Source organism: Rattus rattus, chromosome 12 (genome assembly GCF_011064425.1).
Source record: "Rattus rattus isolate New Zealand chromosome 12, Rrattus_CSIRO_v1, whole genome shotgun sequence".
NCBI classification, from domain to species: Eukaryota; Metazoa; Chordata; class Mammalia; order Rodentia; family Muridae; genus Rattus; species Rattus rattus.
In genome coordinates, this window is record NC_046165.1 from 78203429 (window position 1) to 78489713 (window position 286285).

The 286285-nt window shown below is 46.7% G+C and overlaps 5 protein-coding genes across 7 annotated transcripts; 4 read left to right on the forward strand and 1 right to left on the reverse strand.

Annotated features, from left to right (window-relative positions):
- The first annotated feature begins 26810 nt into the window (after positions 1 to 26810).
- On the forward strand, positions 26811 to 27293 carry LOC116913562 (40S ribosomal protein S19-like). 2 transcript variants are annotated; one of them, XM_032917774.1, is made up of 2 exons: positions 26818 to 27052; positions 27181 to 27293. In XM_032917774.1, exons 1-2 carry the CDS (start codon positions 26836 to 26838, stop codon positions 27291 to 27293), a joined length of 330 nt encoding a protein of 109 aa, XP_032773665.1. In that variant the 5' UTR covers positions 26818 to 26835. The 2 variants fall into 2 exon arrangements, with proteins under 2 accessions (XP_032773664.1, XP_032773665.1); XM_032917773.1 differs by having other exon boundaries at positions 26811 to 27273.
- A 23800-nt stretch (positions 27294 to 51093) lies between these two features.
- Flnb (filamin B) lies at positions 51094 to 184302 on the forward strand. 2 transcript variants are annotated; one of them, XM_032918047.1, is made up of 46 exons: positions 51094 to 51561; positions 99956 to 100204; positions 101864 to 101961; positions 104315 to 104462; positions 115776 to 115894; positions 116589 to 116666; positions 118176 to 118338; positions 118988 to 119185; positions 122406 to 122543; positions 124001 to 124127; positions 125526 to 125662; positions 126996 to 127189; positions 127731 to 127844; positions 128524 to 128667; positions 128899 to 129022; positions 129287 to 129447; positions 130340 to 130430; positions 130649 to 130818; positions 135965 to 136082; positions 138523 to 138785; positions 139503 to 140100; positions 140933 to 141106; positions 141593 to 141755; positions 142599 to 142759; positions 146004 to 146171; positions 148426 to 148549; positions 148950 to 149106; positions 149973 to 150162; positions 151575 to 151822; positions 154985 to 155023; positions 155772 to 155874; positions 156695 to 156835; positions 159124 to 159252; positions 160032 to 160205; positions 162515 to 162673; positions 163264 to 163467; positions 164263 to 164415; positions 164524 to 164646; positions 167895 to 168161; positions 168733 to 168870; positions 169940 to 170055; positions 172958 to 173090; positions 176222 to 176398; positions 179876 to 180094; positions 181210 to 181413; positions 183111 to 184302. In XM_032918047.1, exons 1-46 carry the CDS (start codon positions 51270 to 51272, stop codon positions 183296 to 183298), a joined length of 7776 nt encoding a protein of 2591 aa, XP_032773938.1. In that variant the 5' UTR covers positions 51094 to 51269; the 3' UTR covers positions 183299 to 184302. The 2 variants fall into 2 exon arrangements, with proteins under 2 accessions (XP_032773938.1, XP_032773939.1); XM_032918048.1 differs by lacking the exon at positions 154985 to 155023.
- Positions 184303 to 188522: 4220 nt separating this feature from the next.
- LOC116913743 (protein ATP6V1FNB) lies at positions 188523 to 191783 on the forward strand. Its single transcript, XM_032918049.1, has 2 exons — positions 188523 to 189007; positions 191665 to 191783. The coding sequence occupies exons 1-2, from the start codon at positions 188530 to 188532 to the stop codon at positions 191781 to 191783; spliced, it is 597 nt and encodes a 198-aa protein (XP_032773940.1). The 5' UTR covers positions 188523 to 188529.
- A 6444-nt stretch (positions 191784 to 198227) lies between these two features.
- Positions 198228 to 223652, reverse strand: Dnase1l3 (deoxyribonuclease 1 like 3). The gene is made up of 8 exons (XM_032917667.1): positions 223435 to 223652; positions 217801 to 217889; positions 214713 to 214802; positions 213773 to 213885; positions 208851 to 208963; positions 205385 to 205542; positions 198885 to 198981; positions 198228 to 198618 (listed from the first exon to the last, which is right to left on the reverse strand). Exons 1-8 carry the CDS (start codon positions 223588 to 223590, stop codon positions 198502 to 198504), a joined length of 933 nt encoding a protein of 310 aa, XP_032773558.1. The 5' UTR covers positions 223591 to 223652; the 3' UTR covers positions 198228 to 198501.
- Positions 223653 to 240268: 16616 nt separating this feature from the next.
- On the forward strand, positions 240269 to 284174 carry Abhd6 (abhydrolase domain containing 6, acylglycerol lipase). The gene is made up of 9 exons (XM_032918276.1): positions 240269 to 240292; positions 258363 to 258506; positions 267169 to 267325; positions 268671 to 268784; positions 270116 to 270248; positions 272596 to 272753; positions 275889 to 275943; positions 276138 to 276238; positions 282865 to 284174. The coding sequence occupies exons 2-9, from the start codon at positions 258388 to 258390 to the stop codon at positions 283039 to 283041; spliced, it is 1014 nt and encodes a 337-aa protein (XP_032774167.1). The 5' UTR covers positions 240269 to 240292; positions 258363 to 258387; the 3' UTR covers positions 283042 to 284174.
- The last annotated feature ends 2111 nt before the right edge of the window (positions 284175 to 286285 follow it).

The window sequence follows — 286285 nt, forward strand, 5'->3', positions numbered from 1 at the left end:
CTAAGACATTTTACAAATCAATATTTTTTTCCAAACTAAGGGCTTCATGTCCTAGATTGACCAAGTATCTTCTCTGTACAAATGAATAAGAAAGTAGGGAGTGGTGGTACATGCTTTTGGTCCCAACGCTTGGCAGCCATCGTCAGAAGTTGGTGGAACTCTGTGTGCGTCTACATAGTGAGTTCCAAACCAGTCAGGACTACACAGTGAACTATAAATCAATAAATAAGTTAACTAATAATTTTTGAAGTATTATGGTGAATTTTCACATCATAAGAAATTTAACTAATTTTAAATATTTGGAATGGAAGACGGAGAGATGGCTCAGTGGTTAAAGCATTCGCTATGCTTCCACAGGACCCAGGTTTGGTTCTCAGCATCCACATGTCAGGCTCACAGCCATCTGTGACTGTAGTTCCAGTAGATACAGTACCTGCTTCTGGTCTTTACAGGAACCAGGCACACTAATTATAAATGTTTAAATTTCCACAATGGCGTCAATGGTAGTTTAATACAAAAGAAAAGCTAGAAATAGGGAAGCTCTCTTCAAGCCTATATGCTGCTAAAATAAGAGTGTCTGAGGAAGTCATGACCTCGCTCTTCTGTGAAGCTTAAGGCACCAAGGAGATTCCAAGCTAATACCTGCCTACTCCATCGGAACTTACTTAGTTACATGTATTATCAAAAACATATTAGTTTACATATCATTCTACATAAAGCTCAGTAGATAAAGCACTTCCCATGAGCTACAAAGATTGGAGTTCAGATCCCAGCACCCACAGGAAAGCCAAGCAGGAATAGTGCCCCATCCGTAAACCCGATCCTCTGCAGGGTCCAGAGCAGGCTGCCTAGTCAACCAGCCAAAAGCAGGGAGCTCCATGTCCAGTGAGAGATACTGCATCAAAAACTGAAGTAGAATGGTATGGGGGACGGCACCCAAGATCATGCTTGAGCCTCTACATCCATGTGCACACATGTGTGTTCACATCCCAGACACGTGTGTGCGCACACACATACACACCACATACAAACACATGAAAAAGAAAAAAATCACTCAAATGTAGATTTATCCAAATGATTCTTGGTTAAATATCAAATATACTTTATGTGAGAACTATTTCTAATGTAAATGCCCAGTCACTGTGTCTGTTCCAACCCATTCTGTTTGATGTTGCTTTAGTTTGTTAGTTTGTTTTGAGACAAACAGAGTCTTTCTATGTAGTCCCGGCCTAGAACTCACAGAGTTCTACCTGCTTCTACCTATGGAGTACTGACATTAGAGACACATACCTCCACACCTAGCACATTCTCTTACTTTGGTTTTTGTTTTGTTTTTTAATCTGTGTAAGTGTTTCTCTGTGCTCCATGTGCATTCCAGGTGCCCACAAAAGCCTAAAGAATTCTTAGGCTCTCCAGCAACTGGAATTCCAAATGGTTGTGAGCCACCATGCAGGTGCTGGAAACAATCCTGGTTCTCTGCGAGAGCAGCCAGTGCTCTTAACCGCTGAGCCATTTCTTGATCTCAATCTATTCTCTTATTTGGCCACCACCACCTCAGAAGTATTTTACAGAGGATGGAGAGATGGCTCAACAGTCAAGAGCACTGACTGCTCTTACAGAGGTCATGAGTTCAATTCCCAGCAACCACATAGTGGCTCACAACCATCTGTAATGGGTTCTGATGCCCTCTTCTGGTGTGTCTGAAGACAGAGGTGGTGTACTAACACATATAAAATATTTTTTAAGTATTTTACTAGTCATTTGGAATTTATGAAAGTATATACATATATGTGAGATAGATATATATAGATATAGATATATATATATGTATATATATATATATATATATATATATATATATAAAACAACTCTACAAAATGTTTTCCCCCAAATCAATTCTTCATATGAAACATTGATGGGAAGGCAACTGTGAATTTTAGAAAACACTACAAAAGCAGAGTTTAGAGTAAGAAAATAAATCTTACAAGAATATTACCTCAGTATCAACATTACTATTATCTTTTTTTCGACTGGAGCCATCAGGACCAAATCTGCAGGAGGACCTGCACAGTAAAGACGTATAACAATGAGTAAGTTGGATATTTAACAAAATCTGGGGAAAGGTCAGTTATTTACACATTAAATGGTATTTTCTGATTTATTCAATTGAAAGTTGTTAGCCTTTGAACATTTTTAATTAGCACTTTCTGTCTTCAGTTATCACAATACCATGATGTTAATGGACTGAACCTCTAAAACTGTAAGCCAGCCCCAATTAAATGCTTTCCTTTATAAAACTTACATCGGTCATTATATAGGGACTATATAACATGTGCTACCTGAACAGAAGCAAAGCCATTAGTAGGGTGGAGAGGTGGCTCCACAGTTAAGAGCACTTGCTGCTCTTCTAGGGGGTCCAATTTTGGTTCCCAGCACACAGTTGCCGTCATCCGTGTCAGGTAGCTCACAGTCACCTGTAACTCCAGCTGCAGAGGACACCTGACTTCAGGCATCTGTAGACAGCTGCACCCATGTGTATATACTCATATGCAGACACGCATGCTTTATCCAAAACTAAAAGTCGCTTTTTAATATTATTAACACAAGGCAGAAGATTCACTAGACCCTCTGCCTATCCATCAATGAAGACTATACAGTTTATAGACTTTCCATTGTCCAAATCCAGTCAATCTCTAAGTGAGTTCTCTCTGGAAGCAGGTGATGCCAACGAGCCTGCCTGTTACAGAGATCCTTGCCAGGGGCTCAAATTACTTTAACATCTTTTAGCAAAAGCCTCAGAGTTTTTCAAGTTCTCTAAATAAACCACCAGAAAAGCAACAGGTTTGGTTGGCCTTTAGAATATATTTACTATTCTGTGTCTTGATATTTTTATATATATTATCTTTGTCAATCTTGTAAACTGCAGTGCTTCTTAAGAATTTTCTATAACCCAGATTGCAACCCAGCATGTTGTTCCTCTTCACATTCCGCCCATCACTTTCACTTCTTTCCTGTCCTCTACTACAGAGCTAACTTGCTTTTTCTGTGGGATCAAATTCAAGTCGTCCGTTTTGACAGCAAGAGCCTCTACACACAGAGGACACACTGATTCCACACTTGTCTTTAATAGGCTTCACTGCACAGTCTTACCTGCTATATTATTAAAAAATGTGCCTACCTGTGGATAAATAAGCAAGACTACTAGGCTTAGAATTAAGAAAATAAGTCCAAAGTTTATTTCTGCCACTTAGTGCATTTTCATGTTACTTTTGTTTGCATTTAAGATTCTCTAGCAGAGCAACCATTTGGGCACAGTATGAAATGTAAGTTAATTTGCTAAGAGTACCTTGTCTAATCTCTCCAATTCATTAAAATTCTGAACTTCTCCAAGCCTGGTGTGATGGTGCATGCTTTTAATCCAAAAACTTTGAAGGCAGAGGCAGGTGGATCTCTGAGTTTGAGACCCCCTGATCTACTAAGCAAGTTCTACTAAGAAACCCAGGGCTACACACACACACACACACACACACACACACACACACACACACACACACACATCTGGAAAAATCGTAAATTCTAGGTGCTTTTAGTCTGTCTACAGAAGTAATGAATGTGTGACTGTCAGAAATAAATAGCGAAGAGAAAAGAAAACGAAGAGGAGAAAAAGAAGAGGAGGAGAAAGAAGAAGAGGAGAAGGAAGAGGAAAAGGCGAGGAGGAGGAGATTGAAAACTAGCCAGGCGTGATGACACAGCCTTTAATAATCCCAGCACTCTGGAGCCAGAGACAAGAAGATCTCTGTGAGTTCTAAGTCAACCTGGTCTTCAAAGCAGGGTTCAAAATAGCCAGGACTACAATAGAGAGAATAAGAAAGGAGTATAGTGGTAGAAAACAAAAGCCAATCAACTTCAAAGTTAAAGAGGGAAAAAAGTCTCAGGGAACACTGCAGAAGGAGGAGCAGAAGAAAGGTAGGGAGAAGGGCTACACAAAATGCCATCCTGTGTGGGTGAGACATGGCCACTGCAATTAGGAAACCACAGCACCTGAGTGCACCCACTCAGTGGAGGCCAGCACTGAGCCCGCGAAAGAATGGACTGTCAACAGTCAAGCATGGGATAAGGGGCTCAGGAAGCACCCTCACTGCTGAGCTATTTGTTATGAAAGACCCTAAAGGCTTTTGCCAGCCTTACACCCACCCACCTCGGGCAAGGCTAAGCCAGGTTCCACTCTCCACCCACAGGAACTTCCTTGAGTAGGAAATTCTCAGAATGTACTGACTGATGCTTGCTATCCAATAGATTCAAAGGTCAATATGCTTAGCCAATAGGTTTAAACTGTAACCTTGCTGATGTAACCTGTGCCCCTAAAAAGTATAAAAACTGGTTGTAATAGCCATTCGGGCTCACCTTCTAGTCACTCACCAGAAAATAAACCTCTTGCTTTTGCATGGATTTGCGTCCTTGTGTCTTACTCGAGGGCATCTCGAAGTAAGTACCACCAACCAAGGGTCAGGGCCCTACAGCTACTGATAGAATTAGGGGGAGCAGAGTCCCTGTCTTCAGTTTTGTGCCCTCTGATGATGATCCCATGCCCCACCAGGCTCTAGGGAATAGTGGAACCCAATGGCTACACAGATGATCCCAGCTGGTTGTGATGGTTTGAATGAGCATGACCTCGCCATAGACACATAGATTTGTATATTTGGTCACAAGACAGTGGCACGATTTGAAAAGAATATTAGGTGTGGCTTTGTTGGAGGAAGCTTGTCACTGGGGCTGGGCTTTGAGTTTTCAAAAACTCAATTCCAAGCCCAGAATTTCTCTCTTCCTACTGCCTAAAGATCCAGATAGAACTCTTAGCTATTTCTCCAACACCATGTCTACTCACCATGGTGATAATGGACTAAACTTCTGAAACTGTAAGCCAGCCCCAATTAAGTAAATTAAGTAAAGGAAATTACAATTTCCTTTGTAAGAGTTGCTGAGGTCACGGTGCCTGTTCACAGCAAAGGAACACAGACTAAGACACTGGCTAAACTAAATGAATCACAAAACCAAATCCCAAATCATGAATCTGGGAAAAGGATTGTGGGGTGGTTGACAAGGAAAAGGAGATAAGAGGGTATTTCATAAAGAGTGGTCAATATACGTGTATGAAATTGTTAAAGAACAAAATGCATACAAACGTGCAACTAGTTGGGGCAGTAGCTTCCTAGGAAAGCCACAGTGGGAAATCAGTATGTGGAGACATCAAGTAAACTATCCCAAGGAGATGCTAAGTGTGGTTACTACAACATGTTCTAGAAGAGATAGTCTTCACTTCTCAAAAAAAAAAAAAAATTCCCTCTGTAGTTTGGCCTGATTTTCCCTGTGTAAAACCTGTGACCTTTGGTCTAAAACCTTTGGTGATGCTCCAGAGGATGACTCCACATCCATGCCCGTATGAGCAGCACTAACTGCACTTAGTGTGATTTTTTTTTAATGAAGACATAGTTTGGACAGGGACATGTTGAAGAAGATATGGCAAGGCATGAAGGGAAAAGTGGGGGTAGATATAATCATATTTAACCATATTCGGGCATGAAATTCTCAAGAAGAAAGAAAAATTTTAAGTGATTAAAAACAAGGTATTGGTTACCATTGAATTACCAAAAATATAAGGACAAACTGTTATACTACATAATACGGCTCCCCGGAAAAACTCTGCACCGAGGCGATATATATAACTAAATGATCTGAATTGATCTGATTGTGATATCCACTTGGATGCTAGTGTCCCACAGACCCAGATCATTCTATGCTGAGGGACAAGAGAGTATGCTAGGTAATTAGACAGCCTAAAGTCAGAGACTTGTTCATCAGTACCACGAACCAATTAATCAAGCTCTCTAAATGGCAAGTGGGCAGTTGGTACAAACTGCATTATAATGGCACTGACAGTCTGCAAATCTGTTGTGATGACTACATGATATAGCAAGCATTAGTATATGATATAGTCTCTATCCCAGACTACACTACACAAGTAGTAATGTCTTATCTATGCATTCTCCAATTACTTAATATATTTTCAAATATGTAAATTCCTACCTGGGTAAAGAATTATGTTCAGTACTGTCATCTGTTTCAAAGGAGAAAGGCAAAATACCTTTTGTAACAACAATGGAAAAATATCACATCACACTTATAACACTGGTACTTGGTTATAATGGTTCCCTTGAGAGACTATCTAAAGTGAATATTAACTGGATTATTAATAGGCGATTAATATCTAGGAGCTCTTCTGATGTTGTACATTTCAAATAGTATAAGAAAGACACTTATCAACACTGAATGCCTAATGGTAGACTTCGATGACTATAATCCTAAGTGTACATTATCAAACTAATAGAAAATGATATCATTAGCTGAGTCAGATTGATAGTGTCAAGAAAAATATCATCTTCTTTTTCCTGGACCAATGACACGAACAGTAATTCTAAGAGAATGCACTTGTTAAGACAAAGATTTTCTCCACTGTTTCAATTGAAGTTGTTAAGAATTAAAATGTCCTGGCTCAAGGAAGCCAGATCTATGGAAACTCTTCTCTGCAGCACGCCAGGCCTCAGCGCGTCCTTATCACCACAGATTTAAAATCCACTAATGTTACACTGAGGCAGTCTAGGAGAAAGCCGCTGGCGTTACAGCAGAACTGAGTCTTTTCACCTCAGCTCAGGTGGAACACGTCGTTCAGATTCAGCTACACTCTAAACTCCCTGAAAGGCGTGCTTCCGCAAAGCAAGGCAAGTAGGAAACACGCCGTGAGGGCGGGCACCGCAAGAACAAGCCCTGTGGTGTTTTCCCCACTGTTAGACTCCACGGAGAGACGCAGCCAATGCTTTGAAATACAGACCGATGTCATCCCCTCGACTCTCAGACAGTGTGAACGTGCTGTTCCAAACTGGGAAATTTAGAGAGCACAATGCAAACAACTTAAATTGCACTGGGAGAAATTAATGAAAAGGCCTGACCGCTGTATCTCATTACAGAGTGACATTTGGGCTTGTTGTTGTTGTTGCATTTTCTTTTGAGACAGGGTCTTACTGTGTAGCTCTGGCTGTCCTAGAACTTACTATGTAGATCAGGCTGACCTTGAACTCACAGAGACCCACTTGCCTCTGTCTCCCAAGTGCTGGGATTAAAGGCATGCACCAGGTTACACAGTGACATTAGTAACACTGAACTTCATAGGGACAAAATGTATTACATTTATCATAAAAATGAAATGAAAAACTTATTTTTATAACAAGTACAACTTATGATAATGTGACTATAATGTACTAGGTTAAAAACACTTTCCTATTTGTACAAAAATATTAGAAGCCAAACTAGATACGACAATATTTTCAGGCAATATCAATTTCACGTTTCAATTTTTTTAGAAATAATTTCTTTAATTCTGAATCTCCAGAATGTTAGAAAACAATAAACAACTTAACTAAAATTTATACCTTCACTCTTTTTAAGAACTAAAATTTTTATTCATTTTTATGTAGGCTAGGGCCACCTTGAGTAACACGTGCACTGCTCTGTGTGGGTTTTCTACGTATTGCATTTGGCTGCTTCTTGGGTATTGTGTCACTGTGGCATACAAAAAAAGTGAGACTTACTTTAATATTCACATAACAATATTTACCAGGTACTCTAAATTCTTTTTTTGAATTCATAATGTCTCTTACATTAGAAACGTGTCAACAATTTTTAATGTGTTCTTCAACAGTTAGCTGTCATTGTCCTCACTTTTCTTCTTAAGAAAGAATTAAGTCCTTAGTTAAAATAACAACAAAACCACACACACGCACACATACCACACATACCACACACACACCACCACCACCACACACACACCATACAAACACATACACACTACTCAGCACACACACAACGTACACAAACACACACACACAATACATACCATACAAACATATACATACCACATACACACACCACGTACACACACAGCACACAAACCACACACAGCACACACACACCATACAAACACATACACACCACACACCACACATACATACAATACATATACACACCACACACACATATACCACACACACACACAACACACACACATACACACCACACACACACATACACACCACACACACACACACACACACACAAACACACCACACACACACACACACACACACACACACACACATACCACACACACACCACACACACACACACATACCACACACACACACACACACACACACACACACACACACACACACACGTTCTGCCCTGGTGATGTAGTAACTGCTGCCTTTTGTGTGCTCCTGGAGTTAGTGCCCCGTCTCACTCACCTGCCCATGTCCCTCGGGTACCACCACCCTGCCCCTATCATGATGCTTTGGAGAGATTCCATTGAGTGCAATGCTCTCTACAGAGGCTGCACCATAGAGCATGAACTGGATTCTTGTTTCTAAGCATCGCCCTGCCAGTTCTCAGAAGCCACCACATTCTTGGTGCCTTCAGGCTATTTCTTAATAGTCCATTCATACGTGAGTGTTGAAACCACTGCCTGGCTGCTTCTGTGCCTCACAAGCATTTCTGTGTAATGCCGAGTCCTTGTGATTCACAGTCCGCGCCAGAACTCACAGGAGAACAGCACCGTCCTTCAGCTGTTCCTTCCTGACACCAGCTAAGAGCTGCAGTCCAGGGGCTGCCGTCGGGCTTGTTTTCCTAGACTGCACACTGGGTTTCACCACTGTTGTCGAGAAGGCTGTGAACATGCTCTACAGAACCATGTCCAAAGGCCTCTGCTGACGGGATCTGCAGCACAGCCCGAAAATTCCTTGAACAGTGCTACATTTTTTTTCTTAAAGTCTTCTTGAAACGTAAATCACCCAAAACATATTATTTCTATGCCTTAAAAGAATTTAATACATGTGTACAGCTGATCCGTCTGTCAGAGGTGAGGCTGTGGAGGTAGGGCCTGGGGGTACACCTGTCCTGATCAATTAAGAATAGCCCTAGGACGGGGTGGGGTGGGGTTAGCACGAGGCAGAAGTAGACCTGTGAGTTCAAGGACAGCCTGGTCTATATAGTGAGTTTCAGGACAACCAGGACGATGTAGAAAGACCTCATCTCAAAGAAAGGAAGGAAAAGGAAAGAAAACCACTCGAGGATAGAGAGATGGCTCAGCAGTTCAGAGCACCATTGCTCTGGTCGAGGAGCCTGGTTCAGTTCCCAGCACTCACAGAGTCGCTCACAACCACCCGTCCCTGCAGCTCCAGGGGACCCAGTGACCTTTTCTGACCTCCATGGGCCCCAAGTGCAAGGTGCCCAAACATACATTCAGAGAAACCACTCATACACATAAAACAAAACAAAAAGGATCTTTTTTTAAAAACAAAGTTTTAAATAGCACTAAGACTGAAGTTACTTGAGTAGTGTGATTTTTAGGCAAGGAATTTAAGAAGAGTACTAAAAATTTCTAAGGACAGACCATACCTGTCCAGGCGAAACACTGCATGCTTATTTGCGCCCTTCTCTATCAAAAGTTCCACAATCGGGCCTCTGTTTTGCTGTACAGCCAGTGAGAGTGGCGTGAAGCCCTCCTGAGAAACAAAAACCATTTACGGCGTGTGAAATGATGTATTTCTCAACTGAATGAAAAATCACTTTAAAATGGCACAGAAGGAGATGAACAGCAGACCTCCTCTGCTCCTTCTTCCAAACCCCAGGCTTCTCACCCCTCACCCACCTCCACCCTCCCACCCTCTCACCTCCCCTACCCACCCATCATCCCCTCAGCCCCACCCGACTCCTGTCACTGGGCAGAGAATCTTCACTTCAGTGTGGCTGTGTGATTTTTCCCAAGTAAATCAAGAGCTTCTTGGGGACAGGGGTACAATCTTTCTTATCTTTCTTTAATCTTTTATCTCCATCACCCCCAAGCCTAAAACATGGTAGCAAAGGTTTTACTTCTGTTGGATGAATGAGTTAAATTGTCTTCTCTAGAGCAGTTTCTTCAGTCTATATTTCAAAAAAAAAAAAAAAAGTAGTTTTCCAGGAATGCCACAGAGACTGACACACCCCCTAATTACAGAACTATAATTATAGGTCCAGTATTGAAGAAATCTCCTTGGCTTAAAAACCATGCTTAACAGCACGTTAGTGGGGAACACTGATGTTTGAGGAAGGGCTTCAAAGATAGAGTGTTCAAAGTTTCTCAGTATGTTTGCACTAGGTTAGGGAAGAGGGTCATTTGAGTCTCTTCAATTTTAGGGGGCAGGAACCAGATACCATTGTAAGTGAATCATTTCCAAATGCGCCTCTCAGGAAATTGCTCTCAATTAAAAGACAGTTTAATTAGGTTTTACTGCTTATTGCTATAAGAGGCAAGGTTTGTTAAAACCTCAGTATAAAACTTTATTCTTGGGTTGGGGATTTAGTTCAGTGGTAGAGCGCTTGCCTAGCAAGCACAAGGCCCTGGGTTCGGTCCCCAGCTCTGAAAAAAAAGAAAAAAGAAAAAAAAACTTTATTCTTACATATAACAATAAATCCACAACAATATAAAAATCTACATTTTAGTAACTAAAGTTATTTTTTATTCTAGGGAAATTAGAAGCCAGAAATAAATAAATTCCTGTCAATCAATAAAACTCTAATGCTGACCCCTGAGTGGAGAGAGCAACAGGCCACAAAAGAAGATACTAAGGGCCCAGTCGCCCTTCAGGGTTTTCTTTTATGGGGTTCGATAGAAGGAGCAGCTACGTTACTAGGGATGTAATAAGAGTGGCTCTCTAGGGGTTGGGGATTTAGCTCAGTGGTAGAGCCACTGGGTTCGGTCCTCAGCTCCGGAAAAAAAAGAAAAGAAAGACAAAAACAAAAACATGAAAAAAAGAGTGGCTCTCTGTTTTCATTACTAAGCTGGGGCATCTCTAGGCTTCTTTGTAACTCAGCTTTTTTTTTACCAAACTAATTTCTGTCTCCTCTATTAAAGGGCATTTTCATCTGCTCATATAAACCTGGGAAAATTAAATAGCCACTTCTTTATATTTCCCTTCCATATCAGGTTTGCACATCCACCTGTGGGCCTCGGACTACCACTCCATTCTCACGTTCTCTGACTCAGCCTCATCTCTGAGACGCGAACCATGTCCGTATAATTTATTTTTTTTCATAACACGACTTCCATTTATTATAAAATCCTCTTTTTTAGTCATAAAGCCCAATTATAAGAAACTTTTTTTCTTGTGTGGTTTTATACTAATTACCAAAAAAAAAAAAAAACAAAAATAGGAAAGAAAGGTTTTCAGTGAAGAGATATGCAAAATATTTTTACCTTTAACAAATTTAATGTTCCTGCAACTACTTGCTATGAATGTATCCAAGATACTCGTAGCCTCTGAAAACCCTTTGAAAGTATCCATATCTTTGATGATTAACTCCTTTAGAGCGTTTTCATTCAGTGAGTGTCTGAGCTTCTGTGGCAGAATAAGGGAGCCCTGTGTGCCCATATTTTATCAAAGCAGTGTATTAGGAACGGGCCGGAAGTCAAAGTAAGTGGTTTTTACCTTTGTCCTAGCTTCAATATTTGCACTGTGTTCAAGGAGCTGGGAGGCTATGGACGCGTTCTCACTGTGCACTGCATAGTGGAGGGCAGTGTTCCCGAGAGCATCCACAGCGTTGGGGTCCGCACCGTGCTGCAGCAAGACAGCCACACAATCCTCACGCTGGTGCTGGGAGGCCTATGGGTTTCACATAAATAAACGAGTATTCACTTTAACTAAAAATAAACACTCCACAGGTTTCGTCGATTACTTCTCATTAAGTGAGATCCAAAAAAATTCCAAAAAAAAAAAAAAAAAATACCTTGTTCTTTGAGACAGGGTCGCCTGTGTGGCACAGCCCTGCCTGAATTCAAAATCTTCCTGCCTCAGCCTCCCAACTAGGATGATTACAGGTGTGTGTAAACACACCTAGATAGCCTGAGTGATTTTAAAGTATTTATTACTTCTTTGAGACTCTCATACAATGTATATTAATCATATTCACCCCAATCCTCTATCTAATTCCTTCCAGGTCCATTCGCATCTCCCTGTACTCCCTAACTTCATGTCTTGTTTGTTTGTTTGTTTGTTTGTTTGTTCGTTCGTTCGTTTGTTTAAATAACCCACAGATTATCCTCTGTGCTGCCCATATACTGCTGGCATGTGATCATCTACTGGGGTGTGATCAGCTACTAGTAGCCATACCCTTAAAGAGAGCTGATTCCCCTCCCCCAGAAGCTGCCCTTAACTCCAAAGTTAAAGATGGGGCTCAATTTCCCACTCTGGGCTAGAATGGCTTGATCCTGTTCAGTCCTCGGACAGAATATCCTAGCTGCTGTGAGCCCATGAGCGCATGAGTCCTGACATGGCCAGCAGACACTGCTTCACTCTGGTCTTCCTGACCTCTGGCTTCCACAACCTTTCAGTGTAAGGAGCCAGACCTACCCAAGACTTCCTCAGAGACCCAGATGAAAAGACAAAGGGAAATAAGGGAGCTTGTTCTGTGTCCTTGTCCAGGAGCATACTTCGTAAGACAGTCCAGGACTGGAGCCAGTGCCTCAAAAGACTCTTAAGCTATGGCTTCTGGGAACACATGACTTTGCTTATCAGTCCTTAGGTGTCTATGTCCAATGTATGCCATGTTCTCTTTGCAAACATTGACTTAGCTCTTGCTTGGTTGTTTCACCCAACCCCCTGAAAATAGCATATGTAAGGCTGTACTTCTCAATAAACTTGCTCAGCCTAAGTCAGGCCTTCTCTCTCATGATGCTCCCAGAGCCTTCTGGGAAGGGGTGTGATGCAGATGTCCCATTTGTGGCTGAGCCCACCACAAACAATTATTCTCTGCATTCTGATGAGTCGAGTTTCTGTGTTAACCACTGTCCGCTGCAAAAGTTCAAGCATTTCCATCTCATCCATCTCATACTGAGATCGTTGGCCATTGTCTTTCTACCTTAATGAGAGGCGTGCACTTGTCATCATCGCGGGCATTAACGTTGCAGTTCCTCTCTATTAGAAGAGTCACCACTTCCCGATGGCCATGCGCACAAGCATAATGCAGTGCAGTTCTGTGAGAATAAGAGGAATTTTTTAGGACATAATGGAGACCCATGTCAAAGCACATTTACCCATATAGTTTTAAAAATTAGATGCAGCATAGTTAATTTTCTTCTGACAAAAGATCATGCCTTTCCTTCCTTTCTTCCCTTCTTCCAGACTTAAGACAAGGCCTGCCCCATTCAGGGCTAGTGCTCTATCATGGCTACATCCATTCTTGGGGTAGCCTGTTTAAGTAAAAAGGAGAAAGCCCAGTAGAGTTAACTTGGCTTGGATTTGAATCCTACTCTAATCTGTTACCTGCTAGCTACCTGGTATTTCGTGGGCTTCCTATGAGCCCCATAACTCAATTTCCTTGTGCATATGATGGGGATTAAACACACTATCCATCTTCCACAACTAGTGTTGTGGTTCAAATTCAATCCGACTCAGATTTGTACAAAGCATGTGCAAGCGTTTCCAGCACCTGACAGCCCAGCATTTGACTGCTAACAAGTACAACATTGCAATGAAGTGAAATAGTAGAATTTTATCTACTCTGCTGACATAAAGATTATGGTATGTGGGGGCTGGAGAGATGGCTCACTGGTTAAGAATGCTGACTGCTTCTTCCAGAGGTTCCGAGTTCAATTCCCAGCAACTACATGTTGGGTCACAACCATCTGTAATGGGATCTGTTGCCCTCTTCTGGTGAGTCTGAAGAGAGTGACAGTGTACTTATAAACATGAAAGAAACAAACAAAGAAACAAAGAAACAAAGAAACGGGGTTGGGGATTTAGCTCAGTGGTAGAGCACTTGCCTAGCAAGCGCAAGGCCCTGGGTTCGGTCCCCAGCTCTGGGGGAAAAAAGAAAAAAGAAACAAAGAAACATTATAGTAAGTAGGAATGGGCGTGGGTGTGCGGGCATGCTCCAGCTACTGAGTATATGGTAGTTAGAGGACAACTTGTGAAAGTCAATTCTTGTCTACCATATCGATCCCAGGGATGGGTTTGTGGAGATTGGTGGGTTTCTGTGGCAATCTCAGGGATTGGTGCGATTGTTTCTTGGCCCTTGACTTGGGTTTGGGGTCAAGTTAGGGTCAGGGTATTTTTCCTTTGCCCTTTATTCTACACCTTAGACAGTGTATCTATCTATACACTCTACTGCTTCCCGCCTTCCTCTCACAACAAACATTGGGAGTTGATCATTTAGAGCTCCTCCATCGCACAGCAAAACTCTCCCTCTGTCATAATCAACACACCCCCAAGCCGGCCCGCTTGTCCCCAAGAGCCCCTTCACTTCCTGCTCCTACCTACTCCCAGGTTCTATCACCTGTTCCTTTTGTCTGTGTCGTTGACACCGTTTAGCCGGAACGTGAGGAAACGCTCCACTGTAGCTACAGCGCCCACACTCGCAGCCCGGTGGAGCTGTCCCACCGCGCAGTATCCAGTGATACTGGGCCTAGGGCGCCTCCTCCTGGACCAAAATATCCTCCTCATCCGGACGCCAAGCGGCAGGCCAGTCCCGCCCTGCCCCACAGCCCGCCCACCTCCTTGTAAAGCTTTGAAATAAAGCCAGCCACGTCTCTCCACCGGGCCACAGGAGTGGACCGTTCAGAGTCGGGTCAACCGATCCCCTCTGTCGCCTGGCAACGCAGCTCAACCCGGGCACTCGGGCGCGCATCTCAAGGAGCTTTCCGACCAGGAAGGTTGGCAGTTCTGCATCTGCCAATTGCCGATTTGGTTCCTACCCAACGAACTCAAGTGCACTCTCTGTGTTGCGCGTGTGCACAGCTCAAGGACAGTTACAGCAAGGAAGGGTTGACTTCCGCCTACCTCCTTTTTTTCGTCGCCTAGCAACGCCACTAAACGCGACTTCGTGAGCACCCTCCTCAGAAGCAAGTGACAGGAGCCTAGCCAACCCTGCAACCTGCGCGGGTGAAAAGCCTTGGCAACGCATTTCCCTAGCAGGCCCGCAAAGGCCAAACACTAAAGAGAATTGGGTGATGATTCGGATCCTTTGCAGCACTGCAGTTGAGCGTCGCCTGACCCAAACGCCAAGTGATTCTCAGTTCCCGGAGGTGCAGCCGGATAGTTCAAAATGACATTTGTTATTTACCATTCCAGAATAAACCAGCTCTTGGGAGATGGAAACGGGAAGATCAGGAGTTCAAACTTCTCCTTTGCTACATAGGAGTTTGAGGCCAGCCTGGGATACATGGTATCTTCTCAAAACAAGACAAACAAATCCTATATAAAATAATGCAGGGCAAGAATATTGACTGGCTGAAGTGAAATCTTTCCCCTCGATCCACAAAAAAACTGGAGAAGCAAAAAGAGGCATTTTAAGCCAATAAATGTATGTTGTGTACTTGTAGTTTATGAATTATGACATTTTAATGAATCCAAACTGATATTTTTTTTTTAGCATTCCATTTTTTCTGTAGGACATATATGGGGTGCTTTGCAGAAGTAAAATGACTTAAACCAACATGGTTATTTATTTCCCTCTATAATAGAGACATTTAGAAAGATGGGTGACCTTTTTCCGGTTTTTGTTGTTGTTGTCGGTTTTATTGTTTTGCTTTGGATTTTGTTTTGGAGTTTTGTTTGGTTTTTTGGTTGGTTGTTTTTGTTTTTTCTTAAAGTAAGTACTTAATTCAATATATAGCCCAAGCTGGCCTGAAACTCTTGGCAATCCTCCTGCCTCAACCTCCCACACCACCATGCCTGCCTTTCCCCACCCCCACCCCACCCTGGTAATAGGGGTGTGCCTTGTAGAGAGGTCAAGCTAATAGTCAACACCTTAAGTACCCTGATTAGAATTTTGTTGAGGGCCAGGTGATGTCACAAACCTTTCGAGCACTCTAGCAGGAAACTTCGACTGTTGATAGATCCATTCAGTAAAGTAGCAAGACACAAAATGAAAAAATAAAAATAGCCTTCCCACCAGACATGGTAGCACAGACCTTTGATCCCAGCACTCAGAAGGCAGAGGCAGGCAGATCTCTGTGAGTTTGAGGCCAGCCTGGTTGACATAGTGAGTTCTGGGATAGCCAAGGCTACAACGAAAAATCCTGCCTTTAAAAAGAAAAAATCTTTTTGATGAAGATCAAGTCTTTCTCAGACAGCTTTAAGTAAACTATGCTAAAAATCTGTAATCTTAGCACTGAAGAGGGAGAGACAAGACCAATGCAAGCCTAGTTTCCATAGCATGTCCCCAGTGTCTCACAAAAATTAAAACAGAAAATGCCTTCAAAATACCATTGTGCTTAGGAATTTGTGGTTTGCTTGTTTGTTTTGGCTTGTTTTAAGACTCAAACTCAGGGATCTACCTGCCTCTACCTTCCAAGTAGGAATTTGTATCAATGGACTGGTTACTCCTAATATAGCCTTTTACCTGTCTTCGAATGTGTCAGTGACAGAACAGTCAGTGGTCAACCATTTTCATCTAAAATCTCCAGGTTTCGGGGTTGATGACCAGAAAGACAAATTTGGAGCCCACCTAAAAATAGATATATTTGATATAAAATAAACTTTTTGACTATGATCTAAATCTATTTTATGTTACCCTTAAGCTTTGATTTTTTTTTCATTTCTTACTTCCATCCTCCTGATGCGAGTATATGCATGTACATGGGTGTGTATATGTGGGTGAAGGCCAAAGGAAAATTTTACATGCTGTCTTAGCTAGGGTTCCATTACTGCAAAGAGGTATGGTGACCAAGGCAACTCTTATAAAGGACGACATTTAACTAGAGCTGGCTTACCCATTCAGAGTTTCAGTCCACTACCATCACGGCAGGAAACACAGCAGCATTCCAAGTAGGCATGGCACTAGAGGAGCTGAGAGTTCTATATCTTCCTTCCAAAGACCCAGAGGCAGACTGTCCTGGGTCAGCTGGGAGGAAGGCCTCTCAAAGCCCATCCCTACCTTACTCCAACAAGGCCACAGCTACATCAGCAAGGGCACACCCCGTAATAGCTCCACTCCCTGGGCCAAGCATTCACTCATTATCCTCAGAATTTTCACCTCTTTGAGAAAGGTCTCTCACTGACCCAGAACTCACCAACTAGGCTAGACTGGAACCAGTGAGCTTCCGGGATCCTCCTGTTTTCTCTTCCCCAGTGCTGGGACCACAAATGTACATGACCTCAACTGCATTTTATTTGGATCCTCGATGCTGTGCTCAAGTCCCTGTTTGCAAAGCACTGACTGAGCTACCCCTGCTAGCCCTACTTGTGCCATTTTGCTGTTGTGAAGGACATTGACCACTGTGCATTTATTTGACAACAATTGAAATCTTCTTCTGCAATCTAAGTGGCAAAGTAACTCCTCCCTTTTCTGGGAGGGGCAATATCTGAGTAAGTTCTTAAATATTAAAATATAAGAAACCCAAAACATGTTCATCAACCATTCAGCATTCTTTCCAGAACTCACTCACTCTCTCTTAGATCTTCCTAGTAACCAGGTAGGAAATAATCTCAAGGAAGAACTAATTTCTTTTTGATATCTTGTGATCTGTAGTGATTTCTAGTCCAACTAGACTTATAAACCTAGAATCCCCAGGAAATCTGAACCAAACTCTCAAGAATTAGGCTGGGCAAATTCAAGCACCCATTAAGACATGTATTAAAACTTATTCTAGACTCAAGATAATACCCAAGAAAGCAGAGGAAAAAGTGCACTGGGCACCCCTTTTCTGTCTCCAAATTCCTATCCAGCCAACAGCTAGGGGGGAGGTTCCATCAAGTATTATCTGAGTGAACACCAACTGCCAGAGGGTTTGGTAAGTCCTGACATTTAGCTGAAAGCAATAGAGAAGGTTGCTGCTTACAGGGAGTTTTGATTGGAGGGGTACAATTTGGCTTAATGAGCACACAAGGAGGTGATGAGAAAAAATGCCAGGGACGGTTAATGCAATGAACAACATGCATGAGAGCTCACGTGAAGAAAAGCCAGTAGTAGTAGTTTTAGACAGAGTGGTCCAGGTTACCTTCTGGGAAATACCATGCATTGAAAAGCTAGATCTGGGGTTGGGGATTTAGCTCAGTGGTAGAGCGCTTGCTTAGCAACTGCAAGGCCCTGGGTTTGGTCCCCAGCTCCGGAAAAAAAAAAGAAAAGAAAAGAAAAAAAAAAGAAAAGAAAAGCTAGCTCTAAGCCATTCCAAACAAATCCAGCATGAGTGTCCCGAGAGGAAACTGAATTTGGTGCTTGTGCTCCTTTTGATTACTTTTGTGTTTGTTTTGTTTTAATTTGGTTGCTGTTATTGCTATTTTTCTGAGACAAGGACTCATGTAGCCCAGGATGGCCTTGAGCTCCTGACCCACTTACTCCTATAAACCTGATTTTGTTTGCCTTTTAAGAAAGGAGGCATGGGGGTCACAGAGTGTAGAACCAGGAGGAAACATGGTACAAGGTTATAGGGCTGGCAGGGAGACAGCGGAAAACAGCACAGCATCCTGAAACCGTGTGATCTACAGAAGTTATTTGACATCTCTGACACATTTCACACTATAACTATGCACAGTACATGGCAAATATCACATAAGGCACCTACAACGATTTATCGGTATTATGTACATAAGGCACATTAAGATATACAGAGACCAGAGCACAAGCACACATCAAAGTCATGGTGATAAAACTGGGTTAAGGAAGATTCTTCGAGGGGTTGAAGTGACCTTATTGGAATATCTAGATTTCACATAGAAGGAAGAGGTGATATTTCAGGAAATGTCCCTGGGTTGTAACTGTGCACAGGAGTAAACACAGTACATGTGCCCAGCGTGAAGGCACCTGACAGACTGTGGATTAAGAAGCAGGGTAAAGAGCAAGATCAAAGGTCAGGCCTATGAGTCACAGCACCTGTAGCTCCTCAGAGGAGGTAGCCCCTCAGGCTGCAAGGCTCATATTAGTTTTAATGTTTTATTTATCCTTCAAAATTTTAATACTATGTGTATGATCATATTCATTCCCCTTTCCCAACTCTCCCCAGATCCTCCTCCACCCAACTTCATATTCTCTCTGTGTCTCTCTCTGTCTGTCTCTCTCTCTGTGTCTCTCTCTCTCTGTCTCTCTATGTCTCTCTGTCTCTCTCTGTCTCTCTCTGTGTGTCTCTCTCTGTCTCTCTCTGTCTCTCTGTCTCTGTCTCTCTCTGTGTGTCTCTTTCTCTCTCTGTGTCTCTCTCTGTCTCTCTCTGTGTGTCTCTTTCTCTCTCTGTGTCTCTCTCTGTCTCTCTCTGTGTGTCTCTCTGTGTCTCTGTCTCTGTCTCTCTCTCTCTCTCTCTGTGTCTCTCTGTCTCTCTCTCTCTTTCTCTCTCTCTCTCTCTCTCTCTCTCTCTCTCTCTCTCTCTCTCTCTCTCTCTCCATCAAATCCACCCTACTCCTGGGTGTAGGGCCCTGCCCCGGTTGTATGTTCAATAAACCCTAAGCAACCAAATGCCAAGAGTTTCTCAACCAACAATGGGACTTCTGTTCTCTATCAGGGGATTTGTGTCTGGCTTAAACTTGCATAGGTCTTGCCCATGCTGTCATAATCTATGAGTTCATATGTGTATCTGACCTGTTGTGTCTGCAGAACATGAATTATTTCCTTGGAGTCATCTACAACCTCCTCTTACAACCCTTCTCACAATCCCTCCAAACCCCCTTTTCATATAGATCCCATCTCACCTACACTCATGCCCTCAGGGCATACTCTTAGGTGAAAGTCCTTGAACCATTTGGAGTTGAGTTTTGTGCAGGGTGAGAGATATGAGTCTAGTTTCACTCTTCTACCTGTAGCTATATAGTTTGACCAGCAGTGTTATGAAGATGATGCCTTTGGGGCTAGAGAGATGGCTCAGTGGTTAAGAGCACCTGTTGCTCTTGTAGAGGACCCAAGTTCAGTTCCCAGCACTCACATGGTGGTTCACAACTCTTCATAACTCCAGTCCCTGGGAATTCGATGACCTCTTCTGACCTCTGCAGTCATCAGGCACACGTGTGGTATATATATATATGTATATATATATATATACATATATATATATATACACACACACACATATATATATGAGCAAACACTCATGCACTTAAACTAAAATAAAAATTTTAAAACTTTCTAAAAAATAAATTTTTTTAAATTCCTGTGAAGAATGTTGTTGGAATTTTGAAAGGGATTGGATTGAATTTGGTTTTTTTTTTTTTAATTTGAATTTGGTGAATTTGAATTTGCAAATTGCTTTTGGTAGGATGGTCATTTTCAAATGTTAATCCTGCCAACCAATGAGCATAAGAAATATTTTCATCCTCTGTTGTATTCTTAGTTTCTTTCTTTGGATGTCTTAATGGTTTTATTATACAAATCTTTCACTGCCGTAGATTATTCCAAAATATTTTGGGTTTTGAGGCTATTGTGAATGGTATTGTTTTTCTTATTTGTCTTGCTTCTTTCTCAGAAGTTCGTTGCATTAGATCTGTTGTATGGCACGATCTCTTACTGCCCCCACCGCCCCCCCTTGGCCCTGGACTCACCAAATGTACCTTTAGCTGTTCAGGGTCTGCTGTGACCTCTTCCCTATCAATTCTAATTTTACTAATTTGGTTAGATTTGCATAAAGATTTGTAAATCTTGTTCATCTTTTCAAAGAACCAGCTCTGCATCACTGATTCTTTTTTTTTTTAAGATTTATTTATTTAATGTATATGAATACATTGTCGCTGTCTTCAGACACACCAGAAGAGGGCATCAGATCCCATGACAGATGGTTGTGAGCCACCACGTGGTGCTGGGAATTGAACTCAGGATCTTTGGAAGAACAGCCGGTGCTCTTAGCCACTGAGCCGTCTCTCCAGCCCCTGCTTTACTGATTCTTTGTATTTTTTTTTTTATTTGAATTTCACTAACTTCATCCCTGATTTTGATTTTCGCTTCCTACCTACAACTTTTTGGATGTTGATTATTCTTGTTTTTCTAAGGCTTTCGGCTGCGTCATTCAGTTATTAATTTGAGATCTCTCCTCACGTGGTAAATACAGTATTTATAAGCTGGTGAAACAGAGTGCTAGTGCTAGGTACCGGACTCAGCAGGCTCTGACTCTGTCCTTTATGCAAGAGCTCGTTAAGGCTTCTTGTAAATTAATGAACAGTGTCAATAATCAGTAAGGTACGTACACTCACAAGTAAATCATGTTGATGCTTGATGAAAGATACATCGCAAACTTCCCTCAAGTAGTACAATGACAAAACACAGGGGCTGGAGAGATGTTTAAGCAGTCAAGAGCATCGGCAGCTATTCCAAAGGACCTGGCTTCAATTGGCAGCGCCCAGATGGCACTTACGACTTACAACCCCATGGGTTTCATGGACACCACATGCTTGTGATATATAACATATATGCAGACAAAATACCCATACATGTGAAAATAGTAAGCAAATAAATAAATAAATAGAAATTTTGCTTTAAAAAGAATAGAAGACATTCACAGGTGTCTTAACACCTTGTTTTCAAAGACACTAAAAAGCTATTTGTCCCACAGTGACCATAGCGTCTATACGGATTAAAGAATATGTGCCTATAAAATAGAATGTATTATCAGCTGCCGCGGTGCATGCACTTGGGAGGCAGAGGCAGGTGAATCTCTGTGAGCCTGAGGCCAGCCTCCTGGTCTACATAGTGAGTTTAAAGACAACTAAAGCCACATAGAGAGACTCTGGGGAAAAAAAAAAAAAAAACAAAAGAAAGAAAGAAAAGACAACAAAAAAATCTGTTGATGTTGGAAGTCTTCCTTACACAAAGACCAAATCTCGGCTGAGTGGTGGCAGTGCACACCTCTAATCCCAGCACTTGGGAAACAGAGGCAGGCAGATCTCTGAGTTCGAGGCCAGCCTGGTCTACAGAGTGAGTTCCAGGACAGCCATGGCTACACAGAGAAACCTGTCTCAAAAAACCAAAACAGCAACAAGAAGACCAAGTCTAGGGGTTGGGGATTTATCTCAGTGGTAGAGCACTTGCCTAGCAAGTGCAAGGTCCTGGGTTTGGTCCCCAGCTCTGATAAAATGAAAAGGAAAAATAAAAAAAGGACCAAGTCTCTTTTCCCATGGTAAATATGGATATGGTCCTTAGGTATAAGATGCATCCAAAACTAAGTTCAATCAAGGAATGCAAGCGATGCAGCTCTTCAGAACCCCTCGGACCTTGGACGCAGTGAATACGGTGTGAGTGTGGTGTTTAAAGCACTAAAGAACGTGTGCTTATGAAGCCATGCGATGCTGGAAGGAAGATGGACCACATATGAACTCCTTTCACGGAGTGAAAGAGCACACAGCCTAGGAGTCTGTAGTCCTAGCTGTCCTGGTATTTGCTCTGCAGACCAGGCTGGCCTCAGACTGAGATACCTGCCACCCAAGTGCTAGAATTAAAGGCATTGTGCCACCACTGGCCAGCTGTGGCACAGACTTTTAATGACCACAGGAGGAAGAGGCAGAAAGCACATAGATCTCTGTACCTTTGAGGGCAGCCTATCCTAAACCAGTTCCAGACCAACCAGGAGCATGCAGTGAGATTCTATCTAAGAAAGGGATAGGGCTGGAGAGATGGCTCAGTGGTTAAGAGCACTGACTGCTCTTCCAGAGGTCCTGAGTTCAATTCCCAGCAACCACATGGTGGCTCCCAACCATCTGTAATGGGATCCAGTGCCCTCTTCTGGTGTGTCTGAAGACAGCTACAGTGTACTTACATGAATAAAATAAGTGCATCTTTAAAAAAAAAGAAAGGGATAGGAAGGCACTTGGTGTTCTTTAGTGAACCTAAATTACATTCAAAGCACCCACATAGTACCTTATAGTCATCTATAACTCCAGTTCTAGAAGATCCAATGCCCTCTTCTGACTTCTGCTGGAATTTTGGACTAGAAAAGCCCTTGGATGCTATAAGCATCTTCTTTTCTTCCTAAAGATTTATTATATATAAGTACACTGTGGCTGTCTCAAGACATACCAGAAGAGGGCATCAGATCCCATTACAGATGGTTGTGAGCCACCACGTGATTGTGGGATTTGAACTCAGAACCTCTGGAAGAACAGTCAGTGCTCTTAAGCACTGAGCCATCTCTCTAGCCCCACTAAGCAGATCTGAAAGGGCTGCTCTAGTAACAGCTTGGAAGAGAGTCGTGCTAAGAACCATACAGAATGTAGAAATACAATCGTGATGGGATTGGCACTATTAAAGGTGTGGCCTTGTTAGAGTGGGTGTGTCACTGTGGACGTGACTTTAAGACCTTCCTCCTAACCATGTGGGAGCCAGTTTTGTAGTTGCCTACAGATGAAGATGTAGAACTCTCAGCTCCTCCTGCACCATGCCCTGCCTGGATGCTGCCATGCTCCTGCCTTAATGATAACAGACTGAACCTCTGAACCTGTAAGACAACCACAAATAAATGTTGTCCTTATAAGAGTTGTCTTGGTCATGGTGTCTGTTCACAGCAGTAAAATCCTTAGACAGAGGTTGGTACCAGGGATACCAACTTCAGCTGTGATAGGCCTGACCATGTGACCCGTCCAGCAGGTCTAATTATTCAGGGTCCCGAAGAGGCGCTACCTGAGGGTCAAGTGGGGGAGAAAAGAAGGAGACCAAGCAAGGTTCTGTTGTCAAGGTCTTGTTTATTGAGAGGAATGTACAGCATTTAAAGCTCTGAAGCAGGAATTGAAGCAGGAGCTGAAGCTTAGGGTGGGGGAGTACTGAGAAGTGTCCAAGGATATAAGGTGAATCACTAAACTGCAAGATATCCTCCTTAAACAAAGAGGCAACGGTCTTCTGGGGACATTTTCTTTGAAAAGGTCGAACCCTTCTCAGGAATCTGCTCAGGGACATCCGGTGTTTGCTCAGGCTGGAACATCCTGTGATTGCTCCCGGAAATTTCCTGGAAGAGGCTTTTGTCCAACAATCTCATAATCTTACAGCAGCCACCTTAGGGGTGAGCATCTGTGGCCATACAGCCCAGAGTCACGTAGCCACCTTGAGCTATACAGTCACAAAGCGGCCAGGCCTAAATCCAATACGGCTCCCTACAACCATGCTTTTGTTTGAAGGAATGAGAAATGCTCTAAGAGGGGCTTAATGGGCTATCCTAGTAGGAATATGGAAGACATTGTTGCTGAGAGTGATTTGAACTGTGCAGACCTGGCCCAAGAGGTTTCAGTGGAGAAGAATTTCAGTATGTGGCCTAGAGACAGTTTTTGTGATATTTTGGGTAAGAGACCAGCATTGCTGAGGTGAAATCTTCTGAGTGCTGTTTTCTGAGAGCACAAAGAAGCTGTGTTCTGTAGCTCGTGCTACAGCTGGACTTGGTAATGTGTAAGAGTCACCGAGGTAGTACTGGTTTTGAAGGTGTGAAGGGGTCATGGAGAGCAGCTGAGGCTGGGCACTGTGAGAGGCCAGGAAAGACTATTGGTGAAGGTGCAGCCTCAGTTGCAGTTGATGGTCCAGGACTGAAGGGATCATGCAAAGACGTTGAGGCTTGGCGCCATGAAGAGAGCCTATGAGAGAGGCTATTGGTGAAGCCAAATTGCAGTTGAAAACCCCAGCACGTCGGAGTTGCTAATACCATGGGATGATCACCAAGAACAGCAGCAGCAGCAGTGGAATAAAATCAGCCAGCGCCTAGAGTACTACAGAGGGCAGAGCTGGAGAAGGGACACCAGCTTTGGAGGAGCCCAGAAGGTCACGTGTGGACTCCAGACATTGGAATGAGAGACAGTGAAGCTGAAGTTGTCTTGAAGACCCTAAGATGTTAAAGATGCCAGAGTCACGGGCTATCTGCTGAGGAAAGCCGCTAACAGGGAGTGGAACCAGCCCAGGAGAAAGAAGTTTGTGGCAGTCAACAAAGATGAAAAAAGAGTTGGAAATCTGGAGACTGGTTTGGCATCAGACATGGATGGGTCCATGTTCTATCACATCATTGGGGTGGGGAATGCAATAGATTGTGTTTACACTACACTGCCACTGTGAGGTGCTGGGCTCAAGCGAAGCCCCAAGATATCTCTCAGGGGATGGGAAAATACAGCCTAAGGTGTGGTGGGTCAAAGCTGAGATTCCCTGACTCCTGGGAATCCAGTCACCACTGGAAAACCACAGAAAGGAGTTGGAAACAAAGGGTAGGGAGTCTACTGACCTGAGATGATGAGCCCGGGACTGGGGGCTCCCAAACTCCTGGACATCCAGGTGTGACTTGTGTCTCAGGGAGCTGGGAAGGGAGTTGGGAGTTCAGGGCCAGGGGAATGGGAATTACGGCTTAGTTCATTGGCAATTGTCTTTAGCTTGGAGGTGATTGCCTGGGAGTGTGGAGGGGCCTTCTGCGGGAGGCTTAGACAGTGAGGCTCCATAGTTGAAGGCCTTCTCCATGCTCTCTATGATATGATGACTCTTGATGAAAGAGTCCTTAGTTCCAAACTGTTCATTGATTGTTCATCATGGAAAATGGGTGCACACCACCTCCTCAGGTAGACAGGAGATTAAATACCTTTTGCAGGAAGGAATGCCTGGGAAGGGAAGCTTATTGGCTAAACTCTCAGGGCCTCTAGATACCTCATTAGCTTAGAGAACTCGTTCTGGCCTGCATGCCCGACATGGGGAGTATGATCATGTGTCCCAGGCCAGGAATCTAGTAGGGAGCAGAGAGACATCTATCGTCTCAGGTGGGCAGCTGGGTGCCAGGGTCTCAGACCCACTCAGCCTTACCAAGTTTCCTGGCAAGGCATGGTCCACTGCCCCACAGATGTGTGGAGTTTCTCCAGTTGTTTTCCTGTCTTGTTTTGAGGATTACAGTTAAGCGATTGAATGACTCTCAGGAAAGACTGAACTTTGGACTTTTAACATTGAAGAGACTGCTATAGGCTATGTGGACTTTGGAAGTTGGACTAAATGTATTTTTTTTAATATCCTATGGCTGGGTATGACCACCATAGACCCATGTGTTTGAACAAGCCTATGGGGCCAGGGAGTGGAATTCGATGGTTTGTATTTGCTTGGCCCAGGGAGTGGCACTAATAAGAGGTGGCCCTGTTGGAGTAGATGGGTCCCTGTGGACATGGCTTTAAGACCCTCCTCCTAACCATGTAGGAACCAGTCTTCTAGCTGCCTTCAGATGAAGATGTAGAACTCTCAGCTCCTCCTGCACTATGCCTGCCTGGATGCTGCCATGTTCCTGCCTTGATGAATATGGACTGAACCTCTGAACCTGTAAGCCAGCCCCAATTAAATGTTGTCCTTATAAGAGTTGCCTTGGTCATGGTATCTCCTCAGAGCATTCAATGTATAAGGATAAAATATATAAGAATACAATATATAGGGCTGGAGAGGTGGCTCAGTGGTTAAGAGCACCCGACTGCTCTTCCAGAGGTCCTGAGTTCAATTCCCAGCAACCACATGGTGGCTCACAACCATCTGTAATGAGATCCGATGCCCTCTTCTGGTGTGTCTGAAGACAGCTACAGTGTACTTATATATAATAAATGAATAAATAAAAAAGAATACAATGTATAAACATACAATATATAAGAATCGGGGTAGAGTGACCCCAGAGGCCACTCCTCCAATTGGGCCTGGAGATGGACAATAGATTTTAGAAAATAATAATTCTGGAATATCAAAGGGGAGTGTGTGCTTGCCATGGGAAGGTTTGGAAATACCCAACCACTGCACTGTTTAAAGCATATTAAAAATAAGGCTCTACTTTCCCCTGACTGGCAGCACAGAGGCCGCACAATGCCTGGAGTTACTGTAAAAGACGTTAACCAGCAGGAGTTCGTCAGAGCTCTGGCAGCCTTCCTCAAAAAGTCTGGGAAGCTGAAAGTCCCCGAATGGGTGGACACAGTCAAGCTGGCCAAACATAAAGAGCTTGCCCCATATGATGAGAACTGGTTCCACACACGAGCTGCTTCCACAGCACGGCACCCGTACCTCCGTGGTGGTGCGGGGGTTGGTTCCATGACCAAGATCTACAGAGGACGGCAGAGAAACGGTGTCAGGCCCAGCCACTTCAGCAGAGGCTCTAAGAGTGTGGCCCGCCGGGTCCTCCAAGCCCTGGAGGGGCTGAAAATGGTGGAAAAGGACCAAGATCGGGGCCGCAAGTTAAAACCGCGGGGACAGAGAGATCTAGACAGGATCGCCGGACAGGTGGCCGCTGCCAACAAGAAGCACTGAAACAAAGGATGCTGGGTTAATAAATTGCCTCATTCATTAAAAAAAATAAAAATAAAAATAAATAAGGCTTTATGTGTGCACTTTGTGTGTGTGTGTGTGTGCGCGCGCGCGCGCGCGCGAGCGAGCGCGTGCATGCATGCGCGCACGCTCATGTGCATGCACACATGTGTCTTTCTTTCAGAAATCTAAAACATTTGGGCATGTGGAGAGGAGCCACACATACCTTTGGGAAGTTTAGAGTAGATTAGCGATTTACCGCTTCAGTCTCATGTGTATTTAAATTAAAAAAAAATTACAGGCTCCCAAACTCCCTGCTTTTTAAAACTCTACAGCATGCTTCTTTTTATAATCAACTAGGTGTGAATGTGTTCCTAAGTACTAAGAATATATGCTTTTAAAGCGGAAGTTGTTGATATTGTGAGAAGATCCATTACCCATGAATGACTCTCTTGAGTGCAAGAAAAAAGCATAGCCTTGAGCTTCTGTGAGTATCCCTTGTTGTAAAGCTAAAGCCTCTGTCCACGCTGTGCACACTGAGGCACTGAGAGGAATGTTTGCATATAAAACAGGAAGTGTTGATTAAGTTCATTCAAAGAGTATACAAAGAAAACCCATTGTAAGACCTCTGAACACTAATTGGTGTTGGTGATTGGTCCTAATGCCTTGATCCAACTGGGAATCTGCATGTCCAGACGCTGAAGGTCCTTGTCCCCAATTGGTTTTTGATCGATCAATAAAGATGCCACCAGCCAGTGGGCCAGACACTTAAAGTTGTGCGAGTAGGACACAGAAGGGAACAGGGAGAATCCTCATAACTTGGGGAAGAAAGATGGGAAACAGTAGCAACAGGAGAAAAAAACAACCAGCCATGTGAGATTTAAGGCAAGTGGCCACTGGCTACTTCTTTGATTGGGCCTGGGGTAGCAGGCGAAGGTTTAAGAGTGCCCAGCCTTTGAGGTAGCCAAAGCATTTTAAAATTAAGCCTCTGTGTGTGTGTGTGTGTGTGTGTGTGTGTGTGTGTGTGTGTGTGTGTGTGTATTTCATTCTCGAATCCAAAAATAGTTCCTAAGTGGGAGCACACATGCAATCTACCAGGAGCAAAAAGCAATAAACCAAAAACCCTGGAAACAAGTAGGGAGAAGGTAGGGACTGGGGTGTATGCTCACATATATGCTTCTATGAATTCTTTTAAAAATGAAAGTACAATTAAATAGAATGAAGCCATTAGTATACTTGTGTCTTAAAGATGTGACTTTCTCCCTGCATGAGCAAATTTACAAACCTCATGCTTGATATTTCTCCTCTTCGCCAGTGTGATGTTTTGATCAAAATCCACTCTATTGCTTTTCTACAGTTCGTGAGATTTTTAAAGCCGTGTATAAAAGTGGATTTCAAAGTTTAATTTAATTAATTACTGTTTGTGTTTCTTATCATTAAAAGGAATGCCTTCGGGAACTTCTTGTTTTTGCATTTTTTTCATTGCATATTTTATGTATTTACATTTCAAATGTTATCCCCTTTCCCCGTCCCCCCCTCCCATCCTTCTTCCCCCTGCTTCTATGACAATGTTCCCCCTAGCACCCATACCTTCCCACTTCAACACCTTGGCATTCCCCTACACTGGGGAAACTAGCCTTGACAGGACCAAGGGCTTCTCCTTCTATGGATGCAGGACAAAGCCATCCTCTGCTACATATGCAGCTGAAGCCATGTGGACCCTTTGGTTGGTGGGTTAGTCCTGGGAGCTCTGGGGTGGGAATGGGGAGGTCTGGTTGGTTAATATTGTTGTTCTTCCTATGGAGTTGCAAACTCCTTCTGCTCCTTCAGTCCTTTCTCTAACTCCTTCATTGGGATCTCCTTACTCAGTCCTGTGGTTAGCTGCAAACATCTGCATCTGTATCAGTAGGGCTCTGGCAGAGCCTCTCAGGAGACATCCATATCAGGTTCCTGTCAGCAAGCACTTCTTGGTATCAGCAATAGTGACTGGGTTTGGTGGCTACATATGGAATGAATCCCTAGGTGGGGAAGTCTATGAATGACCTATGCTCCAATCTTTCTCCCTGTATTTCCTCTCGTGAGTATTTTGTTTCCCCTTCTAAGAAGGACTGAAGCAGCCACACTCTGGTGTTTGTTCTTCTATACATGCATATGGTCTGTGAATTGTATCTTGGGTATTCTGAGCGTTTGACTGATATCTACTTAGCAGTGGGTGCATACCCTATGTGTTCTTTTGTGACTGGGTTACTTCACTCAGAATAATATTTTCTAGTTCCATCCATTTGCCTAAGAATTTCATGAAGTCATTATTTTTCATAGCTGAGTAGTACTCCATTTTGTAAATGTACCATATTTTCTGTATCCATTCCTCTGTTGAAGGTCATCGGGGTTCTTTCCAGCTTCTGGCTATTATAAATAAGGCTGCTATGATCATAGTGGAGCACGTGTCCTTGTTATATTTGGAGCACCTTTTGGGTATATGCCCAAGAGAGGTATAGCTGGGTTTCCAGGTAATACTATGTCCAATTTTCTAAGGAACCTTCAGACTGATTTCCAAAGTGGTTGTACCAGCCTGCAATCCCACCAACAGTGGAGTAGTGTTCCTCTTTCTCCACATCCTCACCAGCATATACTGTCACTTGAGTTTTTGATCTTAGTCATTCTAACTGAGTTGAAAACTCAGGGTTGTTTTGATTTGCATTTCCTTGATGACTAAGGATGTTAAATATTTCTTTAGGTGCTTCTCAGCCATTCTATATTCCTCAGTTGAGAGTTCTCTGTTTAGCTCTGTACCTATTTTTTATTAAGATTTATTATATATAAGTACACTGTAGCTGTCCTCAGGCACACCAGAAGAGGGCATCACATCATATTACATTTGGCTGTGAGCCACCACGTGGTTACTGGGAACTGAACTCAGGACCTCTGAAAGAGCAGTCAGTGCTCTTAATGGCTGAGCCATCTCTCCAGCCCTGCACTCCATTTTAATAGGATTATTTAGTTCTCTGGAATCTAACTTCTTGTGTTCTTTGTGTATATTAGATATTAGCCCTCTATCAGATGTAGGATTGGTAAAGGTCTTTTCCCAATCTGTTGGTTGCCATTTTGTCCTATTGACAGTGTCCTTTGCCTTATAGAAGCTTTGCAATTTTATGAGGTCCCATTTGTTGATTCTTGCCCTTACAGCATGAGCCATTGGTGTTCTGTTCAGGAAATTTCCCCTGTGCCTATGTGTTCAAGCGTCTTACCCACTTTCTCTCCTTGATCCGCTTGGAGTTGAGCTTTGTACACAGAGAGAAGAATGGGTCCATTTGCATTCTTCTCATGCTGACCCCCAGTTGAACCAGCACCATTTGTTGAAAATGCTATCTTTTTTCCACTGAATGGTTTTAGCTCCTTTGTGAAAGCTAAAGTTTGTGGGTTCATTTCTGGGTCTTCAGTTCTATTCCATTGATCTACCTGCCTGTTTCTATACCAATACAGGCAATTTTTAATCACGATTGCTCTGTAATACTGCTTGAGGTCAGGGATGGAGATTCCTCTAAAAGTTCTTTTACTGTTGAGAATAGTTTTCACTATCTTGGGTTTTTTGTTACTCCAAGTGAATTTGTGAATTGCTCTTTCTAACTCTAGGAAGAACTGTGTTGAAATTTTGATGGAGATTGCATTAAATCTGTAGATTGCTTTCAGCAAGATGGCCATTTTTACTATATCAATCCTGCCAATTCACGAACATAGGAGATCTTTCCGTCTTCTGAGATCTCCAATTTCTTTCTTCATAGACTTGAAGTTCTTGTCATACAGATCTTTCACCAGAGTCACACCAAGGTTTTAATATTATTTGTGACTATTATGGAGCTTGTCATTTCCCTAATTTCTTTCCCAGCCTGTTTATCCTTTGAGTAGAGGAAGGCTACTGATTTGGTTGTGTTAATTTTATACCCCGACACTTTGCTGAAGTTGGTTATCAGGTTTAGGGGTTCCCTGGTGGAATTTTTGCGTTCACTTAAGTATACTATCATATCATCTGCAAATGGTGATATTTTGACTTCTGCCTTTCCAATTTGTATCCCTTTGACCAGCTCTTGTTGTCTAATTGCTCTGGCTAGGACTTCAAGTACTATATTGAAAAGAAAGGGAGAGAGGGGGTAGCCTTGTCCAGTCCCTGATTTTAGTGGGATTGCTTCAAGTTTCTCTCCATTTAGTTCGATGTTGGCTACTGGTTTGCTGTATATGGCTTTTACTAAGTTTAGGTATGGGCCTTGAATTCTTGATCTTTCCAAGACTTTTATCCTGAAGGGCTTTTGAATTTTGCCCAATACTTTCTCAGCATCTAATGTGGTTTTTTTTTTCCTCGAGTTTGTTTATATACTGGATTACACTGATGGATTTTTGTATATTGAATCATCCCTCCATCCCTGGGATGAAGCCTATTTGATCATGGCGAATGGTCATTTTGATGTGTTCTTGAATTAGGTTTGCAAAAGTCTTATTTAAAAAAAAGTCTTATTGAGTATTTTTGCATTGATATTCATAAGGGAAATTGGACTGAAGCTCTCTTTCTTTGTAGGGTCTTTGTGTGGTTTAGATACAAATGTAATTGTGGCTTCAAAGAACAGATTGGGTGATGTTCCTTGTGTTCCTATTTTGTGGAATAGTTTGAAGAGTATTGGCATTAGGTCTTCTTTAAAGGTCTGATAGAATTCTGCACTAAACACATCTGGTCCTGGGCTTTTTTTTTGGTTGGGAGACTTTTAATGACTATTTCTTTAGGTTATGGGACTGTTTAGATGGTTTATCTGATCCGGATTTAACTTTGGTACTTGGTATTGTCGAAAAAATTGTCATCTTCATCCAGACTTTCCAGTTTTGTTGAATATAAGCTTTTTTTTTTCTTTTTTTTTTTTTTTTCCGGAGCTGGGGACCAAACCTAGGGCCTTGCGCTTCCTAGGCAAGTGCTCTACCACTGAGCTAAATCCCCAACCCCAATATAAGCTTTTGTAGTAGGACCTGATAATTTTTTTAATTTCCTCAGATTCTGCTGTTATGTCTCCCTTTTCATTTCTGATTTTGTTAATTTGGATACACTTTCTGTGTCCTCTGGTTAGTCTGGCTAAGGGTTTATCTTTCTTGTTGATTTTCTCAAAAGAACCAGCTCCTGGTTCTGTTGATTCTTTGTATAGTTCTTTCTGTTTCGATCTACTTGGTTGATTTCAGTCCTGAGTTTGATTATTTCCTGATGTCTACTCCTCTTGGGTGTATTTGCTTCTTTGTGTTCTAGAGCTTTCAGATGTGTTGTTAAACTATTAGTGCATGCTCTCTCCAGTTTCTTTTTGGAGGCACTCAGAGCTATGAGTTTTCCTCTTAGTCCTGCTTTCCTTGTATTCCATAAGTTTGGGAATGTTGTGCCTTCATTTTCACTCAATTCTAAAATGTCTTCAATTTCTTTCTTTATTTCTTCCTTGACCGAGTTATCATTGAGTAAGGTGTTGTTCACCTTCCATGTATATGTGGGCTTTCTGTTGTTTTTGTTGTTATTGAAGACCAGTTTTAGTCCATGGTGATCTGATAGGATGCATGAGATTATTTCAATCTTCTTGTATCTGTTGAAGCCTGTTTTGTGACCGATTATATGGTCAATTTTGGAGAAGTTACCATGAGGTTCTGAGAAGAAGGTATATTCTTTTGTTTTAGGACAAAATGTTCTATAGATATCTGCTAAATCCATTTGGTTCATAATTTCTGTTAGTTTCACTGTGTCTCTGTTTAGTTTCTGTTTCCATAATCAATCCATGAGAGTGGGGTGTTGAAGTCTCCCACTATTATTGTGTGTGGTGCAATGTGTGCTTTGAACTTATGTAAAGTTTCTTTTATGAGTGTGGGTGCCTTTGCATTTGGAGCATAGATGTTCAGAATTCAGAGTTCATCGTGGTAGATTTTTCCTTTGATGAGTATGAAGTATCCTTTTTTACCTTTTTTTGATAACTTTTGGTTGAAAGTCAATTTTATTGGATATTAGAATGGCTAGTCCAGCTTGTTTCTTGGAACCATTTGCTTGGAAAACTTTTTTTCCAGCCTTTTACTCTGAGGTACTGTCTGTCTTTGTCACTGAGGTGTATTTCCTGTATGCAGCAAAATTCTTGGTCCTCTTTCCATATCCAGTCTGTTAGTCTATGTCTTTTATTGGGGAATTGAGCCCATTGCTATTAGGAGATATTAAGGAATAGTGATCCTTCTATTTTTGTTGTTAGAGGTGGAACTACGTTTGTGTGACTATCTTCTTAAGTGTTTGTTGAAAGAAGATTACTTTCTTGCTTTTTTTAGGGTGTAGTTTCCCCCTTGTTTGGAGTTTTTCATCTTTTTTTTTTTTTTCTGTATGCCTGGATTTGTGGGAAGATACTGTGTAAATTTGGTTTTGTCATGGAATATCTTGGTTTCTCCATCTATGGTAATTGAGAGTTTTGGGCTCAGTGTTTAAGAGCACTGATTACTCTTCCAGAAGTCCTGAATTTGACTCCCAGCAATATGGTGGCTCACAAACATCTCTAAATGGATCTGATGCCCTCTTCTGGTGTGTCTGAAGAGAGCCATAGTGTAGTCACATACATACATACATAAAATAAATAAATCTGAGAGAGAGAAGGGGGAAGGAGAGGGAGGAGGAGGGGAGGGAGGGGAGGGAGGGAGAGGAGAGGGAGAGGAGAGAGAGAGGAGAGAGAGAGAGAGAGAGAGAGAGAGAGAGAGAGAGAGAGAGAGAGTGTTTTACTGGATATAGTAGCCTGGGCTGGCATTTGTGTTCTCTTAGGGTCTGTATGACGTCTGCCCAGTATCTTCCAGCTTTCATAGTCTCTGGTGAGAAATCTGGTGTAATTCTGATAGGTCTGCCTTTATATGCTATTTCACCTTTCCCCCTTACTTCTTTTTTTATTCTTTCTTTGTTTTGTGCATATGGTGTTTTGACTATTATGTGATGGGAGGAATTTCTTTTCTGGTCCAATCTATTTGGAGTTCTCTGGGCCTCTTATATGTTCATGGGTATCTCTTTCTTTGGGTTAGGGAAGTTTTCTTCTATAATTTTGTTGAAGATGTTTACTGGCCCTTCCTTCTCTTCTATAACTATTATCCTTAGGTTTGGTCTTCTCATTGTGTCCTGGATTTCCTGGATGTTTTGGGTTAGGAAGTTTCTGAATTTCACACTTTCTTTGATTATTATGTCTACATTTTCCATGGTATCTTCTGCCCCTAAGATTCTCTCTTCTACTTTTTGTATTCTGTTGGTGATGCTTGCATCTGTGACTCGTGATCTCTTTCCTAGTGTTTCTATCTCCAGGGTTGTCTCTCTTTGTGATTTCTTTATTGTTTCTGTTTCCATTTTTAGATTCTGGATGGTTTATTCAAATCCTTCACCTGTTTGTTTGTGTTTTCCTATAATCCTTTAAAGGATTTTTGTGTTTCCTCTTTAAGGGCTTCTACTTGTTTACTTGTGTTGTCCTGTATTTCTTTAAGGGAGTTATTTATGTCCTTCTTAAAGTCTTCCATCATCATCATCATAAAATGTGATTTTAAATCCAAACCTTGCTTTTCCAGTGTGTTGGGTATCCAGAACTTGCTGTGGTGGGAGAACTGGGTTCTGATGATGCCGAGTAGCCTTGGTTTCTATTGCTTAGGTTCTTGTGCTTGCCTCTCACCATCTGGTTATTTCTGGTGTTGGTCTTGTTGTCTCCAACAGGATCTTGTCCCTTTTATGGACCTGTTAGCCTGTGATCTTAGGAGTGAGAGCACTCCTGGGAGACCAGCTCTCTCTGGGCAGAATTTGGCTATGGAGGGATATGGGACAGCTTAGTTCTGTGCACAGATGGAGACTAGAAGGATCCTGTCCCAGGCTGCTCCATGGTTCCTGTGTGGTCCTGGTGGGTCCCTCTTTGAACAGTTAGTGGAGAGAAAGTGGTAGACTCATCTGTGGGCTGTGGGCTTAGGAGTGAGAGCACTCCTGGGAGACCAGGTCTCTCAGGGCAGGACTTGGGTATGGAGGGCTGTGGGATAGTCTTAGCTCTGGGTGCAGATGGAGACCAGAAAGGCCATCAGGACCTTCTAAAACTAAACACAGAAAGGAAAGAAAAGGAAATGTTAACAGGTATACAGTGGTAGTTTTTTCCAACCATGTGGAACAACGGTGTTCTTATTTGAAAGAAAACTGAGGGGCACAGAGAGATGGCTCAGTGGTTAAAAGCACTGACTGCTCTTCCAGAGGTCCTGTGTTCAAATCCCAGCAACCACATGGTGGCTCACAACCATCTGTAATGAGATCTGATGCCCTCTTCTGGTATGTCTTGAGACAGCCATAGTGTACTTATATATAATAAATAAATACATCTTTAAAAAAAGAAAGAAAACTGAAACAGCTGAAGATAATAATAGTTAACCATTTCCAGATTGTTTGTGTTTTCTCTTATTTATAGTTGCTAGATTTAAAAAAAATCTAATTATTTGTGTGTGAATGCATGTCTTGCCTTTGTGTGTGTACCTTGTGCATGCAATACCTGCAGAGGCCAAGAGAGGTCTCCTGGACCTAGAGTTACAGATGATTGGGAGCTACAATGTGGGTGCTGGGAGTTAAGCCTGTGTCCTCTGGCAAAGCAGCCAGCGTTTCTAACCCCTGAGCCATCTCTCCAGCCTTTGTTTCTAGATTTTATAAGATACATAACATCATATATGTCTATATGCCATGAAAGCAGAAGAGAAAATGTCCAGGGGAATAATGGAAGCTAACAGGAGAAGAGAAGTTTGAGGAAGGGGAGTGTGAAGGGGAAGGAAGGAGATATGCTTGACAGACAATGCATACCCATAGAATGTCTCCTCATGAGGCACAGTGCTGTGTGTAATGAATGTACACAATGAAACATAAAATTTAATTTCCTGAAATAAAAGAAACACCAAGACTTTTGTACTTACTGAATCAGAAATACTCATGCAAGATGTAAGGTTCATCACAGAAGTCTCCCAAAGTGTGCAAAAAGAAAATACATTCAGGGACTGGATAGATGGCCTAATGGTTAAGACCACTGACTACTCTTCCAGAGGTCCTGAGTTCAAATCCCAGCAACCACATGGTGGCTCACAGCCATCTATAATGGGATCCAATGCCCTCTTCTGGTGTGTCTGAAGATAGCGACAGTGTACTTATATATAATAAATAAATAAATAAATCTTTTTTAATAAAAAGAAAATATATTCAAATGGCTGAACAGCAGACATTTTGAAAACCTCCTGTCGTGTAATGAGCAGATTGCTTATAAGAACTAGGAAATAGGGCTGGAGAGATGGCTCAGTGGTTAAGAGCACTGACTGCTCTTCCAGAGGTCCTGAGTTCAAATCCCAGCAACCACATGGTGGCTCACAACCATCTGTAATGAGATCTGATATCCTCTTCTGGTGTGACTGAAGACAGCTACAGTGTACTTATATATAATAAATAATCTTTAAAAAGAAAAAAAAAAGAACTAGGAAATATGTGGTTATAAAATAAAATAAGTCAATCTTGGAAATCAGATGATAGTTTTTCTCGTGGACTAGAGGAAGAGTATATAAGCATAAACCCCTCTTCCTGGGTCAAAGCCTCTTTTCATGCAGTGAACATGGAATCATTAGTCAGACACTAGTGAGTAGGTACTCACTTTAACCGTTGGTCTAAAGAATAAGCCATGGGCTTAGGCTGCAGAGTTCTTCCGTAGATAAACCCTAAAGCAGTGCTCTTTTCTCACCGTATGGGCAGAGAAGTAAGGAAGAGAATGTACAGCTCATGAGGACTGAGGGATGGGTGCTTGGAAACGGATGTCTTCGCGCTGGAATGCAATTGCTACCCAACTTCTGTTCTTGGGGCAAGCCGAAAACACAGTCTTAAGCTGCCGACAGTATTGAATTGTTGAGGCTTAAAACATTCATCTTCTTACATAGTGAATATTTAAATGTAGACTTTGGAAACACACCAACACACCTGTATATGCATATACACACATGTGAATGTACACACACACACACACACACACACACACACACACACACACACACCTGAAAGAGTTGAAGGTAGAGGTAAGATTCATCACGAACTAATTTCTCCCAAGGAATTCAAGGAGGAAAACACCTTCCCAGCCTCCAGAAGACTTTTTCTTTTTTTTCTTTCTTTTTTTTTTTGATTTATTTATTACATAGAAGTTCACTGTATGAACACACACCAGAAGAGGGCATCAGATCTCATTACAGATGGTTGTGAGCCACCATGTGGTTGCTGGGATTTGAACTCAGGATCTCTGGTAGAACAGTCAGTGCTCTTAACCACTGAGCCATCTCTCCAGCCCCCAGAAGACTTTTTCAAAGGCTCTAACCTACTTTCTTTTATTTAATGAGTAGTGTTTATAAGCACCGAGTATTACATGCTTGGAAAACCTAATGCCCTTGTTCACTAGTGCTGGCAGAGGATACAAGACCTTGTCTTCTCTTTCTTTTTTATTTATTCACTTTGCATCCCAAAGTCTTCCCTCCCAGTCTCCCCTCCCCCCATCCCCTTCTCTAAGAGAGTGGAGCTCCCCCTGGGTATTGCCCAACCCTGGCACAGCAAGTCTCTGCAAGGCTAGGTGCATTCTCTCCCACAGAGGCCAGACAAGACAGCCGCATTAGGGGAACGGGTTCCACAGACAGGCAATAGCCCCTACCCCAGTTGTTGGGGGACCCACATAAAGACCAAGCTGCCCATCTGTTATATTATTGGGGGTGGGAGGGTAGGTCCAGCCCATGGCTTTGGCTATACCTTGTCTTTCCAAAGGCTCCAACACACCTCACACACCGAATCCGCAGTATGTAAGCACTAAAGAATGTGTAAAATAGATGTTCGAGCTGTGTGCTTAGAAACAGAACATGTTCATGCTGGGAGTAATATTCACAGCATATTAACCTCTCTCAGTACTGCCAAGATTGGTCTTAATTCACTGCGTAGCCCAGGCAGTCTTTGAACTTTAAAAAAAAAAAGTTTATTTATACGAGTACACTGTAGCTGTCTTCAGACACACCAGAAGAGGGCATCAGATCCCATTACAGATGGTTGTGAGCCTCCATGTGGCTGCTGGGAATTGAACTCAGGACCTCTGGAAGAGCAGTCTGTGCTCTTAACCACTGAGCCATCTCTCTAGCCCCAACTTTCAATTTTGATCCTCCAGTTTCACCATTGTAAGTGAACTTACAACACTGCACCTCCAGGTCCAGCTCAAATCTTCTTAAAACTGAAACTGCTGAGGGATTGCCTGCCATCTTCGAGGTGCTCCCTAGGAAGTCTTCAGTGATAATGAACTTGATCAAAACAGGGGAAGAGAGGTGGTGTGTGTGTGTGTGTGTGTGTGTGTGTGTGTGTGTGTGTGCGACGCGCGCGCGTGTGTGTGTGTGTGTGTCTTAGTTAGGGTTTCATTGCTGCAAAGAGACGCCAGGACCAAGGCAACTATCATAAAAGGAAACATTTAATTGGGGCTGGCTTACAGTTTCGGAGGTTCAGTCCATTATCATCATGGAAAGAAACTGGGTAGCACCCAGGCAGATGTGGTGCTGGAGAATGAGCTGAGGTTCTACATCTTGATCTGAAAGCAACAGAAGACTGTGTACACACTGGCCATAGCTTGACCTCAAAGCCTACCCCCACAGTGACTTCCTCCAACATCTGCATCTCCTACTACTGCTATTCCCTGTGGGTTAAACATTCAAAAGCACAATAGGGGGCATCCTTATTCCAACAACCACAGTGTGGCTGCTCAAACTTTTAACTCCAGCATTTTAGGGCCTGATGTAAAGGAATTACAAAGAGTTCAAGTCTGGTCTAGTCTACACAGTGAGTTCCAGGCCATCCTAAAAAAAGGGTGAGATCTTGTCTCAAAAAAAAAAAAAAAAAAAACCAGAAACAAACATCCAGGGTTGGATGTAGAGGGACAGGCAGATCTCCCTGTGTTCAAGACCACCCTGGTCTACATTATGAATTCCTGGTCAGCTAGCTTGAGTCCCACACAGTGAGACCCTATCTCAAAAAAAAAAAAATTAAGCATAAATTAAGCCAAGTGGTGGTGGTGTTATATGCCTTTAATTCTAACACTCAGGAGACAGGGCCAGGCAGATCTCTGAGTTTGAGGCCAGTCTGGTCTACAGAGAAGTTCCAGGTCAGTCAGGTCTACACAGAGAAACTCTACCCAGTGTGGAAGAGTTAGTCATGGCTGCCTTTAGATCACGATGTAGAACCCTTAGTTCCTTCTCCAGCATCATGTCTGCCTGGATGCGGCCATTTTTCTTTCCAGGATGATAATGGACTGAACCTCTGAAACTGTAAGCCAACCCCAATAAAATGTTCGTTATGAGAGTCGCCTTGGTCCTGGCGTCTGTTCACAGCAATGAAATCCTAGGACAGACAGACAGACAAAAACAAACAGACCAAACAGGTGGAGAGACAGTTCAGTGATCACAAGCGCTTCCTCCTCTTACAGAGGATCCAAGTTTCGTTCCCACTACCCACACCATGTGACTCACAACCACCTGAAACTCCAATTCCAGGGGATCCAGCTGCCTCTCCTGGCACCTGTATATGTGGCACATATATTCACATAAGCATATATACATACATACATACATACATACATACATACATACATACATACAAATTAAAAATAAGTCATCTTAAAATATTTTATGTGTATTAGTATTTTGCATGCATATATATCTGTCCACCACATTCGGAGTGCAGAAAGGACATAGAATTCCCAGGAAACTGAGTATGACCTGTTTTTCACTGTCTATCAGGTGCTGAGAACTGAGCCTGGATCCTCTGCAAGAGCAAGTACTCTTAACCACTGAGCCAGTCCTCCAAACGTTATCTTAAAAACAAACACTGAACTTAGTGGTGCAAGGCTTTTATCCTGGCACTCCAAAGACATAAGCAGGCAGATCTCTGTATGTTTGAGATCTGCAAGGGCTGCATAACAAACAAACAAGCAAAAAAACTAAACTAAAAATCAAACAAACAGGGGCTGGAGAGATGGCTCAGTGGTTAAGAGCACAGACTGCTCTTCCAGAGGTCCTGAGTTCAATTCCCAGCAACCACATGGTGGCTCACAACCACCTGTAATTGGATCCGATGCCCTCTTCTGGTGTGTCTGAAGACAGCTGCAGTGTACTTATATATAATGAATAAATAAAATCTTTTAAAAGATAAACAAAACCAACCTTTAAATTCTACCATGAGCAGACTGATGTCACAGTGCACGCGTGACAATATAAAATGAGGTAAGATGCATAACGTGCTCGAGGGCAAGGACAGGAGGAGGGCTGTGGCTTCTAAGTGCATCAGTCTAATCAGAACACACAGGTAACCTCCTCTAGGAAATCCCTGATCCTAGAGTCAAGCCTGGTAGTCCACACCAGTCCTAGATAGCACTTGGGAGGTAGAGGCAGAAAGATGAGCAGTTCAAGATCTCGGCTACACACAAAGTTCAAGTACAGCCTGGTTTACACAAGACCTTGTCTCAAATAAAAGAAAACAAAGAAGCCAATGGCAGAGCTCCTGAGGCATAAGCAGCTCTGGTCCTTTCCAGGAGCCCTGGGCAGCAGCATCTGGAGTTTGGGAAAAAGGACTTGAGGACTTGGGAGTCAGAAGAGACACAGTGCTACAAATCTGAATCGTCCTCTCCTGGCCAGACTCACAGCGGAAATCCTAATACTCAAGGTGACAGAAAGGAGGGCGCTCTGGAGGCAATTAGGCCATGACAACGGAGCTCTCATGAGGGGATTTCTGCCCGTTTTGTTTGTTTCAGACAAGGTCTCCCTATGTATCCGAGGGTAGTCAGGCCTCTCCACCTTCCTGCCTCAGCCTCCTGGGTGTGGAGATTACAGTGTGTTCCACCACACTGGACCCTAAAGACCTAGTCATCCCTTTCCATGTTTACACAGAGTCCACGAGGCACTGTCTTTGAGGACACAGCACTCTGCCTGTGCTTTCTCTACCCTCCAGCACTGTGAGAAACAAAAGGCTACTACTGTTTGTGAACAACAGTGTTTACAGGTTTATACAGCAGCCTGAAAGACACCCCTAAACACACACACACACACACACACACACACACACACACACACACACACACACACACACACAGACCATAACAAGCCTGAACAGAGGTGGGATACGAAGATTCCTTTGGTGCTTGCCTGCTTTTTTTCCTTTCTTCCTTCTTTCCTTCCTTCCTCCCTCCTCCCTGCCTCCTCCCTCCCTCCCTCCCTGCCTCCTTCCTTCCCTCCTTCCTTCCTTTTTTAAAAACTAAGCATATAGAGGTGGGAATCGACCTAAGTTGGTAGAGTCTCGTCAGGAATGCAAGGGAGTCTGGATTCAATTCCCAGAAAAAAAAAAACAAAAAAACTAGGCATGATTGAACATGCTTGCAATCTTACCCACGGGAGGTAAAGGCAGGAGGAGGAGGAATTTGACATCATCATCACCTATATAACAGAGCTCAAGGCAGTTCAGGCCACAGGACACATTGTAGCAAAAGGGAGAGAGGGAGGGAGGGAGGGAGGGAGGGAGGGAGGGAGGGAAATAAAAAATAAAAGGAGCAGCAAAATGGCTCAGTGGGTAAGGAACCCACCAACAAGCCTTTCAATCTCAGGGACTTGTCTTTAATCCCAGCACTCAGGAAGCAGGAACAGAAAGATCTGAATTTGAAGCATCCTGGTCTACATAGTAAGATGGTGCCTTAAAAGGGGGAGGAGGAGAGAGGAGAGTAGATGGCGCCAGATGCTGGGTGGAGTGTAGACAGGAGCTTTGGGTGAGGTTACAGCCTGGTGGATCTCGAGGAGGGTGCAGGCCAACCTTCTCCAGGACAGTGCTCCAGTAAGGAGGCAGGGCGCCAACCACCTTTCACCCTTTCCCTGGCCCTGTTTCCCCACAGACCTCGCCCCTGCTCCACTCCTGGGACGGACAGCTTGGCTGATAAAGTCCAGGGAGAGGCCACTTACTTCCTGGCCCAACGGGGAAAAGAAAGAAAGAAAGAAAGAAAGAAAGAAAGAAAGAAAGAAAGAAAGAAAGAAAGAAAGAAAGAAAGAAAGAAAGAAAGAAAGAAAGAAAGAAAGAAAGAAAGAAAGAAAGAAAAGAAAGAAAGAAAAAGAGAGAAAGAAAAGAAAGAAAGAGGAGGAAAAAGGAAAGAAAAGAAAAGAAAAAAGAAAAGAACAGAACATGACTGTGCCTAGGTATGGTGAAGGGGAAAGTTTACTGTAGATAAAGGGAGAACACAGCCAGAGGTAGGAACATCTGGGAGAGTCCAGAACGAACAGGACCTTGAGCCCTGTGAAGAGAGAGAAGGGAGAGGGGATGGGGAGAGGTGGAGGGGAGAGAGGAAGGGAGAGGTGGAGGGGGAAGAGGGAAGAGAGGAGAGGAGAAAGAGGAGAGCCATATAAGATAGTAAAAGACGGATCAGAAGGGGCTCGGTAATCAAAACGTCGGTAACACATAGGGAAGGGCGGCTGGGGAAAGGACAGCCACACCCTGTAGCTGGGAACTTGGCAGCCAGGTCTGCTTTGTTATGTTAATGAACACCTCTGCTATATTTTTTTTTTTTTCCTGCTGATTTGAGACCTCACACTGGGCTGCTGCAACTCCCTAGGAGTTCGAGCTGATTTCTTCATTGGGTGGCCCTGAAGGGCTGAATGGTAAGAATCAGGGCGTTTGACCCCAGAACAGCTGCACAAGGGTTAGATCCGGGCCCTTACTTGCGCTCAGAGCAGGCCCTGAGCAGGGAAGAATCCTAGAAAGGCTACTCCCTGCTGACTCAGACCGACCGCACCGCTCTTATCAGGCCTGGGCAGCGACGAGGTCCTGATCTGGAAATTCTAGGCCTTTCTTTGCCAGGAAGTGAACTATGGGCTTCGTTTTACTTTACTTTAAGGAATGGGGCTGACTCACAGGAATGCAAGGCTGAGACACGTGGGGTAGTGGCGACTTGTGATCATCCAGCACCAATAGGCCGCTGACAGGAGGCCCTGGGAGTGTGTCCAGCCTCCACACCCACAGCCTGACAGCAGGTCCCAGGATTCTGCCTCCTAGTTTAGATGGGAGGGGAAGCCTGAAGAGTTCTTTACATTTCAAACAGAAAAATATCTTCAGGGGCTTATAAGAGCTCAGTGGGTAGAAGTGCTTAGTGCCAAGCCTGATGATTTGAGTTAGACCCAGGGACCCACAGGGTGGAAGAAGAGAACTGATTCTACAGAGTGTGTGTGCGTGGGCACACAAACACGCGCGCCCGCGCACACACACACACACACACACACACACACACACACACACTATAATTTTTAAAGCTAAAAACGAGGCATTTTCATAACTGTTTCTTTCTCCCCCTCTGAGTGTTGGCTGCTGGCCAAGTTCTTCATTTTTGCTGTTTCCTTTAATGACCTCCGTGACAACCTCCACTGGGGGTCCAGTGTCACTATTGTCTAGAGATAACTAGACAATAGAGATAATAGTTTCTAGAGGAAACTGAGGCTTAGGGAAAGCAAATGGCTCAGATTCATCCAGTAGATTTAGGACGTCCAGTCCAAATTAAAACGCATAGGCGGCTCCCTTGAATAGCTAAGCCAGACTGATGTCAGGGCAGGGTGGGCTGGAACTGTGGAATTCTGTGAACTGCTCTAGAGCCTTCCAGAGAAAAACTACTGTCCCGCCCACCCCAAGCATTCCTCCAAGCCAGGGTTGGCTCCCTCCCAGCTACGGTTCTTCCCTTGAGCGATGAGTGTTGAGTGAGGTAGTCAGGGTTGAGAACACCAGACAAGGTGTTCTGTGTCTGCCAGGTGAGCAACATGAGTTCATAGCTGGACGGTCATGTCTGACTGTCAGCTCCTACCCGGGATCTGAAGGGGAAGAGGGCGTGGTGCCTAAAGATGAGATAAAAGACCAGGAAATTCCTAGTCCTGTGGGAGAGACCAGGCCCTGTTAGTCAAGACTGAGAAACAATTCCAAAAAAGGGAAGGTTCTTACTCATCCCACTAAGCACTGTCACCAGGACTCTGCCCTGTGCCCTATAAGGCAGTCGGGCTGTCCGCTGGACGCCCCAGGTCCTAGTGTGAAGGGAGTCTGGCTGAGAATTCTCTGAAAAAGCACGCAGGCACACAAAAGGACTCTGATTGGCTCGAAGCGCATTCCAACCTCAAACCAACCACGGGGGGTTGCGGAAGTGGTTTTTCTTTTCATCACCTTTGAAACAAAAATTAAATAAAACTTTCTAATTTCATATACATGTAACTGTATTTACATCACCCCCTCCCTTTCCTCTCTACAATCCCCCCATGTTGTTCCCCCTCAAATTCCTGGTCTCTTCTAGTTATCATTGTTTTATATATATGTGTATATATTTTTATATTTATATATATATATGGGTATGACTATATGTGTGACTATATACACATATATACATAGGAGCAAACGTTTGAATGCAACTTGTTCAGGCCATTCAGTGTGTGTAGTGTGTGTGTGTGTGTGTGTGTGTGTGTGTGTGTGTGTGTGCGCGCGCGCGCATGTCTTTCTAGAGGCAATCACTTGGTATTGCATAGCCAATTAGGACCTCTCATCTCTGGGGAAGATTAGTTTTCTCTGTCTCCATAGTCATTAACTGCCCACAGCACTTCAGGCCAGGAACTCAAAACAGGGTAGGAACCTGAGGACACGAACTGGATAGAGAGGTGTCTCACTGGCTTGCTCCTCAGGGATCAGCTTTGCCTTCTTGTAGAACCCAGGACTTAGCAGGGTGCCGCTGTACATGTCTTTAGTCCCAGCACTCTGGAGGCAAAGGCAGGTGGAGCTCTGAGTTCAAGGCCAGTCTGGTCTGCAGAGTAAGTTCCAGGATAGACAGAGCCAGATGGAGAGACTCTGTCTCAAACGACAACCCCCAAACCCAGCGACCAACGCCTGGCCCCGCCCACAGTGGGCTGGGCCCTCCCTCATCAATATGGAGGGATTTTCTCAATCGAGGGTCCCGCCTTTCAGATGACAAAACCAGCCAGCACGTTTGGGTCGTTTGTTTTGGCTTTGTTGTTGTTTAGAATTCCATATATGAGTTTTGAGTTCTGTCACTGCCCCCTCCAACTCCTCCTGGTGACCCCGCCCCCCCACTGACTCCTCCTCTGACACCTCCCAACTCCTCAAATTCACGGCCTTTTTAAGACGGGGGGGGGGGACGGGGGGGAGGGGGGACGGGGCAGGGGGCGGGGCTGGGGGTGTGTTTCTAATTGGCCAAGCCAGTCTCCGTGCCAGTCCTTGTTCTGGATGTCATTGTGAGGTGGAGCGAGCCACCAAGCTGCTTGTACTAATTGAGGGTAGAAGAGGCAAAGGTAGAAGAAGCCCTGCTCGCTTGGGACCTACCCCATGCCGGTGCCGCTTTTCCATAGCCTAGGCTTTTGCTGGGCTGTTCCACCTAAATGGTTTAGAACCACCAGTCCGAGTCTTAACTTAGGGCCTGGATTTTTAACCTCAGCGCTGTTGGCACCAGCTAGATAGCTCTTGTCATGAGGGAACTGATTGATGCAGTATGTGTTTGGCAGCTGGGCTCATAATTTGGAGGACTGTCCCCTCTCTTCCATGGTGACAATGTCTCTGGAGACCGAGTCACCCATTTGATGTAGTTCAGGCTATCCCAGAAACAGATTTCGATGAAAGTTACAGAAGGCATGAGAGGTGGAGAAGGAAGGTGAGGCCACCAGTGTGGTTAAGTAGCTAGTCAGACATTAGCAGGCTAGGGGTGTGGTGGCCAAGCATGACTCCCGTCCATAATCAACTTTGGACCTTTGTATAGCAAATGCCTTTCCCTAAGATTTAAAAGAACCAAGCCCGGCCGTGGTGGTGCACACCTTTGATCCCAGCACTTGAGGCAGGCCGATCTCTGAGTTTGAGGCCAGTGTGGTCTACAGAGGGAGTTCTGAGGCAGCCAGGGCCACACAGAGGAACCTATCAAAACCAAACCAAAACAAGAATTTAAAAGAACATAGGAGGGGCTGAATCTCACCTTGTAGAGTGTTTGTCTGGCATGCATGAAGCCATGGGTTCCAGTACTACATAAACTGCACATTTTTCTAATCTCTGCACTCAAAGTGTAGAGATGGAGGTTGGGGGTGTGATCAGAAGTTTGAGGTCACGTGGAAGACGCAGCTTTGTATTCAGAGTGCCAGCCCAGACACCGAAAGATTGGGCTCCCCAGCACCTCCTAAACCAGGACGGTGTGACACAGAAATTCAAGGTCTTCCTGGGGGGATCAAACTGCTTCATACAGTGCTAAGCAAGCACTCTACCAAGTGGTCTACATCCCCAGGCTTTGCTTTTGAATGTTCCTTATGAAGGAGACCTTATCCCATTTTGCAGGTGGGAAAACTGAATGAGATTTAGAAACTCTGCACCCGAGCTGGCAGCTTGCTCACCGGAAGTGGATGCAGCTCGCAAGCTCTGGCCTCCAGACCTACTGACTCGAAGGTCATCCCCCCTCCCAAAGAAAGGAGTTTGCAGGTATCAGAATAGGGGACTCTGAGAATCAGAAAGGTTATCCTGGGGTCTGAAGAGTCAGGGAAGGTGGGGGACATGTCCACAGCAGTTCTGCTGACACAGGTCTGATATTGGCCTGGCCTTCCTCTGGGTTTGGGTGGGGCTGTTTCAATATGAGAAATAAAATGAGTTGGCCCTGCCAGTTTAACAGGAGGCAAGGAGAGAAAACAATATTGGGGGGAGGGTCAGGAAGAGGCAAGAGCTCCGTGGCAAATCAAAACAGGCCTCGGTCTAGAAGGATTTAGTCTGAGGCTATAAGAAATCAGGAAGGACAGAACTTGGCTGGTGGCCACATGTGTTGGTAGCACCCTCTGAAGGGACATGGGGGCAGCTTGCAGACTTATCAAGGGACTATAAAAAGGAGTCTGCTTAACTCTAATTTCTTGGTTTCCTTGAATGAGGTCACATTGTTATGAAATGAAGTATTCATCCACAAACAAAGCCGGTACCTGAGTCACTGGGATGTTAATAATCGATAGTAACTGATCAGTCCTGTGTTCCGGGGATATGGCAGCACAAAGACAGATGCAGAGGCCAAGAGAGGTCCCTTGCAAGTGACACCCACTGCCACTATGACCACGGACTGGTGGAGAGAAAGGGAGCCAAAGATTTTATTCAAGAAGGCTCATCAGGGGGTGGGGGTGGGGTTGGGGATTTGGCTCAGTGGTAGAGCACTTGCCTAGCAAGCGCAAGGCCCTGGGTTCGGTCCCCAGCTCTGAAAAAAAAAAAAAAAAGAAGGCTCATCGGGGTGTGGCATAGTGGCATGGCACGTGCCTATAATCCCAGCACTTGAGAGACAGTGGCAGGAGAACCAAGAATTCAAGATACTGCTGTCGTAGTCTACATAAGACTGATATAAAACAACAACAGAGGGCTGGAGACATGGCTCAGCAGTTAAGAGCACCGACTGCTCTTCCAGAGGTCCTGAGTTCAATTCCCAGCAACCACATGGTGGCTCACAACCATCTGTAAAGAGATCCAATGCCCTCTTCTGGTGTATCTGAAGATCTGGCTACAGTGTACTTATATATAATAAATGAATAAATCTTAAAAAAAAAAAAAACAGAACTGAAAGAGCTGGGAGGTAGCCTATGTGAAGGCCTAGGTTCAATCCCCCGCACCACAGGTGATGTATGGCTGCAATACTAGCACTTGGGAAGTAGGAGCAGGAGGATCAGAGGTTCGTTTTCATGTGCAGCTATAGAGTTCGTTCAGGGCCAGTCTGAAATACCTAAGACCATACCTCAAAATGAAAACCAACAGAGCCCATGAGTGGCTCAGTAGTCTAAGGCACTTGCCACAAAACCTGACAACTTGAGTTTGATCCCCCTGAACTCACATGGTAGAAAAAGACAAAAAGACATCCCATAAGATGTCCTCTCTCAACTACACACTCACTATGGCACCTGCATGCAGACACACACACAGAGACACACAAACAAACATCTACAACACTTCCCCCAAATCATAGCAAGCTATTTCTTTGATTTACTCCTCACTTAAACGTGTATGTGTGTGTGTGTGCATGTGTGTGTGCATGTGTGTGTGAGTGAGTGTGCATGTGTGTGAGTGTGCATGTGCATGTGCGTGTGTGCATGTGTGAGTGTGTGTGCGTGTGTGTGTATGTGTGTGTGTGTGTGTGTGTGTGTGTGTGTGTGTGTGTGTGTGTGTAGGGTATTGTTATTGTTTTTGAAACAGAGTCTTGCTGTGCAGTTAAAGCTAGCCAATGCTGGTCTTAAATTCTCAATCCTCTCCCTCTTTTGAGATTAAAGGCAGACAGAGGCCTCTCATAAGGGTTATGAGTTTTAAGTGTTTTAAAGGACAACCCAACAATGAAGTGCCCCTCTCACCAAATCCTGTGGCGTGGAGGTCTGTGGCAACCCCTTGTCCCCCATTCACAGGCGAGGCTGACTTTGACCACAGAGTAAGGGGGATGCTTATCAGCTCTTCCCACTGACAAGCAACACTGTGCTTGTTACAGAGGACTTCTGTCACTGAGATCAACCTTCAACTTTAAATCCAAACTTTACAAATATTAATTTAACTGACTTTTAAAAGTCCTAAGGCCAGTGTGATATACATGCTAGTGAACTTAGCATGTTGGAGGTGGAAATGGGAGGATCAAGAGTTCAAGGCCATCTCGGCTACTTGAAGCGTTTGAGGCTCAGTTGAACTATATGAGACCCTGCGTTTTGGGAGGGGGTTGCACTCGAACGAGTGCACTGTGGTTTAAAATGCTGAAAAGGAAATGTCTCTCGCACTCTGTCCCCACCATTACTATCTGCTTATGAATCCTCCCAGAGGTCTTTTATGCAATTATATACATACATGCAGCCTCCAGCAGCTTTGCTATATTGTTCTGTACTCAACTGTATGGTTGCATGGTCTGGTGACACCCTGTAGACAACTGAATTTCCCCTCCGGGACGAATGGGTAAGTGAGTTAAGTTCTGTATAGCAAAGACCCCACCACATCCACTATGAGGACTTCAATATCGAGAGATAATTAGATCTGACATTATGGAGAAGGAAGATGATAAACAAAAAACAAAATTGAGGATACAGGTTCACTTCCAAGGTGTATAAGAACTCACAGGAAACTAAGTCGCCAAGATGAAGTGTTAGGTTTTCTCCTAGTGTTATTATTATTTCTCCTATAACCACGGAGAGCTGGAACAGCGAGCAGACTCTAGGAGCCTGGAGCCCGCAGCGGTGAGTAGCAAGAGCTCATTACTCTTCCTTGTAAGGTAGGGAAGGGCTATTTAGCCTCCTACTATCAATCTCCTTGGATTGACATGTTTGCAGTTAATTGCTTTGTGGAAACGAGTAGAGCAAACACCCCACCCAGGGCAGGGACAGGATATAGATTCTTCAGGCCTGAAATGTCAGGCTCTAGGTCACACATGGTGGGTGCCCCACACCCCAGCAACTCTGCATGCAGGATGAGAGCTGCCCCCCCCATCTGCAAGTGTTCATCCATCCATCTACCCACCCATTCATCTGTTCTCTACATCTTTTCTTCTTCTTCTTTTTTTTTTTTCAGGGCTGGGGACCGAACCCAGGACCTTGCGTTTCCTAGGCAAGCGCTCTACCACTGAGCCAAATCCCCAACCCCCTGTTCTCTACATCTTATATGGCAACCCTACACTAGGTACACAGACACAGCCGTGTCTGTGATGGCTCTAGACCTATTGGTGGGGTGTGCAGAGCAGGTGGAATTCATCTAATGCCAGACATCCATCTCTAATGTCTTCAAGGTCTTAGATTTCCATATACTCCCCCACACTGGGGGAACAGGGTGGCTTCGTGGAGGAGATAGCCAAGCTGAGCTGAGAGCTACCAGGCTTGGGGTGTGGAGAGAAACAAATTGAATTCTCAGGCAAAGGGAAGAGAAGAAGGACACAGGTCAGTAGGTGCCAGGACCCATTTATCCAGCCCTTTCTTGGCCATCATAGTTATAAAATAAAACATAACAAGTTCTTCTGGACTAATCAACTTTGCCCCATATAGTCAACAGGGTCTTCAAGAGAGTTCTAGGAAGACCTGACTGTGGAGGACTAAGGAGACGACAGGGTGAGAAAGATGTCTGTGCCTTGTTTTACAGGCTTTGACAATAAGAAAGGCATCGCAAGCCAAAGCATGCACGCGGCTTCTAGAATCTGGAAGGGCAAAGGAACCGATTCTTTCCCAGAAGTTCCAGCAAGAAATGCATTGGACCAAGGAGCCTCAGATGGGACATCTAACTTACTGAGATGCAAAATAAGAAACTTGTGGGATTCTTGGCACCAAGTTTTGGTAACTTGTTACACCAACAAAAGACTACTAATATCCATAGAAAACAGTTCATTTTCACTACTGCTACTCAGTCCTGTGTGGTATTGGACTTTAAGGCTGTGTTCCTTGACATACAGAAATTAAAGTATCTGATTTAGCGTTGCCTTGCAGGGTCTAAGAAAAGCACCTGCCTCTCACTGAATCTATAGATAGGTGGCATATTCCTTCTTGACGTGACCATTCCTTCTAGTCTAGTCCCCTGCCTCCTCCTGTGCCTTTGCAAAGTTTCTTTCTTCTAGCTGGCCAGTGCATCAGGTTGGTGAGACTTAGGAGGCAACCCCCGGCGTAGTGCAGCCTTTGGGCCGTAGAGGGCGAGCGCCGCTAAGGAGTTCGCTTCTATAGGGTAGGAAAGGGGCGGAGCCTCGGGGGCGGGGCAGCGTAGCGCGCAGGCGCCAGGCCAGGCAACTTGCGCGCCCGGGGACGGACGAAGACAGTCCAGCTCCTGTTGCGGCTAGTGTAGCAACGCTTTCGAGCCCCCTTCCCACTTGCCTCAGTTCCCCTTCCCCGGGCCCTTAGGGCTTTTCATCTCAGTCCCTGAAGCTCGTTGCCTCCGCTCACTCTCTGCCTCCAGGATGCCGGTGACCGAGAAAGACCTGGCGGAGGACGCGCCGTGGAAGAAGATTCAGCAGAACACGTTCACGCGCTGGTGCAACGAGCACCTCAAGTGTGTGAACAAACGCATCGGGAACCTGCAGACCGACCTGAGCGACGGGCTGCGGCTCATCGCGTTGCTTGAGGTGCTCAGCCAGAAGCGCATGCACCACAAGTACCATCAGCGGCCCACCTTCCGACAGATGAAGCTGGAGAATGTGTCTGTGGCTCTGGAGTTCCTAGACCACGAAAGCATTAAGCTCGTGTCCATTGGTGAGTGTTGTGGCCAGGCCCTAGATTTGCAGTAATAGGGGTATCCGGCAGCGCGCCCCACCGCGCATCGCTTCCCGGGCGTGAGGCGAGAGGGAGATGGTTCTGGGATAGCCCTAGGAACATAGGCCTTTTCCGCGGCGCCATCTGTGGGCTGGGACCTGGCGTGATTGCTCGACACCGTGCTCCTGGCTGTGCCGCTGCAATGTTGAGGTCGGCTAAAGCACTAAGACCCTCCAGTCACACCTGGAGGTTTGATTTGCAGAAGCCCCTGGAATTGCTGGCGAAATCGTCTGCTGGCCCTAATGGCAAAGCCCTGGACTCGAGTACCAAATCCCAACTTTACGCTCGCCAGGTGCGCCCTGAACAGAGTGACCCGCCCGAGCCGAAAGGGCGTTGGCTCGGAGTCTGGGCGTGGAGACCTGAGAAGCGACCGCTCTCTTGCTTGGGATCTCTCCACCTAGGTGGAGACGAGGACCTCGGACCCTCCCCTCCCCTTCTAAGGCCGGAATGGGTGTGGGTCCTGAGGTTGGAAGGAGCGTCGCAGGGGAATGTTCTCACTTCCCAGCTCTGGCTCAGCGCTGGAGGGTTCCTTCAGGTTGAGATAATTTAGTGGTTGATAATAATTAATGTGTGTAGAAGAGGGCTTGACTAGCGCTGGCAGTGTGGCCCCCTAAATTATCTCAGTATTTAACGTCCAGTGGGCTGAGATGTCCTTAGGCCCATTTTACAGAAGAGGGGACGTTTAGAGGGCTAATTGACTTGCCCAGGGTCACCTGCAAGTGTGGTTCAACTGAGAAGTAATGCCGTGCCCTACCCCCTTTTCCTGGGTCTTCCTGAGAGAGGGAGTTTTGAGTCTTGCTTCTTTCCTACTGTCTTGGGTGAGAGAATTAAGGTCTGGAGTTGTTCAGGCTTCTAAAGAGAAAACAGGGCCCTTGAGGATGTGTTTTGAGACGGACAAAGGGGTTGTGTATGTGTCCGGGCTCACTTGTTTGCCCCCTGAGGCATTTGTGTGTGCACATATCGCATGTATTTATGAAAGATTTTTTGCGTACAGAGTGGGCGCGCAGAGCACTGAGTATACAGAGGATGCGTGCACTTCGTGGAAAGGGATTACTTAGGGCTGGGGTTTCTTCCTGAGGAAACAAGGCCATTATAGTGACTCCCGGTGACAGAAAGGAAGGAAGGTGGGTGTGGCTTCTGGGACTTTCTCTAGCGGAAAGGGGTTCCCTCTGGACTGAACCTCCTCCGGGCCTCACCCTGGACTTTCCCCACACCTGTGCTGGCAGGTACATGAGCTTGCTACTTCCTGGGTCAAGGTCGCTACAACTACCAGCAAGCTCTCCCTTCCAGGGGTAGCTTCTCAGTGGAGGAAGCTGCCTCAGATGCGTCACATGCGGGGGTGTGAGGGGCTGTTGGGGGGCTTGTCTCTTGTATTGAGGAGGGAGGACCTCAGAATTCTACAGGAACTCTCCTTTCCTATGAAGAATGATTTTTCAAGGCCTGCTTGGCTGAGCTGCTTGCTTACGTCCATTCTTTGTTTTAAATGCTTTATGTATTTCATTAACTCAACAAAGAAAATTAAATTAAACCAGGAGTTGAACATGACGGATTTCCTTTTAAAAAAAGAAACCATAGCACCAGAAAATCAAGGTCTTCCTAATTTACTAGCTGGTTACTCACGGGTAGGTGCTCCGAGCAGGGCTCCCAGCCATGCCCCAAGCTTGTAGTTCTCATTCTGGCTTTGTCTGGTGGTCCCTCACAGTTTTCTAATTGGTCCTTAGGATTTCCACTCTCGAACCTGCTGAGGCCCGAGCCTCCCACGGTCTACCATTTCAAGGTGATCTTCCATTCATCTGATTGGTGGGGGGGTCTGTCATTTATGGCCATCTTGCTTCCGTAGACCACCACGAGTTGCACTGTTTGATTTGTCCCTTTAAAATACTTCTTGGATCGTATTCCCCAGTGTGGTGTTCTTAGGTTAGAGGGTGTGACCACATACAACTCCTCCCTAGTTGCTTTCCAGAAAGTTCTCTTTAGCAAACAGGTTTCCCAGCCTCCGAGACATGACCATCTTGCCAGGGGCCCAGACTGCTGAGGGAAGAGATGGAGCCAACAGAGTCTCGCCTAGTTCTAGGGATAGATGTTGTAGGTAATGACCGGCCTAAAAAACGTCATCCGGCCTGGACCTCAGTTCACTTATTCACTGTTCACTTGTGTTGTCTTGTACCCACCGAGGCCACCCACTGTGTGTTCTGTTGACTGTTCCCATCGAATATCCTGACTAATCCGTGATAGCCATTAATGTCCTTCTGATAATGATCTTCTCTAACAGTCCCCTAGAGAGTCAGGCAGGGGCTGGGTTCTGTCCTAGGCTACTCCACATCGCTTAGAAAGCAGTCACTGTTGTCAATGTTATTGTTGTTAGTGTTCAAGTGTTCCTACTTGAAAAGGCAGGAAACAGAAATGAACCAATCACTGAAGGTGACGGGGCCGGGAAGCACACTGAGCCCAGAATGCACGTTTGCCAAGCTATTGATTTTTCTTTTTTTTTTTTTTTTTTTTTTTTTTTTTTTTTCGGAGCTGGGGACCGAACCCAGGGCCTTGCGCTTCCTAGGCAAACGCTCTACCACTGAGCTAAATCCCCAACCCCAAGCTATTGATTTTTAAACTTCGAGTGGATTTCCTCCTAGCCTCAGAGGTGAATGCAGTACAGCCTCCCTTCCCTTCCCTGCATAGAAGGGTTGATGTAGCTTACACCTTGCAGTTCCAGGGGGTTGAAGTAATAGCTGGATACCCACAGTTTGAACCTTAGCCCCAGATGCAGTAGGTGGGGATCATGGGGGTCTTTGGTGAGTGGCAAGATTAATCCCCTGGGCTCTGAGGACGGCTCCTGGGACTAAATGCTGTAACTGTCAGGAGGTGTTTTGTCTTAGGGTTGAGTCTGTTCCAGAATAGCTGCTGTTTCCATTGGTGGCATTTTATTGAGCGTTCCTGTTCTCTGGGGGCTTATGTTTTACTCTGTAACCAGGGAAGATTATTAAGTGAGTGAGTTCAGAGCATCATTGTACACCTTGGCTAACGCCCAACAGTTTGCATTGTGAGAACCTTTAGAATCATGTCCGTAAGCCCAGCCACGAGACGTGAGATGGTCAGCAGCTGCCAGAGGACAGTGACATATCTGCCAATAACTTCTGAAAGACAGCGGTGGCTATTTATTTGCTCACATTTGTGGTTTATCTGAAAGAAGTAGGTCCCACCCTAGGCGCTATCCCAACATTGAAAGTTTTGTTTAGTTTATGTCTTGGGCAGTTCACAGCGAGGTTCAGCATGCTTAGTTACAGTTGTCTTTTCTTTTCTTTTTTTTTTTTTTTTTTTGGTCAGGACTTGGCAGTTTTATTTACTTGTTTTCTCCACAAATCTTTCTGACTTTTGGGAAGCCCAGCTTACTTTGGAAAGAAAAGAAGTCTCCAAGCCCAAAAATGACAATTGAGGCCGCTAGAAATTTGGGTAATATATTATGGTTTGGTCCTCTAGAAAAGGAATTTTTCTTCCCCTGCCTTTTACAAGATGCAGCTGACCCCGATGTTACTTTAACTTACCTGTACAGGGTCAGCCTAGTTCGACCCAGCCCCTGGGTGGGTCACCATGCCACTTAGCATCTTCCCCCTACTTTTGTCTCCTCGTCGCTAATCTGCTGTGCAGTTCCTGTTTGTGGTTCCTCATGACCTAGCTAGCAAAAGCCAGTGTGTTCTTTTGGACCATGCAATCTAAGAGCCATGGAGAATACTTAGGTAGTGAAACCTCAGCTTTGTTAGAGTTGACAAATCCAGGGCCATTTGCAACAAGACAGCGGGCACATTACCTTGAGGTATATTAAGGGCAAGGGGTTGGTCAATTCTCCCTTGCCACAAAGTAAATATTAAAAATTTTCTACTCCTCTGTTGTAGAAATAGTAAATACCAACTTAGAAAGTTGTTACAAAGGTAATTTTACGTACCTTTTGCTTGTAATAAAGCTGGTTAATACCTCTAAACGTGGCTGAAATGGGCTGCGGGGTTGGCTCCATAACTAAGAGCACTGACTGTTCTTGCAGAGGACCTGAGTTCAGTTCTCAGCACCCACATGATGACTCACAACCATCTGTAAATCCAGTTTCAGGGAATACTCTGCTCTCTCCTGAACTCCGTAGGCACTAGTCACACATACATGTATGCAGGCAAAACACTCATACCATAAAAAAAAAAAAAGGCTCTTTTTTTTTTTTTAAAGTGGCTGGAATTGTTCAGGATACATATTAAGTGATCTGTGAGTGTTTGTTAACTTGACAGGGTACTGTGAGATTATCTCAAGTTGGGTTGGAAGGGTTTACACAGGAACCGAAGCTCCAGGCACCGCTCTGGGAGGCCAGCTCAGCCAGCTCATGTTGATCCTGCTTGCTAAAATAGAGTAGGGAGCTGCCTAGAGAGTGTCTTGCTCCTTGGAAGGGGATGACCCTGCTATGTTCTGGCTGGCCCCAGGACCCATTCACACCAGCTTTGTTTCTGAGCTGGACAGGAGCTCCAGGCGCCCTGTCATTCCAACCTCCCACCCCGTTCAGGAATCTCTGGGCCAAATCACTTCCAGATGGTGGCTGGGCCTCTCTCTGCTGAGCTCGAGCAATGGTGGGGCCAGCATTGCCAGGGAGCTGCTTGCCTGCGTCCTCGGAGGGTCTGTGGGAAGGATGGCCTGTATTTGGAGCCAAGTATGTCTTTAGGTACTCCGTGACCCACAGGTACAGGCTCTGCCCTGTGAGCAGGCATCACGAAGGGGGATGCTGAGCGCAGCTGCCTTGCATTTTGGGGAAGAAGGTGTTCAAAACCAAGCTCTTAGTCCCTGGGCAGGAATTCTAGGCATCTTACTTTCTGTATACGTAGAATCGGCATGTCCCAGGCCTGCTGATCCAGGCACGGACTAGAGTCAGAGCTAGACCGCTTGGATCATGATGCTGTCTGTAAAATGAAGGAGAATAATAAGGAGTCCCTATAGAATAGTGGCAGAGCGTGATGTATCTGATTAGGCTGGAGCTCAGTTGGGAGAATTCTTGCCTAAGGTGCGCAGAGTCTGGAATTTTTGAACCCCAGAACTGAGTGGACAAGGCATGGCGGCACGTACCTGTAATTCCAGGTCTTGGGAAGTAGAGGCAAGATGGTCAGAGATTTGAGGTCACCTTCAGCCACATGACAGATCTGAACTTACTCTGGGCTACATGCCCATGCCCTGCCGTACACACACACACACACACACACACACATCACTCAGTAGCACAATGATGTTGATAATGTTCATTAGTAATTATTTTTTGTTTGTTAAGAGTCTCATGTAGCCTAGACTAGCCTTGGGATTGCAGATAGGCTCGCCCCTTCTTTCCAATTGGTAATCTATACAGGGCCTTTTGTATGCTAGACAAGTGCTCTACCCCCATGCTATATCCTTAGTGTCTTGGCTTTTCTTTCTTTATCTACCCCAGTCCCTATTTTATTATGTTATGTTTAACTTTACTTTTAGTATTCTAAGAAGCTGGATCTGAGTTACAACCCTGTCTTAAGCCTGATGGAATGAGCCATTTCAACCAAAACGGGTACCATTCCTACTTTAATAATAATTACAGTTGTCATGCGTTTCTACTAGAAATCAGCTTTTACATTATCCTTGTAATTAGTTACTGACTGAATGTGCCAATGAGCGGTGAGTAGCCTTTGCCCAGGAACCTTCTAGCATTTGCCTCCAGTGCTTTTCTGTGGTAAATGATAATTGTTATGTCTCTTCTACAGACTGTTACAAAGTAACTGGATAAGACTTTTGCTTTGCCTATTGTCTAGTGGCAAAACTACCACAGAACCTTCAACTCCATTCTTCCTCTTTCAACCAGACCTCATACTCCAGAATGTCCTTTGCCAGATTCTTCTGTACTCTAAGCAAGAACATAGCTCGGCCCTTGACCTAGTCAGTCTTGGTGATGAAGCTGCACTGTACTCAGGGACTCACAGTGGCTGGCCGCTTCTCCTCCCCCACCCTCAGAACCTGGTTTCTCTCAGTAGTTCAGGTAGAAACCTTGGCAGGGACAGCAGTATGGTTCTGTTTACTTGTCTATTCCTGGAACCAGCTCTGCCTTCGTCCAGCCTTTGCTGTGCTCAATGTTGAGCTGTGCTCCCTCAGCCTCTGCTGTAACATCCGTGTCTTCATGCCTTCTGTCTGCTAAGCATTGGTCTCTGCAATTTTTATCTCCTCCAATCCTCCTTGCGAACCCTGTAATAGTACTTTATTTTTGAGACAGTGTTCTCGCTTTACAGTGCAGACTGTTCTCAAAACTTGTGGTCCTCCTGTCTCCACCTTGCATCTCTGCATTTTGTGGATGAGACAACCAGGGCTGAACTCCCACCTATTTATAAGTCAGGTATGATATAGGCTGTGCCTGTCTGTGATTTATGTCTGACCAGAAGCCACTTTCCCCCGCAGCATACATGGCTATGAATGTGGCCCAGTGCAAAAACTGTAAACCGACTTAAAGCATGTTCTACGAATTGTTTTCCTTTCTTCTGTTGTTTCATTTGGGGCGTGGGGACGTAATTCAGTTCTACAGCTTTGTAGGATGGACTTTGTGGTTGACGTAACTTCATCCTGTCGCAATGTCAAATGGTTAGCGACCTGTGAGAATGAAGTACTTTCACATCAGTCAGACCATACACAGCCAAGTAAAATAGGTCTGTTATTGTAGAAAGAGGTTATAGGAGAGACTTTCTCCTTGATTGGGTGTCGGTGGTGTTTGCTTTATTTTATTTTTTGTTTTGGTTTGTTTTGCTTCAGACTTGTTTGTGCTTGATTAATGCACCACTAACGTTTTCCCGCTACAAGCTGGCTTTGATGACACAAACGTCAGCTCCTCAGGAGGAGGCTGAGTCAAGACAGGTTCAAGGCCAGCTTGTGTAATTTAGTGGGATCCTGTCTCAAAACGAAGAGGGAAACAGGCAGGGTTGGTGGGGTATTGCTGAGGGGATAGAGCAGTGCTGGAACTCTAGAGTGTGCGAGGCCCTAGGTTCGATCTCTCGTATTGGAGGTGGGGAGAGAAATCTCCTCACCCACCCTTGTGCCCATTCGCCTTATCTGTCCCAACCAACACCAGGGAGCATTGGCTGTGCGGACAGGGTGCTTTCTTTCCACAATTTCTTTAACTATTTCTGTGAGCCCTTTGCCTATGGTTCCCAGTGGGAGCAGCCAAAACCGTTTGCTTTGAGGCAGCTGTTTGGGGCCTTGTGTTGTAAGTAAGGCCTGGAAGCCAGAGGTGAGGAAGGAGGCTCCCTAGGAGTTCCTTGCAGCTTCTGTCCTGCCTCCTGAGAACTCACAGTGTCTGCCCCAAAGCAAGTGCAGACTGAGGTGGGGGATGTGTCAAGAGCTGGCTGTGTCAGCAGAGCTTTGGTGGACATTGGCCCAGCCGTCCCCTGTCAGAAATGGCCTCACCTACATCCTTTTCTTCCGCTACCTTTAAACATTAACCAGGGGGAAGGTGTTTTCTGGGGGAGGGCAGTGTTCCTCTCCGTGCAGGCCTGGCAGTGGTCTTTTATTTGTTTGGCCCTGACGTTTCTTGCCTGCAGTTCCACCAAGTGGCTTTCTGTTCATTGTTCGGCTGGCCTCAGGCAGGCCACCAGCAGGAAGGAAGCTGTGTGCTTGAAGCTCAGCTTGTGTTGCCCGTGGCCTTCTCCACCCCCAGAGAAGCTGGTCTGAAGGCCCATTCAGGGCTCAGCCTCCTGAGTAGTTCAAGGCTGGCTTGTTGAAAGGCCTGGTTTTACACCGCACTCCTGTTCTCTGTCTCTGAAGGCCCTTTATGCTGGCATGAATTCCCTTTCTCATGGAGATTTGAAGCTCTTTTGACTAAATGGGCCTGGTCACCTTACTGAGTATTTTCATAAGGATTTCGCCGTGCCAGCCAGCTTTTCTGGAATTTCCTCTCTGATAGAAAGGCAACCAGTGAGGTTGGAATTATTTGGAACTTTGCTTGGAATGTTGGCACCCTCACTATATAGGGAAACGGGTGGGGATTTGTGGCAGGGGCTATGTAAATTCACTGTGACACATAAATTGAGATTTTTTTTAAGATGGAAAAAAGAAAAAAAAAACCACAAACCAAACCGCAAGCAGTTGGCTTTCCTTCCACAAAGAAGAAATGGTGTTTGTTTCCACCTTGTGCTGAGTGTGATTGAGGGACAGTCAGGCTTCCCTTGCAGGTGGAGGTAGGAAAAGTTTGAAATGGCTCAAGTCGTGTGTTCCTCTGCCCTCTGCAAGCCACCCCTTAGGGAAACAGTTTGCTTTTTATCACGTCGGTAGCACAATGCTTATGTGAATCATTCCAAGTTCCTTGCATGTTCCTGGAGGGACTTAACAGATTCAAAGGAATCCAGAATGATTTGACACCCCACTCTCTGAAGAACATTCTCTCAGGTCTAAGAATAAGTGGAAGAGTTATCATGTTATCATTGGTCATAAGGCAGCTAGAAATGGGGACAGACATTGCTCCTTAGGGACCAAAACTCTAACGTTTTTCTTTTTCTTTTCTTTTTTTTCTTTTTGAGGCAGGGTATCCCAGGCTGGCCTTGAACTTCTGATGTACCAGCATACCCTGTTTTCATGCAGGTCTCTGTGACTTGGTTGTTCCCTTAACCAAGCAGAGCTCTGGCTTCTGTTCACAAAATTCCCTCAGAAAGAGGGCAGAACATAGTAGAGAGATCAGGAATACTTCAGGTCATCTAGAATTAGGACCCAGAAGTGTCCCAAATACAGGAGCTGGGTAGAGCCTGGCTTAGAAGCATGTGTGGGTGGCTTGTCATGGTCCTCGCAGCAGCTGAAGGAGGGTAACTGGCACTTGGGGATGGGATGCCTCTGGGTCGGATGGAGGGGATGGGGGGGTGGGCATGGCAGGGGATTGTTACTAGAAGGGTCTAGCATTCTACTTTCTGCTGATTTCTCTCTTACTGCAAACCTTTATGTGTTTTCTTTGATATTCAAGGTAGTTACTTCACTGGATGGAGGCCCCGCCCTGTCCTTAGGCTCCATATCCCCCTCTCACATCTGCCTTGGTCTCTTCTGTGAATCGTAATTGTTCCAAGGCCAGGGATCTGTCTTACTTTTAAGCTTGACACTTTAAGAAATAATTTACTGGGCGGGAGAGATGGCTCAGTGATTAAGAGCACTGACTGCTCTTCCAGAGGTCCTGAGTTCAATTCCCAGTAACCACATGGTGGCTCACAACCATCTGTAATGGGATCCGACGCCCTTTTCTGGTATGTCTGAAGACAGCGACAGTGTACTTATATACATAAATAAATAAAACTTAAAAAAAAAAAAGAAAAGAACTAACCTACTGAGTAAACAATTCTAGCACAATGGGTTGAATAATGAGTGACTTGATTTGCTTGCAATGTGTGTGTTTGGGTCATCGTTGCATCGTAGCATTGTTGCTAAAGTGGGGAAGGTTGTATAGTGTGACCTATGGGGGTCCCAGCAAAACACCGATTTTTGGATCTGTGATGATGAAGTTAATTCAGCCCTTCATACTCACCCTCTCAACACTGACAGTTGGCCATCAGCTGTTAGAAAGCAAGGTTTCTCAAGGGGAGCCCAGACGATGAACATAACAGTAGGCCACTGAGGTTCAGAGTCCAGTAATCATAGTAACAGCTTCATGAGAAGTAGAATGTGCAGATTGAATATCTGCTAAGAACCAGGCCTTGTTATAAAGGCTTTCCAACAACAGCTAAAGGAAACCTCATTGTAACTTCGAAAGACAATTATTGTTACAATGTTCATATACAGGTTAGGAAACTGAGGCACACCCAGCTGGCTAGCCGGGGTGTGGCTGGCTATTATTTTTAAGATTTTTATCTTTTTTTTAAAAAATATTTTTATTTATTTATTATATATGAGTACACTGTAGCTGTCTTCAGACACACCAGAAGAGGGCATCAGATCTCATTACAGATGGTTGTGAGCCACCATGTGGTTGCTGGGATTTGAACTCAGGACCTCTGGAAGAGCAGTCAGTGCTCTTAACCACTGAGCCATCTCTCCAGCCCCTTTTTAATTTATTTTTATTTTATGTGTGTTGGTGTTTTGCCTGCATGGATGTCTGTGGGAAGACTTCAGATTGCCTTAAAGTAGCATTACAGACAGTTGTGACCTGCCACGTGGGTGCTGGGAATTGAACCTGGGTCCTCTGGAAGAGGAACCAGTATTCTTAACCACTGAGCCACCTATTCCGCCTCAAGCATGTTTTTGAATAAAAATTCATATCTGTAGGCTGATGAGGTGGCTTAGGGAGTTAAAGTGCTTGCTACCAAGCCTGAAGACCAGGGTTCAATTCCTGGGAGCCCACATGTTGGCAGGAGAGAGAACTCCTGCAAATTGTCCTCTGATTTCTTCCATGTATCCGACATGATGCATGCACAGGCACACATGTGCACACGTACACACTCACACAAAGGGTTACATAAATAATCTTTAGCTTTACATTGGTAGTCATTTATTTTGAAAAAAAAAATCAAGAACAGAGAAAAGCATGGCTCTCACCTCTAAAGAACTTGGGTGGATTTTTTATTTTTTTCCTTTCAGGGATTTTGGCTAACAGTCTCCTTCTGGTTTAAGGGAGAAAAGAGAGATGCATTTCTCAGGAATGAGACTGGACTGGAACTTTCTTGTGCAGTCACGGCTCTCACTGGTGTTCATAACAAGATTCACCTTTGAGCTTTAACTGTGCTTGGACCAGCATTAATTTTGGATGTCTTACTCGCCTCTCATTATGGTTTGGAAGTCTCTCTTGGTTCAGGAATATGTTTTGGTCAACCATGGAGCAAGGGTGTTCCAGCTACTTCCTGTGTCTTAAAAGCTTTTAGGACCAACTTTTATTGGGACTGCCAGGGTCTGTTAATAACAGTTATTATGTTTGGTAACTGTTGCAATTTTTGTCTCGTGTTTAGCTGCCCAGTAGAGAGACTCAGTTTAGTTATTTAGCTGCTCAGCTACGCCCACAGTTTAAAATGTGTTTCAGAAGTTCCCCTGGCAGGATGGAGCTGGAGAGCCCGCTTGGTCCCACCGCCCTCCTAGGGACTTGTAGTGACTGCCCCGTACTGGCCTGAAGGCTTCACACTCTTATGGAGGAACTTCTCCCAGTAGGACACCAGAATATCCCGTTTCTGTTTCCTGTGAGGCAAGGGAGATGGAATGAAAACCACTTATGATACAGCCACTTTCCCAGTGCTTAGGACTATAGGTCAGAATGACCCTGCCACTTCCGTGGGAGTCTTGGGGCCAGGTTTCTGGAGTGTTCTGAAAGGAAGTACTTTGACCTTTCACAGCACTCCCAAGCAGCACTCTGGTCCTGGAGGACCATAGATGTCTCGTAAATCACGCCCATCCCCCACCTTCTAGAACCTTCCCTTCCCCCATTGGCAAAGGTCACCTCAGGCTAGGGGAAGAAGTAATCTCATTATCAAGGAAGGCTAGGAATTGGTCCAATCTGAGAGACTGAGACTGTTACCAGAGAAGAGGTCACCTGGGCTTCTGACTAACTGTTGGGTAGGTACCATTCAGCTTAGTGGCATTTTCTGGCCTTCTGGGCAATCTCGTTTTAAGGATAGAAAGCAAGCATGATGACACTTTTTCTTTTTGGTTTGTTTGTTTGTTGGTGTTTCGTTCTTTTTTTTTTTTCTTGAGACAGGGTCTAACTATGTAGTTCTAGCTGTCCTGGAGCTCACGATGTTGACCAGGCTGGCCTTGAACTCAGAATCCAAATTTTGGGATTAAAGGCTGATTTTTTTTTTTTTTTTTTTTTTTTTTAAAAAACAGCATCTCACACTGTAGCCTAGGAAAGCCCAAAACTTGGGGTAAGCCTCGTAAGGGATGGATAACAGGCAGGAGCCACTACTCCTGGCAATGCCAAGCATTTTTGATGGCTTCTTCTACTTTTCTTGTCAGTTTGTATTTTAGTTACTTTTCCATTGATGAGACACCATGACCAAGGCAATTATGGAAGGTTAGAGTCTGTGATCATCGTGGTGAGGAACATGTCAACAGGCAAGAAGGCATGGTTCATGGAGACTAGAGGAAAGTTAATATCTTATCTGTACATAGGAGGTCAAGAGAGATGACACTAGTAGAGCTTTTAAAATCCCAGGCCACACCTTCTAATCCTTCCCAAACAGTTCCACCAACTGGGGACTGAGCATTCAAGTATGAGTCTTTGGTGGACATTCTCATTTAAACCACCACAGTTTGGCCAATCATTTCCTTTTTTTTTTTTTTTTTATCTGCCCCTACCCTACAGGCTTCTTTACCCTTCTCCTTTCCCCCCATTAACCCATTCTTTTTGTCTCTTGCAATGACCCTCCACCCCCATTTTATTTTCAAATTTAAAGCATATGTGTGTACGCGTGAGAGTGTGTACATGTAGAAGTGTCATGTGTAGAGGTCAGAGGATAATTCTGGGTGGGAGTGGTTTTGTTCTTTCCACCATGTGGATTGGAGAGATAGAATCTGAGTCATCTTCAGGCTTGGCAGTGGGCATCTTTAGTTGTTGAGGCATCTCTCCAGCCTTCTTTGTTTTGTTTTGTTTTTTTTGTTTTTTGTTTTTTAAGGATGTATCTGCTGTTATTGTGTGTGTGTGTGAGTGAGTGAGTGAGTGAATGCTTGATTGGGGCAGGGGAGCAGACATGCATTGCCACATCACTTCAGGAGGTTCCGTAGGACAACTTACAGGAATTTGTTCTCTCCTGCGGTTTGGTCTTAGAGATTGAATTTGGGTTGCCAGGTTTGCATGGCAAACACCCGTTACCTGCTAAGCTATCCCACCACCTTTTAAAGTGAGATAAAGCCTTATTTTAAAGGCTTTATTTCTTCCCCGTTATGCTGTGTGTGTGTGCTTATGCATATGTGTGTGAGCAGGTAGGCAGCTTTTTTATATGGGTGCCGGGGATTGAGTTCTGATTTCTGTATTTTAGAGGCAAACACTCACTGAGCTATCCCCCATCCCTCTCATTTCTTGCACTCTTGGTTTTTGCCTTGTCTGTATAAGAGATGGCCTTTGAAAGACTTGTAATATGCTGACCACCTTTTCATTGGCTCTGCCTGGCCACACACAGGAAGCTGATTCTCTCCTGTTCTCCAGACAGGCATGGTGATTTAAAATTCCAGATGCTTCTGAGGCTTGGAGGATCATTTGAGCATAAGAGTTTGAAACCAGCCTGGGCAATATAGTAAGACTCTACCCAAAGGGGGAGGGGAGGAAAGGTAGCGTTGAAGAGTCTGAGGCAGGTGAATTCAAAGCCAACCTGGGCTACAAAGGAGATGAGGGATACCCCCTCCCCTCCCAAATCTCCTCCTTCCCAGAGTTATAGGGTAGGAAAGTTCTTGTGGGTGTGTCTGGTTCCTAGCAAACGTTCAAGAAACAATAGCTGATTCTGTCCTGATGTCTGTAGTACTTGCTCCTCTTTATCTTGCAGAAACAAGTCTTCCTGCTCATGTCCCTGATTTAGCAGAAATGGTGAGCAGTAGGGAGCTAGGAAGACAAGATGGTGTTTGCAGTATCAGTCTAGACTGGCTGTGAGGCTAAGCAGACTGTCTTGCACAAAGTAGCAAATCGAGCCAGCTGTTGCCATCCAGCCCCCAAGACTTAGCTCTCCCCGACTTGGTCCTGGGTATCATTTTCTCTTCCTTTAATCCAGGCCCTTGACATCTGGGACATTGTAAGGCTGCCTACACCACCTGCCATCCACACTTTCACTGTCCTGGGTGTGGTCTTAACCCCAGTGCAGTCCAACCTTGTGTCATGAGGTTTATGATAGTACTACCCTGGAGATCCAGGTTGCTGGGTCAGGATGGGCGTAGGAGGCTGCCATAGTGAATTCTTTGGTTTCTAACACAGGAGTAGATCTGGGAAGCGACAGCAGGCTCCTCAGTTGTCACCAGCCTCTCTGCCACTAGGCTGAAGGGAGATGTGGGGGTCTTGCTTCCTCTATTTGCCTACTGATTCCATGGGAAGGTTAGACTCCTGTCTGATAGGACAACATTATAGCCGCCATTTTCTTTTCCATGGCCAGGGAACATAGAGTTGTTGAAGGTTCTTGAGGGAGGAAGGCAGATCTCTCCTGTTTAAGCACAGGAAGGAGTGAGTCAGTCAAAGGCGCTTTTTCCATGTGACTGGTCACAATGGCTTTTGTTTCCCCAGCTCGGAAGGTCAATGTATCCAGCTGTTTAGCCCAGGCTCAGGCTAGCTCTTCTTATTCCCAGGTCATTCTCTAGGGTCATTAGGACCCCCTTCTCTGACCTTACTTTTGTATCTGTAAAAAAACGAAGAATGGAAGGAGGCACGCATCTCCCGCCCTTAACATCTCCCAACCGTGGGCAGTTGGTAAAGGAGCCACCTGGCCTCTCCTACTTTTACATCCTATGGCTGTCTCCGTTTCATCCTCACTTCATTTTATTTCCCCCTGCAGTTGACTCAACTTTTACAGCAGTTGTCAATGAAAAGGAGACTTTGTGTCACTATCATAATGGAAAAGCAACATCACTAAGTAAATGGAAGGTAACCATAAATAAACCCAAAGCAGTGTTACAAAGCCCGGGCCAGCTGGCCTCTGCTCAGCACGAGGCCTCCCGGCTGGTAGTAAAAGGGGAAACGAGCAGCTGAGCTTGTGGAAAGTAACTGTGAGCGAGAGCATTCGGGTGCTTAGCCCCTGGCCTGCTCAGACCTGATAGAGGGCTAGACCTGGGGAGAGGCCACAGCACTGATGCATCATGACTGGTAACCACCCGGCTCTGATTACTAATATGCAGTGGTTTCCCCCTTTATCTGTGGTTGCCGACCACGGAGATAAACAATGAGTAAGTTTTAAATTGTACCCCGAGCTGTAGGTCATGGCTCACACCCTTAATCCCAGCACTCGGGAGGCAGGTGGCTCGCTGAGGTTGAGGCAGCCTAGTCTATAAAGGGAGTTCCAGCACAGCCAGAGCGACACAGGGAGACTATGTCTTAAAACAAACAAACAACAAACAAAATTATATCCCGTTCTGAGCATAGTGATGGAGTCTTACACCACCCCACTTCATCCTTCCTGGGCAGACCCCATTCAGTTGTCTGGAGGGTCTGCCTCCCGTATATTTACTCTGAGTAAGCTTTGCAAACCATGATGTGGATCCAAGAAGCAAACTGAAAGATTGTTTGCTGCGATACTGTTTATGTTAAGTTTTATATACGTGTGTGTGTGTGTGTGTGTGTGTGTGTGTGTGTGTGTGTGTGTGTGTAAAACAGTACATATACGTTCATGGGAATGACTGCTACCAAAATTTGTGGTTGCCAGGGGTATGCGTAACTGGGGCACACCCAGTCCAGGGTGTGCAGCTGGATGTGGGAGGGCATTAGTTAAATCCCAGCACTGCAGGGAGGATCTCAGAGTTTGAGGGCAATCTGTAGGTAGTTCTAGGCCAGCCAGGGCTACATAGTGAGATCCTGTCTCAAAAACAGAAGTGGGAAAAAAAAAAAAAAAAAAAAAGAAAAAGAACAGATAAAAAGAAAAAAAAATAAAAACAGAAGTGGGAAGGGATATGCCGAGGGTTTGATTGATTCTTCACGTATTTAATTCTTCAGTTGAATGGTAGTTGTGTTATAACGTGCCTGTTCCGTGTATTTGCATGGGTGATTTCTCTTATAAAAAGGCTAGGGGTGTAGCTCAGTGGTAGAATAGTAGCCTACCATGTATGAAGTCCTGGAAAAAATAAAAGCATAACTGGCTGGAAATGGCAGGACAGGGTGGCAATTCTATCTTCTCAAGAGTTTGAGGTTTGGAGGAATCCTTGAACCCCTTTGATGATTTGTATCTGCTTGGCCCAGGGAGTGGCACTATTAAAATGTGTGGCCTTGTTGGAGGAAGTGTGTCACTGTGGGGTGGGCTTGGAGACCCTCCTCCTAGCTGCCTGAGGATGCTCAGTCTGTCCCTGGCTTCCTTTGGATGAAGATGTAGAACTCTCAGCTCCTCCTGCACCATGCCTACCTGGATGCTGCCATGCTCCCGCCTTGATGATAATGGACTGAACCTCTGAACCTGTAAGCCAGCCCCAATTAAATGTTGTCCTTTATAAGACTTGCATTGGTCATGGTGTCTGTTCACAGCAATAAAACCCTAACTAAGACAGCCCTCCAGGAGTTTGATCTAGCCTAGCAGCTTAACAAGATATATAAACACACACACACACACACACACACACACACACACACACACACAGAGAGAGAGAGAGAGAGAGAGAGAGAGAGAGAGAGAGAGAGAGAGAGAAGAATACTTTTCTCTATTTGATTATGGAAAAGAGAAAAATACCTTGTGTCTGTTATTGTGTTGGTTGTCTTGCATACAAGTTTGAACCCGGCTTGTAACAGAGAAATAGATCATCCTCAAGATGTTAGGATATGATAGTAAGACAAAAGCCATTCATGCTGAGTAGGATTCCACCCCACTGCTGTGTTGAAAGACCTGAGCTAATTACCTTAGAGTATAAGGCCCTCCTGTTGCTTGTGAACGTGACAAACTTGGGGTTCCCAAAGACATAGGGCCCCAGAAGTTTGCCTCCAGGAACATGCAGTCAATAGCCTTTTGTCTGCGAAAGGATCTTTCTCAAAGTATTTCCAGGGGACTGCTGAAATATTTGCCCTGTCTCTAAAAGTAGGTGCAAATCCAGAGTAGGGGATGATCTGACCAGGGAATGAATGTTACAGGGAGTTGGACTCTGAGCTAACCTTTGCACTGGCCAAACTCGTTTTGTTGGTCCGCAGTTAGCGTAGTGTGTTCTGGTCTCTAAATTTAAGATTTTAAACAAACAAAAAGCAGTTTTATTGTGTAAATTCAGATATAGTAAAGGGTACTTTATTACACTTGCAGGCAGATACTCTCCCACCCTCAGATACACATTCCTTCACGAAGGGTACCATTAGCGATATGAAGACAGAACATACCTGTGTGGCTGTGCAATGGACTTCAAAGTTCCTTTGCACTTTGACCTGGATTTTGATATCTCCCCATCTCAGGCTTCTAAGTGCTGGTATTACAGATGTGTGCCCTCATGCCCAGCTCTGTTTTTGTTTGGTTTTTTTTAAAGATAGTATTCTTTTAAGGACGGTTGGTGTAAGTGGCTGTCACTTTACTTGCTTTTACCAAATTTTTAAATTTTCACTGTAAATAGTTCTTGCAACTAATTATAGACAAAAGTCGCCATACCCCAACCACATGGGTTAAGTAATGGCATGGTAGATAACTTCTTATAAAAGCAGAATGAAACCGTACCAGACATCGCTTGAAGCAAGCCCATAAGCTACACCTACTATGTGCCAGGTGGGTACCAAATAGTACCATCTCCCACTTACTCATCTCTGGGTTATAGGTGGGGGAACCGACACACAAAACGTCTACTTTAGTGACTTGCCACGCAGACAAAAAGCAATAGAGGCAGACTTTGGATGTGATGTGGTAGGATGCACATGGCGCCAAGCTAGAAGAAGTTCAAACAGTCCTGGAACACCCAAAAAGGTAGCTCATTGGCCAGAGCACCTGAAACATTAGAAGAGTGGCAGGCAGCTTGACCTAGAGGTTTGCAGGCCACCAGAGAGCCCTGGCTCATTTCTCTGTGATACTTCGAAGGTTGGGTTGTTGTAACAGTGTTAGGCCCTACTGCCATTCAGGAGCCAGTGTGATTTATCCAGTCTGTGTCCCCTGCTCTCCCTTCAAGTGCTGACTGGCCACCTAACTGTTGTATTCCTCCAATTAGAAATTAGGAACATTGAAGACACGGGAAAATGTCTGGCTTTTCCTACTAGGGCACTGTGGCACTAGTTTGTCAATTTTTCTTTAGAACATTCTCCACTTTCTGAAAACATAGTATCACTATGTGTTTCTTACCCAGTGACTTAGGTAAGCATTTTGTCCACACCCCTGAAGAGAGATTACCTGGTTACATCACAGACATGAGCAAGGGACACACGCACACAATTTACATTTCTTTTTTAAAAAATAGATTCGCTTATTTTTAAAGTTTCATATGCATGTTTGCTTACCTGCATATATGATTCTGCCTGTGCTTATGAGTGCCAAGGAGGCCAGAAGAACGGATATTAGATTCTCTGGTACTGGAGTTACAGAGGCTGTGAGCGGCCATGTATGTGCTGGAAATTGAACCCAGGTCCTCTGCAGGAACAGCCTGTGGTCTTAACTCCCGAACCATCTTTCCAGCTCTCAATGTGTGTTTTCTTAAAAGATGTTACTTAGATATGAATAGGGAACAAAATCCAGTTTAACTCAAAGGGACATAACGTCTACCCCTCTAGAATACCAGGTAACTTCAGACCTGCAGACATTCAGGGTTTTATTCCGTCTGAAGAGGGTACCAAATTTGGGCCCTTGAAAAGCATCAAGCACCCCACCCCCACTTCTTTGGGAAGGAAGACTACAAGTGAATGTGTAAGGGTTAGGGGGTTAGGTCAGTGTCCAGAATTTTATCCTTTAACAAGGATTAAAAAAACAGAAATAGAGAAATACAAGGGAGCACAGCTCAAACCAGCAGCCTGGCTTTTCTTTTTCTTTTTTTAAAAAAGATTTATTTATTTATTTTATGCATATGAGCGCACTGTCCCTGTCTTAAGACACACCAGAGGAGGGCATCAGATCCCATTACAGATGGTTGCGAGCCACCATATGGTTGCTGGGATTTGAACTCAGGACCTCTGGAAGAGCAGTCAGTGCTCTTAACCACTGAGCCATCTCCCCAGCCCCACAGCCTGGCATTTTGAATCTGTTTCCAAGAGTGCTTGGGTGAAGGTCAGAGCTTTGAACCTTTGGAGACTCTTGATGATACCACAAATAGCACACCCAGGCTAGAGGATGCCCCCGTGTTGATTAGGCAGGAGGGGTGGCTGCATACTCAATTGAGGTGGCAACGTGGGCATGGTTTTTATTAGGATCAAGTTTCTGCAGAGAGCACATGAAATCCTCCCACTCTCACCGGTGAGCTCGCCAGGACTGGTATCCACAAAGGCTCATTGTTTTGGACCCATTGCACGTAAGCGTCTTAATTAATGGACGGCCGACTTGTCTTACTGTTACAAAGAAAGATGAGGATGCAAGCCGCTAATATATTAATTTTTATCTTTAATACATTATTTAATAATGTATTATTTAATTTAAGGTGAAGGACATATATGTGAAGGTTAGAGGAGAACTTGTGGGGAAGTCAGTCCTTTGTTTCTAATATGTGGATCCCAGGGGTGAAACTCAAGTCGTCAGGCTTGGTGCCAAGTGCTACTTTACTACCCATAGAGCCATCTCACTGGTCTGCCCCTAGCATTTTTAACACCAAACTAAGATTGACTTTCTTGGCAGAATATGATTCCCTCCTCCCTGCAGTGCTGGGAACTGAATCTAGTCCCTTATGTCCTCTGGGGAAGCTCCTTATCAGCTGCCTGTATGTCCAACCCTAGAAATGTATTCTTAGTGAATGGATGGGTTTTAAGTTCTGCCTATCATTTGCTTTGTGTCCTCCGCCCCTGGGAAAGGCCATTGTAACTAACAGTGGGACTCAGCAGGTGGCATAGACTGGCTTTTGTGGATGGCTAACAGCATCATCCTTCAATGCCAACTTACAGTGGAGTCACGTGACCACGCAGTCCTTCTGATGGCAGCACTTGGAAGGCTGAGGCAGGAGGATGGTAAGTTTGAGGCCAGTCTGTGCTACATAATCACACTTTGTCTCAAAAACAGATCCGGATCGCCTAAGGAGTATCAAAGTGGTTAAGTGGAACGTTATACATGTGGGTGGCTTTGTCTGGTTGACTCTTCAATGGTCCTCAGTTCTTGCTTTCCTAGATTAAGATATGATTGGTGAGAAAAAAAAATGGTGGCACAGCTGTCTCCTTCTCAATTTGATTGAGACTGGGTGTCTGTAGTTGGTCTTGATCTCATCCTGTCTGGAGGTGGACTTTGAACAGGATCCTTACCTTCTTGCTGTGCACCCCTCCGCCCAAGTGCTAGGATCTCAGCCAGGCAAGCACCACACCACACCCAGTACAATGACATTGGAACAATGCTGCTTGAGACTGAGCCCCAGGGCTCTCGTACCCTTGGCAAGCAGTCTACCCTTGAGCTACACACTCTGCCCATTTTCATTTTTCTTTTGAGACAGGAGATCAATAACTTGCCCAAACAACTTTTGAACTTGATAGGTTGCCTGGGCCTGAGCTTGGTAAGGTCTTGAATTGGGAATCTTCCAACCTCAGTCTTCTAAGTATGCATGGGCCACACCACCAGGCTTAGTAAATACTATATAGAAAGTGGTATCTTGTCTTTTGGTTTTTTTTTTTGTTTGTTTTGTTTTTTTGGGGGGGGTTTGGGGGGGTTTGTTTGTTTGTTTGCATGTAGGGAAGGCCTGTTTATACAGGTGGGGAAAGTGATGCCCAGTGTTATTAGTATCTGACCATTAATCTGAGGTAAACCAAGGCTCTCACTGTATACCTGACTTCCAGCTAGTCAGCCTGCCGGGGAACTGAGACTGCAGTGTGTGGTGTTTTCTTTCTTCCTGATGAATCCAGAAGTGCTCTGGGAGATCCTCTGTCGCTTTGTTGCCCGCTCTCTTTTTTTTTTTCATTTGCCAAGGATGGTACCACTATTGCGGGTGGGTAAGTGCAAGTTTTATTCTTAAGTGTTCAAGGCAAGTACCTGCTTCTGGTAAGCAGCTCTATTCTCATAACCTAAAGAAGAACTCAGAAGCAAGTCAGATCCTCGCGGTGCTGCAGAGACAGTCCTGCCCCCTCCCACCACACACACACACACACACACACACACACACACACACACACACACACACACACACAGAGGCAAGCACGCCCGTGGGCACAAAGAGAGAGAGAGGAAGAGACCATGCTCTGAGGCTCTTTTTATAAGGTTAACATCTTATGCAGCCTGGTTCGAGCAGCAAAAGCAAACTGCAAGAAACTGGTGTGTGTGTGTGTGTGTGTGTAAATGGTTATCTTTCACTCCCGTGGAGCCTGCCTCTGCCTGGCAGAGGGTAGTTGTTTACATTTCTCTCTTGGAACTTCCAGGCCCTTCTTATTAAGTGCGTTGAGGGAGAGACTTCTAGACTAGGCCTGTAAGTCCTAATAGGAGCCAGTACCTGATTGGTAGGGACTAAATGAGTTCTTGACAGAATCCTGCCATTGTGTGTGTGTGTCAGGGGAGGGGGGGCACACCCGTAATACCACTCCTTAGGAAGCCGAGGCAGGAGGATTGTGAGTGGAAAACCAATCCTCGCAGTGATGTTAGTCCTAACCTCCCAAATGAGGGAACCGAGGTTCCTCAGGAAAACATGCGGCCCGGCAGCAGAGATGGGTAGACACCTCCAGTTCTAGACCCAGAGCTTCAGCGTCTTGATGGACGGAAGGCTCTTCTGCTTTCTGCATCGCTTTCCGTGATGATAGCCAGCTCCATGCTCTCATGTGTGAAGAGAAGACGTGTGAACTGGCTTTTGCAGCAGTCAGTCACCTGGTGTACGCCTCTGTTGCAGCCACCGAACACCTGGTGTGCCGGATTAGCCTGTATCCAAAGGATATTGAGCAGGGCCTTTAGGCTGTCTGATGTCACAGGTCCTGGACCCAGATGGCTCCTTGCTCTTCTTCTTGAAGGACTTGATTTTTCTGAAGATCTGACTTCTTAGCCACTACCAGCGATGGGGTCTGAACCCTGTCTTTCATTCCGAACTCAGTTTTCAAATAGTAGGCAGCATATCTACTGTTGCAGTGGTATCTTGAGTACTTATCAGGTAGGGGCGGCTCACATAACTTGCCTTGAGCTAGGTCATCCTGAGTGCAGCCTTGCACTCACCAGTAAACAGGTTAAAGCAATTACTCAGCTAGCTCCCGGTCATCCGGGCCATGCTTCTGAAATTCCTCAGACCGGCCTCACCTGGCTTCCCCCGAATCCTTGTTTTTTTTTCTTTGTGGACTTCCCTCAGGAGGCTTCCACCCTGCCTTCACTGTGGCCAGCTGGGTGGTCCCAGCCTCGCAATGTCAAATGGCCCCGGAAAAGTTCCTGACTTGAATGCTTCCGTCTCCTGTCTGTTTTAGAGTTCTCGGCAGACAGATTTTCGCATTCTTGAGATTCTTTCTCGGTGGATGATTTGGGAAAACATTTCATTTTTTTTCAGTGCCCCACATGAACCCTGTTCTGCTCCTTCGCTTCTCATAGGACTTAAGTCATTGCCTTAGATGACTGCTCCTTGTGCTGTGTCACTCAACTACGCCATCTGTGCTGTGTGGACTTCCTGTGCTTTAGGATGAAAGGCCTTCTAGAAACCTGAGTACCCGGAGCATCTCAGTCTGGTTTCCCAAACTGCCCTAGCAATACTCCAGGGGATTTGGCCTTCCGATCTGGCCGAGAATTACCTCTGGTTATGGATTCTTATTAATAGATATTGTTACTTATTTACTTTTAGGGACCTTATACTTGAGAGGAGAGGACAGGAGAGGAGACTGAGAATTAAAGCAATTCTACCACTGAACTTCAGCCCTCATCTTACCTTGTTTTAAGACAGATTCCATTTCATCCCCACCCCTGGCAATCCTGGAATTCACTATGCAGAGCAGGCTGACTTCAGACTTAGCTTTACCTGCCTCTGCCTCCCGAGTGCTGGGCATGTGCCACCATACCCAGCTTCATCCTGCTTCTCCTTTTGAGATAAGGTCTCAAAGTTGCCCAGGCTGACTTTGAGTTAATTCACTGCTGTGTAGATCAGGCAAGCCCTCAGTATGTAACCTTTTTGCTTCAGCCTCCCAAATCACAGGCACTAACAGGTCTGGCCCTGCCCTTCTAATGGCTTTTATTCTGGGGTTGGAGTCTTGGGTTTGGAAGGACTAAGTCCATGATATCAAAAAAAATTTTTTTTAAGTTTTTTAAAGTTTGGCAGCCGGCAGGGAGCTGGGAGACAGCTGATCATGGAGGCTCAAGTCCGGGTTACAGTTATTCACCTTTCTAGATTTCAATTCTTCAAATAGACAGGGACGAATTGGGGTTTCACAGGTTTTTGCAGGGAGAGGCGGGGCATCTTGATGGACAGAAGACTTGTTTGCTTTCTGTACCTGATTATAGCCAGGGGGTGAGCAGGGGAGTACTGCTTGGTTTTGGTTTTCTGAGGCAGTGTTTTCTCTGTGTAGCCCCTGGCTGCCCTGGAACTCTCTCTGTAGACCAGGCCTGCCCCTGACTCCCGAGTGCTGAGATTGAAGGCATACTCCATCACCTCATGGTCCGTGGACTTCCTAAAGCATTGCTGGGTAATTTTAAGAAAACAAAAGCTTGCTGGATGTGGTGGCGCAGGCCTTTGCTCTCAGCACTTGGGAGACAGAGACAGGTGGATCTCTCTGGGTTGACGGCCAGCCTGGGCTACAAAGTGAGTTCTAAGCCACAGAGAGCTGCATAGTGGGACCCTGTTTCCAAAACAAAAACAAAAAGAAAACCAAGCTTTAAACTAATAAATGAACGAATAAATAAATAAATAAACAACAAAATTGGAAATGTATTCGTTACCGCTCTTTTGAACAAAACTGAGAAAAACTTTAAAAAATTTTTTTTGAGATTACCACCCTTTGCTACCTTGATATCATGGATTTAGTCCTTCCAAACCCAGGACTCCAACCCCAACTCCAGCAGGGCCCATGTAAGATTTGCTCTGTAGACTCCTGAGATACACACCTTTCCCTAAACCAGTCCTTATGAGGGAGGGTTGACACAAGTACTCACCTCTATACTGGATATTAGATGCCTGCAAGGAACATGGATACACAGACTTGTATGGGCGGGGCCACAAGTAAGATCAAAAGCAATTGAGGCTACCTCTGGTTCCTGGTCCTGTCATTATCTTAGCGCCTGTTCCCCCCACCCCCACCTCCTTCTCTTCGTGAATCTCTATAGCACTTTATACAACTTTCCTGACCCACCACTCTTGCTGTTTACATCTTGGTCTACACCTATGCAGAAATCTCAGTCTCTAGGGAGAATCCAGTTCTGCTTATGGGAGGGAGTCCATGCCAGTCAGCTGTGGACATGGCACCACCATTAAACAAATTCAGGTTGGTGGAATCTAATCTTAAAGAAGTTGTGATAGAAGCAGATGACTCCAGAGGGACAGATGGGTGACCAACCTTCCTTCCTTCCTTCCTTCCTTCCTTTCTTTCATTTCCTTCCTTCCTTTCTTTCATTTCCTCCCTCCTCCTCCTCCTTCTTCCCTTCCTCCTCCTCCCTTCCTCCTCCTCCTCCTTCTTCCCTTCCTCTTCCTCTTCCTCTTCCTCCTCCTCCTCCTCCTCCTCCTCCTCCTCCTCCTCCTTCTTTCTCTCTCTCTCTCTTTCTTTTTTTCTTTCTTTCGGTCTGCTTGAGGGCATTAAGTACTTTTTCAGTCCAAGATGTTAAAAATAAGCCATGTCCCAGGGCCTGTCTCCAAGCTAGGAACATGTCACCCGAAGTTCCAATTGGCTTACGTGGCCGGCTCCTTCCTGCCTCGAAGCAGTGCCCAGATTATCACCTTGGGAGCTCTTGGAGCTGGCCTCTGCTCCAGTGTGGGGGTTCTTCCTTCCTGCACAGTCTGCAGCACCATCTGAGAGGCAGGGATGGCTTGCTTCTCCTGGAAAAATTGAATCAACGCATGCGCTCAAGGCCAAGGATCTCCCCAAACGCTAATCAGAGTAGATTACTTCCAGTGTGCTGCCTCTGGCTTTGCAGCAAGTTCTGTCCAATGTGGCTCCAGTGTCTAGAGCTGCTGCAGAAGATATGGACAAGTTTGTGCGGATGAGCCCGGAAGAAGGGACATGTCCCTTAATCATCCTGGCTTCTCCTGGGCCTGACAGCCTCTGATTAACAACTTCATAGGTCAGTGGCTGGCCTGCCTTCCACTTCTCCTATTCACACTTGGGAATGGGAATCATCAGAGCATAAAATGTGTTAGGAAAAACATCCATAGAAACCGCAACCACCACAGTTAGCGTTAAGTGACCTTTCTGAGGTAGGATTTGAACTGAGCCTCACGCTGTGGACTTGAAGCATGGCCTTCAATAAACCCAGTGAAGGTCTGATATGCCTTCAAGTTCGCACCAGTTTGGAAGCTGAGCTGTTTAAAATAGAAGTCAAAGAACTCGACTTCGTTTTAGTTGAACGTCTTTGCAAACCTTTGAGGGGCCCCATCTTCACAGGTTCAGCAGGACAGCTCTGCTCCAAGTCTTGAGGATCTAGACTCCAGATCTCAATCGCTAGGAATTTAGCTTTTACCTTAGTCCTACTTATAATTATAGTAAAGCTTCCTGCGAGGAAGAATAAGAGAGAGGAACACATAGGGTTTTCAAACCTGCTTTATTGAGATCAATTCATATATCCTTTAAATATATCAGTACTTCATTCCTTTTTTTTAATAAAGATTTATTCATTTATTTACTATATATGAGTACACTGTAGCTGTCTTCAGACACACCAGAAGAGGACATTGGATCCCATTACAGATGGTTGTGAGCTACCATGTGGTTGTTGGGATTTGAACTCAGGACCTCTGGAAGAGCAGTCAGTGCTCTAAACTGCTGAGCCATTTCTCTAGCCCTCATTCCTTTCTTTTTTTTTTTTCCGGAGCTGGGGACTGAACCTAGGGCCTTGTGCTTACTAGGCAAGCGCTCTACCGCTTAGCTAAATACCCAACCCCTCATTCCTTTTTTTATAATCAAGTGATGGATATGCATAGGACTTAAATTTGAAATAAACCTTCAGAGAGAGAGAGAGAGAGAGAGAGAGAGAGAGAGAGAGAGTGTGTGTGTGTGTGTGTATGTGTGTGTATGTGTGTGTGTGTGTGTGTGTGTATGTGTGTGTGTGTCACTCAACGGTGGCATAACCAGCATATTTCCCTAACATGCAGGAACCTTGGTTTGACTTGTTGGCACTGCGGAAACAAGCCTATAAAGTTTTGGATGTCTTTTTCCTCTGCCCGGTGAATATTTTCTTGGAATGCCAAGTGCCTCTGTATGGAGGTGAAACAGGATAGCTTCCTTGTACCGAAGTAGTGCTGCTTTCCTTAAGTGTTTGGACACCTGGGAGAAAAGTTGCTTCTTCGTTTTACTGCCGAGACAATTAATACATGTTAATTAACACACATGCTCAACAGTCGGTTGGGATGTCTTTCCTTGTATTTATTCTCCACATACTTGACTTACTTTGAAAGTTCCCCCTCCCCAGAAATAAACAGAGTTCTAATAGACCCTTGTAAAACCTCCTGTGATCCTTAGCCACTAAGGTACCGCCATGCTTGCTTGGTCACTCTAGTAGTTACAGCCAGAGCCTGGCATATGTTACATCCACAGCACCCCTGTGTACTTAGTTCTTGAGTTATTTGGAAGTACTAAGCACCCATGGCCTCTACACATTTCAGTGGCATTCAGGAAGATTATCATAGTCATAATGTCCCTGCACACCTGGGAGTTAGCTGAAACACAGTAATGGTACTATTACTACATTCATTCTCCCCCTGCCCTTCCCCACCTCTTTCTCCCCCCCAACACCCCCCCCAAGACCACGCTCTCTCTCTCCTCTGTGTGTCTGTGTGTTTCAGAAGGGAACTTTGGGGTGTCTTTTCTCCCCTGCTACCTTGTGGGTCCCAGGATTGAACTCAGGATGTCAAGCTCGGTAGCAAGTGCCTCTACTCACCAAACCATCTTAATAGCCCAGTAATAGCATTTTTATAAAGGTTTCCCTAAATGCTTCAAAGTGCCTTTGCAGCTTGTGTTTGTCCATCATGTATGGGTGCACATATGTGTGTGCACGTGCATATGGAGACCAGAGGTCTTCCTCTGTGGCTGTCCACATTTTTTTTTAAAGATATTACTTTTTAGTTTCTTGTATACGTGTATGTCATTTCTTACATACGTGTGTGTCATTTCTTGTATGCACGTGTGTCAGCGGTGGGTATAGTAGGTTTGTGCTTTTAAGTGCAATGCTCATGGAGACCCAAAGAAGAGTTCTCCAGGGTTCTGGAACCTGAGCTATAGGCAAGTGTGAGCTGCCTAAAGTGGGCATTTGTGTGTTTGTGAGTGTGTGCTTGCGTGCGCACATGTGCGCGCCACTCATAAAGAGGCCAGAGTGTTTGAGGCAGGCTCTCTCTTATTTCACTGCAGTATATTTCAGACTGGAGGCCCTCAAACTTTCTTCTGCACAATTACAGTGCTCACCACTCCACTCACGTCAGGCTTTTTACGTGGCTTCCACACATGGAGCCTAGGTGTCAGGCATGCAAGGGCCTTTATACACTGAGACATCTCCCTGGCCCCAATTTTTACTTTTTTAATGCAAGTAGTGGATGACTGATTCCCCTTTAATTTCGATTGTGTTGCAATCTAATTTTGTATGTGTGCAATGCATAGCATGGCCTGTTTCCAAAAATAACTATGGAGATAGGGGCCAGCTAAGTGGGTTAAGGTGCTTGCTTTTTGTTATGGAAGACTTGAGTTTGATCCCTGGAACCCACATAAAGGTGGGAAGAGGGACTCAACCCTACAGAGTTGTCCTCTGATCTCTAGGACATGTGCACACACCTACACGATGCTACTAGATAAAAAAAAAAATGTAAATATCTTTGTATACAGTGGGGATTGCTCTAAGTTTCTATAGGCTTTAGAGAAAAGCTCTTGTAAAGGGTGCGTCTTATTCTCCCTTACAGCTCTTTCTGATTGAACTAGGGTTGCATGACCAAAACCAGAACACTGAAGTATTAACTTCAAAAGAAAGGTGTCTTAGGAAGTGCTCCTGGGAGCCAGCTGTCTTCCTGGATGCTGTGGGAGACCTTTCCAAGTGCTGGCCCCTTTACCTGTAAGGTCAGGGAGCTTGGCAGAATTACAAATGAGTTCAGAATGTGGAAAAGCCTTTGGTCCTCATTGGTCTAATCCTAACCCAACCTTTCCCCTGAAGTGTGGATTTAGGCAAGGTTTTGAGTTTCCTCATAGTGGATTTTGGACTCCCGGGCTTAATCTAAGGCCTGGTTCATGGTGAGTGCACAAGGTTTGTTGATTGAATTAATTTCTAAATCTTTGTCTCACCCCCACCCCCGTCCCCCACGCTGGGGCTTAAGCTTGGGCTTTCAAGCAGGCTGAGTACATACATTGATATTCTTATTCCAGGAACCACACCCCAAACTCCCATTCTATTCTTGTTTGTATTTAACTTTAAATTTTTTTGTTTAAATCTATTGATTATTTTACAATGATTGATCAATTGATTGATGGATGGATGGATGGATGGATGGATGGATGGATGGATGGATGGATGGATGATTGATGGTGTTGGGAGCCCCTGGAAGTCAGAAGATGACTTTTCTCCTTCTACGAAGTGGGTCCCAGGGATCCAGCTGAGGTTGTCATGTGTGGTGGTAAGAGCTTTACCCATTGAGCCATCCTGATACCCTAGTCCTTGTATCTTTTTCTTCAGACCAGGTCTCATGTAACCCAGACTGGCCCAGAACTCCCGTGTAGCCACATGGGGCCTTGAAACCCTGATCCTCCTGTTTTACCTCAAGGGTTGGGTTACAGGTGTACCCACTGTGCTCAACTCCTGTTTGTACTTTTCAGATGGATCTTAAATCCTTCCTGACGCAAACCCTGTAATTATAATTATAAAATTATATGGTACCTATCGTTTGCCAGTTTCCTCGGCCACCCATACTACTGATTTGTCACAGTTTGCTCACCAAGTAAATGCTTGCCTGTGTTGTCCTCCGTCCTATATGTTTGGGTTACTAAGCTACATTAAGAATTCCATTTCAGGGGTTGGGGATTTAGCTCAGTGGTAGGCGCTTGCCTAGGAAGCATAAGGCCCTGGGTTTCGGTCCCCAGCTCTGAAAAAAGAACCAAAAAAAAAAAAAAAAAAAAAATTCCATTTCAGATCCTCTGTATGCAAATGACTGCGTCCTTGATGTCCTTCTGCCTGGGGGGAGTAAATTTCAAACACTCCCATTAGACCCCTTGAGCAACAGTGTTATTCTGCAAATAAACTTAATTGTCAAGATTCATTCCCCACCTGTATCTCAGCTTCTGTTGTGTGACCTAACATCCCAGACCAGGGTAGGCTTCCTTGCTGTTACAGGAACGTTCCTGCTGGATTTCCACTGAGGCTGAGATGTTACTCTGACCATTGGCGCAGTGGCTGGAAGTTGTGGATTTCCTTTGCAAAATTATATTGACTACTTGGCAACGTCATAACTTTTCGCTTTACGCATACTTGGAGGAGTGAGGAGAGAACGGAATTTTTGTGCCATCCTCTCTACCACCTCCGTAGCCTCTAAATAAGGTCTGTGTGAGGCTCTGGCTGATGTGCACTGTGTGGACTGGCCAGTCATGCCTTTGCCTCCCAGGTAGTGAAATTACAGGTATGAGCCACCGTGCTTGGCCCCTAATGTGCTTTCTAAAGGCAATTTCGTGTGTGTGTGTGTGTGTGTGTGTGTGTGTGTGTGTGTGGTATGCACATACTTTGTGATGTACTGGAAATCAGACTCAGGACCTCAAGCACACTAAACAGATACTCTTACTTTTCCAGCTTCTCCCATCCCTCAGCCCCTCTCCCCTTCTTCCTCGCTCTCCCTCACCCCTCATTCCTTTCCTGTCATGGTTCCTGCCTCCACACTCCAAATGCAAGGATCACAGGTCTACCTGATTTCCTGATTAGCGCTGAGGAGTCCACCTCAAGGCTGCCCCCGCACTAGATGAGCACATTACCAACAGAGTACCGGCTCTGGTGTTGTCATTATTATCCGATATGGACCGCGCCCATGTGGAAAGAGCACACCACACCAACACCAACACGGTTCCACGTGGTGAGATTTTAATGGGGGAACGAGACAAGGGGAAGGGGCGAGAGAAAGAAGAGAAAAAGAGAGCGAGGGCGGAGGGAATCTGCCTTTTACTCGGAATGTTCCCTCCCAGGTGGTGGTGCGAATTGAGCCAAAAGGTCTTCTGGGAAATGTATGGTTGTTTCCATGGCAACGGTGACCAAATGGTGCCACCCTAAAAGCAATTCCTGATACCAGCATCCAGCCCTCTGGTGCCTCCTCTTTGTCCTCCCCTTCCCCATCTCTGTCCCCCACACCCTGGAGTATTTGTTGTAAAGCGTAACTGGCAGTTTTGGAAATCGCAGAGGTCAAAGGGATATAAACTCACATGTGTTACCAGAGAAAAGTTACATTTGAATTTTCAGATAAACAGGGCTGATCCTTCTAATTTAAGTGTGCCCCACATGTGACAGTTAGAAACTCTTGCATAGGGCATGCGTATGAAGTTCACATTTAACTTTACAGTCTCTGTTTTCTTGTACTTTCAAACTCTGGCAACCCTGGGTCCTGTTGCTGGCTGCCTCTATTTTGTCCGTTTAGGGGTTGGCATTTGCAGCTTCAGAAGGTCCTGGGGCAGGGGCTGACTGTTTAGGCATCTCCTAGTAGCGTTGGGCTCCGGGGTAGGGGCCAGATTAGCAATTAGCTAAGCATGACCTCATTCGGGAGGAATGTGCTCTTGCTAGGTATTAGCGAAGGTTTAAGCTCTGGGGAGCCATTGTCAGGCGTTCGTCAGTGATGTCATCAGCAGGAGCAGCCAGCTCCGGGCCTCAGGAGGAGCCCTGAAGCTAGGACTCATTTGGTAATAAATGGGAACGGAGTTTCACAGGTGGGGTGTGGAGGAATTTATTAGGACACGAAGCCTGACGGAGCCTTCCGCTTGCCCACAGTGCCAGCCGGGCTTCTAGATTCTGATGAGCAACCAGAAGCTTCTAACGGGGTGATTACACGGTTGGCCCGAGGCCCTGGAAACATTGGCTCACTCCCCGAACACTCCAGGAGCTGTGAAGAGGGTGTCAGGACTGTTTTTGTAGCTCCGAGTGGGGGCCCTTAATCCGGGGAGACAGAGAAAGTGCTTGTAGAGAATTTCTGGGTCCTCACCGTTTTCATCCAGCCCTTTTCTGTGGGAGGGTTCCTTGTGTCAGGGAGGGGCGAGTCCTCTGGATTGAGAGGCATATATAACACCCTTTTTTTTTACCTTGGGAGAAAGTTAAAGTAGAACAAGCGAAAGTCATTCAGTACCCCCCACCTTCTTCCTTCTAACTCGGCTGTAGTCTCCTTTTAAAGCAGAACGTGACTGGGAACACCGTTTCCATTCACAAGCAGAATGAGACTGGGCACACCGTTTCCATTCACCTTGTTGAGCCAGCGAGGCTTTAGAGTTTTGGCCTCAGCCCTTTCTTTACCTAGGAAAGCAAGCTGTTCGGGGAAATTGCCCCCCCCCTTCGCTTTTATTTTTTGTTTTGAGATTGGGGGGTCGTGTCTCTGTGTAGAAGTGGCCATCATAGAGCTTGCTATGTAGACCTCAAACTCAGAGACACAACCGCCTTTTGCCTCCCAAAAGCTAGGGTCAAAGACGTGCACTCTGTAACGCTGGCTGGTGGGTGACTCACTATATAGACCAGGTTAATTCACGTATATGTCGACATGCGTGTTACAGCCACAGGCCAGAAGATGATTTGTAGAGTCAGTTCTCTCTCCTTCTGCCTTTATGTGGATTCTAGGGGTTGAACTCATGCCACCAGGCTTGGGCAGGAAGCACCTTTCCCTACTGACCCATTCTATCGGCCCCCTTCCCTGTTTTTTAAAGGGAAGTTTGCCGTGCCAGATTGAACTGTCCAGAGAGAGAATGTAATAGAATCTACTTTAACTTTCTCCCAAGGTAAAAAAAAAAAAAAAGGGTGTCGCTAAGTATGATAACAACAGCCAATTAGTTTTAATTGAAATCTCTCATAAAATATTACAGAATGTGACGACTATTCTTGGTCGCCAACTGGCTACGTCTGGAATTAACTAAAATTTAAAAGTGGAGGGCACACTAGTGAGGGAATTCTTGGTTAATTTGAATTAGGAAGATCCACCTCTAATCTGGATGCTGAGCTGGGAAGCCACACCCCTTTTTCCGGTCTTGAGTGAGAAGACACCTGTTTAATCTGGGCCGCACCTTCTGCCGGAAGCCCACATAAGGACACAGAAGAAGGAAGCTTTTGCCCTTTGCTTGCTTGCTTGCTTGCTTGCTTGCTCTCCCTTACTGGCATATGAACCTAGTCCTTCAGGGTTCCAGCATCTACCGAAGACCAGCTCAGACATTCAGGCTCGAGGACAGAGCAAGCCAGTGAGCAGTACTCGTCCACAGACTCTGTCTGCATCAGCTCCTGGCTCCAGCTTCCTGCCCTGCTTGAGTTCTTGCCCTGACTTCCTTCGATGACCTGTGATGTGGAAATGTGAGCTAAATAAACCCTTTCCTCCCCCAAGTGGCTTTGGTCTTGGTGTTTCATCATAGTAACTCCAACTGAGACAGCGACTTAAGGAAGTGAGGGATTGATTTTAGCTTACAGCTTCAGGAATACAGTGCATCGTGGCCAGGGAGGTATGATGGCTAGAGCAGTGCAAAGCAATGAGTGCTCATACTCAGAGTCCTCTTTGCTTCTGCCCCAGGACCCTAATCTATGGGATTTTGGCTTGACAGTTAAAATTAACCGTCACAAGTCATGGTCTCTAGTCTCAAATTCATAAGTTTCTCTGGGTTTCTTGAGGTGTTCACATAAGGCATTTCTACACCATTGACATGGGCACCCTTTCCCAGCGAGCTGTGTATGTATGCGCGTGCATGCATTTGTGTGCACGTCTGTGTCCTGGCTCTGAAGTTCCTGCCTACTAGGGAGGCATTTGACAGGCTTGGGGACACTGGAGATTGACCCCTCTACTCATGATTACATATGGACCTCAACATCCTATTTCCTTGTGAAATGGCAGAGTTATCAAGGCTCCCCCTCGAGGCTCATTTAGGGAATTCTTCTCTTGGTGAAGAGAATAGGATCTGATTTCTTCAGAGCCTGGATAAAGACACGACAGTCTAATCTACCACAAAGACTAGCATGTTGCAAACTGTTGTCCTCTCTCTTCAGAGTTAATCCAGCTGGGCCCGTCAGTCACCTAGCTAGGTGACCTGCTCTTGATCTACCCTGAAGACTTGCTAAGGAGATGGAAGAAATAATTAGTATCCCTTTAATGAGGTCGTGTGTTTCCTCACCCCAGGAACCCTTCCCTCGTGGAAGTTGCCTCCAGATAGAAACACTGGCCGAAATTCCAAGTGTATGTCCTGACCCTCAGGCCCTTTTCACTGGTTTCTCTGAGCCTTCCCTGCCCCTTTATTGCAGACCTTCTTTGTTTGACCCTAGCTCAGAGGACACTTGTTTGTCTCTTGTTCTCTCCCTTCCCGCATATGCTAGGTTTGACAGTTTGCATACCCTGTGGTTTTCTTCTCAGACTCTAATAAAATGGTCTTCAAGCATCCCTAGGAGGTGGCTTAAGATTCTTTTTCCTACAAAGAGAACCAGAATTCCTCAGTAACATGTGTCTTACTCGGTTCTTTGTTCAAGACCACCAAGAACCTCAACTTGCAGCACAGGCTACCCCAAGATTCCTTCCAGTAAAACTACCAGTGCTGCACATCCCAGCCAGTTGGGTTTTTGTCGTTGTTTAACTACTTATTTGGGCTTGGGTATGGATGTCTGTGTGGAAGTCAAGACAACTTTCGAGTGACTATGGCTTGGGGTAGCCTCAGGTCCCTCCTCCCCGCCCCCATACACATGGAAGCACTTCCTTCACAGAGTTTTGTGGTTATAGAGCCAAGAAAGTCATAAATCAGGATAATTTCGAAGTGCTTTAGTGAATACATCAGAGAGTGGGTCACAATGAGATGGGGACCTCTGTCCTGATAGGCGTCAGATGCTGTCTGGTGACATTGTTAGCTTTTGAGTTAGGAAGCAAGTGGTCTCTGCTGAGGTAATAGATTCCGGAAGGTTTTTTTTATCTATTAGTCACAGGATGTTAGACACAGAAGTGGGCAAGGAAATGGCCATTTAGGGGGCTAAGACTACCCCCAAGATAAGGTGATTAGGCTTGAATGTGCAACTTCCAGCCTCTCTCTCCCTCCCTGCAGTTTGGTCACCCAGCCAGTCTTTGAAGCTAGGGCTCCGTTCAATAATTCTCATTCACAATTTGTTCACAGCTTAAAGCCTGCCCTGTCGTTTTCCTTTTAGTAAGCTCTGCCTCCCAAACGTTCTGTCATCTGCCCAGCACTGGGGAACCAAGAGTTCAAGCATCTGAGCCTTTAGGGAACATTCCCATTCAAACCCCACCATAGGAGAGTTATTGAATGGGGTCACACTGGGAAGAGGAACAAAAAACAAGACCAGGGATCCTGCATCCCCACCTCACCTTCAGGCTTCTGACAGGGTTGGTTACATTTCAATAGAGGCCGAGAGGTGTAAGCAGTCCTGGTCAGGGTGTGGAGCCCTCTCCCCCTCCCACCCCAATTCCTAGCGTTGACACAGCCTTGTCTCACCTCCTGACTCTGCTCCCAGGTGTCAGACAAGCCCCTCCTCTTGTCTGACCCCAGGCTTCAGCCTTTTCCTTTTCCCAGCATGAGATTCCCGGGGAAATTCCAATAACTTGGGGACCTTTGTTTCAAAAGACTTATAGCCAACGTGGGGAGCACAGATAACCCCCTAACCCCCGTGGAAGACCTTCGCTCTTGCCTGGACAGGTACAGGTGGAGGTTTCGGGGATCCCCCCTCCCCCCCATAGCCACCACCCCTCCCCCCATTTCATATGGTAAAACCGTCTGAGGAATTTCTCTGTGTACTGACATTAGCAGTGAGTTGGATCCTCGGGACTCTCCGGCTTCCTCCTATGGCGACGTGTGCTCTGTTGACTCTGACAACCAAAGTTCCAAGCAAATCCCAGAAGGAAGAGGGAGGTTGCTTGGGGCTTGAATTCCCAGTCATTGCTTGTTGTTTAAGGATGACGATCTGCAGGGGAGCACTGTGGTGCATACCTTTAAATACAACCCTCGGAGGTGGAGGCACAGGCATAGTGACCAGGCTAGCCAGAGAGAGACACAGTGACCCTCAGACACCAATCCAAGAGAGGGAGGGAGGGAGGGAGGAAGGGAGGGAGGGAGAGAGAGAGAGAGAGAGAGAGAGAGAGAGAGAGATAACAACTTGCACTGAGCAGTAAGATGCTTCAGGAGCTGGTTATCACCAGAACCTAGAAACATTGGCTGAGGGTGTGTCTTTCTTTAGCAACCTTAATTAGGAAAATGGTTCCAAGACCCTATTTTCTTTTCTGCCTTTTCTCTCTAAAACTTCTATATTCCAAGTGGCAGGGTTGTAATTTCTTAATCCCTGCCACGGAGCCAGCGTAGATTAAGAGAAAGCCACTGTTCTTTGTTGCCTGGACTCCCCTTCAGTGTCTGTTTCCTGTCTCTCGTACCCTGTGCTTAACTGTTTATAAAATGTCCCATTTCCCAGATTTCTGGGGGGGGGGGTGTTTGGAGGACCCAAAGAGCAGTTTCTACCCAATGGGTAGAGAATTTTTATCAAGTTCCCCAGCTCCGTGAAGATCCCATCTCAAACCCTGTCACCCACATTTAAAAAGCTCGGTGCAGCTAAGTGCATCTATAATCCCAACACTGGAATTACAGTTCCCCCGAACCCACCCCACGTTTGTTTGTTGTTTGTTTGTTTGGTCTGGAGAAACTGGAGATCTGATGTGGTCTCCTCTAAGACACGTGACACTCAAGGTGGTGATGATATGTTTACACAACTAACTTTTAACTGTTGTAACTAGTATTTTCATGAGTATCTTAAAAACGTAGCCAGTGTTTTAAACCCGCAATTTCATGGGCATTATCGCTTAAGGTATGTGAGCCAGGGATGAACCGAATTAAGGAAAAGGAAAATACTGGTTGACAATCCAGGTGCTGGAAGGACTGGGCCAGGTTTAAATGCAGCCTGGGAACGCTGGGCTACTCTCCTGGAGTCAAGCGTAGGCAGGACAATTCCGAGCTTCAGCTGCCAGAGCTGGAGTCCTTCCCTTGCAGGACTAGAGGCAGCTTCAGAGCCACACAGGCTGAAGAATTGGCAATAAAGAGATTTGGCACAGACTGGCTCTTCCTTGAGTCCGGCAGCAGCTGGTGGCTGGGCTAACGCTGTGGAGATTAATCGTGTGTCAGTCGCTCGCTCTGCACTCGGGACAACGTGCCTCAGGAATGTTAGATGGAGTTTCCCCCACTTAGCAGAGAGTCTGACCCGCTGTATTTGGTCTGTTTATCTTGCTGCCAAGACAGTTTGTCATGAGGCAGAATCCAAGGGCGCGATGATAAATCTCTTTAACGAGGGTGACGTAACCCTCGACATTTTTTCTTTTTGTGTCCTTTTCTTGTTTTTGAAGCGTTTGTGACAGCTCTGTCCATATATTGGCCATGTCCTTTGTGTGCCTGTTTGGTTCTCCAGGGAAGGACGGTCAGCAGCAGCAGGCTTTGGAGTCAGTGGCCTAAGTTCAAATCCCTGCTTCACCTCTGGAGCTATATGGCTTTGGACGTAATTTATTCCTTATTAATTTTTTAATCTGGAAAGTGGAGCTCGCAATGGCATCTCACAGCAGCTTTGAGAATTCAGGAATGTCATCGTACTAGGTCAGGTTGACTTCTGGAAAATTGCGAGAGCGCTCAGGATATCAGGGAAAGGGTCCGAAGAAGTTATTATTATTATTTTGTTGTTGTTGTTGTTGTTGTTGCTGTTGTCTGGAAAAAGGTGCCTAAAGGCAGTCAGATGACTGTCTTCTTTCTGCGTAATCTAAGCTCCCTCGAGCTGTTTGGAAAGGACAGAGGCCATCTCTGAGGCTTGGTGCCTTGCAGCTCCTGGAGGGCGTGTGTGTCTGGTGAGTAATGGTGACACATTTGCATTTTCACTGTGAGAAAGGTGAGGGAACATCTCCAAAAAAAAAAAAAAATATATATATATATATATATATATATATATATATATATCAGACCTGTAAGGTTTTCTCTTTGATATTCTATACAGAATAGCATTCAGCCAGCCATAGTCCTAGGAACGGAGCGAAGGCTCCTGCTTCAGTATCAGATAAGACCTCAGTGCCACATAGCCCCCAGCTCCCCGTTTACACACAAGCCTACCGAGTTCACAGCTTCTATCACTGGATAAAGCCTGTTGGTTTCCCCTATGTTCCTGGAGTCCTACAGAACCCTGCAAGCAATTCAATTGAAAAGTTTAGTATGTGCTTTATTGGTGTTTATATCTTTTGAGTAAAATGTATTCTAAAAGGAATAACTATAATTTAAAAAAAAAAAGCCAGGTGGTAGTAGCACATGGTTAATCTCTGTACTCAGGAGGCAGAGACGGGCAGATTTCTTGAGCTCTAGCCTAACCTGGTCTACAGAGTGAGTTCCAGAGTAGCCCAGGCTACCTAGAGAAACCCGGTCACGGAAAAACCGAAAACACGAAGAAGTGAATGAGTGGATGAAAATTGAAATTAAAAAATACAAGCAGCACAGAAGCATATGTCGGCAACGCTGAAAAGCCCTTTCTGCCGTGCTTCATTGGTCTTCTGGCCAGAGGCAGAGAGGACAATGGGCGAGTGCTCCGTCCTTTGCTAGAATGTTCCCCTCCCTTCCCTAATACGCCAGTGCTTACCTCTGTAGGAGGGACAAACAAATGTTCCTCATTCCTTTACGGCAGCCTGCTGCTCCTGTTGGTACAGTTTCTTAACTGTTTGTGGCGTTCAAGAATTTAAATTGTGTGGATGTATTAGGCTGGTTTAATGATTAACGATCTTTTAAATACCACCTCCTCGCCCATGTCAAATTAGACAAAGAAACCCCTCTCAGAAACTTTCTTGAACACTTCGTGCTTCAAATTGAATTTAGGGAGTCTGACTTTAATTTTCTGTCTGCCATGGGACCTTTCTGGAATCTGCTGGTAGGGCCGGGTTGGTGGCCCACAGAGCTTAGCAAACTGGCAGTCCCGCTCAGCCGCTCACAAAGCAAAGACATCTTGATTCTATCAGTCCTAAGCCCGGGTCCCTGATGGGGGTCCCATTCTTCTAGCTGTGAGCAGATGGGATGTTCTGGGGCAATCAGTGAAGAACACTCTTTCGCCAGAATAGGATAGTTCTAACCCTCCCTCGCAGCATTGATGGCTCGCCACCCGTCCAATACCTGTGTGTTGACATTTTTACAGTAGTAATAATAGTATTCACTGTAGTCTTGCTCGTATGACGGGGGTAATTTGCTCCCTGCTTTACTGAATGCTGTCACACTGGCTACATATAGTCAGTCCACATGCAAGCAAGTGGCCCACCTTGGCCCCACAGTAATAAGTTGGTGCACTTTGGGTGTGATCCCAGCTTTCCTGACCCCAGGGCAGGGCATGTGAACTTTTAACTATCCTGTCACTAACTGACCCAATATCTTCTATCCCTAGGTTACTTGGCTACCAGATAGTTTACTAAATGACCCGTTCTTTTTTTTTCTCTGGGTAGCCCCAGGCACCCCACCTCCATGCTTTTTACCCAGAGATTTTGGAGACAGGACCTGTCACTTGCAACGAGGCACCCAGTCTCTGGGTGGGGAAGCTTTAAACTGGGAGAATAATCTTTAGCTGTCAGTTAAGCTAAATCTTGCCGCGGGATCCAGTGCCCTCCCAAACGGGTGGATGTTGGGGAGCTTGCTGTCCTCTCTCCTCTGCAAAGTCCCCACCCCCTTCATCCTCTTTCTGCTGGTGACGTTGGGAGCTAGCTGCTGGTATAAATTATTTTGAATTTCCCTCAGCCTTGTTCCCATTCACCACTTTAAGGATAAAAAGGTTTGTTCTTTTTATTGCTTCGCAGTCTCTGGCGGCCCGCCATCTTCCTGATGGGCCCGCATGGCTTGTAACATGAGCCGGGTTATTCGAGGGAAATGCGAACCAAGAGAACCACCTTGATCTGACTCTGTAACCAGGTCCAGCGTTTACAAGTTTGTAATTGACCGAATACCCAGCCTGTTCACCATTATTATTTCTGACCTCTACTCTGATTTATGTGCACATGTGATATGTATGTGCGTGTCTGTATCAAGAACCATAGCTTAGTATGGGGAATACAGAGCCCAAAATTATCCCCCCCCCCTTGGCTGTTCTTCACTGCACTATCAGTGTACTCTACTCTTTTCATGGACTGTTTGAGAGCAAACTTAATCTTTTCTTCTTGTTTAAAATTTAATTGGTATCCAGCACAGGCCTAGTGCTTAGAAGGCAGTTGGGAAATTTTTGTTGGACATGAGAACAGGAGAAGAGAAAGAACAAACAGGGCTTTCAAGAATATTGAGTAAGCCTAATTTGTGTTTTCCAGAGGAAAAAAAGCAGAGTAACAGGTTTGGATTGCCTAGGGCAGGACCATATCTTCTAAGGAGTAGGCTGTCCATGGTTTCTCTTAAAGAAGCAATATGCAAGGACTTCCTGGAGACGGGGGGGGAGGGGAGGGGGGGGGAGAGGGAGGGGGAGAGGGGAGAGAGAGAGAGAGAGAGAGAGAGAGAGAGAGAGAGAGAGAGAGAGAGAGAGAGATCCTTGATTACTGGAATCCCAGATCCTCAGAAGGCCTTAGTGGGCAAACAGCCCTGACTCATTATTTTCACTTCCTGTACCCTCTTTCTGTAGCCTGTCTACGTGCATTCTGTCCACGGTGCTGTCTCCTAGAGCCTCGCAGGTCTGGACAGTGAAAATGGATGGAACTAGTTGAAGCCCATGTGTTCTGCCTGTGGGTTGGCAGTCTGGTTTACATCCTAAGCAGCCTATGACTTACCAGCCATAAAACCCTCCACTTCCTTACCTGCAGATCGAGGGTAAGAACTTAACCGCCGTGCCGTGCTGTAAACCGATTCAGAGAAATAGAGCGATGCCTTTATCTCTATTATCTCATCCTTAAAATGGGATTCAACTATCGAAGCCACCCTCGTAGGGGGTCTCTGTTGCAAGGAAGGGCTTCAAGGTGCACGGGGCTTGGCCCTGGGAAGATTCTAGATAGAAAAAGCCTGCTGTCTTGTGGTTGTTGACCACAGAGAGGGTGCGCAGGGTTCTTCTCGGGCCTGTTTGTCATGCCCTCCCTTTCCTCCCTGGGCTGCACATTCAGGCAGCCTAGAACTCAACGCTAGCGAGTGAGCTGCGTTTCAGGGGAGGTGGCCTCTCTACAGGACAAGCTGAGATGGAGTCAGTAGGTCTCTGTGACCTCCATTCACAGCCAGCATTTGTTATTTCAGCTGGATCTAGTTCTCTGAGTGATGGTAGCTAGAGGCGATGAGCCCAGGACTGATGGCTGCCATGCTGTGGTGAGGCCTTCTGTGCTCGTGCTCCTGTTTCCAGCTGTGTGACTCATGAGCATGCTCAGAAGAGTCCTTGGGGGACCTTGCCCTGTTAGTCGACCTGCAATTGTATGGAGGTCAACAGGGTGAGCTTATGCAAGGTCTGATAAAAGCGTTGGTAATGCAGAGTGTCCTTTCTTTGCCCCCTCACTCCTTTTCTAACACCCCTTCCTAACAAGGTTATAATTGTCACCCTAACATTGATACGGTGACATTGTTTGTTTGTTTGTTTGTTTGTTTGAGGCACAATTTTACTACATAGCTCCCTAGCTTGCAACTCCATATGTGTCTCAGGCTAGTCTGGAGTTCGAGATCCCTCTGTCTCTGCCTCCTTCCAAGTGCTATTCCTGACCCTTAAATCTAACTTAAAGATTTCCCAGTAAAAGAAAATGAAACGTTACTTATGGATAAAGTGAGGACTAGACCGCTCCAGGGTGCAGTTGGAAGGAAGGTTTTTATTGGAATTGGGATGGAGAGTGAAGCCTGGGAGAGCTTAGAGCAGGGAGAGGAAGTGTAGCACACTGAACCCGGCCAGCAGAGTGGGCATGACCAAGAGAGGAGAAGGGAAGACAATGGAGAGAGCTGAGAGAGGGACTTAAGATCAGATGGCCGAAATGCCCACATTATACAGGAATGAGAAGCTAGAGGAAGGGAAGAAAAGAGCTGAGAAGGAGCCACAGGTACTGAGTGAGCCTAGAGGCCAGCGTGTGCATGCTAATATGAACCCTGGCTAGCCATTTGTCCCAATTTATATATCCCCTCTTCTATGCTGTTTAATATTTAATCACTTAGGGTAATATCACTTAGGCTTTATTGCTGTACATAAACTTAATTCTTTTGGTTCTTTTTTTTTTTTTTTCCGGAACTGGGGACCGAACCCAGGGCCTTAGCACTTCCTAGGCAAGCGCTCTACCGCTGAGCTAAATCCCCAACCCCAAAGGGAGGATTAATTACATTGGGCCAGAGGCCACTTCACATGTCTTTTTTTTTTTTTTTTTTTTTTTTGGTTCTTTTTTTTTTCGGAGCTGGGGACCAACCCAGGGCCTTAAGCTTCCTAGGCAAGCGCCTACCACTGAGCTAAATCCCCAACCCCATAAACTTAATTCTTAAGTGAATTAAAAAAAAAAAAAACTTAAAAAAGTAGTGTTAGGGAGGGAGAAAAGGCCCCAAATGTTGAAAAACGTAACCTCGACACAAAAAACCAAAATAAAAGCCAGGTATTTCTGAAATCGTTTACTACAACTATTTCTAGCTGAGGTAAGAAGTCTAGCAAGTGTATAAGGGACAGGAAGAATAGTTTATCAAGTAGGAACATGGCATAGCTCTCAGTAGAAATCTCCTCTTTCTACGTCCCTGTTTTGGTTGCTGTTTTGAGGCAAGGTGTCACTATCTATACACAGCCTTTGCCATCGGAACTCACCATGTACACCAGGCTGGGACTGAACTCATAGACATCCACCTGCTTCTGCCTCCCAAGTGCTCAGAGGAAATGCATGTGCCACTACGCCAGGTTTGCAGTCAAAGTCCCAAACATCTGAAAGTGTTTACTAGATTCTGTTGCAGTAAGTCCCACCCCACTCCCTACAGACAGTGCCAGTTCCCACCATAACATTTTCTGAGCCTTCACTTCCCGTGCCCAGGCCTTGTTCATGGAAAGCCTTGGTAACTCATGTCGGAATTTTATCGAGCCCAGAAGTGCCTCAGGGTCATCCTCAATACAGCAGAAAGACATTTGCTTCTTGTACCCATATCATGTGTGTGTGTGTGTGTGTGTGTGTGTGTGTGTGTGTGTGTGTGTGTGTGTGTGTGTGTGTGCCATCGAGATGGTTGATCTTGATTGACAAGTTGATGAGATTGAGAATCCCCATGTGACTGCCTATGGGGAGTTTCTAGATAGAATGGTCAAGAGGGGCAGGCCCACCATAACTGTGGATGGCACCATTCCATGGGCTGGGGTCCTGGACAGAACAAAAAGGAGAATTCGAGCTGAACACTCTCCCTCTCTCCCTCTTTCCTGACTACATGCCCTCTTGCCATAACCTCCCAGCATGATGGGCCATACCTTCAAACTGTGAGCTGAAATAGACCCTTCCTTCAGTGGCTTTTGTATTTTTGCAAAAGTAACAAGAACGTAATGAGTGAGGTCATCTTGGAAAGCTCACCTAGCAAGACCTTCTGAATGCACTCTTGAACAATCAAAACCACCGTGGGTGTAAAAATTACCCCAGAACTTCCTGGCAGTCTCTGAGCGGTTCGCGAGCAGGGGAGAGCATCGAAAATCCAGCCAATCCTAGTTCCCCAGGCTCACCTTTTACTGAGGTCGATATTGAAATAGACCCATGTGTCGGGTAGGTCATGTTACTGCTGTCACAAAGAGGCTTAGATGAGTGTGTAGTGGTGGTGATGGACTGAGGGACAGACAGACAACCACATCAGGAACACCATTGGAAAAAGAATGAAAATGTGGTTTTCATTCTTGGCATTTTCGATCTCTAATTAGGTGGGGACGCACCTGATTCTGGGAGCCTGTTTTCTGTTTGTTTGTTTTGCCCCAGTCCTCCCCCAGTCAGGTCACGACTGGGGAAGGTGCAAGGCTGTGGCAATCTGGGGATCCACCCATCACCCTGGGCTGGAGTAACTGCATACTTCACTTTTGCCTGCTCTCCATTTACAACAGCTAGGCCTTTGAAGTCCAGAGAGGCTGGGAGAACCAACTTTCTGGAAGCCGCCTACCTAGGCCTGAAAAGAGGAAGAGGATTCTAATGACCTTTGCCACAGATGCTCTGTAGTCATCAGGGCCGTGAGTCACCTGGCTCCACGTCACTGTCTTGTCTATTGCTTCCGTGGTCTGAGGCCCTGGAAAGATACCAGAGAACAGAGAGGAGTAAAGCTGGCCCAGGCCTCTTAGTCCTTCCTGGGAACCCCCTGCACAGTCTGCAGTGTGAGTAGAAGGACTGTGCAGAGTATGCCAGAATTCTGACCCTGGTTCTTGGGCAGCTGGCCAAGACACATCTTCTTCAGCCAGGACTCGGTGTAGATAGGCTTCATGCCTTCCAAATTCACTGAGGAACTGGCAACAGTTGGTCGGGCGCCCATTGCTATTTGTTGCACTGAGCAATGAGTTTTGGCGTTTTTGTTCACGTATGTCAGGCACTCTGACTCTGTTCACTCCCTATCACTCTCCTCACCCTCCTTTCTGCTAGTTACTCTCATCTCATCCGGGTGCGCGTGCATGTGTCTGTCTGTCCGTCCGTCCATATAGGAAAGAAAATGGATTATTTTTCTTTTACCTTAATATGATGATGTCCAGTTTTATCTATTTCCCTACAAATGGCATAATTTGTTCCTTATAGCTGTGTACATGTTACATTCACACACACACACCCACCATTTTCTTTTTCCACTGGTGAGGACCGAAGCTGGTTTTGTCGATATCCAAACTCCTGCCCTCTGCAAGCGCTACAAGTCCTAACCACTGAGCCATCTCGCATCTTGTTTGTATTTCATTTTGTTCTCTGTACGTTGATGTTCTGACTGCATGTATGTCTGTGTGAGGGCGTTGGGTCCCCTAGAACAGGAGTTGTAGACAGTTGTGAGCTGCCATGTCCGGGCTGGGAATCGAACCCAGGTCCTCTGGAAGAGGAGCCAGTGCTGTTAACCACTGAGCCATCTCTCCAGCCCCTCGTTCCGTTTTTAATGTTGGCCATTCTGATACTTCATGGATTAGCCACTTGTACTCCAGGTTCCGAGCCACACTGCCCCCTGACAGGTAACGGTTGCTGGGTATGCAGCGAGCAGAGAGCATGGAGTTCTGTTCCTGTGGCCCTAGTGACACTCTTCACTTTTTAAGTCATGGAGTCACTTGTTGCCTGTGTATGGCCCTGTAGCTCACTGTCTTGTGGCCAGAGGATGACATACTGTTCCCATTCAGAAGGGTAAGGCTCTGGAATGGTCTCCACCTACTTCTGTTCTCCAGGCTTGCGATCGACTCCTGCTCCCTTGGTTAATCATTGCCAGCCACGTAGGAAGGTGCCTCAGGAGCTCTTGTGATGTTCCCATTGTAGCACTAGATGTAGGGGACGTGGATGCTTTGGTCTGGCCCTTGATGGCAGTTGAGAGAGATGAAAGGCTACCAGGCTCCTGATATTGGAGAACTGCTCCTTCAAGGGAGCATTTCAATGTGGCTTCTGCAGAATGCTAAAAATATCTGGTATCCGCCTCATGATTGGCCCCGTTCCACATATAAATGCTCCTTAACAAGGACCAGAGGACGGATACAGAAGTAATATAAATAAATTCCAATGTCGAATTTATAGTAGTTCAAATTGACTTCGCAGCTATTTTAAAAGGCGGTGCTGTCATTTATAAGTAACCGGATAATTGTAGGTAGTTTGAGAAAGTGCGTGTGGCTTGAGGGTTGGGGCTGCCAATAGCCAGGGTAGTTATTTGGGAATTGTGATTGGTCAGATTTGGGGAGGAGAAGCCCATGGCCAGGTTCCCGTCCATGGAAATGCAAGCGGAGTATGAGAGTTTGGGCAGGCATGCTGGGCGTTGGTTTGTTTCGTTCCTGAAAGCCAGAGGCCCTCCAGCATCTAACTGTGGGGATGCTTCCGTTGACTCTGGTCTTTTCCTCCTGTATACTGTCAGAATGAGCACTCCACAGCACACAGGTCTCCAGCAACGGCCAGATGCGCACCCCGGGATACCCTTGTAGCATTTCCTTTTCAAGGCCTGGGGAGTCTCCTGCTTCCTGTGTATGGGAACAGCAAAGGTCTTTTGGGCAAGTCTCCATTTTTTTTATTGTTCTAAGAGCTGGGCTAAACATTTGAACCTTTACCTGTCAAAAATGACTTTTGGAACGAAGCCTGTTTTCCCTCCAGCCTCTCAGACTAGCAGGATGAAGGTATCGTATATCCCAGGAAGGTCATAAAGGGGCTTTCCTGTTAGGACACCCACCTTGAACTCATTGGAAACAGAAGTCCAGGGCACTGCATATTTCATACGTCTGGCTCAGACTTGGGCTTGGTCCATGCCTTTCAAAATCTGCTTGAAAAGAGCTTCTCGTTCTTCTTGAGAGCAACCTATGTAACCAAGATAAAAACAGAAACCACCTGACTTCAGGTTGCGAGATAAATGCGCTCACACAACCCATGCGTGAGTTTTGAGACAGTGTCTTGCTATGTGGCCCAGGCTGGGTGTGAGCTCACTGGCTTTGAACTTCCCAGGATCCTCCCGCTCTGGCCTCCCTAGTGCTGAGATTACGAATGTGTGCTACCACACCCAGCCCCAAATTTGTCCTTTTTTCTTGTAGTGCTAGAGATTGAACCCAGGCCGACCTCCGGTCTGCTTTGGAGGAGCATTTACTCTACACATGACTGTGTGAGTTTGAGTCTTACAGGCTTTTACCTGTGGCGATGTAGCTTCTTAGCCCTCACCGTGGAAGAGATTGGTGTCCCCGGTGCGCTGGGCTGCTATCCCCACCTTACTTACTAGACACACTCTTCAGACACACCAGAAGAGGGCATCGGATCTCATTGCAGATGGTTGTGAGCCACCATGTGGTTGCTGGGATTTGAACTCAGGACCTCTGGAAGAGCAGTCAGTGCTCTTAACCGCTGAGCCATCTCTCCAACCCCCTAGACACACTCTTTATGCTCAGTTTGCTATGTGTTTAATGTTCAGGTGCGTCGTGGTTGGTGGGACAACTGCAGGACGAAGAAGACTCAGTTTACCCCCACAGTCGTGGGTTTTTAATGTTAGCCATTCTGACACTTTCACAGAGTAGCCACTTGAACTCCAGGCTCTGAGCCACACTGCCTCCCGACAGCGGAAGGCAGAGGGGTCCTGCAGTTGAAGGAAAGGCTCCTAGCACACATGCAGTTGGGGCAGGTAGCACCACCAGCCTTGGGGTGTGCCAGAGTCTGCTCCACAGGAAGAAGGGTGAAGGTTCTTTCTTGAAGGCCTGACTGCTATCTTGGAACAGGCCAACTTTGAACCTGGGTGTGGAGTAGGTGGTTGGGTGAGTGTGACAAGCATTAGTCCAACCGAATGGCCTGTGTTTAGGTTCTGTGTGCTTACAGAGTTTGATCTGGACAGAAGCTCCCATCACTTAGTTGGGAAGAACAGAAACACTCGGCTAGATGTAAATAGCAGGCCACCTTCAGGGTTCTCGGGGACGGAGAAGCTGCATGTCTTTGGGAAGGTGCACCAATTTGTCAGGGGATGTAGTAGGAAGAGAAGACACACGGTGAAAACTGTACCAGAGGCCAAAACGGGGGAGGGATCCCAGGACAGCTACAATGTTTTCAGCTTGGGGCCGGAGTAGAAAAGGGGTGGTTCTTGATGATGTTTGTGGAAGGAGAAGGGATAAGGAGCAATTCTAAAGGTGGTGTATAAATGTTCACAGTACAGGTGGAAGGTGGAAAGACAGAGCGACAAGCATGGTGGGTGGTATCTGCCCATAACCCAGTGCCTGGGAGGCAGACGCAGGAGGATGACAAACTTGAGGCCCCCTTCCATACACCGGAAGAGTACGAAAGAACGCAAGAGTCTATCTCAAAAAAAATAAAAAATAAAAGTGAGGGTGGAACTGGCCAGGGTATGGGTAAGCTCTCTCTGAATCAGGGGTAGGGTGAGAAAGGACTCTCTACTTAGGCTTGTCAACAGAGCCTGCCTGATTGCATGAGCTTACCCATCTTTTGGATAGACATGACTGATAGCTCGACATTGGCAAGATCAAAGGGGAAGCCTGCCTCTTAAACCTATGGGTCGGAATGTAAACAGAAACAAGTTTTATAGGGAAAACATGACTGGGACATAATTACTAGTGAAAAGAAACATTTAAAAGCTTGCGCAGAAAAATATAAAACCAGGCGGCAAACAGGAGTCAGTAATAGACTGTTGTTACTTTGGGACATAGATACCTTTTAGTGTCTGTATTTCTGAATTGATTTTTTAAATTTGTAAACAATAAAGGAAACATCAATTTAACATTTTATTTTTAAGTTACCTATCTGTGTGTATGCAAGTGAGCGCAGATACTCTTGTGGCTAAGGCATCCGATCTCCCTAAAGTGGGAGGTATAAATTGTCGTGAGCCACACATCTGTGGTGGGAACTCCTTGGGTCCTTACAAAAGCAACGTGTGCTCTTAGCTGCTGAGCCATTCCTCCAGCCTTGGGAACTTCAACTTGAATTGAAAGAAAAGCCACCAGAAACGTAGTAAGAAACAGAAACAGTAAGGTAGGCCAACTCCTGAGAAACAGCACCATGGTAATTATATTTACTGGAGGCTTGGAGAAGAATATAAATGTCATTTAGCTTAAGAAGTTGTAAGTTACTTGCGAACTAACTCATTTCAAGGTGGAAGAATCTTCAAGTCATTTATATTCTTACATTTATTTATGTACTACTTATTGACGTGTGTGTGTTCATGTGTGTTCATGTGCCTCAGATCACTTCTTACTGTCTACATGTATGCAGCCCTCTCTTGGGATATCTCCTACATTTGAAGAAGGAATTGTACATAAGTCTTGGTCCCTGAATAGGATCAGTTCTTTGTTTCAGCTAGTTTTCAGTGAAGGGACAACTAGGTTACCCGTCCCTGGACTGAGAGCATTGGTGTGTTCCATTTTGTTGTGTCTCTTCATCCACGTCTCTACCAGGCCTAAGTAGTGTGTAATCTGCCTCACATAAACTTGTTTGTCTGGGCTGAGCCATGGGCTCCTCTGTGGCATTGGTACATTTGTTGCTGATCTGTGTCATCCACCGTGTTCCGTGCAGAAACGCAGAGACCATAACAAAACGCATCCCAGTGACCCAGAGCGATCGTTGGTAAACACCTTGGGTTGTTGTTGCAGTCATTCCATTTCCGGATATTTTGAAGCAGATCCTGCACTGTGTCCCTTAACACCGAAACGTCTTAGTACGGTTCCCCGTGGATGACGTTTCATCCTTTTTACAAAGAGTTTTGACCTGCACTCGTGTAACTCAAAAGAATGACCACGCTGTTGTCTCGTCTTCCCAGACAGTAAAGCCATCGTGGATGGGAATCTGAAGCTCATCTTGGGCCTGGTATGGACTTTGATCCTTCACTACTCCATCTCCATGCCCGTGTGGGAAGACGAGGGGGATGATGACGCCAAGAAGCAGACCCCGAAACAGAGGCTGCTGGGATGGATTCAGAACAAGATCCCTTACTTGCCCATCACCAACTTCAACCAGAACTGGCAAGACGGCAAAGCCTTAGGAGCCCTGGTAGACAGCTGTGCTCCGGGTAAGCAGCCATAGTTGCCTAAACCCTTCTCTGCCAAGTGGGAGTGCCTAGCCAAAAGGGCTGTCCGTGAGAAGGATCGTTTGTACTAACGGGTATGGGTCTCCTCGCTTGAGTCCGTCGTCGTTCAGACAGGATGAGCTACAGATGGTTCTGTGTGCCCTTCCAAAGGCAGATGGTCTAGGTCTATCCGTACATCTTTGTCACTGAATCCAGTGTTACTCAAACCACCAGAGACACCCCAGCGCCTGAACTTGGAGCAGGCGTCGGGGTTAGAGTTCACCAGACCCAGCCCTGTGCCTTCCCGCGTTGGTGCCTCATTTCCCGTCGGTTTAAAGAGAACATGTGGCCCTCTTCAGTGGCTTGGCATGGGAATCTAAAGCTTCTGCTAATGGAAAGTGGCCGTTTTTATTAACCACTAGCTTGACTGTGTACAGCTTTCTCTGCCCCTTTCTCTCTGTATTGCTGTGGAACAGCGCTTGGTGAGGATCCATTTAGAGCCTTTTCCACCCTGGCTCTTCTCTGAGTGGTTGGTCGAGTGGACACCAAGATGTAATTATCCTCACTACAGGCCTTAGATTAATGGGTAGAGCTTGCTGGCCCACACTCAGTAGGAAAACTAGAACCAGTGTTTATATGCCATCCCCCGAATTATTTTTATAAAAAAAAAAATCCTTACTTTAATAAATTATATTTTCCATTTACTGAATGTTCTACGTGTCCTAAGTTAAGCGCATTCTGAGTAAGGTGGTGTATCTCAGAGTGCCCAAAGCAGAGCTCAGTAATGTCAGGTAGAAAAAGCCCATGTCAAACAAACCCTCATTCCATCTGAAAAGCCTATAAACTGGAATATTCTAGAGAATAGCGTTAGGGCCACCAAGCTGGCTAAGGGCCCTTGTCATCGTGTGTCAGTGAGATGAGTTTAATCCCTGTTATCCACATTACAGAAGGAGAAACTGAGTCTTGGCCAGTACAGTACATGCGTGTGTCCACTCAATCATACACACACAACTAAAAAGCTGTAACTTTCCCCCCCGTTTTTCGAGACAGGGTTTCTCTGTGTAGCCCTGGCTGGCCTGGAACTCACTCTGTAGACGGGCCTCAAGCTTACAGAGATCCACCAGCCTTTGCTCCTGAGTGTCGGGGTTAAAGTGTGCCAGCACTGCTTGCCGAAATGTAACTCTTTAATAAAAAGTCTAGTATTAGCTAGTTTCGTGGTACCCTCTTCCTTCTACCAAAAGACACAATTTGTTCTCCCTCCTTAGTTTAAGTCAGAGAGTTTAACCTACTTATACTCATTAGGGCCTTTTAAATGACTCTAGGATTGCACCTTTGAGCAAGTGGAGTTTTGAGTCACATAGGATGCTAGCTTAATCTTTGTTAGGTTCATCTAGGCACAGTGTTAAAAATATAAAAAGGATCTTGAAGGAATGGCTAACCCCTGTCTTAATGCCAGAACACAGTGTCCTAAAGGGTAGAATAGTTTCCGATGCTGGCTACACTCTTAGCTGTCAGACCCCCCCACCCCCCACCCCCGATGTACAATTAGTTAAGCTGTTGGTGGGAGTTGCCGAGTTACAAGACTAAATGGTTTGGTTATCAGTACGTGGCTTCTCTCTGTGTCAACTCATGCTAAAAGCACCTTTCGTGTACCGTGAACAGGTCTGTGCCCGGACTGGGAATCCTGGGACCCACGAAAGCCGGTGGATAATGCTCGAGAGGCCATGCAGCAGGCCGACGACTGGCTGGGCGTCCCACAGGTATGCACACGCACAGCGTGTCCCAGGAGGCTGCTCCCACCCACTGACTTGTTGCTGGCAGTCTGGATGCTTTTCTAGGTCAGGCTGTGGTCTGACCTTGGTGTTCAGCCTTTAAGGAGCCTTGCCTCTGGTACTCTCCCACCGTCTTAGTAATGATAGGTTCTTGTGGCTTTAGTAGCTTACGGATCATTCAGAAATCTTCGTGTCCCGAGCTGGCACTTCTTCCCCTCCCCTCCCCTCCTTACTGCTTTTCCCATCTCTTCCTCTCACTTCCGACCTTCTGTCTTACAAGTACAGTTCAGGGAGGCCTTGAACGCCTGACCTTCCATCTCAGCCTCTGGAGTGCTGGACTTCAGGCATGTATCATGCAAATTCTGTATTCTCTTGGTTCTAGCTATTTTGAAGGTTGTCATTAAACCCCAGTCAGCAAGCATGGTCCTTAACTCAGGGGGGGAGCTGTCAGTCTTTGACTTTTTAAAAACCTACACAAAAGAAAAGTAATTTTTTTAAACATTTATTCATTATGTATACATCATACATAATGCATGTGTGCCTGCAGGCCAGAGGAGGGCTCCAGACCTGATTATAGATGGTTGTGAGTCACCATGTGGTTGCTGGGAATTGAACTCAGGACTTCTAGAAGAACAAACAGTGCTCTTAACCTCTGAGCCATCGCTCCAGCCCAAGAAAAGTAATTCTAATCTGATATTTGGAACTTTTATTTCAAGTGTAAAGCAAGTTGACCTCTATTAGTGGAAATTGCAGCACAATTTATATTTCCCATAATTCATCGCACTAATCACAGAGGGGCTTGAATTTTTGAAAAATCAGAGATAAAAATCTAAATAGCTACATGGGTTACCTAAAGCCAATATTTTCCTTGTAACATCCCCTTGAAAATACCAGGGCTCCTAGGAACCAAACCACAATCGAAGGGAAGTTGTAGAAAAACCAGTCCCATGGGACAGAGAATCCCTCACTGTAGACCATGTCTGATTTGGAGCTCAAGAGTTGAGTTCAGTATATTCCATAGTAGGATGACTGGGGAGGTAGGGGAGCCGGCCTGTTTCTTTGGTTTTGGAGTCTCCAATCTGTCACCCTCAGGAAGAGCTGTATTAGATCGCTCACCAGCCTTTCAATCTGACAAGACCTCTTTGTGACACTCTATAATGTCGGACACTTTAAAATTCTTATATATAGGAGTTTCTGGAGAGAGATACCAAGTCAGCGCATAGTTTCCATGGGCTGTTCTGTAGGTCACCGTTCAAAAATCTCCGTAGCTGTTTTGCTCTGAGCCCCACAGTGTTTTCTGTGCGGTTTCTCTTCTCTTCATCACATTTGGTTGATACGGTTGATGAGGTAGGAAGAACCCTCTGCTGCTCTAAGGAGGTGTCAGTTCCCACAGGGAATCCTTATGGGGGACAGGGAGGACTTTGTATGCTAGGGTTAAGTCAGGTAGGGAATCAAGGATGTTGATAAAACTTTAGGGAAGGGTCCCTGTCCATCCTGTATCTTAACTGCTCCTTAACTGAGTGTCAGGAGAACACACCCCACTTCAGCTTTTGTGTGTGTGTGTATGTGTGTGTGTGTGTGTGTGTGTGTGTGTGTGCGCGCGTGTGTGTGTTTAGTAGGGAGTGGGGGTGAGGGTGTTTTAGGGTCCAGAGGCATGAATACCTGGAGTTACAGCCTGTTGTGAGCTGTTGGTACCAAAATCAGATCCTTTGCAAGAGTGGTATCCACTCTTCCTAACTGAGCCATGTCTCTAGTTCCTCTCCCCATTTTTAAAGGTTCCGGGTATATTAAGACCACATGTCTAGTCTGTTGTCCCTATTGTCTTGCTTTACTTGTTTTTTTGAGTCAGGACGTCACTGTGACTCTCAGGCTAACCCCAAACTTGCTATCTTCCTGCTCAGCTTCCTGAATGCTGGAGGGAGAGGCGTATACTACCCCTCCCCTGAGTTTCCTTTCTTCTTATTAGTACAGGGATGTGTACCCAATAGATGGGCCAAAGAAGAGACCTGCTTATGTGCTTTAAAAACATTTCCAATGCCTTACGTACATGTTTCCTTGCTCTGCCGTACCTCATCCCCTTTCTGGAATATCAGACCAGGGGAGTGAATAGGAAGCCCGGGTGGGGAGCCTGGCTTGAATCTCTCGAAATGACCTGCAGAATTTCGGGAGGTCTTCCTTGCAAAGGAGCCAGCGACACGTACACGCAAGCCCCGATCTTCCTGCGGTTTTTACTGTGGTTTGATTTGTTTCCATTTCTTTGTAGCAGTATTTGGTGGAAGGGGGATTTCAGTGGATGCCTCATGGGGTGTCAGAGCGCTCACCCACCACGTTGTCACTCTAGGTCATCACGCCCGAGGAGATTATTCACCCGGATGTGGACGAGCACTCTGTGATGACCTACCTGTCTCAGTTCCCCAAAGCCAAGCTCAAGCCAGGCGCTCCTCTTAAACCCAAACTCAACCCAAAGAAAGCCAGAGCCTATGGCAGAGGTGAGTGCTGGCCTCGGTGGGTCTGAGGTGTGTTCTCCGGCATTAGCTCTGGGAGGGATGCTCTCTGGGTCAGGAGACTCAGGAGGTGGTGCGGTTGGTAAGGGATTCTTGGGCAAGCATGAAGACCTGAGTTTGGATCCCCAGCTCCCACCTAAAAGCCAGGTGTAGTGGCTCACCTCCAGTATTGTCTTGGGACTGTGTCAAGATACAATGATGTGAGGTTTAACCTGTGAAAGATACCCTAGGTTTCCTTTGGGCGTGTGTGTGTGTGTGTTGTGTGTGTGTGTGTGTGTGTGTGTGTGTGTGTGTGTGTGTGTGTGTGTGTGCGTATGCTTTAATCCTTAAGTCCTGCTTATTTATGACCGCCTTATTCTGTCTTGGGAATCAAAAGGCTTTTCTGCGGTACAGTGTACAGAATTTGTTTCCTGTAGCCCTGGGAAAGCTGATGCTTTCACTTAAGAACCATACCCTGGTGCACAGTGACTGGGATGGGCCTTGCCCTAGGTCATTCGCTGGTCACTCGCTGGCCTTCTGGATGCTGATTCACTTCTCCTGTCTGGCAGAATCTGCTTCAGGTTTCCAGATGGGCTGGGAGCTATTGTTAATCTCCAGCGACACTTCCTTGCTGAGACATCCTGTTTATGACTCTCACTGCAAGATGCCCAGCGCCTTGTGGCCGGTCAGAGCCATTTCAGGCATCTGGTCATTTTGTGGTCGGCAGCTGATTTGAAGCATCCTAGATTTTTAGAGAGGGTAGTTATCAGCTGGATATGGCGGTCTATGTTCACCTTGTAAATCTCGATGCTTTGAGAGGCTGAAGCTGGGGACTCCCCGTTTAAGGCTGACCAGAACAACAGCATGACCCTCTCTCAAAACAAACAAACAAAAAATAATCACAACAGTGCGTGGCCAGGAGTTTGGTTTCTGGTATGGTCAGTGTAGCGATCTTATAAAGAAGACAAAAGGTACGTTATATTTCTTAGTTTTTGTAACTAAGGTTGGAGTGTCATTTTGGCACATGCCCATTTGTAAATTCACAAGGGCTAGATGGAGGCCCTCTTCCTAGTGCCCATTGTCATCTCCAAATTGCTTTCTCTGAGCCATAACCCAAGGTGATCGGTGCTATGAGGAATCTCAAAGTTTAAAGGTGTTTCTGTAATGCAAAGCAGAAAAAAAGCTATAGATAGTTATATGACTCTCAAGTCACCATAGTGACCACAGGGGGTTGACTTCAGCCAAGGCTCGTCTGTAGTAGTGACCTTATCGCTGGCTGTCCAGTTTCCTCATTGTTAGTGTGAGATGATTTCCTTCCATGGTACAGTCTTCCAGAAAACGAATGCTCACTATGGTTCAAGAATGTGGCCAGTCTATGCCAGTTTCCTTCTTTATAAGTGTCATGAATGCTGGGGGGAAAAAAAAAACCAAGCCGTTTTCATCTCTGATTTGCATGTGGGTGGCTCTGTCTCTACGTTTTCTCTTCATCGTGATAAGCGTTCAGGGTCTGATGTCCTCGGCATTAAGCACGCTCACAGGTCATAGGACTGTCCCCATCGGTATTCGTCCTGAGAGCATTTTCAGCTTTCCACAGTAAAACATGGTGCTCACTAAACAAGCTCTCTGTTCTCTCCTTTCTCAACCCCTTTCTCCCGGCACCTCCATTGTCTCTGTGTGGGTGTCTCACAGAAATGCATGATGTAGTGTATGCCTTTTCCTGTGCAGCCTGCCTTGCTTGGCAAATGTTTTTGGGATCTTATTATTTTTTACATTATAACATTATCACAATATCCTCCTCTTTCTCCCCTTCATCATCTTCTTCCTCCTCCTCCTCTTTTGGAAACAGGGCTTCTCAGTGTGCCCTGGCTGTCCTGGAACTCAGAGATGTGCCTGCCTCTGCCTCTGAAGTGTTGGGATTGAAGGCCTGCCCCACCACCGCTTGGGTCTTCCTTCCTTTTTCACAGGTGAATGATATTCTACTGTGTTTGCTGTATTTGGTTTGCTCATTGGTTTTCTTACAGGCAGGTATATGCAGTCATCTACCTTCCAGCCATTATGAACAATGCTGTCCAAGAACATGGATGTATTGGGATCTTTTGGATATAAACGTAGATGTGAAATTGCTGGGCCATACTGCGATTCTATGCTTAACTTCTCTCCTTTCAAAATAGGAAGGCTGTTGTTGTAAAAACATAAAAATAAAAAGTAAAGTTGGTCTTTTACCCCACTGGGTCCGCACCGCGGTGCCGCTAGATATCTGGGCGGAAACACATCCCAGCCTCACATTTTCCTACACTCAAACACTTGCATAAAAGAACACACAACACAATAATCTTTGACCCAATTGATAAGATATAATTGCCCACTTAAACATACAAAGCCCGGTACCATCCATCCCTTAGGAACATTAATAACAACCTGTGAATACACAGAGCAGAATCTTAACATCACCTGCCATGGCTTCTCCCCTCTCTCTGTCTTCCCTCTGTTCCAGTCTCCTCCTCTTCCTTCAAACTTCTCTCCCGCCCATCCTTCCTCCTCCTCCAATGACAGGCCTCCTTCTATCCTGTACCTGCCCCTACCTGTACTTTACAAATTCAATGGGGAAAAGGTTCTGGTGAAGTCACCTGATTCCTGAGCACGTGTGACAGGCAGCTATCTTTGGGGCAGTGGAATTAGCATCAAAATACAGATAACTTCAGGGCAAACCACAACAGAAGGCAACGTAGTCCCTTTGGGTGATGGGGCCACACAATACAAGGCCACATAACTGGGCCTGGGAGATACATAAAGTCAGTCCCGTTTTGGTATGTTTCTGCTACTCAGACTAGGATTAAAGAAAAAATTAATAATAATTATGGTTTCTAAAAGGGAGTTTTATTCTTTGTATGTAGGTAGATTCCGGTTGAGGCCAGTCAGCACTTGCACATCCATCCATCGAGCTCTAAGTTGCCTGTGTGAGTGGGATGAGAGGGTTTGGGGTCTTTGTGCAAGGCTCCCTTGTGGGATTAGCATCATTGAACACATCTGTCCACTAGCTAAGCAGACCCTTCTCCAAACCCTATTCTGTATGAAGAAGTACTTAACAACAGAGCCTTACAGGACCCCAAGTCTCAGTAATCAGTTGCTCATGGTGAGCATGGCTCTCCTGGAGTTTTGTAGACTGTGGGCCTGCGACTCAGCTTCCTGAACAACGCTGGTTAGCTAGAGAGCCTGACACTGACTTACCTGAGCCACTGACAACGTGCAGGTGAGTTTTTCTTTTCAGATCGCTAGAGTCAGATGGAGTAGGTGTTTATAAACGTTGTAGGCGAGTGTATTGAAATGTTGTTAGTAACGCGATCATTATACAAGCAAAATAAAAAGCATAGAAGATAAAATATAGAAGTCCATTTTCTAATTGCTAGACCCCTTCTTTCCTTCAAGTCCGAGTGAGACATTAATTTTACATTGTGTGTGTGTGTGTGTGTGTGTGTGTGTGGGTGGGTGTGGCGGCAGGGGCAGGGTCATGCAGAGATATCCTTATGAAAGCTAAGACAGATGTTCTATCGTTGAGCCATATCCCTGCCACCCCAAGGCAGAACAGTACGTGCTCTATGTTCAGCCAAACGTCATAGGAAAAAACTGTGCCCTCCTCATATATCAATCAGCAAAAGTAAGTGCAGGGCCAAGACTTTGTCTAGTCTAGTTTTAAGGTAGTGGTGATGTCAGCAGAGGCTGGGTAAGGAGTAATGAGGTGCTCCTCTTCTGACTGCTGGAGGTAGAGCTAATACTCCCACAATAGCCGTTAGAAATGGAAGCCCCTCTAATTCAAACCTCAGGTACCAGTGGCAGGAAGTTGACCTAAGGTCCAGAGTCCCAGAACACAAAACCTAAACTGTCCAAGTTCCAACTTTAAAAAACACTGTCACACCGTGAACCGATATCTCGAATCAAACGGAAATGATGGTCAGTTCCAATAGTGGGTTGACAGAGATGTAAGGATTACCTGCCAGCCATTTTAGAGTGTCTGTGATAGTTGATATTTGGCAGGGTCTGGAATCACTTAGCAGACCACCTTGTGACACAGTCTGTGTGAGATTTTCTAAATTGGGTTAATAGGGGTGTGAAAACCTATTCCAATCTATTCCATGGCCTGGGACCTCAGATGAAGAGAATAAAAAGGAAGTGGGCTGAGTGGCAGTTTCCACTGGGTTTCTTAACTGTGGATATAATGTGGCCCGCTAACCAGCCAGCTCCTGCCACCGACAGACTCCTGAACTGTAAATCAATCAATGCTTTCTTGTCAGGCATTCGGTCACAGCCATGACAGAAATAACTAATACCGTGCCCATATCTAAAAAAGGCTTCAACAACAATTACGATACTCTTGAAATAAATGAGAACAAAGAACCAAACAGTCACAGCAGAGAAATAGAATTCCCAGACAGAAGCCATGACATCCAGAAGACATATAGAGCCAGTTGAAGATCTTAGAACTGGGGAAAATAAAGAAAGTTGGAAAAGGAAAGGAACGAAACCTGGAATGACTGCTACGGTGCATTCAGTAGCAGAGTGGGAAGACAGAAGAGTCAGTTCACGGCACATGAAACAGGAGAACTGACCTAGGAGTCTAAATGAAAGACAGGAAAAGAGAAAAATGGACAGAGCCCCCCGGGACCTGTGGGAACTAAAACAAAAGTGGGAATGACCACATTAGAGGAGACGTGGGAGGAGGTGAGAAGACAGCAGGGCTAAAACTATTGAAAGAACTATCTTGCCATGGAGACTGTGAGCTAGCAGAGCAAAAGCACCCGTCTGAGAGAGGAGAGAGTGTGTGTAATAGCGCTCTTTGAGGAGAAGGTAAATCTGAATATATAAGGCAATGAGAGGTAAGTTGTGTTACGTCTCTCTCGAGCAGCCTGGATCCCTTTGCCATCACCCCCAGATGCTGGGATTGCAGGCATCTGCTTCTGCATCTGAGTAGGAGGACCATGGGCAGACATTTAAGCATCATGTTGGGAGATAGCTGAAAGCTTGCCCAAAGGAAATACCAGAATGTCGGCTTTCTCGTTAAAACCGTGGAAGTCAGAAGGAAGGAGCACTGCATTCCATGAGGGTTAAGAAAAAGTTGTCAATTAGAATCATTTTTACCCAGGGGAAGTCCCTATACTTTCAGACAGAAGAAAAGAAAGAGAATTTGTCACTAGAAGCCCATCCTGAAAGGATAGCCTTTTAAAGCAAACATAGGAAGGAAGAAATCTTGAAATAACAGGAAGAAAATTGTGTAGCAGAGTGATGTGTTAACTACAGCGGACTAACTGGATGAGCCTGTAAACATTTGGGACATTTAATTTGTAAAATTGAAGGGGCTCCTGGAAACCTCCAGGGATGGGTAATTTCACCAGGGAATTCTCCCAAACACTTAGCGAAGAATTGAAACAGATTTTTATTGTCTTAAATGAAGGATGAGAGCCCTTGCTGTTCTGTTTTGTTTCCTGCTGCTGTGGTAAATACCCAGAAGCAGCTTGTTGTGGGGGGAAGGGAGGGTTTATTCCAGTTAATACTTTGCAGGCCATTTTGAGGGAAGCCTGAGTAGGACCTCAAGCTAGAGTGCCCCATGACCACCCCCAGCAGGAGCTGAAGCAGAGGCCATGGAGGGGCGACATGCTGCTTACTGGCTTGTTCTTGTCCAGCCTGCTTTCTTCTACAACCCAGCATTACTTGCCCAGGGCTGGCACCACTCACAGCAGGCTGGGTCCTCCCACTTAAGTCATTACCCAACATAATCCACAGACATGCTCGGAGGCCAGGTCTAGGTAGGCAATTCCTCAATTGAGGTTCCCCCTTCCCAGTGACTCCAGCTTGTGTCAAGTTGACTAACACTGACCTACAGAAGTAGCACCCTCACTTCATGAAACACCAAAGCCAGTAGCAAAACAAAACACAGAGACCAGTGGACTATAGATATAAAAACACATCATGAAATAGTAACATGTACGAGATATCTCATATATACTATACATATACATCATATATATGAGATATATATAAATATAAAATGAATTGTGCATTGTGACTAAGTGAGGTTTCTTTTAACCAGTGTAAGGCTGGTCCACTATTAGGAAACTTGTCCATACAATCAACCAGATTGTAGTAACAGGTTAGTGAAAAACAAAAAAACAAGAAAAGAAGCCTGGTTGGTAATACTGACGATAAAAAAAGCAAGTGACAAAATTCAACTGTCATCCATGATAAAACTCCAAAAAGGGGAAGGAGAGACTTCCTCAAGTCAGTGTAGAGTAACTGCCACAGAATCTCCCCCCAGCATCTTAGAACACACCCAGCCTCTCACAGATAACCAGATCTGGACCGGGGTGGCGCCTGCTCTCTGCATTTCTTTGCAACATATTTAAGGGAGGCTTGAATGGTGACATCTGCTAGGAAGTGGGGGTACAGCAGCAAAGTCAGGAAGAAAACTGTCCAAGTACAGAGACGTGCTGGTTCGCACTGACCTTTCTCAAACAATTAAAAGTGAGAAATGCTTCGGGGAAAGGAAAGGAGGCAGGTTCCTGTGATTTCAGGGCCAGCCAGGCTAGAAAATATAAAATAAAATAAAAAAGGTCCCAAAGACAAATAAAGCTTTCTTAGGCACAAAAGTGGCATGCCAGAATCTATTCTAGCTTTACATGGTAAAATACACATGTGGATCCTGGAATTTAAAATGGCACACCATTTACTGTCACACAGAAGGAAAAGGGAGTAGGTGTGGATGTAATAAAACACAGGATTTATAATCTAAAGGCTAAACAAAAGGCCTGAGTAAGAAGAGAGACTGGAACAAAGGCATTGGTCCCCCTGAATTGCCACACTGACGTAATTGCAATTTAAGTTTTGGCAATGAACTTAGCCTCAGTTTACGTCCCTAGCACACATGAGGTCAATTCCTAGCACCAAAAGAAGAAGGAGAAGAAAAGGAGAAGAAGGAGAAGAAGGAGAAGAAGGAGAAGAAGGAGAAGAAGGAGAAGAAGAAGAAGAAGAAGAAGAAGAAGAAGAAGAAGAAGAAGAAGAAGAAGAAGAAGAAAAGAAGAAGAAGAAGAAGAAGAAGAAGAAGAAGAAGAAGAAGAAAGAGAAGAAAGAAGAAGAAGAAGAAAGAAGAAGAAGAAAAAAAGAAAATTTTGTAGGTGTCAACAAAACTCCAAGTGTATATCAAAAGAAGAAAGGCAAAGGAACTATATAGTACTTGGGTTTTGAAAGAATGGAGGGGTCAGTCAGTCTACTGTATTTGAAGCACCACTTCAGATCCATACTGACATTGATGGGAAATTCTAGGACAAGAGACAGGTGGACCCCTGAGTTCCAGGATCACCTGAGCCACATGTAAAAAAAAACAACAAAAAATTATACCCAAGAGGCCAGAGATGGTCAGTGGTTAAGAATATCGGTTGTGCTACCAGAGGATCGGGGTTCAATTCCCAGTGCCTACACAGTGACTAAAGTGTCTCAAGGGATCCAGTGCTTTCTTCTGGCCTCCATGGGTAACCAGACACACATGTGGTACACAGAAATACTGGAAAAAACCACCCATACACAGAAAATAAACAACTTTTAAAAAAAAAATAGAATCATACCTAACACAAATCAGTTCAGACTGAGTCACTTACGACATGCAACTAAAACACTTCAAGGGGAAAACCATACGAATTTGAAATCTAGGGTTTAGGGAAAGAAAGAATTCTGAGATTTGACACCAAAAGCACAAGAAGAAAAAAAATCACAACTTCATCAAAATTAAAAAGGAAACAAAATCAAACAAATAAAACCCCCAAACTTTTTTTTAAGATTTATTTATTTATTTATTTATTTATTTATCATATATAAGTACACTGTAGCTGTCTTCAGATTCACCAAAAGAGGGAATCGGATCTCTTTACAGATGGTTGTGAGCCACCATGTGGTTGCTGGGAATTGAACTCATGACCTCTGAAAGAGCAGTCGGGTGCTCTTAACCGCTGAGCCATCTCTCCAGCCCCCAACCCCCAAACTTTCAAGTCTTAAATATATATCTGTTTGTGTGTGCCTATATTTGTATATGGAGAAACCTTTCCTGGACCCCCATGTTGCTGATGTAAAGTGGTCCAGACGTTCTGTGTCATTCTAATTTATATTAAAGAACCCATGCTCCCAATTTCACACAACAGCAATGGTAAAACCTACCAGTAAACGTGTAAATCTTGTGCACGCTAGCAGTCGCTCTCATTGGCTGGCACCGGTCTATCTCAGCCACAGCTGCTGGTCCCCTTCTGCCCACCAAGTTCAGGTTTTCCCACTGAGATGGCCTTTCCAGTTCTCTGTGAATGGCACCCTGAACGGCTCACAATCGATCAGTTCATCCCACAGCTTTCTGCCTGGCACTTGCAGAGTAGCTGCAGGTCAAAGCCTCAGTCTCTGTAATCAGCACTAGACACTGGTTCAAGCAGTGGGTCTGGGGCTATCTACAATCTCTATCTTACCGGGCTCCAAATCAGAGGTTGCCCTGACCTGCTTAGGCTAGCCAGTGACTCGAGCTCAGGAAGTAACCAGGTGTCCTGATGATATTCCAGGACGAAAAGTGCTCTATATCCTGAGGGTCAAGGGTCCTGAGAGTTGGGATGGGCCACACTCCCAAAAGAACGCAGAAGCTTCTAGATTCTCCAGCCTGGCTTTCTGCTGGTGACAGGTCCTAACTGAGATTCCTCACCAAAAGCTTATCAACCCAGGAAATTCCAGGAAGCTTAGGAACCATGTGTCACGCACTGGTCATTCCCACATCGAGACCACTTGGACATCACAGGGCATTTTAGGGACTCCGTGTGAGGAATCATGTTAGGAGGAAGATACAGACATAAAAAACGTCACGCTTGACTTAAATTCTCACAAAACCTATATCTGAATGCTTGTAGCAGCTTTGGAAATGCTAAGACAGCTAGATATAACCCAGACGTCCCTCGGTTGGAGAGCCAGGGCAAACAGTCACATAGCATAGGACATTTCTCACCGGTGAAAAAGCAGCAGCAGCCCGAGTGAGTGGACAGGATTCTCAGTGAGAAGGACCAGTACCATAAGGTTGCATAATACGTGATTCCACTTACGAAACATTCTTGAAATGGTAAAATTACAGAGACGGAGAACAGATTAGTGGTTGTCAGGGATAAGAAGAGGGTGGGGAAGAAGGGAAGCGGGTGGGACTCCTGAAAGGGCAAAGGAGGGGTCCTTGTGGTTATGAAATGCTCTGTGTCTTCACCATATCATTTTTAGAACTCTGGTCATGATAAGTATCGTCACTTTGCCACCATTGTTACCACGGAGGGAGCTGGGTGAGCGTTTTGCACGCTCAGTGTAATAGTTGATTTCTCGTTTTTTTATTCCTGTGCTTCTGTGGGCGTGTGCACATGAGTGCTGGTGCCTGCAGAGGCCAGAAGAGGACATTTTGGGTCCCCTGGAGCCTAAGCTATAGAAGGTTGGGAACCATCTCAAGTGGGTGCTGGGGGCACTGAAATCAGGCCCTGTAGAACAGGAAGTGCTCTTAACCATGGAACCATCTCTCCAGTCCATTGTTACGTTTTTAACAGTGATTGAGTGTTTTAGTAGGTTCAGGGTAAGATTACTTGTGTGTCTGAATTTGACATTGTTCAAACCCAACCTAGCTCTTTTGTCCAACCAGCCCCTCCTTCCTTTTTTTTTTTTTTTTTCTTTTTTTTTTTCCGGAGCTGCGGACGGAACCCAGGGCCTTGCCCTTCCTTGGCAAGGGCTCTACCACTGAGCTAAATTCCCAACCCCAGCCCCTCCTTCCTAATCCCAAGTAAGTAGTTTCTACATTCAGGTTGACTTTCTAACTCCCACATCTGAGAAAGAACACACAGTACTTACCTTTCTGCTTCTGGTTTATTTTGTTCTACGTGATGTTCTCATCTGTTCTTTTTTACGCCAAATAGTTGGATTTTATTTTTCTTTATAACTGAATATTATTCCACTATGACTGTATACCACATTTTTTTGTTGTTGTTGTTGTTGTTGTTTCTGTCTATGAGTGGGCTCCTAGGCAGAATCTGTTCCTTAGGTATTTTGAATGCTGCCAGAATTAACATGGGTGAGCAGCTCTTTTTCAGGTATGCTGATGAGAGAATATCATTTCTTAACACCTGCCTGTACGGGAGGCTCTCTCTAATTAGCTCAATTACCTTTTTAAAAATTAATTTCTTCAGCAAGTATACAGCATAGTAGGTTTATCACCACCACCCCACCCCACCCCTCTTCTTCTAGGGTCTCATGCAGCCTGGTGTCAGACTTGCTGTGTACCCTGGTGGTACTGGAGATCTGGCCTGTAGCTTTGTGTAAGCAATCTACCAGTCAAGCTTCTGGCCCAGCATGCTTCTCCCTCCCTCCCTCCCCCTCCCTCCTCCCCTCCTCCCCTCCCTCCTCCTCCCTCTTTCTTTCCCCCTCCTTCCCTCCCTCATGTGTCGTCTTCATATATGTAACTCATTATTCTTTGTTCATATTACCCCCTCTCCCATTTGTACTTCCCTTTCTCCCCCGTGTCCACTGGTGTTTTCCCCTAAATCCTGGTGCCTGAGGAAGTCGGAAGAGGTGGTCTCTTCTAATCTTTCGGGACTGGAGTTATAAATGGTTGTTCACCAGCATGAAGGTGCTGGGACTAGAACCCAGGTCCTTTGCAACAGTAGTACATACTCTGAACGGCTGAGCCATCTCTCTAGCTCCTCACCTGATTTTTTGATGATACCTAGGTTCTACCTATTAAAGAGACCACACAGATGAAACTTGCTCTGCCCCATTACTCTCTTGTCCCTTTCTGAATACTCCTTTCCCCACAGCCTTGTATCTGCTTTTCATATTATTTATATGTCTAGATTCCACATATGAGAAAAATATGGGGTATTTGTCTTTGAGTCTGCGTATTGTTTAACCATCCTAAAAATTAAAAGTTAATTGCAAATAATAGGGGAATACATTTTTTTAAAAAAGTGTATGCAGTATTGTTCAAAGAAATTTGCAACTTCCTTCTGCACATTTCCTTGCAAAGTCAGACCCTGCTGCTAGCTACCACCAATGTGTGTTTCCGCTGTTACGTGGACCACTACCTGAAACTCTTGAATATTTTAGATTTGGATATTGCATAGATAACATGAAGAAAATTAAAGAGTTTGAACTGATCTGATTATTCTTACCGCGACAGTTTGTTCCCATCTCCCACGCGGGATTAATAAGATTGGGTCCCATCTCTCAGTTTGTTAGGTGACAGGCATGGCCCGACTCAAAATTTACTGTGCTAACTCATGACAGGAATCGAGTCCACTGGAAACATGGTGAAGCAGCCAGCCAAATTCACGGTAGATACCATCAGCGCTGGACAAGGGGATGTGATGGTGTTTGTTGAGGACCCGGAAGGAAACAAGGAAGAGGTACGCCGGAGATGCCACCTCCGTCTGTTGTCACTGGATCGATCAGTCACCGCTTCTTCAGACCTTCACATCACTCAGCCAAGGACCTTGAGGCTTGCAGTGGCTAAAGCAGCTCGCCTCAGAGCTATGCCTGAGTGCAGTAGTCAGTGATTAACACAAACACAGTGTTTGATAAAGAAAATGATAGTTGGCATGAGACACAGGACTTGTTAATTGGGGCGTCCTGATTTTCCTCTGCTGACCATCTCTGGGTCTTTGATCTTGATCAAGGCGTGATCTGAACTTCTAAATACACCAACATATTGTCTAGCACCCTCTAGGGCAGGGTCTCTGCTGCCCACTTCTTGTTTTATTTCTTCATTAAGACCAAGTCTGGCAGCTTTTTCTTTTCACTTTTTAAGATGTATTTATTTATTATTTATTAGTACACTGTAGCTGTCTACAGACACACCAGAAGAGGGCATCAGATCTCATTACAGATGGTTTCCGAGCCGCCATGTGGTTGCTGGGAATTGAACTCAGGACCTCTGGAAGAGTAGTCAGTGCTCTTAACTACTGAGCCACCTCTCCAGCCCCAAGTCTGACATCTTCTACACTTGTAACAGTCACCAAACCGTTAAGTGTTCAAGTGAATCTGCTTCATACTTACTCACACCTTTCACTTTCTCTAACTGATAATCGTCTTCTCTTCTAGGCACGTGTGACCCCAGACAGTGACAAGAACAAGACATACTCTGTGGAGTACCTGCCCAAAGTCACCGGGCTACACAAAGTAAGATAAGGTGCCATGGCTGTGGCATGGTCTGGTCCCTGGGCTTGTATTGTTACCTGTTAAAGAACGATCTTAGGAAGAGGAAAGATCTTGTTGGCAGTTTGTACAGTGCTGGGTGTGGAATGCAGGATCCCTACTATCCTTGGCAAAAGCCATAAGTGATTGAGGTTAAGATTATGCGATCTCATTTGGGATCTCTATAAATCAGACTTGACATTAGAAAGCACATCCCCATTGTTTATATTCCCCAGGGGAGTCATTTGTGATGTCCCGATTTCCTCTCCCTAGTTCCACATGAGTACCTAAAGAGTGAAGCTGTCTGTCTGTTGTATGGATACCATAGTGGATAAACTGTGGCCTCTGTCCTGAATGCTTTCTTACTCATTCCGCTTTGTGGTAGGCTAGAGAGTGTACTGGTCTTTGAGCCCAGAGGACACACAAGTTCAGCCCATTAACAGCAGCAAGGAATAGACGCAGCTTCTGGGGAATGTCAGGGATCCAGCTTCCGGGCCCTTCATCTCAGTATCATGTCAAGCTCCATTTGAGACCGTTTCAGCCTGGTTGCATAGGACAAGAGCTAAGAGCATGGGCTAGGGGTTGGGGATTTGGCTCAGTGGTAGAGCGCTTGCCTAGCAAGCGCAAGGCCCTGGGTTCGGTCCCCAGCTCCGAAAAAAAAGAAGAAAAAAAAAAAATCCTCCTATGGCATGCTCAGACTTTCGGATAGGTTCTGCCTTTCTGCCTTGTGCTTTTGTGAATTCACCAGGATTCTTCTTAGTCTAGAACTCCATGAATCTAGAAAAAATAAATAAAAAAAAAAAAAACATTTAAATCTAACTAATTCATTAATAATGAATTCATAGGAAACTCAGTCCAGCTCTCTTAAAATATCCCAGAATGAGAAAGTTTTCCTAGAACTTTAGACAGAAGTCATTATATTTTGTCTCAGACACATTTATTAGGAAATGATCTTAGTCCATGAAAAATCTGACTCTTATTTTTGAAATCTTGGGACAATGCACTTTATTCTGAGAGTGCGGTGACCCTCTCTGTATTACTAAAGGAGCCCCATGTCTAGGGATCTAAGTATAAATGGTTGTTTATTTTCTGTTAGAAGGGCCAGACGCCCTATAAGATGTGCTGGGATAATAGTGGCACAGGATTTGGGGGAGTGCCCAACCAATGGCTGGTCTAACTTGAGGCCATGCTACAAGAGGGATCCCATGTCTGACACTGTCTGGATGGCCTGGAACTGGAGGCTGGGGAGCCCAGAGACCTGGGTTAGAACACAGCTGGGAGGAAGGGGGTGCCCACACCAAGTGCATCTGCTGGAAGCACTTTCGGTTCAAGACCAGGATATCATGGGTATCGCCATATGCCCAATGTGTCCAGGTAGGGATTGAGTTCTGGCCATCCACCTTTGAGTGTCCAGTCCTCAGGAAGGTGAAAGAAGGTTGGATAGGGTTCTTGCTAGCCAGGGAGAAGCTGCCACCTCTCTTTTGTCACTTGTAGGTCATAGTCCTGTTTGCAGGACAGCACATTTCCAAGAGCCCGTTTGAAGTGAACGTTGACAAAGCCCAAGGAGATGCCAGCAAAGTCACTGCTAAAGGCCCAGGGTTGGAAACTACAGGGAACATTGCCAATAAGCCCACCTACTTCGACATCTACACAGCTGGTAATGTATCACTCTTCCAGGCTTGGACCTTTGATGGTCTTGCGGGGTCTGATCCAAACACTCTGTGTTTTAAATTGATGGGACAACTTTTTCTCATGAGTTAGTTGTATTTTTACATATCTTCACTTTGTCTCTGGTTGAGAAGTAATAAGTTGTTGTACAAATTTCAGTCAGCACTAAATTTTACTGGTCACATGCTAGACCATGTTTTACGGAAGACTGGGGGAAGTGGGCAGCACAAATGAACAAGACGAGTCCTATCTATTTCTTAGCTTTCTTTTCTTTGTGGTTTTTGTTTTTTTGTTTTTTTTGTTTTTTTTTTGTTTTTTGTTTTTTTTTTTTTTGAGACAGGCTTTTTCTCTGTGTAGCTTTGGCTGCCCTGGAACTTGCTCTATTGACCAGGCTGGCCTCAAATTCAGATCCATCTGCCTTTGCCTACTGAATGCTGAGATTAAAAACATGAGTAACCACCTGGCAGCTTTCTTTTCATGGTTTTTTTGTTTGTTTGTTTGTTTTTTAAAATTGAAAAATAGGTGACAGTTGGTACAGCCTTGCCTAAGTGACCCCTTGCATTTGCCCTTTGCACTGGTTGGCAGCAAGCTTTTGGAAAGGGAAGGAGGTGCTCATGGGACGGCCATTCTTTTCACAGGTGCTGGTGTGGGTGACATTGGCGTTGAGGTAGAGGATCCCCAGGGCAAGAACAGTGTGGAGCTCCTGGTGGAAGATAGAGGCAATCAGGTGTATAGATGTGTCTACAAGCCACTGCAGCCTGGCCCCCATGTGGTCAAGGTCTCCTTTGCTGGGGACGCCATTCCCAAGAGCCCCTTTGGTGTACAAATTGGTGAAGGTAAGTATTGGCCAGGCGTGACTGTCAGGCCTGGGCTCCCTCTGCCCTCCTCCTGCCAGGGCCCCTTCAACAGGAAGTGGTGCTTCATCTTTAGGATATTAGTGCTAACACAGGTAGTGCTTCTTAGCTTCCCTCCCTGCGTCAAGACATAATGTGAAGTGATCACATTAATAGGTGGCGAAATTATATGACTCACAGACAGCCGTGATCACTTGGCCCGGGTTCTCTTGGGCCTGTGGTGATCTAGGAAGAGCACCTGTGACAGAGGACCTGCTTACTGCAAGGAAGCCATGGCGCCAAGGAGAGATGGTGAGGGGCCAGGATCTCATCGGTCCTTTATAAAGCCCGCTTCCAAGGACCTGACTTCCCTTCCAAATATGTCCCACATTTTCAACGCTTGTGCCCTTAGGAAACATTTTAAGTCCAGTCTGTACCACAGACAGGGCATCCCCAATCTGCAAACCAGATTACTTCCCAGTCCAGAATTTTTTTTCCCGCTAACATGATTCTAAATAATTTCAGGTTTCATGTTTTCAGATTACAGAGGTCAGTTAATAAAGTCCACGCAAATAATTTTAAACGTGTATCTGAAACGGGCTGGAGAGGAGGCTCCGTGGTGAAGAGCTCCTTCTGAGCCACCAGAGGGTCTACATTCCGTTTCCAGCAGCCACCACACCAGTGTCTCTTCCACCTATAATTCTAGCTCCAGAATGCCCTCTTCTGATGCCCTCTTCTGGCTTCCGTGGGCACCTGGACACATGACTGACGCATAAACACACACATTAATTAAAACACACACACACACCACGACCACCACCTTTAAGAACCTTATTATAGCAAAATCTTTTTGTTCACGCCCTTTTGGATAAGGGATATTGCGTCCATGTGCAGAGGGACTCAAGTGGGCTGGATTTGGTGTCCAGGAAGAAGGTTGACTGCAGCAGGTCCCTGCAGTCCACGCACTTTCCTGTCAGACCCTCAGCCCAGCTGCATTGGCCCAACCAAGTCTGTGTGTTTCGGGTACAATTGCTACCGCCATTTGGCAAATGGAGTCACTGAGGCTTCAGCACTGTAGGTCTCTGTCAGTAGAACCACAGTTCCGTCGATGTGCCTGTAACTACACGGCCGAATCCCTCTGCAACCAGGAGCGTGTGTTTGCCCTGACTCTAGAGGAGCTCGGTCTCTCTCCCCCTTTCCCCAGACCTGGCTGCTCTTTTCCGTTGTTACTGATGTTTTCCAACTATGCTGCCTTTTCTAACCGTACTTGCCTCTCCCTGTTCTGTCCTCCACCTCTGCACCTGCAGACCTGGCTTCTCCTTCCGAATCCTGCCTCTGGGCCAGCCTGGACTCTGAAGCTGCTGGCTTCCTATTTGCAAGCTCTGGGCCAGAGGCTCTTGCTTTGGTAAGGGCTGGTTGGGTGGGGCGTCCTTGCCAGTTCTTTGTGCTGCTTCTGTGTGTGACTTCAGGAAGTTCCTGTGCAGGCATTCGTGGTCACAGCTTGTATGGCCAGATCCCAGCCTGAGCAAGGTGCTGAGGGATGGCGGTGGGTCTGGCACAAGCCACAGACTCTTCAGCTGAGTTGGCCGAGTGTTTGAGTTGGCCGAGGGCTTGTGGAACTGAGCAGTTACCTTTTTTTTTTTCTTCCCCACATTAAGCCTGTTGAGCATGCTCTGTATTTCCATGAGTGTCTGTGTGTGTTTTAAGACACATTTAACCCCCCACCCCAGGGAATTCTTGTCATTTTTGTTGTGACTTATTACACATGTGACCAACTGTTTTCCCTTTGATAAAGAAAAAATGACCCTCCTCCTAGATAATATTAATCGAAAGGAAAGAGATGGTTCGAGGTGGCTTTCTTCATTCTAGTGACTCGTAATCTCATTCATGGATTGGTTTATTCATTCTGGCACAGTCAGCATTTTTTTTTTTTTTTTAATTTTTATTTACCGCCCTCTGTTGTAGTGATTTAACACTGGAAGGAGCTTTATCCAGGCCTGCTGTTAAAGGCCTCTAGTCTCAGCTATTGGGTGGCCGACAAGTTCAGAGCCCGCCTGGGCCACATGATGACAACTTAGTGAGATCCTGTCTCAAACTTTAAAAAGGGCTGGGTGGTAGACATGTGCAGGACCATGGCTTTCATCCTTAGACCTTCAATACACACATACACACTTAGGTGTAGTGGAAAGCCAATGTCACCGGCTGTTACCATGTTCTTCCACGAACAGTCCAACATGATCTCTAACTGCAAGGATGTCTGTGTTCCCCTCTGGGGAGTAATGGTTTGCCACATAACCAACAGGAAGGTTGTGTCTAATGAGCCTCCTTCCGTCCACTTTCGGAGCCTGCATATAAAGGGTTGTCCTATGTCGTAGTGGAGAGGAAAAGCCAGTGCATAGAGAACAGGACATGACACCCATCAACCTCTCATTTCTACTTAAGGAGAAAGTTGTCTATGCCGGGCAAAGGATTTCTGGGAAGAATCTGTCTTTCTGAGCCTCCTCCCCGAGCCCTCTTGGAAGAGTAGAGTGGCTTCACGGCTCTGTCAAGTGAGGATGCTGGCCATCACCAGAGTTCTTAACTTTCGTCCTTGTGGTTTTCAAAGGAGAGCACAAATCCTGTCAGGCATGGCACTTTCTGCTGATGCTCGCCTTTGTGGATGCCAGAGCTTGGTCATAGCCACCTTTGGCTGAGAGCACGTTTTCAGGTCTTTTTTATTTTGCCTGGCTGTTCACATGCACGACAACAGCCATGTCCAGATCTTCAGAAAGTGGCTGGCTCGGGCTTTGGAACTCAGATGGATATTTCAAGTGCTGCATTTTCAAGTAGACTTGAGAAAGTCTACTTCCCAGTCCCTGGACCTTGGAGGGTTGCAGGGAGGTCAGGATAGTGTTCAGCAATCAGTCTTAATGTCCGTCAGCTCATAAAAGGCAAAAACCCAGGACCAGGAGCAGCACAGTGTGGATTCTCTGCTCTCCCTCCCGCTGATGATGCTAAAATAACTTTTGCACAGAGCTTGTGCAGCGAGCGGGACAAAGTCATGCTGTGTCTTCCTTTGCTAGCTGGTGTGCTTCCTGAGCAGGACCCCTGGCCTTGGGCAACTGCTGGGTGCTCTTTGTGCAAAGCAAACACTTTCTTGGCGGGGGTGATCCCAAGTTACCTGAACTTTCTTGTCTTTTGCAAAATATTAAAAGGTGAACTGATGTCCAAACTCTGTTTGCAGCCTGTAACCCAAATGCTTGCAGGGCCAGTGGCCGAGGCCTGCAGCCCAAAGGCGTCCGGATTCGGGAGACTGCAGACTTTAAGGTGGACACCAAGGCGGCTGGAAGCGGAGAGCTTGCTGTAACCGTGAAGGGCCCTAGTAAGCACTCGTTTCTTTCCCCATCTCAAATAAACCTTAGCTAGTTTTTCAGCCGTGATATGTTGGTAAACAGCCAATGGTCAGTCCTGACTGGTGTCTCCCAATGAGCTGTGGCAAAGATATGAGACTTCTCTGTACTTTTAGAGAAGGGAACGATGATCACTTAGTAACATCCGCCCTGGATATAGGTAGGCAAGACCAGTGAGTGGTTTGACAGCCTTACATATTAAGACCCCTGGGATAGGAAACAGTGCTATAAGGAAATTGGAGAAATACTGCTTTTGAGACAACACCCCCACCCCCTTCTCAGAGACCTGTGTATAAAGTGGAAGATTCTTACAGATTCACATGGATTGTGATGTTCTGACCTGGAATCCAAGCCCGATGTTAAAAGCCAATGCTTTTTCCTGTACCCTATACATTTTACAGACTATGATGTTATGTCAATTAGTATGACCGCTGGTCATAGGAGAATAAAATGCCCCAGGATGGTTTTCTTTGCTGGTAGTTGGCAGAGGGTTGTTTCTGCAGTAGGCTGTTCTTCCTTCCTCCTTTGGGACGGAGGCAGCAGTCATGAAGTCAGCATCTCCTGTCTCAGGACTTCCAGGGAACGGAGAGGTAGTTCTGAAGGCCTAGCTGCAGGTGCCAGCAGCAGTTGGTGGCTTTAGTTTGTAGAGGTCCGCGCTTCCTACACCGTGTTTCTCTTGTCCTCTGTATGGGCATTAGCCTCAGTCCAGGACGTTCCTGTGTGAGCTCAGAGCTCAGAGCCTTGGAGAAGGATTTGCCCCTAGGACAGCCAAGGTTCTAGACTGCCCAGACCTAAAGCCGAGTACGTGTACCTCTGCGGCTGTGCCTCCATCCACCCACAGTCCACGACCCCTGCTCAGCTTGTGGCAACAGGAGCCAAAGAGGTGTTCTTTTCTGACCTTGGAGACCTTTCTTGACTCACCACATAAAACAAGTTTCTGCCTGATAGATCCACATTGCCTATAGGACCTAAAACCTGCCTTGTCATAGGTAGCTTATAAGGGCTTCCTTTGTTGTCCTGCCTTAGAAGGAAAAGATTCATAGGTGCTTAGTCCAAGACAAGTAATCATAAAGATGACCTCTTTCCAGTGTTTGTGGGGCAGCGGGGGATGTGAGGTGGGGGCTGGAAGGCAGTTGGGACTGGGGGTGGGGGAAAATACTGAGACCCAGCAAACAACCCATCTGGTCTGGAACCTCAGCCTCCACCAGCCGAGAGCTTTTTGAAGCGAGTTAGCTGGGAAGTCTTCCATTTCTCTCTCTTGGAGGCTGAGAATGGCTCTGGTTTGAGTTTTGGAAAAACCTCTCCCAGCTTTAGAGGGGGATCTCACATTCGGAGTTTAACTTTTGTAGGTCGCCTGTGTTTTGTGGGGAGTCTCCTTGTAAGCCAAGGATTATACTGCAAAGGCTGTGTGCTTGCTTGCTTTCCACAGAGGGCCTGGAGGAGCTGGTCAAGCAGAAGGGCTTTCTGGATGGGGTCTACGCGTTTGAGTACTACCCCAGCACACCAGGGAAATACAGCATTGCAGTTACTTGGGGGGGGCACCACATTCCAAAGAGGTGAGTCCGGGTTGGAGATGGGCCTCGTCTAGAGGTATGTTCAGCCTGTGACAGGCTCACAGGAGCCCACTGCCTCCCAGGCTGCCAGAAGGAAGAGAGATCGGCTTTGTTGAAGCCTCCCCCCCTCCCCTCCCCGCCTTTTCAGCGCAGCACAGACACTTGGCTTTCTCTCAAAAGCAACAGAAAGTCGCTGTGGTTTCAGCTGCCCTGCTTTAAATCAAATGCCGGTGGTTGTGCCTGTGGAAGGCAGGGAAACCAGAAGGAGGTGTAATGGAGAGCAAGTGGGCTGTATGTCTGTCTGTACAGCCTTACAGAAGCCGAGGCTCTCCTGGTCAATGAATGCCTCTGTTCACGAGTGCCACAGGGGCACAGCGGGCTATGGTTCACATAAAAACCCATCCACGGGATTGCCATCAGGGACAAGGGATCCCTGGCCACAGCGTTGCCCCGGGGCTATAGCAGTTTCCTCTTTGGACCCCTGTGCTCTGACGCTCTCCTGAGGGCAATTTAAACGTTGAATACATTTTGTTTGTCTAGAGAAATAATTGAGCATTATAGTAGCCCTCCCTTGTCCATAAAAGTTACCTTCTAAAACCATAAATATACGCCTGAAACCAACCCCAGACAACATCATGTGCTGGGTTTTTTTTTTCCCCCTCTAGACTTGTACACCCATGAAAAAGTTTAATTTATAAAATGCGCACAATAAGAGACTGGTAGCACTAGCAAGGAAGCAGCGGAATGAAAGCTACATGAATATGCACCATAGTTAATGAACTATACCATATTGTGCTGGACTTCCCCTGCTTGTGGTGTTAGATGACGTAATGAGATAAAGGGGAAAGAATAACGTAGGCACCGTGGCCAAGCCACCGGTCTGCTATTAATCTCATAATGATACACACACTGTAGACTGAATTTGAAACTAAAACGGAAGATAAGGGGACCTCTTATAAGGCTTTCGGTGTCTGAGCACTCTTATTAAAAACGTCCCTTGCCAAAGTTGAAGCATGTTTGATCACATACGAATGAACCGAAGCCTATTCAAACGACTTTTCTGGTGATAGCATAGGTAGGAGAAAGAGAAACGTGGACATTCTTACCTTTAAGGCTCCCGCTCTAGAGGGCCCTGCCTACCAAAGGTCACTCACTGATGAGCTAACCAGAGCAAGTAGGGTGTTGCTTGAGTGACAGCCCAGTTACCCCCCAGCCCTTGAAGCCACCATATTACAGTATATTGTTGACATAACAATGGCTGTGGGGGTGACCAGTGTGGGGGAAGAAACTTGCCTAGAGTTTCAGCCTCTGCAAAAGAGCAGGCAAATGGAAAGAATTATGTTAAGAGTTCATGGTTATCTCGAACCCCTTCTATGACCCTCTTCTGTTCCTTCTCTCTAGCCCCTTTGAAGTTCAAGTTGGCCCTGAGGCAGGCATGCAGAAAGTCCGTGCATGGGGCCCTGGACTCCACGGTGGCATTGTTGGTCGGTCAGCAGACTTTGTGGTGGAATCCATTGGTTCTGAGGTCGGGACTCTGGGTAAGTAGAGGCAGCTGCCCCACAACTTCTTTAAGGCAAAGAGTGATGAGGTGGGCCTAGTGTTAGCTTCACGTGGCCTCCCAGCTACCCAAGACCTCCTCTGGATGCTGTAGCGTTCTAGGTCTTCTTTTCCTTCTTGCTTTCAGTTGTCCAATGCCTGTGGCATTTGATTATTTATTTATTCACCAGTTCCCTGGGAATGGGGCAGTGGTTTGCTAAACAGTGCATACAATATCACACTGGTAAACTACCCTTAAATAGGTGGCTTGGTACAGCCCGCTGAAGTTTGAAAAAGCAAATATATTATTTGGCACGAAGCTGAATATATTTTAAGTGGTTGCCTGACAAAACGTGTGATCGTTACAGATTAGAAGTCAAGCTTTTTCTAGAAAGGGCCACATACCCAGTCTCTTTTCCTTGGCTGTGACATGATCTCTGTCACAATTATGTGATTGCCATTGTGGCTTAGAAGCAGTTATTAAACACACAAATAAATGGGTATGCCTACTTTCCTGTAAAACGCTCTCTAGAGGAATGGGCAGTGAGCTGAATTTGGCCAGGGAGCTATATTTTACTGACACCCATTTAGTTATAGCAACAAGCAAAAGAGGGAAAGAAATAGGAATTATATATACTTTCCACCAGTAGGAAGATTAGTCACTTTGGAGCACGCTTGTAGTTTAAGGAAGTAATTAACCTTTTAGTCTTCTCCTAGGCCCTTTTCCTGTACACACTCATAGCTTTATATCTTTAGGCCCCAGAGGAGTGGGGGTAGCTGTGGGATTTTGTTATATTTCAGTCTATTCTTAGGCTTGCCAGTCATATCCAAGATCTTGTTATATGAATAGTGCTGAGTGCATAACCTCACTTAATTTACTCAGATAAAGACTCAGAAATGGGTTTAGACAAAGGAGTGCTTGTTTAAGACTTCTGGATATGTTGCTGTATATCCAATAGAAGGGTTTTTCTGGTCCTTGTATACCCCTGCCCCGTGTGCACCGCCTTCTGACCCTTCTGTCATCTGAAAACCAGAAATATCCACCTCTAGTTAACAACCAGTAACCTTGGGGTTGGGGATTTAGCTCAGTGGTAGAGCATTTGCCTAGCAAGCGCAAGGCCCTGGGTTCAATTCCCAGCTCCGAAAAAAAAGAAAAGAAAAGAAAAAAAAAAAAAAAAAAGAACCAGTGACCTTGGTTTTTTGGAAGAGACACACTCGATTTCAGTTTTCTACTCATTACTTGCTTTCCAGGAGGCAGAGAAGCGGTGGTAGTAACCTAGGTTAGATAATTCTCACCATGTGTAACCAGGAAGGCCCTTCCGCCTTGTCCCCCAGGTTTCGCCATCGAAGGTCCTTCCCAGGCAAAAATCGAGTATGACGATCAAAACGATGGCTCGTGTGACGTCAAATACTGGCCCAAGGAGCCTGGAGAATATGCCGTTCACATCATGTGCGACGACGAGGACATCAAGGACAGCCCATACATGGCTTTCATCCATCCTGCTACGGGAGACTACAACCCAGATCTAGTGAGAGCACTCTCTCCTCTTACCCTGTGGCAGACAGGAATGGGTTAGATGTTGGGAGAGTCGGGTACCTCTCTGAGTCTCGGCATTTTCCTCTATGGACCAGGAGTGAGAGCATCTCTCCCAGAGCTTCTGGGATGGTTGAAGGACATGCCTGTCCTGTGGAAGAGGCTCATCTTGCCACCTTTTATAGCTACCTATAGACTACCGTCAATGGCCAACTTGTGGCACTTTCTTTGACCTTCAGTCCCTCGAAGTGGGAGCCTTGCGTTCAGGCACATCTAAAGATCTGCCAGAAACTAGAAGTTCTTTCTGTCATCTCAGAGTACAGCAGGTAGCTGGGTTAGTTTGGGTTTTGTTTTAGAGTGTTTTCTTCTTCGAGGACAGCTAGTAGTGGTGTTTATTTTTATTTAAGTTTCAGCCTACTTTGCGATTTTACTTCCGACTTCCGTCCTTAACTAAGGGCCAGGCATTTTGCGCACCCTCCCTTCCATCCCAATTCTTTAACACAGAAAAACAAATCATTATTCGGTTTTTGCCTCAGGTCCAAGCCTATGGGCCGGGTCTGGAGAAAACCGGTTGTACTATCAACAACCCAGCTGAGTTCATCGTAGATCCTAAGGATGCCGGGAAAGCTCCCTTAAAGATACTAGCTCAGGTAAGTATCTGGGCCTGGGGCCGCTTGCCCTTGTCAGGTCAGAGGTGTAACGTGAGGTGCTCAGTGCATCTGGTCCTCAGCTCTCTCCGGCACACCGGGAGCAGTAATAGTATCCCACAGGCAGTATGGCGTGAGGACTACATGATCATATATAAACCAGGACATTTTTCACGATGATATTAGTGATTCAAGCTCTGTTAAAAGAAGGCTTTTTTTTGTTTCAGATTTTTCCGTAATGTCTTTCAGTTTGGCTGAGTCTATGTAATTCCTAGTGGGTTTGTGGGCAAAATTGAGATTATCGCGTATCTGATTTAGTTAAAATGAGCCGAAGGACTTCAACTCTGGGGTTGAAATGAAGTGCTAAGTGGCGCTGGCTTTAAGCGGGAGAGAAGATAGCGTTTATTCTTAGTAATTATAAGTGAGTAAATGAAGTTGGGCACAGCGTGGACATGATCCCCAGTAATTAGGAGGCCCAAGGAAAGACACCGAGATCATCCTAAGTAAGCTGGTGATGCCTGTCGCGTTGGGGGGACATTTGGTTTTATTTGTTGTGAGAGCTCATAGCACACTGTAATGGCCGTTTGGTTTTCTAAGACAAATTGGTGGTATCTTGGCCATCCGTAGACGCCGCGGTGACACCGCAAGGAGCGCTTCGGTTCATGCTCTGGTTCTTTTGCAGGATGGGGAAGGCCAGCCCATTGACATCCAGATGAAGAGCCGGATGGATGGCACCTATGTCTGCTCCTATACCCCGGTCAAAGCTATCAAGCACACCATAGCTGTGGTCTGGGGAGGGGTGAACATACCACACAGCCCCTACAGGGTAAGTTGTGGTCATCCTGGTCATCCGAGAAACCCCGGCTGTATGAGTCTGCACATTGTGTATTGATGACCAAGGCAGATGTATAGAAGAAAACCATTCTGGGTAGGCCTTGAAAAGAGACTTGTCCTAAAGGACAGAATACTCTGTAGACTTACAAAACGGCCATTTTTCGTCTTATGCTGGAGCCCAGTTTCGACATAGATGTATTTTCTGGGTTCATGTCTTTCCTAGGTCAACATTGGACAAGGTAGCCATCCCCAAAAGGTCAAAGTGTTTGGGCCGGGCGTGGAGAGGAGTGGTCTGAAGGCCAACGAGCCTACTCACTTCACAGTGGATTGCACGGAGGCTGGGGAAGGTGAGCTTGGGTTTATCCACCCCAGTGATTGTCGCTCCTCTCAGAAGAGCATTACAGCATCGGAGGGCAGAGAACTCTCCTAATGAGCTGTGTTGGCTCCTTGGCGATGTGTTAGCCAATCCTCTGTGCGACCTTTTCCAAAACCCTGATTTGCTACTTCTCCTTTCTGGGGGTGCGCTTGCCGTGTGCCAGCCCAAGCTGGAAGTGACTGTGCAAGACGTGCCCTTGCTTGCAATCTGGTCCTAATAAGCCGGTCTGTTCCAGGTGACGTCAGTGTTGGTATCAAGTGTGATGCCCGAGTGTTAAGTGATGATGAGGAAGACGTCGATTTCGACATTATTCACAATGCCAACGACACGTTCACAGTCAAATACGTGCCTCCCGCCCCTGGGCGATATACTATCAAGGTTCTCTTTGCATCGGAGGTATGTTGGGGCCTACAAGCGACAGAGCGGAGTGAGCCTTGTGCATCCCTCCTTTTTGGATCGTTGTTTGTTTAGCAACTGAGAAAAGTGCCCCGAGAACTGTTTCTCTGTTTTCTTAAAACCAAAAGGGGTTGGGGGCGGGGGTGCTAAGCTGAGTTTTCACTCTTTTCTCTAGGCCCGCAGCTGACTCGTTAAAAGCGTTCGAAGCGTTGGTTTGCTAAGCGTTTGATTGAAAAGTTAGGCAACTTCTAGATGCACTTCACTTTGACCTCTTAGCAGTAACTCTTGGTCTCTGCCCTTAAACTTTTATAGCAAGAGCTTTTCGAAGCATCAGCTGTGTTTAATGGTAGCCCTGTGAGGAGTACTCTGAAAACCAGACGTTTTGAAATTCTAATGATGGAATTTAACTGTCTAAAAATCAGGAAGCTCAGCAGAGAGCAGTCTGTGTCCCAAGTTAATGATCCTAAGTTGGCCTGACCTAGTTAACTTAATCTGCTTTCATTCTGATGGCCTGTAAATTCTTTGTGAACGATTGATTACCGATTGATTACCGTCCATCTCATTGTGATTACTTCCTTGAAATCCTGACTCCTCGCCCTACCACCATGCCTGGAGGTCATTTCCCACCTCCTAACCCTGCATATTGTCGTTTTTTTTACTTTATTCTGAGTGGTACTTTTTTTTTTATCCTTTGTCCTCAAACATCTGGTGTCAGGACATGAGGGTACTTGTGCTATTGGGGTTCCAGATCTGCACCTGTGTGTGCAGCCTTGCCCACAATCATGGAAGTTTCTCATCACTTCCTAAAACACTTGTCCTTTGGGTTTGGGCAGAAGGGTAAACTCTGACAGCGCTCTAGGAACCATCCTTCTGAGACGTGTCTTTGCTTCAGGAAATCCCTGCCAGCCCTTTCAGAGTCAAAGTTGACCCTTCCCATGACGCCAGCAAGGTGAAGGCGGAAGGCCCTGGGTTGAGTAAAGCAGGTAAGATGGTGGCGGGTAAGGCTGCCTCGACCTTTTCTGCAGCCAGTGGCACCGCGTGTGTCCTGTCTAGACCTAGAGTGGCTTATTATCTTCATGGGGAGGCTCTGATGTGGCAGCCGCAGTGTGTGGCTGGCTGCCTAGTGGTGCCGTCAGACCTGTCAGACTGGTTCTAAAAGTGAAACCTCTCCTGCCAACCCCGTTTCCGCGTGTCCTTTCAGGTGTGGAAAATGGGAAGCCGACCCACTTCACTGTTCACACCAAGGGAGCCGGAAAAGCCCCGCTCAATGTGCAGTTCTCCAGCCCTGTCCCTGGGGAGGCGGTGAAGGACTTGGATATCATTGACAACTATGACTACTCCCATACTGTTAAATACACCCCAACCCAGCAGGTAGGCTCCTTCCTGACTCTTGCTTTTCTGCCTCCACACTTCCCCCACAGTGCTGTGCCTGAGGAGGTGCCCCTGTGTGCTCTCACCCTCTCTGGGAGCCTCAGGAGTACCCCGGTGTGCTCTCACCCTCTCTGGGAGCCTGAGGGTGCTATGAGATTCCCAGAGAAGTAAGAAGGCAATCCCACATCGCTACCTCAACTTGGGGTTGGTGTTTGTTTGTTTGTTTGTTTGTTTGTTTGTTTGTTTTAATCAGAGAAATACTAACTTCTTGTGTACAGAACTACCAGGTCTACTTTCTTACGCAGCTTCCCCTCCCCCGTTTCCCCTCCCCCGTCCCTCCGACTCCCAATCTTTTATTAATTATAGAAAGCTCCCTCACCTGCAGTTTCCTTCGCAGGCAGTTTCACATAGTTTACCCTTTTTTATGAGGTGTTTTAGTGGGATCTTTTCTCAAAGAGCCCATTCAGCTTTTTAATCCCTAGGGCCCAAAGCCCGCGCCGTTTAAGGCAGCAAATGACTCCTTTTTACAAAATGCAGGAATCCTGAGGAATTTTGCCGTTTAGGCAGATTTGTTATTTTATGCAGTCAGGGTCCAAAAGCCACCTTTTTGCACACAAGTTTATGTCTATTTGCTTAATTTTTTAAATTCATCCGTCTCATGGCAAAAATCGCGGGCTGAGGTGCGCACTTGAAAAGAATGCGTGGTTTCCCACACTCTTTATCTTGCAAAGCTGGAATCCTGAGCCTGTCACAGGTCTTTAAAACTGTGTTTTGCTTCATGTTCACACCTCCAGAGTCAGCACGGCAGATGTCCTGGCAGGAGAGCCTGGGTTTTAGTGCTTGTGTCTCCTGTTAGAAACACTGACTCTGAGCTTCCAAGATGCTTTCATTTTGGAGGGAGGGGACAACCCCCCCCACCCCCCCTGAACAAGCCATTTGTAGGACAAGGGCTGGGCTGTCTTCAGAAACACTGCTCAGTTGTCTCTCTGCCCAGGTCCTCAGCAAGGGGCTGGTGGAAGTCATGTGGGGAGGAGCAGAGTACTGTAGGAATGGGGAACACAGGGTGTGCTTTAGGGGTTTCAGATCCTCGGAGTTAATACCTTTTCTATGGAATGTCTCTGACATTGAGAAGCGTTCTCTGGGGTAACATCCGACATTATAGACGCGTGGCCTCCTACCTCCCGACTTTCTTCTTGTACTTTTAAGAAGTCCCACTGAGAGGTTCCTTATTAACAGTAGAACCACACATTTGTAGTTTGCTTGTGCTTGTGCCTTGTCAGAGGATGAAGTGATTAGCAGGAAGTTCTTTCTTACTGATGGTTCTGAGGACTGGTGGGACCTTAGGCTAGGAGCTTGACAGGACCTTTGCTGCAGGTTGCCCGCATTCCTTGGGAGAAAGTACCAGAAGGCTGTCGTAAAGATCACAAAGCCATAGGTGCTTTTCTGAACCTTTTATGACTTGGCTTTGACGTCTACTCTCCACGTACCATATTTTCCGGTCTATTGGATGAGGTCTTTAGTAAATTGCAGATACCAGGATGAAATCAGGGTTTGACTTGAACCCTCTCAAAGTAAAGCTGCCAATCAGGATGCATCTCAATAGGCCAAGTGTAGCGTTGTTGCGTTTGAAGTGATGCTAGATTAGGAAACACTTTACTTCAGAATGACCCTGAGGGCGAGATCGTTTTGAGAGCTGTTTGAGGGCATGCTAAGAGGTCCAAGGATTCTGGTAGACACTTGATATTAATGCCGCCTCATGTAGACTGTGCATGGATCCTTCTCAGAGGCAAGCCTCATCCTTTCATCATTCTGTTTCCCTGTGGCAAAGAAAACAGGTGGCATGTCTCTTCCAGAACCGTGAGCTACCCACGTGTCTTAGTTATTTTTTTTTTTATTGCTGTGAAGAGACATCATCACCAAGGCAACTTATAGACAAAGTCATTTCATTGGGGGCTTGCTTACAGTTTCAGAGGCTTAATCCATTACCATTATGATTCAGAACATGGCTCAGGTAGGCAAGCAAGCATGGCACTAGAATAGAAGCCGAGAGCTTACGTCTGATCCAGAGGCAGCAGGCAAGAAGAGAGGGTAAGACTAACCTGGCGTGGACTTGTGAAACCTCCAGGCCCACTCACAAGGGCACGCCTCCTCCAGCAAGGCCACACCTCCTAATCCTTCCTTTAAAATGAACCTATGAAGGTTATTCTCATGCAAGTCACCACAGCAAGGTAGGATGACATTCCACGCCGCCCCCCCCCCCACACACACACCAGAGCTGGCACTGTAAGTGCTCCCTGTGGATGAGCAGCTGGCTGAGGGGGTAAATGATAGGGTGCTTCTATTCACGGGTTGGCTGAGGAGCATTATAATCTGCTAGAAGAGTTGGGATGCACAGCCTGAATGAGTCCCTTTCAAAGGAGGAACCCAAAGCCCCAGATTGGGTGAAAGAAAATGTATCTGTCAGCTATGCTGTTGTGTGTGGTTAAGAGTCCTGGACCCACCAGAGGGCTGTCCCCTGTGGAAGGGGCGTGCTCTGGAAACATGAGCATGCCTCCTTGTGATGAATTTTGGGGACTACTAGACTAGAAGTTTCCAGAAAGGCAGCCATTTGTTGTGTAAGGAGAGGCACGGGTGCATCCAGGCCTAGATTTTTGTCCTTCCTCCTCAGAATGTAGCCCATGGGTTTGAAGAGCCTAAAGCCCTATGTCCTTGAGGAACCCAAGTCTTGACTGCTGACTTCTGTTCCCTGCTAGTGTCTGAATGGCAGTTTGCAGGTTCTCAGCTACAGTGGACAAATGATGTGAATGGTTAGATGCGTGGGTAATGATACAGTGGTCAGAGCTGGTTTTGCCTCCAAGAAGTAGGCGTGATAGGTAGGGCTTCAGGATTCTCCCAGAGATCAGAAAAAGGCTTCATTTCCCAGAGAGCCTGGGTTTTGCCCAAGGGCATTGCTTGTCTGCAATGTCGGCTTAGGCTTCTCACCCCAGACCAACCGCCATGCAATGTCACGAGGTTTAAGCAGTCAGGTGTCCTATGAATGCCCTCACGAAACCCTGTGAGCTCACAAGCCTCCCAGGATAGCCGTCCGTGTGTTGAAATGTCCTCAACAAAGTGGTGGTGTCTCTGTGGACCCTAGAGGAGAGTTACCCAACACAGTGGGGATGGTGTCTCACAGAGGTCTCCAAAGTGGAGGGGCCTACAGAAGGCTCTCTTGCTCCATCTTCTAGGCTGTCGGGTTGGCGTGTTTGTCGTCTTCTGAATAAAGACTGGGTCTCAGAAGCATGTTGGGAGAAACAGAAAGCTGCTGTGCAGACAGCTTCATCTTGGTGGGACACACAGGTGCTCGCAGACTTAGACAGTCCTGTGGGAGAAAAGTTCAATTTGTTTTTACCTTAGTCTCAGAAAAAAACTGGAAATGCATAGGGATTGCAGCTTTAAGTCTCCATGGCTACACTCACCCACTCCCAAGGCAGAGTTCATTTCCTATCTGACTTTTGTGTAGGTTCTGAGAGTAGAAAGGAAGCATCCTTTTTCTCTTATGAGCTGGGAGGGGACTTTTCTTTTGCTCTAGCACTTCAGGGAAATCCAGAAAATCTACCAGGGAGGGGAGTGCTCTCTTAACCAAGATGCCTGGTTAGCCTTGAAGTTGACCTTAGGGTTAGCCTAGCACCCAAGGAGTTAAGGGGAAATGGAGGCTCGGGAGAACTGGCAATATTGGGACTATTGCAGTGGTTGCAATAACGAATCAGTGTTTCTTTAAGCATTAGAGGAGACCTTTCGTGTCCCTTGGCTGGCTCTCAGCTCTGTAGAATTTGACCTATGCACATTTCGGCATGAAATGTTCGACCCTTAAGGTCGGCCAGTTAGTTGATTTTTGTGCAGCGTATTAAACCGCCTCCAAAATCAATTCCTCCTCCTCCGTTGCTGCAGCCATCCCTCCTCCCCTTGGCTCTCTTTCCCTTCTTTATTTACAAAAGGAATGTGAGAAAATGTACATCAGGCCAAAAGCTACACCCTTTTAACACTCGATCGGTGACAGCTTTTCGCAGGGCCTGTGAGCCACAGAGCCTGCTGGATTGTCTGGGGACTCTTCTCACTCTCCCTCACACTCTGTTATTCCTGGACCCAGAGGCGAGGACAACATGGATCTGCTGAGATTGCAGTAGGCTTTCGTGGAGCCTTGCCGTGGAGGGGGGAGTAGGCAGCTGAATGTGGAGAGAGGAAGTCAGCAGTGAGCTGGCTCAGGACCTGTGGACAAAGAACAACAGCTGCAGGGTTGTGTAGCCATCGGGGCTTCCAGCGAGGGGCCCTGCCAGTCTTCCAGCATGGCTTTATTTCCTTCCCTGGAATTAGTGTCTCTGTGCTGATCTAAGAACACTCCTGTGAGCAACCCCCACCTTGAGTGGCCCTGTGTCCCGAAACTGAATGCCTAGGCCTTGAAGAACTGGTTCTGTTGGTTGGAGCCCAGTGGCTGTACCCATCCGTGGCCGGGGTTGGCTTGTGGCAGGTGGTGAGGGTGCTATGGCAGAGCAAAGAAGATAAGGGTTTAGATGCCAGGAGTGTGAATCCAGTGTGTTGAGGGCACGTTCCACTGCCTCTCTGAACCAAGGAGTTTCTTCTTACAAAGTGAGAGGCAGCAGGAAGAAGATCTACTCCTTGGATGTATTTTGTGATTTTTGATTTGAGGAAATAACACAAACGTTCATAGCACAAGCCCGGCAGTAGTCCCCAGCCTACTATCCCTGTCTACTTTGATTTTTATATTGTTTTGTCATGTGTTTCAAAAAACTTAGCGCGCGTATTTAAGCTGTTTCCTGAAGCCAGTAAGAGTCCAACTGGATACAGCTGGGTTGGCGGAACGCTCGCCTGGCAGTCCTGAAGCCGTGGGTTTGCTCCCCAGCGATGCATTAACTAGATGTTGTAGCACACACACCTATTGAAAGTTACAGGTTATCGTCTGCCGCATAGCAAGTTCTAAGACACGCTGAAACACACGAGGCCCAAGAAAAGCTAATTAAAACTGGGTTAATGAATTCAAGTTTGTTGTGCCCCTGGGAGGAATGGAGGTTGGGCGGGGGAGGGGAGGGACAGTTCAATGCGTTTCTGTTCTACCAAGAAGTATACTCCTTTTTCTCTCTCATTCCAGGGCAACATGCAGGTCCTGGTGACTTATGGTGGCGACCCCATTCCCAAAAGTCCTTTCACTGTGGGCGTTGCCGCGCCGCTGGATCTGAGCAAGATAAAAATCAACGGACTGGAAAACAGTAAGTGTGTGATGAGGCCATTGGCGGCCAGCACCTGCTGGCGACTGCTGTCATTAGGCTCCCTGCAAAACATGCGGTTTTGCCTCTCTGTCCTAGAGAGATGTCACAGTGAACAGTCTTGGACCTGAACAAGAACTGGGCTCTGACAAGCCTGCCACATACGCTCAGCAGGCTTCCTCATCTGTGCAGCGGGGATGGGGTGTCTGGGGACACTTAGACTCATGGAGGCATTGTAAAAAAAATTAAATGAGGTAATAATGCAGAAACTGGCGTGTTGTCAGCCTGCCGATGTTACCACAGGAAGTTTTCATTAAGAGGGAGGCTGGGGAGAAGGCTGGCCTTTGGATGAGAGTCACACTGTGCCAGCCATCTTGGGCATCTGCATCACATTAAGGCCAATGGCCGTAATAGGAATCAACTCCTTGGCACTTAGACGCCACAGCCCTCCTCCTGTCCTTGCCCTCGAGCACATTATGCATCTTACCTCATTTTATATTGTCACGCGTGCACTGTGACATCAGTCTGCTCACGGTAGAATTTAAAGGTTGGTTTTGTTTGTCTTTTTAAAGATTTTACTTATTTATTCATTATATATAATAAGTACATTGCAGCTGTCTTCAGACACAACAGAAGAGGGCATCGGATCCAATTATAGGTGGTTGTGAGCCACCGTGTGGTTGCTGGGAATTGAACTCAGGACCCCTGGAAGAGCAGTCAGTGCTCCTAACCCCTGAGCCATCTCTCCAGCCCTGTTTGTTTTTGTGGTTCTGAGACTACAGTCCGGGCTTTTGTGCATGCTGGGCAAGCACTCCATCCCTTTAATGCTTTGTTCGTTTCTTTATGGAGATCTTCCAGCATGAGAGACTAGTACAGTATGCATACAAAGACACTTGTGCTCTTTGGCTTGTGCTGTCTTTTAAGGTCAGTGATAGATTTTGGAAATCCTAACACAATTCGGTCGTCTTCGTTAGTATTAACTGCTTGGGGATTCCCAAACTTCGATATCTGTCCCTCAGTAATGTATGCTTACCTGATTTCAGGGGCATCAGGTCAGCAGAATAAGTCTTCATGCCTAGGGTAAACTCCAGGTTAACCCCCTCTGAAACTTCCCTAGGGGCTCAGCTAGCCTTCGGTGAGAATGCTCATTGGCTGTGCCCTGCATCCTCTTATGAGGGAAGCTCTCTCACCTTCTGGAAGCTGCTAAGTGGGAGCTCAGGGTGCTGGCTTTTGTGGCTGGGGATACCCAGCTGTGAGTATGTGAAAGACTTCGAAAAGGGTCCCCTTGCATCTTCTTTCCCCTGAAACACTGAGACTGACTTTGGGCTCCAGAGCAGGAAGAACAAGGTGCCTGTTAGGGAACACCTAGCTGTGGACAGCTGTGCTGGCCTCGACAGGCTCCTCAATATGTCCCCAGAGTCAAGATTTGTCTGAGTTGTAGCATAGTATATTCCCAGTGCCTTTGTCTTGGCTAAAACCCTTTCCTGTCTCTGTCAAAATGACACCTGGCTTTTCTGTAGCCTTGCCTTGCAGTGACTGTTTTAAGGTTTAGTTTTATTACTTTTAAATTTAATTATTTATATATATATATATATATATATATATATATATATATTCATATTCGAAGGAGAGGGTTGTCTGAAAGCAGGTGCCTGGAGAAACTGGAAGGGACTGTCCATCTCCTAGAGCTGTAGTTACAGGCAGCTATGGGCTTCCCGATTTGGATGCTGGGAACTGAACTCCAGTTTCTGCTAAATTAGTATGTGCTCTGGATCACTGGGTCCCCTTTGTACCCCTACCCTTTTAAATGTGCAAGGTCTTGCTATGTGACCCAGAGGCCATTTAAAAGACATCAAAGTTAATTCCTAGAAGCCAGCTTTGTGACTTCTGCCTTCTTGTGGGTTGGGGGTGGTAATAGGATTGAGTTTTCTGCCCGGAGTTAGTAAATAAAACATTGACTTAAATTAAGGATGTGTTTACATACAAAATTATCACCTCAAGGAAGTGAGGAATCAGGCAGTGTTGGACTATACTGTAATTATAATCTTTGAAATCTATGTTTAAATGCTAGCTTTGGGATCTGCTAGATATGTTGTTGCAGACGATTTACTTAACTTCTCGGGGCCTCAGTTTCCCCATGTGTAAAGCCCACTGCTGTTAAGTAACAGCCCATAGAGTTATTGTGTGAGTCGAAGGAGACAATGTACAGCGTTTGTGACTGGCATAGAAATTGTTTAGTAAACAATTCAGTGTTAACGACGCATTGCAGTGTGTAAATGTCATTGTATTAGTCCTGCTTCTGGACCTCTGAGTCAGCTGCTACTCATTGCAATAACTCATTGTAAAAACACCGTGTCCAATGGACCATCTTTACCTCGCTCTCTTTTTTCACTTGCTGCTGACAGGGGTCATCCCTCACTCTAGCTTTTCTCCCTTTCTTCAGGAGTTGAGGTTGGGAAGGACCAGGAATTTGCCATTGACACCAACGGGGCAGGAGGCCAGGGGAAGCTGGATGTGACGATCCTGAGCCCTTCTCGGAAGGTGGTGCCATGCTTGGTAGCACCAGTGGCTGGCAGAGAATGCAGCACAGCCAAATTCATCCCTCGGGAAGAGGGGCTGTTTGCTGTAGACGTGACCTATGATGGACACCCAGTGCCGGGGAGCCCCTACACTGTGGAGGCCTCGCTGCCACCAGATCCCACCAAGGTCAGTTTGGGGTTGCTCTGATGTTGCCAAATATGACTTGGAGTTCTCTGGTCCTACCTGGGACGGATACATGGAAAGTCTTTTGGTGGTGAATGTGAGCTCTCAATGGCTGACTGATGTAATTCTGTGTGCCGAGTTCGCTCAATAGCTGATCCACCCTCTGTTCTTGTTTGTCCTACTTTGCAACTTACTCGAAAGACCTTTCCTTTATTGGTTAGCATAATAATGGTACTACCCAGCTTGTAGGGATGGGTGAGACTGTGGAGGCCTCAGCCCAGTGACCTATACACAGATTGAGTTCACCCTACAGAAACTATCTTAGCAGACATAAAAATATATTACCCTTATCCATGGTCTTCTTGATTCAAATGGTTTGGGAATATTTCTAGCAGTGAGTGAGAGGTAATTCTATAAAATTAGCTCTTCTAAAACATGGTTTTACTAGGCAAGACTTATTGACGGATATGTAAGAGTCCAAGATGAGAACTAATTTCTTCAGGCCCACCGTGCTTTGTGCAGGTGGGCGTGTGTGTGTGTGTGTGTGTGTGTGTGTGTGTGTGTGTGTGTGTCCGTGCAAGAGATAGTCTGCCCCCAGGGATATGAGATACTGACATGCTTTTGTGTGATTGTGGTCACAAGTGTTGAAAGCAGGACTGACTGGTCAGCAATAGCAGCTACAGATTGGATTTAATTTTTTATTGCTCTTTGTTCAAATAGGTGAAGGCCCACGGTCCTGGCCTTGAAGGAGGTCTTGTAGGCAAGCCAGCAGAGTTCACCATTGACACTAAAGGAGCTGGAACTGGAGGTTTGGGCCTCACTGTGGAAGGTCCGTGTGAGGCCAAAATCGAATGCTCTGATAACGGCGATGGGACCTGCTCCGTCTCCTACCTTCCCACGAAACCCGGAGAATACTTTGTCAACATTCTCTTCGAAGAAATCCATATTCCTGGGTCTCCCTTCAAAGCCGACATTGAGATGCCATTTGACCCCTCTAAGGTTGTAGCCTCAGGACCAGGACTCGAACATGGAAAAGTGGGTGAACCTGGAATCCTTTGTGTTGATTGTTCAGAAGCAGGGCCTGGGACTCTGGGCCTTGAAGCGGTCTCAGACTCGGGTGCGAAAGCCGAGGTGTCCATCCAGAACAACAAAGATGGCAGCTACGCTGTGACCTATGTGCCTCTGACGGCCGGCATGTACACCCTGACCATGAAGTATGGTGGTGAGCTTGTACCACAATTCCCCACCTGGGTCAAGGTGGAGCCCACCGTCGACACGAGTGGGATCAAAGCCTTTGGGCCAGGAATCGAAGGCAAAGGTAAGTCCGCCAGGGGATGGCTCTCTCACCTCTAGCCTCTTCCTCACGTGGGCGATGGGGTGGGGTAGGGGAGTGCAAGTAGGGGAAGAAGGGGATCATGCTGTTTCCAGAGGTAATACTCCATCCAGACCCCATTTTTATGTTTCTCCCTGATAAGTGGGGCCTAGGATTCTTGGCAAATTTTCAAGTTGCTATGGAAAAGCCAGAAATTTTGTTGTTGTTGTTGTTATTGTTATTTTTTTAAAGATTTATTTATTTATTCTATATAACTATACTGTCATTGTCTTCAGACACACCAGAAGAGGGCATCGGATCCCATTACAGATGGTTGTGAGCCACCATGTGGTTGCTGGGAATTGAACTCAGGACTTCTGGAAGACCAGTCAGTGCTCTTAACCACTGAGCCATCTCTCCAGCCCCCTGTTAATAGTTTTTTAATGTCTCTGGGTCCAAGTTGGAATGAAATGATGTAAAATGTGTTTAATGATACACAGAGGGCAAAGGTAGGCTGCCATAGCCCTTGTCCTCGATGCCTTTGTTTTCATTTTGAGACAGGGTCTCACTCTGCAGCCTAGGGTGGTCTTGTACTCACAGCCCTCCTCCTTCCCTCTCTTGAGTGGCTAAAATTCCAGGCATGCACCACTGCCCTGACCTGATCCCCATCTTTGAGAAGTTGTGTTGTCACTTGGCCAAGTCTACCTTGACTTTCACAGTCAGCAAAACTACCCTAAAGGCACCAGCTATACTTAACGTATTCCAGAGTGTGAAGATCTTCATTCGTGGGTTTGCTTTGCCCCACCATGACATTCTTATCTATGTGGTTGTTCCACAGATGTGTTCCGGGAGGCCACAACAGACTTCACAGTTGACGCTAGGCCCCTTACCCAGGTTGGAGGTGACCACATCAAAGCTCACATTGCCAACCCGTCAGGGGCCTCAACCGAGTGCTTCGTCAAGGACAATGCTGATGGGACCTATCAGGTAGAATACACACCGTTTGAGAAAGGTGCGTCTTCCCTTCTGTGCTTTTGTGACTCTTTCATTCAGAGACATTTGTTCCCAGTGGCTGTAAAAGTTAGGGTTCATTGCTCGGGGGAGGGTATACAACACATGAACAAAAAGCATAGATGGTTTCTGATTTGGGGTGTGTGTGTGTGTGTGTGTGTGTGTGTGTGTGTGTGTGTGTGTACACATGCATGTGTGCTTATGGTGGGCAGAAGGAGGCATTAGAGTCCCTGGAGCTAGAGTTATAGCTGGTGGTGAGCCAACTTATGTAGGAGCTGGGACCTTTCGGCCAGTCCACTACAAGAGCAGTGCATGGTCCTAACCACTGAGCCACCTGTCCAGCCCTATGTTACTATGTTTTTAATCTACTCTTTCCAAGTAGCAGCCAGAGTTCTAACTATAAGTATCAGATAAGAGTGTGAAGCAATTACATTGTACGCAAGTGACCTGGGTTTTGTTGTTGTTGTTGTTGTTTGTTTCTGGGCAGGTTTCCATGTAGTAGAGGTGACATACGATGATGCGCCCATCCCGAACAGCCCATTCAAAGTGGCTGTCAATGAAGGCTGCCAGCCATCTCGGGTCCATGCCCAAGGCCCTGGGCTGAAAGAGGCTTTCACCAACAAGCCTAATGTCTTCACGGTGGTGACCAGGTAGGCAGGGGCCCAAGTTCAGGGTATCGATCCCTACATAGTGAATCGATTAAGCAAAAAAAAAAAAAAAAGGTTTTTAAGTCTGAGGCCAATCCGAGCTACAGAATTGAGACCCTGTCTCAAGGTAGAAAGAAAGTTGTAGCTGTGCCCTACTTATTTGTCATGGTCTTTCAACTTCCAGGAAGATTCATCTCAAAAGATAAATTAAACATTCTCTTGTCAAGAGTTATGTTACAGACAATGGCAAGGTGTATCTAAAAGTACATCAGACATGATAACTAATTAAGATAATAATCATAAGCACACCACAGGATAGACATTCTTTAACTTCATGATGCAGAAGTATGTAGCCAATGCTATATGTATAAGAGATACTCAAAACATTCCCGTTACAGTTTATTCAGAAGGGATGTGCCAGAGGATCCGTGACAGAGCACAGGCTCAGTCCCCTAAGGTACACACTCACACTACACTGTATTTGTCTTTGGACCCTCTACCATAGGCAGGCTCTCAACCTGTGGGTCGTTACCCTTTTGGGGGTCACACATTGTGTTGACGTATGATTCATCAAATTAAAGTTATGAAGTAGCAGTGAAATAATGGTTTATGGTGAGGGGCTTGCCGCACCATGAGGAGCTATATTAAAGGGTCACAGCATGAGGAAGGGCGAGAACCCACTCATCTTTACTAAACGTCTGAGAAATTCCTGCCCGAGAGGTATCACCGCACTAGTGGGATCGCGTTAACGGAATAGAATGGCTTATAGAGTGTCCGTAAGCGAGTTGTGGCGGTAAGTGGACCGGCACGGGCTGACCTCACATTCCACTTTCCCACTCTTTCCAGGGGAGCGGGGATCGGTGGGCTTGGCATCACTGTGGAGGGGCCGTCGGAGTCAAAGATAAACTGCAGAGACAACAAAGACGGCAGCTGCAGCGCGGAGTACATCCCGTTTGCGCCTGGGGATTACGACGTTAATATCACATACGGAGGCGTCCACATCCCTGGTGAGCTGTCCCTTGGGTAGTGGTTCGAAGTGTAAATGGTAATCATGGGTAAACAGATTTGGTTTTGCCCCATCTCCCTTTAGTAGAAAGAACAGTTTGGTTTTGGAGAAACCTTAAGTAAGGACCACAGCACCAAGAACACTACTAAGTCCCCAGTTGAACCCAGCAACAGGGTAGAAAGCATTGGCTTGGGCTTTCCGCTAGAGAGGCTCGTGTGACTTGTTTTCTGATTTAAGCAGAAGTTCATTGCTTACAAAATTCAAAATCTCTCTTTTTAAATGATGTAGTAGTAGTAGTAGTTGTTGTTGTTGTTGTTGTTCTTGTTCTTGTTCTTGTTGCAGGAGCTTAGCTACTGCATGTGCTACATGCATGTGCATGCAGCTGTCCGTAGAAGCCAGGGGATTTTTGAATCCACTGGAACTGGAGTGACAGCAGTTCTGAGCCACCCTATACGGGTGCCAGGAATTGAACCCAAGTTCTCAGGGTGCTCTTAATCCCTGAGCCATTCCTTCAGCCCCGAAACTTTGGAGGCTTGGCTCTTACTCATTTAATTTATGTATCTTTTTTCTTTGCCCTGTTAATCCTGGCGGGTGACAACACACACTAATAATATAAATTATTACTTATTAGTTTGCTTTCTGTTTAGTGATCTATACCTTTAGTGTAAAACAGGGTCTCTCATCTCTGACCGTGCTAGTATGAATATACAAGCTTTAGTAGTTCAAAACAACTAGTTTCTCCTCAAGCCTGTGCTTGCTACTCTTATCAATATGGTGGTTGGCCTGTCGGTCTGTTTGTTTTTAGCCCTTCCTATAGAGAATTTCAGCTACAAAAAGACAGACAAAGCTCCCACTCTGGAGCAACTACATTGATACAACTAAACTTTGTGCACGCTGATAGGAAGCAAGGGAATGGGGAGAAGGGACAGGATGGGGCTGTACGGCCCCTCTCTGTGCCTTGCCCCCGGGCAGCGTGTGCTATGGCAGAGTCCAGCACCAAGAACGAGCAGAAGGTTGTCTCCAGGGAAGATGTCTGTGTCGTCCACCAGGCAGGTAGTTCTGCTGGCTTCTGTGTGCTTCTGCTGTGGGACAGTACTGTGCTGCCCTGGCTTTTCAGAAAGTGCCGAATGCCATGAGCGTTGGCATTCCCTGCAAAGGGACCTGTTTGTTAGCCCTAAACAAATGATTATAACAGCAAAAGCTGCCCAGAGCTGAGTATCCAGAATGGTCCCATGCAGAGGCTCTTCTGAGTGTCATGTTATCTAGCCAGGACAGCCCCCGAGATCCAAAGCATCCGGTGACCTGCCAGTATCTTGGGGGTTTGGATGATTAAAGGTTCAGGTTTTTCTAACCTGATACAAACCTCTGACTTGGAATCTTCCTGCCTCGGGCTCTTACGTGCCAGGCAGTGGTAGTATTTCAAACAGAATACCCCATCTTACTTACGTTAACTTAGCTGGTTTCCTGCAGTGACCCAGCTGCAGTCTTCTTGGTGGTAGACCAGTTGGTTAATTGGGATTCGTGAAGGGTTGTGGTCAGTTGGTGATGTCTACCTGGAACAGAAAGCAGGGGGTTGGCAGATGATGGCATCAGAACATGGTAGACCATTGTGTTCTGCTTCAAGGTGGCTCTCAGGCGGAGTTGAGACAATTTCCAGGTTCAGACTTAGTGACTGGCCGCAGAGATAGTCTGCTGTTACTTGTTAATGTTGGAGCTCTCCATTTTCACACACTACCACCCCCCCCCAAGTAAATCGCTCTCTTGTTCTCTAAGCCCCAGCATGGAAGGTGGTGCGGGTCTTTGCCAGGGCCTCGGTTCTTCCTGCAGGTGTATTTATCACCCCTGATTCTGCTAAGCGGAAGCTTTCCGAGATAGCCAGCAGAGACATTTACTTCCCTGGCAGGTGTCTGGCCCTCGCCATACCTTGTGAAATGTGCAGGCTATGTGTCCTGCACGCAGCAGATGATACTCCGAGCTCTTTGGCAACAGACCCGGCAGCCTGAGGCTACTGGGGACACTGGTGTACCTGCTGTGTGAGAAGTCCTGTGGGCCGCCCTGGTTCTGCCCTCATTTTTTTTTGTTTTTGTTTTTTGTTTTGTTTGTTTTGTTTTTTGTTGTTTTTTTTTCTTTTCTTTTTTTTGAATTGGGGATCAACCCAGGGTTTGTAGGCTATAGGCAAAGCACTTGTTGCTGAGCTAAATCCCCAACCCCTCGCTTTTTTCTTAATGCATCACCTACAAATCTTGGTTTCCCTGGATTCACTGTGTCTTACCAGCCTTTGTATTTGATGTCATTAAAAGCGACAGGTCACGGGGGTTGGGGATTTAGCTCAGGGGTAGAGCGCTTGCCTAGGAAGCGCAAGGCCCTGGGTTCGGTCCCCAGCCCCGGAAAAAAAAAAAAAAAAAAAAAGCTTTACAGGTCGTTCATGCAGCATAGCACGACTTAGCGTTAGAGAAACAAAGGCTTTACCAGAGGTGTGTGGAACCAGGCGATCGATCATGTGGGCTCAGAATGTGCTGGCTTCCCTGGGAGGGAGAGAGAGCGAGACCCACACACTCTTTCCTGCTCTTCTGTGTATACCCCTCTCACCAAACTGCTCGCTTCCCTTCTTTCAAGAGCCTTTCTTCTCCTTCCTCTCCATGCCTCTGCATGAGTGGACCCCTCTGCCCCCCTCTTCTCTCCTTTGTTTCAGGCTCTGTCTCCTCCTCAGTTTCCCCGTGAACTCCAGAACTCCCTCCCACCAGCCAGAGACATTGCTTGTCTCGGTGTCGTGCTTCTTGGTCGAGATAGCTCCTTTGAGCTGAAATGTCAGCATCTTGTTTGCTTTCCTGGGAATTCCCCCAAGTGCCGCTTCCCTGGAGTGGTAGCTGCCTTCTTTCTCTCACATCATTTCTCGGGTCCTAGTGGACATCTCTCTCTGGTCTCCTGCCCACCACGTTCGTTCATCGTCTCCTACATCTTCTGCCTTGTGTACCTTCCAGTGGATGCCAGCTGCACAGAACGTTAGAAGATTGTGCTCCTGTCACCCCTCTTTGGCTTCACGGAGGCCCCAGATCCTACATGTGATCAGTGCTACAGGACAGGAGTGGGGATAACAGTGGGTACAATGCTGTGCCCACAGTGAGGCAGGCCGAGCTGACTGAGGCTCAGGTGGTCAGGGTCCAGGTAGAGCAGCAGTGTGGTTCTGGGTCTGCACTGGGTGCTCTCCTGATTGCTTCATACTCAGAACCCTGTGACTCTTCCAGGCAGCCCCTTCAGAGTGCCTTCGAAAGATGTCGTGGATCCCAGCAAGGTCAAAATTGCTGGCCCCGGTCTGAGCTCCTGTGTCCGAGCATGCATCCCACAGTCCTTCACGGTGGACACCAGCAAGGCTGGCCTGGCTCCACTGGAAGTGAGGGTCCTGGGCCCAAGAGGTGAGTCCGCATCCTGCCTGCCACCTACATTCACCCACCATGGCCTAGAGCAGATTCTGTCTGTCTGTCTGTCTTTCTTTTTTTTTTTTAAGATTTATTCATTTATTTCATGTATGTGAAAGACGCTATGGCTGTCTTCAGACACCAGAAGAGGACATCAGATCTCATGACAGATGGTTGTGAGCCACCATGTGGTTGCTGGGACTTGAACTCAGGACCTCTGGAACAGCAGTCAGTGCTCTTAACCACCGAGCCATCTCTCCAGCCGGAGCAGATTTCTTTTTCTGCGATTGCTCATGACCTTTTAGTTAAATACTCTCAACTCATGTACTGTTCCCCAGTCTAGGTAGCCTACAGGAGAGTCTACTTAAAAGTTGGTGTATTATATTTCCATAAGTCCGTTTCTCCTGTTAATAACATAGTCCTAAATTTCTTTTTATAATTTTACTTATTTTATTTCATGGTGCTGAAGACCAAACCCTGAGTCTTACCCTTGTCAAAAGGGTGTCCTGTTGGCTAGCTTACATCTCAGGCTTTGGTTTTTCCAAATGTGGACTGTAAGTAACCCAGACAGGCTTTGAACTGGCAGTCCTCCTACCTCTGCTGCCTGAGTCCTAGAACATCAAGAATGTGCATAAAAACGTCACTTTCCCAAGAAGCTTGTTGAAGGAGGTGCTATGCGGACTTTAATATGCACTGTTCACCCAGCTGTGCCGTTACCTGCTTAGCATGTATGAGGTGCCCGGGGGTTGGTCTACATATGAGCAGGACGTAGGGCCTGAAGAGGATCCCTCTGAGTTGCTCAGTATTACCTCGGAATCTTGTCAGGGTTATATTATAGCTTTGTCATTGTCTCAACTCCCTGGAGAGGGGGTCTCTTGGGGACTGAGTTTTGTTGGCAGTTGGCCCGCACTGCTGACAACCTGAAATTAAGGTTTCAGGTGACTAGCGGGCCATTCGGGGACAAACCTGAACTACTAAAACCTGTTGCCATATTTCTTCCAGTATTTGATGTGTACCTTTCTTTCCATATAAAATAGTGTGCCTGATTTCTTAAGGAATCTAGGCTTCTCTCCCTCCTCCTGCCCCCGCCTGCCCCTGTGATGTGTCTGTGGCTTCCAGAAGTAGCGAGCTGAGACTTCCTCCTTTGAAGAGGAACCTCTCCTTAGTAGAGTTCAGCAAGAGGTTCTCCCTTTGAAGCTCAGGGCAAGAGTGGTCTGGAAGAATGAGGTCATGGGACGCGCTTGCCCTTAGTGAAGTTTCTGAACATTGTGTGTGTGTGTGTGTGTGTGTGTGTGTGTGTGTGTGTGTGTGTCCGTCCGTGTGAGTGTCCGTCTGTGTGTGTGTCTGTGTGAGGGTTACTTACATAGCAGCCTCTAATATGGAGGACTTCTTAAGTAAACGGCCTTGTAATTTTAGCTGATGCAGTAGATTCCAAGTCATAGCAGAGTCCCTTGAAAGCCATTTGAGTTCTTTAAAGCTGACCCAAAGGTCACCATGATAGAGAGACAGGTTTGAGGTTTGTGCGCTCCCATTAGCAGCTGCTTTCAATTATGTACCCTTGTGCACCTCTAGCCTAGCCCCACCTCTAAAACTGCCTTGTCCCTTACTTCACCTGCTCTGCTTAATGAGCACGCCCTGCCCTGATTAGCCTCCCTTGCCACTGACCCCTCCTTGACCTTGGGCTCAGGGTCTAGAATCTACCAATCTAGTGCATGCCTTAACATCCTTTTAAACCATCACCCATAGCATCCCATTGATGGCCCTCTTGTTCCGTGAGATTGGCACCCTTACCTACTCTGTAACTTTGTACCCTAGCATGTTGGCACCATTGTGTTCTTGCTGAAAGGCGGGTACGGGTCTTGACTGGCCAGCCCATAGTTTACTTTTTACTGTTGCGGTTTCTAGACACTCGGGCACTTTCTCAGCTATAGAATAAAGCTGGCACCTCCAAGCTTGCTTAGCCAGCTTGAAAGAAAAAGGATATGTAGCATGTCCGCAAAGACCTCCAGCCACAAGCGTGGGTGGCCCCCTTAATTGTCCTGGAGGGAAGTATGGCAGGCTGAGTGTCTCTTGGGATGGATCCCACTCCTGTGACTTACGTGTCCTGTGACTGTGGCCTACTTGCTTTTGTGTTACTCTTCAGTGGAAACCAACCGTTCGTGGGGATGGACGTGATTCTCTTTTGTGTATAACCAGGGTGCCATGAACGGGAAGCCAGGTTGTCAGTTAAACCTCTCCTTTCTGCCCTCAGGCCTCGTAGAGCCGGTGAATGTGGTGGATAATGGGGATGGCACCCACACAGTGACCTACACGCCATCTCAGGAGGGGCCGTACATTATTTCTGTCAAATACGATGATGAAGAGATCCCCCGAAGGTGAGCATCTCGGCCTTCAGGCCTGACTACAATTCAACCTCAGACTCGTCCACCCACAGGATTGATGGCCACTGTTCTAGTACCACCCTGCTCCCTAGCCATTCACCCACTGCCCATTGAGCGCATGGTACAGCATGGTGACATCCTGTAGGCACTGTGGCTCCTGCTCTAGCGTCTACCCCTTCCGTCTTTGGTTCCAAGGGAAGCTAATTGTCTGTCGTCTAATGCCTTATACCTCATGGCTCTGTATTTCCAATGGACTTCTGGTCCTTACTAAACCCGCTCTCTCACCTCTTACAGAAATCTTCCTTTCAACCTTAGTTGTATAAGAGACATCACGGATGGGGCAGGGCTGGCCTATATATATCCTTACTGACCAGGCTTCTGTGTGTCAATCAAGTCCCTTTAAGGTCAAGGTCCTTCCCACATACGATGCGAGCAAAGTGACCGCCTCCGGGCCTGGCCTCAGTGCCTATGGGGTGCCCGCCAGCTTACCTGTGGAGTTTGCCATTGATGCCAGAGATGCCGGCGAAGGCCTCCTTGCTGTCCAGATCACGGTAACTGTGTGGTTGTTTGGTTGTATTTTTTTGGAAGGGGCGGAGCAAAACCTTATTATAAGTAAGACAATATTCTGGAAAGGGATGGAAACAGGAGTTTAATGATTAATTTCTACTGCATTGCACACGTGAACAAGGCGCTCACCAGAGCTTCTGCAGTGACCGTGGTTGGGATACCAGTTGTCACTACATCTCATCTTCCCCTGCTTTTAGATGTTTTGATTGCCTATTGGGTTGGTTATCAGCGAAAACTTCACATAGCACAGAGCTTCCAACCCGGGATTTTCCTTCCTTGGGAAGGAAGCCGGAAGTAGGCCACCTAGGTGTTGTGTCGCTCACAAGGAAGCCAGCATTCTCTGACCCTGTGAGTGGCTCAGTCCTTCGTGTCTCCTCATGGACCGTGAGCCTGCCAGTGCTCCTCGGGAACAGAGGGGGAACCAGAAGAAAGTTAGACAAGACAGGAAAAGGCTCTCATACATGGATGATCTGTCTCGAGCAGTCTTATGAGAAGATCCCCTCTTGTCTCATAGTCCCATGGTTGTACCTGGGGGCAAAGCCGTGGAGTCTTGTATTTAGTGGTGTGCCTGGCTAAGGAGGAGTGTTCTGTTGGTGACAGGAAGGGAAGGGAAAGGAAAGGTAGACTCTAAGCTTCTTCCATGTCCTTGTAGTGATGCTCCAATACTATTTGACAGACCACTGTGGTGTGATCTGTGACCCTCTTCTTTCCCTACCCAAAAGCAATGGAAAACACCAATCTCTTCCTCCGCTCCCCACCTATAGAGGTTCCAAGGAGAGAGTGCAGCTTGCTGTGCTGGGTTTCTCTGTTGATAGCAGCGTCCCAAGTACCATTGTTCTGTGATTCCCAGGACCAAGAAGGAAAGCCTCAAAGAGCCACCGTCCACGACAATAAGGATGGCACCTACGCCGTTACCTATATCCCTGATAAGACCGGACGCTATATGATTGGGGTCACCTATGGTGGAGACAACATCCCACTTTCTCCTTACCGTATCCGGGCCACGCAGACCGGCGATGCCAGCAAGTGCTTGGCCACAGGTGAGTGCAGGGGAAGGCGGGGGTGAGGAATGTGTGTTCTGGCCTTCTCTGTGCCGCTTAATAGCTGTGTGATCAGAGAAAGTTGCTTCGGCTCTCTGGGCGCCAGTCATACATACATACATACATACATACATACATACATACATACATACATACATACATACATAGAGTGAAGGTTTTGGGAGGTGAGAACATTTAGATTCCAGAAGCATTTCCAGGTGTCAGAGATGGCATCGCAGGGTTACAACAAAGAAGGAGTAAGATCAGGCGGGAGAGGTGCTGACTGTGATGTCAGGGTTAGGGGGCCTCTCCTGAGGTGGGGGCACCAGTGAGGTCTCCAACAGAAAGTTCCACGAGAAGCAGGGGGATGCAGGTACTTTTACCCACGGAGCCATCTTACCAGTCCAATATGGTATTCCCCATTTTTAAAAAGGGAGGGAGGGTCTCATGTATTTTGACTGGCCTCAAGCTTGCCCTGTAGCTGAGGATGCTGCCAGATGCTAATCCCTACCCCCTACCTCCTATCCCCTACCCCCTACCCCTCATCCTCACCTTGCCTCCCAAGAGCCCACCTGGTGTTGTGCCTTCCCGTTTCTAAGAGCGACTTGTGCAGCTCAGCGTTGCTGCTTTAGCAAACTCTAAAACATGAAACCTGGGCTGGCGAGATGGAGCAGTGGGTGAGGGTACGTGCCAACTCCCAGAACCCACGTACTGAGAGGACTGCCCAAACATGCATGCACACAAAGGAAACTGAGCGCGTAGGTCTACCCTGGCTGTGATCGGTTCTCTACCTCACCCTGTTCAAGGTTGTGAGTAGCCCACCTTGACCCTTTTTTTTTTTTATCTCCCCTAACACTGGAAACAATACTGCCAGTCTGTGTCAGTCCCTGACAACCTCTTGAGGCATCATCTGTGTTGAGAGCTGGGGGCCTCCTTCTGACTTTTCAGAACTCTTTTCCTCCCCTGTCTTTGCAGGGATATTTTTCGTGGGCTGGTGGTGCATGTTGGTCTCAGCTCTTGTTCTGTCATTTGGAGCCTTCCCTTCACCCAGCTATGCTCATTCCTCTTCCTCTTCCTCTTCCTCTCCACTGCTTTCTTAGCCCTCCCTGTTGCCCTTCTGTGCTTTGCACACTTTGACTGGTGCGTTTCCCCTTCATAATTTGTTATACTCCTTATAAATCAGAGACAGAAAGGCTGACTGGCTATCTGTTGTTTGGAGAGGGGTCACAAAGCCAAAACCATGCATGGTCTAGATATTCCTTCGAGTAGCGCCCTTTCCGTTGATCTCTGGGAGGTCTCTGCTTGGCGGAAGTACAGGTCTGGCCTTCACAGACACGGACAGCACAACATAGGATGGCCTCTTCTGAGGCAAATATCCAATATGTTGATTTTCTTCTGACCTTCTTTTACAGGTCCTGGCATTGCCCCCACTGTGAAAACTGGCGAGGAAGTGGGCTTCGTAGTGGATGCTAAGACTGCAGGGAAGGGGAAGGTCACCTGCGTGATCCTCACCCCAGATGGCACCGAGGCTGAGGCTGACGTCATTGAAAATGAAGATGGCACCTATGACATTTTCTACACTGCCGCCAAGCCAGGCACCTACGTGATCTATGTGCGCTTTGGTGGCGTTGATATTCCCAATAGCCCCTTCACAGTCATGGTAAGCAGGGGTCCTTCTCCTGAGCTGGCAGATACAGTCACAAACGTCATTTGTTGAACCCTTATTCACAGCCTTGACCCTGGGTACAATCTCTTGAAGCAGCAGTTTGAGGGGAAGTCTCTTGAGTCATGGAGGCATCTGTCATGCCAAGGAAGTTAGGCAACATCTTCACGTAAGCTAGCACAGAGGGAGACAGTTTTGCAGAAGAATTGGAAAACAGTAAGAAAAATATTTGTGCCTCTTTTCCCATCTCCACGACTGGAGGAGAAAGGTTATCATGTTGTCTTGTCTATACACTTGACTCAGGATGCACAGAACCTCTAGTTGTGTTCGGGTCGGTTCAGAAGGGGGGAAACTGTGTTGTCTTTTAAAGCCAGAGAGATCTGTGTGAACATCCCGGCTGACAAATAACTAGAGCCTTTAATTTTCAGTCCTTGGGTGCCTTTTAGATCTTCTCTAATTATTAAGGTTCTTCCTTGGGCACCATGGAGGAACTACAGCAGACTCACCACATAAACCTCAGAGGCGAGCCCTGTTTGCCCAGTCTAGACAGATATCAGGTGCCTTGTGGGCCCCCTCACTGTGTCCTTTGATGCAGAAGAACAGTCACCCAACCACAGGCCCCGGGCTGCTGGTGACCCGACTCCACCCACCACCTGTGACATGCTTTCTGATTACTTCATGTTGGACAGCCGTGGAGAAGGGCAGAAAGAGGCCATTCCAAACAGAAGCCCAGGGACCCTGTTCCCATCTATAATCGGTTGAAGCTTTTCTCCTTTCTCTCCATGTGTGTTCAGCTATAAACATCCGGCCAGAGGTCTGGAAACTCTTTCATATCTCAAATATGTAAACACTTGTCAGCTTTGGACGCTGTCCATTTGGGAGCGTTTTCGTCTCTGGGGGAGAAAGCATTGCAATGAGAGTGTCCGTTCTCCTTAGAAAAGTGTTCGAGTTGGAGTTGGAGTGCAAGTTGGAGTTGTACTGTGTTGTGTTTAGCCCCTAGTAAGCATGATCTTGTAAGTTAGTTTAGGGATGAGCAGCCCTGGGCAGAGATCTCAGTGCCACTGCAATGGCTGGGATAAGAAGAGATCCCGGATGCTGAGGTCCGAGTGAGAAAGCCAAGGTAAAATGTGGAAGACTGCATTAGCAGAGGGTCAGAGGCCGGAAGTGACGGCTTCCAGACTCCTTAGAAGTGAGCATCCCTTAAGTCCTACGTACTTACAACTTGAGGGAATTCACTGCACCCCCTTCGCTGGGCGATTCGAATCTCCCTCTGAAGGCTCAAGACTGGAAAGGCATGGACACCTGACTAGCAGATGCCTTAGTGAGACCACAGGCTTGCTCAGTTAAATATGTCACTCGCTTGTGACATGCAGGTTCACGGATGAGCAGCCTAACTGAGAGCTTTGAGAAGTTCTAGCTGCAAGAATGAATGTACAGCCTTGGAAGGCCTTCCTGTCGGTGACATGGTTTTGAGTTGGCCTCTCACAGCCATGGTCCTAGAGGCAAAGCTTAGATGTCAGAAAAGCCCTTCCTGCAGACGGCGCAGTGCACAGCTCCTTTGATCCGTGTCATAGCTGATGATGATGATGATGATGATGATGATGATGAGGAGGAGGAGGAGGAGGAGGAGGAGGAGGAGGAGGAAGAGGAGGGGCCCTTCCTTGTTGGGTCGGTTGAATCAGGAACATGAAGCTGGACAATTTATTTTTTTAGATGAAGATGCTAAAACTTTCAGACGTGTTAATGACTGGGGCCGGAGAGATGGCTAGGCAGTTAACAGCACTGGCCACTCTTTCAAAGGACCTAGGTTCAATTCCCAGCACCCGCATGGCAGCTCACAATTGTCAGACATTCCAGTCCTAGGAGATCTGACACCCTCACACAGTTACGCGTCTGGCAAAACACCTTTGCACATAAAAATAAATAAATCATTTTTAAAATCTACCCAACAAATCTTAAACCCTCTACACCATAAACGAACGAAAGAGGTAGACCGTCGCATTAGTGATTAAAGGCTAGGGGACCAGTTCCGCATGTAAAGCAGTTGTGGAAGCGTGGTGTGAGGTCAGATTTCCAGCACTTATAAAGATCAGGCTGGGCAGGCTGCCCATGTCTGTAATCAGGAGGGCAGAGACAGGAAAACCCTGGGTACTTACTAAACAGTTAATCCAGCCAATCAGCAAGCTTGAAGTTTAGTGAGCGCCCAGTGCCCAATCTCAAAACCTAGCTGTAGGAGTCGCAGGCCCGGCTTAGCGGTTAAGAGCACTTCCCACTTTTGTGGAGGACCTGAATTTGGTTCTCAGTACCAAACACGTGGTGTGCATACATATATACAGGCAAAACACTCATGCACGTCCAATAAATAGATCCAAAGCTAAAAGGTAAGGTGCAAACTACTAGGAGACCGATGTGTGGAGGAGCTCTGGCTTCTGCACTGTTCACAGCTGTGTTCACGTGAACACACATGTACCTCACACGTCCACAAAATAAAGCAAAATAATAAGACATCAAATTAAAAAACAAAAAAAAACAAAAAACAAAAAACCACTTCTTCCCAACTCCATGCCAGGATGACTGCCGTCAGTTTTCTCTGCTTACACAGTGGACACTTGAGTTTCAGGCAAGGGATTGTAACGTGTAGCCTCAACGCTCGCCTGCTTCCCCCAAACTGACACAGATACTTTCCTGTAGTGATCTGTCAGACGTCACCCTGGCCAGTCTGGCCAATAGCCACAGAGATGACTTCAGTCCTTCATGACCACTTGTGGCTTCAAACTCCCGTACACATCCCTTACTCGTGAGTTGTGGATTCAAAGGACAAGTGCTCTGACATTTGCAGAGGGCACAGCTTTCCCTTGAAAAGTGTAGTAAGAACTTAACACACTTGTCTAGCACATGCCTAAAATCCCTGCGTTTGGGAGGTGGAGGTAGGAGAATAAGCAGTTCAGGGCCATCCTTGGAGCGTCCTCGGAGTCCATGGCGAGTTCAAGGCCAGCCTGGGCTACACGAGAGGCCCTGTCTCAGAAGACAAAAACCAAAAACACAACCAACACCTGCTGGAATAGTGGGGGAGGGGATAGTGCTCGAGCTGTAGGATCTTGGGTAAAAAAATATCCCTCTGGTGTGATTCCCAATTAACCTTCATTTGCCATCAACTAGGCCACCGATGGGGAAGTGACAGCCATGGAGGAGGCACCGGTAAATGCATGTCCCCCTGGATTCAGGCCCTGGGTACACTTTGGTTTTTCGTTTTGTCTTTTTTGCATTTCTGGGTTTATTCAGCCTTCATTTTAGAAAAGCTACTTACTGCCTGCTTGTGGGAATCGCTTAAGCCCTTGGTGTCCTGGCCGTGGGTGTGTCCCCCACCGATCACCTCCTCATCACAACCCCACTCTCTCTCTCTGTAAGATCCACCTCATGTCACCACCTGCTCCCCACGAATCGCCCGCCAGCCATCGTGTCTGTGATCACGCTCGGTGCGCCCCCCCCCCCTTTTAAAGAACGAGATGGACGGCGTTGGCAGGCCTCCTCGTGACTCCGGGCTACTGCTTCTGCGTCTGTCCAGGGGCAAAGCCGCCTGCTACCACTCTGCCACTTTAAAACACACCTTCTTTTCCAGGCCACAAGCAACTAAACCTTTTCTAGGTGTGGAGCCTCTTGGGACTCAGACATTGCTCTCTCCCTCCTCCATTTTCCTGTGGGGCGACACTGGGAATTCTACAAGCACCCTGCTGAGCAAGCGGTTTCTAGCAAGTGATCAGAGGAACTTCTCGGGCCTTCCAGCTCGGCCCAGGCCCAGTCACACAGAGCCCGTAGATGCTCGTGGCCACACCCCCAAATTTAGGCCTCATCGCCTTGTAGAATTCCCAGCAGTTCTGTCCCCTACAGCTCCACCAGCCCACACCGCTGTCCATTTTACCAAGTGACCACTCTCTCGTGTTTTTAGGTTACGGAAGAGGCCTATGTCCCGGTGAGTGACATGAACGGACTAGGCTTCAAGCCCTTTGACTTGGTGATTCCGTTTGCCGTCAGGAAAGGAGAAATCACAGGTAAACCCTTGTGAGGGTCACCTTACTCTATCTGTTGTTGCACCTGAACCCCAGAGCTGTGTTGGGGAGGTGACTACCATACCTGGCTCCTTGCCCAGGGACAGAGATGCAGACCGAGTTTCTTCTCTGAAGAGGTGGTTGTTTATAGCGTCCATTACATTATTGAGGAAGCTTGTGTTTCTCCTCAGGCTAGGAACTTCTTTGTTTAGATACCTCTTGCTGCCAGGTTTCTGTTTCTTTTTCCCTGCATTCTTTGACCACTCACTTTCCAAACACACCTGATTGTCACACACAGATCTGTCGTATCAGTCCCTTTCCAGGAGCCCAACCTCTCTTTTCCTGCTTATTGGTTTGTGGTTTGTTTTTTTTGTTGTTGTTGTTGTTGTTTGGTTTTTTTTTTTTTTTTTTTTTTTGTTTTTTTTTTTTGGTTTTTCAGATTTTTTTTTTTTTTCCTTTTTTTTTTTTGGAGCTGGGGACCGAACCCAGGGCCTTGCGCTTCCTAGGCAAGCGCTCTAGCCACTGAGCTAAATCCCCAACCCCGGTTTGTGGTCTTCTCAGATCCTCTTCGTGCTTGTAATTGGACTGCTGGAGACCCCATGTATTTATTTGTGAACTAGTTCCTTTCTGCATTTTGTGGAAACCAAGAGGAAGCTGTAGAAAGCAAGGGGGTCTCAGTTTTCCCACAGGGGGCACTTGGATGTTTCAAGTGGCATGAGGTTCTGGGATCTGAAAACCTTTTGTGGTAAAGACATCTGTTACATCTGCTGCTTGGGGAAAGGTCGCCGGTGATCTCATTGCCCTGTGTCTCTATGCTCTCCAGGCCAGGTGCATATGCCGTCTGGGAAGAAAGCTACCCCTGAGATTGTGGACAACAAGGACGGCACAGTCACTGTGAGATATGCCCCCACTGAAGTTGGCCTCCACGAGATGCACATCAAGTACATGGGCAGCCACATCCCTGGTAAGTGGGGTATAGCAGCTCTCTAGCCCTTTGATCATCTGGGAGACTTATGAAAGCTCTCCAAGACAGATCCAGGAACAATGTGTTGGCTTCCATTCAAAAACAGCCAGCCAGTCTGCTTCCTGAACAGTTAGGATACATCTCAGCCTCCTGGGCCAGGGTACAGGGCCGTGTGGATGTGGTTGTGTGTCTTCATAACTGTCAGTTGTGGTACAGGAAAGGAGGCTTTCTGGCCTGGCCGGCAAGACCCCGAGAGATATGGGACTTAGGAGAGGCTCACATCCTAAGACACAGGGCTTAGAAGACAGATGGCCCCCATACAGAGAGCTAGCTTGTGTTTCCTACTCGTGTTAGTTGTTACTCTTTGTAACCATTTAAATATCTTCTAATTTAATATTTTGAGTAGGTAATATGATACCTATAGCCTTCCTCTGCCTCCTCTTGGAGATTAATTGTTGGTAAATTTTATGTTCAATTTTAGAAAAAACTCTTTAAGACTCCATGCAAATAAGAACATATATTTTAAAATCTAGCTCCCTTTATGGAAAGGGGCGTGTACTCACATCAGCAGTCCTTGCCTTTCCTCTGCCAGCACATCCAGGAAAGCTGCGCAGGTTTACATATGCCATAGCTCTTCCCCATCTGGTGACCCTGCTGGAGAGCATTTTTGCTCTTCTGCCATTGCTATAGCCTCTCTTGTTGACGTTCTTGGTGTACCTGTGGGATTTGGTCCCCCTGGGCAGAAGGGCTATGGGGCTAGACTCGGGCCTCTGAAACTTGGATACACTGTAGCATAGTGCCCTTCCTGAGGCTGTTACACATGGATCCAAGCCGTGAAGGAAAGCACCTGCCGCGCCACAGGCTTGCCCTATGGAATCTACTTTGCAATTGTTTCTTGTCAGTCTGGTAATCGAAAGTGCATGGTACCTTGGTGTTTGTTCCTCCTGCAAATGAGATGAGACAGCCTTTCATATATTGTGTCTTTCTAATTCTTTCTCTGTGGGCTGAATCTTCATATCCTTCATCTGTTTTCCGTTTGGAAAAATTAGGCTTTTGAGGTGGGAGTTAAGAATACTTCTTGTGGGGGCTGGAGAGATGGCTCAATGGTTAAGGGCACTGACTGCTCTTCCAGAGGTCCTGAGTTCATTTCCCAGCAACCAACATGGTGGTTCGCAACCATCTATAATGCGATCTGATGCCTTCTTCTGGTGGGTCTGAGCTCATATACATAAAATGAATAAGTAATTCTTTAAAAAAAAAAAATCCTGCTTGGTTTGTAACTTGCTTCCATTTATGTTCACATGTATGCACAATACTTGGTTAAAGCAGTGCTTCAGTTTAAGTGTTCTAATGATATAGGTGCAGGATTTAGAGAACAGTCATTATTCAAACTTCGGGCAGGCACTAGATGCCTATAAACTCATTCAGGAGACTGAGTCCAACCTGGGCTATCCAGTGAGACTACCGAAAACAGCAACCGTTCTCTCACCCTTCCCCTCCGTTGCCAGTGTGACTGCCTCCTCAGATGCCTTCAATGTACTTACTAGTATATTTAGATTTATCCTGTTAAAGGAACACATAGTGGTTCTCTTCTATTACCATGCGTGTGTATGATGTATGTGTCTGGTCACACATGCCAAGTTATGCATGTGGAGCTGAGAGGAGAGCTTTGTAGAATTACTTCTCTCTGTATACCTTTACGTGGATTCTAGGGAATCACATGCATGCCAGTAGGTTTGCACAAGCTTCTTTACCCACTGAGTCGTTACACTAGCCGCTCTGGGATGATATCAGTCTTACATACAAAGACAGTTTGCATTGTCTCTAATGTGACAACACCTCATGGCTAACCTCTCGAGTTAATATACATGGATCTTTAATGGGATCTTCAGGGAACATAGGTCACCCCCCCACCCCCAGATGATTTTCTGTTTGCACGTGAGTCCTGGAGCTTAAAGAGCTTTACTAGAGATGAGAGTATCGGTGGGCAAGGAGGATTACTGTGGGGTCCTTTCTTCAAGAAGAGGCCTTAGAGTTTGATGGCATTAACAAGTAGCCTTCTCTCTAGGAAGCAACTTCTAACTCCCAGATGCAGATGTGGCCTTCTTATTTGTTAGGCTGATGAAATCTCCTGCATCGGGTCCCCCACCCACCCTGCTCTGGTCTAGAACAGCTTCAGAGGGTGACAGGCTCTCCTGCTGGGAGGACTTTAATGTACTGCCTATTATCTGAGGTATCCACTTACTGTTTAATGAGTCCCAGTTTTGTTTTCTCCTTGGCAAATGCAGAGAGCCCCCTCCAGTTCTACGTGAACTACCCCAACAGTGGGAGTGTGTCTGCGTACGGTCCAGGCCTTGTGTATGGAGTAGCCAACAAAACCGCCACCTTCACCATCGTCACGGAGGATGCTGGAGAAGGTATTGCGTGATTTACATGTTTATGCATGGATAGCCTTCCTTTTGGAGAGAGAGGTGAACTCGATTGAAACGTGCTGTGAATGGTAGCACTAGTGTAGTCCCAGATTCTCAGGAGACTGATGTGGGAGCATCTCTTGAGCCCAGGAGGAGTCCAAAGCTAGCCTGAGCCATACAGTGAGGTAGCATCTCAGAAGAAAAAGGAAAAAAAATCACTATTGTATGCTATTATTTGTCTCATTATTGTCTCTCGTATTAAAAAAAAAAAATCTCCTGCTCAAAACAGAAACGTTTAAATTCTACTGTGAATGAAATCAGATTTGTATTATGAGCTATTTCATGTGACTCGCTGAGAATTCAAGTGGGCTTTTGATTGAAAATGGCCTTATTTTTGTTCATTTTGCTTGTCGGTCCTCAGGACCTCCCACGAGTTATGTAGCTGTACATTCTAGCTGACGGGCTCTGCCAACCACAGTATTCTCAGAGTCCTCAGCCTGTGGCTCTGCTGGTGGCATCCGCCCTGAGCACCACGAGAGTCTGTCTGTCTCGTCCTTATCTTCAGACCCTGGAGGAGGGCTGGGGTTATTTAAGCAGGGGATTGCAGTGTGGTTCACAGTGGTTGTGTTTCCTTAGGCTTTCCCCTGAAGATCACTTTGTCTTGATTCCCACATGGAATGTGTGAGTCTGCTGGCCCTGGTGTCAGGGTTCCCGCAGAGGCATTGTCCGTCTAGAAATAAAGCATTTCCTCTGACTACCATCCCTCCATACCCTCTCTCTCTTAGGTGGTCTGGACTTGGCTATTGAAGGGCCCTCAAAAGCAGAGATCAGCTGCATTGACAACAAAGACGGGACATGTACAGTGACCTACCTGCCCACCTTGCCAGGGGACTACAGCATTCTGGTCAAGTACAACGACAAGCACATCCCAGGCAGCCCCTTCACTGCCAAGATCACAGGTAGGGTTACCCAGCTTACAGGAATGTCTCCTGGGTGGTCGAGCTCTGCCCAGCCCCATCCCATCTGCTCGTCAGCCTGGGGTGGCAATTTAGGTAGACACTTGGTTTCTAAGTCTGACCGAGCTGCCTAGATCCTCCTTTTTTCATAACAAAGAAAAAGCAAGAGTTACCAACCGGAAAGCAAGCCCTCAGAATGAGGCATCAAGGCCATGCTTGCAGGCAGAGTGCAGGAACAAAAGAGGCCTATTGGCATCGCGCTACTTCAGATAGATATCTGCTCCTTTTTACTGGTCAGAAAACTGAAGTTCGTGGAGCTCGCCATTTAGCCAAGCTCCCTTTATTCAGAGGCAAGGAATTCCATTCCATAACCTACGCTTCCAGCCTCTGTTCTGCCGACTGAGTTTGGAGCATATGGTGGGTTCTCTGGAGATGTGCATGTCCAAGTTCTTGCCTCCGTAATACTTAGACCTGTTTGCAGCACGCAGTAACACTGTGAGGAGTGGGGTTCAAGCTTCTCTGGGAAATGCCCAAAGGCAGCAAGTGGGAACTGCCTCCTGGTGCCAAAAATTCCTTTAATATCTTTTTTTTAAATTCAGAATACAAAGTAATGGCTTCTATTATGGAATTTTCATATTTATGTATTATTATACTTTATTCTAATTCATCCTCTTCCTCCATGACCCTCTCCTACTGCCTGCCTCTTAGGGGTTCCCTTCACCCCTCAAATTGTTCCCCCGTTCTGTTTTTGTTCTACATGTATTTTCTTACCTTCTCTCATTTCTCCTATGTTCCCTTCCCTTAAGATAGCTTCCTTCCCTCTCATGGTCCCTTTCTAGTTTCTTCTCTCCCCCCCTCCTCTTTCTATCTCTCTCAGACAGACAGACAGACTTTCTGAGTCGTCCTGACTTCAGTTAATATGACAATTTCCATTCATCTGTTTTCCTGCAGATATTCTGATTTGACTTTTTCTTTTCTTTTCTTTTCTTTTTTTTTTTTTTTTTTTTTTTGGAGCTGGGACCAACCCAGGGCCTTGCGCTTGCTAGGCAAGTGCTCTACCACTGAGCTAAATCCCCAACCCTCTGATATAACTTTTAAAATATTATTTCATCCTTTCTACACGGCTCGTTTTCCCTATCTTCTCACCCGTTGGTGGGCTTCGAGGCTGGTTCTGTCCCCTAACTATTGTGAATAGACCAGCAGTGAATTGACTTAGAGTCTTTCAGGAGTAGTAGAGGTTGGTCAAAGGGTAAATCTACTCTCAGGTTTTTGAGAACTTTCCACACTGATTTTTTACAGAGGGAGGCGGCATTCGTTTACATTCCAACCGGCAGCAAATAAGGATTCCTTTTGCCATCAATAGTTGTACTTCGAGTTGTAGATGGTAGTCATTCAGAGTCTCAAAACAGATTGCACGGTGCCAGTGGCAGTGAACTCTTTTAGTCCCAGCATTCCAGAGACAGAGGCAGGTGGATCTCTGAGTTAAAGGCCAACCTGGTCTATAGAGAGAGTTACAGGATAGCCAGGGCTACACAGAGAGAAACACTGTCTTGGAAAAGAATAGGTTTAATTTGCATTTTTCTGCTGCCTAATTTTTCTGTTGAGCTCATTTTAAAAAAATATTTATTAACCATTTGTATTTCTTTTGAGAACTGTTACTAACCCATATTGTTTGAATGATTTTTTTACTGTCTAATCTCCTGCAGTTCTTTTTATATTATGCGTATTAATTCCTTACCTTGATGTGTAGACAGGGTCACACTCCTGTCCCTACCCTACCCCCCAATCCTATAGACTGTCTCTCCTCTCTGACATTTTGTTTGCTGTGCAGATGCCGTTTAACTTCATGTAATCCCATTTGTCATTTTGGAGATTATCTACTGTGCTATTGGAATCTTTGTTTTTTAAGGTTTTTTTTTTTTTTCCTATTTCCTCCTGCAGTTTCCAAACTCCTGGTCTCATCTTGATGTCTTGTTTGATCCATTTTGAATTGAGTTTTATACAAAGCAAAAGATATAGATATTTAGTTCTTCTACATGTCAAAGATTTCCTTTAGAAGTCAGTTCACAAGGATTCCTCCTTCCAGCTCAGGTTCCTTCCAGCTCCTTCCTTGTCTTGCTCTGAACCAGTCATAACCGCCCATCATCCTCCTATGATGATGATTATATACCCCTTGTCAGAGGCACATGGTTAGCGTCCGCCTGTGGGTAATAGATTCTCGACTGCGCATCTCCAAGTGCCATGTAGACAATGCTCTAGACCGCTGGAGCTATGCTAGCACATGTAACAGGAGCCATGTTGCTTCTTCTCAGATGATAGCAGACGCTGCTCCCAAGTGAAGCTGGGCTCGGCTGCTGACTTCCTTCTGGACATCAGTGAGACCGACCTCAGCACCCTGACAGCCAGTATCAAGGCCCCATCTGGACGTGACGAGCCCTGTCTGCTAAAGAGACTACCCAACAACCACATTGGTGAGCTTTGGCCTGCCAGCATCGTGGGGTGTAGGGTCGGGAGCAGAGATGCCTAGGAAGTGGGTGGTTCGTTGGAGGATGCTGTGGTAACCTGTATCACACGTAGGCCTTCCCATCAGTGTTAATATCTGTGGATGTTGGATTGTTTGCAATGTAAGGCAGTCATATTTCCAGTTTTGAGACTACACCATATTGGTCAGTTTTCTCACTGCTATGACAGACTACCTTGCAAAAGCAGAGTGAGAACGGAGAGGTGTATTTTCATTCTCGGTTCAGTGATATAGCCCATCACGGTGGAAATTGTTATGTGACAGAGAGCAAGACAGATGAAGGCTGGTGTTAAACTTACCTTGACCTTTATATAGTCTGGAACCTCAGTCCATCGAGTGAGCCCAATGTCAAGGTTGGATCTTCCCACCTCAGTTAACCTAATCTAGAAAGGCCATCCATCACAGACACACATAGGGTCTTTCTCCTAGATCATTTTAGACTGTGTCAAGTTAATCATGAACACATTCTCCTCCCCTCACTTCTCCCTTCATCCTTTCTCCCCGTCCCCTTAATAACCCTCCACCTGTGTTCTGGTCCAGGCATTTCCTTCATCCCCCGAGAGGTGGGTGAACATCTAGTCAGCATCAAGAAGAACGGCAACCACGTGGCCAACAGCCCTGTATCCATCATGGTGGTCCAGTCTGAGATTGGTGATGCACGCCGCGCCAAAGTCTATGGCCGAGGCCTGTCAGAAGGCCGGACTTTCGAGATGTCTGACTTCATCGTGGACACAAGAGATGCAGGTCTGTAGGGTGGTCCCTTGGGAAATGCCTAGAACGTGTGGCAACGGGTTCATTCTTTTCCTACTGCCAACTCTTTTATCCCCACGCCTCCTTCAGCCTCTTAGATGAGAGTGCTTGCTTCTACCTGAATCACCAGAGAAAAAACTGAGACACCTGGGAATTACCATCCCATCTGTTTCCAGGATCCAAACCCACACCCACAAGATCTCACGAATCTCTGTTAAGTGTGCTCATAGCACTGTTCTTGGCTCCCAGGGTCTCCTGGTGCTTTGAGCAAGATAAGGCATAGCGCCCCCACATCTCTCTTTGAGATGCTTTGAGTTACCTTGGGCTCTCTCAAGCCATATCACATCCCAGTGCCTTTGTCTCTGTCTTCTTGAGTGGCCATGGCAGAGCTCTAGTCAAAGCTATAATCCCAGGACACAGATTGGAAAGATTTCTGCCCGCCACCCCTCCCTTCAATGCTCACGGGTAGGATTTCATGCTGTTGAACTCTCAGGCCCACTATTTGAAAATTCAGATAACCCCTAAAGACAATCCAGGCATTCACTGAGGGGCATACAGCTCCCCAAGACACATACATGTTTGAATGGGACATTATAGATACCTTCAAGGAAGCAGTCGTCTGGTCAACGCCATGACTGGCAGGTTATCCTGCTGTAGAACTTCTCAGAGCCTTTAGCTTTCTCCTTTTGCTCTGTGGAAATTATTTCGGTATCAAGGGCCAGGTATCCCTTCTGCATTCATCACACCCCGCCCTCAGGAGTTGTGTCAGGACAGGCTGCTGTGTTGCAGGCTATGGCGGCATATCCTTGGCAGTAGAAGGACCCAGCAAGGTGGACATCCAGACAGAGGACCTAGAGGACGGTACCTGCAAGGTGTCCTACTTCCCCACTGTGCCTGGGGTCTATATCGTCTCCACCAAATTTGCTGATGAGCATGTGCCTGGTATGAGACCCCCTCTGTCCTTCCTCTGTGATGTTTGGGTTTTTGGTAAATGCCATCCGGTGTGCCTCAACATCAAGGCTGCTCACGGGGTTCCTCTCGGTCTCGCAGGAAGCCCATTCACTGTGAAGATCAGCGGTGAGGGAAGAGTCAAGGAGAGCATCACCCGGACGAGCCGGGCTCCATCTGTGGCCACGGTTGGCAGTATCTGTGACCTGAACCTGAAGATCCCAGGTGAGTGGGACAGGCAGCAGCCAGCGCCTCGGGACCGAGTGCAGGCATGACCTAAAGCACACTGTCCACCCTTGGGACACTTGCATTCTATATAGGCTTTTTTACTTAAAAAAAAGGGGTGAGAAGTCTCAATATATAGCATGAGTGGCCTTAAACCTATGATTCTCCTGCCTCAGCCTCCGCAGTGCCTGCTAGGGCTGTAGGCTAGGGACACCATAGTGAGTTTTTTGTTTTTAAAGAAGCTTCGCTTAGGAAGAATGTGCTTACTTACCTCTTACCTTTTTCTTCCAAATGAAAATAGTCTTGTTGAATTGCCAAGGGGAAATATATAGATCTGCTTTTAGATTTTACTCTTTGCCAGTGAAAATCCTGTCAGTGGGAACAGGGCCTGCTGATACCAAGGTCTGGAAGTATTTAGGGTGGGAGACCTAGCAGCAGCCTTTTGGTTCATCTCTCTTATCCTTAACGGAAGGACTAGAGCGTTGCTGCAAAGCTGGCTGGGTCCACTGAGCCACGTAAAATCGTTTTTCACAGAGGCCACATGCACTGGGAGCAGGCGAACAGCCTGTCTGGGATGTGGCTGGGATTCTTTGTGCACAGAGAATCCCTGTGTCCATGAAAACTTGAAGACTCCTCTGCCCACAGACTGGCAAGGCCTGTGGGAGTTGCACAGACGCTACAGGGAAGGGGAAGCATAAGAGAGCGAGGGAGACAGCCACGTTGGTAAAGTCTTTGCCGCACCAGCGTGAGGCCTTGAGTTTCATCTCCAGAACTTACATTTGAAAGAAGGAAAAGTCAGGGGCAATGATGCCTACGTGTAATCCCAGCACTGGGGAGGCAGAGACAGGAGGTCCTAGGCCTCTGTCCAGCCAGTCACTGATTGATATACTCAGGTCGGTGAGAGTTGTTCTCAAAAAAACAAGGTGTATGGCTTCTAAGGAACAGGGCCTAAGGCTGTCCTCTGGCCCACACATATGCACACGTGCATGCACACATGAAAACGCATACAGATGCTAAAGAGGCACATATCTGATCTTAAGAGGAAGGGGCTCTTTCCCTACCCTGCACATTCTATTGACCGCCTCAGCTGTAGTCAGGGGGCTCCCATGCAAACACACCAGCATTGTCCTTGAATGGATGTGGTTAACAGCTAGTTACTACAGTCAAGACCACTTTTCACAAACTCGGTGGTACAGAGTTCATGTGCTTCAAGGTGGAGGAAGATGGCTGGCCAGTGAATCTGGACTTGGTCATGCTCGGGTAAACCTTCCTCCAGAAATGGATTGACTCCTGTTGCTCTCCATCATCCACCAACAGGAGGCGCTCTGTTCTTTCTCCTGGGAAGATGTGATATCTCCATTCTAGTCTTATTTCTAGGATGACCTTAGGATGTGGACTTGGTTTGCTTCCCACTTTGTGTTCTGCCTTTCCTCTCTCTGCCGGCTCGTACCTGAGGAACCGTGCGTGTGGACGTCTGTCCTGTCCGAAGCCTCTTCAGGCTCTTGGTCATTCTTTTCAGTTACTTGATAGCAGAGGAGTCTGCAGGAGACACTCTCCCTCATGCTCCACCAGATCCCCTCTCATCTGTTAGCCTGAGGAGACCTTAGCTCCTTTGGACCCGGGGGATTATCCTAGTCACTAAGTAGTGTATCCTAACAACGAGGATACCTGCCCTCCTCCCAGCTCAGGGGCCGTGAGTCAAACTGGAATAGCATAAGAAGACCTTCTTCTGTATTGCAGGTGGCTAACTTGTATGCTCACACATGGTGAGAGGAGAGAACAAAGGTTGTGGGGACCCGTGCAAGGAGCCTGGGTTGCCTCCCTGGTACCTCTCCAAAGCCAGTCTGTGGGGTCGAGTTTGCCCAAGGAATCTGACAGGGGCACAGACCTTGGGTCCACCTATGGCGTGCCTGCTGCTCTCCCTCTCTTCCTTTCTCTGTCCGTAGAATACAGGGCCATGCACTGCTGCGTGGTACAGTTCTATCGGGGCTCTAGGTGATGACAACATCCAGTGCCACCTGCTTGTCTCCTCCGTGCCAGTGCAGGCAGAGTCGTGTGTGTGTGTGTGTGTGTGTGTGTGTGTGTGTGTGTGTGTGTGTGTGTGTGTGTGTGTGTGTGTGTGTGTGTGACATGAGCAGCTCGTCTCGTAGACATGATTTGCTCCCTGGTGCTTGCAACGCAAAGCACTGCTTTCCTGAGAGCATGGCCTCTTTGGCCTCTGCTGAGAGCCTTGTTCACAGATGGTTCCTCTTTTGTCGTGGAGGTTGACGCATGCTCATTTTTGTATCTCAATGACCTTGTTGCCCGAAAGAAGCAGCACGGCTTGACCGTAAGAGATGAAGGTTCTTGGGGCCAGTGAGATGGCTCAGTTGGCTGAGGGGCCTGCCACTAAGCCTGGTGGCATAGGTTTGATTCTCAGGGCTGACATATTGGCTGGAGAAAACTCCTGCAAGCTGTCTCCTGACCTCCACACGCAGGCTGTAGCACACTCGTTTGTATACACACATTGTAGGACCCCGATCAGCCCTACGTCCGGGAGGTCCCACTCACGAAAACACGGAGACAGAGAACGATGCAATCGAGCAAGAAGTTTAATGATCCGGTGCACTGGGGTGGCCCTGTCATCTGGACAGAGGCGACCCCCGGTAACAAAAGCACACACTTTATACTCCTGTGGAGGACAGCCTCTGGCAACAGCATGAGGTGGTCCTTGATGACGCACAGTGACCTTTACACTCCTTAATGGAGAGGTATCTTTGGCACGAGGATGGTGGACCGCTAAGGGCCCTTCCCTCTTCGAGGTTAGCTCGTTTCCTGGAACAGGGCGTTATCCTAAATTCTTTGGACAGGGTGTTAAGGTCCCAGCCACCTGGTGTTTCCCTAAGGCGGCCATTGTCGTTAAAGTTTGAATCTTACAACATAGGTACATAGTACCTAAGCTGGTAAAAACGTAAGAGAGAAACGGGTAGAAACATGTGAGTTTTATCCCATGCCGTAGCTGTCCTAGTGTGATGCTGCCATGTAGAGGTAACTGGGCTCCAGCCATAGCTGCTGCCATAACTCAGTGGGACAGGAAGCGCCAGTCCCTCATGCTGGCCACAGGAAGGCAGGCCTCTACCCCCAAGGAGAGTCCGAGCACCTCACCATGCCCGGACTGTACCTGCTGTACCCTTCTCTGCTTGTCCTGTGTGCCCTGCACGGCCCCAGACCTTTGCCCTAATTCTCTTCTCCCAACCTTTTACTCTCAGAGATCAACAGCAGTGACATGTCTGCCCATGTCACCAGCCCCTCTGGTCATGTCACCGAGGCAGAAATCGTCCCTGTGGGAAAGAACTCTCACTGTGTCAGATTTGTGCCCCAGGAGATGGGCGTCCACACAGTCAGCGTCAAGTACCGTGGACAGCACGTCACAGGAAGCCCCTTCCAGTTCACTGTGGGGCCCCTCGGAGAAGGGGGTGCCCACAAGGTCCGAGCAGGAGGCCCTGGCCTGGAGAGGGGAGAAGCAGGCATTCCAGGTAAGAATTTGGGCCAAGTTTTAACTGGAGACGACTAAGTGTACACTGTACCCATTGCTCTAAAGAGAAAACTCCAGTGGGTGAGACTGTAAGGGAAATTCCTTATTCAAAGCCTTTAAAGCTAAGTAACGTTGGAGCCCCTCACCTACACGAAGCTAAACAGGCTTAGACAGGTTTTGCTGAGTCTGACATTAGTGTCCATTAAGACTCTGAAGAAGAAAGCAGTAACTATTTCCAGTGCGTTCCTGAGCCAGTGCTGTGCAGCTCAGAATGCTACAAAACTGACTTGAGGGTCCCCTCTCGTGGTGGCTGCTGTGTGTAGGAGGAGGTGAATCTGAGTGCACTCATCCTTTTCTGGTTTGGTTTTGGGTGTGTTCTTGGTGCCGGAATCCATGTGAACTTCACGATCATTGGTGGTGCTGCAGAAACCACAATGATGGCCTGGGTTCTGCTTGGGGCAAAGGGAAGTGTTGGCGAGGGACTGGACCTTCACTGCTGGCTTGAGCGAGGAGAGGGGCCAGGTCTCTCTCTCTCGGGCTCTCTCACTAACCGGGTGTTTCTTTGCTCTCAGCCGAGTTCAGCATCTGGACCCGGGAAGCAGGTGCTGGTGGCCTCTCCATTGCTGTCGAGGGCCCTAGTAAGGCCGAGATCACATTCGATGACCATAAAAATGGGTCATGCGGTGTGTCTTATATTGCCCAAGAGCCTGGTATGTACTCAAGGGTTGACTGAGGATGTTTTCCTTGTCTGGAGATTGGTTTAGTTGCCAGGATCAGAAACTCACCAGCTCAGGTCAGATACGCAGGCATTTTGCATGTGGGGGGCTCATGGGGAGAGCCCTTAGGCCTCCAAGAGATGAGGATTTTTGATCTCGTCATCTCTTGTCTTTTACTGATGGTCTCTGCTTGCTTCCTTTCAAATGCTGCATTCTGTCCACTGACCATCCGGACCCCCCCTCTGCGAGTGACCTCAGAGCTGGTTTGACTGCTCTCAGCGTCTGAGAGAACCTAGAGCAGAAATTTGTCGCCTTCTTTGTTCCTGAAGCCCTTTGGATAAAACCTGTCCTCACCATAGTTTTGCGGCATACGCAAGATCAAGTACATTAAGTCATAAAAGGAATCCCTTTTATTAAAATACAGTTGTAAATGCAAGTATAGTGTCCCATGCCACCTGGGAGGCTGATTGCCAAGAACGTGAACTGGTGTGCACTCCAGGCTGACCTGGGCTGCAAAGGGCACCTTGTTTTAAATAAAACTGTATTAAATATGGTTATCAAACACATAGCAGTAAAGCATAGATGACTATTAGTATATTAATAAATGATATGTTATTAATAAATGATAAAATTTGACACAAGTACATTGATGTTCTTAATTTCAAAGTACCGATGAGTGTAAGTGATGATGTCAAGATAGGCACAGTACTTAATACCTTGATATATAATGTATAATATTGGCAATATAAGGTGCAGATGCTTCTCGTGTGTGGTGACTGCTAGTTGGTACTTCTAATGCAGAATCCTTTCAGTTAGAGATTAGTAAAAATATATATGTAACTGCCTTTTCTATTCAAGCCCCTGGGGTCTCTTGGATTCTATACAGAGATAAATAAAATCAAACCGTATAAATAAAATCCGTATCACCTATAAAATCAATCCGCTATGGCCCTAACCACTGCTAGTATCTAAAGACATTTGAAGCCCAGCTTAAGGCAGTGGCCACTGTGGTATTTACCTTTCTGAAGGTCTCTGAAATGGTGGGGCTTTCCTATCCCAACAGGTAACTACGAGGTGTCTATCAAGTTCAACGATGAGCACATCCCTGACAGCCCTTACCTGGTGCCCGTCATCGCGCCCTCAGACGACGCTCGCTGCCTCACTGTTCTGAGCCTTCAGGTGAGGCACAAGGAAGCATCCATCTGCTTGGCCACAGGCCGACCAGTGAGACTCCTGGACTCCTGAGGCCACATTAATCCTGTCCTGGGTACCAAGCCCCGTTGACAGTTGGCACCCAGGTGTTGCCATTCATGGGGTAGCAGTTCTATGGCAGGGTCACCTCCTTATGCCCTCAAGACGAAAGACAATTTGTGCAAGCACAAACAGACTTGATAAACAATATACCTTACCACTGAGGGACAAGTTCGCTTTTAAATATTTATTCAAGAGAAACAAAGGAAGCCTGTTAATCATTGGTTGAGGGAGCAGGGCAGATTTCAAAAGAGAACAGACAATGCTGCCAGTCTGGTGACTTGTACCTATCGTGATTGTTGGCTTCCTTTCCCTAAAGCTAACTGCGTTTTTGTTTAAATTAGGGTGGTTTCCTTGTAAGTGTACAGGGAATTCTCCTGAGAACTTATCAGTGTCACTTCAGTAAGTCTTTGCAACACCCTAACGGGCAGCCTCTCTTAACTTAATTTTAAAGATGGTTCAGAGTGATTCTAGCCAGGAGCCAGCTACTATGAGGTATCAAGAGTGAAGGCTCTGTCCCCAAAAGCCTGCTCCCCTGTGATTGTGCACTTGGCTTTAGCATCACCACAGGTGCACATATGTGTACGTGTACACGCACACACACTGAGAGCCACTGGGGCTGCCTCTGTATCAGCTTAGGACACTGAACTCGCTTGAGTTAGGAGAGGCAAATACCTTATACAGTATCGCCCGAATACCCCAAACTAGTTTCCAGTTAGTGGGGTTTCCAAGTGGCCTCTAGCTATCCCAGTTCTTAAAAGTACCTGGGTTAGAATCAAATCTGGCATTTGCCATGGATGATACAGCAACTAGCTACCCATCTTACGCTGAGAGAACGGACTGTGGCTAGTTAGAGACCCAGACGTTAGCTAGCACACCAGGATCCCAGATTACGATTGATGAGGTCTCGATGGGAGAAGCCCAGGGGTCCTAACTGGTCGCTGTGGTGTAGATGTTTTTCTTGTGTTTCATTTAAAGGCTTCTTAACAGGACTCTCTTTTGCGGCCGACCTAACTAAAACCTTTAGAGGGAGATAAATGGGGCATTTGTTGAGGGCAGAGAGCTGCCCTCCCGCATCTCGAAGATTTCTTTTCAGATCTTCAGAAGCATTTATCTCCCTCTTGAGGATTTAGCAGCAACAGACTCAGGTAACAGAAATGATCGTTCCTCTCCAGCACTTGTGCCGAGTCCTCCTGTCACGGTTTGCTCCTAAGTATTTCTGTGTGAACTGTTCCATGCTGAGGGATATGTAAATTATTTATCAGACCCTCAGCAGAGGCCTGAACAACATCTGGTGCTAGGGAGAGGCGAGAAGTATGTTTTGTTTTATCTGGCTTTTGAGGCGTCACAGAAAAGTGGAGTTGGCTGGCATTGTGTGGGGGAGGGGACAAAGTGGGGGTTCTCTGGAAATTAAAGAGCCCTTGAGTTTGTAATATAGCCTCCCTCCCCAGGCTGTAACCTCCTGGCAGCAGAGTTCATAGAACATTCCGCATACGCCTCATCGTCACAGTGTGGTTTAATAGTCACCAGCCACATGTGGCTGCCCAATCAAGGCGCTGCTAGAGAAACTGATCTTTGTTACACAATTTAAAGTGCTTCAGATTAGTCCGTTTCCTCTGTGGCTAGGGACGGACCCAGGAAGGGAGCACGGTGTGTTAGGGCCTGCTGTGGAGATGTGGTCCTTGCACCAGCGCCTAGCCTAGGCATTTCTAGAAACATTGTTAAAATCATCATTTTAACCACATTCCTGGATAGTTCCTTTGCATACTAAGTATGACTTCTGCTGCTGCCTCCGAGGAACAGCAAGTTTAAACCAAAACTGGGGCAGGTAAAACCTTACTTCCTGGACAGTGTGGGCCATCCGTAATCAAACAGGTTGCTTTGTTCTGAGTACCCTAAGCCCCGCCCTCCAAGAATATGTACTTCACAGTGCAGTGACATTCTTGAAGCCTTCTTGTGGATGGGCTGAGGCGTGATCATTCATCACTGTTTTATTTGTTCCTCACAGCCCGTCTCTGAGATAGGGCCGGTCTCTGAGATAGGGCCGGGAAGTTCGTCCATTCTACAAACAAGGAAGTTGAGATTCAGATTTAACAGCTTAGTTTTTACTAACTGAGAAAGTAGTTAGGCAAAGTGCAGCCTACGTAGCACATGTTGCTCCTTTGCGTTTATCAAAAGTGCTGCCCGGTCCTGCACTTAAATTTAAAAAAAAAAAAAAATTTAACAACAAAAGCAATGACATAAAAACTCAGCTCCTGTCATGAACTCTGCACCCAGACTCCTCCTAAAAAGGATGATGGTGGTGGTGGTAGTGGTAATGATGATGGTGGTGGTGGTGATGATGATGATGGTGATGATGATGATGGTGGTGGTGGTGATGGTGGTGGTGGTGGTGGTGATGGTGGTGGTGGTGGTGGTGGTGATGGGTGGTGGTGGTGGTGGTGGTGGTGGTGGTGGTGGTGGTGGTGGTGGTGGTGGTGGTGGTAGTGGTGGTAATGCCAACAGCATCGGCAATTTAGCTGAACCAAGCAGTGTTTTGGCCTGTGCAGATCTTGTTTGGGATTTTCTTCTCTTGTCTGGAGTGTCTCAAGTCTCCCATCCTGGAAGCATCTCCCCAACCCTGATGTTTGGATACAAGGGTGCAGTGTGTGTTTGTTTCCTGGTAGGGATGTGGAAGCAAAGGCTGCCATGTGCCATGTTTTGTCATCAGTGTTACAGATGGGAATATTCAGGCCTGATGCGTGAGAATTCCCACCTGGAGCCTGCCGTGGGTCAGCTCGTGCTTGGGAACACCGGGTACCATAACCTGTCTACTTTGTTAACTTCTCAGGAGTCAGGATTAAAAGTTAACCAGCCAGCATCCTTTGCTATAAGGTTGAATGGTGCCAAAGGGAAGATTGATGCAAAGGTGCACAGCCCCTCGGGAGCCGTGGAGGAATGCCACGTGTCTGAACTGGAGCCAGGTAAGCAGCAAGGCTGGCAGTGAGGTCCCAACCCGTCTTTCTGGCAGCACTCGGACAGCTGTGCCTCCTGCGTAGGGCTCTTCCGCTACCACACTGCCGGAGAGTCACCTTCGTTACGCCGCCGCCAGACATCGTTTATAACACAGGGTCGACACGTTTGCCAGCAACACAGAGACCCTTTATGTGACAGTAATACCCCTCTCTTCTCGCTGCTTTAAACGAGATCTGCTTTATTTTCTGTGACTTTTATCGGGTTCCTCTTACATGACATTAAGCGCAGTTTTTTTTATCGTAGTTTAATGAAACCTTACAGCTTTACTATATCTCTGACTCTGACATGAAGAAGGATATTTTGATCTTACCCTCCTCTAAGAGAATCTAGGGCTCGAGGGCTTAATGCTTCAGATTTATGGGACTCGTGTCTATGAACTTTACAGAGGTCGTTCTATCAGGGAACATTTATTGTGTGTTAGGGATTTGACAGGAAGGTGAATAGTGAATGTACAGCTCTACCCCTCAAAGCACTACTCGGGTTGGTACATATCTATAATCTTAGCATTTGAGAGACCGAGGAGGGAGGACTTCAAGTTCAAAGCCAGCCTGGGCTGCAAAGCAAGCGTCTGTCTCAAAAACAAAACAACAGGGGTTGGGGATTTAGCTCAGTGGTAGAGCATTTGCCTAGCAAGTGCAAGGCCCTGGGTTCGGTCCCCAGCTCCGAAAAAAAAGAATAAAACAAAACAACAATAAAAACAAACAAATAATAAAAAAGAAAAAAATCAACTGACCAGAACCAGTCCAAATGACACTAAATACCTGCAAACTAGAGAGCCTAAGTGATACCATGAGAAAACTAAGAAGCAGCCGGTGGGATGGGAGAGCGGGAGAGGCACTTTGAGCTTTGGCAAGGTCAGGAGAGCTTCACTGGGTGTGGCCTTTGGTGACACCAGCCGCTGTTGGGCATTTGCTGTGTGCTCACCTGCCTCTGGTAAGGGTGGACATCTAGAGCAGCAATTCCTAATCGATGGGTCATGACCCCTGTGGGATTCAAACGCCCCTTTTATAGATTACCTAGCATTATCGGAAAACCCAGCTATTTATGTTGTGGTTCTTAACAGTAATACAATCACCATTATAAAGTAGCAACAAAATAATTATATGGTGGGGGGGATCACCACAACCTAAGGAACTATACTGAAAGGTTGCAGTATTAGGAAGGTTGAAAGCCACTGGCCTAGAGCATGCACAGCCAGTTTCTCTCATTGAACAGAAAAGACAAAATGGAGGAGGGGTGCCTTGACAGCATCTGGGCTAACACTAGGCTATATCACAGACAGTGCACTAGAGCATCTGACTGGCAGAGGGGTGCACCGCTGCCCTTGAGAAAGCAGAACCAAACAGCAGCCCCAAAGGAATAGAGCCTTAGTTAGCACTTGGTGTCCACTCGGCCCTAGGGTCCTAGCGTGAATTCCGAAAGGCAACATGTTAGGACTAGGGAAGACGGTTCAGTCAGTAAAGTACAAACCTAGGGACCTGTCTATGATCCAACCAGGCACCCAACTGTGATCCCAGCAGGGTTAGGTGTGGGGAGAGACCAGAGGCTTGCTAGCTAACCAGCCAGCCTAACCACATCAGTGAGCTCCAGATTCAGGGAGAGAACCTGCCTCAAAAAGTGAGATGGAGAGTCGTTGAAGTCACCCTGTGTCGGCCTCTGGCCTCCAGACTGTACACGTGCATGCACATACACGCACAAAGCTATGTCTGGGTGGATGGGCAGTAAGGTGCCCATACAGTTAGCGCAACTCACATGGTGGTTTTTAGCTAGCCATGCCATTAAGGTCCGCTACAAGGGAAGTTTGTCCTTGGCCAATGGGACTTCTAAAGTTCCAGATCACTCCTGGCATGCCATAGTCGGGGTGTCACTGGTCGGGATTATAGACTACCCACCTCAAGTGGACACGTAATAATGAGGTCCAGTAATTCATCTAAGTGCCCAGTTTGGGGGTTTAACAATGGTTAGATTCAGTCACTGTCAGGAATTCTCCAAGGCCCCAGAGACTTTCTATTGTTTCTCTCCACCTTTTGCTTTATTTCATGAGACAGATTCTCTGTGTGTAACCCAGGCTGGCCTGGAATTCATACAGCCCAGGAAACTCTCTACTGAAGATCTTCCTGCCGCAGGCTCACAAATGGGACCTGTCACGTCACATTGGGCCAGTGCACCCTTACTCTTTTTTCGTTTCAAGGCTTTTTGCCTTCTTGGTGGCAAGATGGCCACGGTACCACCTGATGCTTCATTTTCAGAAGTCTTGAGACGCAAGGAATCTATAAGTCTCCTAGCAAGCCTCTCCCATGGCAGTGAACTGGGAGACATGCCCATTCCTGAGTCACTTGCTGTGGCTAAAGAAATAAATTTACCTTGGGGAGAGAATTTTCCTCATCCTGTAAGAGACTGAATCTGGACATTGGGGTGGGGTTCACTTCCCCTGAAACATTTTGCCTTTAAGGGAGGGGGTGGCCACCCAGCTGGGAAATGCTAGGGGAAGTGCTGTGCCGAAAGATACGAGTAGCTGGCTACTACTGGCTAGAACATTCCTTTGTGGAGAGTACCAGAGAGACAAAAGAGGGCTTGGGCAGATCTTTGATGGGCAGGGGTCCGAAAGGAGCCAGGGACTAGCCAGTGCTGAGGTCATGTGGTATGCCATGCAAGCATCTGTTGACAGATGACCTTGACACGTGTCGTGACCCCAAACAGAAAGAGCTGGCAGTTTCATTTGCTGACAGTTCCTTGCCTTGGGCTTGATGATGGAGCCTTGGTGCTGGTTGGAGCTGTATTTTCCCCTTCAAGTGGACAAATAGTGAGAAGTGGACTTTTTCGTGAAGGGTGGATTGTAAGGCAGGAGTCTGAGGACATAGCAGAACCAGAGAGTCAGAGCCTTTCCCAAAGGGCTGATTACGGAGACACAGGTCAAGTCTTGAAATCTGTGTTTTGGCTGCCAGACTCCCAGCAGAATGGTGGCTTTAAATGATTCAGCACTGGCTAGCTCAGGTTGCTTGCAATGCTGTGTCCCTGCTTAACTCCAGTCTGCTTAGCCTCCACGTTTACCTTGTGTATCTCCTCCTCCTTCTCCTAGATAAGTACGCCGTGCGCTTCATCCCCCATGAGAATGGCATCCACATGATCGACGTCAAATTTAATGGCAGCCACGTGGTCGGGAGCCCTTTCAAAGTGCGTGTTGGAGAGCCAGGCCAAGCAGGGAATCCTGCTCTGGTGTCTGCCTACGGGGCTGGGCTTGAGGCGGGTACCACAGGTAAGAAACATTACTTCCCTTGTCTGAGCAACTCTCTCAGAGAGAGCTGGGATAGGCACCTTTAGCCCCTAGGGTTTTCTGTGCTCTGTCCTCGGGAAAACGCAGTTATGCACACTTTGATGGACTTTGGAAGCCATTGTTTGAACCAGGATAAATCCAGACTGAGGCCTGTATTACAGTTTGTTTGTAGCCTAGATTCTTTCTCCAGCAAGTTCCTGAGCCCTAGAAGCAGGATGTCATTAATTTTGAAGACTCTATTTGGACAGAGTTCATGGTGCAGCTCCTAGGCCCACGGGCAGCCTGCTCCCGACCTTCCAAAAATATACTTCAGCAGCCTAAGCCTGCTCATGGCCCGTCCATCCCCTTGTATTCTCTGCTCACTGCCAATGAGGAGAAGGTGCTGAAAGTGTATAGAAGTTCTCAAGCTTCATGGACAAGTTCTGTCTTCTGCAGGTGTGAGCACTGCTAGCCAGTCATCCAGTCATGGAAGCTTTCCCACTTGCTGCCTGTCCCTGGGCTGGTGTGGTACAGAGTGGCCAAGTGGACCAAATAGTTGATTCCTTGATAGACAAATCCCCAGTCCAGCTTTAGTTTGGTGGAAGTTACTGAATGGACAGCTCACCTTTTTGCTGGGCATCTGAAAGCGATGTCTATGTGATCCTTTCACTTGTTGGGTGGCCTTCAAAAAGCCACGTACATGGTCAGCTCAAGATAGGCCTCAGCTCTGCCCATCACGTCAGTGTTATGGATAATGACTCTGTCCCTGTAAGCATCTGCAGAGGAAGTCCACGGTGTGCACTCAGTGGGACAACACTTCTAGCTGCTGTTACTTGGGGCTACTCGGGAAGATCTGTGGTCTTCTTGCCTCTGCCATGCTGTAGATTGGGACAGAACAGATTGTCTTTCCTATGTACCAGGACATGGTTTGCTGTACTTAGAGCAAACCCAGCCCTGCAGTGAGAGCCTCCTAAGTGGTAGAGGAACCCTGCCCAAGTTAGGAGTGACCAGTAGATTGGCATGGTGCCAGGAAGTCTGGCCAAAGCAGTGTTCGCCATAAAACCAGTGGCGTTGGTCCTGCCAGATGCCCTTGGCACACCCAGCCTGACTCACTGCTTCACTCTGAGCCGGAACTTTGCCCTTGGATGAGATCTCCTTTGCACTTGGGGAGAGCAAGACAAAAACGGTCCAGTGGTCCAGCACTGAATTTCTCTGGAAATTCATAGGACTTGAGGGAGGGTCAACTCCAGGTCTGTGATCCTGAAGTTTGAGAGCCCTTAGCTTCTGACCCTAGAAGTACATACTGTACCCCAGTGGGCTTTCTGAACCAGAACTCCTACCCTCCAGATACCCAGAATGGTTTCCAGGCATCCGTACAGGCAAGGGGTCCTCCTGGCAGTCAGACAGCAGGCATTGGCCTGGTCCCACAGCAGCCTCAGCCTGCCCACTGCAGCCAGGAGCCATCTGATCCCCTGCTGGCTGCTGCCATCCCAACCTTCCTCTGTTTCCTCCTGGTATTTCTCACTCCTCTGGAGCTCAGATGTCAGGCTGTACTCCAGCAGTGCGGCTGCTAAGGATAAGGTCCCAGCCAGAGAAGGCCTGGAACTCACCCACTTCCACCCTCTGTAAATATTGCTCTGTTCACAGAGAGAGGGCATCTTGTTTGCCTAGGCTACCCGCCCCCAACCTTTCCACAAATGTCCATCCACACAGTTGCAGCATGAAGAGTTCTTTCAAGAAAGGATCTGCATAGCCACCAAAGGGCCCCATGCCCTGCGTTCATGGCCAGGCATATGTGTCCGAGCTCAAGCCTTAACATGGGCTATTCTCTGCAGATCTCATAGCAGGAAATGTGGAGAATTTAGGGCAGGAGTCTGTGTGTTCCAGATAGAAACCACAAAGTTTAGGGCTCTTTGGAGAAGCCCTAAGGATCTGCGTGCAGGTGGAGGAGGAGAAGGAAGGCCATCACCATGCAAATCACATATTGGTCATTACCAGAGTCGATGGTGATATATGTCTGCTTATGAATTTTTTTTTCTCTCCTGTCTTCTCTTGGGCCAGTCCTTTGGCAACAAGATGGACAGATATCTCCTCTAAGTCATACTTCTGCTGAGCAAAGTGATGTGGGGTGGGTATCAGTTAGTTCTTGATTTTTAATTCCTAATTCCCCTTCGTCTGCATCATCACTGCCTCTTTAGGGTCTGAATTGACTAAAAAGGGGCAGATCTCCTGTCTAGGACAGCCAAACCTTTACAGCCTTACTGTGAATACATTGATCTTACTTCCACTCCATTGTGGCTCGTGGCCTGCTTACCCACATGGTCCCCAGCCTCCAGCTGCTGGGCTGGGCTTCTCAGAAACAGAGTCAAGGTGGGAGAGTAGGGAGACTTTGGGACAGCAGCCTCAGGAGTTTCCAGAAAGAGCTGGCTCATGTTTGGGGTCAGACCATAACAGATCCTTTGTCTTATTGATAAGCAGAACAATAATTCTTTCTCTGGCCCAGGGACTGTAGTTAAACCAAAATATTTCCCAGCTGGGCTAGCATCTGCAGCTCTGGCAGAGGCACAGGGCCACTGGAGGACGTTACACTAGGGTGCCCCCTAGAGGGCTTCTAGTGTACAAGGGCCAATGTGTAACACCCTAGCAGCCCCCACCGACTGCCTGGTTTTCCTCTAGACTGGAAGCAGGCTATGGGCATAGGAGATTAAGGGTCATTAGTTAATATTCTCTTTGCTTTCCCTTTTGTCCCAGGGCAGCATGGCAGTGAGGTCAGGTGTCTCAAGACTGTAATTAGGGTGTGTGGGACAGTTGTCCCGTGTGATACAGTTGCACACAGGTGGCTGGAATGTAGCATACCCACCACTTTATAGCAGTGGGCCCCGAGTTACACATGGCCTGAATATCACGTGGAATAAGAGTGGCTTAGGGTCTGGTGTGGTACTCAGTCAGCCCAGTCGTTGTTCAGTCGCTCGCTTCTCTTGTGGCTGGTCTTCATGGCAGAGTGGGTGGACTGACAGCTCACACACCAGCCGCAGGGTTTAGCACAGTGTCTAGAGAGGAGGAGAAGGGGAGGAGAGACTGGACTTCCTTAACCTCTTCTACCAGGAGAAGGGAGTAGTCAGAGGGAGTGCCTCCCCTAGAGGCTCTGTTGCCTGGGGCAGCACTTCAGGCTCACAATGCCTCGCCCTCAGCCACATTCCCAGAAACAATCGTTGCTCAGGCACTCAGTGGGCGAAATGTCAGCCACCCTCCTACCCTAGCCTGGGCAAGGGAGCTGCACCCCCACACCCAGTGCTTCTCTGTACCAGGAACTCAGATGTACAGCTAGTTGGTTCCCATGCTGCCAGAGCAACACTTAGTGTGGGCAAGTATGTGTCTCACCGCGGCATCACTCCCAGGAATTACCCCCTTATCCCTCAAAACCATCCATATAATTTATATATATATATATATCTCACTTCCTCTCTCTCTCTCTCCCAGGTATCCAGTCAGAATTCTTCATCAACACCACTCAGGCAGGCCCGGGGACACTGTCTGTCACCATTGAAGGACCATCCAAGGTCAAAATGGATTGCCAGGAAATCCCAGAAGGGTACAAAGTCATGTATACTCCCATGGCTCCTGGAAATTACCTGATCAGTGTCAAATATGGCGGGCCCAACCACATCTCGAGGAGTCCATTCAAGGCCAAGGTGACAGGTAATGAGCCACTTTGGTTTTCCAGCACTGTCCTCTGATCTCGATAGGAACTTGCATGCACGTGACGAGCATAAGTTCACACAGGTGTGTGCACATACATAGTAAATCAATAAATCTGAATCCAGCGTGTTCCAGACTTGGAAGACTAACTGGTTTGAGTGAGGGAGTGAAGAAGTAAAGAAAAGGTGCTGGGCGGTTTTCTGTCTCTAGCAGAGAAAAAAATATTCACAGATTTGAATAACATACATGGGCTTAACTCTTCACTTTCCAATTTTTTTTAAAAAAATCTATAAATCCATTTATAAAGCCTATCCTCTTAAAAATATTGAAATACCAAACAAGAAAGCTCAGGGTAACCATCATATATACATTCACACACACTGTGCTGAGTCCCTTCTGTGCCATGTGATTCTCCATGGACTCGTTGTAGAAAAATTATAAAAAGATACGAAAGTCATCCTCTCTCGTGCTGAGAGCCCATATACTGCGTTATATAAAGTATTCCATAGAAATAAGAAGAAGAAGATACGGGTTCTACTGGGTCTTTATTCTGTGGAGGGATTACTAGGCCTCATCAACCGTGATTTAACCTGGTCCATTTGCTGAGAAAAACAGGTTTTAGTTGTCTAAGACCCTAAGGATGACGAGGACATAGCATGGTGGTATATACTTCTTATCTACCCACCACAAAAACCTGAGGCAGGCAGATCGCAAGTTTGAGGCCAGCCTGAACTAGAAGTGAGACTGTTCTTTTTGAAAGTAATGATTCAAGGACTGGGAGCCAGGCCTAGTAGTGCAGACCTAGAACCCAGCTCATTAGAAGACCAGGCATTCAAGACAAGCCTTGGCGAAAGTAACCAAAAAGCAAATGGCGCCTATGATAATGATGCTAGTTTACTTACCTGGCATGCACAGTGGTCTGGATTTGAAACCTTCTACCACAAATGTATATGTAGATCTAAAATATGGATGGAGTGGTTTTCGTGTCTAGGTGTTGCAGCTTTCTGGATCTTCTGTAAAAGGGTTATATTGTGTCTCCTGACTGACAGGACCCCATTCCACACAAAACACCCATTGGCCTGGCCATTCACGCCTCCCTCTTTCCCACGCTCTAGGCCAACGTCTGGTCACCCCAGGCTCAGCCAACGAGACCTCGTCCATCTTGGTGGAATCAGTAACCAGATCCTCCACGGAAACGTGCTATAGCGCCATCCCCAAGTCATCCTCAGATGCCAGCAAAGTGACCTCCAAGGGGGCAGGGCTGTCAAAGGCCTTTGTGGGCCAGAAGAGTTCCTTCCTGGTGGACTGCAGCAAAGCTGGTAGGCAGCATGGGTCTGCTGAGAAGGGTTAGCGTGGGGCTGGTGTAGACAAGACACTCTCCTGCTTCAGTGCCCCTCACTCTAGGATCGGCTGCAATGTGCACCCCTCCCCCCACTTAGAAATAACTGTGTTTGTCCCTCTGTCCTTCTGCTCTTAATAGTCTTGGATGATTTCCCTTTCTTTTGCCTTTTCATTCTTTCACTAAGACAAATAGAAATATGGTGGTGTCCCCATATCACATGAGCGAAGTGAACTGATTACCTAACCCACTTCTCTGATACCAGTTGCTTTAACCATAGCTTAAAATTGATTGGGGCTGGAGAGATGGCTCGGCGGTTAGGAGCACTGGCTGGCTACTCTTCTAGAGGACCTGAAGGGACCCTGGGCGGCTTGAACACTGCGAACATGGCTCTGGCAGGCCTTGCCCTCCTCCCCCAGCCCCTTCACTTTCTAAAAAACCATTAAAGCCAGCCCCTGAGGTCTATTCCCTTATTTGGCCACTTCCTCCTCCTAGAGCTGACTACCAAGGTCTAGCTATCAAAAGCTGCATTGGCTCACTTAATAAAGATGCCCAATTTAAGTTAAATACCTCATCCTAATATGGGGTTTCCCATTTTACCTTTATAAACTGAGATTTTTCTGATGCACCATATCTGTCTCCTCTGTATCCAGGGTCAGTCCTCTGTCTACCAGGACAATTAACCTTTCCTCCTCTCCTTTGTTCCCTCCCCCTTTCCCCTCTTCCTCTATTTCCTGAGTTTGTCTCTAGTCCCTGCTCTCTGTCCCTCTGGGGCAAATACATCTCCTTTGGCTGAGAATTTGGTCTTGGGAGGTCCTGAGCCAATACTTTGCTCTCAGGACCCCGTTCAACTCCCAGCGCCCCAGTGGCAGCTCCCCCCATCTATAACTCCAGTTCTAGGTCTTCTGACCCCCTCACACAGCCTTACGTGCAGGCAAAACACTAATGTGCATAAACTAAGTAAATGTTTAAAGCTGAGTACGTCCTTAGGTTTTGGTGCTGACTTACCTGGCTCTCCCACCCAGCACACCTAGGCTAGAAATCCATTGCCACTTCCTTCATTTACAAAGCTTCATAGCAGTCACCTTGGGTGGGTTCACGGGATCACTTAGAAGTGATCTTCTCCCAGGCGGTAATCGGAGTACTCTCCCCAAGGCTCTCTCAAACAAGAGGATCCTTAGAGCTGGCAGTTCTGTGTGCTAAAGGTTTGTCTCAGTCACTTCCTGTGGCATACAGAAGCTCAAAGGGGCAGCTAGTGAAGCCAGCTGTGGCAGTGCACACAGGTGGATCTCTGAGTTCGAGGCCAGCCTGGTCTACAGAGCCAGTTCCAGGAAAGCCAGGCAGGGCTACACAGAGAAACCGTGTCTTTAAAAAACAAAATAACCACAGAAAAAGAGGCAGCTAGCGGCCCTCCTGGTTTGCAGCTTAGGGAGAGCGAAGGAACGATTCGTGTCTGAGGTCACCTGAGCAGAGGGTGCGAGCGCTGGCATTTGAACCCAAATCAGGCTGTGTCTCTACTGATAATGGCCAGGCTTTGCCACCAGTGAGAACGGACGCTGGTGCCATCATCCCGGCTCAGCCAGTTAACCCTGGTCTCTCCACCTTTGTTACATCACTCCCTCCTCTCTGCTTGGCCTGATTCATGTGGTCACTAACAACCTTCTCCTCCCCCACCAGGGTCCAACATGCTGTTGATTGGGGTCCATGGGCCCACCACCCCCTGTGAAGAGGTCTCCATGAAGCATGTGGGCAAGCAACAATACAATGTCACATACGTTGTCAAGGAGAAGGGAGATTACGTTCTGGCTGTGAAGTGGGGGGAAGAGCACATCCCCGGTAGCCCCTTTCATGTCACTGTGCCTTAAAACACCCTGTGTCCTGTGCTGGACGTGTCCTTCCAGTTGCTTTTGTTGCTAGTTTGTAATTCATTTTTTACAATGTCCGCAGCCTGCTGGTGGGCCAGAAAACCCCGTCCCAAAAAAACCTTGCCACTCATTCCAAGTGCCTTTAGTGCCCTTAGACTTGACACTTGAGGACATGTGGGACATCTTTGGAAAGCAAGCTGGGGCCAAAAACGTGCAGAGCACTCTGCCCAAATCGAGAGACTCTTGAGTTCCAAGGTCACTGCAGGTAGAAAGCAAGAGCATGGACAGGACTGACTGGCTCTCCTAAGCTTCTGGTCTACTCAAGTGTTTACCAAACAAGAATGTCATTGCAGAAGGGGGTCCTGCACCCCACTTGCCAAAGAACCTTGCACCCCACTTCCCTCAAGACTAAAGTCTGACCCAGATCGTACTCCATGTCTGCGCCCTGATCACTTTGACTTCATCTCAAAGCCAGCTCTGGAGTAGGAGGGATTCTGCACTTGCCTACTTTCTTGAAGACATGTGGTCATGGCCAAATGCAGAGCCTCTGTCAGCTGCCCCCAGAGTCCATTGCTTCTGCTAAATGGCAGAGACCACTGATAAATTACTGTAGGACCTCCTCCTTGCAAAAGCTGGAAGGGGTGGGTACCCACCCCAGTAATGACCCATGAGAGGCCTTAAGGACCAAGACACTAACACATGCACCTAAGGTCTCTTTAAAGGCTTTGGTGTAAGCATTTCCAAGCTGTCAAATACCCCCTTCCCCCCCAAAATCGGGTGTTATGGCTGTTGTTGTGGATATGGTAGGGATGAAGTAGGTGTCCCACACCAAGGCACAGCAGCCAGAGAGGTGTGGGTGCTAAAAGCCACCTGTTAGCACCCGGAGCAGCTGAAGCTGGATGCGAAAGGGATACAGGCCTAGTAGCCATGGAGACCAAACTGGAACAAATGCCGACTGGAAAGTGTATCTTATAACTTATTAAATAAAATGTTTGCTCCATGAACGGTTCCCTGTCATTCTTGGAGTCTTCAGAATCAGTGTGGGCCCCTGGCCACCCCCCACCCCACCACCTCTCTTGAGTGCAGATGTAATCTGACAATGGCCAGTCCTTTTCTTGCAAGCAAAAGGTGGTCTTTTCCTAAGAAACCAGGGCCAGCCTCAGGCAAGGGAACAAAAGAGAACATGTGGGCCACGATACCAGCATGACTTCTTGGCAACCCTAGATATGGAGCCCAGGTAGAGGCTATCTAAGGCTTTTAAGCAAGCCTCTTGCCTGATATCATCAGGCATCTGTGTTGTGGAACATGTTCTCAGATAGGATCTGTCACATGCCCGGGCTCCCTTAGACACAGTACTGAGTCCCTCCATCCGTCCCTCCGTCCTCTCTGTCCTCACCAGGAGAAATGACTGCTGATGTTAACCTTCCATCTACAGAGCCTCACAGGGATCCATTGACATTTTACATGTGACAGAACAAACATGGGCACTTTCCAGCATGCATCCAGACCCAGACCTCATATGGGGATAGATTTGGGCACCTGCATCACATTACGGGCAAGCAGTTCAGGGGAAGAGTTACCAGAACCCAACGAGAGCTGGCAGTGCCCGTGGAAGGGAAAGGCCTTGAGAACTCCAGTCCGGGAGGAGTGGGGAGATCAGAGCTTCCGGGAGGGAACCTGGATCCTTTTTAGTGATGGTATGTGTGTGACAGAGTCTGGTATCCCAGGCTAGCCTGGAACTCTCCGTGTAGCCAATGAAGACCCTGAGGTTTTTTTAAGCGTACACGGAGCCGACATCAAGCCCCGGGCTTTGTGTGTGTTCTAGGTAGGCAGTTCCAGCTACCCACCCTGCTACACCTTCTCAATTGTATTTTGGATTTGTTTGGTTTTCTTTTTTCCTTCTGTACCTGGCTACATATTAGGATGAAAATCTATTTACCTCTGAGCTTAGAGGAAGGTAAGGCAGATGCGCCCGCCCTTTCTTCTCTGTCCCTAGGGCTTGCGGACTCCATGAAGAGTCCACACATGATATGTGTAGCACGATGCTGGCTTGGCCACAGAAGCCCAGGAATACCGCCGTTCATTATCCCCTCCAGCCTAGCTAGGTTTGCTCGAGGGGCAGCATTTGTACACTAACAACACGGACTTTGACATAAGGTGTCCTAGCGTCTAAACACTGACTCCTAACTGGCCTCGTCTGGGTTTGTGGGGGGTAGGGGGAAGCTCTCAAGGCCTTTCCCAAGAATTCCCACTGGTATTTTCAGGAACAGTTCTTGCTGTTACTTTCTACCTACACCCTCTGTCAGGGATGGGCCTCACACAAGGGTGTGTCCCAGCTGGCTGGTGATTGGCACCCAGCAGGTGATGATAGTTTTACCTTTGAGGTGTAACTCAGCAATTAGCACCTGTGACATCAGGGCCTACGAGGTGGAGACCTGTTGCTCTCGGTGCCTAGAACCAGAGGGCAGCCCTTATCTGCACCTGGGCTTGGCTACCATGGAAACAGGCTATTGTTTGTGTCAATACCCTGAAAACTTTGAAACTTGTGGGCCTGGGGCCAAGTCCTCCCTGACGTTGGCTGCTTGGTGTTTCCTGTGCCCTGACTGAAGCCGAGTCCGGGATGTCATTCTTTAGTGCCCAGTGGACACTGCAGCCCCTGCCTACCCTGGCTGCCCACTCTGCCCCCCAAACTGCCCTCTGCAGCCCAGGGGAGGGCTGGTTAGGCGACTACAAGGAGCAAATATTAGCCAGCTCGCTCACACGACACTAGCCCTTGGCCACTTGTCCTAGGACTTCAAGAGGCCTTGAAAGCCATATTTTTTTTTTTTTTTTTTTCTTTTTTTTTCGAGCTGGGGACCAACCCAGGGCCTTGCGCTTCCTAGGCAAGCGCTCTACCACTGAGCTAAATCCCCAACCCGAAAGCCATATTTCGATGCATTGGTTATATAACTCAGTTGCACACGCCTTTAATCCCAGCACTCAGGAGGCAGAAGCATTCATTCACATCTAGAGTTCGAGGCCAGCCTGGTCTACAGAGCTAGTTCTAAGACAGCCAAAGCAACTCAGCTCGACAGAATGAAAAACACCGAAAGGGTTAAGGGGAAATGGGTGTTCAAATCTTGTTCCTTAGGTTTGTTTTTTTTACAGCCTGCAAAGCCAACACTGAGGAGGTGGGGTATTCTGGTTTGGGCTTGGTTGGTTTGGGGTTTGTTTTTCTTTTTTAATTGGTGAGCAAATCTAATAGAAATACTCTACCCTTGAGCCACGCCCCCAGCTCCACCATGAAAACTGTACCTAAGTGGGAGAGGAAGAGAATTGGGAATTAATACAGCAACCCCCCCCCTGCCCCCCGTGTTTCATCCGCTGCACCATATGAAAAGACCGAGCATAAAAGCATCCACCTGAGGTCCTGGGGCTGAGAAGGTGCCACAGCTGTGTCCTTGGGGCTCCTTGGCCTGCCAGCCCCACTTAATTGACAAGTTTCAAACCACATGAGAGACCTAGGTCAAAAAACAATGTGGGCATCGCCTAATAAAATTTACTATTTTTCTTTCTTACAAGTGTTAAAACTGGAGGCGCTCCACGAGCTGGATTCAGCTTCCTTTTCCTTTGCCCTTTTCCTAAAGATTTGGCCAAATGCATGGTGGGAGAGGTCCTTGCCAACAAAAGATCCTTCTCTGCTTTGTCTGGGCCCCCAAGGCTGTGGGGACCGGCTCGTGTACATGGAATTTAGGGGCCCACCCCTCACACCCCTTTTCCTCAACATTCTCAAGGCAGCCAGAAGACCAGAATTTACAAGCCTGACTTGTGGCACGGATCTTAGAGTGCTTTGAGCTTTGGACTTGTTTATATCTCCCCAGGACAAAGACTCTTACCGGCCTTTTATTGCCAGTGTTTCCCCCTCTGTCTGACCACCCGCCCACCCTTCCACACCACCAGGATGTGTGGCCTCGCCCAGTCACCACTGAGGTGGGGCACATTCCTTGGGTCCAGCTAAACCCGGGCAGGGTGTTCTCAGAGAGGGAAGTCTGGCAGACATTCTGTCTCTGGGCCCCGCTGTCTGAATACAGAATGGCCCAGTGTGTGAGGGTTTAAGCAGTGTGTCAGGTGCAACAATTTCAGGTCTAGATCTCAGCCCCAGCCCTTTGGCTTGCCAGGCAAGCGTGTGAAAACTGGAAAGAGCCCAGCCTTGTGGAAGCAGGTGTGAACCTCCACATACCAGCAGTGGGTGATAAGAATTCGCCTATACCTTCATTTCTGCACCTGGGAAGGGCGTCATGAGCCTGGAGATAACTTAAGGCCTCAGAGCATAGCAATAGCATCGCACCCCCGTTCCCAACGGGCCCATGTTAAATTCCACTTGACATTGATGATGGAGGTTGCCCCCCAAACCAGACTCTACCCCGGTGCTTTACACACGTGAAATGACATACCATTCTCCAAATGCTAAAGCTTATTAAGCTTATTCCTACAACTGTCCTGTGTCCAGATAAGCTGCTACTAGAAAGTGACAAGGTCGAGCCTCTGGGGAGCAAGGCCACAGAATTATCAGGACAAGCCCCTTAGCCACGCGCCCAAGCTTCTTGAGGGTAGACACTGGACCTTCTGTGGGTCCATGTGGGTGTCTGGTATAGAGCAGGTGACTTCAGGATCTGCTGTGTGGAAGAGGGGCAGCAGCTCCTCTATTCCCTTGGGAACACTCAGCATATGACACCCTGGAAGAGAGTGGGACTCCTTCGACGAACACTTGTTACCGTGGGAGGGTCATGGCCAGACTTTGCTCTCTTTCTTTAAATTTGTCATTTACGTGTGTGTGTGTGTGTGTGTGTGTGTGTACGTGTGTGTTTGTGTATGTGTGTATATGAGAGCTGTGACATGAGTGCGGGTAAGACACACCTATAGAGGTCAGAGGGCAGCTTTTGGGAGTCTGAACTCTCTTTTCTCTCTGTGTTCCAGGATGGAACCCAGGCCATTGGGCTTCCATGGGAGAACCCTCACCCACAGAGCTATTTTACTGGCCCATGGCTCTGCTTTCTCTCCCTACTTGACCTGGCCTGGCCCACCAATAGGTGACCCTAGTCCCCTTACCATCCCACCCCCTCCTCTCTAGCAGCCCTGGCAACTTGACTCTCATTGGCTACGCGTTTCCTTGGAGACAGACACCAGCCATCCAAACAGACTGCTGAACTTCAGGAGGAACAATCTTCCTTCCCTCCCCTGGGCACCCTAGCATGAGGGACCTGTTTAACACCTCGAACAAGGCCTTCTGGGAGGAGCGAATAAAGAAGGAGGTGCTTGTTCGGACTACCTGGAATATCCGATATGGACACAAGTACCTGAAAGATGGGTCCAAGCCCAGGAATCAGTCCCTGCAGGCCCCCCGTGGGTCAGTCTTGAAAGCAGGCCCGGTGCCTCCCACAGGCTCCCCTGTCAGAAAAAAGGCGCAAACAGAATGGCCAGAGGCCAGTGGGGTCCAGGGAAGTGGAGTGAGGCAGGCCAGACAAGGTCATCAGTACACAGCAGCCCAGGGCAGGCCAGAGGACTTAGAGATGAAGCCTCCCAACCCGGCCACCTTGAAGCTGCTGTTCCAAGGTATCTCCCATGATGGCCAGGGCAGGATCTTGTACCTCAAGGAGCGGCATCAACTGATACCAGAGAAGAAGTACAAGTACCCGATGGTGTCTTCCTGGAACTATGGCTGGCATGTGGGTAAGACCATTACACTCTTGTCGTTTTAGGCTTTCGGGAGGTCGGACGGATCTTCCTCCTCCTCTTCCTCAGTCTTTACCACCCTCCTCCTGACACAAAGAACCAAACTAGCTCACCACCCTGCTAGCAGACCGGGAGACTTCTTACCTGCAGATTGGTGTCTGGCCTGGTTTCTAGAACGCACCCTGCACCTTCCCCTTCCTTTACCAAGCTACATGTGGCCTGCCCTAAGGAGCCTTCCCAGAGTCCTCCAGGCATAGTAACTGAGCCCACTTGTGGCGCCTCTACATCTTGGTGAGTCTACAGAACTGCCAAGTCAGCAGTCTGTGTGCCCATTTGGCCTGGAGGGCTTCTTGGGTTCCAAGATTTCCTAGTTAGTTTTTTTTTTTTCACAGCCTCCCAGCCGCCTGCTTGGAACTGACAGTGAGTGGCTGTGAAATGAACGGACACGGGCCTGTCAGACATGGTGGTGCGCACTTGTGCACTCAAGAGGCAGAAAGATCAGGAGTTCAAAGTCAGTCTCCTCAGCTCGGTCTGACACGAGCCAGAGCTACATGAGACCTCTCTCAACAAACAAACAAACAAACAAACAAACAAACAAAAAACTTCAAAACCCAAACCAAATGCGAACAAGAAAACAGGGCCTTTATTTGGAATGGGGTTGGGGAGACCTCAAATCCTGGTTCTACTGCTTCTGGACAGGATGATCTCACGAAAATGTTCACTTCTCAAGGCCTTGGTTTCTATATTTGAGAAATGGGAGTAAGCCTGCTTCCCTTTGTCTCAGCATTTGGGGATGTCGTACGGGAAGGTACCTGGGACAGGAATTCAGATCGCAAAGCCCTGTGAGATATGACCTCTGCAGAGTCCTCCCGGCACAGCCCGTAGAGGTAGAACAGGATTCTGAATCCCGGCTCTCCCCACCAAGGACCTCTGGAGCAATCAGGCTAAGCTGGAGGTCTGCTTGCTTTGTCCGTTTGACAGATCCCACTGAGTGTCTAACTGATGTATGCCAGGCACTTTGACAGGGTCCCTTCACAGAAAGTAGATAAGTAGATATATGCTGTAGCGACAGGCAGCAGCCGTGGTGTGTGGTGGGTTTTGTTTTTAGTCCTTTACTGGGCAAAGGAGTCAGTTGTTAAAGGCCGGGGTGGAATCCAGGACACTGCACATATACTAGGCCAGTTGCTCCACACCGAACCATGGCAGCGTTCCCAGAAGCTACTGATGCTGCCGGTCTGTGAACCACACTGACCGTAAGAATGAGTGTTAGCTCAGGATATGGGGATCCGAACTGGGAGGCTACCCTGGCAGACAAGTAATAAGGAAGGCCCATTGCAGAGTCCTGTCCTGGGTAGTGGATCTGCACAGTTCTCTTCTGAAAAGGACCGGACCTCTTATATTCACAGAGAGCATCTCAGTTTAAGTGCCCAGCGTCTCCCTCCCCTACTCTACCTCACAGGCCCACCATGTTGGTAGGTTTTGCAAATACATGCACAGGACACAAAGGTAACAGATAACTTTTATGTGAGCGTGCAGTAACTGTGGCATGCAGCATACATTGAAGAGTTTTCATGAGTATCTGCAGTCCAAATGTGACTGGGCAGCCCATGCTTTCTCCAGCATCCCAAACTTGAGTGTCAACAGCCATGCTGGTAGCCTGATTCCGAGTGCTCCCTGGCTGCCAGGGTGGTGTCGGATTATAGCCAGAAGGCAGACATTGTCTGCTTAAGCCCACAGTAGCTCCAGAATCTCTAGAACACTTCATAAGCCTCTCGACTCACACCCTGAACCCAAACCCAATTCAGGTGTCCCTTGGGAAACAAATGCCAGACCTTCTGCTGACTGATTACTGTTCTTACCCTAACCTAATTATAAACATAGAGGTGGCTCATCCCAGAGGGTACGAAGAAGCCACAGGGAAGAGAGTAGGGCATTTTATCCGGGTCAGTCAAAACTGTGTGTGTGTGCGTGTGTGTGTGTGTGTGTGTGTATCAACAGCCTGATGCCTCAGACACAGTAAGTGCTCAATAAAGGGATAACAAGCATAGTTATTAGTGTTATTATTATTAAATTATGATTATTGTCATTGGTCCAACAGGCAGAATTTGCAGCGGTGGGCATCTGGGGAGCTAGCTTAGCCTTGGGCAGCCCCTAGAGATCTTTCTGTACAGTGGGATGTGGGACAGTCCTGACAGTAGCAGGAATAAGAAGCACAATCAGTGAGCTTAGGGTTGGGGAGGGGCCTGAGTGGCAAATGACTTGGATGCTGACCAAAACAGATCTTGGCCAGGGGCCTGTGCAAGGTTTTGAGTTTCCACCAAGCAGTGCAGTCACGACCCTTTAGCCGTTAGATGGGAAGGAGCTTGGAGCATCTTCAAGAAGAGGGTCAGGGGGGTTGGGGATTTAGCTCAGTGGTAGAGCGCTTGCCTAGGAAGCGCAAGGCCCTGGGTTCGGTCCCCAGCTCCCAAAAAAAAAAAAAAGAAGAGGGTCAGGGACATTGGAAGGCAGTGGCTATTCCTGAGTGACAGAAGAATTGCCGGCCCCCCTCCCCCGCTTAACAGCACATTGCTGCTGACCCCCAACCCTTTGGGGGGTAGGTGCTAGTAGGAGAATAGTGGTAACCGCTGTTCATCTAGACCTCTGCTGTGTTCTAGGGGATGTCATGAAGAACTACAGGACGCCAACTCATGCCAGAATTTATCCTATCACAAAGTCATTTTACATGAAAAGTAGCATTTTTCCTATTCCACGGCGATCGGATGACATCATGTGAACGTGGCTTGGAAAAGGCCTCAGTGGCTGCTTTTCCCCTATCTCCCATCTGGACCAGCCAGATGGGAGATGTTGTGGCCCAGCCCTACCTCAGTCCATCCATGTTCTGCTGAGCCCCGCCTCCTTGGGTGAGATGGACCTGAAGAAGTGACCGCGGGGTGTACTGTCATCCCATGTCGGGGCTCCTGTCGACACACAGAGAACTCCGCTGCTTGCAGAGCTGCCCCACCCTACCAGCCATCACTAGCAATGCTGCTCCTTTTCCTGAGGAGATCCAATGCTGCAGCGGCAGACCTGGACCGAGGGAGGGGCTGGCTGAGCCTGCGAGGTTCTTAGGAGAGCAACGGCCTCTTACTGTATATTTTTCTGCACTAGACCGGTGGTATCTGTAGCAGAGTTGCTCTGTCCCGATGTATCTACCATTCAGGGAAGAACTTGCTGTCTCCTCTGACTGCTTCCCTCGCCCCTCAGAGCCTGCATCAGTCAGAGATGCCCTGCTTCACCGGCTGCAACAGGCAGCTCCTGAGTCCCAACTATTTAAACAAATAAAGATACATTTCTTATTTTCCTTTCTTTTCTCCACACTCACTGAGGATGTCTTTGTCTCGCTGCCTAGCTGCTCATTCCAGGAGACACTGCCCCCTTCTGGTGGCTCTGCCAAGGACTCCGACTACAGAATTCTTTTTACAGTCCTCTGCGTCTAGTGGAGAGGGAAGAAAGACAGGGAGTGTAGACACCGGGACCGCGAACGGTTTTCGTTCACTCCAGTTTTCTGAGATAAAGGTTCATGTCGAGCTCAGGCTGGCCTGGAACTCTTGCCTGAAATTCTCATGGCTCCCAAACCTGACAGCACATGTCCCCTTAACCACCTTGGCCTTGGCCTGACAGGCATTGTTACTAACTCTCAGGGTCTATTAGCAAGAACAAGTCCTGTGATTTCCACATGGGCGACAGCTGGATAGTGTCCTATCGCCATGAACCCTGGGCAGAATAAAGAGAAAGGACCGTTTCTGCTACAGCTGATGTGTCCCTGGGTTGTCCTGGAGCCACGGCCACGGTCTAACTACTCATTAGATCTTTGTTCCCTCCTGTGTTTGTTTTCCTATGCTATGAGAATCTGGGAGACTTAAGACAGCAGACGCTTATTCTGTCACCACTCTGGAGGCTGGAGATGCAGGAATCTAGGGACCCACGGGGCCACGCTCCCCTGGATCTGTCAGAGGAGCCACTTTTTGCCTCCTTTGTGCCTTTCATGGCTTGAGGGCAGGCTGTACCCTGTGGCTTTTGACAGTGCAGTGTCACACGGATCAGCCTGGGCTGTCTTCACCAAACCTCTATCATGTAAGGCTACCATGCATTTTGGACTGGGGCCCATGGCTCTCTAGATGACCTCACTTCCTAACCATATCAGCAACGACCTGTTTACAAGTTGGGCGGTTTGGTAAGACACTCTTAGCGAAGTCTGCAACGTACCCAGAATTCCTTCTGACCACCAGTCCTTACTGTGTCCATTATTGGCATTGTCTTGATGCGTCTTCCTCTTTTGTGTGGGAAAGCATTCCCAAACACAATCCCAGATGTGGCGAGTGTGCTCCCCGGAGTCCCAGCAGGCCCTGGTGCCCACCGAACCTCGTTGCCTAGGTAGCAAGCCCAAACGTTCGAGTAGCTCTTTGCAAGGCATAACGCTTACAAGTGTGCCTTGCTCACTCTCCAATCTAGTCAAGGGGGCGGACCCTCGGTCTGAACAGAGAGCAAACTGAACCAAAGAGGCACCTCCAGGAGATTCTCCAGCCCTTTAAGGTTTGTCCCTCTATCCTGAAATTTCACCGGCGACCAGCTCACTGAAAATACTGAGTAAACTAACTTAGCCTGGTTTTCCCTAATCAACCTTGAGTGAGAGAGGACAAAAGACGGACAGTGTGACCAAGGACTCACCCAGCAGCCTGACGTGGCAGAGTGGCTGGGAAAACACCCGCGGAGTTTACTCAAACACCAGTTACCCCCTGGGCTTACTGGAGTCGTTGGAGCCTGGGCTGGGCTCCCAGGACATAAGAGGGCATATCTTGGAGCTCACAGACAGAGAGGGAAGATCTGTAGTGAGGATGGTGGACAGCCTTGGAGCCAGCTGTCTGTGGCAGGTGACACTGCCAGTCTGTCATTAAAGTCTCTCTCAGCAAGCCTCTGGCACAGTGCCTGGCTCTATCCATGTAGGTGTTGAATTGTGATGTCTCTAGCAGCGGCAAGTCCCAAGTTGCTCAGAAGAGGACCAGCTTCCTCCATGAGCATGCCACCTGACCCTACTCAATGACCGTCTGAGGGGATGTTTTCACTTCTCCCAGGGGCAGTTATATAGCTAGGACGATCCTAAGGGTGTGGCTTGAGAAATAGGTCTATTACTAACAGTGGCTGTCCTAAATTTTTATGCCTTAATTGTCCCTGGAAGGCCAGCTAAGTAGTACCGGAGGATGGACGTGTAAGTTCAGAAAGTAGAGGCATTTCCTGACATTCACAAAGTCCTGAGTTCAACCCCAGATTCCCAGAACCACAGGAAGGAGCTTTGGCGACATCCAGTGCTAGGATGCGGAAGCAGAAGGGTCAGAACGCCGAAGTCATCAGTCCCTGTTTACATAGCAAATTCAAGGCCAGCCTGGGCTACATGACACCATGTACTGAAATGGAAAAAGGAAGGTGGAGAGGGACCGGAAAATACCTCAGCACTTAAGAATGTTTGCTGTGTAGTCATGTGGACTGGAGTTTAGATCGCTGCGTTTACATAAGAAGCCAGACATCTGGCTCATACCTGTAACTCCAGCAGGGCAGTCAGGAGGGTCACTAGGGTTAAGTTCAGAGAGAGCCTGCCTGAAAGAAAGAGGTGTAAAGTCGTAGCGGATGATACTCAACAAACAGCCTCTTCAGGCTGTAGGTGTGCAGACCCACTCACATATGCACGCACACGTTCACACGGAAACACAAGGGGTAGAGAAAGGCAGGAAGGAGGGAGGGAGGGAGGGAGGGAGGGAGGGAACGAAGGAAGGACAGGCAGGCAGGAAGGAAGGAAGGAGGGAGGGAACAAGGGAATGAAGGAAGGGCAAGCTATTTGTATATGTAATAAACACCTGTATGGGATTTGCAGGCAATTTCCTAATTGCATCTCCAAGTGGGTATTCACGAACCGCGTGTGTAACTGAGCACCTTAAATGCCTTTTGCACATTGAGATGCTCTCTGAGTGTAAAGGGCTCCTGGGTTTTTGTTTGTGTGAAGATTTAGGGTGGTAGACAATGTGAGCAAGTCCGTCAGTGATCCTAAGACTGCAAAGGCAGAGTGTTTAAATCTGTCTCCCTACGAAGGCCTGGAGAGCGAGTGCTTTCAGTCCTGTGAGCCATCTGGCCCCACTCATACAGATGTTCGACTGTGCCACTGTGAGGCAGAAGCAGGCCGAAAGCAGCAGGAAGCACTGGGTGTAGCCGCGTTCCCATAAAACAACCAAAACCAAAGCCAAAGGCAGATGGGCTAGATTTGACCCTCACTCGGGTTTGCATTTATAAAATGCATTGTTTTATTTGCTTACTTATACTTTTGAAAAATATGGCTGCTAGACAATTTCAAGCTGTACGCTGGCTGGCGGTCTGTTTGTTTTAGACACGTCTGACCTGGATAATACTGACCGAACTCAGGGGTGTCAATGATAAAGAGCCTGCACGTGCGTGAATATGTGTAAGACAAAATGTGTGCGTTTCCACGACAGCCTGGAGCCCGTCACAAGTGATGTCTGATGCTATCCACACTCTATAGTTGAGAAGTCAAACAACTCTTGCAAGGTCACATACCTAGAGACTATAGAGCCCAGAGAACAGCAGCCTAGAGAGGGCTCCCTATTCCCTACTCTACCATGGAGTTCCGACGCAAAGGGCACTGGCTGCTTCCTAAATCGTCATCCTAAGTTACCTTGTTATTTTTATTTATCTTTATTTTATGTGCGTTATATCTGCCAGTTGTTGTAGTTACAGACCTTTGCGAGCTGTCATGCGGGTGCTGGGAATTGAACCCTAAACAGAAAGAAGTTCCCAGAAAAGCCACTAGGTGGCGAAACAAGACCACACTTGCTTGGCTTGGCCCAGCCTTTCCCTATTTGACCTGAATTTGTGTTTCCTCACCAGTGTTAGAATTTGCTCAGGAAAACATGACCTTTGGAGGTACACAGACCTATCTTTAATTCTGGTTCTGCTAGAAAAGGCAAGTAAGTATCCCGTTAGGACTCCCCTGGGCCCTAGCTATTTTTCCATTCCTAGGTCCATTCCTCTATCCAAAAAAAAAAAAAGTTGAAAAATTGTGTTTTATATCTACGTTGGTTACAAAGAAAACATATTAGCGCTGCATAATACATTTTTTTTCTTCAACTAAAAATGCCTCACCTCTGGAACCCTAAAATTACTGTGTTCCCCAGCGCACCCCGAGAACCTGTGCCTTCCTATGTGTGGTAAATGAGTCGGCCCTGGGCTCTACATTCTCTAGCTGTGTGAGCTTGGGAGAGCTGTTTGACTTCTCAACTCTAGAAAGTGGATAGCATTGGGCATCACTTGCCATCAGAATCCTGTGGGACTGTTAAGGCTACAACCTTTTACACCGATGTTCTAATTTTTATTACATTTATTTATTGAGAGGGGTCATTTAATATGTGGAAAGGTCCGAGGACCTGGTTTCCTTCCATTGTGTCCATTCTGGGGATCAAACTCAAGTTGTCGGAGTTGGCAACAAACGTCTTTACCCTCTGAGCCATCCCGTCTACCCAGGCAACACATTTTTGGGGCGCAGCCTAGGGCTGGGGATGTAGCCCAGCAAGCAGAGCGCTTGTCTAGCACATGCTAGGTCTTATCTTCAGCACTGCATGAAACCTTGAATGGTGGCCTCTATAATGCTGGGACTCATCGGGTAGGAAGGGTAAAGGAGAAGGACATCCTCAGCTATATACCTGAGTCTGAGATACATGGAACTTTTTCTCAAAAAGAAAGGAAGTAAAGAAGGAAGGGGGAGGGATAACATATGAACAACAATGCCAACTAATCGGAGCTTCCAGTTACTAAGTCACTACCCAAAGACTATACATGGACTGACCCTGGGCTCCTCCAACTGCATAGGTAGCAATGAATATCCTAGTAAGAGCACCAGTGGAAGGGGAAGCCCTTGGTCCTGCCAAGGCTGGACCCCCAGTGAACTGGATTCTTGGGGGGAGGGCAGTAATGGGGGGAGGATGGAGAGGGGAACACCCATAGTGAAGGGGAGGGAGAGGGATTAGGGGGATGTTGGTCTGGAAACCGGGAAAGGAAATAACAATCGAAGTGTAAATAAGAAATACCCAAGTAAAAAAAGATAAAGGGAAAAAAAGGCGGGGGGAGGGATAAAAGGAGGTCTTCCAGCCCAGACCAAGATGTACAAAAGGTTTATGCAACGCTCAGTCATGAAGAGTAAAAATAACTCCAGTCTGTGACCTCTGCCTGTCTGAGTTTGGCAGAGTGACTTTGCAGAGACTCCCGTGTGTGACTCTAACCTGCCACAGGGCAGAGACAAAAGAACACGCACGTAGTCTGGGTCGAAACTTCAGGTATCTGGACCCGTTGACCCCCAAGCCAGAGGCATGGGGAAGGAAGGGCCTTTGGATATCCAGTCCACCTTCTGTCTGCCTGTCTCCCTGTCCGTGGGTCCCAAACCCATTACCCAGGGGGTCCTAGCCACGCCAGCCAGGGAAATTTTGGTGCTTTATGAATGTCTTACTTTACCATTTAGGGACTGGAAGGTTTCTGGTTATGGTATATAATCTTAGGTATCAGTTCCATCATTCGGAACTGTTGTGGCTTCTAAAGGTTCACATAGAAAAGACTTGCCGATGTGCCAGATCAGGATGTTGTTGGGAGATGGGACACTTGTAAGAGCTTGGTTGGAGGTCACGGGAGAGACAATGCTCTGGAAGGGAAACTGGGTTTCTGCCTCCCCCACCCCACATCTATGTGTATGAGGGTCTTTCTTGCTTGTATATTGGCCTGTGAAGGCCGGAAGAGCCCACCTCATGTGCGTGTGGTCTCTCTCTCTCTCTCTCTCTCTCTCTCTCTCTCTCTCTCTCTCTCTCTCTCTCTGTGTGTGTGTGTGTGTGTGTGTGTGTGTGTGTGTGTGTGTGTGTGTGTGTGTGATTCCACGACACGATCTTTTTCATAGACCCAGAAGCAACAGAGCCAAGAACCATAGACTGAAACTTCCAGAAGCACAAGTCAAAACACAGCGCCTCCCTTTAAGATGAGCTCAGATGTCTGGTCTGTCAGGATGACAATGATCTGGGACATCTGTCAGGATGACGAAGCTGTCTAAGACAAAGACCCCGGTCCTTTTTCTTATACCTAAGTCACACAGTCCCCAGTGCATGAAGGAAAAAGAGCAGCTCAGACATGTGTTTACGGTGTAATAAATACACGCATTTATTGTGGAATAGACTTTGTGTCTCTTCAGGTTACGCATGGTGGTTCACAGGGTACCCGTGGTGTACGGGGTCAGGGTGATGTAACAGAAGACTCTCCTCCCAACTTGGCTCCAGGCAAAATTAACTAGAGTGGACAGTGAAAACAGCTTAGCCAGTCTTAACTCCTGAGTGTGCAGAGAGCTGAGACCCACGAGGGCCATTTTATCTGGAAGCAAGGGATGACTTTAAGAAAAGAAAATGGCAATATGAGACCTAGGAGCGACTGCCTTTTTTCTTTTTCTTTAGAGAAACAGATTTTCTGCTGTTGGTGAAGGCTCTTGAACTCTGTAGCTTAAACTCAACTGGAAAGTGGTCACTGACATCCAGGGCCTAGAAAGGGAAAATGGAAGTAGATTTGGGGGTTAAGGAATGCTCAGAACATGCCGGTATGTGTGCATCAATGACCTCATTCAGGAGTAAAAGGGACAGATGAAATGTCTGGGGTTACCCAATGGAACCGGATGAATGTTGGTCTTGGTCCTACCCCTAGGACATTTTGGCAGATCTTCAAATCTGTAGATCTTAAGACTCAAGAGCAACCCCCCCCCTCCACATTTCCAGGGTGGTGGATCAGAAAGACAAGGCGGTAATCCTACCTCCTCTTCAGACAACTCATAAGCTTTCTGAAAGTCAAAGACGCCACTGGAGCGGGGAACCACGGAGTTGACTATCTGTTGTCCGCGAAGCACAATCCTGGAGTGAGGACAAGGAAGATGGATGCATTAGTCCAAGCCGTAGACTTCTGGGATAAAGGGGAGGACTGGGTTTGATTCTGAAGTCTATGGAGCAGTCTAGCCCATTTGCGTAGTGACTGCTTAATGTCCACAGCTGAGTTTGGCTTGCTACCTGTGCTGGTTAGTTTTGGTAAACTTGTTAAAAACCTAGAAATATCTGGGAAGAGGGAAACTTAATTTGAGGAATTTCCTCCATCAGACTGGCCTGTGGGCATGTCTGTGGGGGCTTTATTTTTTTTTTAAGATTTATTTATTTATTTTATGTATGTGAGTGCACTGTAGCTGCCTTCAGACACACCAGAAGACAGTATTGGATTCCACGACAGATGGTTGTGAGCCACCATGTGGTTGCTGGGAATCGAACTCAGGACCTCTGGAAGAGCAGTCAGTGCTCTTAACCTCAGAGCCATCTCTCCAGCCCGGGGGCATTATCATTTAGTTGTTAATCGATATAAAAGGATTTAGCCCACTGTGGGCAGTATCATCCCTATTCAGGGGGGCCTGAGCTATAGAAGTAGAGTACTGCAGTTTTGTTAATCTAAAGTAATTTATTAAACACTCATGAATGATAAAAGAACTGTGAGAGGTATCACCATCCCTGATAATCAGTTGTTCTGCAGAGCTATAACAATAAAACTAGCACGGTATTGCCACAAAACAGACTTACTGGTCGATGAAACAGGGTTGAAGACCTAGAAATAAGTCCACACACCTATGGACACCTGATTTTTGATTTAAAAAAAAAAAAGAAGCAAGAAACATACACTGGAGAAAAATTCAGACAGCATCTTCAACAAATGTCACTGGTCAAATTGGATGGTTGCATGTAGAAGAATGGAAATAGATCCATACTTATTACCCTGTAAAAAACAACTCCAAATGAAGAGAAAAGACCTCAACCTAAAACTGATTCTGATAAAAGAGAAAACAGGGAATAGTCTTGAACTCATTGGCACAGGAAAAGTCTTTCAGAGTGGAACACCAATAGTACAAGCATTCAGGCCAATACTTAAGAAATTAATGAATGGGACCTCATGAAAATAAAAAGCAAAGGACATGGTCATTTGGACAGGGGACAGCTTACCAACAGCGCAATCAAAATACAGCTAATATCCAAAATGTATAAGGAACTCAAAACACGGACATCAAGAAAACACATAACCAAATTTAAAAGTGGGATACAGATTTTTTTAAAAAAAGAACTCTTGAGGGGACTGGAGAGATGGCTCAGAGGTTAAGAGCATTGACTGCTCTTCCAGAGGTCCTGAGTTCAATTCCCAGCAACCACATGGTGGCTCACGACCATCTGTAATGGGATCCGATGCCCTCTTCTGGTGTGTCTGAAGACAGCGACAGTGTACTCACTCTACAGTGTACTCACATACGTAAAATAAATAAAAATCTTTAAAAAAAAAGAACTCTTGAAACATAAAGCAAAAGTGGCTGAAAAAAAAAACCCACGTAAGTGTTCAACATCCTTAGCCATCAGGAAAATACAAATCAAACTACTTTTCGATTCCATCTTACTCCAGTCAGAATGGCTAAAGACAACAATGGAATTGGAAGCTCTGCTAGAGAGGGTGTGGCGTAAGGAAACCATTCATCCACTGTCGGGCGGGAGTGCGAACTTGTTCAGTCACTGTGGAAGTCAATGTGGTGGTTCATCAGAAAGATAGGAATCAATCTACCTCACGACGCAGCTCTACCACTTGGGCGTATACCCAAAGGATGATCCATCCTACCACAGAAGCAGTTGCTCAAACACGCTCATTGCTGCTCTACTCGTGATAGCCAGGAATTGGAAACAACCTAGACGTCCATCGATGGACCAATGGATAAAGAAAAATGTAGCACATTTACACACGCAAATATTACTCAGCCACTTAAAATGGATTCATAAATCTTTGCAGGTAGACGAAGATAGAAAAAAAAAATCATCCTGAGTGAGGTAATTCAGACCCAGAAAGACAAATATGGTATGTGTTTACTTAAGTATATGCGGATGTTAGCTGTTAAGTCATTGATAAGCAAGCTATAATTTATATAACCACACAAGTTAGGTAGAGAGTAAGGGACTGGGGGAAGGGGCGGGCCTTCCTTGGAGGGGGAACTAGACCAGGTAGTTATGCATGGATGAGGTGGGGGTGGTGGTGAAAGAAGAGGACCAAACATGGAGGGGAACAGAAGAAAGGAAGAGGGAGGGAATATAGGGAGGAAGAGCTAAAACTAAGGGTCATTCGAGGGGGTCATTTGAACCCTAATACAACAGAAGCTTCCTATAATGTAACAAATAGGAGGGGGCTCAATGAAATTGACAAATGCTATGGGAGATGGAGCTCCAACTGGATTATCTCTCCTCACCAAACGGAGCTTCTAATCCTGGGAATGGGTTCTACCCAATCAAGTTGTTAGCCAAAGAAGTCCCTTGGGAACACGCAAACAGTCCAGGGGATTGCCAAGGCTCTCCGCAAGTCGACAGTAAGGCCTTATTGCTGAAGATAACACCTATCCAGCTCAGTGAGCACAGAGAGGTCAAACTGGAGCTTACCTAGAGGCTGCGTCCTATGGACTGGTGTTGTAAATACCGGAATTTAGTTATTCTGCCCGCCACAAAGGAGAAAGGTAAACAGCAATCCACCTACAGCCTTTGTACCTACGAGAGTGACCTGCCTGCAAGTTACGCTGGTACAATAGTGGCATAATGCTTGTGGAGTAACCACCCGATATCTTATTTAAGTTAAGGCCCTTTCCATGAGCTGGAACCCACACCCAAACTGCTTGGGTAATCAGAACCTGAGACTAGACAGGCCAGGGGCCACGGAGGGGAAACCAAATACTACTGTTCTGCAAAAGGAACACAGCAATGACACGATTCGTCGTGACATTCTCCTACACATAGATCCACGCCTTGCCTGGTTCTCACCAGAGAAGCTTCCTCTTGTAGCAGAGGGGAACAAACACAGAGACCCGCAAGCAGACATTACACAGAGTGAGAGACCTTGGAAAGGCTCTGAAAGGGAAGTCTCCACCAAATCCTTCCTGTCAGGGTTCAGGGAAGTCTAAGGAAGAGAAGGCAGAAAGAGCACAAGAGCTGGAGGGAATGGAGGACAGAAAGGAGCTAAGGCCTTCTAGGTACAACAGGGCTGGCACACGCACGAACACACAGAAGCCATGGCAGCGTGCACAGGGCCTGCACGGGTCTGCACCAGATGGGACCTACAGCGGAGAGGAGATGCGTTGACACGCTCTCATCCCGAACCCTGAAATTGACAGTCACTCGCAAGTGAAAATTTAGTTTCCTCCAAGGGAGTCCCGTTGGGGAAACAAACTCACGGTAAGGCTAGGCTTCAAGCCCAGCAGCAGACAGGATTCTTCTCAACCACACAGAGCAAAGAACAGCCTCTTTGGAACAACAGCCTCTTTGGATGCTCTTTCTGTCATAATGTCAAGTTCGGGCGTTTCCCCCTTCTCTCTTACAGCTCCTTTGTATATACAGCGTGGCTTCTGGTTTGGGCTGTTTATGGGATTCCTGTGTATCTGTATGCATGCATCTATGTACATTTCTTGTGCTTTTTCTGTGGCTCTTTTCCTTGTTCGGTTATTTCATCCTATTCCAATTTGTTTGTTTGTGTTCTCTTACTGCATTTTATTGTTATTCCTTATAGGCCCGTTTGTTTCCTTACAAGGAACAGGAAGGATGGGGTTGGGGATTTAGCTCAGTGGTAGAGTGCTTGCCTAGCAAGCGCAAGGCCCTGGGTTCGGTCCCCAGCTCTGAAATTTAAAAAAAAAAAAAAAGGAACAGGAAGGGTATAGATCTGGGAAGGAGGGAAGAAAGGGAGGAACTAGGAGGAGTAGATATCATAATCAGAATGCATTGTATGGAAAAAAATCAATTTTCAATAAAAGAAAATAAATCAATGAAAAAGTAACTGAGCAAGCTAGAGGGATCAGGCGTCCCTTCACGGTCAGCAAGGTTTCAGCAAGAAACCCTATCCCAAGGCAGTAAGACATCTCTAATCTCTGACCTCTGCCCTCCAGGTACACGTACCTACATGCTCAATTGCAATCACCAGCACACGCGCACACACACACACACACCACCACCACCACCACCACCACCACCACCACCAACAACAACAACAACAACAACAAAAAAAAAAAAAAAAAAATAGCATTTGCCAAGAGAGGTAAAAGCAGGTCTATGTGGTCTTAGCGCCCTGCCTCATTTGTGGAAAGTGGATCAAACTGCCCTTCTCTTCCTTGCCCTGAGCTTTTCTCCTTCTGAGCGGTGGCTTGGTTTCTGGGTTTGAGCTGCCAGGGGTCCCATAGCTGGCACGGCTGAGTGAGCTGGTGTCATCGCCCAGCTTGACTGTACACTTAAGGATGGGAAGAGAGGCCTGGGAGCTTGAGAGGCTGTAACTTCTCAGCCTGGGCTTCCACTTTTGAGGGCTGAAAAAAATACTAGCCAAAAAGGAAACTGTAGCCTCAAAAGCCCCAAGAGGAACCAAGGTGGCCAAGAGATGAGTATAAAATCCAGACCTCAAACCTAAGTAAGCTTGCCACGGGGATGTTTGTGTGCTCCCTCCTCAGCTGGCTGAGCGCTGGGAACAGAGGGCACTGGGACTCAGGCTTGCCCCGCTTGTCTGTGTTTTCTGCTGTTTGTGGTCACTGGCATTCACACACTTCAGACACTCCCACGTTCCTCCTGACTCAGAGAACAGAGCTGACAGGAAGGTTGCAGTGCCTGAGGACTGTCATTATTTAAACACATGCATCTGCATTTCTGTGTAGCAATAGTTTAAAAACTATTCAAGTCAGGCATGGTGGCACCTGCTGTAATCCAGTGCTGGGGAGGCTAAGGGAGAAAGACCAAGAGTTCAAGATCATCCTGGGCCAAAGAGTCTGGAGCCACTCTTTAAATATTTAATAATTAATTAATTAATTAAAATTTAAATATTTAATACTAAATTGAATTAATTAATTAATAAAAATTAAATATTTAAAAATACTCTCACTTTCGATCTGAAAGTTATTTCTTTATTGGGGATCATGCTATTACAAGCATGTGAGGTCAGAGAACAGCCTTGGGTAGCTGGGTCTCTCCTTCCCTGTCCTGGGGATCGAACTCAGTTCATCATGCTTGTGCCTTTACCCGCTGAACCACCTCGCTGCCCCTTACTTTGATTTTTCAAATGGTATCCAAGGGTCATAAACACTGGTAAGATACACAAGTTGGCTGTTCCGGCAGTGTTTATAGCAGCAAAACCCTGGTAACAGCTGAATGGCTAGTGATGACGGCGAAGTGACCTACTGTCATCTATGTTTGGGATAAAAATGCCCACAACACAGGAATTGCCCATGGCCATAGCTTCGTGAATGTTCCAGGTATCATCTAAGAATATACAAAAGTATTTAGCACCGGTCATAGGACAGGCATTGCATTAAAAGTTTTACACGTGGTGTTGGGGATTTAGCTCAGTGGTAGAGCACTTGCCTAGCAAGCGCAAGGCCCTGGGTTCGGTCCCCAGCTCCGAAAAAAAGAAAAGGAAAAAAAAAAGTTTTACACGTGTTTTTTTTTTTTTTTAACTTTCAGTATATTCCCTACAACTGAGTTACTTCCAAAGCTACAATCTGGAATTTATAAGTGAGAAAACCAACACAAAGTTTGAGTCTCTCGGTTGGTCACGACGCTTGAAGTGGTGGAGTTGGGACTTGAACCCAGGCCCTTCTGACATCAGCGCTGGCCGCTGCTAAGTTTTAGTACAACCACACAATGCCGTTCACTGCGTTAAGAAACCAGAGGACCCTTGTCCGGGGCTAGTTTAGCCTCCAAGCCTAACAACTACCACCTTGCACAGTCCCTTGTCCGTGTGATCATCCCAGTTGGGATTGTTGGCTGTTTACGCCTCCACAAAGAAGGGTGGGGAGGGTCCCAAGACCAGTGCCTGAGTTCCCAGCCCCTCCCCACCACCTGCTGTATGCAACTCATCCCTAACTGCCTATGGCCTGGGGAAGGGACAGAGTGTACAGGCCTGGTAAGATTAAGGGACCCAGGCTTTATCTATGCAGTTGTGGAAAAGTCAATCTCTCCTAGGTAAAGACTTCCTGGTGTGGCCACTTGGCAGAGGAGCCTCATACTCCAGTAAGTAAAACCCCCACCTAGGGTCTGTAAGGAAACCCAACAACCTCACAGGTTCCCTGGCGTGAACTTTGGTGGAACCCTACCTTGGTTTGGTATTGGGACCGTAGGGTGGGCATTGCCGTCTCCCCCAGGGGAGAGATCTTAGCTAACAGTTTTGAAGTGGAGCTGACTCCTTCTTGGGCTGCCCTGGGACAAATGCAGCCTCTGCAGAGGCTCTCACCTGTCATAGGCACAGCTGGTGCTCTTCTTGACCGTGGTGTCCTCTTGGTCCCCAATCAGCCAAACAAAGTTGGGGTCTGTCCTCAAACGGATGTTCTTCCAGGCCTTCTTGGGGACGTAGCTGCAGCCAGCGTTGAAGTCACCCATGAAGATGAAATTCTGAAAGGCATGGTTTTAGACCCATCACTTGGTAAGCACTAGAAGACATCCATGCCCTCATTCTCCACCACCAGCAAGGACCCACCTTCCACACCCGGCGAACAAAGAGGTCTGTTTGTTTGTTTGGCTTTGGTTTTGAAGATGGTATAGTTCTGTGTAGTTCTAGATGTTCTAGAACTCACTCTGTAGACCATGTTAGCCTTCAACATAGAGATCTACCTGCCTCTGCCTCCCAAGTGCTGAGATTAAAGTCATGCACCATTGCCGCCTGTCCCCAAAGAGTATAAAGAAGTCTTTCGTGACCTGAACTGGACCCCTTCCAATATATTTTTATTCATCATATATATATATTACACACACACACATATATATATATATATATATATATATATATATATATATATATATATGCACTTGTGTAGATCAGAGGATGACTTGCTGGATCTCTTGTCCTTCTACTGTGGATTTCAGTGATGGAACTTAGTCCATCAGTCTTGCACAGCAAACGCTTTTACTCACTGACCCACCCATCCCAATTTTAACCCCTGGCCACAATACACTAGAATGTGACTATTTCTGGAAGTTGGACCCTTTGTTGTTTGTTTTGTTTTGAGACAGTCTCTCATGACCTAGGCTGACCTCAATTAGCTATGTAGCCCCGGATGGCCTTGAACCCCTGATTCTCTGCATCCATCTCTTGATCGCTATGTACTGCCACAGTCAGGTGGAGAGTGGGACTGTGAAACTGTGACTAAGGTAAAAATGAGGCAGGCGGGTGGCCCCTTATACAGGAGCAGGATGGGGATTTGCTCCTGGCTTTGATCTCGTGTGACAATAATGAATGAAGGAATTTAAATAAGTGAAATCTAAGAGGCAGTTAGAACACAGGACGACACGGAGGAAAGACACCAGGCAGAGACAGCAGATGACGAGCATCTTCAAGCAGAGGACAGAGGCTCCAGAAGGAGCAACCCTGTCCTCACACACTAACCTTGGCTCTCCAGCCAGGCCAGCACTGACAGACAGCCCAGAGTTGTTTCAGACACTGTTTCTGGTGCACTGCTATGTCACAGCAAACTCTCAGAGCTTCTGTCTTTGTTTCCTCTCTTTTTATTTGCCTCGGTGTTTTGCCTACATGTACGTCTGTGTGAGAGTGTCAGATCCCCTAGAATTGGAGTCACAGACAGTTGTGAGCCGCCACGTGGATGCTGGGATTTAAACCCGGGCCCTCTGTAAAAAACGATCGGTTCTCTGAGCCGTCTCTCCAGCCCCACACCTTTCCTTCCCTTTTAAGGGAAGGGAAAACAGGTTCCTAGTGAGTCACAGTTTTGACAAGGATGTGACAGTGGAAGGAGGAGTGGGAGAGAGGATGTTCACTCACTGCGTCATCTGCTTCTCAGTCACCCTCTCTGCGTAGGTAGTTATGCACAGGTAGGCAGGCAAGAACACAGGCATCCAGCTAAGATATCCCCTCCCATAAACCCTGCAGCGGATGTGAATGAATGAATACACACCCCAGTGTCCAAGAGGTGAAACGCAGTGGTGTAGTGCGATGATGTTTCGTTGGTCTCTCTCTGTGTCCTATTGTATGTGTTGAGGTCAGAAACTAATGCCTATTAACCCTCGGTCCTTAGAGACGGAGATTCCTAAGGGAGGCAGGCCTAAGGGTTCACTGTCTTTCTCCGCCTATACCACCAACTGTTGGAAGAACTGTGCCCCCGTGACACCCCCAAGGGCCAAGGGAAGAGAATTTTAACACTCCACACGACAGAGGAAACAGTTTATTTCCTTTCTGTGCTATTGTTTGAGAGAATTGCTGACTGGTGAGTTTTCCTTCAGAGCAATTAATTTTGATATCTGCAGTTAGGGCTTCCCTTGAGATTAAGGTACACAGTTAAGGACAGAACACTATCCCTGACCTATGTACCCGAGCCTACATGAAGTGATTTACTGTACTCGATTCGGTTTGGTTTGAAAGCGCCATTAGCCACAGCAGGAAGAGGTTAAACTCTAACCCTTAAAGGGACCAAGCAAGGCTGCTCTAGCCACACAACCCGGAGCTTGAAGCATTAAGGGTCACACTTCAGTCTGCACTCCCGAAGATTCCTCATCCAAGGTTTCTTCCTTGGGACCTATTGATCGAAAGATGCTCGATGTGCTCTTGCTGAGTGTGTAAGATTCATCATTTGACCTGGAACTTACAAATAAGCAATAAAATATGCAGCTGGGCTTCTTGATGGCCAAGTTTTGGCCAGCTGTGTCCACACTCGACTCATTTGGAACCTTGAGCGGAGGAACTGAGAAGGAAGAGGGACTCTCGGCATCACATTCCGAAAGGAAAAAAGAGGAATTTGGTAGGAGGGCCATCTGAGTGCTTCCCCATTTACCATGGGCTTCCTCAAACCCTCAGAGCCTTCCAAATGGAGAGGTGATGGCTGCCTTGAGGACGGCCTCCATATTGCTTCTCCTTTACATGATCTTGCCACTTACCTCTGAAACACTTCCGGCCTCTACACCTCACCGTCCTCAGCTGTGATTAGGGGCAACTTGTAGGACTGCTTAGTATGTGTAGTGGGGTGTATACATGTAGGCGTGCTTGTGGAGGCTAGACTGCAACCTTGGGAGTGTCACTTAGGCACTCTTTCTTTCTCTTTCTCTCTCTCTCTCTCTCTCTCTCTCTCTCTCTCTCTCTCTCTCTCTCTCTCTGTTTCTGTGTGTTTGAGCACTAACTTAGAACTTGCCAAGTAGGCAAGACTTCAAGGTCATTGAGTTCCAGAGATCTGCCTGCCTCTATGTCCTCAGCACTGGGATTATAAATTTGCACCAGCATACCCAGCTCTCTCTATTTCTCTGTCTTTCTCTGTCTCTAACTCTCTCTGTCTTTGCCCCCCCCTCGCTCTTCTCTCTCTGTTTGTGTGTGTGTGGGGGAGGGGGTTGTCTACTGTTTCATGCTTTCTGGGAATTGAACTCAGGTCCTAATACTTGCAGGGCAAGCACCTTATCAACAGAACCATCTCCCCAGCCCCTTGTTAGATTGTTGAGAGGATTAAACTAACTCGTTCTTGTATAGTCCCAGCCTAGGCCTCGGTGCCAAATGCTGCCTCCATTATAAATGCAGCAGAGCATGAATTCCCAAGACCGTTTGCGACAGGCCCAGGCAACTATAGCAAGAAGAACGCTTAGAGCTAAAGAAAGGTCTACGGTGAGGCTGTGAGTCTGTGGTGACTGGCACATGCTCTGTCCCCTCACCATCCTACTCAACAGCCGGGTGCTGCTTGACGGAATGAAACAAGCACAGAGGTCCTCACCTCTGCCTTCCATCGTCTTTTCACATCCGTGTAGACATCAGCCAGCTCATCTATCTCTTTAACGGAGGTCTCAGGAGTTGTGTGCAAGGGGACAATCACGAAGTCCTTGGCAGCTGAGGAACGGCAAGTAGGAGGTGGCACAGTAAGAATTCTGGAGTTTCGGTTTCTTTTTAAAACAGAAATGTTATAAGAATATGTTTTTGTTTTAATCCCAGGTGTGAGATATGGGGCTGTTTTAGTTGGACCACAGCAGCCGACTACGATTTGCCTCGTGCTCTATGAGGGGTGTGATTTTGCCAGCTGCAGACAGATTCTGCTTTGGATTTCTGGAGACTTTTCAGAGGTTATATAAATGCTAGGTCCCCAAGAGTCGTGGTTGTCTGTTGGCTCATTGTTGATTGCTGTTAAGTAGTCATGCTCAAAAAACAAACAACAAGCAGAAATTAGATATCCTGACAGTGCAGATCAACCTTGTTCCAAGGAACTCAACACCCCTAATCAGCAGGAAGTGGTCTGACAATAACATCACCCCTTTCTGACTCTTTCCTTTCTTCTCTATCCTTTTTTCTCTCTAGTAGAGGGTTGATAGGGTGGAAGAAAAGAGACGTAGAAGGGTGGAAGAAAGAACCCATGAAGTGGCCAAAGCCCAGCTACCAGGTGCACACTTCCAGTCAAGGGCCCACTGATACCGCCTGAGAAGAAACTCCCTTCTAGGAGGTACTGCTGCGTGTGGAGGCTGGAGACAGGCTCCAGCCAGTGCCTAGGACTTTTGGGCTCTTGGTGCCACCAGGACACTTGTTTTCTTTCAGGACATTTTTCTTTTACCTGTGCTGTGTGTGTGTGTGTGTGTGTGTGTGTGTGTGTGTGTGTGTGTGTGTGTGTGTGTGTGTCTGGGTCTGGGTGTGTCTGTGTCTGTGTGTGTGTGTGTGTGTGTGTGTGTGTGTGTGTGTGTGTGTGTGTGTGCTGTGTCTGTGTGTCTCTGTGTGTGTGTGTGTGTCTGTGTCTGTGTATATCTGTGTACATGTCTGTCTGTCTGTCTCTCTGTGTGTGTGTGTGTGTGTGTGTGTGTGTGTGAGAGAGAGAGAGAGAGAGAGAGAGAGAAATCACATTGTAGAGTTGGTTTTCTCCTATGTGGGTTCTGAGAATCTCACCTGCTCTTTCTTTTAAATCTTCATTTTTCTCTTGGTTTATTTGGAGTAATAAAAATTGCTTATATTTTGTGGCTGTATCATTCTTTTCTAAGAGTAATAAATTCATCTGGGTGGGGTGGCACACATCTGTAATCCTAAACTTGGGAAGCTGAGACAGAAGGATCAGAAGTTTGAAGCCAGCCTCAGCTACAAGAGAATGCCCCCAAAAATAAAAAAGATAACCTAGAGCAGATACACAGAAGGTTACTTGAAATGGGACTTTAGTGACTACTTTCGTTTAAAGTGGCCTTCTGGGGCTGGAGAGATGGCTCAGTGGTTAAGAGCACTTGCTCTTCCCAAGGTCCTGAGTTCAAATCCCAGCAACCACATGGTGGCTCACAACCATCTGTAATGAGATCTGATGCCCTCTTCTGGTGACAGCTACAGTGTACTCATATATAATAAATAAAATATTTAAAAAAAAAATAAAGTGGCCTTCTGGGGCTGTAGGTGTCCAAGGTGGCTAAGTCAGGGTGAGCATTTGGCACACGTGCATTCATTTTGCATCTGTCTCCTCTGCTAGCTTAAACTTTGCCTCAGATTCTGAGCTTGCATGACCACCATTTAAGGAGACAACAAGACAGATGTTTTCATCATTCCAGAGACAATGAACCCTGCGGGCAGGTCAAGCCCTGACGCAAACCTAGGTAGGAATCGCACACAGCAAGAGTCCTCCAGGGCACCTGACTTGCACCCCTGGGGCTGGTCACAGGACTGCACAGGACACCAGCACTGTTGACCAATGCCCAGCTCTACCTCTCCTGGCTTCTCTTCTTTGCAGTCTCTCTTTACTTTCTGGGGGTCTTGCCAGGGTCCCCCAGGATAGGGCTCAGGACACTCCCACCTGCTTCCTGCTGTTGCCACACTGGCAATCACACTTTTCTTGTTTTGCCACCACTGTCCAGGTGGGACTCTGGACAGTGTTGTGAGTCCTGGACCCCAGCCATTGACCAAAGACTCTGATAACATGTTTAGCTTTTGTACTAAAAGGAAAATGAGAAATGGAGGCTTGCAAGTTTATAGCCCTTTAGTAAGCAAGAATAAAAGCAAAAAAAAATACTTAAAAAATTAGAAAACAGGTCAAGGAGGTACATAGCTAGTACATGGGAGGTTGAGGCAAGTTCTATGAGTGCGAGGCCAGTCTGATCTATATGCTGACACCCTGTCTCAAAAAACAACAACAAAGGAAGAAGGTGCTGGAGAGAGGGCTCAGTGATTAAGAGCATTACTATTCTGGCAGAGGATTGGCGTTTGTTATCCAGTACCCATGTTGGGTAGCTCACAGCTGCCTATAACTCCAGTTCCAGGGCATTCAACATTTCTGGCCTTCCTGAGTGCTCTCTCTCTCTCTCTCTCTCTCTCTCTCTCTCTCTCTCTCTCTCACACACACACACACACACACATGGAAAGGGAAAGGGAGAGGGGAAGGGGGAGGGGAAAGAATGGGGGAGAGGGACGGGGGAGAGAGAGAGCGCCCTGCACCCACATAAAACAAGGCATGGTTGCATAGGCCTGCAGTTTCAGCATTCGGAGCTGGACAGTGAAGGATCAACAGTTCAAGGCCAGCCTGGGCTGTGTGAAACCATATTTCGAAAACAAAACAGACAAAGAGAGGATGATTAGGATGTGGTGGTATACTTCTGTAATCCTAGCTTTAGAAAACAAAAGGCAGGTTAGGAAGGCTGGAAGGCGGAGGCTCAGGAAAAACAGATTAGCTTAGCAGTGCAGAGCCTTGCCTCCCTTTGAGGAGAAAGGGCACTTCCAGGTGAGGCTCTCCCTGCTCTGCCTGGCATAAGCACACTGGATAAAGAATAAAAGGATTACTGCACTCACTGTCCTCAGTAGCCTCTCCCCTTTTTCTACTGAGAATTCCCACACCTCTTTCGTAATTATTTTCCCAAAGCACCCTCCTCTAAGTTAATTAACTCTGGGCAGAAACAGTTAATGCCATGGTTCAAGATGTTACAACAGCATGGGGTGGATATAGGCTTATGTCCTTTAATTCTGCATATATCTTTTTGCCCACACTCTTGACTCCCTGCTACAGTATGATGTCATCTGGGCAGGGACTCTGTCAGTCATCTGCTTTCACCAGGACACATAGTTAGTAGTGAAAAGCATTTGATGCTGCAATTTACATTTTAATTCCTGATTCTTTTTATTTTCTTTCAGTGCAGAAGATTGGATCTAAGATCTTGTGCATACCAGCCACATGAGTGAGAACTGAATTATACTGTTGGCCCTTGGCATTTTGAGACAGGGTCTTACAATATAGCTCGGGCTGACTTCAAACTGGCCAATCCTTCTACCTCTGCCTCCTGGGTTTTGAGATTATAGGCGTGTGCCACCATGTCTGGTGAAATCTGGACCTTCTACTGAATACAGTGGTGACTGGGAACTTTTGGGTAGGTGCCTTGACTTACAACCCTGGCTTGCCTTCAATAGCTTTTCGTTTTTAACAGCTTGTCTGGCTACTTTACTTGCTGGATTTTGAGCAAGTGAAAATGCCTTTAAGAGCTCAGTTTCTTCAAATCCGAGTAGGGAGCAATCCTACTCGGAAACTGGCCATTAGTCATGGACCAGCAGCACTGTCATCGGGGATCACAGTATACCTGATATGGCTTTTCTCCCTCCTGGCAATCTGTGGAGAAGGCTGTTACACTATGGGGTGACTTGACTGTAGGGAGAGTGAGACGCTTGGGGTTTTCCTTTGGTAACCCCTACTTTTGGAAGTGAAGGAATGAAGTACATGACAGGGGTCAAGGAGTGGGATAAAACATTTCCAACATTCTAAATACTCAAGAGGGTGGAGCTACCCATGATCCTGGGGAGTGGTACTCAGGCTGGGAGGTCTGCATCCCAGCATTCTGAAAAGCAAGCCTGGTTCACCAGACCAGCTTCTTTTTCTCAAGCATTGACTCTCAGCTCAGGCATCCCATGAGACAGTGTGTGGGTCTGAGAGCATGGCTCACACATGATCAGGACTGTGCCCCTTCATGGGCTGCTGGGGAGGTAACCAGGAGAAGGGCTATTATGGTTTAAAATATAAAATGCCCCACATAGTTTCATGTGCCAAATGCCTGGTCCCCAGCCGGCAGCAGTATTTTGGGAGGTTGTGAAAACATTAAGACATGGGATTGCTGGAAGAAGTGGGTCACTAGAACAATATCAACCAACCAGATCCCACCAGAGCTCCCAGGGACTAAAAAACCAACCAATGAGTAAACATGGAGGGACCCATGGTTCCAGCCACATATGTAAGCAGAGGATGGCCTTGTCCAGCATCAATAGGAGGAGAAGCCCTTGGTCCTGTGAAGGCTCATGTCCCCAATGTAGGGGGATGCCAGGGCGTTGAGGTGGGAGTAGATGGGTAGGAGTGGGAGCATCCTCATAGAAGCAGGAGGTATGGGAGAGGAGGGAAAGGGGATAACATTTGAAATGTAAATACATAAAATATCCAAGAAAAACAAAATAAAATAAGCAAGTGGGTGACTGGGGAGTGACTTTGGAAGTTACCATTGGGCCCTGGTGCCTTTCTCCCACCTCTCCGTCCTGAGGTGAAGAAGCCCAATGGCGTATGTTCTCATTGCCATAAGGTTCTGCCTCACCACAGCCCCAGCCATGACCGGAACTCTCTGAAACATAAATAAATCACCCCTCCTTGAAGGTATTAGTGTCAGGTATTTGGTCATAGCAGCCTCAAGAGTTACTGATACAGGGTCATGGTCTCACCAGTGAAGGGCGCCTGGAACCAAACCACAAAGGGCTCCCTGGAAAACACGTCTGTGTCTCCGTCCTGATAGTCATGGTAGAGGTATTTTGCCTTCACAGACACCAGCTTCTCCCTAGAACAGAAACAAAGAATTCCTTCTCACTGAGTCCTTTGGCTGGGAACACAGCCTCCTTTGACTTCGGCAGTTTCCAGAGCAGGCTCAAGTGGTGGTAGTGGATCTGGAGGATCTTTTGCCTGAGAACAGGCAGCCAGCTAGCTCTTCTCCAGAGCTGGGGCACATCGAGTGAGTGTTCTTTAAACAGATTGGCAGTGGGAAGCCAGTGAGTCCTCTGGGCTACACCCACGTGCTGGGACAGGCCTTCCCCATGGAGGACAGAGAACTCCTGCCCCAGCCAGTCACAGTGCTGCTGTGTCTTCCAGCTAATGACTGGATCATTTCCTTATTAAGGTTTTCAGGTGATTTGCTCTGAGACAGGGTCAGGCTGACCTTGAACTGGCTGTGTTGCTTGAAGATCCTCCTGCCTCCTCCATCGGAGTAGAGCGCTGGGACTTACGGCCCACGGCACCGAGATGCTAGGGATGGAACCAGGCTTACACACGTTAGGCAAACACCCCATCAACTGAGCTATGGCCCTGACACACACATTATCAATCAGACAGCAAAGATTCTGACTGATAATGACAAATGCCTCGAGACCGGAATAAAACTATGTTTTATTTGAGCAGGGTCTCAGTCTGTAACTAGCCTAACGCCATGTAGACCAAGCTGGCTTCAAGCTGATGAAACTCTCCCTGCCTCTCCTCTCAAGTCCATGGATCCGAGGTGTGGGCTACCATACCTTGCCTAGAATCTATTTTTGAAAGGAAAATGCATTACACCTATTTGGGTTCAATTCAGTCAGGTCAAGGGTCAAGGGTCAAGGGTCAGCTCGCACTCACTTGTAGAGGAAGGCATACTGTTCTTTATATGTGTTTCTTCCAAGCCGAGAGCTAATCACGTAGTTGTATGTCGTGCTTCTTCGTGAGTTTCTAGAAAACAAAATAGTTTACTGTGCTGTAAACACTAAGCACGTCTCTGCTACATCTGCTTCTACCCCTGCCCCTGCTTCATATTCCCAGTGCTGGCGTATGTATAGTGCCGTGGCTTGCTTTTATTTCCTGTCCTAAAAGGATGGCTACTATTTTAACCTCCTACTCCATTAGTTGTTGTTGTTGTTGTTGTTGTTGTTGTTGTTGTTGTTGTTAGAGACAGGGTTTCTCTGTGTAGTCCTGGCTGTCCTGGAACTCACTCTGTAGACCAGGCTGGCCCCAAACTCAAAGATCTACCTGTTTCTGCCTCCTGGGTTCTGGGATTAAAGGTATATGTCACTATCACCTGGCTGTATGATTTAATAACACAAGGCGAGGATTTGAGGGTAGAGCTTTTTAAAATTTTTTTAAATTCATTTATTTATTCACTTTACATGCCAATATCAGCACCTTCTTCCCAGTGCCCTCTCACATAGATCCTCCCACCCATTCCACCCTCCCCTTCTCCTTTTTGAAAGAGGCTTCCTCTGTTAAACCCTCCACCCCCACCCCCTGCAGCCTTTCACATCAAGTTGTACAGGACTAGGTTCACCCTCTCCCACTGAAGTCAGACAAGGCTGACCATTGGGGGGAACAGGATCCCTTTTCATTCCAAACTTCGTGAGCTTTGGCCTGCTTCTGTAGGAATCACAGGGGCCAGGGATGGTCCAGGCAGAATCAGAAATCCCTGCTTTGGATTCTTCAAGGTGGCTTAGCAGATAAAGATGCTTTCTGCCAAGCCTAACAGTTTGAGTTTAGTCTCCGACACCCAAAGGGTGGGAAAAAAAGAACTGACCCCTGAAAATTGTTCTTTGACCTCTAGGTGTATATCATGGGGGGACACACACACATGTGGACCGACATCGCTATAACTCGTTTCTTGGTTGGGGTCAAGTTTCTCATGTCTCCTGTCCACATACCACTTTTGAGGTCTACCAGATGCCTCCTTTTCTGAAGACCCCCTGGGACCTGCTCAACATTTCTGGTACTAATTTCCAACAATCAACTACTTATTCCTGGGGTCTAGAACTTCACCATGAAGGGAAGGAGAAGGCAGCAGATTATCTCTGGCCTCCATGGGGAAACCTGACCCTCTCTGTGAATATATCTAATCTGCTGATAGCCTAGTCCAGACAGCTTACACTGTTTCCCTCCATCGTCCCCCAAAAGGATCTGGGACCTGATTAGTATCTGGTGATTCAACTGTAGTCAGTTGGAAAGGACAGAGGGGCTGGTTTAGGGACCAATTTTCTGACTTTACAGAAATTTCTTGGGTTTCAAATATGTGCTGTAAGCCAGGCCTGACCATGGGAGGCCAGGAGTGAGGACTGCAGACTTCACTAGGCGTTCGGTTTGGAAGGCTGGCCCTCTGCTAGCTCTAGCCGGCTAGGTTTTGAAGCAGCACATTGCTTTAGAGCTCCACTGCGAGGTGGCTCAGAGCCTTTTCTGATTTACAGAGGACAGAGAGATATGCTAGCAGCTGCAGAGTTAGTTCACATGTACAACGCCGTCTTAGCATGTGTGCGACACTACATTTCATTCAACTGGGAGACCATGGAGGGTGGGACTTTTTTCTGCTTGGAGTCTAGGTACGTTGGGGGTGAGGCTGTTAAAACGTCTCACTTCCAGACAGGCTCCAGGCTGACTGGGGGGAGAAGTCTGGATGGAGTCTACTCTTCCCCTTGCCCTTGGCCCCTCACCCTCTTAAAAACTTCCCCGAAGGCTGAAGGGGCTAAATTAGGATCCAGGTCTAAATGTGGATGAGATGAACAGGCCTCTTCCACGGTGTGCTGCCTGAACACAAACCCCAAAGCAATAGGTCTGCTGACTACAGCCTGGAGCCTCCAAAACGGAGAGCAAAACCTTTTCTCTTTTTAAGATGTCCTTCTTGGGTATTTTATTACAGTAATGAAAAGCTAACGAACTTGGGAGTTTGTCGATCATTCAGAAGGAATATAAATCATCAGTATTGACCAGTGTCATTTAAAACTATTGGAAGATACTACTTTTGTTTCCGTTGTTTGTTCCTCCCTTCTCCCACTCTCCCTTGAAACAGGGTTTCTCTGTGTAGCCCTGGCTGTCCTGGAACGTGCTCTGTAGACCAGGCCGATCTTCAGATTTAGAGATCTGCCTGCCTCTGCCTCTTGAGTGCTGAGATTAAAGACGTGAGCCACTATGAATCACCACCACCATCATCACTGCTGCCACTGCTACCAACCACAAATGTGTAATCCTCCTGCCTTTGCCTCCTTCAGCAAATCCCACTACCACAACCAGCTGTGCTGAGGGTAAAACACTCAAATCATACAGATGTGTTGAAACAAAAAGGGTCTCCTGTCCCTTCACTGACCTAGCTCCGTGGTGGCTTTTCAGTCTTCTAATCCCAGATGTAACCATTAACAGTTGTTAGTTCATGCTCCCATGTCTTTCCTCCGCGATCAACCAGACATACCCCTCCCTTTAGTACTCATGTGAAAAGTAACACAGTGACCTGAACTCACTGTTTCTGATACATTGTAGCCATTTTTCCATGCTGACGATTTTTCTACCCTCTGAGTTTCACCTTTACAGCAGGATTTCTTTCTTTTTTTTTTTTTTTTTTTTTTTTTTTTTTTTCCGGAGCTGGGGACCGAACCCAGGGCCTTGTGCTTGCTAGGCAAGTGCTCTACCACTGAGCTGAATCCCAACCCCTCCAGCAGGATTTCTTAGCTCAGCCTCTTACCTACTCTTTTCACTTTTCTGTCCTAATTCTTTGCCTTTTTTAAACTCCTGCTTTTACTCTGTAATATTAAAACACCAGAGGAAAGTACACAGTGAGAGCCTAGTCAGTCCTGGCCATGCTGCCCAATGGTTAGAGTAAATGTCAGCCATGGCACCGGTTTCTAGTCCCCTGCCATTGATAGGTGCCCTTGCACTTGACTTTACAATGTCTGGGGGCCCGTCCTGCTCCCCCCTTTACCCATTCAGCTTCTCCATCAGCATGGGACAGATGTTGTTGTTGCTGTCCTTGATTTCCATCAACAGTATGAGGTCACAGCGTTTGATGATCTGTAGAGAGAGAATTCTCAGGGTTTGAGGCTGTTTACTGTAAATAACCAAACCTTTCATCAGACACTTGTGAGAGGACTAAGCTCAGAACCAGGCCGACTCCATGACAGGCTGCAAACTGGGAGAGTAGGTCTAAGTTTCTGTTTCCCAGAAATGAGAACCTGGATCCAGGAACCAGGGGTCAGCCAACCACAGCCCTAGGCGACCATTCCAAGGACACCTTGTCACCTGGCCTGAGGTAAGAATAGGTAGCTAGAATGAGTAAGCGACCCCTCAGGGAGGTCTCCAGAGCCTAACCAATTATAGAATCAGTCAGACCCCTAAAGATAGAGCCCTCCCTGGAATTCCCCTAACTGACAATAAAAAACTGGGTCAGTAGCCCACTAGGTGTCTCCATTCCCAAATGGGGAGAACCCTGCATGCAGGAAATTTGTTGGAATAAAGGCTCTTTGCTTTTGCATACTATTTGAGTTTGGGTATCATTCTCTGGTGATCTCAGATCCTAACGGGTAGGCTCCAAGCACCACAGTCAGGTGGTTGCTAACACTGGCTTAATCTCTTCCTGAAGTAAAAGAAAGGCTTCCTGAGAGGGGTGCCTTTGTTGTGGTTGTGTCCCTTTGTGTTCTGTTGATGTTTGTCATTGTTTTGAGGTACTGTCTTGTCGTTTAGGCTAGTCCCAAATTCTAGGGCTGAAGGGATCCTCCTGCCTCAGACCTGAGTCGCTGGGACTGCAGGGCACATTGTGTGCCCAACGGTTTGGTTGTGGCTGTTCTTTGATTTATTTTCTGTCCATTTTAATTTTTAAAAATTAATTTCCTTATTTGAGGCAGTCTCATTATATAGCCCAGGCTGGCCTAAAACTTGAAGATCTGCCTGCCTCTACCTCCATTGTGCTGGTGTTAAGGGTCTGCACCACCATACCAGGCTGGTGTTTCTATTTTAAAGTTGAGGAGATTGAAGATCGGACAAGGCTAAGTACATCACCCAGTCTCGAAGCTGGAAAATATTTACAATGGCACCTATATCTAAGCAATGGTGTCCAGAGCCCTGTGACCCTCCACTGCATCGACAGCTTGGGTCCGCTTGTGTGGTTATAGCAGTGATGGTAGCAATAAGTACCTGCTGTGTCTTTAATGAGTAAAGGTTCTCATTGGCTACTGCAGATGTCAGGAGGCCTAATTACGATGATAACAAGCCGAAGAGCTAACATTTATCATGAACCTACTTCACAACGACACTAAGGGAGGGACACGATGAATTCAGATGCCAACTAAACTCGGAGTAGTTACACAATTTTCCTGAGGTCACACAGCCAGTACAACTGGGAGAGCCAGGATTCCAGAGCGTCTCCAGTCCCAAGTGCAGCAGGGTGGAATCCAGGTTCCCAGGGACCAGGGATGCAGCCTTTAGAGAGCTGAGGACTGACAACTGGCTCCTCAGGAAGCCTGGATTCTAGCTTAAATCCACAGCGTCGGCCATGCAGGACTGACCAGCAGCCTTGTGCTCAAGCTAGCCTGCTGGGGAGCCATCAGAAACTACCACACCTTATAGTCTAGAAATGACTATAAAACATACACATTCAGTGTGTACAGTAGCACACAGCTGTAATCCCAGCACCAGAGAGAGCAGATATGTGCGGGTCTGAGGCCAGGGCTACCTAGCAAGGCCCTGCCTCAACACACAAAGACAAACAAATATACGAGCTCTTCGACTCAGTCTTTCCAGTTTGATCCTTCACACTGACAGGGTAGACGAAGTGAGAGTGTGGGGCAGCGCCAGGTATGCAGGTGTGCGAGGACATGAGCAGACCGGAAGTCAACCCTAGGAGCCTCCCATCTTGTTTTCTGAGACAAGGTTTCTCACTGGGATCTGGCTTGACAATCCGGCTGGGTGAATACACAGCAAGCCCCAGCAATCCTGTCGGCTCTGTCTCCTCAGCACTGGGCTGCACCGTCACACTCGGCCTGCTCACATGGGCCCTGGGGAACCAAAGTCAGTTCTTCATGCCGGGTCAGCAAACAGCTGACCGACTGAACATCTGCCCAGCCTGGCCTTTCTTTGTCATCGAGAAAGCCGATGCTTTGAGTGGTCAAGGAACTTTGCCGGTCCCCATAGCTGGTTGGGAGGAGCCAGGGTCCCTCCCCCTCTTCTACACTAGACAGACCTTGTCATGGGCAGAGTTGTCATTGCATCATCACTGTACTCTTCATTGGCCTGCTTAGAGCCTGAGGAAAGTTGCCTTCCCCATCTTGTTTTTGCCCTATTCAACCATTTGTAGTTATCTGGATACTGAGCCCAGCCTGGGCAAGTCTCCTGTGCCCTTCACTCTGCATCCTCCAGAACAGAGCCTCTGCATCTGTCACGTCATGTCCGAAGGGAGAGCCTGTGCCAGACACTCCAAGGCACAGGGATTGGGTCGGGGGAGGCTCTTCACCTTTCCCAAGCCTTATACATGATAAGTATTCTTATAGTACATGATAAGAAGATACAGTACTTCTGCAGTGCTGTATACTGAGTTCTTAACAGGTAGACTTAGAGTTCAACCTTGCAATCGTCCTGTTTTTTATGCCCATTTTACAGATGGGACAGCTGGAGTTCAGGAAGTAAGTAAGCCGGCCAGTGCAGTGAGGCATGTTAGTGGTAGGGACGTGGACTGAACTCTGGTTCTTCCCCATTATGTTATGCTGTTCCCTGCTTAAGGGCATCAGGTAGATCTCTCTAGATCTCTCCAGACTGCCCCTCTCCCTCAGAGACACTCTTATCTGGGTTCCATCCATCTTCACCGTGCAAGTTCTCCACAAACTCTTGCCCTTAGAGGTTTTGACAGCACAGTAACTGGCATAACTGCCTTCCAGGCTGTGGTAACCTTCTGTAAAGGCAGGAATTTGGCATTGGTCAAATCTTAAAGGGTCCAGAGCTCGGTTCTGAAAGGGCTGCCTGGAGTCTCTTCCTGGGCAGTAGGAACCGGAAGAAACATGGCTTTTTCCTGGGACTATGCCCTTTTGAGAATCCGGACAACAGGATCTTGCGGATTCTTGTCTGAGGAAAACTTCGCAGAGATAGCAAGGAAACTAGAAATCAGTAACAGCTGGAGACGCAGGGTTCAGAAATGCTTGGTAAGCAAGGAACTGGGATGTCAACAGGAAATCTGGCCGGGCTCTCTCAGGAAAGGGGATCTGAGCCCATGGCGTACACTTACTCCATGCCAGTGGGTCATCCAAGAGAGGGACCTTGGCCTTTGGCATGCTGGTCTCCTTGGCTGTTGACTGTGGTGGCCAGGAAGGGGGTCCATAGTATTGAAGGCTCAATCTCACATTCTCTTGCTGTTCGACTCACTAAAGCAGCTCTACAGAGGGCCATGGGGGCTCTGAAGAGAACGACACCAGCAGATGGGACTTGACTCAGTTGGTAGGATTCTTGCCTGTGGCACACCAGTCTCCAACATAAACCAGGTGAAGACACATGCCTTTAATGGCAGCCCTCAGGAGGTAAAGGCACGGGGATCAGAAGTTCAGGTCACCTTGGTTACACAGGGAGTTTGACCAGCATCATAAGAAATACTGATAATATTCTTCTAAGCTATAACTTCTTGTTTTACTTTTTTGTTTGGTTTTGGGTTGTTTGGGGCAGGGGTTCTTCTTCTTCAAGACAGGGTTTCTCTATGTAGTCCTGGCTATCCTGGAACTCACTTGTAGACCAGGCTGGCCTCGAACTTATAGAAATCTACCTGCCTCTGCCTTCTAAGTGCTGGGAGGCTGGGAGTAAAGGCATGCGCCACCACTGCCCTGCCTAGACCATAACTTCTAGTGTTACATGCTACCCTTCTCATGGTACCTTGACATCACTCCATTGAATGCTTCCCTACTTGGGATGTTTGCATTCTTTGGGTGGCAAATATGTCTTTCTCCTTGGTCCATACAAGCACTGACTCTTCTGACTGAGCACCAGGTGTTTGGGGTCAACTGCCACTGTTCTGTTAGAGGCTCTGAGAGTTTTGGGGAGATTGGTTTCTGTTTACAGAATGGCTTTACGAGGACAGGATGAACCCTTAACAAGGGCTTTAAGCAGACCTGGTGGGACTCACAGCTCCCGGGAGAAGCTATATGGAGGAACAGCATCACCAGAGAACAAAAACACAGCCCCCAAGAGTGTGGCAACATTTCCAGGGTTGAATAAATCAGGAATGTAGATAGGCACCAGGCTCCCAAGAAGTTGGGGAAAAGCTTCCTTGCATGTCAGATTTTTGCACTGAGCTATGGCATCAGAGATCCCACTGGTGGGCTTGGCACTGATAAAAACACATCCAGCCATCATCCATAGGGTAGAGTTACCTGGGTCGCATGACCATCTTGGCAGAGCACAGCAAGTCTTTTCTGCCTGTATCCTCTATCAGACAGTAGCATGATGCCGGCCTCAGCTCGGCTCAGGTGGCTTCACTGACCAACCTTACTAGCCTTTCAGGTGGTAGAGCCCACTTCATGTGAAATATCAGGAAGAGGGGGTATCTCGAGCTCCCTCAGCTGATAGATGGGGTCTGAACCCAGGGTGGCTGGCATTGTCACCATACGCTGGGACCTCCGCTGCTGCTGCTATTGGTGGTTGTGGTGGTTGTGGTGGTGGTGGTGGTGGTGTGGTATTTTGTGCTGAGATAGGGTCTCATGTAGACCAGGCTGACCTTTAAACTTCAGACCCTCTTACCTCCCTGGTGCTGAGACTGCCTGGTGAGTGCAGTGCTGCAGTTGGAACTCAGGACTTCACAGATGGTAAGCCAGCATCCCACCAACTGAAGTGAATTCTAACCCCACTCTGCTTTGCTCATTTTTAAGTAATAACCGCCCCACAGAGTCCCAGCATCAGAACCCACGAAGCAGAGAGCCGTTTGACTCCAGAAAACTGTACGCAGCTTCCCCAGACATAGGTCATGTTGCCCAAGGACAATAATAGCTATAAACGGAGAAAGATCAGAACCGAGAGTTTGTGGATCAATGTGGGAGATGGATGGAGGGATTAAAGGAGAGAGACAGGGAGGGAAGAAGGAAGGGGGGAAGGGAGGGTAGGAGGGAACCTGGCTCTCATGCTTCACCAAGATTATGACGTTGAGGCAGGCAGGGCTGCACTAGCTCCCCTCCGCCCACTCCCTGGCGCTCCCCAGAACCTCTGACTTCATTCTCTTCAACAGCCCTTGCTCCTGAGATTGACTAATGACACCATGTATTTATGGTGGCTGACACAGACATTCAGGATGTTCGATTAACACTATCGAAACAGCAGCCAGTACCTGGAACTGACTGCCAGTCGGACTCTGGCAAGAGCATCACATTTACCTGCTCAAGTAAACTTGCACCACCCTGAGGGAAGTCCAGACCCACCCAGTCTGAAGATGGAGCAGAAAACACCCAAAGTTGAGGTGGTTATGGTGATGGCGGTTAAGCCACCTATTAAGCCAGCAGTCTGTCCTTACCTCCCCGCCACCCGAGGGCAACTTTCAGATCCCTTGAAGCTGGGAGAAGGTGCTAGGGTTGTCCAGGACAAGAACGTGACTCACCTTCACAATGATATCCATGGCATCATGGTTTTCCTTCTTGCTCTCTCCAAAGGACCTCACATTGAAGGAGCAGAGCCTCAGGGACAGGGCACCATGAAGGGCAAGGATGAAGAGTAGCAGGGAGGCCAGGTGTGGGGAAGCTGGGTACAGGGACATCTTTGCACTCTTGGGACTTCAGGCCGGATGAAGACAGGCGCCTGGCTCGCTGACTTATAAAGCTGGCCGATAACAGGAATTACTGGATCCCTCTGGGCCACTTTCACTTCTCTGAGGAACTCACCATCACGCGTTTTCAATCACCAAGGAAATGAAGACAATGAGTTAGCCTTTAGGGAGTCCTCTGGTCTCGATGCCCGTGTAGGGAAAACAGCACGCTGGATTTATGCACCAGCCTTCTTAAAAGCCACTTACAATCTCAGTGGGCAGGGATGGGGGTGGGGTCAGTTCTGATCTCTGGGCTTGTCTCCTGTGGTAGCCATGGGCCCTTTTCCTGATAGCTGATGAGCTGGGAAATGTCTGTCCACCCAGAGGGGACCTGGACTGGTGGAGCCACCTGCTGGAGGACAAAGATTTGGTAAGCAATTGCTACTGGACACATCTGTACTTCAGCCGGCTCCATGAGTGCAGAACGTCAAGTTTAGTTTGAATTCAGAGAAACAGAGGATACCTTGGAGTCTGAGGAAGGCAAGGTGGAGCTCCCAGGAGCAAAAGGGTCACAGGCTGAGACCCTTAGAGGCAACAGAGATAAAGAGCTTGCAGGAAAGTTCCCAAGACGGGCAGGGATGGGCCATGTGACCCAAACGGGTGTTTCCAGTGGCTGACTCTGCTGTGTGCAACAATGAGCGAGCAGCCAGACAGCGATCCTACGGTGTGCACACACTACCGTGTCATCGCATCTCACCAAGTAGCTTCGGGTTTGCAGCGAGGAGGGAAGCACGATTTAAGATTGCGTAATTCTAGCAAAACTCACCTGTGTAAACTGAAGCACGGAGGGTGGGGTGGGGGGAGCCACACCCGAGTTACAGACTCTACAAAGATGGTTGACTAATACAATGATGACGGCCGCAGAGTCAAATGATCCTGCAGCCATCTTCAACGCCCTGCGGGCCATCCATTGCCAGCATCTGTGCGTGACCTAACATCCTGTGGCCATCAGGTAAACCCCTGGTTGGAATAGTCGAGCAGAACCCTAGCTTCCACCAACCCAGAATCCAAGAAGGTCACCAGGTAGCAACTAAGGCCAATAACATGGATTTTTTTTCCCTTTATTGAAGCTGCCTAACTGGTATTCCCACCAGTGTTTTCTTTGGCTTTGTTCCTATAAAAACATCTTGAAACTGGGGGCTAGAGAGATGGCTCAGAGGTTAAGAGCACTAAATGATCTTTCAGAAGATGCCAGTTCAATTCCCAGCACCCACAGAGCCATTCGTCATGATCTGGAACTCCAGTTCAAGGACTTCTGACGCCCTCTTCCAACCTCCACAGACACCAGACATACACACGGTGCACAGACACACATGCAGACAAAACACCCAGACACATAAACAAACAGAATCCCCAAACTGTTATCTTTTTGGAATGAAGTATCCGGGGAAGCCTAAATCTGTGCTTCTAGGCCACCAGTCATTCCTATTTGGTTCTTGTATTCCCTTATTCTCTCTCAGTGGGAGCTGTAATTTTGCAGATCCCTTTGGACCAGCCAGTGAAACAGGTTCTCAGTTTAGCCTCACAGGACAGCGTCTACACAGGGCTGTATTTGCACTTGAAGGGAAAGGGACACAGGAAGGGAAAGCCCACGTGTCATGCCTTCAGATTTCTTTGAAATTTCTTTCTTGAAATTTCTTGAAACAGGACCTCTAGCTCAGGCTGACCTCGAACTTCCTATGGAGCCAAGAATAACATTAAGCTTCTGATTCTCCTGCCTTCACCTCCTGAGAGCCACTGCTCCCCATTCTTGCACTTTTGGAGGTCAAACCCAGGGCCTCTTGCGTGCTAGGCAAGCATTCAACCAAATGAACAACCTCTCCATTTCTTTTGAGGTTCTTGTTTGACAGAATGACCATATCCAGGTCATGCACACTTCCTCTCCCACCGCCTCCCTCTCGCTCCAGAGCCCTTGCACCACCCCTTCCACCCTCAGACTTCCTCCTTACTCCTGCTTCCAGTTCCAGGTGGAATGCCACACTGAGGATGCCTGTTTTCCTCTCCTCTTTCACGGTGTCTAGGTCCTGTGCTTTGTTCCAGGTACTGCAATCTATTATCACGTATGAGCTTTTGCTTCCTCATCTAATGTCTGACTTCTCAGCAGCTCTTTGTAGGGCCAGATGTCGCATGTGTGCTTGTGTGCATGTGTGCTTGTGTGCATGTGTGCATGTGTGCTTGTGTGCATGTGTGCATGTGTGCATGTGTGCATGTGTGCTTGTGTACATGTGTGCATGTGTGCTTGTGTGCATGTGTGCTTGTGTGCATGTGTGCATGTGTGCTTGTGTGCATGTATGCATGTGTGCTTGTTGCTTGTGTGCATGTGTGCATGTATGCATGTATGCATGTGTGCATGTGTGCTTGTGTGTATGTGCGCATGTGTGCATGTGTGCTTGTGTGTTGTGTGCTTGTGTGCATGTGTGCATGTATGCATGTGTGCATGTGTGCTTGTGTGTTGTGTGTGAGTGCATGTGTGCTTGTGTGTGCATGTGTGCATGTGTGCTTGTGTGCTTGTGTGCATGTGTGCTTGTGTGCATGTGTGCTTGTGTGCTTGTGTGCATTGAACAGTAAATCACCGTTGAATGTATAATGTGTTCAGCTGACTCTCCAAAGCCCAGGTTCTCTGTGATGGTGTGGATCCTGAGACAGGGAACTCACTTGCACTCACTGACAAAGGAACTCCCTTCCCTAGCTACACAGACAAAACCTAACAACAGCGATGACCCCCGGGGCACTCGGGACTGACTCCGACTGACCTTTGTGGTCTTGCTGAAATTTGCATTTCACAAATATCACTCGCCACTCCCACCCGTCCACCCACCCCTAAACCAAGAGACTCCTGTGTTGGGTTTTTTTTGTTTTTTTTTTCTTTTCTTTTTTTCAGATCTGGGGACCGAACCCAGGGCCTTGCGCTTGCTAGGCAAGCGCTCTACCACTGAGCTAAATCCCCAACCCCGAGACTCCTGTGTTAGAGGCTTAGTTCCCCAGCATGGGCTGCTAAATGTTGGGGCCTTTAAAAGGTGGAGCCTAATGGAAGGTCTGGGTCATCATAGGCACACCCTAAAGGGAATTGTAGAACAACAGCCATTTTTATTCCCCTCACCCCCAACTCCACCCGCATGGAGTACCTTGCTCCAATATATGTTCCTGCTATGAAATATTTGCACTTCATGGGCTACAGATCATGGGCTTGACTTCCAAAACAGAGCTAGAAAGACCACTTCTCTGCATAAGTTGATTATCTTGGGTGTTTGTTGTAATGAAGAGAAGCTAACTCTTTATCGTAGGTCTGTCCAGCACCTTAGAGGGTGTCTAGCAGGCTCCTGGATGCTTCTGGAGAGGTGCTAGTATCCACATTGTGACAACGAAAACCATGTTCAGCCTAAGGGCAATCCCGTGAGTGAAAGGAGTCAGTCTAGTTGAGAACGTTGATGTGGAGGTTAGAGCAAGTGTGCTTCCAGTTACAGACTGTCCAACCACACACAAAAAACTAAACCTCTCTGTGCCCATTCCCCCACTTTTAAAATGGGCGATAATTGCTCCCATATAGTAGAGCTGTGAAAGTTAGTTTTTGACTAAAAAGCTAACTTACGAGCTGGAGAGATGGCTCAGTGGTTAAGAGCACTGACTGATCCTGAGTTCAAATCCTAGCAACCACATGGTGGCTCACAACCATCTGTAATGGGATCCGATGCCCTCTTCTTGGTATATCTGGAAGATAGCTATAGTGTATTTATAAATAAATAAATCTTTTTTAAAAAAAAAACTAACTTACTTAGTACAGCGACTGGCCATTCATCTTTGTAAACAAAATGTTGCTATATGTGAACTGGAGAGCGGGCCCAGTGATGAAGAGAACTTGCTATGCAGCCGTGGATTTGACTTGGGAGCCCAGCACCCATGTAATAGCTTGGGTGTGGTCTCATATATACCTACAGCCCCACAGTTGTGAGGGATGGAGACAGGCATTTGTTGGCTGTCAGTCTAGTCAAAAACTGTGAGCGCTCCAGGCTCAGCGAGAGCCCCTGTCTCAAAGGAGTAAGGTGAAGAGTGGTCAAGGCAGACACTGGACACCCTCCTTTGGCCCTCCCCACTTACACACACATACATGAGCACATGCTATATACACCACACTCCTCATCTCATAAGCAACAGAGAGAGAGAGAGAGAGAGAGAGAGAGAGAGAGAGAGAGAGAGACTATTAGAGAAACAGTTTCTAAAAATTATAAGAAAAACATTGTGATTTTCATTCTACAGGTCAGGGAATAGAAAGTCAGAGATAAGACGTTGCATTGAGCTCAGCCATTGGTCATGGCGTGACATCAAAGGCAATCGCTCGCTTTCTCAAAGCCAATTCTCTCGGCTAATTTGTTTATAGGTACAAAAAGACCCGTATAACTTCAGACCTTGCCTGACCAGTCAGTGACTCAGAGCTGGTGATGTTGCAATGCATAGATTATTAGATCTGCCAGGCTGGGCTAGGGAGAGGCCAACGCGAGATGCTGGTTTAGGGCACACATTTCAAAGTATTGCCAAACGAATTAATAATCAAGGCAATTGCATTACATATTTTGTAAAAGTCAAAATTTATTAAAAAAAGAAACATAGTGAATAGAGTATAGATATCCTAAATAAGGACACAAATGGGACCTTGCTTTGGGTGACTGACTATCTCCTTCATTTCGCAGTACTGCCGCGGGCATCTCCCTTCAGGGTGAACACCAGAGGAAGCAGCGCCCTCTTCTGGCTGGTGGGAGCACGGCTTCTTGGCTGGTGAGCTGGTGGTACCTTTGCGTCTGCAGCTCAGTGCTTAAACACTGGTTGCCATCATACGGCAAAAGAGCGCACTCGGTCAAACGATACCATTGCAGCCCTTTCCCAATTCCTCTCTCTGGAAGCGCCGTCCATTGCTGTCTTCACAGCTTTACATGCAAACCAGCAGGGCAGGGCCTCTGGCGGTTCTAAAGCAGCTGGTGGGCATCAAGCTGACCTTCCCAGCCTGACCACAAGAGGTCGCTGTGAGCGACTGAACCAAGAAGCAGAAGGAGAGGTCATGTAAACTATGCAGTTTTTTGTTTGTTTGTTTGTTTGTTTGTTTGTTTTTTTGTTTTTTGTTTTTAGGGCTATGTGGTTTCTTAGATTACATTTATTTACTTACGATTTTCTTACTTTGAAATAACCCCAGATGTCCATGCAAATCTCGAAAACAGTAAGAAGAAACCATAAACTCTACCTAACCTTTTCTTTTCGCTAGCTGCTCTGTGTAGGCTTCGGACAGTGTGACTTTAACCCTTAAACATCATGGTGCGTTTCCCAAGAACAGGTAGGTTTTCTTTATATACAGATGAGCAATACCAAAACCAGGTTTAACAATGACACAGTATTGTTACCTAATCTATAGTACTACTCCAGTTTTGCCAGCCAGTTTAGGAATGCCCTTCGTAGTTTTTCCCTCCTCCTGGATCCAATAGAAATTAGGCATCTGTTTAGCAATCTTGCCTTGGGTCCCCTTCAATCTGTCAGAGCTTTGCCCTGGCATTCCTGACAGGTGAGCCTTGCCCCCTGTCCTCAACCGGCCTTAAAGGGGCCAATGAAAGTGAAGAGCTTCGGTTGGTCACACTGGGAAGAGGGATGACGAGGACAGTGACAACCTGAGAGGCAAAAGATATGCATCGTTAAGCAGTGCGGGTTAAGGCCTGACCCCGCCCATCTCGGATCCATCACTGTCTAGTCTGATCTGAAAAGTGATTCGATGTTTTGATGGAACTCAATGAAATTACTTCTTGGGAGGCAAGTTGCCCTGCTCTGGCTGACATGAGACTGGTCTGACAGTATCTCCCTTAGAGTGTCTTACCAGAACCATTACATGTCCCCTCCCTCAGTCGTGACCGTGACCGTCCGGAAGTACACAGTTCAGTTATGTAGATAAAGCTCTCTGAGTGTGTCTGGCACTCCCTTCCCTCTCCCCCCTCCCCCATGTCCCCCTTCCTCCCTCTGCCCCTCCTCCTCCTCTCCCCCTCCCCCTCTATCAATCTCTCTATCTCTTTCTCTGTCTCTATCTCTCTCCTCCTCTCTCCCTTGCTTCCCTGCCCCCTTTCTTTCCGGTCTTAGGTAGCCCAGGCTGGCTTCAAACTTGCCATTCTCTTGGTCTTTCCTGTGCTGGGATTACAGGTTTGGGCCGCAGTGCTTGTCTAGAAATAGTTCTGTGAGTCACTGTGATGGCCTTTGCGTATGGTAGTGGTTCTGCCAAATGACAGAGCCAGGGGCCTCTCCTTCAGAAGCTCCTGGTTTGTCTTGGGGTTGACAGAGCCAGGGGCCTCTCCTTTAGAAGCTCCTGGTCTGTCCTGGGGTAGGTAGTTCCATTTTGATTCTGAAGACTTTCAAATCCAGAAACACGGATCTCTCTGGACGCCCAGGTTGTAGCCCAGGGGTCCCCAGTGGATTCCGTTTTGGGAGCACATCCTCTTCTGAGTCATCCTCCATTAGGCCCCTGTACATCAGTGCATCAGAAGCCACACCAACCGCAAAGGCAGTGTAGGAATCAGATTTCAGCCGCTGTCAAACCTCAACTAAACAGTGACTCACAGGTGACGCTCCAAGACTGGGAGTTCCCTTGTAGAGGAGAGCTTCCGAAGCGGTCCGAAGACCACATTTCAATGCAGGCCGGCGGCCTTCCCACCCATTGGGTTCTGCTTCAGGACCTCAGGTCTGGAGTCTTTGACACAAGTAGTTCCTGATGTGGGATTTGGAATCCTTGGACACAGTGGGTTTACCAGTTAACTCAACAGTTTTCCCTCGTAAGGGTGGAGGTTGTATTTCGGAACATGTTTGATAGAACTGTGTTGAGAAGTGATGGCACCATAAAACGAGATTAGATGACTAAGACGAGCGGTCCTTCTACAGGAACGGGCTTGTTCTAGCAAGATGACACATTAAGCCAAGTGTGATGGCACATGCGGGCCATCCCAGGACACCAGAGGTGTAGGCAGGAGATCGAGTGTGGTACAGACTAAGCTACATAGGAAGACCCTATGTTATGTCACCTCCAGGTTATTACAAACCAGGCTCACCCACTGGGCTCGGCTTGCTTCTCATTCTGCTTCCTCCTCAGGTTGCCTGCCCTGCGTTGAAGCAGCACGCAGCACCTCCCTGATCCTGCTGCCTGGCATAGGCCTTCCGGCCTCCTGAGCCAGGAGACAAGATGAACCTAATTTTGTTGTTGTTGGTGGTGGTGGTGGGTTTTTGTTTTGTCTTGTCTTGTCTTGTTTTCAAGACAGGTTTCCTCTGTGCAACAGCCTCGCCTGCCCTAGAACTAGCTCTGTAGACCAGAACTGGCCTCAAACTCACGGAAATTCACCTGCCTCTGCTTCCTGGGTGCTGGGATCAAAGGCAAGCAGCCACCGTAATTGGCTCTTGTTTCTTTATAAATTACTCCACCTCTGGTAATCCATTATACCAGCAGAAGCCAGAATGAGAGAGGCATAAAAGGATGAATAAAATAACTTCTTCCATGAAGGACTCAGAATTGGGTAGTTAATGGGGCTCGTCTTCAGTTTTACTGAGTTTTCTGGGTCTCTGAAATGTCTGTAACCAATGGCCACGCGACGGTCACAAATTTGAATTGCCAGCCTGAATCTTAAACTCAGATCACATTGAGTCCCATTGGCCACTATTTGTTCTAAACTATTCTGACTTCTGACTATGATGCTTACAATGTTACCTTCCCAGTCTGTCCAAGCACGATGTCAAGTCAATTCCTACGGTGCTAGTTTTGCAACACCAAAAAAACAAGTCACAAGCAAATAAAAGTTAATTGTTCATTCTGGCATTAGGGTCAGGATAAGAGGCAGAGGATGGGTAAGCAAGAAACAGTAGACATAATTAATATTTATTTTACCTAAGAATTTCTTAACACGGATAAGTGTAAGGGGGTAAATGCTAGACTGTCCCTCTTGTATAGCAGGGCATAAGCCGGAGCTGAGAGAGAGTAGACTGAATTGCAGAATGGACATGCCAGGGACCAAGCTTGTGTCCTCACGAGCTTTGCATTGCCCTAAGGAGCTCTTGTGTAGAGGTGGTACAGAGAAAGTCCAGAAACTGTATTTTAAAATTAATTCTGAGACTACCGAGAGCCAGTTCCTCTGCAGAGACTCCGTGGAAGCTGTTTCCATGGAGACCCACTCACATCCAACCAAGCTGTGTTCACATGTAGCCCCAATGGTGAGGAGGCGTCTTTGCTAAAATGAGGTGCTAAAATGAGTTAAACGAAAGACTCACAGGCTGAAGAGGAAAACAAGGGGACGATGCACACACACAAACCGAAATGCTAGGCCCAAACTAGGCAAGGAGGAAATGTTCCCTAAAGCCAGAGGATAACTGCTCACCTGCCTTTTAATGAGAAAACCCGCTGGGGGAACTGGCCTGAAGGAGCAGGAAGCAGATCACTCTGTTCTCTCAAAGCTGCTCTCCTCTAGCCCTCTAGAGCAACATCTGTCACCATTCTCACTTGGAGCTCAGTCAGCCGTAGTAATGGTTTTGTTTGTTTGTTTTTTTGTTTGTTTGGCCAGCCCATGCTGATTGTTCCTGACCCATGACCCTATGCTGTTTCTGTGATTCACTGTCTCCTCTAACCTCAGTCCCTGTGAGAGGGAAGTAAACAAGCATTCTTTCTTCTTTTCTCTCCTCCTCCCTCTCCCCTTTCCCCTCCCCCTTGTCTTCCTCGTCCTCGTCCTCCTCGTCCTCGTCCTCGTCCTCCTCGTCCTCCTCGTCCTCCTCCTCGTCCTCCTCCTCCTCCTCCTCCTCTTCCTCCTCCTCCTCCTCCTCCTCCTCCTCCTCCTCTTCCTCCTCCTCCTCCTCCTCCTCCTCCTTCTTCTTCTTCTTCTCTCTCTCTCTCTCTCTCTCTCTCTCTCTCTCTCTCTCTCTCTCTCCCCCCCTCTCTCGACAAGTTTTCTCTGTCCTGCGACTCACTCTGTAGACTCAGAGATTTGGCTCGCTCTGTAGACCAGGCTGGCCTCAAACTGGATTACCACCTGCCCCGGCCATTGGGGTGCTAGGATTAAAGGGCTCAATGGGCTTTTTAGAAAACCACCTCTATGCTATGCCTCCTTTCGTGAACAGTGTTGGGGGTGGAAATCTTGGCTTGGGTCCCGACAAACCACACCAAACCAACATGGTTCCACGTGGAGAGGTTTAATGAGAGAGAAAAAGTAGAAGAGGAGAGGAATAAAGGCCAACCACGGGCACGTGGAGGGAAAGGGGGAGGGAATAGGGAGAGAAGGGACAAAGGGGGAAAGGGGAAGAGCAGGGGACAAGAGAAGAAAGAGAAAGAAAGAACAAAGAGAGAGAGAGAGAGAAGGGGGCAAGCAGCCCCTTTTATTGTCAGGCTTGCCTGGCTGTTGCCAGGTAACTGTGGGGCGGAGCATACCTGGCTGTTGCCAGGTAACTGGGGGGGGTGGAACTTAGAATACCAACAAACAGCTGTGTTCCTGTTTTAAATCCTGAAGGCTTTTTTTTTTTCTTTCTTTTTTTAAAATTAGTAATGTTTTGGCTTTTCTTGACTCTGCTCATTCCTATTGATTTTAGAACAATCTCTTTATGTCCCTTGAAAAGTGCTGTTGAAACTACGACCCCAAATTATCCGGAGTCTAATTTCAGTGGTTTCCTGAGCATCAGATCTGGCTGCATCTAGTAACCAGGCACAGCCCTTTGTTAGAAAACGGGAGTCACACCTCGGGGATTCTAGATCTGCATGGCTACTTCAAGTGGGACCCACAATCATGAAAGGATGCTAGTATAGACTATTGAAGACCACGGGGATGTTTCTTTTCGGCCCAGTGGGTGGTCTTTCCTCTTGATCTGATCACTTAAACTAAGTTGCATTGTTGGGTACATTTCGTTCTGTCCTGAGCTGAGTTCCCCTTGGAGGACCGTTTCCATCAGGAGCTCTTTTTCGTGGTGTAGGGAAGGAAGTCGGACGCTGGCCCTCTCGCCTCCCCTCTGCATCTGCTGGTACCCTATATGCTCTCTTCTTTTATTCATGCTTTCATTCAAGTTTCAGCTCTAATCTATCTTTTCCTGTTGCTAGCATTAAAATCCCAGCGGTTTGGGGGTTTGGTTCCGTTTGCTTCTCCAGGCTGATGTTGTGGAAATTAGCCGTCATTTTCCAATGATGGTACCTGGAGAGTTTAAGTTTGAGGAGGACTCTCCCAGGGCTTCCTCAAAGTCAAACTCCTGTCCCTGTGACTCACAGTTCTCCCTGACCGAGTGCTGGACTCCACTGACGTCTGCCACAAGCATGGGCAGATTAGGGGAATGCTGAGAATACAGCTTAGGGGGTACCGTGCCCACCGTGCAAGTGTAAGGACCAGAGTTTGAATCTCCAGAACTCACTTTAAACACAAACACACTGAAAATATGGGACAGAGTAGCATTTGTCTATAATCCCATCACTCCTGCGACTAGATGGGAGGTGGAGACAGGAGAATTCTCAGAAGCTTGTGGGGCAGCTTGACTGGTTTACACAGCAGGGAATGGCAGAAGACTGTATCTACCAGAACAAGGTGAATACTCTGAAGGACCACTAGTTGAGGCTGTCCTCTGGTGTGCACGCGTGCACACACACACATACACACACACACACACACACACACAAATTCTGAAGTAGTCTTTCTGGGATCATATGTTACAGATTGACACGGTTTTGATTTTGTTTTTTCTTCTTCCTCCTGTATGAGACAGCATCTTGCTATGCACCTCCATTTAGACTTAAAGGAACGTTCTCCTTGAAGAAAGGAGCCAGAGTGAATCATACCAGGACTTCTATGCAATATTTTGAATCATTTGAGAAGGTTTTCTTTTTTGGGGGGGCGGGGGCTTAAAATGCTAGTGTGTCACAGGTTTCTGAATATTTAGGGTTAGAACTTTCCACATTCCACAGTCTTCATATTTAATTTTACCTCCTGTATCAGTAGCTTGGTGGCTTCCACATGAATTTTGTGTTCAGAAACGCACAAGTTCAGGTCATGACAATATTATGGACTAGCTATATGACTTAGCAAGTTATTCAGTCTATCAAAACCTCAATTTTTTTTCCCTCATCTGTAAAGACTTGTTGAAAGTCTCGGGGCGCTAACTCAAGATGAAGCCCTCTGAGCACGAGATGCGGCAGGCAGGAACGGTTAATTAATATTTGCCTGTTCTGGGCCACTGGAAAGTGGAAGAGAGAAGGATCTGTAGCCCGAGAGAGCTGAGAGTCACCCAGATAAACACACATTCTACAGTGAGTTCGTTCTCTGTGTGCACATGGGAGAGTGAGGAAACGGAAGGGGCTGGGAGGCGGCGTCATCTGAACTGCGAACCGAGCGGAGGATTCAGTGGCCGGCCCTCAGGTACCATGCAGACGTCCTGGGAGCTGGACCATGCAGGTGCTTTGCGAGATTAGAAAGTCATCAGGGTTGGGGATTTAGCTCAGTGGTAGAGCGCTTGCCTAGCAAGCGCAAGGCCCTGGGTTCGGTCCCCAGCTCCGGATAAAAGAAAAAGAAAAGAAAAGAAAGTCATCGGGCTGGCATCTGGGCACGCGTGGAACCTTTTGTGTTTCATTTTTCTCTTCCAGCACTTCCTTGCTGAACACTGCCTTCATGCGGTTCTGTAATAAAGCACCCTCCACTATCTTCTTAAGTACAAGCAGACTCTGCCTTACCGTTCCTTAGTTTTCTTGCTGGGATCAAATACAAGGTCAGGAGCGAGAGACCAGATCTTTTTGGGTTCAGACGCTGTCTTAGAGAACCTGACCTAAGATTAAACCTAAGCTAACTAACAGGACCGTACCTAGCTCCAGTTTCCAGGCTACCCCAGCAATGAGACCCGCGCCTCCACGTCATTCCCCCAACAAACCCAGCGTCTAGCACCAGTTCCCAGGTTATTCCCCAACAAATCTACATCTCCAGGTTACAAGCCCGCCCCTGACACGTCACTTCCTAACAACCACCAATCAGGAGGAAAGCAGAAGTTAAGTTTATGGTTTGGCTCCCAGCACCAGCCAATTATTTTAAAGGCCATAATGGCCCCCCAATCAGATGTGTGCCAGATTAGACACCCCTTCTTGTCTCTATAAATGCTTACCTAAACTAGGCTCAGGGCCCCCTCGCCTTCCCAGTCCTGCTGTGTCAGGGCTGGCAGGGGGCCCAAGCCGGAGTTTGTAATAACACATCCTAATGGACATCCTAATGAGATCACATCGGAGTCGGCTCCTTGGTGGTCTTTTGGGGTTCACAGACATTTTCTGGGGGAAAGCATGAGGCAGGGGTATGAGCAGCTGATCACCCTGCATCTGCAGCCTCAAAGCCCAGGGACACGAATGCCAGTCCTCTACTCATCTCCTTTTTATTCCGTCTGGAAACGCAGATCATTGAACGGTGCCACCCATAATCATTTCACCACCCGATCTAGAGACTTCTTTAAAGACATGCCCAGAGGGCTGTTTCCTAAGTGATTATAGATCCTGTCAAATTGAGAACAATATTAATCTTCACAAACTCTAAGTCTTTAAGGACAACTAGTGAGTCTTGGGCCCACAAGACAGCTCAGCACTCATGGTGATTGGTGCTAAACCTGATAATCTAAGCTCTAATCTCAGGAACCCTACGATAGAAGGAAAGAACTCTTTAAAGTGTCCTATGACTTCTATACACGTCCCATGGTATTACCTACACACACACACACACACACACACACACACACACACACACACACACACACACACAGACACACAAAGGCACACACTCATTCAATCAAACCAAAGAGTCACTCGTCACGTTTGATGAATTATTAAGTTAAATGAATGCTTTGCCTCCTAGTTCCACTGTGAATTAGATCTGGAGTCTATCAGGTGATCTCTCTGATGTGGTGTGTGGAGCAGTCACGAGACTACATGGTTCGATGCCTAGATCTGCAGAACAAACAAGCATTATTAATCAGTAGCCACTGTAGGTAACACTCATCGCAGACCGATGTGCAGCCAAGTGTAGGACATTTCTACAGACTTGTAATAGAAACAGAGCCCACATTCTGCGGAAGCTCCTGCCAGAGGAGGGCTTTCACAACTCTGTCCTGGGGGTGAGATCTGACTGTTGATAAACAGATTCTGTTTCTCAGGAAATAAGGAAGCTCTGAGAACTGCTCCCTGCCCACCAGCTCCTGATGCAATGGTAGTGTTCAGAAGTGTCACAGACTCTGGAGAATTGGGGTGGGGTGGAGAGGTTTTTTTTTGGGGGGGGTTCCTTCACTTCTTCCTACATCCTTGCCTTTACTGCAAGACTGGGGCTAATTCAGGATTCTCTCTTGTCACCCATCACCTAAAGAGTCACAAAGCAGGTGACTTGGCTCTGGGATTAACTATGTCCGCATAATAAAACTGTGAGGGGGGGAAAAGACTCTCAGCTCTTGGGAGGCCTGAGCCCACAGGGTATGAATTAAAGAAGAGGCGGGGGAGGACTATCTACCCATTTTTAAGTTTGTTTTTGTTTTGTTTTTACATGCTAGGGATCAATGCTTGGTTGTTTGTTTGGTTTTAGGTTTGTTTTTTTTTCTTTTTCTTTTTTTCAGAGCTGGGGACTGAACCCAGGGCCTTGTGCTTGCTAGGCAAGCGCTCTACCACTGAGCTAAATCCCCAACCCCTGTTTTTGTTTTTTGTTTCTGGTTTGTTTTATTTTTTTTCTTCTTCTTCTGAGACTCACTGTACAGCCCTGTTTGGCCTGGAACTCATAGAGATCCACCTGCCACTGTCTCTCTAGAGCTGAGATTAAAGATATCTGCCACCAAACCTGTCAGTCTCAGTTTTATATCACTGAAGAGAGTCACTCTGTCACCGACCTATATCCCAACCTAATTTTAAAGTACTGAAGAGGGAAATTTAAGATACTTAAAAAAAGACCGTCTTCAAGCACACACAGTAAAGGTTATGAAAGACTTCCAGGCTGGGTCTTCTGGGATGTTCATTGATCATTGATATCATTGCTTAATTAGATCCAAAAATCACCCCTGAGCATCTGTTTGATAAACACCAAGGTTGCAAGGCCCCCAGCAAATGGCCTGTGGGGAAGCTGAGGGTGGCTCTTTTGGTTCCTTGCCTTTCTATCCTGAAGCGATTGGTGAACAGGTAGGATGGAAAGGTGCAAATGCGGTTCTGTTGGGAGAAAGGAGGCAACAGAGAGTTGCCTAAGACACAGAGCTTTCTGTGGGAGGGTGACTTGTTAAGCAGGCTGTGGAAAGAGTCCCTGCAGTGAGTCAGATCTAGCCATTCGGGCCTGAGTGATCAGCTAGCCAACAACTGGCATGCAGATCAGCCGGCCTGAGCCAAGAACCTTGTCCCAGATTTGGGGATAAATTCCAGAAGCTTGATGTAGAAAAACTCTGCAGATAGGAGTTTGCTTCTTGTTCATTCTTAGAATCTACTCGCTCCAGGGCCCGGTGGGGCATGCCGGGTGGCTGTTTCTATAAAGCATATGAGAGGTTCAAAGTCCTTCTCCAATGAGTGTGAACCAAAGGCACAAGTACCCATTGGCTCTCAGAGGCCCAGCCGAACCATCCTCCCACAAAGAGTGCTCAGAGGTGGGTACCAGGGAGCAGACATTGCCTTGTGCCGGGTGAAGCCATAGTTCAGGGGCACTGTTTTGTTTAACTGAGCACCTACTGTGTGTCTGGCACTACTGACCCCCTAAAAGATTCAAGCAGGATCTTGGCCCTGAGAGCTTAGGATTCTTGAGAAATATTAAGCAAGCCTTGGCTACTGGTGGGGATGAAGATGGTGATGGTTAGGGGGCGAGGGCTAGGAAACTTTCTGAAAACTATATTGTCCTTTCTTCCTTTGTAAGGCCAAGCAAAGCATAGTGTGGCCTGGCCAGTCTTCCTGTTCCCAAGTCTCAGTTAAGATGTCATTTCAGGAAGCCGTCCTTAAATCCCACAGCTCGCACTGTGCTGCAAGAGTCTCCTGTCAAAACACCTAGTCACCCTTTTTACAAGTATGTACTGTGCACCCACAGGCTACATAGCGATGAGCAAAAGGGACTCATAGCACAGGTCTTCCTGCCGCACCAAGTCCTAGCTCCTTTGTCTCCACCTCCGGATGTTTCTGAACACTGTCTCCAGTTGGATTGAGTTTTGGATTTTCTTTTGATTTCCCAAGCGCCCCTAAGCTCTCAGGGTCAAGACCCTGCTTGAATCTTTTCGGTGCGAGAGACTCAGTAGTGCCAGGCACACAGTAGATGCTCAACAAACGGAACAGCGCCCCATGAACTGTGGCTTCCCCTGGCAGAGTAGCAATGCCTGCTTCCCAATGCTCTCCCTTGAGCACTCTTCAGTGGGAGGGTTGATTCGGCTCGGCCTCTGAGAATCCAATGGATGCTCCTGCCTTAGGTTCGCGGTTGTTAGAGACGCGCTGCTGGGGACGGATACCCACTGTACTTCCGGGTTTGATGTTTTGAGCCAAACAAATCCGGGCTGCAGAGACGACGCCTGAAGCAGGCTGGGCTGGTTTTTCTGTCGGAGGGCGCAAGCGAGTGCGTTGCGCCTTTAAGGAGTCAAACCAAGCCTATCGCGGAGAGCGAGAGTGCGCAGGTGCGGGGACCTGGGACTGGAGGGAGGGCGGCGATCCGGCAGCAGGACCCCGGCCACTGAGGTAGGTCTAGTGAGCGAGGTGGAAGGGAAGGCGACGGTGGCTACGTTCTTAGAGGGATGGCAGCCTCCCATTCCCACGACCTGACCACCTGCCCCCCACTTTCCGAGGCCAGTCCCTTCTTCACCCCAGCATCGCAAGGGTGAATGCAGATGAGTCCGAGATACAAACCTCCCTTCCTAGTCCGTTTTCCCGCTCTCTTTTAAGGTGCGGGGAAAGGCCTGAGCGGTCCTCAAGCCGGGTCTCCCCACTGGCTGGCCGCATGCTAGCATCCTTAAGCCCAGGGATAAAGTGAGGGCGCAGCGGATTCTGCATCCTATTTCTCTTCCTCCTCCGGATCCTCCGCGCTTGCAGCAGCCGCGGCGCCTTTCTACTAGTGCCAGGGTGGATTCAGTCCCGCACTCTCCCCAACCCCCTACTTCCTACACAGCCCTAGAGTAGGGCTACAACTCGCTCTCCTGGTATCAGGAAATTTCGGCACCCCTTTGAGGATTTGTAGCCTCGTTGGTTTTTTTTTTTTTTTTTTTTTTTCTTTTTTTTCGAGCTGGGGACCGAACCCAGGGCCTTGCGCTTCCTAGGTAAGCGCTCTACCACTGAGCTAAATCCCCAGCCCCTGCCTCGTTGGTTTTAAAAATCAAACAAACACAAAAACATGTCAAAGCTCGAAGACCTCGTTTTTTGGAGTTTGGGTAAACTAGGCAGGCACGAGGTAAATCTGTGGCTGGTGGAAGCGGGTAGCTGAAGAGGAAGAAGTTCGTGTCCTTTGAGATCGGGTCAAAAGAGGCTCTGCAGTGGGAAGTGTGCAAGCAGCTGTGTGGAAGGAGTTCCGAATGTCAGGGCAAGCGTGCTTGGGATCTGAGGAAGAGGTGGGAAGGGGGAAGGGGAAAACTAGCTTTTTGAAAGAGAGCTCAGAAAAGCAGGTAGGCTCAGCAGTGAAGTCGTGTAAGCAGCTGCTTCTCGTGTTTTTAATGTCCTTATCTCATTAAGGTGAGTATTATTCCTACCATTACCTTAACAGTCTTCGGGCATATCAGCCTTGCTAAGAGGTGGTCTCCTGGCTAGGTGATTGACAAACCCAGTTGGATCAACTCTTAAAGACCACGTTTTTACCGGGAGGAAATACTTTCTTTTCCTGGGCTTCAACGAAGACCACCAGCCTCTAGCTTCCTCCTTTGAATATGGCACTTGAAATGTTAAAGGGCAATTGTGACGCTTCCTTTTCTTTAAAAAAAAAAAAAAAAAGAAAAATGAGTTGCCAGGGAGACCAGAGGTGGAACCCAAAACTCATGATGGGAGGGGCGGGGCCATTCTCCAAGCCTGTCTAGCTATCTAATACTTTCAAATGACTTAGTCTCGTGTCATCTTCCCTACCATGATCAGACTTCTGTATTTCCCCCAGGATTTCTCTCCTTCTGCTAATACCAAACATGCCCCCTTTCAGCTGCCTTAGTAGCAGGTCCCAGCTTTTGGTGGACTAGGGATGCTAGTCTAACCACTTTGACAGCCAGAACTAGTTTTATCATCCCTGGGGCTTTCTGATCACCTTAGAGATGCAGATTGTGAAATGCTAGCTTCAGGACAGAGCACGTGATTGTCCACAGACCTGGGGAGAGGCCACATCCACACAGTGGGGCACCATCAATCCGCTGTGTGGGCAGGGGATTTGTATTTTGAGCTAGGTGCTAGGTGATTAACGAAAGGAAGTAGAGAAGCCCCCGCTCAGCTGGGACCTTGAAGGCAACCATTGCTTCACTTCCTGCTCAGAAATCCCTTGTGGCTGGCTGCCCCTAGCTGATAGTGAAAGAAAATGTAATTCTAATGGCTAACATAAAGTAAGTACTGACTGCCTGGGTCTGGCCTAAGCTACTTAAAGAACATCATTTGAGTTACCACCCTGATAGTACCTCAAGGTGAGGGTCTGGTTGATACAGTTCTTAAGGGACTGATTTGAGACTTCTAGAAATGGCCCTTCCCAAGACACACTGAGTTTGACCTCGGAGCGTCTCAGAGCCACTTTTTACCTAGTTTTAAGGACTTCCTTTCTTTAAACTTTTTATTAATGTACATGGATGGTTTGTCGGCATGTACGTCTGTATATTATGGGTATGCCCCGCACCTGTGGAAGTTGGACGAGGGTCTAAGATCCCTTGGAACTCGAGTTACAGATGTTTGTGGGCCACCATGTAGGTGCTGGGAATTGAACCTGGGTTCTTTGCCAGAGCAGCCAGTGCTCTTAACTACTGAGCCAGGTTCATCCCCTATGGCTAACTTCGTATTAATAAATACTTATAATATAGAGAATAGAAATTTGGCACCTGTGTTTTTGGTACCAGTTAATTTTTCTAAAATTTACCTTAATGGGCTGGGAGTAAGAGAGGTAGTGTTTAGAGCACTTGCCTGGGGTGTGATAGGCCCTGGGTTTAATCCCTGGCATACCTAAGCAAATTATGGTTCTCTGGTCCTCAGGAAATCGTTAGTACTCCCCAGGACAGACAGACAGACAGACACCCCTCCCTCCATGGAAGCCAACAGATAATTTGGTTTGTAAAGTAATAGTAGGCTCATGATTTCTGAACCCTATAACACTAAACTCTGTCCCTGCCGCCCAGCAGGATCACAAGGAGAAAGGCTCCTGCTATATGGTAGCATAATGGCTTTTGTTCATACATAAAAGAGTTCCCCCACAGTGATAGACTTGGGCCCATATCTCCACTCTGCTTGCTATGGCCCTGGGCAAGTTACCTACCCTCTGAGCTTCAGCTTTTAGTGACTGTTCCTACATTAGAGGAGCCAGGTGTGTGGGTCACCATGTTGGGAAGAGATTGTTTTGACCACTACTTGGGATCAAAGGAGCTATATTTAATCACAAATGAGTGGCTCGCATCCTCTACTTGAAAGTGAATTTGGGCCAAGCAGAAGCAAACATTTTTTTTTTTAAACTCAAGCCTCTGAAGTTTTGTAAACTCTAACCCATCTCCTGAGTTTGCATTGAGAGCAAGCAGCCGATTGGCTTTCCCTTTCTTGAGCTGTTAAAACTGGTGGGCTGTGAGCTCAGTGGGGATCTGCATAGAGAGAGTGAGTATAGACACATAGATTGTGCAACTGGAAATACTTATGCAACGTCATGCAAGGAGGCCTGTCTTAGAGATGGCCTTGGTTCGAGGGATGTGTTGCAGGCACAGGTCTGTCTTGGGGGAAGAAGTTAGAAGCAAGGATCATTTTTGGGTTGGGGGGAGGGGGGGACTGAGCCGCTGAGAGAATCTTCTTTACCAATTCTTAGATGTTTTGGTGACTAGATCAGTTATTGTGCTGTGAGTTCAAAAAAAGGGCGGGAGATGTCACCTTTAAAACTAAGTGTTTGCAATATGCTGAGAAGCAAGTTCTGCAAATTGTATTTTCTCCCCAGGGTGTAGGGGTGTGGGTGCTCAAACTAGGGCCTTGCATATGTTAGGCAAGTACTCCATTATTGAGTATACATGCCCACCCTTTTTAAAAAATTGAAAGTTAATTTAAAAGTTAATTATGTGTCTATTTGTGCATATCTGATATGTACACTGTGGCGCACACACAGGAAGAGTTGGTTCCTTTCTTCCATTTTATGGGTCCCAGGGATTGAGGTCAGGTTGTCAGAATTCAGTGTCAGGCACTTCCCAACTGAATGATCTTACCAACACGAGCATGTGCACATACACACACACACACACACACACACACACACACACACACACACACACACACACCACACACCCGCACCACACACATACACACATATACACACATCACACATATATACACACACACACACACACACATACACCCATATACACACACCTCCACACACACACACACACACACACACACACACACACACACACACACACACAGGTGTGCCACACTGCCACCACCATCAGATTTTCTTTTTAATTTTGAGATGCTGGCTGGCTGGCTGAAGCTGACCTTGAATGTTTCCTGTGCTGGCAGGCCTGGCCTTGGTGAATCTCCTGTCCTAGTTGCAACTCTGTTGCAGCTAGGATTACAGGCTGGTACTGCAAGGCCGGTGGAAAATGTGCTACTTTTTAATTTCTCTGAAATTGCATTTAGTTGGAATACAAATTGACAAGATGTTGAATTTGGGTACTTTAAGATATACATTGTTATACATTTCGCTGCTCTAGGACCTGTAAGAAGCCATAGTAGAACTTAATTTTTGTGACAGAAACACTTTCTGTTTTTTTTTTTTTTTTTTTTTTTTTTTTTTTTTTTTTTTTTCGGAGCTGGGGACCGAACCCAGGGCCTTACGCTTGCCAGGCAAGCGCTCTACCACTGAGCTAAATTCCCAACCCCACTTTCTGGGTTTTTAAGTATAATAACAATTAGCCACATGTTATTTTAAAAATGATTTTGAATTAAATTTAAACCATGACTCAGTTCTTCATGTTTCAAATATGGCCAGCAGCTGTGTGAGGCAAGCCTTCATGGAAAGTTCCAAATGGCAACACTGTATAACTCAGTGAGACCTCAAGAAAGCCGCCTGTGGGTGGCCTTAAGTTCTCTTGCTAAATTGTCTAAGCACCAAGAAACGTAATGCACAGAGGATACGTCACTGTGAGGCAGGAGCATCAGAAATCTTCTTACACTCGTTTGGCTCTGCCCGTGGCTTGTTCCACTGTTAAACTTTGTGCACACTTAGAGCCACATGTGGGCTGGACTCCAGTGTAGATCAGTGGTCAAGTTCTTGCCTAGCTTCTGTAAGTTTCTGAATATTTAGACTACCCAGATGCTCTGTGACCCATATATCCTGCTTGGGCAGGAGATGGGGTTCATTTGCTACAGTGTTTGCGTGAAACTCTGTGGTGAAGACAGGGAGGATGAGCAGTTCAAAGTCATCCTTTGCTACAGGTAGCAAGCTCCAGGCCAGCTTGAGTTATATGAGAGAACCAACTAACCAACCAGCAAGGGTTTTAAAAACAGTTCTGGGGGGTTGGGGATTTAGCTCAGTGGTAGAGTGCTTGCCTAGCAAGCGCAAGGCCCTGGGTTCGGTCCCCAGCTCCGAAAAAAAAGAAAGAAAAAAAAACAAAAAATAACAAAAAAAAAACCAGTTCTGTGCCAAGGATCCAGAGCCAGCTGACTCTGAGGGAGATTCTGATTTGGAGCCAGGCTTTAAGAGTCTGAAAACTATAAATTTAGAACCCTTGACAATGGAAGACATCATTTCTGGGTAACTCCTGTGCCTAATTCCAAATTACTTACTGAGTTTCTATGGTGATGAGATGGGCAGAAGGCACAGACAGGATAAATTCGTCTCTCAGGAGATGTCAATTTTGTTTTGTTCTGAGACCTTTCTGCTTATTATTGTTCGTGAGTGACATGGATAGGTGAAGACCAGGGATGTTAAAGGCAGGACCGCCAACATTGCTCATCTGGTACCCATTGTCACTTGCTGTGGAAACGTGACATGGACCTGCTTTACTCGAGAAAGTGCTTCTTGACCTTGGGTGTGGTTGTCTGTTCATAGAAGAGCAGGAGGCTGTCAGGAGCCATGTGGGTCTGGGAGTTGTTGCTCCTCTGGCTGAATGGGCTGGGTTAACTGGTTCTCTGGTACTGCAGGGGAGGGACAGTGCTGAAAGGGGTAAGCTGAGGTTCCTAACTGCTGCAGGCTGGGGTCCTCCTCTTGTTAAGTGATTACCTAGAGTAGCAGTAGCCTTTGCCAGAGAGTTTTCCAGAAGCTTTGGTCTAGAAGGTTTTCCTTGCCATGTAGAGTCCAGGTTTTACACACTTGAGGACTGGACAGTAAGGACGCTAACCCCTGAGTGAGAACGGCAGCACAGACCTTCTCCTTATAGCCCAAGCAGCTTCACAGTCAGGCGGCACGCGGCTGAGGTATAGGTGTGGTGTATGGCAGGGTTGCCTGACTGCTGGGACAGCAGGCCGATCTTTCCTGCTGTGCAGAGGAGGCCTCTAATGTCTGCCAGTTACCTCTCTGGACCGTCATGTCACCTCCACAGTAAGGTTCTATGATGTTAAATTCAAAATTCCAGGCGGAGATTTGAACCCAGGTTATGAAGTGCAAACCTGGCTGTTGGGGAAGCAGACAGAGTGCGGTGCTCACAGACATGACCTAGAGATGAGCCATGGTTTAACGGGCCAGAAGGACCGTGTGCCCAAGCCCTAGACACACGGAAGGAACTGCTGTGTCCAACGCTTATAGACTAGTCTAGGAAAGTGATACTGGGCAGGTGGTTAATGGTAGAGAAAATGACTCCTGAGGGGATGGTAGGCTTCAAGCAAGCTCCTGGTAGTCTCGTACCTGGTGCTGAAGGCCCTTGTGAACCAAGGAGCAGAGGAGAAGAAAACAGTGTGACCCTGTGGGTCTCAGCTGTCCCACTGACCTGCACCCTCTAGCAGACTGTTCTGACAGGAAGTTGACACTAACTGGGCAACCCTAGGGACTCCTAACTCCTCCACAAGAGACCGTCTGGTGGCCACAGCAGCTTTTTCTTCTTGGTCTGAGAAGTGGTTGTGTTTTGACTTTTTAGCATAGTGTTTGGAATTTACCAGGTGCCCACCAAGGGCAAGGCACAGTGGGTCTTAAGTGCTCGTGACAAATCAAAGGTATGATAGGGCTCATTTAAAAGCTCTCGGGAGGGAAAATGAGCGAGATGATCTGGGGGTGCCGAGGAATCCCTAGCTGAGGTCCTAACTTTGCTCTCCCAGGAGCTGTAAAGGAGACGAGGTGTGTAACCTGACCTGCAGGTATAGAGCGGTGTCCGTACAGAAAAAGAGAAAGCCAGTGCAAACGGCCTCCAGGGGACTAGGACATTAGTTGGTCTCATATCTCAGTCCCCCAAAGGGTCCAGCTTGGAGATGGGCGCTAAAAGTTCTCATAAAACTAGAAAGTCCTCATGAATGGACTCACAACCGTGCAGTGTTAGCTTCCAGTCTGTCAATCCTCCTGTGGGTGTCTACCCTGGGGGCTGGGCAAGCTCTGCGTCTTCCAGGCCATAGATATCTGTAAATGTCGCACAGGTGGGAGACTGTAAAATCACTACTCTTAACAGAGAGAGGCAGGATTTCCTGAAATCAGGGCATGTTTGAGAGCCTCCTGGCTGATGTGCTGAGGTGGACAAGGTCTGAGTTTTAAATGATCAGCAGTTAAAGAGAAGGGGTAAGCACCCCTTCAGGGGACAGAGACTGGGAAATTAGAGGATTGAAGGACCCTTGAGAAATAAAACTATGTGGTATTTTGTGGGGGGGGGTTGGGGGTGGGGAGAGCCTCATTATCATCACTATGGTAACCAGATGTAAAATGGGTAGGCCCTTCATGCCGCTAACAGTATAAGGAACTTTATTCTTTGTCCTAGGAATTAGCACAGTGTTGTAATTAAGATACAAATTTAGTGTTTGTTACTCCGTTTGTGTGTTTGTTTGAGACGGGGGTCTCAAGTATCCCAAGCTGGTCTCAAACTTACAATGTTGCTGAAGATGACCTTGTGTTTTCTACCTTCCTGGCTGTGATTCCATGTGGGAATGGCCATGCCCACTTTATAGAGGACAGGAGATGGAACCCAGAGCTTTGTGTGTGCTGAGCTACATACAACCTAGCCCCCTTATTTATGCAAAAAGATTAAGTTTACTATGTAAGAGTGCATGGGTTCCCAGTGGCAAATCCCTGTTCATTGCATTTTGATATTTTTAATCAGCACACAAAGTAACATTTCTTTGGCGGTTGAGAACATCCTTTGTTTAGATTAATCTCCCTTTCTCTTCCTTATCTCCCTCAGGGTTGTGTCCTTTCACCTACAGAGTTTTCTTCCCACCTTTGTATCACATGCGCTTTGTTTCTCTCCCTCCTGCCCTTTCCTCTTTGACCTCTGTGGTTTCATAACATCCCCACACATATCCCTTACCGAATACACATAGACAAGGCCTAGAAGCTAGGATCTGTATGTGAGAAAGACTGTGAGGTATTTGATACTTTCTTCTTGATCCTGGTTCTTAATGTAGTATTTTCCAGTGCTATGCACTAACTGTGAAATTTTGAGTGTGATTTTATCTTGTGTCTGTCTTTCTTTTTTTACTCTTTCCTTCCCTTTTTCTTAACTTTTTGCTTCCTTCCTTTCTTCTGTCTTTCTTTTTCTCATCCTTTTTTCTTTTTCCTTCTTTATTCTCTCTCTCTCTCTCTCTCTCTCTCTCTCTCTCTCTCTCTCTCTCTCTCTCTTTCTCTCTCCCTCCCTCCCTTGCCTGCCTGCCTACCCGCTTCCTTCCTTCCTTCCTTCCTTCCTTCCTTCCTTCATTCCTTCCCTTCCTTCCCTTCCCTTCCCTTCCCTTCCCCTCCCTCCCTCCCTCCCTCCCTTTCTTTCTTAACAAGAATCTCTTTTTGAAGCTCAAGCTGACCTTGAACGTGATCCTCCTGCTTCAGCCTTCTAAATGCTATGGGGTTCCAGGCCTGCATCAGCCTGGTATTCATTGGTTTTAGGTTGCTAAGACTCCTGGGGAGGAGATTTTGGCTAGAAAGAGGGTGGAGAGCTCACCAAGTTCCCGCTAGGCTTTCTGCCCCAAACCTTGACACTTTATTTTGACATTGCCCTTTTCTATGTGAAGCTGGCTTTGTTCCTGTAGTCAGAACTACTGTTGACTAGCCATATCCCCTTTGCCAAAGATAACCCTCTTTAAACCCCCAGTTCTTAGAGAGCAGGCTTGGACCACAGGAGAATGTTTGCGGGTGCTCAGTTTCCATTCCAGGCCTCTACTATAGCACACGTGGGGCTATTTTGATTCCCCTTTAGCTCCATAGAAAATCCTTGCTGACACGAGGCTTTCTCTGGCACTTCACCTTGAGGGAGGATGAAAGCTTGTTGTGTGCTCCAGGGTCTGAGGGACCACATGAGGAGCTGGTTAAGTGGCTTAGGGTTTCTGTTTTAAACAGACGGAGAGACTGGTTTGGGTTCCAGTGGTGTCTTATTTTAAACACGATGTCAAGGAGATAATGATCTTAGACCATCACAACTTCTTGGCTTAAGAGTGTGACGTTTCTCATACGCTGGCCCTTGCTTCTTAGACGGTAAGAGTTTTGAAAGCTGTGCCACAGATGCACAAGACTCCTTCATCCAGCTGAGTTCCTGTTAATGTGTCTCACCTAGTCCTGCCTCGGCCTGTTGCAGCTCAGGGCTGTTGGGTGGCAAGACGTTCTTGTTCTTTCTGGTCTTCTGCCCATGGACACAGCCCAGCGTGCTGAGCTATCTTGTCCAAGGTGTCACTAGGGTAGCAGAATCAGGGAACAGCCTTATCTCCACTGGTTCTTGGACGAGAATCTCCAGTTGCAAGGGTTTTATGAACCCTTTCCTTAGCCCTTTTCTAACCACAAAAGAGACAGGAAATTATAGTTTAACCCAGGCTGTGTGGATGCAGGGTGGAAAGTCCTTACCAGTGTCTATCTTAGAGTGCTGGAACTTGAACCTTAAAGACTGAAGTTCTTACGGGTGTGTACTTAACCCCTGTACTGTCACACAGGTCGGGACCCTGCCTCACAGGACTGAGTATTGCCTTACCTTAATGTGGGCCTTCAGGTTATGTGCCTCTGAATGGAGATGGATTTTCATCTTAACAGTACTTGAATGTGTATTTCTTTACTCATATTTATTTGCTCTCTCTTCCTCTCTCTCCCTTCCCCCTCCACCTCCCTCTCTCCCTCTCCCTCTCCCTCTCCTTCTCTCCCTCTCTCGTTTAGTGATAATGAGAATAGTCTGTATTTTCACCATTCAGTATGGTAGTCATAAGCCACACATGGCTCCTGTGCGTGATGCATGGCTAGTGCAGACAAGGAACCAATTTTTAATATTTGTGTGTGTGTGTGTGTGTGTGTGTGTGTGTCTATGTGTGTGTCTATGTGTGTGTGCTGTGTGTGTGTGTCTATGTGTGTGTGTGCTGTGTGTGTGTGTCTATGTGTGTGTCTATATGTGTGTGCATGTGTGTGTGTGTCTATGTGTGTGTGTCTGTGTGTGTGTGTCTATGTGTGTGTGTCTGTGTGTGTGTCTGTGTGTGTGTCTGTGTGTGTGTGTAGATGAGATGAGGTCAGTGTCAGGGGTCTTTATCCCTTCTACCTGCTTCCCTACACTACGTTTGCAAGGGTGTGCTCCCATTCCTTCCTGTAGGTAAGAGAGATCCAAACTCAGGTTGGATCCATACCTGTGTTCCATGCACTTTACTGCCTGAGCCATCTCCCCGGCCCTTAAGTTTTAATTCTAATTAACGTAAATCGAAATAGTCACATCTATATAGTAGCTTCTGAAGTAGACAGTTCAGGAGAGCTCCTTGCCTTTGAGGAGCTTATATTGTATTTGTGAGGAAATGGGGGGAAATTTGTATGCAGGTGCATGGTGCCAGTTCAGGAAGCATACGTGAGTGCCCATTAGAAATCTCTCTTTCTTCCACTTCTTCCTCACCCGGTTTCCCTTCCCAGGGCCGGCCATTCTCTCAGAACCATTGTGTAGACATGAAAAGTGTATTGTTTGTGTTCTTTCTCATCGTCTTTTGATGCAGGAGTCTTATTTTACCTACTGCCTGCCTGTCTGCCTGCCTGCCTGCCTGCCTGCCTGTCTACCTATACAGCTCAGTCTACTTGACCTCCCACATCTTCCTACTTTGGCCTTCTGAGTGATGGAATTACAGATGTGTATCAACAAGTCTGGCTGTTCTACTTTTCTTTCTTCCTTCCTTCCTTTCTTTTTTTAAATTAACTGTGTACCTTATTGTCCGTTACCTGTTTGGACAAATGAAACTGCTTCATTATTTTGAAATGTATTTATGTTTATGTGTATGAGAGTTTTGCTGGCATGTATGTGTGTGACTCATGTGTGTACCTGCCACCTGTGGGGGACAGCAGAGGGGATCCGATCCAGTGGAACTCGAGTTACAGTTTCAGCCTCTGCATGGGTGCTGGGAACTGAACCCAGGTCCTCTGCAAAGCAGCCAGTGCTATTAAACACTGAGCATTTCTCCAGCCCCAGATAAATGTAATTCTGAGAGAGAGAGAGAGAGAGAGAGAGAGAGAGAGAGAGAGAGAGAGAGAGAGAGAGAGAACACCACGCTATCTTGGAAATCATTGCATAGACCAGGCTGGCTTCTAACAGAGCTCTGCCTGCCTTGTCTCCCAAGCACTGGGATCAAAGGCGTGGGCCACGATGCCTGGTTGTAGTCCCCTTTATTTTATTATCCAATAATTTTAACTTGTATTTCTTTAATGGCTCTATATAATCTTAAAAAAATTTAAAGCTATGCCAATGCTTACTTACCAGAACCCATGTAAGTGGACATTTTCGTTCCTTCCAGTCTTGCATTATTATATATTGTAATAAATAACTTTGTACAAATATTAGATAGATAGATAGACAGGTTAGATAGATAGACAGATTAGATAGATAAATTGATCGATAGATAGATCGATCGATCGATAGATAGATAGATAGATAGATAGTCCACTAGCAGGATAGCCTCCTTCACCCATGGTTCTCTCTCTCTCTCTCTCTCTCTCTCTCTCTCTCTCTCTCTCTTTCATTCCTTTTGGAAGGTAGCATTTAGATGAGCCCTAGTCTAGATGAGGAAGGACAACTCTAGGTCCTTATGTGAGGTTATTCATTAAGCTCGGTGCTACACGCCTTCCTGTTCCCTTCCGTGCCTCTCCACGCTGGCGGTGGTCAATCCGCGTGCCTGACCTATCACCGCTTTCACCTTAGACCCTTTTAGCCCTTCCAGGTCCAAGCAGTTATCTAGATGCCCTGCCCTCTGCACTTTACCTAGTTGGGGAGGTGGCCTGAGCCAGAGGTGAGCTATAAAGCCACAGGATAGGCACATTTCCTGGGTATTGAGAGAGCTCTCTGCTCTACCGCAGCCAGATCCGGCTGGCTGCCAGCACACCCAAACGTATTATATTCCCTATGATGGTTTAGTGCTTTGTTTTTTTTTTTTTTTAATTCCGGCGATCACAGAACCTCATTTTCAGCTCCCGAGAAAGCCAGCAACGTTGGGAATCTGCTCCTTGGATAGTAAGTGTGAATTTTTAGTATATTAGAGTATCTAAAACAGGAGTGGCCTTCTCAAGGCTGGGCCCTCTGAGCTCCTGTCCAACTCTGCGAGCCGCCTGTGCTTAGTGACTAAGTACTTGAGGGAATGGTGTTCAGAACTCCCGGATACAGTCTAAACTCCAGGATACCGCAAAGACCGCCTGGGATCTCTGATAGAAAGCGTGTCTAGAAGGCAAGGCCACAGTGTTCTATTGGGGAATGTGTCATTGGAACCCACCCTAGAGGAAGGGAGTCGTTTATTTGTTAGCTAGGAGAACAGGATCACGGGGGACAGAGCAGGAGGCCGTGGGGGCAGGTAAGAGTCAGGAAGCTGGTTTGTTGGGGTTTGATGGGATGAGTTGATAGTGGGAGGTTGAGTTAGGACCGTATGGGGTGGCTCAAAGTTTTATCTGGTAGGTGTTAAACTCAGACTGCACAGCTGGATCCTTGCCATGAACTGAGATGAGTCTTCCAGGAGCTGATGTTGGAAGAGTGCCCAATGTGTCCTAACAGCATGAGGAGAAGGAGGGCCTGGCTCCGCTCTACAACCCAGGGAGCAAGTCTGACTTGGACAATTCTGTATTTGATGTGGATTGCTCTTCCTGTCAATATCCCCACTAAATACTGAACCAAACTGGCCTATTCAGTTACTTGTTAGGGGCCTTCCCAGTGTGACTCCCAATGCTGTGTGCTCCCATGTGGGTGTGACTCCCAATGCTGTGTGTTCCCGTGTGGGTGTGACTCCCAATGGTGTGCGTTCTCGTGTGGGTGTGACTCCCAATGGTGTGTGTTCCTGTGTGGGTGTGACTCCAATGTTGTGTGTTCCTGTGTGGGTGTGACTGCCAATGCTGTGTGTTCCTGTGTGGGTGTGACTCCCAATGGTGTGTGTTCCTGTGTGGGTGTGACTCCCAATGGTGTGTGTTCCTGTGTGGGTGTGACTCCCAATGGTGTGTGTTCCTGTGTGGGTGTGACTCCCAATGGTGTGTGTTCCTGTGTGGGTGTGACTCCCAATGGTGTGTGTTCCTGTGTGGGTGTGACTCCCAATGGTGTGTGTTCCTGTGTGGGTGTGACTCCCAATGGTGTGCGTTCCTGTGTGGGTGTGACTGCCAATGCTGTGCTTTCCTGTGTGGGTGTGACTCCCAATGGTGTGACTCCCAATGGTGTGCGTTCCTGTGTAGGTGTGATTCCCAGTGCTGTGTGTTCCTGTGTGGGTGTGACTCCCAATGGTGTGTGTTCCTGTGTGGGTATGACTCCCAATGCTGTGTGTTCCTGTGTGGGTGTGACTCCCAATGCTATGTGTTCCTATGTGGATGTGACTCCCAATGCTGTATGTTCCTGTGGGTATGCTTATCTACCTAATAAATACCTAATATCTTGTGGCTATTGAGTGCTTGAAAGACAGTTATTGTAATTGAGAAGTGAAATTTGGATTCTACTAAATTAGTAAATTACTTAAACCTGTGCTACTGAACATTGAACCTAGGAATTCATGCATGTTAAACAAGCACTTTGCCATAGAACTATATCCCCAGAAGTTATTTAAACTTAGATGGCAGATTTCCATAGACTCAAACAGGTTGACCTGAGTGCTAGTATCATTTCACCATTATGTTTCTGATGTGTTAAACAAATATGAAGACTAGATGGTATGTTGGCACTGAGGAGGCTGGCTGGATGGGGGAACTGTCAGCAGAAACTGGCAAGTCAGGAGAAACAGGAAGAGCTGTATCAGAGGCATAGCTTAGTGTCATGGGACTAAGTCAGACAGGCATTAGAAAAATCTAGAAGGAAATCCTGTCAAGTATGTTGATGCTTATAATTTCCTGTGAGAGAGAGTGGTAGAGAATGGCTGTGAGGAAAGAGAGCAACCCAGGGCTGTCTGAGCTGTAGCTCTTCAGGGATACGTTTAACAATCAGTTTCTCTTTCCAGGAATTCCTTCAGGAGCCTGTGGAGATGCAACATTATTGACCAGTGCGGACTCCGCACTCAGATTTTAAGAACGTAGTATTTTTCTCTTCCTGTATTCTTTTCTTTATAGTGTTTTAACTGTAACATTCTCCCCACAGTGGGACTTGAACCTGTTCTACCACTGAGCCATGTCCCCAGCTCCTAAAAAACCAAAAACCATCAAGTTTATTTTGAGAGAAGATCTTGCTAAGTTACCCAGGCTGGTCTGGAACTTAGTATTTAGTTTAGGAAGTCCTTCAACAAATGACCCTCTAGCCTTGCTTCCCAAGGAGCTGGGATTACAGATCTATGGCATGATGTCTAGCTAAAATCTGTATTTTTTAGGCCTAGAGAGATGGCTCAGCACTTAAGAGCACTTATTTAATTGCTCTTACAGAAGACCAGGGTTCAGTTCCCAGCACCCTCATGGTGGCTCATAATCATCTATAATTCCAGCTCCAGGGGATCAACCACCCTCTTCTGACCTTACTGAACACTGCATCCACGTGGTACATAGGTGTACATGCAGGCAAAACACCCATATACACAGAATAAAAATAACAGGTTCCCCTAACCCCCTGCTTTTTGAGACAGGGTTTCTCTGTAGCCCTGGCTGTCCTGGTATTTTTCTAGTGGTAAACTTTATGGGGAGAATTTCCACATTGCCTAACTAGAGAGATACAGCAGCACTGAGTAGTTTTTAAAACACGCCAGCAGGAATAAGGAATGAATGAGATTGCAAAGGTTGTTAGCATGCATGGAAATGGTCCTATAGAAGTTTAGTGGGTTATCTGTGAGGTCGCTGAACTGGGAAGATGCCCAGTAATCGATGCCCAGTGCGTGTGTGCTCCGGAAAGCACCAGGTGGGAGAGCAGAGACGTGAAGTAGGAAGACGCTCAGGGTCGAGTGAGAATTGGAGGCACGCTGCTTACCACCCAGGCCCCATGATAGGCTTGCTTCCCGTCTCATCATGGTATGGGAGAGAGCGTGGGAAGAGAGATGCTAATCAGAGCATGGGGTTGGCACAGGAGAGTGAGACTGCATGGAGACTGTTCTTTTAGCTCTGTGGCTATGCTCGTTACCATAACTGGCCACAATTACTGTCTTTTGTTGTAGAAAGACATTGTCTTTTATAGACAGACCAAGACTTTCGATTGTCAGATTTGATGGACTCCAGGTGGATGTCAGGGTATCCGTCCTCTGACAGTGTAATGATGACACTGTTACTACCAATGTGTGGGCTGTAGCTGAGAATATCCTGGGACTCGTGGGGCAGGTTGGACATGTCTGGAAAGCAGGAGTCAGTGAAAGTGTTTCTATTTTCTGTTTACTCTTACATACTGCTTTAAACCCTGAAGTATGTCATTGCTCAAGATCCTTGGCATTCAAAGTCGGGGACATTAGACAGTTCTGAAATGCCATGCCTGATTTCTAATCGCAGACTACACTTGACTTCTCTTATGCAGGGTTTATCTGGATCTGTTGTCTGCTGGATCTCCTGTCAGACCTCTATCTAGTTCCTCTCCATTCTTGTTTATAATGAACACACAGCTTGTGTGTTCACATGTAGCAGCGGAGGCTGAGTGTGGACTCTGTTCTGGGGTGTGGCACTGTGTGACTCTCCCTGCTGATGACAAGAGTGGCCAACTCTGCTTCCTTTCCTCCCCCTCTATTTTGCTTTATTTTGTTTTGTACAGAGAATAAATCCCCAATTAGCTGATTACATTGAAAGTCAAGGAAAACCAAAAAGGCATATATTGAGGCAGAGCCATGACCACCTCCTGTCCTGTGCACTGAGCATGGTTACCTCCCTTCTCCCTGTGCGGCAGGGTTGCTGGGGCCCTACTTTATACCATAGATTAGTGAAAAGACCAGCAAACATTATCGGGATCAGGGGCCTGTCAGGTGTCACTTAAATGCTTCTGAGGAACTGTACAAGGACATGAGATTTATGGGGGATTTATAGGAGTAATTAGATCCTATTCTTTGATTGCCTTTGATTAACTCTAGAAATGTCAATCAGATTAGGGAAGGGTAGACAAGGTGAGGAGGGTGGGGTCTCAGAGCAGATGTGTAGAAGAGCTCGGGGCTGGAATGGCCTGGTGTCCAGCGCTTCTCCATCTTGTGACTGTGCCCTGCCATCCAGCAACTCACACACCACGACCTCAGAGCCGCACGCTACCTAGTTAGCATTTTCCTTTGTTTTCTCCCTGCACCGGGGATTAAATTACTATCTTTTTTTTCTTAAATTTATTCTTAAAATTAAGATATGTACCTAGGATAATTTAAAAGTATCATTAAGACCCAAGGAATGGTTCGGGCCCTTACTGCCACATGTGATTATGGAAATTTGAACTCTTGAACCCACACAATGGAGAAAACAGACTTCTATAAATTGTTCTCTGATCTCTGAATGTATTTTGTAGCATGCCTCTGCCTCATGACACAATTACATGCTACACACACACACACACACACACACACACAATCTATTAAGATAAATGATAGGCAGACTGGAGAGATAGCTCAGCAGTTCGGTCACTGGCTGCTCTGCCCAAAGACCCAGGTTCAATTCCCAGTGCCCACATGGCAGCTCACCACTGTCTGTAATTCCAAGGTCTGATGCCCTCACATATACATCCATATAGGCAAAACACCAATGCATATAACAAAATGTCAGTTTAAAAAAAAAAAAAGACAGGTACATGCGCACTGTTAAAATAAATGCTGGAAACAGTGTTACTGGCTAACAAAATACTAGGAGTTCCCGGGCACAGAGATCCGTTTAACTTGCCGCCCTCAGAGCTGCTCTCTGGCCTTGACAGGATTTGACTACGGAGGTAAGTTGCTTAGGAAGCATTAGCATTACCCAAAGCTGTGTACTACTGAAGCCTGGCTTAAGCCACCAAGCACTGTCCTACATACGGGGCCATAGTCTGGAAAGTTCCAGGTAACACCTTGAAGTGTTTTCATTTTTGGTCATTGGTAGTCTCTGTGCTCGAGGTTTTGTCTTTTCTGTCTTTAGTGTACCCCCAGGCCCAAGGAAGTCCTAGCAGGATAGGGGTTCCACCTCCCAAAGGAAATCTAGCCATCCTCTGTAGGTAAACGATATTGCGGAGATGGGAAATACCGTCTGTTCTTCGTCTAAATCAGTGGTTCTCAACCTTCCTAATGCCTTGACCCTTTAAGACAGTTCCTCATGTGATGACCCCAAACATAAAATAATTTTGTCATTACTTCATAACTGTAATCCTGCCACTGTGAGGAGTCATAAAATAAATATCTGATACGCAAGGTATCTGTTACGTGACCCCTGCAAAAGGGTCATTTGACCATAAAAGGGTTGCGACCCCAGGTTGAGAACCACTGGGGAACATGGCAGTCAGGAAGCATAGTTTATTCAGTTAGGGCCTGGCTTTGTTTGACCTTGTCATCGGGAGGGTGTACGGATTCTCTGGGGAAGCCCAAACCTTGTTAAGTTGATCCTAGCCACACCAAAGTTCCTTCTCTGAAGGTTGGTCCTGGTAGAATTTCTCTCGACAGCATGATATCCCCAGCAGACACCGGCAGAGGAAAAGTTTTTTTTCTTTCTGTTTGCCTACCATCTCCAGTGTCAGAACTTGTAATGAACATGACCTTGGGCATTAAATGTTCTTATTTCTAGACTGAAGGGACTTTGTGTAATTAACCTCCCAGCTCGGGAGTCTGAATCACAGTGGTTCTTGGCACGTTCTAAGGACATCCTGTGATCTGGAAGACTTATCTAAAGCGAAGCTCTGGTTCCCATCAGTTCCCGTGAGACCCACAACCTGCAGCCCACAGATTTATACACATCTGCTCTGAGCTACACCTCTCTCCCCAGCCCCTGTACCTCCAAGGGGGTTTGTAATTACTTATTTCCTGGGGAAGTTTCAGTCTTTTGTAGCATCCTAGGGAATGATTTTCCTTCCCTAAAACATGTTACACAGGATTAATCCCATCTGGTAAGTACTTTGTGTTCGCCTTGTGCTATTCCAGACACTAAGAAGGTATATACATTCCTGTTGAGCAGGCCAGTGACTAAAGCATGCTGGGAAAACTGCTTCTGGTGACTAAGCAGCTCAGAAGACAGTCCCATGAGCAGACCAGGGTTATGTCCTCTCTGCCACAGTGCTTCACCTGTGCGATGCACATAACTCCTCTCTCATTTGGTTATGTTTTTAAATTTTAAGTACATGGGTGTTTTGCCTGCATGTATGTATGTGCACAAGTCCCCACCAGATGCCTGAGGAAGGTAGAAGGAGGCATCAGGTCCTCAGGAACCAGAGTTATAGGCGGTTGTAAGCTCCATTGTGGGTACCGAGAGCCCAAGTCAGCAACTGCCCCTAACCACTGAGACATCTCTCCAACCCTTCCAGGCCTGCCAGGGTTACATAATGAGTTTCAAGCCAGTCTAGGTTACATAGTGAGACCTGTCCCAATCAATTAATCAGTAAGAATAGATTTCAGATCTATAGAAAACTTGAAGGGATAATACATCATAGTTATTATCATTTTATATACGTTACTTTCTCCTGAACTTTTAGAAGTGAGTAGTGAATATACAGCTCCCCGCTGCCACCATCCCTCCCTATCCCCCAATCCCTCCTCACACCTCAAAGCCTGATCTCTCTCCCCTACACACACACACACACACACACACACACACACACACACACACACACACACACACACACACCTACACCTCCAAGCCTGAGCAGGCTTCTCCGGGGCACGACAGCTTGCATTGTCCACAGCTACAGTTTTGTTGAATGTCAAGAACAGTAGCACTGTATGTGTGCCACTATTTTCTGGTACCCACTGGGTGCTTGGATTGCTCCAGTCATCCTGCAGTGTACCCTGCCGTGTTGATTTTCACTGTTTGGGAGGCCAAGTCTGCCCGGTCGTATCTCCCCACTACAGTTTGTTTTCCAGGCACCTGTCTCCTGACTCAGGAAACTTTCCTTTCCAATTCTTCCTCTTTTCCCCTGGGGTGGTTTCAACACTCTCGCCCTCTCTTCATCCTCTGCAGGTGTCGACAAGCCTCAAGGAGCAGGATGGATCTCGATGTGGTTAACATGTTTGTGATTGCGGGTGGGACCCTGGCCATTCCAATCCTGGCCTTCGTAGCTTCTTTCCTCCTGTGGCCCTCGGCGCTGATAAGAATCTATTATTGGTAAGTCAGCTGGATGGATGATGGAGGTTTGTAAAGTGTCACAATATTGTCATCCCCAGTCTGTCCTGACCATTGTTGTGTGTATGGGTGTTTGCTTGTGAATATGACTGTGCCTGGCACCCACAGAAGCCAGAAAAGGGTTTTGGGTGCCCTGACATTGGAATTATAGCTACTTCTGAGCTGCCATGTTCATAGTCCTTTGAGACAGCAATGAGTGCGGCTAACCACTAAGCCTTCTTCCAGCTTCTCTTCTGAGTTTTGAATACGTTCTTGAACTGGCAGCCGCTTCAAAGCAGATAGACGATTTCAAGTTTCCGACAGCATGTTTGCCTTGAGGGTCACGCAGACTCCCAGAGCTCTGAGAAAGGCTGCTGTGATGTCACTGAGATATGAATCAGAAGCACTGGGAACCCTCAGTGGTAGGAGCATGTATGACAGTTTTCGAAATTTACTCTGGAACTGTTAGGTGTTTTACTCTCTTGTTTGCATTTTGGCACAGGGTCTTAGTATGTAGGTGTGGTTAGCCTAGAAATCTGTGTAGAACAGGCTGGCCTGGATCTCACAGAGATCTGCATGCGTCTGCCTTGGAAGAGCTGGGATTGAAGGCGTGCTCCACTACAGTTATTCGGAGATGAGATCTCATAGCCCGGGCTTGCCTCACTGGGAAGAGGAGTCCTGATCTCCCTCCTTGACCTCCCAAATCCTGGGGTCACGGGAATGTTCTAGCACACCCAGACTTGCTCTAGAATTGTTAATTATTGTGGTGCAAGGGCAAATACAACTTCTGAATGCCCGCCATTCTCACCACCCTCATTTCAGCCCTGTTCTACATAGTCTCTGTACTTTTCTTCCATATCTTCTTTAGCATTAAGAGCTTAAATAAATCTATGTTTGGGCTGTTTTAAAATTATTCATTTATTATTCTTGGGGAGGTCTTTTGGAAACTTTTATTTTTTGTGGAGGTCAGAGGACAGTTTGGGGAATTGTGAGTTCTGTTGCTGCTGTTTCGAGATGGTGTCTAGAACTCCCTGTGTGGCTGACCGTGATTTTGAACTCAGGACCCTCTTTGTTTCTGCTGCCCCAGTGCTGGGGTTACAGGAATGAGTCACCATACCTGGCTTTTAAATCTATGTATTTGAAAAGTGATATAAATACCTCTATTGAGACATGGAAAACTTGCTATGAAAACTAATGAAAAAAGGAAAAATAAAGTTACCTGTAGCTAGCCTTACTACTTTGTGGATTCTTCTTTTCCCACCCCTTTTCCAGTTTCATCCCCTATTACTAGGTAAGAGAGAAAGAAGGATAGAGGAGAGAGAGAGAGAGAAAGAGAGAGAGAGAGAGAGAGAGAGAGAGAGATCTCTAATGTCTTTCCTTTTCTTCTTTGAGCACAATTGCTAACAAACCACAACTACCACCCCCCTAAATAACCACCAATCCTACCTATCAAGGTTCTAGCATTTATATATCCTCTGAAAAATTCCCAGAATTCTAAAGGTCACACGATTGCAGAAACTATCTGCAGCTGGCAACACCATGCTACAGCATGAGGCAAATCATAGCTGTTGTGGACAATCTGAAACAGCCCCATTTCTCCACACCTGGGATTAAAGCTAGAACATGTTCTTACAACATTTCTGTGCTTTTTAAAGAAACCAAAATTCCAGAATTCTCACTACAATTACCTTAAGTAGTCGTACTAAATTCTAGCCTAGTTATTGTTGCCCATTGAAGGATTGAACCCAGGGCCCATGCATGTGTGCAGGGCCTCTAGCACTGACCTGTATTCTTAGGTCTTAAAAAATTAGCCCTTGAAAAGACAGTGCTAGGCTTCCTTGATTTTTCTGTGACACTGTCCATTTGTGAAATAAAGTCAACCTTTTCCTGCTTCATGATGAAATGAATGTGAAAATAGATCGGGTTCTTCTCCATACTGTAGATAAGCCCCAGGAGATGTATCTGGGCAGTTAGAGGGAACCTCTCATGTGGAGTAGGGAGCCAGGAGGCAGATGCCCTCTGTTTGCCCTCCTTTTTGGCTCCCTTTTGTTTCACTGGCTCATGGAATTTTCCACCGGCTGCCCAGGCTCCAAGCCTTGGAAAGTAGCAAATAGGACAAAATGGTTTATGATCTTTCATTCTCTCTGCCTTTTCTGTGTGGGTGAAGCTGTCACCCCTTGGGTTGGTCACCTATGACCCACCTCTGCATTGACAAATTAGACGTCTAGTTGCCTGAATGCCACTGTCCTTGCTGCATCGCCAAGACTCCTGGGTGGTCCTGGACATAGAGAGGTCAGAGCCGTGTCTCCAGTTCATGACCCTGCCAAGGCCATGTTCCTCCACACGCAGATTCCATCGTTGTTAAACGAATGAGCTTGAGGCAAAGAATGCAGTTTGTACATGTGGACTATAACATGGATATGGCTGTATGAAAGTGTATACAGTTGAGTGGTTATATTGTATTTGCAGTTTTGTACTGTCATGACTACTATGTCGTTCTAGATCTTTTCCATCTCCTCGAAGTTCACACTAAGTAAACGTGTGATCCTCCTGCCTCAGCCTTCCCAATGCTGGGATTACAGGCTTGTCCCACTGAGTTCCATGTACACTGTCTTGGGTGTCAGTACTTGTTTTGTTATTATGGTAGAGTGACTTTTCATTGTACCCACTTCGTTTTAAGAGGGTTTGCCCTTCCCAAACCTTATTGAAGGTTCAACCCCAAGAGAACAGTGTTAAAAGGACCTGTAAGAGGTCATTAAATCATTTAGAGAAATTAATGCTATTCTGCTGAGATTGGACTCCTGTGACCTGGGTATTGGTTGTTGTAAGTCAAGGCAGCACCTTATACTTTGTTTTTTAGAGTGTGTGGCCACTTGCCCTTTGGCTTCCTGTCATGAGTTGAAGCAGCAGAAAAACTTGACCAAAAGCCAAACAGAAGTCACACCATGGCTGGGACTTCCCAGTTTCTAGAACATCGATTCTTAACCTTCCTAATGCTGCAACCCTTTAATACAGTTCCTCGTGGTATGGTGACCCCAACCATAAAATTATTTCTGTTGCTACTTCATAACAGTGTACTTTGGCCTACTATTATGAACCATAATGTAAATATCTGATATGCAGGATATCTGATATGCAACTCTTGTGTCATCCACCCCCAGGTAGAGACCCACTGCTCTAGAACCATTAACCTTCGTTATCGAAGCAAGCAAAAAAGAAAAAAAACAAAAACAAAACACCAAGGATAGTGTGATTCTGCCACATTTTGGTTATTTCTCAGCTGTTGATGAACACAGGTTGTTCCCATATTTGGCTCTTCTTTCCTAACAGTGCAGAACAAACAGTTCACTTTAATCAGCAAATGATACCACCAAAAGCCAGAGACCCACTGAACAGAGCCTTTAGCCCTTTGTTGTTGGTCAATATCACTGAATGGTATCTTAAAGCCTGACTGTGCCTGACACCCAGCTCTAAGCAGTGGCCAGCAACAGACACAGTGCTCGTTATTGTATGAACTCGGATCTCTAGGCCAAAAAGAAGACTCGGCTAGTTGAAGAGGATGAAAATCCTAGAATACTTTTCGGATCACACCAGATGGCATGGTGACATGAGGGATTGAGATTTTAGTAACAGCTTCTGATGCTGTCCCAGAGAGCTGTCAGAAGCCCCGCGAGTAGCTTCCTCTGCTGTGCTGAAAAGCACAGCCTGTTTCCTCCTAATCTCCTCACTGCAAGTAGCATTTGCACAGTGCTGCCATAGAACCAACAGCTTTCCCACACATCCCTGACACTCCCTAATCACGCTGTTCCAAAGACCTTTTGTCTGCTTGGCTGCCTGTCATGATCACCAGTGGAGTTGCCAACCTGGCTGGGCACTCAGGTGACTTTTCAATTATGTCACACAAATAGGAACAACAGATGCTAGAGGTCGCCTTGTGGCACACACATCCCAGCTGCCCTGCTGTTTGCGCAGAAGAGCTTGATCATTGGGCATCCTGACTCCCTCTAGGATCTGCCCCGCTCACGGACCAGAGACCTCTGGAGGCCATAGCTAGTCTTCTTGGCAGTTCTCTCTGGATCTGAGTATTCCTGGAGCATGGCCAACCCCTCTTGACACTGTCATGGGCTTCTGCAGAAGTGCCAAATGTTCCCCCATGAATCAGCAGAGGCACAGCTATGGCACCATGGCCATGCTGTGTAGTGGACCCTGTTTCTGGTTTCCACTGCAGAGTGGAAATAACAAGACTAGAATCACCATGGAAAAGACTGAGATTTTCTAAGTTTCCTGTAGAAGCTTGGTCATGAAATTGAGGTTAGCGACCATACCAAATCATCTAGTTATATAAATAAAATATAAAAAAGAATGAGAATTAAAAATAAAGATATAGGGGCTGGAGAGATGGCTCAGTGGTTAAGAGCACTGACTGCCCTTTCAGAGGTCCTGAGTTCAATTCCCAGCAACCACATGGTGGCTCACAGCCATCTGTAATGGGATCTGATGCCCTCTTCTGGTGTGTCTGAAGACAGCTACAGTGTACTCATATAAAATAAATAAATCTTAATAAAAAAAAAGTCACTGAAAAAAAATAAAGATATAAATCCTGTTTGCAGATGACAGGATTGTGTAGATAGGAAGTCTGGGACAATCTGTAGATAATTAGGGAAGTTTGGGGGTGGGAAAATGGTTCAGTTGGTATAGTGCTTACCACATGAGAATAGGACCTGAGTTCGAATCTCCAGCACCCATGAGGAAATCTGGGTAAAGCAGCATACATCTGTATTCCTAGTGTTGGAGAAGCATAGATGAGAGAATCCCTGGGCTGCTGACCACTATTCTAGCAAAATCAGTGAGAGTTAATTCAGTGAGAGACTTCTTGAAAAATACAGAGGAAAAGCAATTGAGAAAGACATCTGGTGTCAACCCCTAGCCTTCACAAGCACATACACGTAAGTACCTGCATTCACACACATGCACACATGTGCACACACACCAAAAGCAAATTTGGATAAGTTGCTGAATACAAGATCAATAACTAGGGCTAGAGAGGTGGCTCATTGATTAGGAGCACTTGTTGTTCTTGTAAAGGTCCTGGGTTCAATTCCCAGCACACACATAATGGCTCTCAACTGTCCTTAACACCAGTTCCAGGGGATCCAAAAGGCACACATATGGTACACATACATGCATGCAAAATATTTATATACACAAAGTAAATATGTGAATCTAAAAAAAAAATCAATCATCAAAAATTAATAGCATGCCCATATACCAGAAACAAGCAAACTAAAGTATTAAATGTGACTACTTACTTTAGTGTCAGTAACTCTTAATAACTGACAATAAATCTGAAGAATGACATGGGAGCTAAGAAGATGGCTCAGTGGGTAAAGGTCCTTGCCGCACAATGCTGACAAACCGAGTTAGATCCCTGGGAACCAGAATAGAAGCAGAGAGCTGACTCCAGAAAGTTGTACCCTGACCATCATATTCTCATGGTAGCATGTGCACGCACAAGTAATAACAGTAATAAATTAAAAATTTAAATATTAAAGGTGTTACTCACTCCCCTCAACCCCTTTTTAAAAGAACATAAAAACCTTCTACCTAAGTATAAAATGTAGGCTGAGAGATGGCAATGGTTAAGAGCACTGAGGTTCAAACCCCAGCAACCATAGATCCCTGGGAACCAGAATACAAAATACATATTTTTTAAAAACCTATAAAATGTATTCATGAGAGGTAGTTGACGATGCCTAATTTGATAGGATATACCGTGTTTGTGTGTTGAAAGATTTTCTTCTTGTAGAGATGTCTTACTTTTATAGGTGGCTCAAATTATGGGCCATCATATTCTCATTTGATGAGCAGCATGATTACTAACTGACATGAACTAGGGTCATCAAGAAGAAATTGTTGAGAAAAAATGCAGTAAAATTAAAAGCACTTAAATATTAAAGGTGTTACTCACTCCCCTCAACCCCTTTTTAAAAGAACATAAAAACCTTCTACCTAAGTATAAAATGTAGGGCTGGAGAGATGGCTCAGTGGTTAAGAGCACTGCTCTTCCCGAGGTTCTGAGTTCAATTCCCAGCAACCATAGGGAGCCTTATAACCAGCGACAGCGACAGTGTACTCACATACATTAAATAAATAAATCTTAAAAAGAAAAAAAGAAAAGAATTCCTTCCGTAAGTCTAAAGAAAGAACATATAACCTAAAAAAATGTTCAGAAAACTCACTTTATAGCGCTGGTATCCATTAGCCCGTTAGCATGAGGTGAAACAGTATTCTGGTTCCTCGGGCCTAGGGACACTCAGAACCACAATGAATCTGTGCTTGGGAGACTGAGCAAGAGGGTGGGGCTCAAGTGTTCCTCAAGTGTGCCGTCAGCCAGGACTTACACACTAATATAAACCATGCTAAAAACTTAACACTGGGCAAAACAAAGAAAAGGGTAACTCAGGACAGAAGAGAGAGTAATGTAAAATGCAGAAAGCACAGTGATGTTCACTAATAATTAAGATATTAATGGGCAATAAAATACATCCTTTTACACCGCACTAGCTGTCCTTAAAAAAAAAAAAAAAAACACTCGGGAAGCAGGAACTGGTAAAAGAAATTTGATTGATTTAGTTTTGGTCAGAACCTGGAAGAGAAAAAGATCCCAGCCCCTCTGTACCTGCCCTTAGACGATCTGTAAGAATGTTGAAACAGAGCCAGGGAAATGTGTGCATAGATTTACCTACAGGCTAAGCTGCCCAAACTATGAGCTGTGTCTTTCTTAGGAGTGGGTTCCTCCTTTGGTATCAGGGTCTGTCTGGTCTGCCCTCACTGCCAGCATGGAATTTCCTGGTGAAATACAATTTTTTTTAAATTTTCTACTTATTAATTTAGAGACAGGATCTCTCTAGGTAGCCCTGGCTGGCTTTGAATTCAGAAGAACTTCCTGCCTCTGCCTCCCAAGTGCTGGGATTAAAGGCATGCACCGCCACCACCTGGCTACTTATATTTATTTGTTATAAATATTTGTTATTTGGTACAGGGCTTACTTAGCCTGCCTTGAGCTCTGGGTTTGTCCCTCGAGAAGGGACAATCTCTGGTTATAATATTTGTTGCAAGTATTGCCTCTAATTTTCCCCTTTAACCTTAGCAGATGACATATTTGGGGAGATACTTTTTAAATATAATGCTAATTAGTATTTATCAAATATCGTCGCGTGCTGGGTCTTGAACAAAAGTTGTGTGGATTGGGGCTGAAGAAATTTCTCAGTGCTTAGGGCTGCTTCCCGTTCTTCCAGAAGACCGGAGCTCAGTCCCCAGTGCCTGTCTCTGGCAGCCCACAGCGGCCTGTTCCTGCAGCTCCAGGGCAGCCAGGGCTGCAGCCAGTGCATTGAAAGTGCTGCGCACGCACACACACACACACACACACACACACACACACACACACACACACACACATATTCAGACACTGACTCACACGTCCATACGCAAGGCATGTACATAATAACAATAATAAACACTTTTCATGGGGATTGTCACATTGAATCTTGGTCTTAGCCTTCGTGCAGTGCAGTATTCCCACTCCCACCCCTGTATTGTCAATGAGGAAATATATGTTCAAGGTCACATAGTCAGGTTGGGCTCTTAACAAACATACAAACTCATGGTACACAGCCATTACTTAGAGAACTGAAATGTGTCTGTTTCTCTTGATGAGAAGCCTTAGGCTAGCCATTTTATTACTGTTTTAATGCAGTCATTGCAAAAGGATCAAAAGAAATCCAGTTGGTACCCCCTGCCCCCTCTGCTCCGTGCTTCTCACTTCTCCAACCTGGAACTTGACAGTGCCTTGGAAGTGTCCCCATGATTTCTGTCAGTAGATACAGGTAAACGTGAATATATGCTTCGACTTCTCCTCCCCCCTCAACATCACACAGAATAGCAATATACTTCTGATGACTTGCTTTTGCAAGACTTGGCATCTGCTATAGAATAGAGTCTATTACAGAGACGATATCTGGATGGTTTAATTATTTTTTTTATTTTTGAAAGTTCGGTTTGTTTTGATGGTAATTCCGTATGGAAATGGACTAGAGTCCAAGCTGCAGCCGTGCCAGGGCTTATGTAACCAACAGAAGCTGAGCCCTCAACCAGCCGCTGCTGTGCGTGGAAGAAAGCCAGAGGGCTCAGTTTGTCCCGAGCAGTGAGTCAGTAAGAGCTGTGCCGCGTGCTGCTTTGTTTGTCTGTTTGCTTTTGCTTTTCCTTCCAGTGCTAGGGGTTTTTATCACTTCTTCTAATTCCCCCCTTTCTTTATTGCCATGTATTAGTTGAACACCATAATGAGTCTCATGAGACGACCTTTCCACAAATGTATGTAATGTATATAATGTATATCGATTCTGTATCTCTTTGCTGTCCATGCATTGTTGCGTATACACACACACACACACACATACACACATACACACACACAGACACCCTGCTGGTCCCCTTCTTTCCACACACATGTGTGACATACTTCTCTTCGTGCTCCCCGAGGGTAAAGGACAAGAGCCTTGAGAAGCATCTGCCTCACCTCTAAGTAGACTCTCTAGCGGGGACCAGTGTCCCTCCCGAAGCCACGTCCCCTGAGCGTGCCACTTTGCCTTGCCTTTCTCGACCCTAGGTACTGGCGGAGGACGCTGGGCATGCAGGTCCGCTACGTGCACCACGAGGACTATCAGTTCTGTTACTCCTTCCGGGGCAGGCCAGGACACAAGCCGTCCGTCCTTATGCTCCACGGGTTCTCCGCACACAAGGACATGTGGCTCAGCGTGGTCAAGGTACCCTTCCGGATGCCTCTGCCTTGAGAGGAGAGGAGAGGGGCGGGAACACAATTCAAGTTCAGTCTTAAAATTAACAAAGTGTATTATTCAGACCCTTTTTTTTGTATTACAGAATTGTTGAGTAGTGTTTTTTTTTTTTTTTTTTTAAAAAGCAAAACCCATGTCTCTGGAATGTTCTCGCTGTGGGGATATTTTTCGGCAGGGGTAAGGGTGGGGGTGAGCTAACATACATCTCAGCACTGCTGTGATACTTGAGGCTGGGCTTCTTCCAAAAGTGTTAGTTCTTTTAAATACTCCATTTCCCTCTCTCGTTTTTCTGTCTATCTCCGAACCCCTCTTCCTTCTGTTGTTTGGCCTTTCTTCCTTTTCCTTAGTCATTTAGAGAAACGGTCTAGATTTAGCAGCTTTTCAGAATCCCTTTCCACGTCCCTTTTGACTGTTGACTTGTGTGGCCTCTGGCTGTCCCCTTGGAGAGTGACCGCCTGGTGGGGAGGCCAAGGCTGGCACTCTTGAGAGCACAGCATCCTGGGTTCCTACTTCAAGGGGGACAGTATCTGAGAGGCCCGGTGTCCCTAGAAAACTGCGTATGTCATTGAGTCACCCGTGTTCTTCTCTCATGGCATGAGGACAGCCATCTTTAATTAAGCCTTAAATGAGTCCTCTTTGTCCCCTCTTCCGTAAACATCTCTGATAACTGATGTTTCTCAGATTCCTGGCTAAAGTTGGTGTGTCTTCTAAACAGAGCAGAAAGGAAAATGATTATCTCGAGGATCAGGCTTGACGGAGAAAGAAAACGTTAGTGGAGAACAGCCTCATAGCTTTGGGGGACAGCACTGGGGCCATTCCTTCCAGCTCCAAGACAATAGCCCCATGGCTGGAGGAGGTATGATGGGAGGGAGAGGAAGTAGTACTGAGCAACAGTGTTGAGAAGTTGTAAGATGTTGGGCCATTGAGATGGCTTGGAGGGAAAGGTACCTGCCATGCAAATTTGATGAGCTGAGTTTGACCCCTGGGAGCCACAGGAGGTGGAAAGAAAGAACCGATATCTAAAGCATAAAATGTTAAGCCCCCGATGTAAGGCCACCACCCTGCGTTCGGCATCCTGTCCAGTCACCAGAGCCTCCTTGCATCTGTGCATGTCTGAGGCATCTTCCCCCTCTATGAGGCTGCTGTTTATACTCACTCATGGAAGTATCATGTCAAACATGGAGACTCAGAAACAATCTCACTGGCTGTCAAGGTCACTGGTAGGTGGCAGCCACCTCCCCAGGGACATGGGCAAGCATGGTTTTTTGGTAGTTTTTGTAGATGGTGTACTGACTGTCAGGGTCTGGGTTTTCAGTTCCTTCCGAAGAACCTGCACTTGGTCTGTGTGGACATGCCTGGACATGAAGGGACCACCCGTTCCTCCCTGGATGACCTGTCCATAGTTGGGCAAGTGAAAAGGATACATCAGGTAAGCAGGACACTCCATCCGAAGTCCCAGATGGGTTCCCAGCACATGGAAGGCAGGCAAGAGTTGAACACCAGCTCGTGGCCACTCCCTAGTACATTCTGTGTCCAAGTGACTGTCAACAAAATGGCAGCTTAGGGACATCTCCCGAGGGCCCGAGCTTATTACAGATGCTTTTACCATTAAGCCTATTGAACCTTTTGGTTTTGTATTTTGAAATAGGATGTCATGTAGACAAAAGGTTATCTTGAACTTCTGGTCCTCCTGCCCCTACCTCCTAAGTGCAATGATTGTAAGACTGGGCTACCGGGCATGTTACGTGTGGTGCTGGGAATTTGTACACTCTAAGCAGTCCCTCTACTCCGCCCATCTGTACTGGCTGCCCATTTGTACATGAAGAAACGTAATCTGGACCGTGTCCCCAGCCCTCTGAAAAGTCATGGATTGTCTCCCTGGTGAGGCCAGTTTTCCTGCTTCTGTGTGGTTAGAGCTGGGAGGCTATGCATGTTTACTGTATTTTAGTTTCCATCTCTGGCTGTCCCCTACAGTCATCCTCACTCATGAGCCCTTTCTTGAAAGAATAGTTTGTAAGTTTCAGGTTCATATTAGTGTTTTTTCCAAATATGATCTCATTACGGATGGTTGTGAGCCACCACGTGGTGGCTGGGAATTGAACTCAGGACCTCTGGAAGGGCAACCAGTGCTCTTAACTGCAGAGCCATCTCTCCAGCCCTAAATACATATTTTAACGAGTTACTGTCTGGCTCTTTGCTATATTTTCAGCAGCTACGTCTACGTAACAAGTACCCAACAAATATTTTCCCAGCGAGGGATATGTGCGCAAATGGCCAATTGGACAGATGTCTAGCCAGATAGGGCTTCAAATTAAGCAAGAGCCATCAAACCGTGGCCCTGAGGCTGACACCTACTTTTGTAAACTAAATTTTCTTTTTGCACAGCAGCTGTGCGTGCTTGCTTGTTTACATATTGCCTCTGGCAGCTTTTGTAACACGGTTACCAGTTTGGGTAATGACACAGGGACCAACTGACCCACAGAGAAGAAATGTTGATGCCCTGGCCTTTCACAGAACAGTTTATGACTTATTAAGGGAAGCCTCGTCGTTTGATTTATATTTATAAATGACCCAACAGTTACGTGTGCCATAAAAAGGAAAGTACATATACGTCACAGGGCTCAACTAGGTGATGGGACAGACCAGCCTGTGTCAGACCCAGTGGAGGGTCCAACCGTGTTGGGGGAGGGGGGTCTCTGCTCTACATTCTGCGCCGACAGCTCAGCTGTAATCACACCTCCTTTTCGTTTCTCTTCCTAGTTTGTAGAATGCCTTAAGCTGAACAAAAAGCCCTTTCACCTTATAGGCACCTCCATGGGTGGCAACGTGGCTGGAGTATACGCTGCTTACTATCCATCTGACGTCTGCAGCCTGTCTCTCGTGTGCCCTGCTGGTGAGTCACGTGTGACCAGGACAGCCTTACAAGTGACTCGAATTTAAAGAGACATCTGCACAGCTTCTTCTGTTACTACTTTTAAAAGGCTATCCATCTGATAGACTTCAGAGGTAGGCAGTGCCAGATGTTAACGCTGGCCAGGTAACAGTTGTATGGTGAGAACCGTAGCCAGATTGTTCCACAGAGCTGGAGGTAGGCAGTGGACTGTGCTGAGTGCCACCTGATACTCGACAACTGTGATGCTTAGCAACCAGTCCTGTACCACAGAGTGTTGTGGAAATTAATTAATCTCAGATCAGGGTTTCTACCCACCTTTATCGTTCAGTTCCTAGATAAAAGATGCACAACTTTTATATTTATAATAAGCCTTCATCAACACTAGAGTTGGTCAGATATGTACCCTCTAAGCTATTAGTTTTTACCTCCCTATCAATAACCCCAAATTATGACTTGCTGCGTTCCATGAGGGCTGCTTTACTCCAACTGGCCAGCTCACGTGGCCAGTTCTTTTGATCCCTTACTTCACGGCGTCTTCCTCTCCTCTTTACCTTCTCTCTCCCGCCTTGGTCTCTCCCCAGACCCCAAGCCTGGGAACCCTAACCCCACCTACCTCTCTTTTGCCCAGCTATAGGCTGTAGGCGTCTTTACTCACCAATCAGGGATAACTTTGAGGGTAAGGTCACATAGCGTCACTAGTATCTACTTTACAATTCTCTCATCCCTGGGGGCAGCCAGGTCTCCAGGGCCAGTATTTAGCATTACGGTACATAGCAGAAGACCAATCCTCTACAGCAGAGAGCTGGAGGTAGGCAGTGGACATGCGCAGTCGGAGGTAGCCAGTGGACATGCGCACAGTGCCAAGCAGCACCCGATAACTCCTGATTGCGGTACTTGTGCCAGCTTCCAACAGCTATTGATCCTCAAGAGCTAGCATCTTCCTATAGATTTAATCCTCGCTTAACCCTGAGAAATGACCGCACTATTCTGCTCTCATTCTTTTGCCAAAGACTCTATTTATTTTAAGGTTTTTTTTCCATGATTTTTATCAGTAAGTGTTTATTGTGCAGAGTGCTGAGTTTATACAAAGGTTTTTATCCAAGTCAAAGTTTAACTTTGATCATAGTCATCTCAGATCCCTTTATCACCCCTTACTATTCCCTCCTTTTTCCTAAATAGTCACACGACAAGAGCTTTATAAAAAGTCAGTGGACTTTAGCTTCTCTGCTTATATTTGTATGCGTATATTTTTACATATTCAAACACACACACACACACACACACACACACACACACACGTCTTGCAACAATTTGAGCTGTAACTCCAGAAATTACTACCTCAAATTGGAGTTTTTAATTTATTTTTCACCTATATCTTTAAATTTAGATTGATAGCACATGGTAGATAAATAGAAATTTTTCTCTCTCCAACTTGCTCCCCGTCCTGTTCTGTCTTTGATAGTAGAGCGTTATTTACACACAGTAAAGTAGGTTTTGTTTGGTTTTGTTTGTTTTGACAGAGTATGTCTACTTAGTCCAAATTAGTCTTGAACTTGTTATCTTCCTGCCTCAGCTTCCTGAGTTCCGGAAAGTTCATGATGTTGAGAAGCATTACCTTATATGATGTGCTGGAACCTGGCCATCAACTGGACACTTGCAACTCTTACTGAAGCTAAACTAAATTAACCTTTAAAACCTTTCAGCAGGGTGGTGAGATAGCTCAGTGGTTAGAACACTACTTGCTCTTCCAGAGGTCCTGAGTACAGTTCCCAGCAACCACATGGTGGCTCATGACCATCTATAAAGAGATCTGATGCCCTCTTCTGGCATGTAGGTGTACAGACAGACAGAGTGCTCCCACATTAAAAAAAAAAATAATACATAAATAAATTAAAAAAAAAATTCAGCTAGGGGCTGGAGAAATGGCTCTGAGGTTAAGAGCACTGGCTGCTCTTTGAGAGGACCCGGGTTCAGTTCCCAGTGGCAGCTCACAACCGTCTCTAATTGCAGTTCCAGGAGCTCCAACACCCTTACACAGACATGCATGAAATAAAAATAAATAATTTAAAAACAAAATTTATTAAAAACAATAATGACAAAAAACAAAGAAAAAAGCCAACCCTTCAGCTACCGTGAAAGTTGATCATTTGCAGGCCTGTTAAGGACATTGAACTCAAAGACAGTTCCCGGCGTGTCTTCTCTTCTCCCTTTCCCCAGTTCAGTTGCTCTTTCGATAGGAAAGTTTGAGGATGGAAGGAGCAGCCCCTAGCAAAGGTGATCGAGCTTCCTGGTAGGAGGTGAGCCCTGGGCTTGATGTGTCATCGGCCTCTTCTGTTCTGCATCCCAGGCCTGCAGTATTCAACTGACAATCGGTTTGTACAACGGCTCAAAGAGCTGGAGGACTCAGCCGCCACGCAGAAGATCCCTTTGATCCCATCCACCCCGGAAGAGATGAGCGAGATGCTGCAGCTCTGCTCGTACGTCCGCTTCAAGGTGCCCCAGCAGGTACAGAGTCTCAGTGCCACTCCCTTGCCCTCCCTGCAGCCCCACCCACCCAAGGCACACGTATCCTCCTGCATCTACTGTCTGACTCCACTCTGTCTGCTCCATTGTTACAACATATGGCTTTCCTGTGATATGTCAGACACTGTGCTGAGCACTGTGGTAAATACATGACGCAGGGCATTTCCCTCGGCAGATATAGTCCAGTGCAGAAAGTAGACATTAATAGATAAAACCTTACAAGTTGAAATGAGTTTCAGAAATGAAATGAAGACTTGTAAGTTAAAAAAAATTTTTTTTGGTGAACCCAAAGGGCTTTTCATCTATGAGAGTTATATTTGTTATTTTTGAAACTCAAACTATTTTAACATAAACGTGCATTTGCCACCAGAGATGATATTATGTTATATAGTATGCTTAAGAGAATATAGGGGAAAGGCAATGACATTGAGCGTCATTGACAGTGAGCACAGCGTGACCTCATGTTCTCCTGAGACCTGCTCCCAGATGTTGTAGGTCTCTATGGGAATGAATCTATGTTTTTTCTAAGCATTGTGGGGGAGCCACTGAAAGACTGTAGGGGAGCACAGATAGAAACGGGGCCACTTAGGATATTCTTTGACTTAGATGGTACAAACTGGGGTAGAAGTACCAGCGATGAGGGCTGAGGTGTGGTGTGAGGAAGGATGGACAAGGTGGGACGTGTGGCAGAGTTCCATTTTGGATGCATGAAGTTCAGATTGCATTTGAGGCCTCCAAAGGGGCGTGTCCAGCAGGTGATTGGACACTTAAATGATGCAAATGGAAGTCTGGCCTATGGGCAGAGGACACAGTTGAGGGTCATGGGTCCGAATGAGGTCATTGAGGAAGAGGTGTGGAGAGGAAAGTCTATAGCTTAGGGCTCATGAACTAGGTTATGTCCTGTGTTAGAGACAGAGAACCCTGACTCTGGGTGGGTGGGATCCTCCTAGGCTGTGCGAATGGTTGCTATTCGGACTTGGTGACCATGACTCAGTAAGTGCAGCACATATCTGGGGAAGCATCCAAATCTCAAATCTGTTTCTGTGTTGCACCCTGTCCTCGATACCTCTTTATTCAGAAAGTGGCACTGTCCTCTTCCCACTACGACGTATTTAGAATGTTGTGACCAAAGGAGACTCCATGCTTTTCATTGTAGGGATAAGAAAACACTGAGAGGAAATGCTGTTGGCTTCAAAAGCCTTTCTTTCCCAGGAGGGTAGGACCACCTACCACTGAGCCCAGTAGGCCATCTTGTGGTTGTGTTTGCTCACATGTGTCTCCTACTGTGTGCTCTGTAAGATCAGGGCCTGTCTATCTCCAGCCTTTAGTAGTGCACTTTCACAAAGAAGGTCCTACTTAACAAGATTGGATGGGCGGTGGATACCATAGGAGGCCATAGTGTCAGAGATGGTGGGTCTGTAGGTACACGACAGGTAGATATATGAGTTGATGCATGTGTATGATTATATGAGTTAAGACTACAGGATGGGTGGGTGGGTGGGATACTGGCTGGATAATACAGGGATGGAGAGTGGAAGATTTAGCAAATATAAACACATAAATATATGATTCAGGGAAAGAAGAAGAATAGATCAATCAATTAAGCAAAGTTGGAGACAAATGGGTAGATGCATAGATACTGGATGGACAGAGGAAAAAGGAAAATGTCTGTCTTAGAGCACAGTGCTGTTAAATACGCAGTCATCACCCTCGCCCCTGGTTTCCCCCCTTCAGAACCACTCAGATTCTAGTCAAAGCAGCTGTGGTCCACGTGGTAGCTTTCTGCCACTGTGGGAGGATACCTAAGCTCACCGTGGGTTCAGGGGGTTCATCCCATTGTCACTTGGCCCCTTCACTTTAAGCCTAGGATGATTCAGTGCGTCATGGCGGGAAGCACGTGATAGACCGGAGCTGCCCATCTCATGGTGGACAGGCAGCAAGCAGGGATGGAGCCATCATCCCAATGTATTGCTCAAAAGTGCATCACCAATGACCTAGTTCCTCCATGTAGGCACCACCTCCTAAAGTCCTCCTTCCAGTGGCACCACAGGCTGAAGACCAGACATTTAGTACATGGTCTTTTGAGGACCATAACACTACTGTTCCCAACTTTAGTCTGCATAAGTTTGCTGAAAGGATCTAGACCTGTCCCCGATGGAGGAGAGGAGTGATGGCTACCTTTGGGACACCTACCTGCGCTCTGCCTTGGAGTCCTGAGGCAAGGAACAAATGGCCACAAGCCTCCCTCCTGGGTTAGTAGCCCGGGGCTTGGAGATCAGGCCTGTCTATATTTGCAACAGCCCTCAGCAGTGAAAGCAGAGGCGACGTCAAACGCCAGCCTGTGCCCTGTGGAACTATCAGAGCCTTCCCAGAGTTCTCTGAATAGTTTATGTCTTCTCCTCTTCCTCTTTCAAGGAGGCCTTTTCATGTCTCACAGGCTAGCCTGGAACTCACTGGGTTGTTGAAGAAGAGTTTAAACCCCTAATCCCCCTGCCTCAACCTCCAGAGTGGTAGATTTCGGGCTCTATGTCGTACTGGAGATGACCGTGGCTTGGCGCACGCTAGGCCAGCCCTCCCCGAACTGAGCCATGTCCCCAGCTCCTTCATTGTTTACGGGATCAGCAATCCTCACGGTTCAGTCTTGTTCTGCTTTTGCATATCATTGACTAATCACCTGAAATTTTGTTAATTCAGGTTTTTTGTCTTGAACTAAACCAATAATTTCTCAAGCTGCCTGGCAATCAGAGGTGTCTTTAACGTAATGCGTAGGCCTCTGGCTTTGCAGCATGAAGTGCCTACAGAGGCTAGAAAAGGACATCAGGACTCTTGGAACTGGAGTTACAGATGGTTGTGAGCCTTCTTGTTGGTGCTGGGAATTGAACCCTGGTCCTCTGCAAGAGCTGTGAATGCTGTTGACTATGGAACTATCTCTCCAGAAGGCCCTGGTTTGCTTCTGTAAAGCCTCCCAATTATAGCCTACATTCTGGGGACTCACAAGGCCAGCCATAGACAGTGCAGGAACATCCTGAGCTCTCTCCCCTGTGCTGCCCCAGAGCTGTAAAAGGCTGGAGGAAGTGAGACTTCTCTGTGTTCTAACTCGGGATTATTCATCCTCAGATCCTTCAAGGTCTTGTTGACGTTCGCATCCCTCACAACAGCTTCTATCGGAAATGTAAGTAGCCCTGCTCCAGCTTGTAGCTTGGTGGCTGGCCACCTTGTGATTTGTAAAACTCTGTACTCAGAATGTTTTCTGGGGCCCTCAAGAGAGGAGGTGGTGGCCTGGGCTTGAAGAAGCTCTGACTGTTGGGACACCTCTGTGCAGATCCGGCATCCGTAGGCTTACTGTGTCTTTCTTTTTCTGACAAGTGTTTTTGGAAATCGTCAGTGAGAAATCCAGATACTCTCTGCATGAGAACATGGACAAGATCAAGGTCCCAACACAGATCATTTGGGGAAAACAAGACCAGGTATGTCACAGGGCCCTGTGGAAGAAAAGCGGATAGTATCTTGACAGCAGGCCTCCCTGCTGGGCCTCATGTGTTGGGTGTCAATGCCCTGCCAAAGTTCTGTGAGCGGAGAGTAGTGATGTTTAACTTTTAACATAAAAGCAAATTTGTTTATTGAAATAAGGTCTCTTTTACCATGTAGCCCAAGCTAGCTTTGTCCATGAGATCCTCCTGGCTGCACATCCCAAATCCTGTAATCACAGGCTACCGGTGTGCAGTACTGGGCCTCATACATGCTAAGCAATCTCTTTACCGTAAGCCATACTCTCAACCCTACTTTACCTGTTAGGTGCAGGGACAGGGACCTATATTCTGCTACATAAGAAGGTGAAGCAGGAAATGCCAGCCAGCATAGCAATACAGATCCCGTATAAGTCAATATTACCAGAAGCCATTTTGTCACATGGTACCAAAAAAATACCCCAAAAGTTAATCACGTAAATTTGTGTCCTTTACTTCAACATCTTAGTTCCTTTCTTGCAAGATTTCTGGATTTTCTTAAGCCAGAAGTTGGGAAACTTCCTGTAAAGGGCCAACTAGTAGGTAACTGTAGCTTCGCTCCCCATGGTCTCTGTCACATGCACTCAGTTCTGCTCTGTGTGTAAAGTATCATAGGTGATGATATACGAAGACGGGACATGGCCGTGTCACAGAGAACCACTGTTCACAAAAACAGTGAACAGCAGCAGGGACCATCGCTCAGGGGCAGAGCACTCAATAACGTGTGTGAATGCTTTGTTCAATTCTTAGCGCCGTGAGACAAAGCAGAACAAAGGGCAGCTGCCGTTTACGGCCCTTACTCCAGTGTGCAAGCATGTATATGTAGAGCACAGATATGAAAGTTTGTGGAGGTTTTGTGTTTTGAGGCAGGCTCTTAGGTAGCCCAGGCTGGCCCGGCCTTAAACTCCCTATGTAACCAAAGATAACCTTGAACTTCTTCCTGTATCTCTAGAGGTCTAAGATTGATATATACACTTCCTAAACGTACTGTTTTGCACCAAGATTTATGCCTTATATACGACACCTGTGTCTTAGAAATCATTTCACATCTGCTTATATGGATCTGTGTAAAACGTAGTTTTTACTTTTGAAATAATTTCAAACTAATAGAAAATTTTACATGTGGAAAGACTTGAGGCAGGATGGTCATAAGTTCAAAGCCAGCCCGGACTACAGAGCCAGACTGTGCCTCAAGAACAAATCAAAGGGCTGGTGAGATGCCTCAGCTGCCAAGCCCGACAATGTGAGTCTTACTATAAGGACCCACGTGGTAGGAGGATAGAACCAAGTCCTGCACGTTATCCCCTGCCCTCCATACAGGGGCAGCAGCACTCATGCATGTGCACACACACACATTAGTTAGTGTAATTGGAAAATAAAAATTATAAAGGGTCTGGAGAGGTGGATCAGCGGTTAAGAGCACTGACTGCTCTTCCAGAGGAACCAGGTTCAATTCCTAGCAACTTACATGGTTGCTCACATCCATTTGAAAATTCAGTTCCAGGGCATCCGACACCGTTAGCCTCCTCAAATGCCAGCCAGGCACATGGTTTACAGACACATACAGGCAAACCACCTCTATGCATAAATTTTAAAAAATAGACAAAGGCAAAAAATAAGAGTACGAAATACTCTTATACACCTTTACCATAGTTCATCAGTTTTGGCTGCTTTATTGATCAGGAATACTTAGTTACATTTCATTTATATATGTGTGGCAGTGTAGGGTGTAAGTGTGGGTAGATGTGGTAAGTTTTGTCGTATAGGTTTGTATTTGTTTCAGAGGGCTGCAGCAACCAACCGAGAGAAATGTATTGTCTCTCAGCTCTCGGGGCCAGGAGTCCAAGGTCAGGGTATCAACAGGGCTGGTTCCTTCCGGGAGCTGTGAAGTAAACTTCTCCACGTCCCCCTAGGCTTGCCACCATCTTAATCCCTGGATTCTGCCTTCATTTTCACACGGCATTCTGTGCCTGTGTGTATATCTCGATCCACATTCTCCTCCCCACCCCACCCACTTGTAAGGACACCAGCCATATTGGATTAGGGCTTCCCTGCTCCATTATGACATCATCGTAACCCGTACACCTACAGTGCACTATTCCAAATCAGGCCAATGCAGAGTAGTGACCTCAGGACTTCAGCATAAGAATTTAAGGGGACGCCATTTAGCTCATGGCCGGCTCTCCAGAGACGCACCAGGTTCATTCCCAGAAGCGCTTCTGTAGCTGCCTTTGAGCAACCGTGCTTACCAAAGATTTTTCTATAAAGTTTAGAGCAAGAAGAGACAGAGAGAAGTAAGTGTAAAAGCAGATGAACAGCAGTGTATTCTAAAGGGTGCACAGTCTTCCATTAAAGAAAAAGATATTAAAAACTCTATTTTTCTGATTGTTTTCTGTTACTAACAAAATGCCTAAGGCCGAGTGGTTTATAAGGACTTAGACGTTTATAAGCTAATGGTTCAGAGGCTGGGAAGTTCACGTGCAGAGTGCCACCCTCTGCTCGGCACAGAGGGTATTCCTGCTGTATAACATGGTTGAAGACAGCAGGATGGTGACATTAATCTATTTCTGAGGGCAAAGATCTCAGTGGTTCATTAATCCATTTGAGAGGACAGAAGGATAAAGTTTCTAATGCATGAACTTTTTTATTTTTAAGATTTATTTATTTATTTTATGTATGTGAGTACACTGTAGCTGTCTTCAGACAAACCAGAAGGGCATCGGATCCGATTACAGATGGTTGTGAGCCATCATGTGGTTGCTGGGAATTGAACTCAGGACCTCTGGAAGAGCAGTCAGTGCTCTTAACCACTGAGCCATCTCTCCAGCCCCCAGTGCATGAACTTATAAGGGACACATTCAAGCTCTGGCAGACCCCAAGGAGAAAAATCCCCATTGTGTGTTGCAGTCATTTCTTACCCCAGGAAGCCCATATAAAAACACACAACTCAGTTATTAGATTTATAAACTATAAGCCCAGATTGTGCAGATCTAACACTATCCTAATTTATTCCCCAGCTACGAGAGCCCTTACTACTTGTGGCTTCTCTAGGCCATGCAGTTCTGCTCCATCTTCCTTCTACCTCCTCTTCTCCATCTCTCTCTCTTCTCCCCCTCTCTGAGACCTCCAGTCCCACCTTTCCCTTCCACTGCCTAATCATATAGCCTTTATTTGAGCAGTCAGAATGGGGAGAAGGTTCAGTGAGATCACCTGAGTATGTGATCTCATTGGGAGCAGCCCCTCTTGAGGAAGCAGAATTAACGTCAAAATACAAATAGCACTGGGTGACACACAACAATCGTGAGTCCTATGTGGGCAGTGCAGAAGCAGGAAGTCACACTGTACTTAATAGAGATCTAAAGTGCGTGGTGACTCTGGCAGAGAATGGGAGGGTTGGAGGGAGCTGGTGCCGTGAGCTGGTGCTCACAGTTCATATAACGGGTAAACCAGATGAGCCTAGGCCAAGGGTGGCCCAGTGTGTACAAAGGAGCACAAGGAGAGAAGGGAGGTCCCCACTCTCCCTCCAGCCACGCCTTTTCCCAGCAGCAGAGGGACTGAAACCAGCTTTCTGTATGGTACAGCCAGAGAAGTGAGACCTAGAAGCTTGGCCAGCAGGAACTCAATCGAAAAGGGGGAAAGGCCTTTTTGTTTGCTGTTGTAAAGATCTCTCTTTTTAATGCTGGTCCCTTGGGGACCTGCAAGGACAGGCTGTAGCCCATTCTGCTGTAGGGCAGGAAGAACAAGAGAGTCAGAATGTCAGCCTCGGGCCTCAGAAGTGTGTTCTACCTCAACCTCTGTCCTCCCTCAGCCATTAACCCCAAGCAAGCACCCCAGTACTCTCCAAGTTAGGGTGTCTCTGTTGCTGCTGGGATAACTATGATTCGAGTGCAGCAGCTTGTATGAGAGTGATCTTTTCTTTTCAATTATCAAAATGCATGTGATTTATCCCACATGTCCTTTGCCCCCGACAGCTGGCCTCAGCCTATCGTCAGGAATTCCTTCCCATATTCTGAAGCCTATTTTGTTGCATAATGTAAAATTGTATGGTGTGCTACAGACCTGACAAAGCCGCTCATATTTTGTGCATCCTGAGGCCAAATAACAGAGGCTTCAAGGGGAGGGAGGGTGGTCTATTTTGTGGCCTTTTGACTATGCTCCCTGGTTCCCAAGCTCCCTTGCTTTTTGCCTGCCTTGTTTCAGCATTTAGCGTCACGGCACCCCTACCTGTGTCAGACTGAATTCAGCCTTCCTCTTTGAACCCCAGTCGGCCAGCTGCCATCATGCCCAGGGACAGGGGTCTCTGTGTATTGTCGGTTGTATGGATGATGCGCCTGGATTTGGATAGTATAAACCAGCATGGCTGAACCCGGCAGTCCTTCTTGAGAGGGCTCCTGGACATCAACCAGGCCAAGAACCTCTCTTCCATGTTCAGTCCACCAGAATAGAAAGGCAAGAGAACAACTGTCAGCATCGTTCGTTCTTCATCTCTCTTCTTGCCAGCACTGTGTGTGATAGGACAGTAATACAGGCAGGTGGTGAAAGAATTTACCAGAACATGGACAGACAGAGAATTTATTAAGACCTAATACAAGTGTGAGCAAGTCCCAGAGGGGTGCCCGTGTGGTTGAGAGGGAATGAAAGTTTCATAGCAGTTGGAGGGGAAGGTGCTCGAGTTTATCTCATGGGCCACTTGTATGGGATAGATAGGTGGGGCGCCTTACTATCTTGTTGAATAACCAGTTCTACAGAACAACTAGCCCTCCCTGTAGGGCATCATAGGTTCTTATGAACGTTTATGTGCCGGGCGGTGGTGTACGCCTTTAATCTCAGTACTTGGAAGGCAGAGGCAGACAGATCTCTCCGAGTTCAAGGCCAGCTTGGTCAACACACTGAGCTCCAGGATAGCCAGAGCTACACAGACAAACCTTGTCTCGAGAAGCCAAAAGCATCAAGCCCCAGGCTCCAAATGGCTACTGCCTGGCTGTTAGCGAGTAGGGATTCTGCTTGGCTTAGGCCTTCTGTCTCTTTGTGACAGGGCACTGCATACAAGAGCTTGTTTTCCCTCTACCACTTCTGGTTAATGTTCGTGAACACTGCGTTTAGGAATTTTTCATTTCCAATGATGAGTATTTTTGGTTCATTTAAGTTTTGTATCCTAGGTGAGGTCTAGGCTCACCTCACATTCACCTTGGCCTTGGTCTCAAATGGAATTGAGAAAATTTGTAGAATGCATGTAAGTAATCTACCCACCAAATAGGTGCTATGGTTCCTACTGGCAAGCAGATCTCATGAGGGACCATACATCAGCTTCACACGGGTGGCCTGAGGAAATGCTGGGTCTGCAGAGCTAAGCAGCATGACCGGGCCAAACTAGAGCTTGTAATGACATCTTGCCTGTGAGTTGTCCTGTCTCCCTCAGGGTGGATCCATATTGGGAGTTTCTTCTTTTTCTCATCTGCCTCTGCCGTTTTTGTAACCTGCATCCTCTGGGCCCTTACTTTCCCAGTACGTGGGCTTCTTTCTCCTTGAACAGTAACTCAGTGGTGGTTTCCACCCACATCTGGTGATCCCGTCTCATCGAGCCGCATGTCCACATTTCTTCCCCCGATCCATGGGTTTCCACCACACTCTCTTCTGCCTACCCCACTTCAGGGTGCTGGAAACCTCAGGCTGGTGAGACGAAAGCTCAGAAACAGCTTCACGACATGTCTCTGCTTTTGCCCTAAAGGTAGAGAAGAGGGCCTTGGCTGGGAAGACTTGCAGGTGACGTTAACACTAGGGCTGTGACTTCGAACCTACCTCCCGAGGAGACCCACTAGGCACACTGGCAGGAAAACAGAGATGAAATGAGAGCGAGTTGTTTGTAAAGTATCGGTCTTAGAGAAGCTCTGGGAATCCCCAAATGTCAATCATGGAGGTACCCCCTGTAACGTTCACCTCTTGAATTTTCTAGTGAAACCTTCCTACAACTGGGCTCCCTACTACTCAAATCACTCCCCTTAACAAGTCTCAGGACACCCCACGTCCCAAGGCTGACTTAGGCCTGGGAATGTGGCACAGTTGGTGGTATGTGCTGTGTAGCATGCACAAGGCCCTGGATTCGATTCCCAACATGGTAGAACACTGGATGTGGTGGTAAGGCCAGAGTAAAGACCTTCCTGCTGCTCTAGCATGCCCTGTCTGACCCCTGCTCCTGCCATAACCTCTCGTCCTCATGCTCCTCCCCTTTCTATAGTTTCCTCTGCTCCCTTAGCTGTCTCAGAACTCAAGAACGATGTCTTCCCCTTGCTCTGCTCCCTTTTGCCCTCTCAGCCTGTTCATATCATTGCTACAGTTATCTCTTGATAGGCCTCGCTCCCCCTCCAGCTTAACCTCCGTGCAGACAGGAACTGCGTCCTTTCCACCTCATGATCATTGGCAGTGTTGAACTTCCAGTGCCACGTTTCAGAGTCAAACAGGAGGCATGCTGGTGACTTCCGTTCACCTCCCTGACCCCTGCCAGGGCTAAATGGTAGAAACTGTCCACAGCTATGCAGCGGAGCGTCTAAATCTTCGCGTATGTCTTCTTTCTTTCTCTTCCTCTGCAGGTGCTTGATGTGTCGGGGGCAGACATATTAGCCAAGTCCATCACCAACTCCCAGGTAGAGGTTCTGGAAAACTGTGGCCATTCAGTGGTGATGGAGAGACCGAGGAAGACAGCCAAGCTCATCGTCGACTTTTTAGCCTCTGTGCACAACCCAGACAACAACAAGAAGCTGAACTGAGGCCGCTGCCACAGCCTGCATTGTTGCACACAGCGTCTGCTCCCATCCCCAAAACCTGACACAGTAACCGCTCTCAGGGATCCTGCCCCAAATGCTGTCGGAGCACCAACGTCCCTGAGGAAACCAGTTGCCTATCCCAGTATCCTTGGTTCCATAGAGCATCAGGGGCCGCAAGGAACTCTCCAAGATCCTTTTTTTCAAAATAGAAACCTAAATGGGAAAAAAGACAACGACAAACCACACCTAGCCATGAAGCCTACCAGAGTCTTCACGCCACTGGCAAGCCAGTGCTAAGCAGCCACCCTGGACCGTTATCTCCAAGGACACTTTCTTTAAGACATTCCTCACACATTAAACTTGATCTCTTTTTGTTGTTGTTACTTCAGATGTATCCCCCTGCATGGCCAGTGGCCTTCTCTACAGGAGCTTTAGTCATTCACTGAAAACTCTTATTTAGATGTAATTCAAGTTTTACATAGAGGCCCAAGTGTGAATGCATTAACCACAAGGCTGGGAAAGAGACAGCGAACTGTGGAAGAGGTTTCTGCCTCGAGGTCTAATACACAGGAGGATGAGGCAGAAGGATCCAAGATCAAGACCTGTTAGAGGTACAGAGCGAGTTCAAGGCCAGCCTGAGCTACTGACTGGAAGAAGAAAAGAGAAAATGTTTCTACCTTTTTTTTTTTTTTTTTTTAATGTAGAAATCAACGTGAGGGGGCAGTGCTCCCCCTCAGTCAGCCCTAGAAACCAGCCAAGCCGCAGAACATGCAGACTGATATCGAGTTTGGACACCCACAGATCAGATACATCTGACCGACCACAGGGAAGAGCGCCTGACCGAGTGGGTTCCCTAGGAGTGATTTACAATTTATTAATAGGACTAATAAAGCAATAATGTTCTAGACTTCCATCTGGTCGGCCGGGAGGCCCATCACCAAGCAGCTCGTTGGCATCCTTTCAATGATGCTGTTCTACTGAAAACCCTCGGAAGTAAAATACCAGCTCGTTAATGAATTCTGTGAATTCCGTGAAACAATACTGTGTGTGATTGAAAGAAAAAAAAATGAGTCCAAACAGCTGTAAAAGAGACCACAATAATGTGAAATAAATTTACTAAGTCTAGGCTGGCAACACCTAGGTGCTTTCTGATTCTGAGCTCCTAAGGGGGTGTACTATTAATAGATTTCTGGTCACTTAAAAATGTGTTTATCAGCAGGGACGTGAGGAGACTAGAGGTTGATGGTTGGTGTCAGGTGTCTTTCTCAATCACCCCCTCCCCCCCCACACACACACCCTATTTTTAAGACAGGATCTCTCAGTGAACCTGGAGCTAGCAACGCCCCGGCATCCTCTTACCGCCCGGCCAGCACCAGGACTGCAGGTGCAGGCTTCTGTACCCAGTTTTTTACATGGGTGCCGGGGATCCAGGCTTAGGTTCTCCTATTAGCACAGCAAGTCCTTTACTGACTGAGTCCTTTCCCAGGGCCCTAAAACATACTTTTATTATTTCACGTTTACTGTGATTATGTGTCAGTGTCTGGTTATGGGTGGGGTAGATGCATGGGGGTGCAGGGGCAGGTGGAGCTGCACTTACAGGAGGTAGCGTGCTACCTGACGTGGGTACTGGGATCCGAACTTGAATCCACTGTGAGAGTGCTGTGTGCTGGTAACTGCTGTGCCACTCACTCCATCATCCTAAGTGTGTGGTTGTTTAAAACTTATTTATTACACATGCATGGCGGGCATGGATGTCTGTGTGATCGCGTCTGATCCCTTAGAACTGGAGTTAGAGGCAGCCGTGATCTGCCATGTGGGTGCTGAGAATTGAACCTGGGTTCTCTGGAAGAGCAGCCAGGGCTGTAAACTGCAGAGCCATCTCTCCAGCCCCCTACATATGTTTTTTTTTTTAAAGTATTGAGATTATCTCTCAGAAGGAGACGTCATCAGTTTGCTCCTTTTCATTTGCTTCTGGTCTCTATAGTTTAAATGGAAGTCCATGGTGAGATGTGAATGTTGTAACTGACCAGAGTAGCATGCAATAGAGTTCTTAGAGAAGATACAAGAAAATTGTGTCGCGCTTGTGAGATACGGCCAATGCAGTGGCCAGGAAAACATGTAGGTATTATAAATGCATACATTAGAAAAGAAAGGCTGAAAATCGGGAAAATTAAGTTTCCACCTCCAGGAGCTAAAAAATAAGCTAGTAACCCAGTGAAACAAGGTAGTAAGTAATTCAACAGAAAAGAGAATCTACAGTATTCTTTTTCTCAAAGAAAGGAAATCGTGGATGTTTACTTATCCTGATCTGCATTTACCAAGAGTTCTGGGTGAGTCTCTGGGTGGTGAGAGATGCGTTCCTGTCAAGCACTAAGGAGGCCATGTGATCTGTTTCGGAACAGCTGACTCTGGACCCAGGATTTCTTTCCGATGAGGGTTAAAGCCTCTAGGGGCAGGTGTAATGTATATACTCATAACCATAGGACCTGGAAGGAGGAGACAAGATCACGTGACTGCATTAAGACTGCCCCAAAGCACAGGGCATGGCGAGAGGCATCTGCACTGTCGTCCAGGCAGGGTATGTGCTGTCCACCTGATTGGAAGAAATGAAGGGACTCTGGCTGGCTCGAGCACTGTGAGCATGGCTCTGGCCGCCCTCACCCTTCTCCCCATTCCCTCTGCCTGGATACAAACCATTAGATTACATTCTTAAAGCTTGTCCCCAAGGTCTAGTCCCTTTTTTGGCCACTTCCTCCTCCTAGAGCTATCAAGATCCAGCTATCAGAGTATTAAGTCCAACAATCAAAAGCCCTCATTGGCTCCCTCATCGACATACCCAGTTAAAATTAAACACCTCATTCCAACTTGCGTTTCCCATCTTTTCTATATAAAGCACCATTTGCCTATGTGTCAGTCTGTTTCCCCATCTATCCAGAAGCAATCCTTTGTCCCACTCCAGGTCAAACATCCCCTTAGGCCTCTCCTTGTCTCCTCTCTCCTCTCTCGTTCCCTTCCCCTTCTCCCTAGTCCTTCTTCTGCCTTCTGTTTTTTGCCCTCTGGGCAAATAGATCTCCTTTGTGCCGAGAGAACTTGGTCTTGGGGGTTCCTTTCAAGAACAGTAGACAGTTCTGCAGGAGGACATCGTCCCTACTCCCTCCACTGTCCACAGAAAACCTGGACTAGAAGTCATGAATCAAGATTATGAGTTGTGTTTTTATAAACACATAGCATAGATTTGAGTTCTCTG

What these genes read in the sequence shown, in the direction of transcription:
- LOC116913743 (XM_032918049.1), top strand. Translation starts at nt 188,530, where the DNA reads ATGAGGGACCTGTTTAACACCTCGAACAAGGCCTTCTGGGAGGAGCGA. An exon ending in GAACTATGGCTGGCATGTGG is followed by an intron (nt 189,008 to 191,664) that starts GTAAGACCATTA and finishes GCTGTGTTCTAG; the next exon opens with GGGATGTCATGAAGAACTAC.
- Dnase1l3 (XM_032917667.1), bottom strand. Translation starts at nt 223,590, where the DNA reads ATGTCCCTGTACCCAGCTTCCCCACACCTGGCCTCCCTGCTACTCTTC. An exon ending in CTGATGGAGAAGCTGAATGG is followed by an intron (nt 214,803 to 217,800) that starts GTAAAGGGGGGA and finishes TTTGTTTTCTAG; the next exon opens with AAACTCACGAAGAAGCACGA. An exon ending in ATGAGTTGTCTGAAGAGGAG is followed by an intron (nt 198,619 to 198,884) that starts GTAGGATTACCG and finishes TTCCCTTTCTAG; the next exon opens with GCCCTGGATGTCAGTGACCA.
- Flnb (XM_032918047.1), top strand. Translation starts at nt 51,270, where the DNA reads ATGCCGGTGACCGAGAAAGACCTGGCGGAGGACGCGCCGTGGAAGAAG. An exon ending in ACTGGCTGGGCGTCCCACAG is followed by an intron (nt 101,962 to 104,314) that starts GTATGCACACGC and finishes TTGTCACTCTAG; the next exon opens with GTCATCACGCCCGAGGAGAT. An exon ending in GAGACTACAACCCAGATCTA is followed by an intron (nt 127,190 to 127,730) that starts GTGAGAGCACTC and finishes TTTTTGCCTCAG; the next exon opens with GTCCAAGCCTATGGGCCGGG.
- LOC116913562 (XM_032917773.1), top strand. Translation starts at nt 26,836, where the DNA reads ATGCCTGGAGTTACTGTAAAAGACGTTAACCAGCAGGAGTTCGTCAGA.
- Abhd6 (XM_032918276.1), top strand. Translation starts at nt 258,388, where the DNA reads ATGGATCTCGATGTGGTTAACATGTTTGTGATTGCGGGTGGGACCCTG. An exon ending in TGTGGCTCAGCGTGGTCAAG is followed by an intron (nt 267,326 to 268,670) that starts GTACCCTTCCGG and finishes CTGGGTTTTCAG; the next exon opens with TTCCTTCCGAAGAACCTGCA. An exon ending in TTTGGGGAAAACAAGACCAG is followed by an intron (nt 276,239 to 282,864) that starts GTATGTCACAGG and finishes CTTCCTCTGCAG; the next exon opens with GTGCTTGATGTGTCGGGGGC.